Below are 288,358 nucleotides of genomic sequence, written 5' to 3'. Positions count from 1 at the left end.
TATTATATTAGTTTTAGCTAAATCATTAATGTTCCCATATTCTGCTTCTAACCTCAAGCCTAAGGATAGCAGTATTGAGAGACCTTGAACTATGTCTTGCACAATTACTAACTACATTCTAAATATTTCCTCTTATAACTGAAGGCAACTTTACATCTCAACCATTAGCACAATATTTTTTCCTTCAAAAATGTATATTATTACCAAAATCCACAACCTACAGATATTCAGAATTCTGAAGCCCTATTCCAAACAATACTTTCTACAATAAAACTCCTATACATAAGTTTTAAGAATACTTGCAGAGTAGGTAAAGAAAGATTATAGTAATCAAAGTTGTGCCTCCCAAAAATGTTAGAAACTAGACCTATGAATACTACCTCAACATGTACTGAAAAAAGACAAAATTAGACATGTTAAAGGGTTTGTCATACTAAGAAAGAGAAAGAACATAATGTTAAGTTAGAGGGAATGCTGAAGGTATTGGGGGAGTGCAAAGAAATATGATCAAAATATCTTGCAACAAAAGTATATAAAATTTAAATAAGAAGAAAGAATAAAAGTGCCAGTAAAATGCTAGGAATGGTAGCTGTAAAAAATAGTCCAGACACAGAAACAGCAAAATATTAAGCAGTAATTGTGAGAATTAACACTTAGAAAATTACAGACAATAGCTAAATGTTTTAAACATTTTTACACCTAAAATTTGAAGAAGGCACCATCATAGAGGTTTTTTATTTGCAATTGGCCAATATCTTTCCCATTTCTGAGTAATAATAAGGCTTTATCTCAAATAATTTAGTTGATATTTGACACTTATCTCCTGAAAAAGGAAATAAATCAATATATTCAAAGATTTTCCTGTTTTAACTTCTCTTTCAGTTATTTGTTTTTGAAATTATCTTACATAGCGAGTATTTCAAATTATCCATAGGTTAAAGGTTGCAGTTCTTTCTAAGTTTCTCAAATATTAATATAACAATGTTAAAGGAAATAAGATTTGTGTACTAAAAACCTTTTAACATTGCTAAACACAGTATGAACACTTATACAAGTTTGGAAATATTGCTTGTTTTAGAATTAGATTATTTAATGTGGTTAAAAGATAGTACTACAGAAAGTAAATTTGGAGTTCTAAATGATTTTTATCAGATACCAAAAGACTATTTGCACATATGGGAAGAACAATCATTAAATTCATTATACAACTTCAAGGGTACTAATACATAAATAAAAACAGGAAAAGAATAGCTCATCTTTAATTCAAAACTAACTAACATCTGTTTTTTGTAAAGCATTTAAAATTATTATTGGAAATTTTCATAGAGATTTGTTCTTTCCTAAGTGAAGCATATCATAAAAAAGCAATCTTTCAAGCATTTACTATATAAGTTGGCTAAATAAATTATTTTGTGAGCTATTTCCTTATTCTTTGCAAATTTTTAATTTTTAAATTTTCCTTTTAATTAAATAAAAATATAACTTTATCAATTTCTGTCCTTTAACCTTCTTTAAAATCCTCCCATATCAACCACTTTATCACTTTGAAATTAATGTCCTCCTTATTCACTATCAAGTACATAGATTCATATGTGTGTGTGCATATGGTTGTCAATATATAATATTTCCCTCTATAATACCATATAATGTTGCTCATATATATGTCTTTAGCAGTGTCCATAAGATACCGGATAAAAAATTTGTGTGCTCTTTCTTGAACAAAACTATCTCAACCTCAAAATTCATTTAGTTACATGTGGTTTCTGTAGGGATGAGGCCTCATGATTTTCTTTTATATGTTTTGTTATGTGCTCTTGTTCAGCTCATGTTTGGACAGTAATGTTGAGTATACCTTCTCATACAGTACAGTATCACAGCAAACTTTTTGATCTTTCGATTCTAAAAATATTTTTGATTCCTAATCCACAATTTGTACTGAGATTTAAATGTAACACTGTTTTGTACATTTATGCAATGAGACCATACTCCATATTTCTGTATTTTGATTATTTAAAGTTTTTGTAAGGGTCTCCATATGTTGCAAAGAAAAGTCTCTTTGCTGAGAAGTTAGGACTACACCTAAGTTCAGATTCAAGGGGAACTTTTTAAATGTATTTAGGAATTATGCTACTTTAATAAAATGATAGCTGTAGGTTTCATTCTAAGTTAGATGACTTTATTTGCACTGGGTATTTGGTTGTTTCAATACCATGAGTTTTTTTTTCGTAATGTCATATTTTTAGATACATATACACATTTGTTTTATTCCGGTCTGCTCTTTAGCAGTTTAATTGGTGTGAAAATGAGACTGATAATTTATGTTTGGAATATTTAGAATAAAATTAGAAAAAATAATAAAATAAAGATAAATCAGTTACTGTTAAAACATGACAAACTGTCATTGAATATAGGCTCTATCTATCCTAAGCACTCTAATTACTGAAAAAGTGTAGACATATAAAATGATTTCTTTTATATGGGAATATTGGTAACACAAATAGTATTGAATATAAAATATATAGCTCGTGATTGAAGTATATATAATATGTATATGTAAAGTAACAGGATTAGATAATATATAGAATGAAATACACTGATTTAGTGTTATATTTCATCATATAATAAAGGATAGGAATATTGATGGTATAATGGTCAAATTGAACTTCCTACTTCATAGAAACTATTTCCTGAAGTCTACTTATTTTTTTTACTAAAATTAATATAAGTGGTCTTGGGTTTTATGCCAAACGTTTGACAGCAAAGTTAGAATAAGTCATTACCTTGTGCCATAATTTTAGAAATCTGACAAGAATTAACACTAACATTCCTTTAAAAAATGAGACCTACAACCATCTCTTGTGGAGGTTAAGATAATAAAGTTTTTTCTTTCACCCCAATGTTAGAATCAATACCATGCTCCTTCTTCAAATGCCCTATTAGAAATAAAATGTACAGAAATTGCAACTTCAGCAAAATCCTGCTGTCAAAATTTTATTCATGCTAAGTGACCTCAGCATGTCACTGTCTTTCTTTTGGAACTGCAATCGCTTTCTCTCTAATATCAAATTGATTTTAAAATTGCCAGGATGATACTTATGCACAGTAGTTGGGAACTGTGTAATTAACTGGGTTGGTATACATACAGGAACCAGGGTTTCTTTAGACAGATGAGTGTAACGTTTATACCTTGTTCTAAATGCAAGAGAGGTTAAAAGTACTGGGTTCAACATTTTAGCTGGCACATATTCTGACCACAGCAGTAAGACAGGATATAGTTCAGGAGAATTTATATTTTAATGCAACATACAGTAACTGTCAGATGTTATTTTAAATGAATCCCTGTGACTTTTGTTACTTAGAAATATATATATATATATATATATATATATATATATATATATATATATATAATACATAAAGGAAGAACAACAGACAAACTGTTATGAATTCATGAAGTTCTCTAGAAGCATAAAGAAAAAGTGTGATAGAGCAAAAATAATTGGTAATTATCTGATAATTTCATTCATTTTAAAACAATTCATCTGTATTTATATTTTATCATTAAATCTGTCATAAAAAAGTGAAAAATAGTAAAAAAAATGTTCAAAATAGCATTATATAGTTTTGGAAGTACATAAATACATGGATGCAGATTTATAGTGCTGGGCTTCAAGAAATATATAAAATAAGAAAGATAATATTACAGAAGAGATTTTTTAAAAGTAACTGAGAACTCAAGAACAATGGCAATGGGTTTCTGATCCTACTGCACGCACTGGCTTTGTGGGAGCCTAGGCAGTTTGGATGCTCAACTTACTAGACCTGGATGGAGGTGGGGGTTCCTTGGACTTCCCACAGGACAGGGAACCCTGATTGCTTTTCGGGCTGGGGGGAGACTTAATTGGGGGAGGGGGAGGGAAATGGGAGGCGGTGGCGGGGAAGAGACAGAAATCTTTAATAAATAAATAAATTAAAAAAAATAAATAAATAAAAAAAGAAAAAATATATAACGGCATAATTATGAAACAAAAAAAAGTTAAATTTATATTCATAACATACATGTTTCACTGATACTGATGTGTGTGTGTGTGTTTGTGTGTGTGTGTGTGTGCTTGTGTCTGTATGTGTGTGTGTTTGATAGAGAGAGGGGACAGAGAAACAGAAAGATAGAAAATAATTAATGTGATACTGTTGTAAGAACTCCTTTAGCCAATCACCTTTAAGATACAGGCCCACTTTGAGCTTGATTGAATGTACTATAAATACATATGTAAAAATGTACATGGTCTCTTTGATGCTGGATTTGGTTCCTCTTTCCCACTCATGCAGAAGGCAGCTGAGCTGAGATTCTACCCCTAAATAAAGAATCCTTTATTATACTCCATTCTGAGCTAGTGTGGAACTATTTTTTTATGATCAACCATAGTCTGGCACTGATGTGCATAAAGCAGGGCTGATCACAAACATGGGACTGGCTTATAAGGTTTGCAACCCTAGTAAACTTGGCTCAACACTTGTTCACAGCTGAGCAAAACCTTTTGCATGCAGTTGCAAATATTTTGACTGGTGCAGTGACTTGACATTTTCTGTACACACACCCACACAATTTTCCCTTTCTATAAATTGGCTTTCCAGTTCAGGTTTGTAGCTTTTGATATTTTGATCAACAAAACACCCTTCCAAAGTACAGAATTAATTTAATTATCTTAATTCATTAGCATATGTGTCAGAATTTAGAGGGACTCTATTGCCACTGCTGTTTGCATCTTTCCACCATACACCTGCAAAGGTGACACCAGCTCACCAATGAAGATTATTATACCTACAATAATGTACTGAAAACTCATAATGGAGATAAGTTCATTTGATTAATAAAGAAATAAATGAATTTGAAAGTTATATAATTGGAGACAAAATTAACACGCAGGAATTTAATAACCTTTTTGTTTCTAATATGGATGGTATTCTGCAAGGGTTATGTGGTGTTTCAAGTACATCCAATTTTGTGATCATGAGACTTACCTTTTATCTTCATATTATATTATATTATATTATATTATATTATATTATATTATATTAATTATATTATTTATTTATTTAAGATTTCTGTCTCCCGCCACCGCCTCCCATTTCCCTCCCCCTCCCCTAATCAAGTCCCCCTCCGTCGTCAGCCCAAAGAGAAATCAGGGTTCCCTGCCCTGTGGGAAGTCCAAGGACCACCAACCTCCATCCAGGTCTAGTAAGGGGAGCATCCAAACTGCCTAGGCTCCCACAAAGCCAGTACGAGCAGTAGGATCAAAAAAACATTGCTATTGATCTTGAGTTCTAAGTAGTCCTCATTGTCCGCTATATTCAGAGAGTCCGGTTTTATCCCAGGCTTTTTCAGACCCAGGCTAGCTGGCCTTGGTGAGTTCCCGATAGAACATCCGCATTGTCTCAGTGTGTGGGTGCACCCCTCGCGGCCCCGAGTTCCTTGCTCGTGGTTTCTCTCCTTCTGCTCCTGATTTGGACCTTGAGGTTTCTGTCCTGTGCTCCGATGTGGGTCTCTGTCTCCTTTCATTGCCTGATGAAGGTTAATATTCAGGAGGATGCCTATATGTTTTTCTTTGGGTTCTCCTTATTTAGCTTCTCTAGGATCACTAATTATAGGCTCGATGTCCATTGTCTATGGCTAGAAACCAAATATGAGTGAGTACATCCAAGGATAGCCTTTGCTGGAGAGGCTGTGGAGAAAGGGGTACACTCATCCATTGCTGGTGGGAATGCAAACTTGTGCAACCACTTTGGAAAGCAGTGTGGCGGTTTCTCAGGAAATTCGGGATCAACCTACCCCTGGACCTAGCAATACCACTGTTGTAAATATACCCAAGAGAGGCCTTATCATACAACAAAAGTATATGCTCTACTATGCAGCATTGTTTGTAATAGCCAGAACCTGGAAACAACCTAGATGCCCTTCAATGGAAGAATGGATGAAGAAAGTATGGAATATATACATATTAGAGTACTACTCAGCAGTAAAAAACAAGGACTTTGTGAATTTTGCTTGCAATTGGATGGAAACAGAAAACACTATCCTGAGTGAGGTAAGCTAGACCCAAAAAGAGGAACATGGGATGTACTCATTCATATTATATTTTAAAGAAATGGTTTGATGACATAGTCAAGAATGAGACTCGTTTAGAAATGATAGAGACTTTAGAGAATAATAATGAACAGCTAGCTGAGAGGTTTTATACCATTGAAAATCAAAAGTTGGAATGGAACCAAATCAAAGACTCAGATATCAATCCACATCCCTTGAACACCTGATTTTTGATAAAGAAGCAAAAACATGAAATGGAAAAAAGAAAGAATATTCAATATTGTTTTCTGGCATAACTGGATATCACCATGTAGGAGAATAAAAACAGATCCAAATCTGTTGCCATACTCAAAACACAAGTCCAAATCGATCAAAAGACCTCAAAATAAAGCCATTCACACTGAACCTCATAGAAGAGAAATTTGAAAATAGACTTGAATGCATTGACACAGGACACCACTTCTTATATATATAACCTCAGTAGCACAGACACTGAAACAACTAATAAATGGGATATCCTGAAAATGCAAAATTTCTGTAAAGCAAAGCACATGGTCAACAAGACAAAACAACAGAATACAGAATCTGAAATGATCTTAACCAACCCTACATTTGACAGAGGAATGATCATCAGAATATACAAAGAACTCAAGAAATTGATAATCAAAAGAACAAATAATATAATAAAAATTGGGGTACAGACCTAAACCAAGAACTTTCAGCAGAAGAATTCAAAAAAGGCTGAATGATTATTAAGAAAATGCTCAAAATCCTTAGCCATCAGAGAAATGTGAATCAAAACAGCTCTGAGCTTCTATCTTACACCTGTAAGAACAGCCATGACCAAAAGCACTGATGACAACTTATGCTGGAGAGGATGTGGGGTAAACACTACTCCATTGCTGGAGGGAGTGCAAGATGGTATACCATCTTTGAATATCAGTATAGTAATTTCTCAGAAAATTAGGAAACCACCTACCTCAAGACCCAAATGATGCTCATTTGTCCCACAGTGACATGTGCTCAACTATGTTCATAATAGCATTGTTTGTCATATCTAAAACCTGGAAATAACCTACATTCCTCTACCAAAGACTGGATAAGGAAAATATGGTATATTTACACAATGGATTATTGAACAGCAAAAAAACAACAACAATGACATCTTGAAATTTTGGGGAAAACAAATGAATCTAGAAATCATCATATCGAGTGAAGTAACACAACCAGACCCAGAAAGAAAAATATCATTCGTACTCACTCCTCAGTGACTTTTATACATAAAGAAAAAAAGCCTAAAATTCACAATCACAGACAACCTATACAACAATTAAAATTTTAAAAAGGAAAATAAAAATTAAGCTGAAAAAATAATACCATTTAAAAGGATAACATTAATTTGAGAGATAAAATTCAATACATGTGTATGGGTTATAAAACCTTAGAAAAGGGTACTGAAAAATTATTTGAAAGAATTCATACTTTTGAAATTGACAAACTCTGCTAAAAATGTATGATAATTTAACAGAAAGGGTATCTCTCCAGGAAGGAAATCCATATACCATCCAAATAATATCAAAAAAGTCAAATTAGCATTATTGGAATATTTTAATAACTCGGAATCATATGTGCAGATTGAGAACCAGAAATTATATGATTCAATGAAATCATTAGAAGTATTCACAGGAAACAGAAGATCCACTGGAGGGCAGAGTGTGTTTCTGACCTGTGGGATGCAGAAGCCCGGGTTATGGAGCACAGACATTCCTTGACCCCCTAATCTTTCTGGTCATTCTGCAGGGGCTTCTCCCTGCAGCTACTGCTCTTCTCTTCCTATCCCATCCCAGCTTCCCTAAGGCACCCCTCCCCTCCTTCAGGGTGACAAGACTCCCCAGCTCAGCCCAAATTGGGGCAGGGACCTGGTGGTGAGTGGTGGAAGTTCCTTTCTTTCACTCAGCTTGCTGGTGGCAAGATAGGCCTTTGGTCTGTGAGGTACATGCCCAGCAAGGAGCCCTTATCCTGTAACAGAAGACCCAGAGTTGGGGTCCCTGGCCAACAAGGGGCACTGATCCTGTACCAGAAGAAACATTGGAGAACATTTGAAGTAAGAGATGGACAGGTGCCAAGGCAAGAATTCCTCTGACAATCTGAAAAACAACGTGAAAACACCAGAACCCAGTGATCTAACAACAGAAGGACTTGAACATCCTAATCCAGAAGAAGTGGAAAAATTGACATTATGAAAGTGATAGAGTCCCTTAAAGAGGATATGCAAAACTCCCTTAAAGAAATGGATGAGAAGTATAACAAAAAGTTTGAAGAAATGAATAAATAAATCTGTAAATGATACCCAGGAAAACCAATAAATAAATAAATAAATAAATGAAACAATCAAACAGGTAATGGAAAAGTTCAAAAATTGAAAACTGAAATGAAGACAATGAAGAAAACACAAACTGAGGGCCGGCTGCATATAGAAAATCTAGGTAAACAAACAGAGACTACAGAAAAAAGAATAACCAATAGAATGCAAGAGATAGAAGAAAGAATCTCAGATTCTGAAGACACCATAGAGAAAATAAACGCACTGAACAAAGAAAACAGCAAATTAAACAAATTCTCATCACAAAACATTCAGAAAATCTAGGACACAATAAAAAGACCACACCTAAGAATAATAGGGGGAGAAGAAGGGAAGAATTACAGATCAAAGGCCCAGAAAAATATTCAACAAAATTATAGAAGAAAACTTTCCCAACCTAAAGAACGACATTCCTATAAAGGTTCAAGAAGAATACAGAACACCGAATAGACTGGATCAAAGAAAAAATCAACTTGCCATATAATATTCCAAACACAAAACATACAGATTAAAGAAAGCATATTAAAAGCTGCAAAGGAAAAAGGTCAAGTAACTTATAAAGGTAAACCTATCAGACTTAAATCAGACTTTTCTATGGGAACCATGAGAGCAGAAGCTAAGAGACCATGGATGAAGCTGAGACTACTATACACAGCAAAGCTATCATTCACTATCAATGGAGAAGATAAAATATTACAGGATAAAAGCAAATTTAAAAATATATTTCCAAATATCCACCCTTACCAAAAGTAGTAGAAGGAAAATCACAACCCAAGGAATCCACCATTGCCAACACTGCCTATAATAACTCAGACATCTAGCGACCCTTCACAAGCACAACACAAAGAAGGGAAACACACAAACTCTACTACCCCCCTAAAAGTAAAAAGAAATAACCAGACTTCACAACCACTGGTTATTAATATCACTTAATATCAATGGACTCAATTCACCTATAAAAAGGCACAGACTAAGAGATTGGATAGGAAAACAGGATCCAACATTCTGCTGATTACAAGACACACCTCAACCACAAAGACAGACATCTACTCAGAGTAAAGGGTTGGGAAAAGGTTTTTCAAGCCAAAGGTCCTAAGAAACAAGCAACTGTGGCCATACTAATTTCTAACAAAATTGACTTTAAACTAAAATCAATCAGAAGAGATGGAGATGGAAATTTTATACTCATAACAGGAATAATTCATCAGGATGAAGTCTCAATTTTAAATATCTATGCCCCTAATATAAAAGCACCCACTTATGTAAAAGAAACACTTCTAGAACTCAAGGCAGTCATCAAACCACACATACTAATAGTAGGAGACTTCAACACTCCTCTCTCACCAATGTATAGATCAATCAGACAGAAACCTAACAGAGAAATAAGAGAATTAATGGAGGTAATGAAGCAAATGGACTTAACAGATATCTACAGAACATTCCACCCAAATAGGAAAGAATATACCTTCTTCTCTGCAGCTCATGGAACCTTCTCAAAAATTGACCACATCCTCGGTAACAAAGCAAATTTACACAGTTACAAAAAAAATTAGTAACCACCTGTGTCTTGTCAGATCACTTTGGATTAAAGCTAGAATTCAACAACAATGCTACCCCCAGAAAGCCTACAAACTCATGGAAAGTCAACAGTCAACTACTGAATCACCCCTGGATAAAGGTAGAAATAAAGAAAGAAATTAAAGTCTTCCTTGAATTTAATGAAAATAAAGACACAACATGCTCAAATCTATGGGACACTATGAAAGCAGTGCTAAGAGGAAAGTTCATAGTACGAAGTGCTCCCTTACGGAAAAAAGAGAAAGCACACATTGGATACTTAACAGCACAGCTGAAAGCTCTAGAGAAAAAGAAGCAGACTCACCTAGGAGGAGTAGAAGACTGGAAATAATCAAACTGAGGGCTGAAATCAATAAAATAGAAACACAGAAAACAATCCAAGGAATCAATGAAACAAAAAGCTGGTTACTGGAGAAAAACAACAAGACTGATAAACCCCTATCCAAACTAATCAAACAGCAGAGAGAGAACACACAAATTATTAAGATCATAAATGAAAAGGGAGACATAACCACAGACATAGAAGAAATTCAGATAATCATTAGATGTTACTACAAAAGCCCATATGCCACAATATTGGAAATGTAAAGAAATAGATATTTTTTAGATAAGTACCATATACCAAAGATGAACCAAGACCAGGTGAACAATCTAAATAAACCTGTTAGTCTCAAAGAATTAGAAGCTGTTATCAAAAACCTCCCTACCAAAAAAAAGCCCAGGACCAGATGGTTTCAATGCAGAATTCTAACAAAACTTCCAAGAAGAGCTAATACCTATACTCCTTAATGTATTTCACAATATAGAAACAGAAGAGTCATTGCCAAATTTCTTTTAGGAAGCCACAGTTACCCTGATACCAAAATCACAAAAAGACTCAACCAAGAAAGAAAATTACAGGCGAATCTCACTCATGAACATCAACGCAAAAAGTCTTAATAAAATACTGGGAAAACAAATCCAAGAACAAATTAGAAAATTATCCATTATGATCAAGTAGGCTTCATCGCAGAAATGCATGGCTGGTTCAACATATGCAAATCTATCAATATAATCCATCATATAAATAAACTGAAAGAAAAAAACATGATCATTTCATTATATGCTGAAAAACATTTAACAAAATTCAACACCCTTTTATGATAAAGATCTTGGAGAGATTAGGGATAAAAAGTTCATACCTAAATATAATAAAAGATATTATAGCAAGCCGGTAGCTAATATCAAATTAAATGCAGAGAAACTCTAAGCCATTCAACTAAAATCAGGAACTCGTGTACACTTTCTCCATATCTCTTCAATATAGTGCTTGATGTTCTTGCAATAGCAATTAGACAGCATAAGGAGATCAGGGGGATTTGAATTGGAAAGGAAGAAGTTAAACTTTCGTTATTTGCAGATGATATGATAGTGTACATAAGCTTCCCCATAAACTCTACCAAAAAACTCCTACAGCTGATAAACACCTTTAGTATTGTGGCAGGATACAAGATCAACTCCAAAAAAAATCAGTTGCCCTCCTATACACAAAGGATAAAGAAACAGAGAGGGAAATCAGAGAAGCATTACATTTCATGATAGCCACAAATAGCATGAATTTTTTGGGGGTAACTCTAACCAAGGAAGTGAAAGATCTATTTGACAAGAACTTTAAGTCTTTGAAGAAAGAAATTGAGGAGGATACCAGAAAATGGAAGGATCTCCCTTGCTCTTGGATTGGGAGGAACAACATAGTAAAAACGGCTATTCTACCAAGGGCAATTTATAGATTCAATGCAATCCTCATCAAGGTCCCATCAAAATTCTTCACAGACCTTGAGACAACAATAATCAACTCTATATGGAAAAACAAAAAACCCATGATAGCCAAAATAATCTTATACAATAAGGGAACTTCTGAAGGCATTACCATCCCTGACTTCAAACTCTATTACAGAGCTTCAATATTGAAAACAGCTTGGTATTGGCATAAAATCAGAGAAGTCGATCAATAAAATCAAATAGAAGACCCGGATATTAACCCACAAACCTATGAACAGCTGACTTTTAATAAAGGAGCTAAAATTATACAATGGAAGAAAGAAAGAATCTTCAACAAATGGTGCTGGCATAACTGAATGTCAATCTGTAGAAGAATGAAAATAGATCCATATCTATCACCATGCACAAAATTCAAGTCCAAATGGATTAAAGACCTCAATATCAATCTGAACACACTGAACCTGATAGAAGAGAAAGTGGGAAGTACTCTACAACACATGGGCACAGGAGACCACTTCCTACGTATGACCCCAGCAGCACAGAAATTAAGGGCAACATTGAATAAATGGGACCTACTAAAACTGAGAAGCTTCTGTAAAGCAAAGGACACTGTCACTAAGACACAAAGGCTATCTACTGACTGGGAGAAGATCTTCACCAACCTTGTAACAGACAAAGGTCTGGTCTCCAAAATATATAAAGAACTCAAGAAACTAGACTTTAAAATGCTAATTAACCCAATTAAAAATTGACCACTGAACTGAACAGAGAATTCTCAAAAGAAGAAGTTCAAATGGCCAAAAGGTAATTAAGGTCATGCTCAACCTCCTTAGCAATCAGGGAAATGCAAATCAGAACAACAATGAGATATCATCTTACACCTGTCAGAATGGCTGAAATCCAAAACACCAAGGATAGCCTTTGCTGGAGAGATTGTGGAAGAGAAATAAAAATTTCCAATGTTTTAATTGTTCTGTCTACATGGCCTGCCTAAGTGCTGTCTTATCAAAAGGCCAAGGCAGTTACTTTATTCAACCAATCAAAGAAACTAATAGACAGAAGATCCTCCTACACTATTTATCATATAAACTGAGTAAAATTTTTTTAAAAAAAAAACTCATGCAGATAAGTTTTCTGAATTGAGACTTCATTAATTAGTAGGAATAGACTTAAGAGAGATTAGAGTGCCTTTTAATAATTATAACATAAAAAAACGTGGAGACAATGAATGCTGGTAATGACCTCAAGCTAAATTTTTAAGAGAAATTAATAGCAATTATCCCCCAAATGATAAAATTAACCTTAGAAAAAGAGCTACATGGATCTTTCCCCATTGTACATAACACACCATTCCAGACAGCCCATACATTCTATACTGATTCAAATTAGTCAGAAAAGGCAGGTTACAATTCATAAGGTTTAAGTAAGATGGAACAAAGTCCTTATAATTCTGTACAAAAGGCAGAATTATATGCTATTCTCATGGTACTTAATGGGTTTTAAAGCACCTCCCCATACAATTACTAATTTGAAATATACAGAAAGAGCTGTTTTTCATATTAAAACCACTGAATTTATACCAGATGATACAGAATTGACTTCATTATTCATTCACTTTCAAGATATAATCAGGAATAAGTTTTGTCCATATACATAAGACACAACCAATCCCATACATATCTGCCTGTTACTCTTCCAAAAGGCAATGCAAAAGTCGATCAAGTATTGATTGGAAATGTGCTGAAGGTCTCAGAATTTCATGTCAATAGCAATGGTTTAAAGAAAATTTTGTATTAGATGGTAAAAAAATAAGACAATTTTACAAATTGCCCTACTATCTATTTCTAAAACCAAACACCATTACTTGCAGGGTGTAACCCAAAGGATCCTCAAAGGAATGAAATCTGAAAGATGCATGCATTCCATTTTGCAGAATTTTTAATGACCAACTATATTGAGTTCAGAAAAGGATGACTCAGTAACTACACATTTATTAGAAGTTATAATTATCATTCATATACTTGTACAAATAAAGACAGATAATAATCCAGCATATTTATCTATGAAAATGAAGCAGTTTTTTACTTATTATAATAGAAATCATATTACAGGTATACCAAAAAATTCCTACAGGTCAGATGGTTATAGAAAGCTCAAATAAAACTATAAAGGATATATTAAACAAACATAAACAGATGGAAAATACCTCCCAGAAATAGATTGTACAATGCTTTATTCACCTTAAATTTTCTTAATGATAATGAAAAAGAAACCATGGCAGCAGAGAGACATTGGACAATAAAAAAAACCCTGTATTAAATCAGCTGGTGTATTTCAAGTATGTATTGACCTCAGTAAAGAAACTAGGAGATGTGCTATATTGGGGAAGAACTTTATTTCTTGTTTCCTCATGGGACAAAAAGCTATGGATACCATCAAAATTAATAAAGATTTGGTTGAAAAAGAGAAACCTCTTGAAAATAAGAAATGATAGCTCAATGATAGCCTATAGGAATAACAATCATACAGGTGGTAAGGAAATCTCATAAGGGCTTGGGAGAATGTTCTTTCTCTTTTTGAAAAGAAAGTACTCAAGTTCATAAAGTTGAGAGACATTGGACATCTATATGTCTAAAGAAGAAAAGATAACTATTCACAAAAAAATCACCAAGCAAAACAATATCTTGAAGGCAATATTTCCTTACCTGAATATATATATATATAAAGATTGTTATACTGAGAAATATATATTTCTCAGTATAACAATCTTTGTAGTTCGAGGCCAGCCAGCCTGGTCTACAAGAGCTAGTTCTGGGACAGGCACCAAAGCCACAGAGAAACCCTGTGTCAAAAAACCAAAAAAAAAAAAAATCTTTGTAACCCACTTAAAAATCCACTTAAAGTTGGATTTGGACAATTGCTATCATTTTCTTAATTCAAGCATGTTGTTAATAGAATAATTTAGAGTTTCTGTGTCACATGAGTAGCCATCTGGTAAAGGACAGAAAGACGAAAGAATTTTAGAAAAATTTACTCCTCTTTATACCTATTTTTGTCTCTATTGTACCTTTTGTTAAATATATGCCTATAGAAATAATGTTTAAATTTTCCACAATGAAGAGTAAATTTTTCTGCGGTAATCTTTCAAATTTCCAGGAAGGAGATGGGGCTCTACAACAACAATTTCACCTGCTTGATATGATGTCATGATGCAGATAGTGCTACTTTAAGATAGATTTTGGGTACCAGCTGCTAAAAATGATTCCAACTTGGTTAGCTGAAATGGTGCACCATCTTATAATATTCTGGCCAGGACTTTGCAAAAAATTCAGAGAAACCCTAATGACTACTCATAGAATATTTGCAATTATACCAAAGAGTAATCTTTAAACTTATCCATCATTTGAGTTTCTACAGGACCTTATAGAAATAACATCACACCCTGACAGCTGGAAGTAATTCTAGAAGATAATGTCCCCTTTCCAAACAAAGTTTGTCCTTAAAGTTAGGGACATCTACTATGGGTTAATTACAAATGGTATAGAGTTGGGGGTTGTGATGGAAATTATGTAGGCTTGTGGTTCTCTTTTAGACAAAAAAGACATTGGATTATATAATAGGTTGATTAGTGTGGACCCTCTCACACTAATAATAAAATTGAGTAATACAGTGAATACTCATGTGCTATTATTTATATACAATTTACATTGGTATAGATTCTTATATATTGATACAAACTCAAAGCCACAGAGAAACCCTGTCTCAAAAAACCAAAAAAAAAAAAAATTCTTAAATTGTTCATTTCCAAAATTTCCTCCATTTGGGATTTCTTTAGTAATTCTATTTCCATGTTTAGGTTTTCAACAGTTTTATTTATTTACTTCAACAGCTTAATTGTATTTTCTTGGATTCTATTAATGATTTCTTTTTATTTCTTCCAATTGCTTGTTTCTGTTTTCTTAGATTTCTTTGAGGGATTTATCTATTTCCTTTGTAAGAATGTCTACTATCTTTATACAGGCTCTTTTATGGTCCTTTTCTTGTATTTTAGCTGATAGAACATAGATAAAAAAAACTCTTAGATCAAAAGGACTTAGTAATGAAAGAATGCAGAGCCTAGTGGGAGGGGACATAGAAAAACCAATATATTATATTATATAAATGAAAAAGATTGACAGGAATAAAAATTAACCCAGATCTTTTGGCTAGAAAGAAATTTTGAGACTCATGGTGTAGGCCTTGTTCCCATAGTTAGTATCATAATTCATTTTTTAAAGTTCTCTATTTTGAAAATTATAACTTTCTATTAATCGTTTGTTAATCTTCTTTCTCAAAACTCATTAACAATTCTCTATCTTTCTGCCATCAGTATTTCCAGTATTTAAATAAGATATGACAATATCCACAACACAACACATCCATTTTTTTGAAGTTTAAAATGAGTAGAATCATTTCAATTGTTCTTACACTTGACAATCTCTTCATTCACTCTAAAGTTTACTATGTAGAATGTTCTAATCCAAACTTTATATTTGAAAAGATTATCCCATTTGCACAGTTTCTACTTTTAATTCACTAATAATGTTTTAAGATCTTTGCTTTTCTGTTTATGTGCATATGATCTCTCCATGTGTGGGTATAGAGTACATGAACCATACCTCATATATAAAAAGAAAAGGACAAGTTTCCTTCTAATGTAAGTTTTAGGAGTAAACTCAAGGTGTCAGCTTTACATGGGAACTGTTTTCACTCACTAAGCCTTCTCTCTTTTCAATACATTCTTTTTCTGTGTGATGAATCTATGTTCTTAGATGCTCAATACATGTTTAAAAAATGTTGGTGTTGATATTTGCTAGTTTCCTATATGTGTTGCAATAATGCATATATATGGATAATATATATATATATATATATACATACATGCATACATACACATATATGCTATCTTATACTTTCTGTAATATCTTCTAAAGTTTAAATATAATGCAACATGATTTTTAGCCACAGATAATATTTTTAATTTATGGTAGTTTTTATTTTCAGTTAATTATGCACTGATTTGTAGTCCATGTCTAGTACTCAAAGTAATCATAAATACAAAATGTTTCTGCTCAAATAGTGAAATAATTACAGACTAGTTTTTTTCTTATTCTTCATATTAACTGTAATATTCTTGAAACCAATTATTTCACACAACATGAAGATATATGTATCAAAACACTAGTACACAATTTGCCTTTTTTAGTTTGCTATAAGAGCATTTTTCATTCATCTTGCTTCAATCTCTTCTTATCATCTGGTAAGTTGTGACATCTAGGCAGAAAGGACATGATTTGACACTCTGATTTTGCCTTCACATTCACAGTATTCTCCAATCCCTGATGGGAGATATTTAATGGAGACCTCCCATTTAGAGCTGCTCATTTAAAAGTTTCTCTATATCTTTGTCTCTGTCTCCTCTTTCCCTTGACTTTGTATGTGTATATATGAGTTGTGTTGTCTGACTGTGAGTGTTTGTATTTGTTCCACTCTGCTCCAGTAGGAAGCTTCTCTGATAATAACTGAATAAGATCCTGATTTATGAGATTCATCAGACTAGCGTAATATCATTAGAAATTGTTTTATCTCTACATGTATGTATGTATGTGTGTATGTATGTATTATGTAGTATTTGGCTTTACCTTAGTTCTCTGCACTCCCAATTTATGTCTCTTGGTCCCCAAAGCAGTATCACATATGGATTCTTCTTGGTGGCACAGGTATTAATTCAAATATAAAGTTGGTTGACTACTCCAACAGGCTTTGTGCCACCATTGCCTTAGAATGTTTTTGCAGGAATAAAACATATTCTTCTCTCTCTCAGGGAGAAAAGACCTACAATCTCAACAAAACTCAATTTTCCTTTCCCACTAGATATAAATTACCAAGTAGTTTCTTAGTTAAGAATGGGAATTTGTTCCCAACCACCTTCTAATGTTGGGATTTTTGTCTGGCATATGCTTATGTTTGTCTTGTGCATGACTTAGCAAGCACTGAGTTTATTTGTGCACTTTCCAAGCTATAACTGGGAAAAACTATTTCTGTGTAGTCCTCGAACACTTCTGCCTCTTACATTTAATCTATTCCATTTTCTTCCATGGTCCTTGAGTCTTGGGAGAAGAAATTGAATATAGAAGTCTTATATGTGGATAAGCATTCCATGGGTTCTTATTCTCTGAATATTTATCTGTTGTATATTTCTGTGTTAACCACCACCTACTGCAAATAGTAATTTCTCAGTTGAGTGTTAAGTGATACATTTGTTGATATGATGTTAACTCATTTGGAATTATTTTACTACCTTTATACTTAGCAGCTTAATAGTAGTAGGTTATCCCTGAGGATCTTTCTAATTATAGGTTCTTAGTATGATATTTGAGCGAGGTATGGGTTTCCTTTCATGAAGTAGAACTTAAGTGTAATCAGAAAGTTATTGGCTATGACCATGAAGTTTATGTAACTAATGTACTAGTATGAATGTCTTTTCAGGCCAAACATTGTTGTAGTTTAAAGAACTCGTACCAGGAAATAATTGATAATTATTATACTCTGCCAATATGTTGCATAGAAATTACCAACTCTAGGAAAGCTGTTCAGTGGGGATAAAGCTTCCAGATCTGTAATAATTTGATGTTTCCACATTTTGTTCTCAAGTATATGGTGTCTTCAGCAATAGTGTCTTTTAAAAATTTTATTTATTTTATAAACCAGTCACAGTTCCACATCTCATCCCTCCTCCCACACCCTACATTACTTCTTCCAACCCAACACCATCCACTACTCTTAAAGTGTAATACTTGTCATGGTGAGTCAACAAAGCCTTGCATATAAAGTTTAGGGAAGATCAAGCCCTCACCAATACATCAAGAAAAACCTCACACATCATTTTCCATCAAATATTTTACAGCCACCTCACCACACCCAGAGAGAAACTCCTGTTTACTCAGTTTCATAGGAATCTATAAATTCACATATATAATTTTTAGCAGTATTATTTGTGTAAGTTTCTGTCTATTAGCCTCAAGTTGTTTCAAATATTTTATTGTGTTCTTAGCTTTTTTTTTTAAACAGAGTGCATATATAAGCTGTTTCTAAACAATTCAGGAGCAAGTACTTTTATTTTCTTCCGTTTTCTCAAGACTAGGTTTCTATGTGTAACAGTCCTGGCTGTCTTGAAAATTGTTTTGTATACCAGGCTGCCCTTGAATTCACAGAGATTCTCCTGACACTAATTCAAAATTACTGGGATTAAACACTTATGACACCACCACCCACCTATACACTTGTTTTGTTATTGTTGTTGTTTATGAGACAGGGTCTTTCTGTAGCTCTGGAGCCTGCTCTAGAACTTACTCCATCGACCAGTCTGACCTTGAATTAATAGAGATTCACATATCTGTCTCTCTCTGAAGTGTTGGAATTAAAGGCATGTCCCACCACTGTCCAGCAAAGAAGTGATTTTTGTTTGTTTGTTTGCTTGTTTTATTTGTTTTTAAGTCAGTGTTTCTCAGTGTAATAGCCCTAACTCTCCTGGAAATAACACTGTAGCTAAGGCTGGCCTTGAGTTTATGGAGATTCACCTGCCTCTGACTTCTGAGTGCTGTGATTAAAAGTAAATTGTACAAATCCTGTTATCAACTAAGATTTATTTATAAGGTTTAGTTTCTATACAACATGTATACCTATTGTTTTAATGGTATATATCTTTATAGGCAAGTTGTATTTTTCCATATTAAAAAAATTGACTAAAGGAACAAAAGTTTTTCAAAGAAATTATTTGGATCATGTTCTAAAAAAATAGATGCATATATTTTCTTTTATTGAGTTTTCCATAAAAGTTGACACAAATTACTACAGTGGATTATTAGATTCATACTTTCAGACAGTATTCTCTGAGCTTTCAGGTAAAATAAGCTCCATGAATTTACAAAAAACTAGTTTTCCTACTGTCCAGATACCCTGCTGGGAATATAAGTACCTATTTCAGGGTAATTTGGCCACTACTTTACAATTATTTCAGAGTAATAGGATTGAGATTAATGGAAAAGAAAATCACTTCCAATATTCGGAAAAAAAACTCTAGGAATGCTGGAGTATTTGGGTAGGAATCTCACTTAAAAATCTTTCTTTATTGAACTTAAAATATCTCAAGTTATTCAAGTCTATATTCCAGTAATGATGATATAAAGAGCTAATAAATAACATCAAGTAAAAAAAAAAACACTTCTCTTAATAAGGAATACAATCAAACATTTATTTGCAAATGTGCATTTTTCCTAACACACACACACAAACACACACACAAATTAAAGACTTAAGAGAACCAAGAGCAAATTCTATGCAATACATGATTCTTATCAGGCAGTAAGTAAATTCATTGCTGTAATGAAACATGTCTTAAACAAATATAAATATACAACTTTTAAGCCTTAGAAGATAATTCTACAATGCAAATAAGAATAAGCTAAAAATAGGACCTATGAATATCTCACCATATTTTAATTTAATCTAAACTATGTTGAACAGCATATTTCCTTTTAGAAAAACAATACTAATATAACAAATACAATTTTGTTTATTTTCTCAGTCAAACAGTATCTTAAGTTACCTTTAGGATAACTGAAATATGATTTTAGAATTATCCACTCTCCTTATACTCACCTGTATAAAAATTTCAGCTATATAAATCCTGGCTAATAAATTGGGCAGTTTATTTAAGCAAAATTAATTTACTTTTTTGGATTAAAATTGGAAAATATTAGCCTAAAGAAATTGTGTATTCATAGCTAGGTGGAGATCCACTAAATGATCTGCCATTGGTGCCTATCGTGGCTTCTAAGGTAGGTGAAACTGTGACAACTGTTTCCCCTAATCTTAAAACAGTTTATATTATTTCTACTTCCTTCTACCATTATTGTGAATTTTAAGATTCCAATGCATAAATTTTCAACAAATGGAAAGATTAATAACATTTTTTCTCCAATATGTGTTTCTTTAAAAAGAAATATTGTAAAAACATATATGCTGTGTAAAGATAGAAAATACACAGGGAGTTTAGATACTGTATGTTATTGTGTTGTCATATTTGACTGCTAAGGAAGAAGCAACAGGAGATAAAAAGACATTCGATTATAAATGCTGCTGGTTTAAACCAACCTATATATTTTGAAAATGCCTTGATTTCAAATTTTAAGTTAAAAATATTTTACTATGGGGAAGAGATTGAATATGGATCAATGTTTTGTTAAGCAAAGAAAGGTTTGATTGAGGAAATCCCTATTAAAATATATCAAATTATAACAAATATCCCAGATGATCCATCATTTTAGAGCATCTCTGTTAAAGTTTCCTATGGGTTCTTCATCCAGAACAGTCTCAAGACTGCTGGCTGAGATGATCCAGTCTTACAGAGTACTCTCATCAGAACTGGACCATAATCCTAAATTATTTTTAGGTCTTCATAAGCTTATCAGTGAGTCCATTAAGTAGCAAGTAGCCAAGAAAACTACAACCCCATAGGAAAAAAAATGATTATTAATGTTTGTGTTTGTTTACCATGTTGGTTATAAATTATTATGGATAATAATCAGAAAAAGGCCTAAAAAGATTAGATTCAGAGTTCTTGTTTTGTGACATCTCAAGTTCCATAAACAAAGAGGAAATACTGTGGCATAATGCTCTTGTACAATAGTATAAAGATTTGTCAATAATATTGGTTTAATAAAACCCTGATTGGCCAGTAGCCAGGCAGGTATATCCAGGATGACCAGACTGGGAAAATTCTGGAAAGAGTAAGTGCAGAGATGCAGTCATCATCAAGTATCAGGAGAAGCAAGATGATAATTCCTTACTGAAAACAATGTACAAAGTTAGCTAAACACAGATAAGAATTATGCGTTAATTTAAGTTGTATGAGTAATTAGTAATAATTCTGAACAATAGGCCAAATAGTTTATGATAATATAAGCTTCTGTGTGCTTCTTTTGACTGAATGGCTGTGGTATGGGGAGGGGGACAAAAGAAGCTTCTATCTATACACACATTAGATGACTCATTAGTAAAGTTGCCTTTAAATTTCATTAAAAATCCATTGATTTAATTAATATTTATTTTACATGGTAAAGATAAGTAGTTGATACAATGTCTCTGTGAAAACTTACAATATTTTTCAATTTATCTATTGAAGAAGAGTTCTTCTATCCCAGTAATCAGTGAAGCGTGAGCACCATCAACTGTATCATAGAAACAATATTATACTTTCCCTGCTAAAGCTCAGCAAGAACTTGATCTAAACACAGGAATTCCTTACCATGTATTTGCCAATGATGGAAAACAATTCTTGAGAACTGTCTAAAAGTGTGTGTGAAAATTTCATTGTCACTATGTGTGCTTTATTTTTCACATTTTCTGTTTTAATGCTAAAATGGTTTTAGCTTAACAGTATGCCTAAATTCACACACACACACACACACACACACACACACACACACACACACACACACAGGCATGCATGTACCATCACTACAACCATCATTTCCACCACCAAAACCTTCACCACTGCTGCATAAACAATAAAATAACAGGAATTACTGGTGACATCTCAAGTTCCATATTAAAATATGCAGTCTAATTAGGATGATGCAAAAACAGGTCTATCATCTGTATCAAAGAAACAAGTATTGACATGAAGGACAGAGAAGTTTTTTTTTCAGACTAAAGCGATGAAAAAATTTATTCCAAACAAGTGTACCTACAAAGCAAGCTAGTGTGACTATTCCAATGTATAACAAATACATTTCTGCCCAAATAATTATAAGAGATAGGGAAAAATATTATCTACACACCAAAGGATAACTCCACCAAGAAGATGCTGTAGCTCATAACATCCATGCACCAAATATATGGCCAGTCAATTTCAAAGAAAAACACAATATTATAGCTTATATTAGATATTGAACCACATGCACTACTAGTAGTAAACTTCAATAGCCCACAACTGACAATACACCATTCATCTATAGAAAAATCAAGCATAGAAGTTCTAGAACTCACTTATATTGTGTATCAAATGGAACTAACAGGTATTTATAAAACTTTAACTCAAACATAAATTAATGTGCATTATTCTGAGCACTAATTAAATTTTTCACAAAAGTAATAACAAACATAAACAGAAAGCAAGTCTGAATAGATACAAGAAAACAAAAATAATCACCTGCACTCTATCCTTTCATCACAGATGAGATCTGAGTATCAACAAAAAAAAAAGAATCAAAGAGGAACATTCATAATAAAAGAAACTGTGCAACTTTTTACTGATTGGAAAAAATGGTTCACGAGAGAAATTAATAAAGATTTTATAAACTTTTAAGGGAATAAATAATCAATGTACCAAAATTTATGTAACACAATGATTGTTACTTTTAGAGGCAAGAACTCAGCCTGCTTCAGGGCTGAGGGGACTAGGGAGACAGTGGTGAGTGGTCCTGCCTCTGGGGCTTCTTTGTATCACACTACCCTGCCCCCAAACCTTCCTTTTTGTCTGTGAGGTCCTTGGAGCCCAGCAAGAGGCCCTTATCCTGTGCTGAGAAAATCTGGAGTGGTAAGTGAGTAGCCACCCAGCCTTCCATTTACAGGGAATGGAATCCAGGCATCCTCCAATTCCCTAAGCTTTTTTGCCCATCCAGTTGGGGGTGTTCCTCACTACTGGCTTTCTTTTCCCCATCTCATCTTACCCGCAAGCACTGCTTTTCAACTGTGAGGTCCCCAACTCAGTCTGCTTCAGGGACAAGGTGTCTGGGAAGCCAGCAGTTAGTGGTCCTGCCTCTGGGGAGTCTTTGTACCATACCACCCTGCCCACAGAGCCCGCCTTTTTGTTTGCAAGGTCTTTGAAGCCCAGCAAGAGGATATGCTCCTATGTTGAGGAGATCCAGAGTGATTCCCCAGCACAGCCTGCTTCTGGGCAGAGGGGATCTGAAAGCCAGCTCCAGTGCTGAGAGGACATAAGAGAAGGCAGACCAAAAAAAAACCACCCACAAGTACACAGTCAGCCACAACAAAGATTGGACCAAGACACCAAAACTATGCTGGTCTCATTTGAAGGAAGAGATGGGCAGGCGCCAATGCAAGAATTCCTCCAACAACCTGAAAAGCAACATGATAACACCAGAATCCAGTGAGCACGTAACAGCAAGACTTGAGCATCCTAACCCAGAAGTAGAAGAAATTGACTTTAAATGTAACATTATGAAAATGATGGAAACCCTTAAACAGGAAGTGAAAAACTCAAAGAAATGGAAGAGAATACAAATAAAAAGATAGAAGAAATAAATCTCTCAAAGATACCAAAGAAAAAGCAATCAAACAGGTAAAGGAAACAGTTCAAGACTTGAAGACCAAAATGGAGTTAATAAAGAAAACACAAACTGAGGGATGGCTGGATATGGAAAATCTGGGTAAAAGAACAGGAACTACAAAGACAAGTATAAACAAAAGAATATAAGAGATAGAAGAAATAATCTCAGGCACTGAACATACTATAGAAGAAATAGACTCAGTGATCATAGAAAACAGCAAATCCAACAAATTCTTAACACAAACCATCCAGGAAATCTGGGAAACCATGAAAATTTCAAACCTAAGAATAATAGGGGTAGAAAAAGGAAAAGAATTCCAGCTCAAAGACCCAGAAAATATATTCAACAAAATTATAGAAGAAAACTTTCCCAACCTAAAGAAAGGTATTCCTATGAAGGTACAAGAAGCATACAGAACAGCAAAAAGACTAGATAAAAATAAATCCCCTCACCATATAATAATCAAAACACAAAACATACAGAATAAAGAAAGAATATTAAGAGCTGCAAAGGAAAAGGTCAAGTAACATATAAAGGTAAACCTATCAGAATTACACCTGATTTCTCTATAGAAACCATGAAAGCAAGAATGTCTTAGATAGATGTGGTGCAGACCATAAAAGACTATGGATAAAAGCTCAGACTACTAAGTGCAGCAAAGCTTTCTTTCACTATTGATGGATAAAACAAGGTATTCCAGGATAAAAACAGATTAAAACAATATGTAACCACAAACCCAGCCTTACAGAAAGTACAAGAAGGGAAACCAAACCCAAGCAAGCCAACAACACTCACAATAGCACAAACATCTGACAGCCCTCCACCAACACAACTCAAAAAAGGGAAATACACAAACAACCACAAAAAAACGGAGTTAACAACCACTGGTCATTAATATCACTTATTAATATCAATGGACTCAATTCACCTATAAAAAGGCACAGGTTAAGAGAATGGATACAAAAACAGGATCCAACATTCTGCTGTTTACGAGAAACACACCTTGACCTAAAAGACAGACAGTACCTCAGAGTAAAGAGTTGGGAAAAGGTTATCAATCAAATGGACCTAAGAAACAAGTGGATGTGGCTATCCTAATATCTATCAAAATCGATTTCAAACTGAAATCTAGCAGAAGAGATGGGGAAAAATACTTTATACTCATAAAAGGATAAAGTGTCAATCCTGAATATCTATGCCCCTAATATAAAAGCACCCACATACATAAAAGAAACATTACTAGAACTCAAAGCACACATCAAACCCCACACACTAATAGTAGGAGATTTCAACACTCCTCTCTCAGCAATGGACAGGTCAACCAGATAGGAACATAACAGAGAAATAAGAGAACTAACAGATGTAATGAATCAAATGGACTTAACAGACATCTATAGAGGACTCCACCAAAACAGGAAAGAATATATCTGCTTCTCAACATCTCATGGAACCTTCTCAAAAATTGATCACATACTCTGTAACACAGAAAACATCCACAGATACAAAAAAATTGAAGTAACCACCTGTGTGTTATCGGATCACCATGGAATAAACTTAGAATTTAACAATTCCACCCTCAGAAAGCCTACAAACTCATGAAAACTGAACAGTCTATACCTGAACCACCCTTTGGTCAAGGAAGAAATAAAGAAATTCAATTCAACAAAAATAAAGACACAACACACCCAAAGCTAAGGGACACTATGGTATTTATTCACTCATTAGTGGATTCTAGCCATAAACAAATGACATTGAGCCTGTAGTTCATGATCCTAGAAAAGCTAAGTAATAAGGTGAACCAAAGAAGAATATATATATATATATATATATATATATATATATATATATATATGGAAATTGGAAGCAAACAAGATCACCAGGCAAATGTTGGAAGCATGGGTGTGGGGGGTGTGGTGTGGGAAAGGGGATACAGGGAGAGAGAAGGGGAGGGTTGGGGAGAACTTGGAAGTGTGGGATGGTTGAGATGGAGGAAGGACAGATATGGGATAAGGGAAGAAGATATCTTAATTAAGGGAGCCATTTTGGGGTTGGCAAGAGGTTTGGCTCTAGAGGGGTTCCCAGGTTTCCACAGGGATGTCCCCAGCCAGGACCCTGGGCAGTGTAGGAGAGGGTACCTGTACTGGCCTTGTCCTGTAGTCAGACTGTTAACTATCTTAAATATCACCGTAGAACCTTTGTCCAGAGAGGGATGGAGATAGAGAGAGAGCCCCACATGGTAGCACTGGACTGAGCTCCTAAGGTCCAGTGGAAGAGAATAAAGAGTGAGAATATGAGCCAGGAAGTCAGGACTGCGAGGGGGGTCCACCCCCTGAGACAGTGTGCTTGATCTAATGTGAGCTCACCAAATCCTGATGGACTAGGACTGAATGAGAATGTGATAAAAACCAGACCTTCTGAATGTGGCTGACAATTGGGTCTGATTGAGAAGCCAATGATAATAGCACTGGAATTTGTCTTACTGCATGTACTGGCTGTTTGGGATACTAGGCTATTTGGATGCATACCTTCCTAGGACTGGATGGAGGGGGGAGAGCCTTGAACTTCCTACAGGGCAGGGTACCCTGCCCTCTCTTAGGGCTGGATGGGGAGGGAGGGATGGTGAGTGGAAGAGAGAAAGGGAAATGGGAGGAGAGGAGGAAATGGAAATGTTGAATGGTATTATTTATAAAGCAATAAAAAACAAAAAAGAGGCAAAATCATACAAATAAGGGCTACATAAAGAATAGATAGAAAAGAAAAATGGAGAGATTTCATACTAATAGTCCACCAGCTCACAAAGAACACTAGAAAAATAAAAAATTCACACAATAAATGAGTAGAAGATAAATAATCATTAAAATATAAACTGACATCAATTAAACAGAAAAAACAACAAAACAATACAAAATTCACAGAAACAGAGTGGTTCTTTGAGAACATCAGTTGTATTAGCAATTCCTTATTGTAAATACCTTAAATTTGGAATAAAAATTTTATGCTAGAATAGTGAGCGGAAAACACGGTGACAAAACAAAATACACACAGTAAATCCCCCAAATTATAAAGATATATTTTAAAATCATGTACTCAATAACATTGGAAATTGAAAAAATAAATGAGTAGTTTTTTGATAGGTATCAATTATAAAACTTAAATGAGAGAAGTAAGCTAAGCAGACCTGAAAACTCTTAGTAAAATGGAAGCAGTCATACAATTTCCCCCAAGAAGAAATAAGCCCTTCATTAGAAGATTTTAGTCAACTAATCTACTAGACTTTAATGAAGAGGTAATGCAACGATCCCTTAAATTATTTCATTAAATTGAAACAGAAAGAATATTTGCAAATACCCAAATCACAAAATCCTGAAAAAAGAAGAAAAATTTATAGCCCAAACAAAGATGCAAAAATACTAGCAAAAAATATCCAAGAATATATCAGAATGATCATCTACCATGATTGAGTAAACTTTATTCATGAGTTGTTTGGAAGGTTTGATAAAGAAATATTACTAAAAATAATCTACTAAATAAATAAACTGAAATTAAAAAAAAACATGAACATCCTTTTATATGCAGTGAAGGTCTTTGCTAACATATATCATGATAAAAATTCAGGAGAGATTATAAAAAAGTGTGAAAACTTAGAACAATAAATGCAGTTTAGAGCAATCCCATAGCTAACATTATCTCATTTGGTGACAAACTCAAAGAAATGGCATTAAAATAATAAGGAACTACTTTACAACAATGCTAAAGTCATAAGACAACTGAATGAGTAAATAATATACAAATTGCAAAGGAAGAAGTAGTCAATCTCTTTATTTGGAGGTTATTCGATAGTAGAATAATTGAGCCTAAAATTAACTGAGAAATTCTTACAGTTGATAAGTATTTTAGCGAAGTATTTGGAGACAAAATTCACTCAAAAAATCAGTGTTCCTCTAGTATACAAATAGGATATTGACAGATAAAGCAGCCAGAGAAATAATACCTTTCAAATTAATATAGAAATATATTATAATATAAAATATCTTGTGGAAATTCTAACCAAGAAAGTGAAAGACTAGTATAATATAATTTTAACACATTCAAGAATTATATTCAGCAAACTATCAGAAACTGGAGAGATCTCCTGTGATCATATACTAAAAATGGTCACCCTATCAAAAGCAATCTTCAGATTCAATGAAGTGCTCATCAAAATTCTAAATCAATTCTTCACAGAACTTGAAAGGATTATTTTAAGCTTTATATAGAAAGACATTACAAAGACACAATAACTAAAACAATCCTGAATAATAAAAACTGTTGGATATGCTGCTAACTATAAGTAGAAATTTACTACAGAGCTTTAGAAATAAAAATTGGATGTTATTGCCCCCACAAAAAACGTTTATCAAAACAATACAGTGAAAATGTAGACATACATTTTTACACCCATAAATACAAATTATTTCTTAAATAAATGACACAGCACTACACATAGGAACGAGGCAACTTTCTCAAAAGCTGATATAGTCAAACTGTATGGCAGCATGTGAAAAATGCATGTTTTCATACTCATCATCTTGAACAAATTCAACTCCAAATAGATCAGACACCTTAACATTATATCAGATATACTGAGCTTTTGGGCAGACAAAGTGGATTATTTCATTGAAATAATTGGCAAAGAAAAAGAGTGTAAATGAAAGTTTCTGTCCCACATATTTCTAGAGCCAGTCATTCCCAAAGAAACACACAGAGGGATATATTAATTATAAACTGTTTGGTGATTAGAGCAGCTAATCAGTAACTAGCTCTTACAACTTAAATTAAGCCATATTTCTTGTTTATAATTAGGCATGTAGCTTGGTACCTTTTCTTAGTATGGCATTCTTATCTTGCTTTTTCTGTTTCTGGATTATGACTGCATCTTTGCCTTTCCTTGTCTTCTAATTCTCCTTGTCTTGTTTCTTTGGCTATACTTCCTTCCTAGATTCTGACCATTCAGTGTTTTATTAAACCAATACAAGTGGAAAATCTTTGTAGTGTCCAAGAGCATTATCCCACACCATTTCCCTGTTTTTGTCAATAAAAAACCTTGAAGCTAATTTCCTTTTTTAGCTGTTTCTTTTAACCCGTGTCCATAACAACTTGTAAATAACATGCTAAACAAACACAAACAGTTATAATCCATTTTTTTGGGGGGATGTGTGTATACATTTTAGGATACTTCTGGCTAATTGGGGGTGCTGATAATCTTCTGGAGACACAAAGGAATTTTAGGATTATGGTTAAGCCCTGAGTTGAGTATTTCATGAGACAAGATCATCTCAGTTAGCACTCTTGAAAGAGTTTTAGATGTAGAACTCAGGGGAAAATGCAGCAGATGTACTCTAAAACAATGAATTATCTGAGCTATCTGCTTCTATTAAAAGTTTTCTAAGGAGACTTCCTCAAAGAAACCTTATTTTTCTTAACCCAGAATAAATCCACAGCCTCTCAATTTCTTTGGAAACAAAAGATACATCTCTTCTCTAAAGTAGTGTACCTTTTGACTTTGTTTGTTTGTTTGTTTTAGGTTTCAAGACAGAGTTACTCCATGTAACACTCCAAGCTATTCTGGTACTATCTCTCAGAGACCAGGCTGGCCTCAAACTCATTGAGATCTAATTTTCTCTCTGCCTCTCATGTGCTGGAATTAAAGACCTGCTCCACTACAGTCTGGATTGGCTTAAATTTTGAAGTAAAGGCATTTTCAAAGTATATGGTGCCTCACAGAATACTCCAGTCAGGTCTTGAACATAATACTAAATTTTCTTCAGGTCCCTTTAAGATTATCAAACACACCTAATCAGCATGAAGTCGTCATGGTAACTATGCCCATATCACCCCATCTATAAAAAAATATCTTTAGGAATGTTTGCCTTGCTTAGTGTGTTGGTTACATGTTGTTATAGATAATGGTAAGAAAATAAGCTAAATAAAGGTAATTAGGTTTGTAATTTTTTTGCAAAGACAAAGGGGGAAATGCTGTGAAATAATTTACTCATAAACTGTAAAGATATTTCTTTGTGTTGGCTTCATAAAATGCTTATTGGTTAGTAGCCAGACAGAAAGTATAGGTGGGGCAAACAGGCTAGGAGAATTCTGGGAAGAGGAAAGGCAGAGACACAGCTGTCATCCAGAAGCAGATGTAGCAAGATGACAATGCCTTACTGAGAAAAGATACCAAATTATATGGCTAAATGTAGGCAAGGATTATGGTTTAATTTAAGATGTAAGAGGTAGTTTTTTAAATAAGCCTGAACAATAAACCAGCATTTTATTATTAGCATAACCTTCTGTGTATATATTTGGAACTGAATGGCTGCAGAAACAGAGCGGAAAATTCTATCTACAAAAATGTTGTGGAATAATGCTCTTGAACACTATAAATATTTGTCAATCAAATTGGTTTGATAAAACTCTGATTGATCAGCAGCCAGGTAGGATGAACAGGGAGGATGACGAGGCCAGGAGTTTTATAGCAAGAGGAAAGTAAGAGAGTCAGTCACCAGCAAGATCTATTCTCTACTGTATTCTTTTTTTATTTCTTATATTTCAGTGTTCATGTATTGAGAGGCTTCATTACCTGTTGTTTTTATCTTGTCTTTATTTTTGATTTTTTGAGACAGGGTTTCTCTGTTGCTCATCCTGGAACTAGTTTTTGTAGACCAGGCTAGCCTCAAACTCACAGAGGTCCATCTGTCTTGGCATTCTTTAAAGGATTTGTTGATTTCCTCCCATTTCTTTGGTTCTTTTCCTACATTTTTTGTTTGTTTGTTTGTTAATTTTCTTTGATTTTTCTGTCTTTTGCATTCTATTTTTATTAAGAACATAATGCAATCAGTTGGCATTTTACATAGCTTTCCCTGTTGACACTCCCTCATTTCTTATAGCCCCCCCCCACCACCCTAACCCCTATCCAAACTTTAGAAAGGTTAAGGTTTCATCAAAGGGGATTCATCAAAGTCTGACACTTCAATTTGAGGCAAGACTAAGGTGCCCCCCCTCTAGTCTGAGCAATGTATTTCTCTAAAGACTATGTGCTTCAAGACACCAGTTCAAGCACTAGGGATAAATCTTTGTCACACTGCCACTGAATGTTTGACTTTCTTTAAAAGACTTGTTCCAAATCCTCATAAATGCCCCCCACATTTACTGGGCCTCATTTGGTCCTATACAGGTTCTTTAGTGGTGACACATCGCCTTGGGTATTGCTGTTTATGTTCTTATGTTAAGGATTTTGGATTCAGATTTATGCTGTGAAACGTCCTTCTGTCTATGTGTTGCTTTTATTGGTTAACAAATAATGGAACTGTTTGGGCCTATAACAGTGCTATAGGGGAACAGAGCTAGGTGAGGAAATCTAAATGGAATGCTGGGAGAAAGAAGGCAGAGTTAGAGAAGCCATGGAGCTGCTGGAGATAGATGCTAGGAACTTTAGCCGGTAAGCCACAGCCACATGGCAATATACAGATTAATAGAACTGGGTTAAAATAATATGTAAGAGTTAGCCAATAAAAAGCTAGAGCTAGGGAACCCGGTCATGGCGGCAGATGGAACCCGGTCGCAGCGGCGGACAGAGGTCGCCCCCCGCAGCCAGTGGGGACCCGCTGGGACATGAGCAGCAGCAGAGGACGCAGGCTGCAGGCTGCGGGAACCGTCGTGGCAGCAGATACAGGCTGCAGGGACCACACACTGAGACCAGATCGCCCCACTACAATTAAATCAAAGAGGTAGGCCTTTGGGTGGCAAAGGCCCTGGCAAAGGAGGAACCAGGCACTATTCCTGAAGACCCTTCTGAGGGGCGAGAGGGACCTTACCTCCCCCCCAGCAGGAACCAGGAAACAGAGCGAGGGCATTTTGTAAGAGGAGCCCCTGGCCAGCAGGGAAACATGAACCAGCTTTAAAAGACCCATTAGATAGCATCGATAGGAGGAGATGGGCAGGCGCCAAGGCAAGAATTCACCCAATAATCCGAAAAACAACAAGAAAACACCAGAACCCAACGATCTTACAACAGAAGGTCTTCAACACCCTAACACAGAAGAAGTGGAAAATATTGACTTTATGAAGCAATAGAGTCCCTTAAACAACATGTGAAAAATGCCCTTATAGAAATGGATGAGAAGTATAACCAAAAGTTTGAAGAAATGAGTAAATACGTACATAATACCCTGGGAAAACAAGAAAGAACGATCAAACAGGTAATGGAAACAGTTCAAGAATTGAAAACTGAAATGGAAGCAAGGAAGAAAACACAAACTGAGGACCAGCTGAATATGGAAAATCTAGGTCAACGAGCAGAGCCTATAGAAACAAGCACAATCAATAGAATACAAGAAATAGAAGAAAAAATCTCAGAATCTGAGGACACCATAGAGAAAATAAATGCACTGATCAAAGAAAACTGCAAAGCCAACAAATTCTCATCACAAAACATTCAGGAATTATGGGACACAATAAAAAGACCAAATCAAAGAATAATAGGAATAGAAGAAGGAGAAGACTCACAGCTCAAAGGGCCAGAAAATATTTTTAACAAAATTATGGAAGAAAACTTTCCCAACATACAAAAAGATATTCCTTTGAATATTCAAGAAGCATACAGAACACCAAACAGACTAGATCAAAGAAAAACATCCCCTCGCCATATAATAATCAAAACACAAAATATACAGGTTAAGAAAGAATACTAAGAGCTGCAAAGGAAAAAGGCCAAGTAACTTATAAAGGTAAACTGATCAGAATTACACCTGATTTCTCTATGGAAACAATGAAAGCCAGAAGGTCCTGGATAGAAGTACTGCAGAAACTAAGAGACTATGGATGCAAGCCCAGACTACTATACCCAGCCAAGCTTTCATTCACTATAAATGGAGAAAACAAGACATTCCAGGATAAGAACAAATTTAAACAATATGTAGCCATGAATCCAGCCCTACAGAAAATAATAGAAGGAAAATCGCAACCCAAGGAATCCAACATTGCCAACACTGCCTACAATAACTGAGGCATCTAGCGACCCTTCACTAGCACAACTCAAAGAAGGGAGACACACAAATTCTACTTCCAAAAACAATAAGAATATCTGGCGTAAACAACCGCTGGTCATTAATATCACTTAATATTAATGGTCTCAATTCACCTATAAAAAGGCACAGGCTAAGAGATTGGATACAAAAACAGGATCCAACATTGTGCTGTTTGCAAGAAACACATCTCAACCACAAAGACAGGCATCTACTCAGAGTAAAGGGTTGGGAAAAGGTCTTTCAAGCAAATGGTCCTAAGAAAAAAGCAGGTGTGGCCATATTAATTTCTAACAAAACTGACTTCAAACTAAAATCAATCAGAAGAGATTGAGATGGACACTTTATACTCATAACAGGAACAACTTGTCAGGATGACATCTCAATCCTGAATATTTTCGCCCCTAATATAAAAACAACCACTTATGTAAAAGAAATATTACTAAAACTCAAAGCAGACGTCAAACCACACACACTAGTAGTAGGAGACTTCAATACATCTCTCTCAGCAATGGACAGGTCAGTCAGACAGAAACGTAATAGAGAAGTAAGAGAACTACTGGAGGTAATGAAGCAAATGAACTTAACAGACATCTATAGAACATTCCACCTAAATAGAAAAGAATATACCTTCTTCTCTGCAGCTCATGGAACCTTCTCAAAAATTGACCACATACTTGGAAACAAAGGAAACCTCCACAGATACAAGAAAAATATCAGTGTCCACCTGTGTCTTATCAGATCACCACAGATTAAAGTTGGAAGGCAACAACCACGCTACCCCCAGAAAACCGACAAACTAATGGAAACTGAACAGTCAACTACTGAACCATACCTGGGTCAAGGAAGAAATAAAGAAAGAAATTAAAGTCTTCCTTGAATTTAATGAAAATAAAGGGACAACATACTCAAACCTATGGGACACTATGAAATCAGTGCTAAGAGGAAAGTTCATAGCACTAAGTGCCCACTTAAAGAAAACAGAGAAAGCATACATTGGAGACTTAACAGCACACTTGAAAGCTTCAGAAAAAAAAGAAGCAGACGCGCACAGGAGGAGTATAAGACTGGAAATAATCAAACTGAGGGCAGAAATCAACAAAATAGAAACAAAGAAAACAGTCCAAAGAATCAATGAAACAAAAAGTTGGTTCTTGGAGAAAATCAACAAGATCGACAAACCCCTATCCAAACTAATTAAACGACAGAGAGAGAACACGCAAATAAATAAGATCAGAAATGAAAAGGGGGACATAACCACAGACACAGAGGAAATTCAAAGACTCATTAGATCTTACTACAAAAGCCTGTATGCCACAAAACTAGAAAATGCAAATGAAATGGACATTTTTCTGATAAGTACCAAATACCAAAGCTAAACCAAGATCATGTGAACGATCTAAATAGACCTGTTAGTTGTGAAGAACTAGAAACTGTTATCAAAAATCTCCCTTCTAAAAGAGCCCAGGACCAGATGGTTTCAATGCAGAATTCTATCAGAACTTCCAAGAAGAGCTAATAGCTATACTCCTTAATGTATTTCACAATATAGAAACAGAAAAGGCATTGCCAAATTCCTTTTAGGAAGCTACAGTTACTCTGATACCAAAACCACACAAAGACCCAAACAAGAAAGAGAATTACAGGCCTATCTCACTCATGAATATCGACGCAAAAATTCTCAATTAAATACTGGCAAACCGAATCCAAGAATACATTAGAAAAATTATCCATCATGATCAAGTAGGCTTCATCCCAGAGATACAAAGCTGGTTCAACATACGAAAATCTATTAATGTAATCCATCATATAAATAAACTGAAAGAAAAAAACCATATGATCATTTCATTAGATGCTGAAAAAGCATTAGACAAAATTCAACACCCCTTTATGATAAAAGTCTTGGAGAGATTAGGGATACAAGGGTCATACCTAAACATAATAAAAGCTATTTACAGCAAGCCGACAGCTAACATTAAATTAAATGGAGAAAAACTAAAAGCCATCCCACTAAAATCAGGAACACGACAAGGATGTCCACTCTCTCCATACCTCTTCAATATAGTGCTGGAAGTTCTAGCAATAGCAATAAGACAACATAAGGAGATCAAGGGGATTCATTTCGGAAAAGAAGAAGTTAAGCTTTCGTTATTTGCAGATGATATGATAGTATACATAAGCGACTCCAAAAACTCTACCAAAGAACTCCTACAGCTGATAAACACCCTTAGTATTGTGGGAGGATACAAGATCAACTCCAAAAAATCAATGGCCTTCCTATACACTAAGGAAACAGAGAGGGAAATCAGAGAAGCATCACCTTTCAGGATAGCCACAAATAACATAAAATATCTTGGGATAACTCTGACCAAGGATGGGAAAGATCAATTTGAGGAGAACTTTACGTCTGTGAAGAAAGAAATTGAAGAGGACACCATAAAATGGAAGGATCTCCCTTGCTCCTGTATTGGGAGGATCAACATAGTAAAAATGGCAATTTTACCAAAAGCAATCTATAGATTCAATGCAGTACCCATCAAAATCCCATCAAAATTCTTCTGAGGTCTGGAGAAGACAATAATCAACTTTATATGGAAAAACAAAAAACCCAGGATAGCCAAAACAATCTTATACAACAAAGGATTGTCTGGAGGCATTACCATCCCTGACTTCTAACTCTACTACCGAGCTACAGTATTGAAAACAGCTTGGTATTGGCATAAAAACAGAGAAGTTGACCAATGGAATTGAATAGAAGACCCTGACATTAACCCACAAACCTATGAACACCTGATTTTCGATAAAGGAGCTAAAAGTATACAATGGAAGAAAGAAAGAATCTTCAACAAATGGTTCTGGCACAACTGCATGTCAACCTGTAGAAGAATGAAAATAGATCCATATCTATCACCGTGCATAAAACTCAAGTCCAAATGGATTAAAGAACTCAATATCAGTCTGAACACACTGAACCTGATAGAAGAGAAAGTGGGAAGTACTCTACAACACATGGGCACAGGAGACCACTTCCTACTTGTAACCCCAGCAGCACAGACATTAAGGACTTCGTTGAATAAATGGGACCTCCTGAGACTGAGAAGCTTCTGTAAAGCAAAGGACACTGTTTCTAAGACACAAAGGCAACCCACTGACTGGGAGAAGATCTTCACCAACCCCGCAACTGACAAAGGTCTGATATTCAAAATATATAAAGATCTCAAGAAACTAGACCGTAAAAGGCTAATCAACCCAATTATAAAATGGGGCACTGAGCTGAACAGAGAATTCTCAACAGAAGAACTTCAAATGGCCAAAAGACACTTAAGGTCATGCTCAACTTCCTTAGCCATCAGGGAAATGCAAATCAAGACAACTTTAAGATACCATCTTACACCTGTCAGAATGGCTAAAATCAAAAACACCAATGATAGCCTTTGCTGGAGAGGTTGTGGAGAAAGGGGTACACTCATCCATTGCTGGTGGGAATGCAAACTTGTGCAACCACTTTGGAAAGCAGTGTGGCGGTTTCTCAGGAAATTCGGGATCAACCTACACCTGGACTTAGCAATACCACTGTTGTGAATATACCCAAGAGAGGCCTTATCATACAACAAAAGTATATGCTCTACTATGTTCATAGCAGCATTGTTTGTAATAGCCAGAACCTGGAAACAACCTAGATGCCCTTCAATCGAAGAATGGATGAAGAAAGTATGGAATATATACATATTAGAGTATTATTCAGCAGTAAAAAACAAGGACTTCTTGAATTTTGCATACAAATGGATGGAAATAGAAAACACTATACTGAGTGAGGTAAGCCAGACCCAAAAAGAGGAACATGGGAGGTACTCACTCATATTTGGTTTCTAGTCATAATTAAAGGACATTGAGCTTATAATTCCCTATCCTAGAGAAGCTAAATAAGAAGGTGAACCCAAAGCAAAACATATAGGCATCCTTCTGAATATTAACCTTCATCAGGCGATGAAAGGAGAGAGAGACAGAGACCCACATTGGAGCACCGGACATAAATCTCAAGGTCCAAATCAGGAGCAAAAGGTGAGAGAGCACAAGCAAGGAACTCAGGACCGCAAGGGGTGCACCCACACACTGAGACAATGGGGATGTTATATTGGGAACTCACCAAGGCCAGCTGGCCTGGGGCTGAAAAATCCTGGGATAAAACCGGACTCTCTGAATATAGCGGACAATGAGGACTACTGAGAACTCAAGAACAATGGCAAAGGGTTTTTGATCCTACTGCACGTACTGGCTTTGTGGGAGCCTAGGCAGTTTGGATGCTCAACTTACTAGACCTGGATGGAGGTGGGGGTTCCTTGGACTTCCCACAGGTCAGGGAACCCTGATTGCTCTTCGGGCTGATGGGGGGGGACCTAATTGGGGGAGGGGGAGTGGGAGGGAAATGGGAGGTGGTGGGGTGGAAGAGACAGAAATCTTTAATAAATAAATAAATTAAAAAAAAACAACCAGAAAAAAAAGAAGCTAGAGCTAATGGCCCAAGCAGTAATTTAATTAATACAGTTTCTGTGTGATTATTTCAAGGCTAAACTAGCTGAGTGGTTAGGAACCAACAAGAAGCCTCCTTCCTACAACCTGGTGTCAATGTGAATGACTAAAATCTACTTAAAAACCTGACAGAAAATGAAAAGCAATTATAGACACAAAAATACACAATTTAACACAGCTTCTTTTTATTTTCTGGTGGTGTGCCACAGCTCCATTAAGAAACATCTTACTGGTTCAGCAGTAGCAGCCACATGGTTTCAAAATGGGAGCTTGTTGGCCATGGGCCGTGCTGCTGTCATGAACATTGACTCTTTCAGGAGACTGATGATTTGGATGGGGTTTTTGAGCAGCATGCTGTGGCTTGCTTAATGTGGGACAGCTTTGTGCCTGTATGTAGGTAAGTGTGCGTGGCTCTCATATTGGATTGGGCTGGACAAGCAGAAAGTACAATATATACCTTAGTAATGGTGCAGTTTACATTTTATGAAGCTCTTAGCATTTTGAAAAGTGCTCCTGGACAGTAAAGAATTACAATAAAGGACAAATCCAGATGGATTAAAAAAAACTGTAAACAAGTCACAATGTTAGAAAAATTCATGTAGGCTTCACAGAGAAAAAAAAGAGTATAGAGCGTCATAAAATAAAGATAATACTTTACAAACAGTCTTTAAAGAGACAGAGTACAGATTAAAAGGGGTAATGAAAAACAAGCCACAGAAAAATGGAAAACTCACAGAAAGTCTGGATTATGTATGTTATTGTATTATCTTTGAATTTTTTGACTGTGAATAAGCTAAGTAGAGAAAGACATTTCATAGTAGGGGCTACTAAGCTAAAGCAGCATGTATATTATAAAGGTATCATGACTTCCAAATTAGGGTCTAAGGATATGTTGCTTTGGAGAAGAGGTTCTTCTTTTATTTCCATAGAAGATGAGAACCTATGGATTTTTTCCAGACCAATATGATTTGATGAAACAAGACCCCCTGAAAGGTTGCTGTGAACACCCCCACAAAGAAAATTCTTCATTAAATAAACAGAAGGAAGAAGTTTGGAGAAAATACTCCCATATTCCCAAATAATGTTTATAAATGTTTCTTTACATTTAAAGGGGCATATGATGTAGAGATACTATAGAGATGGAGAATTTGCATTATCATGGATCTTGGTTTATTGACACAAGTTTTATGAAAATTTTGTCATATGTATATGTATTTCTGATCTATATAAGATATTGTGTTCCTGTAGATCATTTAAAAATGTAATGCATAATTAAGAAATACAAGGTAATAGATACTCATCTATAATAGTCAAGCTTGTAGCTAGGTTAATTAGATTTTCTAGATGTACAAAGATGCATTTCAGTTAGATAGATATACTTTTCATCTTTCAGAGACCTTCAGAATATGATATTTAAAATGCTTTAAGAACTTTGGACTTTTCATGACAGTGAGACATGTCTGCTCCTGGCTGCACCAGTTACGGCAAGAGGAAGATCAACATCGAAATGGCTCTTTTGGAGTTTGCTGTCCATTTGGGCAAGAAACTACTATTGTAGGGACTGCTGAACTGGATATGCAAGACCCACAAAAAAAATGACTGCTCAACTTGCCTAAAGGTAAGACAATCCCTCAGGGTTCCTGCTTTATGAAAGTGTATGCCAGACTATCTATAGGAAAAGAAGAAAGTGACTGACAACCTGCCAATATAGGTGGAGCTGTCTTTGAAACTTCCTGCTTTATGGAAGAGTTTGTTAGATACTATGGGCCTGTTGGCTGAATATGGAAGCCCCAATGATACAGAAGAACTTTGGGTGACTTTCCAGGCAGTGAGATGTCTCTGTCAATTCTAGAGTTCTGGAAGTAGCTTACAATGCACTTTATTTATTTTTTGTTTATTTAGATAATTTTATATTTAATTTATATTTATTTGGTTATTTAGCTAATATTTATCCTTCTAAAGTCTTTGATGGAGTTCAAGAATAGTTATTATTACAATTTTCCTTAGTTAAAATAAAAGATAATGCAGATATAAATATTGTAACTGTAATTCTTGCTTAATAACTATTTTGTTATATGTAATTTTATAATGTTAAAGTTAAAGCCTTCCTTATTGTTTAAACATGAAAGAGGAAATGGTGTGGGAGGTCCTGTTGTTTTATTGGTTATTGAGTAATGAAACTACTTTTAGGCCTATAGCAGTGCTATAGGAGAACAGAGCTAGGTAGGGATAAATAAATTCATTGCTGGAAGGAAGAAGGCAAAGTAAGAGGAGCCATGTAGCTGCCAGAGATAGATTCTAGGATCTCTACCCAGTAAGCCACAGCTACATGGCAATACACAGATTAATAGAAATGGGATAAATTAATATATGCGTTAGCCAACAAGAAGCTAGAGTGAATGGACCAACCTGAGATTTAATTAATACAGTTTATGTCTGATTATTTCAATACTAATCTAGCCAGACAGCTGGAAAACAACAAGCAGCCTCTTTTGTACATAGTTACTAAAAGTCCAGGTGTAAATTTCTAGATTTGTCTTTTTTGATGGGGATTTTATCCCTTAGTTTCTGATTCCTCTCTGGTCTTCTCAATTATTTAACCTATGGTTGAGTAGAGCTCTCTGCCTATGTTGACAGTTGAATTTCTGATGGCTTAAATTTGTGGCAGAAGTTTTTTCTATGAGTGTGCATTGCCTGTAATAGGGTCAGGGGTCTGCTGTGGAACAATGATCTTGTACCCTGTAAAGATTTATCAGTTGTATTTTAATAAAGTACTTATTGGCCAGTAGCCAAGCAGAAAGTATACGTAGGGCAATGAGAACATGAGAATTCTAAGATGAGGAAAGGTCAGTCTGCAGTCATCATCCAGACACAGAGGAAGCAAGAGGAGACTGCCTCACTGAAAAAGGTACTAAGCCATGTGGCTAACGTAGACAAGAATAATGGGACAATTTATGGTGATGGTGTGTTTAAGTCACATACTAGCACTTAGTAACAATCATGAGAAAGAGGGAACCTACAGCAGCCTACTGAGTCTCAGAGGTTTGTTTTGTTTTAAATGAAAAGTCAACCTGAAAAAACACCAACTGACCTGGCTTTTGGGAGGCAGAGGGAGGCAGATCTCTGAGTTCAAGACCTGCCTGGTGTATAGAGCTAGTTCCAGGACAACCAAGGCTACACAGAGAAACCCTGTCTCAGTAGACCAAACAAACAAAAAACCCACAAACTGTATGAGTTTATTTACATGACACAAAAGTTTGGGAATGGGGAAATACATTAGTAGGTGCTAGTGTTAGGGTCAGTGAGATTAAGGGTTTAACTGTAAATGGATGGTAGAAGTTCTGTTCTGTAGTGAACAGTTCTGTGTCTTTTTTTTTGTTTTTTTGAGACAGGGTTTCTCTGTGGTTTTGGAGCCTGTCCTGGAACTAGCTCTTGTAGACCAGGCTGGTCTCTAACTTACTGAGTGCTGGGATTAAAGGCATGTGCCACCACCGCCCGGTCAGGCCAATAATTTTATAATTAATGTTGACCTCTGTGTGCTTATTTGGGAAGGAATAACTGTGGGATTGGGTGGAGCAGAAACCTCTGTCAACAGGTGTTCTCTGGAGTTCAGACTCTGCTCTGCATTCTGGTAAAACAAGTAAATTCCGCATAGCTTTCAGTCACTTTGCCTGGTCTCTGGGATCAGGATTATTGCCTGGAATTTGATGGGGCAGAAATCTGCAATCAGAGGTGTGGCCTGATGAAAAGGTGATGAGCAGTTAACAGAGGGCACCTACAAATGATTATTAATTTCTTTTTCTATGTTGTTGGTGTTAGAGTTTGTGTGTTTGTGCTTCTGTGTATTTTTCCTTCATTGTGTTATGCTTGTGAGAGATTATCTATTGCCTATGTTTTTCAGGGTGTTATTTAATATGCTGGGTTGGAGTTTTCCTTTTAGAACCTTCTGTAAGGTGTGTTTTTTGAGATATTGTTTGAATTTGATATTGTCTTGTTTCCTCCTTTTATGATGACTGAAAGTTTTCCTGGGTAAATTTGGCTGATATCTTTGAATCTTCTGTCATTTAGAGTCAAATTAAAAAGTCTGCCTTTCTATTTTACATGAACATTTTTATTCATAGCTTGGACAGGGGGTGGGTGAAGTGATAGCTTACCTGTTTTTCAGATAGCTCACCTATCTCATTGAGGAATAGGCAAGTTCTGCTGGAGGTATGCTCTGAGATGTGATAACAAGAAAGGAGGCATGGTTATGGTTAATTTAGTCAGGAGGAAGATAGTTAGAGGTCAGACTTACCTGGGATTTGGGAAGCAGGCAGGGATTCTGATGGGTTATGAAGTACCTGCCAGATATTTGGGCCTCAGTTTTTTTCACCAGGAGAGGAGAGGCAGTTAGAGTTACACAGGGATGGTGAAAGCAGGGCAGAGGGATGTGTTTGTTTATATGTTTTCAGGGTGATGGCCTGGCCTCTGATGGTATAGAAAGCTTTTGGCAGAGGTGTAATACACACTTTTAAGTATAAATTTTGTTTGCTCCAAGAGCATTTCAGTAGAGAAAAAAATCATACAGGATACAGGTCCAGAAATAGATGACTAACAGAAAAATAAACTCAAAGGTGGCTTGAAGTTTCTTCTCTCACTATTTTGTATCAAGAATTCTTAAAAATGTATCTTATTTTATATAAATAAATAAATATATATCATATGTATTATATCTTATACATATATACATACAATAGAATAGTTGTAAAAAATTTATATGTACTATAGATTTAATAAGATAAATAAATAGTTCTATTCAATATATAATATGTATATAGTTTCAATTTTTAACTTAACTTGTTATATATATATATATATATATATATATATATATATATATAAAATATATAATTTTGTGTTTAGTGTTTTTATGTGATTCATGAGGGTGCAAATTTGTGTGTCTCTATTTTTTGTGTCATCTCTTTGTTCTTTTCCTTCTGTTTGTTTTGTTTTTCATATGCCAATGAATTAGTTTTGTTCATATTATGATATTATATTTTCTTAATTTTATTTGTATACCTTAGAAGCTTATTTGCTTTCTAACGAGATACTAAAAAGGGATGGATCCAGATGAGAAAGGTGGTTCTGAGTTACGTTGAAAGGAAAGGTTGAAGTAGTTTGATACATGGTGGTGAGAATTTCTGTATCCAATCTCTCCCCATGTGAGAGAAAGCAAGATTGATGAAAAAAATTAATGTTTGTGAGAACAAAATCTATAGATATATGGTGTTGAAGAGGGTTTCCAGACCCATAACAAAGCACCATGAAAATACAATAGGGAACTACTTCTTTCCTTCTACTAACAGGAAAAGTGGTCCTTAAGCAAAAAAAAAAAAATAAAATATTTTGAAATAATTAAATTAAATTGAATAACTAAATAAAATAAAATAATTAAATTAGAAACAAACTTCTATTTGCTTAAATAAATCTCAATATTTGTGATCCAGTTAGAGAAGAAATATTTTTGTCATGACATTAAGGATGGCTGGGTGACAAAAACATTCTTAATTTGCAAGTGTAGAAGCATATGAAAATTACAAGAAGAAATATTGTAGCTAATAATGGTGTGTAAATACTGAATGATCCTGTGTTCTACCTACCTTGCATAATAGGTCCTTGATAAAATCTTTTACAATTTATTTTATGCCCCTTACATTTCCAGTTGTGCCATTATAACATGCTAATCCTCACTTTACATTTTAGACTTTTAAGATTTATTCTTTATAATTAAAAGAAAGAGAATCACGACCAATGTCATTTGATAAAATTTTAATTATGTGCCCCCATAAGAGATTTCAAACATTTTATTTTCTTGGCAAATAAATCTGAGACAGAGAACAAAGATACAAAGTTGACAGAGATTGTGTCTTGAATTATACACCAGTTTTTATTTGAAAAACTTGAATAAAATACCTGAATTTATTGTTATTATTAGAGGAACATGGTTTACAACAAAGTACACAAAATTTTTAACCTGAAATCCATTTAAAGTTCATATGAAACACAACACATGGAGAACCAATTATTAAAGTTCTTTCCTTAGAAGATTTTTAATGTACAAAATGTTTTAAAAATATTATTAATAAGTAATCTGTGTAACTGAGATAAATGTGTTTCAGATATAAATGACAAATCGTTTTTTTCTTTTCTTCTATTTTTTTCTTCACTTTGTGTTTGAATGTCCCTTATTCTTCACGAATTTTTTCACTAGTAGTAGTGTTAGTTCTATTTATAGAGTATTAAATACTTTGACAAGTATTATTATAAAGTATTTAAGACTGTAAATTTTGATTTACAGTGAGTGAAGTGGATGCTCTTAATGGGCCCTACCAAAGGCATGCCACTGCACAAAGCACCCCTGCAACAGAGACAGCAAGGGGAATTTAGAGACAAAAACATAAGTAAACCGAGGGATTAGGCAGGGTATATTTCATTAAAGATGGCAGGATGTGGTCACCAGACATGGCTCTCAGTTAAAATAGTGCAAAGTCACTTGACCTAAGTTAAGATGGTGGTAATTGTCACCTATGTAATAGAGTTAACACTGGAGAAACAGGAAGGGAATATCTTAGTAAAGATGATGGACCTTGGTCACCTGACCTGGCTCTCAGCCAAGATGGCAGTAAGGTCACCTAACCTCAGTCAAAATGGAAGCAGTCACATGTTGTATGAAAAAGCCACAATTTTTGAGCCACAAGGATCTTAAGTTTAATAATAAGAGAGAACTAGAGGCATGTTTTGCCCTGTGGCTGAGCCGCTATGCCACAAGCTTCAGTGGGGAGCCAAAGGTTAGAATTTCTAGGAACACCAAGAAATTGCCAGGAGCTCACTGGTCAGTTTCTCAGGTTTGGAGAAATGATTATGCTGACCAGAATGGGGAAAACTCACCAACTGAAGCTGGTGGTGTGTGAAGAAATCATGCTTAGGCATATGGAATGCATGGTTGTTGTGTAAAAAAATACCCAGTTCTGGATCCCTACCACAAGAGAGGTACTCAGGGTGGGAGAGCTTCCTGAATCTCATGGCATGAATATAATGGTAAAAGTAAGATGCTGCAGATACCTGGCAACTGCAGTGGCAGAAACGCTGCAGGTCCCCAAGCAGCGACAATGTGCCATGTGTCTGACTCTCTTCCTTTCTGGAAGAGGTAGCTTCAATCTCTCCCTTCTCTCTCTGTCTCTGTCTCTGTCTCTGTCTCTCTCTCTCTCTCTCTGTGTGTGTGTGTGTCCCTCTCTCTGCTCTTCTCCTTCTCTCTGTTCCCTTTTATAAATCACTTAATAAATACCCAAACTCCCTCTTCATGGTGTGCCTATCCATCTATCTTTCACCTAATGCCTGGAACCAGTCACCTTCAGAGATCTGTGGCATGATCTCATGCACCATCCCAGCCTGGGACTGGCTACTTTGAGGCCTGCTGCCTGCCACCACTTGGGAATCTGTATGTCTCTCCTTGTGGCCTGCTGCAGCCACTCAGAGAACTCTGCCATCCCTGTCTGGCTCTGGCTGCTCTAAGGATCCACTGCTCACTGCCTGCTGGCACGTGGTCCACTGCCATTTACCCAGGGACATGCAGCATTTCTGTGTTACAACCAGTCAGGGATCTGCAACATTTTTATTTAATCCATTACATTTAGAACTTATTGAAGACTTCTGTAACTCTTATTATGTTTCTCATAGTAATTTGTGTGCACCATTCTGAAACAAAAGATCTATGATAAAAAGTTGCAGAATAGCCTTTTGATAAAAATACCTAACTGAATTTTACCGTCTTATTATTTAAGGCATAATGTTTTTGATTTTTATGTCCAGATCATGGAGTTCCCCAAAAAGCAACAAGAAGACCAAGCCCTGTATATAAAGAGTCTTTAGTCAGACTCTCTGCTTTTTCCAACATATTGTAGTGATCAGAAAGCCCAGAGCTCAATTGAGGTTGGATTTTTATAGTAGTAAAAGTAGGCATGAGAGAATTCCAAGGTTCAGGATCCCTGATTGGTTGGCATTTGTCTAGGGGTGTTCTGGTAAAAAACAAAATGATGGCAGGTAATTCCATGAACAACGGTTGGAATTTTAGGAATTTCCTGTTGGTGGTCTGTTCCTGTGTAGAGCATGGGTAGTCTCAGGTTGTGGTCTTTCATAGAACCAGTTAATGCCTTAGGGTAAACTGAGACTCAGGCCTACCTTGAGCTTGTTATGGCTGGGTCCTACAATGGTATATGGTGGAACCCTGTGGTTGAGTATTTTACTCTAAAATTACCAAGATTTTCATTAAATACTAGAAGAAATAACATTACAATTTCAGATATAAGAAAAATAAGCTTGAAAAAATGAATTGCAAATTGTTTAAGATTTTCATAATGTGATAATTTTGTCATTAATTTTGTTTTCACACTCACCAAATCCAAATATTTATTTCTAAAAATCATAAAGAATTTGCCATTTTAACAAATTTCACTAAGTTTGACAGAGACCATATAAAGTAATGATAGTATAAAATGCTGCAACTTAAGTGGAAGTAAACATTCAGGTAGCCACAATTTATTTAATTATTAGCTTCAAACATGAGGATTCTATGACCTTATAAGAGCAATATGCTGTTGTTATTCATTCTTATTTTGCTACAAATTAATTCCAGAAATATAAGTTATATCTATCATGACAATCTAATTTGCGTAATATTTTCTATTATTATAAGGCGATAAGTTTTATCATGAAAAATCAAGGCCAACTCAGATAGGAGTAACTGACTTGAGTAAAATAATCTAACCCAGAAAACAATATTTTTAAAAAAATAGGTATCCCTGTGCCTTCATGTCTTATGAACTATCATGAGGAAACTAGGTAATTAAAGTGAATTTTGAGTATACTTATAGATATATGTAGAAGGTTCAGAAAATGCATATGTGGATACAGAAATTCCTTCAACCAAATTCCAGAATATAATGTCTTATATCTAATTTTTATACCTACCAGGCTGATTCAAGAAGGATCATATTTTAAAATAAAATTCCCCATAGAAACACTATAGTTACATCCTGAAAAATTCATGTTTTAGAACATCTCCATAATTCTATAGTGAAACACTGAACCCACTTAACTGTTAAATCGCATAAGAATAAAATGATATACATGTCCTTGCTTTAAATAAATGACAAGAATGGCCACTATTTGAAGAAAATTGGTGTGCTTAAGAGGCACTGTATATGATAATCATTACACAAAAGATGTTCTTTCAAAGATATGGCTGCATAGGGAGGAATTATGGATGAAACGTAATTATATGCTAAAATTTGAGGTTACTTCAAAGTCAAACACTTTTAATAGAATTCAGCTAATGTAAAAAATTGACAAAGCAGAGACAGAGGAAAACACTGTTAGAGAGGGAATGATCGTGTGACATGGGGATTCTTAACAGGGGGCAGAGAATTGCAAGGCTGAAAAAGATAATCCTTAGGGTAACAGGCAACAGATGGTGAGAGGATCAAATTTTTAGGAAGTTCAATGACATATGTTTTTGAAAAGTTTATAGTAAGTAAATTATTTTACATAATAACTAAATTTAATCATGGGAAAGAAAATCTTTGATCAAAACATATTATGTAAAACTAGTTTTTATAAATAAAATAAATGAAAAGATAAAGGGAAAGGTATCAAAATGCCAGAAAGTTAAAGATAACACAAGGTTTTTGATTAATTGAGGAATATGTTAAATAAATCATAAGTATACACAAAAATGTTTCATAACATTTGATGATACCTAGTTTGATAAAATCATAAAATGTTTACTAGTTGTAATATTAGTAAAATCATGTCACTATAACTTTTTAAAGTATTTCTTTTTATTGTTCTTTAGGAAGATAGTTTAAGTATTACAGATTCATTTTATTCTAGAATGAGAGAGGGATAAAGGCTGGGGACAGTGATTGGGCTCTCATTAAATTTACATTAGACATCACACTTTGATCATAAAGTTCATAGCACATGTCATATTTGTAATGATTCAGCCACACAGCATGGCTGACACTTCCAGGTTCCAGGGCCATGCATGTACATACAAGCCCTCAGGAAGAAGTGCCTAATGACCCCAGGAATCTTAAAAGACCCCGCCTGATCCACTTGCCGCATGGTTGCATCATCTATGTATGACACAGCTGCATGAACCCTTGAACACATATGTGAGATCTGTCACCTGCAAATGACACAGCCATGTCATACCCCATGTGCATGTGCTAGGCATCCTTTAAAAGCTGGATGTGCTCCCTCTTTCTCACTCTTTCTCTCTCTCTCTCTCTGCACACCAACCTTAACCAGGCCTGTACACGCCCCCAATAAACTCCTAAGCAAGTTTGTTGTATGTTCCATGTTTTCTTCTCATACATGCAAGGTGCCATGAGACTATGAAGTCTCTCCCACCCCGAGCTCCTCTCCATGGGTTGGGATCCAGAACCAGGTATTTTTTCCACAACCACATATTCCATCTGCCTGAGCATGACCACTACACATACCACTGACTTCAATTGGTGAGTTTTCCAATTCTGGTCAGCTTAACCATTTATCCAAACTCCAGGAATTGATCATTGAGCTCCTGGAAATCTTCTGGTGTGCATAGAAATGGGGGTCCAGCCCCCCCCCCCACACGCCCTACATGACTACAGTTGATCCCTGCACTGACATTTATCTCTGGATTGCTTCCCTTATTTGAAATTGTGTTTTGACAACCTGGGGTCAGTCCTCCCACAACTGGGGTCCCAGGGCCACTCTGATTTTTCTTTCTATTTTCTTCTTTTTCTTTTCTTTTGGGCCACTCACCAATGGTCCCTGCTCTAAGAGATCACTCGGTCTTTACGTCGCTGGCTTCCCAGTCTCTTGGACTGGAGCCACTCAGGCTTTAACACCCTGCATTTAGATAGAGGATGCTCATCTACAAGCCTTGTGGTGTTCGCTGCCATCACACCCCACCTATAGAGGGGATATGTTCCTGGACAAGCCATGCGCTGTTGCCATTTTCGTGGGTTTTCATTGTTCCAGCTGTGGGTAGCATGTCATCCAAGACCATCAATCCAGTCTCCCTCTGGGATGCCTTTTAGAGGCCTTGAAGCCCCAGGCCTTAATGCCCTACTTACAAATTCCCACACTTGTCCATCTCTGTTCAAAGAAATGGCCTCATTACAATTTAGATAATAATTTAAAGTGGCCATCTAGTGGCACCTTTGATCCCAATATTCTATGGGAGCTTTCTAACTACTGTTAGTTTGCTTATATTCAAGCTTTTTACTATATTAGCTCTGAGCTTGCAAGTTTTTTTCCCCCTGCGCACATGTCCCTGTCTATACCATCTGAACTGTAAGACCATTCCTACTCTGGGCCCAGATAACAAACCCCCGCCTTTCTGACATCAGTGGGTAGCTACTTCTGTTCTGTCAGCTCCTACCCTCATTCTTTTGGCTCCTACTACCATTTCTTTAGCTCATACTCCCATTCATTCAGCTCCCACCCTCACTCCTTCATATCCTACCCCTGTTCCTTCAGCTCCTGCTCTGGACTCCACTAAGGAATCCACACCTTCCCAACCTCAACAGACAAATACTTCCACTCATTTACTTCCCACTGCCTCATCACTTCCTTAAATCGCACCTGCACAGCACATGATTGACTGCCCTCTTCAGCTCCATCTCTTCCCCAATAAATACTCCACCAGACACGCTGGACCATTCTTCCTCCCTGGTGCCTGGCCACAGCAGCTGACTGGCTCTGGTACCCATCTTTCTTCCTCCTCTCACACGCTCATGTGCTGCTTTGGAACCCAACACTGTACCCAAGCTGGTTGCAGTTCTCCCATTGTTTGAGGTGGCCATTGTAGATGAATCAGTTAGGTTACACATTCCTTTCCTTTCCCCTCTCAGAACTCTCCCATATAAAACAAAAACTGGAGTCCTATGTTTCTAATTCTACCTCTTTCATAAAGCAATTCCAATGTTACTCAGTCTTTTCATCTCACCTTTCATGATATCTATATGATCCTATCTAATAACCTACTTCCTGAAGAGCACAGGTGAGTTGGGAGCAGACCAGACCACATGCAGACGAGATTCATAAAGACATGCAACACACCCTCTGGGGGTAGAGGCAACCCCCAATTAGAAACCACACTGGGATTATAACACCCCAGGTGGAATTTTAGCTATGGACTCGTTTTTAACTTTCAGTCTGGCAGTATGGCTGCCTATCAGCCAGTAAACTACAATGAGTTCTTAGAGGTCATTCAAGATATAAAGGAAAATCCTCCATTTCTGGAATGCTTCACTAAAGTTCTGTTACAATATACTAACTTAGAGCCAGAAACCACGGGAGGCAGAGAGTTGTTCATGACTCACTTTTTTCTTAGTGCTACCCCAACATTTAGGCGAAACTTAGATATTTGGAGAAAGGCCCCTTGACTCCACAGGTGGAAGTCATAGAGTTTACTTTTAAGGTGTGCAATGCAAGGAATGGAAAAGCCTACAACCATCATTGTCACATGCAAGCAATGGTCCCTGGACCAGCCAAGGTGACAGACTGCATGATCCGTGCTGTACATGCTGCTCCCTTGCACCCTGGGGCTCAAGAACTGCCAGGCCTGTGTTTCAAATGTGGTAGATCTGGTCACTGGGCCTGAGCCTGCCCTAATCCTCATCTTGGTCCCACGAGACCTTGTCCAAAATGCTATAGAGATGTACATTGTGCAGTTGATTTTCCTCGTGCACATTGTGGCATAGAGACATCAAACCCAGAAAATCCCCAAGTTGACCTAGGTCTGGCCATGGATGAGGTGGCAGCCCAGGGTCCTTTTACCTGACCACAGCCATCATTTGTAACAGGGAGCCAAGTGTAAACAAAATGGTATCAGGACAACCCATCTCCTTTTTTTTTTTTTTGGACACCAGAGCCACATGCTCAATACTGAGAGAATTCACGGGGCCTACCTCTCCCTCTAGCTTTCCTATTGTTATGGTAGGGGGACAGCCTTATCTACCTCAGCAGATTCCACCATTTAATTGTATTTTTAAGGGTATTTATCTCATTTTTTCATGTTTAGTCATGCCAACCTGCCTGGTACCTCTTATGAGAAGAGATTTTTTAAGCAAAAGTAGAGGCTTCCATTTCATTTGCTCCTTCAATTCTCCTTACCTCAGACTCACCAACAGTTCCTCTCCTCCTCCTTCTAGCCTCTCAACCTCCTAGCTCCAATGTATCTTTTCCTCTACCAGCTTCTCAGGTGGACCCCCAAGTCTGGGATACCAAAAATCCCTATGCTGCTAAACACCATTATCCAATTACAAGACCCTACTAAGTACATTAACTAAGCTCAGTACCCAGTCTCTCTCCAGAGCCTTAGGGGACTTAAGCTGATGATCTTTGACCTTCTAAGAAAGAAGCTTCTTTGCCCCACCTCTTTTCCCTTTAACATCCCTATACTTGCTGTGAAAAAAATCTAATGGAACGTATCACCTGGTTCAAGTATTCCAGCTCATTAACTCCACGTGGTCACTCTTCATCCTGTAGTGCCTAACCCTTTTACACTTCTTTCTACTATACCTCCAGAAACCTCCAACTTCTCAGTTCTAGATCTCAAGGATGCTTTTTCTCTATTCCTCTGAGCTCTCAATCTCAAAATATCTTTGTCTTCACCTTAACTGACACTGACACTCACCTCTCCACACATCTCACATGGGCCACCATTCCCCAGTGATTCCAGGATATTCCATACCTATTTGTTCAGGCTTTAGCTTCTGATCTACTCTCAGTCTCTCTCTCTAAGTTTAAACTTATACAGTAGTAGATGATATTTTACTTTGCAGTCCATCCTTGGAGATCACAAGAACTAATACCTCTGCTTTTAAAATTTCCTGTCCAAAATGGGCTACAGATTTTTACTCTCTAAGATCCAACTGTATACCTCTCAGGTCATTTACTTGAGATTAACAATTATCCAAAAAGCTATTACCCTAGACAGCAAAAAGCTTATTTAGTCCCTTGCAGTTTTTTTCTACAAAAGAAGAGGCTTTAACATTCCTAGGAATTGCTGGCAGGCTGTGTTCCTGGATCCCCTGATTTGGTCTCCTCACCCACCCCTTATATGAGACAGCTTTCAGCTCTCTGTACTACCCCTCCTCCATCCCATTACTAAACCCTTCCAGAGACTCCAGCAAGCCCTTATCCAGTTCCCAACTCTTCATCTCCAAGATTTAACTCATCCTTTCTTACTCTACATAACAGAGAATGAGAGGTATATGCTGGGACCTTCCTTTCCACATGTAACATACCTGGCAAAGAAGCTGGACCTCACCACTCAGGGCTGGTCACCCCGCATAAATACTTTATAAGCTGCTAAGCTTCTTATTCAAGACTAAAAGAAACTAAAATTTGGGTCACTCATCACTGTCTTCTCCCATCACATCCTGTCTGATCTCTTAACTTACAAAGGTTTACAATCCTGACCCCCTTCCTGAGTTTTTTCCCCTCCAGGTGGCACTAGTAAAAGTGTCCATACTCATTTTCCAATTCTGCCCACGCCTTAATATATTAAATCTCATACTTCAACCTAACATTAATTATTCTCCATTTCATTCCTACATAGATTCCTTAGAAGATCTATTGCCCCACCCCTCACATATACAGGAGGACAAACTGTCCCAGGCCACTTATACCTGTTACACAGATGGAAGATCTTTTTTATGTGAATGGACCCATAGAGTAGGATATAGCAGTGTCAGATACTGGGGTGGTAGAGGCACAGGCATTCCCTGTCCATACTACTAATGAGAAGCCTGAGTTAATAGCCCTTACCCATGCCTTCCTGTTATAAAAGGGTGAAATCTGCAAATGTTTACACAGACTCCAAATATTCCTTTCATATCCTCCTGTCCAATGTAGGTATCTGGAAAGAGGATGGGTTTCTTATGACAAAAGGAGGATCCATAACTAACTCAGGTTACATTATGTACTTATTAAAAGCCTCCCATATCCCCAAGGCTATAGGAATTATTCACTGTTGGTCTCATCCATTCCATTATTTGCAAGGGAAATAACTGGACTGACCAAGCAGCTAGAACAACAGCATTCCAGAGTTCAAACCTACCTCAGTCACCTCAGGGGTTTTATACAGTACAGCCCACATTTTCACAGACATCCCCTGACACCCAGGAAACTCTGTCCTACCTAGCTCTTTCATCCTGATAGCAAAGTTTTGTTTCTGTTTCATTTAGTCAAGACTTGCCTCCAACCCACCCCTGAGAACTTAGAGTTCTTTAAAGGTATCACTACCTCTTGTAAAATCTGTCAAAAGTCAGATTCCAAGACCAAATTCCATAGCTTCCCTTTTTTCACCCACCACGTGAGGGGCTTCCATCTAGTGTCTGACTGGCAGCTTTACTTTACTCATATGCCCACAGTGAGATGTGTTAAATAGCTCCTGATTTGTGCACACCATGTCTGTTATAGGAAGTCTTACAGCCAGTTATTACTGGCCCACTGGAGTGTGTGTCTCTTGTATTATTTATGCTAATGTAGAGCATGCATCCAGTCTCTCTTTTCTGGCTGCGGGATTTGGTTTCTGATCGCTGTTCAAGCAGAGGATTCTGATTTGTGAGTCTACCCTTAAATAAATAACCATCTGTTTCTCAGTTCTGAGTTAGTGTGGGGTTTCTTTTAAGCATCATTCTTTAGTTGGTGCCCACATGGATTCAGATTCCACGCCTACGAGGTGGACCTCCTACTGGCCTAGCCAGTCCATGGCCCAGACAATCTCCCAACCCTGCCCACTTGACTTGCTTTTACTTCAGCAGTGTTTTGTAGAACATGCACCATGGTGGAATTTATTTCATGTGGTTACATGGAAAATTCCCAAGTGCATGCACAACTGCTGTGTATCCTTGCACGGTACCCTGGCACAATTCCTTGCTGCGTGGGGACTTCTGCAGCTTCCAATTTCTGTTCCCTGCCTATGAGATTTGGTTTGTTTTCTCCGTGTATAAAATTGATTTAATTGCTTTTAATTTGTCAAGCAAAGAACATTTACCAGTATTTAAGCAGTACCAGGGCAGAAAACTAAAGCAGCTTGAACATTAAAGTGGCAAAGGACCATTCCTATTGCCACTGGTTACTTTGCTTCTTGTTGCAAATCTGCAACCACGATATCTGCTGGACAATAAAAAATATAGTTTACCAGAAAACATAACAGGTAATTGAACTTTTAATAACTCTTTTGTTTATACTAAAATTTTTATTATGCAAGGCTTATATTGTTCTGTTGATATTTCAATTTATTGGGTTTTGGGACTGTTTTCTTCTCCATTTTCTATCATTAAGAAAGAATATGGCACTTTTAGAAATCATACAGTCTTTACAGATTAATAATGAGCAGCTAGCTGACAGGATTAATATAAAAAATCAGTTACCTGAAAAATTTAATACTATTAAAAAGAATAACATTAATTCTAATGGCAAAATTGAATACATTTCTAAGGGTACTAATAAGTTACCTTATCTGAAAGAATAAATATTGTTAAATTTGACAACAAAAATTTGTTAAAAGTTATGATAAATTAGCAGATAGAGTATCACTTCAGGATGACAGTTTGCACACTGTGCAAGTAATATCTAAGGATGAAATGTTATCCTTAAAAGATAAAGTTCAGACCTTGAATCAATCTGAAGAAGGAGGACCAGTGGCTAGGTGCCTTAGTGAAATTACTAAAAATATATAGAATCCAGGAGATTCAGATTTTAAAAAAGGCAATAGTAAACAGATTTGAAATAACCAAGGAAATTATTGAAGCTGATGAACAGTGAAAGAAGGCACAGGACAGGATTCAACATTACCAGTAGCTGTCAGAGATGACTTAACCAGGTTTTTAGCTTCCTACCCTGTAATCTACTCTGACAAAGCATCAAGTTCTAAAGGACCAAAAGGAACCAATGCAGCTAGATGGATACCTATAGAAATGAATGTTCTAAAAGAAATTAAGCAAACTGTTGTAACTTATGGTTTGCATTCCACAACTGTTAGAGACATGATAAAGACATGGTCTTCTAGCATTAAAGCAATGCAACATGGTTGGATTCAGTTAGTTTCAGCAACTCTGGATGATGGGCCTCAATTAATGTTTAGAATTATTTCAGAAAAGAGGAAAAAAAATGGAACAGCAGGGAAAAGCAAAAGGCCTTGAGACTTCAAAAGTTTAAATTCATGGTGAAGGCCCTTATGTTGACCCACAGGTTCAAGCTCTTTATGATGAACAAATCTTGTCCCTATGCCACAAATAGCCTTAAATGCTTGGGACAGAATTCAAGAATAGGGAAAAAAGATTAAATCATATACTAGGGTTAAATAGGGCCAGAAAGAACCCTTTACTGCCTTTTACAAAGATTAACTAAGGCTTTACAAATAGGAGTACCAGGCCCAGATATTCCATGAGTATTTCTTGAATCTCTGGCTTTTGAAAATGGCAACTTAGAATGCGAAAAGATACTTGGGCCTTTAAAAGTTAGATCAGCACATGTGGATGAATGGATCCTGCATACAATGAACATTGAGGCATTTGACTATAAAACTGAATCTTGGGTAGGAAAAGCAATTTCCAAAGGAATGAGGTGACATAAAAATGCCAAATGTTTTAAATGTGTTAGAATAGAACATCTGAGAAGGAATTGTAGAAAGGGAATTCCTAGGAATATTATCTCCTCTGGGAATGGCAAAAATAGGTGGATTCAGCCTTCAGGTATATGTTGAAGATGTGGAAAAAAGCTGACATTGGATAAATGATCTGAGTGCAGATCAACAAAAGACAAAAGAGAACCCAATACCATCTGAAAATTCTTGAGGGACTTCTTGCAGGCCCCCAAGCCAAAAATGATCCAATCTTATCTAGTCACTGTGGAGGACATATATCACCAAAGAAATTAAAAATTCCAGAGCCTTCTGTAAATACCATATTGTTGTAGACAATGGCATAAGCATAAAGAATAAATAAAAAATTACAAAAGGAGATAGGAAACATATATTCTGGCACACTTCCACAAATGATCATAGACCAAAGCTAAGAGTGTGTATAAATGGCGTTGTAATTCTTGGTTTGATGTAACTATCATTACTTCAGAATCTTGGCACCCAAATTGGCCTCTTTAAGAGGCAGATGTTCAATTACTATGAATTTGAACCATATCTCAAGTAAGAGGGAGAACAAGATGGGTTGACTACATAGGACCAGAACTTCAGACAGGGTAGGTGAGGTCATATGTGGCTAATATTGCAGCAAATTTATGGCCTCATTACCTGCTGCAGCAATGGAATACCCAGATTAACATTCCTGCAGTCACAGGAACTTATGATTTTGGGAATGATATTATAAGGTACTATACATGAATGTCACCAGCCATTCAGGATGTACAAGAACATAAAGCAATTAGCAAACCTTTAGATGTATCAACAGCCCTACATTTAAAATTGTTAACTGAGATAATACAGCAAGACGACAATATTCTGTGGGCAGGATGGGGAATCTTTCTTGGACCTCTTTGATCTCTCTCTCCCTCCCCAACCTGACCTATTGAGAGAGATACTAATCCCATTATGACCAGGCTTACAACCTAATCACCTCCTAATGCCTTCAGCTTTGGGGTTAGGTTTTACCATCAAAGTTTAAGGAGAAACAGGGTCATTCAGGTCATAGTACTTCCCTCTCTAAACCCAAGCATGTTACAATAAAAATTCAGAGTTTCTGTGTCATGTCAAAACAATGATATGGGAAATAAAGAAAAATAAGTTAGAAAAAAATATATTTCTTCATATCTATTTTTGTCTCTATCATACCTTTCATTGAATATATATATTCATATATATATATATTCATATATATATATTATATAATGTTTAAGTTTTCTATAATGAACAATGAATTTTCCTGCGATAATCTTTAAGTTTCCAGGAAGAAGATTGGGCCCCACAACAACTCCATTTTGTTGATATGATGTCATGATGCTACTATAAGGTCTGTTTTGCATACCAGCAGCTCAAGATGGTTCCAACTTGGTTAGCTAAAATGGTGCTCTTTTTTTACCATGTTCTGGCCAAACCTCCAAAAAGGAACCTCAGAAAATCCATACCAAATACTAAGAGATTATTTGCAATTATATCAGACAGTAATTTTGGAATTTAACCTCTTAGAAAGAACATCACTCCCATGACATCTGGAAGTAATTCTAGAAAGTGCCATCTACTCTCCCAACAAAGTTTGTCCTCAGGATTAAGAAAATCATTTAGGTGTTGCAAGTTGGGCTGCTTATTTGTCCCGGCCACCCAGAACTGAAATAACCACAAAGAAATTGTATTAATTAAATCACTGCTTGGCCCATTATTTTTCTAACTTCTTATTGGCTAACTCTTACTTATCAATTTAACCCATTTCTATTATTCTGTATATCACCATGAGTTCATGGCCTACCAACAAAATGTCATGGTGTCTATCTCCAGCAGAGGGTCCATGGTATCTCTGACTCCACCTTTCTTTCTCCCAGCATTCAGTTCCATGTCACCACTTACCTAAGTTCTGCCCTATCAATAGGCCAAGGCAGTGTCTTTATTCATTAACCAAAAAAAGCAACACACAAACAGAAAGACCTCCCACATCACTTCCCCTTTTCTGTTTAAACAGAAAGGAATGCTTTAACATAGTAAAATTACATGTAACCGGTACTTAGCAAGAATTACAGTTAGAATATTTATATCTACTTTATCTTGTATAATAATTAACAAAAACTATAACTACAATTATGAATTCTTCAACTCCATCAAAGACCCCAGGATATTACCTAAATAAACAGGAAGTGCATTATGAATAACTTACAAAACTCTAGAATTGACAGAGACATCTAACTGCCTGAACAATCATCCACTGTTCTTCTGTACCATTGTTGCATCCATCTTCAGATATATAGTTTCCAGCAGACTTTTCCATGAAACAGGAAATTTCAAAGACAGTTCTGCCTATATTGGCAGTTTTCAGTCACTTTCTTCTGGGCCCTGCAGAATATCTGGCAGACTCTTTCATAAAGCAGGAACCCTGAAGGATCATCTCTCTTTTAGACAAGTTCAGCAGTCATTGTTCTGTGGGTCTTGCATGTCCAGTTTGTGCAAAAGTCCAGGGAAGAGCAGTTTCTTGGCCAAATGGCTAACCAACTACATAAGGAACTTCTTTGATGCCCATCTTTCTCTTGAAGTAATTCATGCTGCTAGAAGTAGATGTGTCTAACTGTCATGAAATTCCTAAGTCCTTAAACATTTTAAATGCCATATTTTGAAGGTCTCTAAAAGATTTGAAGATTACCTGTCCATCTGAAATAAATCTTTGAACATCTAGAAAATCTAACTAACATAATATAAGCTGGACTATTTACTTATATTTCTTAATTATACATTATATTTTTAAATGAACTACATAATCACAATACTTTAATCAAGATCAGAAATAAATATTCATCTGACAAAAACATTTGCATCAATAAACCAAGATTCATACCAATGCAAATCTCTAGAGCATATCCCCATTTATATATAAACAAACAATTATAAACAATATTTGTGAATAGTTCTGTTCATACTATTTCCTGCTATTTGGGGACACTCTTAATCAGGTCTTTCATGGTGTATCCTGTGTACTAGGTTCATTTCAGTCAGAAGTTGGGAGAAGCAATTTTTTTTGATTATTTTTTTTTATTGATAAAAGAATAAAGGAAAAAAAACAAATTTCCACCTCCTCCCAGCCTCCCCTTTCCCTCCCCCTCCTCCCACTCTTCTCCCCCTCCTCCCACCCCTCTCCCCTTCTCCCCACTCCTCTCCCCCTCCCTCTCCAGTCCAAAGAGCAGTCAGGGTTCCCTGCCCTGTGGTCAGTCCTAGGTCCTCCCCCCTCTGTCCATATCTAGGAAGGTGAACATCCAAACTGGCTAGGCTCCCACCAAGCCAGCAGATTGCGTAGGATCAAAACTGCGTGCCATTGTCCTTGGCGTCTCATCAGCCCTCATTGTTCGTCATGATCAGAGAGTTCAGTTTTATCCCATGCTTTTTTTGGTAATAGTCCAGCTGGCCTTGGTGAGCTCCCAGTAGATCAGCTCCACTGTCTCAGTGGGTGGGTGCACCCCTCGCGGTCCCGACTTCTTTGCTCATGTTCTCCCTCCTTCTGCTCCTCATTGGGACCTTGGGAGCTCAGTCCAGTGCTCCAGTGTGGGTCTCGGTCTCTGTCTCTATCTCCATCCATCACCAGATGAAAGTTCTAAGATGATATGCAAGATATTCGCCAGTATTGCGCTAGGATGGGGTCATTTCAGGTTCCCTATCCTCAGCTGCCCAAGGAACTAACTGGGGGCCTCAGCTTGGGCACCTGGGAGCCCCTCTAGGGTCAATTCTCCTGCCCACCCTAAAGTGGGTCCCTTAACTAAGAATTGTGGTTCCGTGCTCCCCTATCCAACCTTCCTTTATCCCGATCCTCCTATTTCCCCAAGTCCCCCCTCCTTCCCTTCTACCTTTTCTCTCCCCATCTCCCCTTACCCCCTTCCCACCCCACCCCCAAGATCCCACTTTTCTCCCCGGCAATTTTGTCTACTTCCCTTATCCAAGAGGATAACGATATGTTTTTCCTTGTGTTCACCTTCTTACTTAGCTTCTTTAGGTTCGCCAATTGTAGATTCTGTGACCCCTATTTATGGCTAGAAACCAATTATGAGTGAGTACATCCCATGTTCTTCTTTTTGGGTCTGGGATACTTCACTCAGGATAGTGTTTTCTATTTCCATCCATTTGCATGCAAAATTCGAGAAGTCATTGTTTTTTACCGCAGCGTAGTACTCTAGTGTGTATATATTCCATACTTTCTTCATCCATTCTTCCATTGAAGGGCATCTAGGTTGTTTCCAGGTTCTGGCTATTACAAATAATACTGCTATGAACATAGTTGAACAAATGCTTTTGACATGTGATAGAACATCTCTTGGGTAAATTCCCAAGAGTGGTATTGCTGGGTCCAGGGGTAGGTTGATCCCGAATTTCCTGAGAAACCGAAACACTGACTTCCACAGTGGTTGCACAAGATTGCATTCCCACCAGCAATGGATGAGGGTACCCCTTCCTCCACAGCCTCTCCAGCAAAGGCTATCCTTGGTGTTTTTGACTTTAGCCATTCTGACAGGTGTAAGATGGTATCTCAAAGTTGTTTTGATTTGCATTTCCCTGATTGCTAAGGAAGTTGAGCACGACCTTAAGTATCTTTTGGCCATTTGAAGTTCTTCTGTTGAGAATTCTCTGTTCAGTTCAGTGCCCCATTTTTTAATTGGGTTAATTAGCATTTTAAAGTCTAGTTTCTTGAGTTCTCTATATATTTTGGAGATCAGACCTTTGTCTGTTGCGGGGTTGGTGAAGATCTTCTCCCAGTCAGTAGGTTCCCTTTGTGTCTTAGTGACAGTGTCTTTGCTTTACAGAAGCTTCTCAGTTTTAGTAGGTCCCATTTATTCAATGTTGCCATTAATGCCTGTGCTTCTGGGGTTATACCTAAGAAGCGATCACCTGTGCCCATCTGTTGTAGGGTATTTCCCACTTTCTCTTCTATCAGGTTCAGTGTTTTCGGGCTGATAATGAGGTCTTTAATCCATTTGGACTTGAGTTTTGTGCACGGTGATAGATATGGGTCTATTTTCATTCTTCTACAGGTTGACATCCAGTTGTGCCAGCACCATTTGTTGAAGATGCTTTCTTTCTTCCATTGTATACTTTTAGCTCCTTTATCGAAAATGAGGTGTTCATAGGTTTGTGGGGTAAAATCCGGGTCTTCTATACGATTCCATTGGTCGACTTCTCTGTTTTTATGCCAGTACCACCCTGTTTTCATTACTGTAGCTCTGTAATAGAGTTTGAAGTCAGGGATGGTAATGCCTCCAGAAGATCCTTTATTGTATAGGATTGTTTTGGCTATCCTGGGTTTTTTGTTTTTCCATATAAAGTTGATTATTGTCCTCTCCAGATCTGTGAAGAATTTTGATGGGATCTTGATGGGGATTGCATTGAATCTATAAATTGCCTTTGGTAGAATTGCCATTTTTACTATGTTGATCCTCCCAATCCAAGAGCAAGGGATGCCCATCCATTTTTTGGTATCCTCATCAATTTCTTTCTTCAATGCCTTAAAGTTCTTGTCAAATAGATCTTTCACTTCCTTGGTTAGATTTACCCCAAGATATTTTATGCTGTTTGTGGCTATTGTGAATGGAGAAGCTTCTCTGATTTCCCTCTCTGCTTCCATATCCTTTGTGTATAAGAGGGCGACTGATTTTTTGGAGTTGATCTTGTATCCTGCCACATTACTAAAGCTGTTTATCAGCTGTAAAAGTTCTTTGGTGGAGTTTTGGGGGTCGCTTATGTACACTATCATATCATCTGCGAATAACGAAAGTTTAACTTCTTCCTTTCCAATTCGAATCCCCTTGATCCCATTATGCTGTCTTATTGCTATTGCTAGAACTTCCAGCACTATATTGAAGAGGTATGGTGAAAGTGGACAGCCTTGTCGTGTTCCTGAGTTAAGCAGGATGGCTTTGAGTTTCTCTCCGTTTAATTTGATGTTAGCTGTCGGCTTGCTGTATATAGCTTTTATTATATTTAGGTATGACCCTTGTATCCCTAATCTCTCCAAGACTTTTAACATAAATGGATGTTGAATTTTGTCGAATGCTTTTTCAGCATCTAATGAAATGATCATATGGTTTTTTTCTTTCAGTTTATTTATATGCTGGATTACATTGATAGATTTTCGTATGTTGAACCAGCCCTGCATCTCAGGAATGAAGCCTACTTGATCATAATGGATAATTTTTCGGATGTGTTCTTGGATTCGGTTTGCCAGTATTTTGTTGAGGATTTTTGCATCGATATTCATGAGTGAGATCGGCCTGTAATTCTCTTTCCTGGTTGAGTCTTTGTGTGGTTTTGGTATCAGAGTAACTGTAGCTTCATAAAAGGAATTTGGTAATGACCCTTCTGTTTCTATATTGTGAAATACATTAAGGAGTATAGGTATTAGGTCTTCTTGGAGGTTCTGGTAGAATTCCGCATTGAAACCATCTGGTCCTGGGCTTTTTTTGGTAGGGAGGTTTTTGATAACCTCTTCTAATTCTTCGCGACTAACAGGTCTATTTAGATTGTTCACCTGGTCCTGATTTCACTTTGGTAAATGATATTTATCTAAGAAAGTATCCATTTCCTTTACATTTTCCAGTTTTGTGGCGTATAGGCTTTTGTAGTAAGATCTAATGATTCTCTGAATTTCCTCTGTGTCTGTGGTTATGTCCCCCTTTTCATTTCTGATCTTATTAATTTGCAAATTCTCTCTCTGCCGTTTGATTAGTTTGGATAGGGGTTTGTCAATCTTGTTGATTTTCTCCAGGAACCAGCTTTTTGTTTCATTGTTTCTTTGGATTGTTCTCTGTGTTTCTATTTTATTGATTTCAGCCCTCAGTTTGATTATTTCCAGTCTCCTACTCCTCCTAGGTGAGTCTGCTTCTTTTTTTTCTAGAGCTTTCAGGTGGGCTGTTAAGTCTCCAATGTGAGCTTTCTCTGTTTTCTTTAAGTGGGCACTTAGTGCTATGAACTTTCCTCTTAGGACTGCTTTCATAGTGTCCCATAAGTTTGAGTATGTTGTTTCTTTATTTTCATTTAATTCCAGGAATACTTTAATTTCTTTCTTTATTTCTTCCTTAATCCAGGTGTGGTTCAGTAGTTGGCTGTTCAGTTTCCATGACTTTGTGGGCTTTCCGGGGGTAGCCTTGTTGTTGAATTCTAACTTTAATCCATGGTGATCTGATAAGACACAGGTGGTTAGTAATACTTTTTTGTAACTGTGGATGTTTGCTTTGTTACCGACTATGTGGTCGATTTTCGAGAAGGTTCCATGAGCTGCAGAGAAGAAGGTGTATTCTTTCCTATTTGGGTGGAATGTTCTATAGATGTCTGTTAAGTCCATTTGTTTCATTACCTCCATTAGTTGTCTTATTTCTCTGTTAGGTTTCTGTCTGATTGACCTGTCCATTGGTGAGAGAGGAGTGTTGAAATCTCCTACTATTAGTGTGTGCGGTTTGATGGCTGCCTTGAATTTTAGCAATGTTTCTTTTATGTACGTGGGTGCTTTTATATTAGGGGCATAGATGTTCAGGATTGAGACTTCATCCTGATGAACTGTTCCTGTTATGAATATAAAATGCCCCTCTCCATCTCTTCTGATTGATTTAAGTTTGAAGTCAACTTTGTTAGAGATTAGTATGGCCACACCTGCTTGTTTCTTAGGTCCATTTGCTTGATAGGCCTTTTCCCAACCCTTTACTCTGAGTAGGTGCCTGTCTTTGTGGTTGAGGTGTGTTTCTTGTAAACAGCAGAATGTTGGATCCTGTTTTCTTATCCAATCTCTTAGCCTGTGCCTTTTTATAGGTGAGTTGAGACCATTGACATTAAGTGATATTAATGACCAGTGGTTGTTAACTCCGGTCATTTTTTTTTAGTCGTAGAGTTTGTGTGTATCCCTTCTTTGGTTTGTGTTGATGAAGGGTCTCTAGATGTCTGAGTTATTGTGGTCATTATTGGATTCCTTGGTTAGTGATTTTCCTTCTATTACTTTCTGTAAGGCTGGATTTGTGGCTGCATATTGTTTGAATTTGTTTTTATCCTGGAAAATTTTATTTTCTCCATTTATAGTGAACGAAAGCTTGGCTGGGTATAGTAATCTGGGCTTGCATCCATGGTCTCTCAGTTTCTGCAGTACATCTATCCAGGACCTTCTGGCTTTCATGGTTTCCATGGAAAAGTCAGGTGTATGTCTGATAGGTTTACCTTTGTAAGTAATTTGGCCTTTTTCCTTTGCCGCTCTTAATATTTTTTCCTTATTCTGAATGCTTTGTGTTTTGATAATTATATGGCGAGGGGATGTTTTTTTTTGATCCAGCCTATTCGGTGTTCTGTATGCTTCTTGCACCTTCATAGGTATATCTTTCTTTAGGTTGGGAAAGTTTTCTTCTATAATTTTATTAAATATATTTTCTGGACCGTTGAGCTGCACTTCTTCTCCTTCTTCTACTCCTATTATTCTTAGGTTTGGTCTTTTTATTGTGTCCCATATTTCCTGAATGTTTTGTGATGAGAGTTTGTTGGACTTGCTGTTTTCTTTGATCAGTGTGTTTATTTTCTCTATGGTATCTTCAGAATCTGAGAGTCTTTCTTCTATCTCTTGTATTCTGCTGGTTATGCTTGTTTCTGTAGACTCTATTCGTTTACCTAGATTTTCCATGTCCAGCCGGCCCTCTGTTTGTGTTTTCTTCTTTGCCTCTATTTCATTTTTCAAGTCTTGAACTGTTTCCATTATCTGTTTGATTGTTTTTCCTTGGTTTTCTAGGGTATCATTCACTGATTTATTCAATTCTTCAAACTTTCTGTTATATTTCTCATCCATTTCTATAAGAGCGTTTTTTACATGCTGTTTAAGGGCGTCAATCACTTTCATGAAGTCAAACTTTTCTCCTTCTTGATTAAGGTGTTCATGACCTACCGTTGTGAGGTCGCTGGATTCTGGTGGCTTCATGTTGCTTTTCAGTTTGTTGGGCGAATTCTTGCCTTGGCGTCTGCCCATCTCTTCTTCCAAATACTCCCTTATGGGTCTTCTTTTACCAGATCAGGTCTCCTTGCCTACCCAACGCGGCCTCACCAATGTTGGCTCTACTGGCACCAAGGGATCAGGTCTCCGTGCCCAACCCTGGCTCGTCCCAACGCTGGGTCTCCCCAATGCTGGTTCTCCCCAACACTGGTTCTCCTGGGCCGAGAGATCAGGCCTCTGTGCTGGTTGGGCAGCTCGCAAACAAAGCGCCTACTCTCCTTGGTGCAGGCAGGCCACAGAAACAAAGGCAGTGGAGCCCGCCCGGGTGCCGGGAGGACTGGGACCCAGCTCCCAATGCCTCGCGCCAAAAGAGGGCGGGGGGCCCAAGTGGGGAGGGCTCTGGACGGAAGCTGGGTGGGCCAGGAAGAAAGAGGCAGTAACCAGGGAATAGAGGTCCTGCAGAGAGCCCAAGAAAGACAGGAGGCCAGGGGACCCCCGAGATCCCCGTCCCTGGCTGGCACTGCGGGCCAGAAACTCACCCCAACGCTGGTTCTCCTGGGGCCGAGAGATCAGGCCTCCGTGCTGGTTGGGCAGCTTGCAAACAAAGCGCCTACCCTCCTTGGTGCAGGCAGGCCACAGAAACAAAGGCAGTGGAGCCCGCCCGGGCGCCGGGAGGACTGGGACCCAGCTCCCAATGCCTCGCGCCAAAAGAGGGCGGGGGGCCCAAGTGGGGAGGGCTCTGGACGGAAGCTGGGTGGGCCAGGAAGAAAGAGGCAGTAACCAGGGAATAGAGGTCCTGCAGAGAGCCCAAGAAAGACAGGAGGCCAGGGGACCCCCGAGATCCCCGTCCCTGGCTGGCACTGCGGGCCAGAAACTCACCCCAACGCTGGTTCTCCTGGGGCCGAGAGATCAGGTCTCCGTGCTGGTTGGGCAGCTTGCAAACAAAGCGCCTACCCTCCTTGGTGCAGGCAGGCCACAGAAACAAAGGCAGTGGAGCCTGCCCGGGCGCCGGGAGGACTGGGACCCAGCTCCCAATGCCTCGCGCCAAAAGAGGGCGGGGGGCCCAAGTGGGGAGGGCTCTGGACGGAAGCTGGGTGGGCCAGGAAGAAAGAGGCAGTAACCAGGGAATAGAGGTCCTGCACAGAGCCCAAGAAAGACAGGAGGCCAAGGGACCCCCGAGATCCCCGTCCCTGGCTGGCGCCGTGGGCCAGAAACTCACCCCAACGCTGGTTCTCCTGGGGCGGAGAGATCAGGCCTCCGTGCTGGATGGGCAGCTCGCAAACAAAGCGCCTACCCTCCTTGGTGCAGGCAGGCCACAGAAACAAAGGCAGTGGAGCCCGCCCGGGTGCCGGGAGGACTGGGACCCAGCTCCCAATGCCTCGCGCCAAAAGAGGGCGGGGGGCCCAAGTGGGGAGGGCTCTGGACGGAAGCTGGGTGGGCCAGGAAGAAAGAGGCAGTAACCAGGGAATAGAGGTCCTGCAGAGAGCCCAAGAAAGACAGGAGGCCAGGGGACCCCCGAGATCCCCGTCCCTGGCTGGCGCTGCGGGCCAGAAACTCACCCCAATGCTGGTTCTCCTGGGGCCGAGAGATCAGGCCTCCGTGCTGGTTGGGCAGCTAGCAGACAAAGCGCCTACCCTCCTTGGTGCAGGCAGGCCACAGAAACAAAGGCAGTGGAGCCTGCCCGGGCGCCGGGAGGACTGGGACCCAGCTCCCAATGCCTCGCGCCAAAAGAGGGCGGGGGGCCCAAGTGGGGAGGGCTCTGGACGGAAGCTGGGTGGGCCAGGAAGAAAGAGGCAGTAACCAGGGAATAGAGGTCCTGCAGAGAGCCCAAGAAAGACAGGAGGCCAGGGGACCCCCGAGATCCCCGTCCCTGGCTGGCGCTGCGGGCCAGAAACTCACCCCAACGCTGGTTCTCCTGGGGCCGAGAGATCAGGCCTCCGTGCTGGTTGGGCAGCTAGCAGACAAAGCGCCTACCCTCCTTGGTGCAGGCAGGCCACAGAAACAAAGGCAGTGGAGCCTGCCCGGGCGCCGGGAGGACTGGGACCCAGCTCCCAATGCCTCGCGCCAAAAGAGGGCGGGGGGCCCAAGTGGGGAGGGCTCTGGACGGAAGCTGGGTGGGCCAGGAAGAAAGAGGCAGTAACCAGGGAATAGAGGTCCTGCAGAGAGCCCAAGAAAGACAGGAGGCCAGGGGACCCCCGAGATCCCCGTCCCTGGCTGGCGCTGCAGGCCAGAAACTCACCCCAACGCTGGTTCTCCTGGGGCCGAGAGATCAGGCCTCCGTGCTGGTTGGGCAGCTCGCAAACAAAGCGCCTACCCTCCTTGGTGCAGGCAGGCCACAGAAACAAAGGCAGTGGAGCCTGCCCGGGCGCCGGGAGGACTGGGACCCAACTCCCAATGCCTCGCGCCAAAAGAGGGCGGGGGGCCCAAGTGGGGAGGGCTCTGGACGGAAGCTGGGTGGGCCAGGAAGAAAGAGGCAGTAACCAGGGAATAGAGGTCCTGCAGAGAGCCCAAGAAAGACAGGAGGCCAGGGGACCCCCGAGATCCCCTTCCCTGGCTGGCGCTGCGGGCCAGAAACTCACCCCAACGCTGGTTCTCCTGGGGCCGAGAGATCAGGCCTCCGTGCTGGTTGGGCAGCTAGCAGACAAAGCGCCTACCCTCCTTGGTGCAGGCAGGCCACAGAAACAAAGGCAGTGGAGCCTGCCCGGGCGCCGGGAGGACTGGGACCCAGCTCCCAATGCCTCGCGCCAAAAGAGCGAGAAGCAATTTTTTGACGTTGTGTTCACAGCAACCATTCAGGGGATCATGGTCTATGAAATCATATTGTTATAGAAGTAATCCAGAGGTTCTCATCTTCTATTGAAACAAGAGAAGAACTTTTCAAAATAACATATCCTTAGATCCAAATTTAAAAGTCATGACACATTTATAATATATATGCTGGTTTAGCTTAGCAGCTCATATAATGAAATATATTTCCATTCATAGCTCCTTCACAGTCAAAAAATTCAGAGTTAACACAATCATGTACATAATAGATTCTAGGTGAATTTTCCTTTTTTATATGGCTCATTTTTTTTACTACTTGTAATCTATGACTATTTATCCTCTGTCTCTTTAAAAACTGTTTTAAACCATTTACTCCTTTTCCAAATATCTATACTCTTTTTCTTTACACTTCCAAGCCTGTGTACATTCATCCAACACTGAGACCCATTTACAGGTCTTTTTTTTATCCTGATTTGTCTTTATTGTGTATCTGTAATTATTTTCTGATCAAAAGTGTTTCTTAAAATGCTAAGCATCTTAGTCTCAGTGTTCCTGACTGCTGGTTCCACCTGTTTCAGGGTTTAAACATGGTGGAGGTAGTTCATCTCAGCTCTAGGACTGCCAGTGGGAGCCATCCTTACCACCAAAACTCTAGATATCACCATATAAGCCCTTTTTTTCTGAGTAAAAACTAAATCTGCCATGCAGTACCCTACATGGCCTGGAAATATCTCTGTGTATGGATGCAGGAATCCACCATGCTTCTCTGCTTGTGCGCTCCTAGCAGTCCTGATCCCTTGCCCTACCCAGGTGAGGAGTACTGAATTGTGGCCATGGTCTCAGCTAATTTTCTCCCAACCCCAATGGGGAACACAAATACCCAGGCCTGCCAATGCAATTTAAATGCTCCATAGCCACAGTTCACACTGTCATCACATCACAGGCAGCCTCATTTTAAAAGAGCATATCTCTTTTACAGCAACTACTGCTGAGTCAGAAAAACCTCTCTTGAAGGAACTGTGGTAGGCCACCAGCAAACAGCAAGAAGCTGTGTTAAACTCTGTATTTTTGTGTCTAGAATTCCTTTTCAAACTCTCTCAGGATATAAGTGGATTTAGCTGGTCCCTTGGGCACCAATTGTTACAAAGATGGCTGCTTGTTTATCCCCACTGCCCAGAACTGAAATAACCACACAGAAATTATATTAATTAAATCACTGCTGGCCCATTATCTCTAACTTCTTATTGGCTAACTCTCACATATTCATTTTACTCATTTCTTTTAATCTGTATATCACCACAATGTCATGGCCTACCAGATAAGTCTCAGTACATCTATCTCTGGCAGTGGGTCCATGGCATCTCTCTAACTCCACCCTTCTTTCTCCCAGAATTCAGTTCCATCTCCCTGACTATATAAGTTCTGCCTTATCAACAGGCCAAGGCAGTTTCTTTATTCATTATCTAAGAAAAGCAACACACAGACAGAAGACCTCTCACATCATTTAGGGGTTGATTATATTGGTATAGGGCTGGAGGTTGGGGAAAATTTTATAGGCTCAGGGATCTCTTCAAAATATATATAAAGAAATTTTAATGGGATAATAGATAGGCAATTACATTGGTATAGATTCTAATATATTGATACAAAGTTAAATTATATTGATTATTGTATGCATGCATGCTTCTAACTCTGATATATATATATATATATATATATATATATATATATATATTTGCAATGTACATTTCTACCTCTGATCAAGATAATTATACATTATTTACATTTTGAGGTCATTGTCCTTATTTGTTGTACAACTGTTTATTGTATTCTAATATGAAGTCATAAACTTTAAGTAATATAGGTATTAAAAATTATAGATCAATAGTCATCTATGTTTGTTATACTTATAGTTAGACTACTCAGGTTCTTTAGATACAGAGAGAATATATTCTGCAAAGATAAATAATCTTCAACCACTTCAAAGAGCTGTAGAGTATGGCATTTAATAACTTAGGGTTCTGTTGAAGTGAGACATGATTGCGCCTCGCATCACTGATCTAATCCCCAGAGAACATTGAGCACTGAAAACACTCCACTTGTAGCTTGTTTTTTTTTCTTGACAAAACTGGCCTTTTGGCAAAAAAAAATGCCCATGACTCAACCACTGATAAGTGGACAAGCAGGACTGTCAAATCTTGCCAAGACAGGGTAAGACAGTTTTGAAATTTTTTCCTACCTCTAAAAATGGTCTATCAGTTATTCTAGATCTTTCCCAAAGTTGGTTGCTTCAATGTTTCAAATGAGACTTTGGGTGATTGGACAGGTAGCCAGTTGTTTCTGTTATTTAGACTGGATTGAGCATTTCTTTAGTTGTTTCTCCTGTTTAATAATATTTTTGTAATGCCCCATACTATGGAATCTCCAGTGTTGCTGAGCAGATGCACTTACTTTGTTGCTTCTACCCTCACAGGCTTTCAGCATTGTTTAGAGTCTGTCCCTGTCTTGCTCTCCTGTTTCCCAGAAGGAGTCAAGCAGAAGCTAAAAAAAGCAGGGCTGTGCCCCCATGATAGCTTATCTTAAATCCAGGTACCATAGCTCCATGTCCCCAGCAGCCTGCATGGGTGTGTATTAATAACATGTGTGTAGTGATGAGGCAAGCAGGCCTGCTTTTTGTCCCGCCTGGCTTCTGCACGGCTAGCTTAACACCCGAAATAACAACACACAAATTGTATTCATTTAAACACTGCCTGGACCATTCTCTCCAGTCCCTTATTGACTATCACATATTGATCTAACCCATTTCTAATATCTGTGTTGCCACTTGACTGTGGCTTACCGGCATGAGTTTAACCAGTGTCCGTCTCAGAGAGCATCACTACAATTGGTGCTCCAGCGTGATGGACTAAATTCACTTAAAAACCTGACGGGGCTACCTTTTTAGGTAAAGAAAGTTTAACACAGCTTTTTGCTGCTTGTTAGGACATGCTGTAGAGAGCTTTCCTGTTTCAGTTATAGCTGCAGAAAAAAAGCCATGTCATTTTAAAACGCTGTTTCCTGGGGCTGTGCTGCCTGTGCAAACTCTGGCTTTAAAGCATTTCAATGGCTTTTATGGGACTGGATGTTTGTGTTCACACTCGGGATCAGAAAGAAAGTACTCTGAGACCATGTCAATGGCTCAGTGCTCCCTGCCTGCACCTGGGCAGATGGCAGGATCAGGCTTAGGCAGGTGGGAGAGATGGCATATTTCTGCCACCATACAGAGAGATGTTTCCACGCTGCACAGTGTTCTGCCTATCTGATTTGGCTGTAACTTGGATGAAAAGAATTTGTGCCATACGCTCAGTCTCAGAGTTAAAGTGCTGAGTGTGGCTCCTACCTGGCAGCCCCAGAGCTAGTAGAAAATTGTATGTCCTCCATTTTGAAATTGTAGAGAGGTGGAGCCAACATCCAGAAAAGCCCACTGCTCTGAAGCTCAGAAACTCAACGGATTCAGAGTCACAAGTGGCTCTGTCATGTTGGACTGGGTGGGGCCAGCAGGCAGTACCTGTTTTTGACCTAGGATTGTCACAGCTTAGATTCTTAAGTGCTTAGTGATTTAAAGGCACAAATCAAAAGTGCTCCTGGACAGTAAAAATATTACAGATTCACAATAGGACAGATTCAGACATAAAAGACCTCTAAATGTGTCTAAATGGATAAGTGTATGTAGGCTTGGGAGAGAGAAGAAAAAGAATAAAGTTAATGTCTTTAAAAAAAGGAGGGTAAAGTCTTTAAAGAGACAGAATGAAGTAAAGTAATAGAGTAAAAATAAGCCACATAAAAATGAAAAATTTACAGAGGGTCTGGATTATGTATTTTATTGTGTTTTCTTTAAAATTTTTGACTGTGAAGGAGTGGAGTTAAGTACAAAAAACCATTTAATTGTGTGGGCTGCTAAGCTGATCCAACATGTATGTTGTAAAGGTATCATGAATTCCAAATTTGGGTCTAAGGATATGATGTTTTGGAGAGGGTCTTCTTTTGTTTTCACAGAGGATGAGACCCTGTGGATTGCTTCTTTCCCAATATGGTATGATAGATCATGCCCTCCTGAAACATCCTCAAAAAATTTCTTCACTCAACTTCTGACTGAGATGAACCTAGCAGACAGGTTACACCGTAAAACACCTAATTAACAGTACCCCTATACAGCAGGAAGAAGCTTGGAGAGAAAAAAAACCAGTGCCCATATTTCCAAATATTGTTTATAAATGTTTTTCTTTACATTTAAAGAGGGATATGATATAGATATGAATAATTTGCATTGTTATGGATTTTAAGGTCATTTTTGTTATATGCATATGTATTTCTGCTCTTGATTAAGGTATTGTGATAGTGTAGTTCATTTAAAAATATAATGTGTAATCAGGAAATATAAGTTGTTAATGGATAATCATTGATAATAGTCAAGCTTGTAGTCATGTTAGATTTTATAGACATATATATATATATATATATATATATATATATATATATATCAGTTAATAGGCATTTTTCATATGTTTCAAAGACTACAGAATATGGCATTTTAAATGTTTTAATAACTTAGGGCTTTTGGTGACAGTGAGACACTCTGCTCCTGGCAGCACACCAGCTACAAGAGGAAGATGGGCATCAAAGAGGCTCCTATGGAGTTTGAAAGCCATTTGGGCAAGAAAATGCTCTTGCCTAAACTGTTGCATAAACTTGACACAAAGAACCCACAGAGAGAGGACTGCTGAACTTGCCTAGAGGTGAGATGATCTTTTGGGGTTCTTGATTCATGAAAGAGTCTGCAAGACATTCTGCACAACACAGCAGAAAGTGACTAAACTGTCTTTAAAATTTCCTGCTTCATAGAAAAGTCTGCTGGATACTATGAGCCTGTAGGCTGAAGATGGATGCCCCAACGTACAGAGGAAGTTTGGGTGGCTGTCCAGGCAGTGAGATGTCTCTGTCATTTAGAGAGATTTGGAAGTTGATTACTTCTTGTTTACTTATGTAATATTATATATTTCTGGAGTATTTGGTGTAGTTGAAGAATGGATAGATAGTTATAGTTTTCCGTAGTTATGATAAAAGATAAAATAGATATAAATATTGTAACTGTAATTCTTGCTTGATAACTGTTTTGCTATATGTAATTTTACTATGTGAAAGTTAAAGCCTTCCCTTTTGTTTAAACAGAAATAGGGGAAATCATGTAGGAGGGTCTTCTATCTATCTGTTGCTTTCATTGGTTAATTAATAAAAAGAACTGCTTGGCCTGATAGGTCAGAACATAGGTAGATGGGAAAGACAGAATAGAATGCGGGGAGAAAGAAAGCAGAGTCAGGCAACTGCCATGAAGCTCCGGCCCAAGATGGACGTGGTTTAGAATCTTCCTGGTAAGTCACAACCCCATGGTGATACATGATGATACATGGTGATTACTAGAGGTGGGTTAACACAATGTATGAGACTTAGCCAAGAAGAGGCTGGTATAATGGGCCTGGCAGTGTTTACATGAATACAGTTTGTGTGTTGTTATTTCCGTGGCTAATCTAGCTCTGCAGGAACCAGGAAGGACGAAAAGCAGACCTGCTCACCTCATCATTACACATGTGGAGGAAACAGGGCTCAAAAAGTTAAAAAAAATTATAACTTACAACACCATAAGTCAAAGCAGAATTAAGTCCTAAAACTGGGATCAAAAGGAGGCCAGGCACAGGAGGTAAGCTGGTTCCCGAGAGGTGTTTTCCATTTTGAAAACCAACTATAACCCACAACATCAGCTGATCTCTGAAACAGACACTTTCTTCACCTATTGGACTAAGGGGTGAATGACTAGTCTGCATGATGGATAGCCCCATCTCTACAACCTAGACCCCAGGCATTCACCGATGCTTTGCAGATTACTAGACAGTCAGTGGGCAAGGTTCCTACAGTTAGGTCATTCCACTACCACCTCCCATTTGATCTTATTATCTACAAGTCCCATTCCACTCCCCAATATTTAACCATTCCTGGCAACATCTGAGGTCCTGAGAGGTAAAGACAACTCCTGCAGCAATGCCACAAAGAAAGGGTACCAACTGCACTACAGAAAATACTTTAAGGAAAACTCCAACCCAAGAAAGCTAGCTCTACCCACAAAAACAGAGGCAGTCAATATTTCCACACTAGAAAATCCCACACATGCACAACCACCAAAATTAAACAATAATTATATATCAGTGGTCTTTTTGTTTGCTTAAAATCAATAGATTCAATTTCTCTATATAAAGATACAAACTATCAGATGGATAGAAAACCATATTCTGATGCATAGAAGAAACATAACCTCAAATACAGATATTATGCCAGAGTAAGATTTGGCAAAAGGCTTTTCAATCAAATGGACCTAAGAAGCCAACTGGTTTAGAAATCTTAATATCTAACAAAAAAGATTTCAAACTAGCATTAATCTAAAGAGAGTGCACCCCTCGTGGTCCCGACATCTTTGCTCATGTTCTCCCTCCTTCTGCTCCTCATTGGGACTTTGGGAGCTCAGTCCACTGCTCCAGTGTGGGTCTCTGTCTCTATCTCCATCCATCGCCAGATGAAAGTTCTAGGATGATATGCAAGATATTCGTCAGTATTGCTCTAGGGTAGGGTCATTTCAGGTTCCCTATCCTCAGTTGCCCAATACCGGGACCACGAGGGGTGCACCCACCCACTGAGACAGTGGAGCTGATCTGCTGGGAGCTCACCAAGGCCAGCTGGACTGTTACCAAAAAAGCATGGGATAAAACTGGACTCTCGGAACATGGCGAACAATGAGGGCTGATGAGACGCCAAGGACAATGGCACGCGGTTTTGATCCTACGCAATGTGCTGGCTTGGTGGGAGCCTAGCCAGTCTGGATGTTCACCTTCCTAGATATGGACGGACGGGGGAGGACCTAGGACTTACCACAGGGCAGGGAACCTTGACTGCTCTTTGGACTGGAGAGGGAGGGGGAGAGGAGTGGGGGGAAGGGGAGAGGGGTGGGAGGAGGGAGAGAAGAGTGGGAGGAGGGGGAGAAGAGTGGGAGGAGGGGGAGGGAAATTGGAGGCTGGGAGGAGGTGGAAATTTGTTTTTTTTTTTCTTTTCTTTATTCTCCTTTTATCAATAAAAAAATAATTACAAAAAATCTAAAGAGGTGGAGAAAGACATTTCATATTCATCACTAGAAAAATATTGTGGTAAAATTATGATGTTCAAGATGAAAACATTTTTATTCAGAGATAAAGTGGGGAATATACACAGTAATTAATACAGAAAGAAACAATGCTTGTTCTTGCCTCTTCATCCACATGGAAGTATGGAGAAATCTCAGGAACAAAATAACTGAATGGAGCTTAAGAAGCCTTAAGTGAGAAATCATGTGATCCCTGACCTCAGTTCACATCGAGTTACATATGAAAAAAATCACATACATAGCATGTCACCTCCAAATGTCATTGCATAAATTGTTTTAAGCACCCTCAACAGAAAAATTTGTCAAGATAACATCTCAATTCTGAACAAGTATATCCCAAACAGAAAAGCACAAACATGTGTAAAGGAAACATTACTAAAGTTTAAATTGCATATTTTACCCCCACACAAGTAGTAGGAGAAATCAACACCCCACTTTCTCCAGTGCACTAGTCTATTAGACAGAAAATTAACTGATATATAAGGGAACTAACATGTTATGACTCAAATGCGTCACACAGACATCAATAGAGCATTGCACTCAAAGATAAAATCGCATATATTCTCCTCAGTACCTCATTGAAACTTCTCTAACAATAACCAAAAACTTAACCACAAAGCAAATCTCAAGAGATAGAACAAAATGTTATAAACCCTGGTATCTTATTGGATAACCATGGCTAAAGCTAAAATTCAACAAAAAGCACAAATCACAGTAAGCCAAAAACATTATGGATACTTAATAATGTTATATTGGGTGGAAAAAGAAGTTAAATCTTCATAGAGTTCTGAAGCCACAAACAATCCCATACCAGTTAAGAATTATGGATAATAAAATGGGTTATTTATTTATGGGGAAAAACTTACAAATCACCATCCCAAACAACAGTCCACTCATCACAACCAGGAAACAGAAAGTCTATCCACCAGAATGGAAGCCAGAAGCAAGTCAGAGCACCTGGCTCCCACTGCTTTTTAAAAGTATAAGAGAACACACCCCAGTTGGCTGGTATTTTAAAGGCTACTGGCTGACAGAGCGGAAAGAGCTTCCACAGCACCTCACTCTTTTGTTTAAGTAAAAGAGTTCCAGACCTGATACAAAACAATATACACTAGGAACAGATATCAAGTATAAGATAAGAATTAAAATATATACTTCCCTGCTCCCATATCCACCCTTCCTTTATCTCAATCATCCCATTTCCCCAAGTTCCCCCCATTCTTCCCTTCTCACTTTTCTCTCCCCATCTCCCCTTACCCCCATCCCACCCCATCCCCAAGATCCCAATTTTTGCCCGGCAATCTTGTCTACTTCCCATATCCAGGAGGATACCTATATGTTTTTCTTTGGGTTCACCTTCTTATTTAGCTTCTCTAGGATCACAAATTATAGGCTCAATGTCCTTTATTTATGGCTAGAAACCAATTAGGAGTGAGTACATCCCATGTTCATCTTTTTGGGTGTGGGTTACCCCACTCAGGATAGTGTTTTCTATTTCCATCCATTTGCATGCAAAATTCAAGATGTCATTTTTTTACTGCTGAGTAGTACTCTAATATGTATATATTCCACACTTTCTTAGGGTTGGCAAGAGACTTGAACCTAGAGGGGCTCCCAGGTGCCCAGGGTGATGTCCCCAGTTAGTTCCTTGGGCAGCTGAGGAGAGGGAACCTGAAATGACCTATCCTACAGCCATACTGATGAATATCTTGCATATCACCATAGAACCTTCATCTGGCAATGGATGGAGATAGAGACAGAGACCCACATTGGAGCACCGGAATGAACTCCCAAGGTCCAAATGAGGAGCAGAAGGAGGGGGAAGATGAGCAATGAAGTCAGGACCACGAGGGGTGCACCCACCCACAGAGACAGTGGGGCGGATCTATTGGGAGCTTACCAAGGCCAGCTGGACTTTGAAAAAGCGTGGGATAAAACCGGACTCTCTGAACATGGCGAGCAAGGAGGGCTGATGAGAAGCCAAGGACAATGGCACTGGGTTTTGATCCTACTTCATGTTCTGGCTTTGTGGGAGCCTAGCCAGTTTGGATGTTCACCTTCCTAGACATGGATGGAGGGGGGGAGGACCTTGGACTTTCCACAGGGCAGGGAACCCTGACTGTTCTTTGGACTGGAGAGGGAGGAGGAGAGGAATGGGGGGAGGAGGAGAGGAGTGCGGGGAGGGGGAGAGGAGGGGAGGGAAATGGGAAGCTGGGAGGAGGTAGAATTATTTTTCAATAAAAAAAAGGAAAAAAAAGATTAGAATTAAAATCAGCATAAACAATATTAAGTAAGGAACATATGCTAAATGTTTTAATAAGCAGTCTATCCTATGGAATCTAAGACTTGTATGGGAAATGGCTTGGATAGATCATAACAGTACAGTAACTATGACAATCTAAACTTCAACCCCTTTGAAGGCCTGAGAAGGGAGATACTATTACTTGAGCAGACAGGAAGTATAATCAAGTCGCTTCCAAAATGAGCAATATAAGATGGAGACAATTAGCTACCTGAGCAATCACCCAAAGTATCATTTTGCAATGTTGAAGCAAACAACTTTGGCTAAGGCCTAGTGTATCAGACAGACCATGTTCAGAGGTGGGAAAAATTTCAAAACCATTTTATCCTGTTTTGGCAAGATTTTACAGTCCTGCTTATCCATTCATGGATGCTATGCAACTTGTGAGTGTTTGAAGCATTGTCAGTTCCTTACCCAAAGGCCAGTTTTGCCAAAAAGAAAACAAGCTCCAAGTGGAGTATCTTTGGTGCTCAACAGTCTCTCGGGAATAGATTTGTGCTGTCGGCAGCAATTATGTCTCGTCTCAACAGAACCCTGAGTTAGTTAAATGCCATAGTCCACAGATTTTTGAAGTTGTTGATAAATACTTACCTAGACTGAATCCAATCTCTTTGTATCTGAAGAACCTAATTGATCTGGCTGTATGTACAACAAACATGAACAACTATTGACCTATAATGATATGAAAATATATCCTAAAAGTTGTATCAATATACAAAATGTCCTAAATTGAGGTAGAAACGTCTGATAAAATAACCTTGTATATATGTACAAATAATGAAAACAAAAAACAAACATAATTTGAACTTGTATTAATATACAAAAACTATACCAATGTAAATTATCCATGAATAATATCTCACACATATTCACTCTATTACTCACTATTACTATCCTCCCCTTTATTTTGAACAAAAATATTTTTCACTCCAACTGTCTATCTACTACAAATAATAATCATCAATGCCTAAACATTGTTCCCAATCCTATGGACAAACTTTTTTAGGGATGGGGTGTCATCTTCTAGAATTGCTTCCCACTGTCATGGGGGTGATGTTCTACTAATCAGATCCTGCAAAAATTAAGTGGTGGTTGTGTTCCAAAATTACTGTCTAGTATAGTTGCAAACAATGTCCAAGTAGTCAATTTTTTTTTCAAAGTTCTAATTTGGAGTTCTGGCCAGAATATGAGAAGGTGCACAATTTCAGCAGCTGGTGCCCAAAACGGTCTTATAGTAATGCTGTCTATATCATGATGTTATCTCAAATAGGTAGAGTGGTTACTGTATGGCCCCATCTTTTTCCTGGAAACTTCAAAGATTACTACAAAAAAAAAAGATCTGTAGCAAAATCTTTTGTTCAAAAAGGAAAAGTTAAACATCATAACATCAGAAGAGGCATGGAGAAAGTAATTTTGTTTTCCAAAAAGTTTTCCTCTGTCCCATACCAGATGGCTCACAGTATGAGCAGAAATCTGAATGTTCCTATTAACAACAAGTTTGGATTTAGAGAAGTACAAAGCCATTGTACAACTCCAAAACCAGATAAATATATTAAGGTATCTTAAAGGCTATTGGCTGAAGGAGTGGAAAGTACTCCCATAGCAGAGTTCAAAGAAAATGAAGGTACAAAATACCCAAACTTATGAGACATTATTAAAGCAGTACTAAAAGAAAAATTTGTCTCCCTAAATACCTACATAAAAAAGATAAAAAAAAAATCTCACATTTGCAACTTAACAGCATACCTGAAATTTCTACAACAATAAAAAGCAAACCCACCAAGGAAGTCAATATCTCAGGAAATAATCAAAGTATGGGCTGAATTAGTAAAATATAAATAAAGAGAACAACACAAAGAGTTGATGAAACAATGAGTTGGATAATGTAGAAAATAAACAAGATAGACAAACCCATAATCTAACTAATTAAACAGCAGAGAGAGAGAGAGAGAGAGAGAGAGAGAGAGAGAGAGAGAGAGAGAGAGAGAGAGAGAAAATACTCAGATTAATAAAATCAAGATTGAAAAGAAAGACATATCAACAAATACTGTGCAATCTAGAGAATGATTAGACTATAATTCAAAAACCTTTACTCCAGAAAATTGGAAAATATAAAGAAAAATGGACTATTTTCTGACTAGGTATAACATACCTGTTGTTGTCTTTTTCAACGGTTACTGCCTTTAAAGCTACAGCTATTCTAGTCAGCAACTGCAGTTCTGCTACTACCAGGAAATGCTAGGACACAAGAGCAGCATCAGCCTAAGAAAATTCTGTTTCTTCAGGCACTGACTCTTTCAAAGGTCTAAGAGAACATATCTAAATGTCTGTTCAAATAAAGAACTACAGATTTAAATGGCGATGTAGAATTCTACTTCCCAGCTCACCTAACTCATCTCCTTGCATCTTTCAAGAAGTCCTTGTGCTTTTTCTCACCCCTCCTTATATGCCCATCTATACCTGGCTCCTCCCTACAATTTTCTGTCAACCAGGAGCTGACTCAACCTCAGGATGACAAATTAACTTTATTTAATCAAACTCATCTTTATATCATTAAACAAATGTTCCAGAGCATAAACAAAATAACACACTTTTAAATAAAATCCTATAACTTTCCACTTTTTTGGCTAAACATCAAAAAGAAAGGTTTTATATTTAACATAATAAGACAGTACACAGTAAGAACAATTATCAAGTAAAGATTACATTCACAATGTAATGAATTCCATTTCATTTGTGTCTGGTATATTAAAAACAAACACCCTATTACGTAAACTTTCTAACTGAATCTAAAGTTTTATACATAATTTACTCTCTAAAATAAGTAAGAAAAACTGCACCTCTATCTTGTTTTCAAGTCCATCAAAGCCCAAAAGGATATTATTTGAGTAAATGAAAAGTGCATTGCAAACAACTTCCAAATATTCTAGAAATGGCAGAGATATCTGACTGCCTGGACAGTCACCCAAAATTCCTTGGCAATATTGGGACATTATTTTTCAACTCATAGGCCATAATACCTGACAGGCATTTCAATTAAGCAGGAAATTTGAAAGACTGTCACATATATTTTGGCAAATTTTGTCAATCGCTTTCATCTGTGTCCTGTGTAATGTTTGGCAGACTCTTATTTCAAGCATCAAGTTTTAAGGAGTAAATCTCTGGTTTGGGGAAAATTCATCAGTCACATATCTTTGGGTCCTGCAGAATAAATGACAGACTTTCTGTGAAACAAACATTTTGAGAGTCTGCCCTTTTATGTTTTGACAAATTTCAAAAGTTTTTCTTTTCTGTGTGTTTGTGTGTCTTGCATGTCCAATCTGCATAGCACATTTTAATCAGTCAAAGACAAGAATAGTTTATTTGCCCAGTGGCTAACCTTGCCACAGTAAAAGCAATCAAAATAAATTGTTTATTCAATATGCATCATCCTCTCTGAAACAAAAATCACTGTTGGAAGCAGATGTATCTCATTTTCATGAAAATCTATAAATTAACAAAATTCTTTGAGTTCCATATTTTACGGGTCTTTGAAGTATCAGAAGACCATCTATCTAAAAGACATCTGTTCAACCTAAAAAACATACCTAACCTATAAAACTTATTATTTTAAGTGATGAATTACTGACATATGTTTTTGGATTGTCCTATATAGTTTATAATAATAGGTTTCAGAATTAAATTTTATGTTACATTCTAAATAAACTGCATAGTTACAATACCTTAAATGAAGAAAAATACATATATAATATTTGGAGGCAAAAATAAATTTAATATATCACCCTATATAATATCTTTTGATAAGAGTAGAAACATATACATATAGTGTATCAAAAATAACTTTAAATTTATATAAATGTACAAAAATTATTTAAACACAGGTAGAAATATATATGCAGTATGTTGTAGCAAAATTACCATAAAATTGTTTTATTTCTTACAAATACAAAATATTGAGATCAATAACTGTACCTTAGTATATATGAGATTCAAAAATCTACCCCATTGTTTCATTCCTCTATACCCCATCTTTTTTCTTTTTCATTTTTTTAAAGAGATTCTTTAACGGAGTTTCATTTGCATAATTTGCTCTTTTCAATACCAGCAACAATAACTAGCCCACATAAATTATGACAACTACCAAGAGCCCACCAAATATGAAAATTCCATTAACCCCCTCTTAGATGTGACATTGTCCTCCAAATTACTTCACATTGTTTGGGGGCAATGATATTTGAAAAATCTGAGATGTTGAACAATGACATTATTATGATCCAGGTAGAATCATATGGGACTACATGGTCCCTTTGTAGACTTCAGAGATTGCTGTCTGGGAAATTAATTCACTGTGGAAAATTCCAACATTATAAATATTAACATAGAAGTCTTAAATTTTAAAACAGTAAAATAAATTTGAGGGTAAAGAAATTTGTGACAACAGTAGTTTCTAGATTTTTTTCTTTCCCATTCCATGTGCCTTTTCTGATTTAAGATAGAGACTCTAAATTTATTTTTAACAACATCTTGAGTTTACAGAATAGAATCACACTCCAAATTCAATGTCAATATTTTTTGTTTATAATTGAGTTGGAACAAAAACTATTTCAAAGTTAAAGAGATTTTACCCTGTAGAAAGTAATTATATGATCATGTCATATAGTTTTTTTCTTAGTATTTTTTTTCTGAACAGTTCTCACGTCTTTAGATATCATACATCTAAATACATACATTCTCTATATCCTTACTCTCCTGTGAAGATAAAAAATAAAACTCTACCCAAACACTAATTTGATGAGTTTTTCTTTTTGACAAGTTAAATTGCTACCTCAGTTGATGAACTATTACTTCTTTTGATCAAGAGATATCTCCTATTTGAAATGAACTGGTTTTTAACTTTGATGTTATCTAAATCTTTTATTCTCCATGGATACAAATACAAAAACACTTTCTCAATGAGGCATAAATCCTGGTTTCCATTCTGAGCTCAACACACCTTTAAAGTACATGCACCAATTTAATTCAGTATTTTTCCTGCTATAAAATGTCTCTCTGGAGCTGTCATTCCTTTCATACTAGCATGTAAAAATTTAAATTTAATAATACATTATGTAATCTATCTCTGGGGTGTCTTTATTACTCCCTTTGGTTTATTAAGCATTTCTTTTAAAGTTTAATTAGACTTTTCTAGAATTGCTGATCTTGTAGGATTGTGTGATATATTTGTAATTTTCTATATGTTGTAATATGCAAAAAACACTGTTTTATTTTAGCACACATATATGCTGGAGCACTGTCAATTTTTATTTTACAGGTATTGCCATAATAGTCATACTTTCTAATAAATATGTAATAACAGAATCAGCCTTTTCAGAACTCAAAGCATTCTCCCATTGAAATCCTAAGTACATATCTGTAGGATGGTGTATGTATTTTAATTTTACAAATTCTGCAAAATAAAACACACTCATTTGCCAAATTTTGTTTTTGAGTACCCTTTTAGGTATTTTCTGCAGAGAGTTGAGTTTGATTATACAAGGAATAAGTAGAACATTATCTTATAATTTCTTTTTCTTGTTTCCAAGTAATAGAAAAATTTTAATGCTTACTATTAATATCATATTTTCATTAAACTCTGAGGCCTCCATCATATTTCCAATGAATAACTGATGAATTCCATCATTACCTTATGTTATTGAGGCCTGTCAGAACTGTACTGGGTCAAGTATTTTGTTATATATGTGAGGTGACCATTATTTCTAATTATATCCTGTAATTGTATACATAACATAGTTAATTATGACTTATTAGAAATAAGTTCAGCAGTTTAAATATTTAAGACAACTGTTTCTGCATATTGAGGGTCACTAAATATATAAGGATGTTCTGAAAAACTAGTAATATCATGAGAATAACATACAATTCTGATTTCTAAGCTGAATCATAAGGGCTATGAATCACTTTATTAATTTGTTCCTGATATATTACCTTTGTTTTCTGATTTATTGCATTAATATTCAATGTGGAATCTCCATAAATTTGGATCCAGTTTGTCTTTTTCATAAACTGAAATCTCTTGTGTTTTGGATATTTGTGACCTATCTCTCCCATAAAATTACTTCAAACTATTTCTAATTTTTATTTTTTTATCCATAAGGAAGCAATTTCAGCATTAGTAAAATGTACTAAAATTTCTGCTGTGCTCATTACTGCCAATTGATGACCTTATAGTTTTCCTTTTAGAATCAAGTCAGAAAATTTTTGATATTTTTTTACTCTGCTTGTGAGAAAAAATATTCACTATTAGATACTATCTTCTTTCTGCATTAATGTTCCTGTATGCTAATGCATAGAGAGTAAAATAATCAAAATGCAATCAAGCTTTGAATCCAAAGGATCTGCATAAGCACCTGTTATTTCTTTTCCGCAAAAGCCATTTGTCTCTCAGTTTCAGTAAATAATTCTCTTTGACTCTTTAAATACTTGTCATCTTCTAAAATTTGAAGTAAATCACTCAGTTCTTGAATTGTTGCCCTAATAGTGATTCATAGATAGGAAGTGTCTCTGAGCAACTTTTGAAAGTCATTAAGACTCTTCAATTGATGTCTCCTGATTTATACATTTTTGTGATTACATTTTTGTAAGCCATTTTTAACCTAAATAATCAATAAAATCTACACTTTTTATTCTTTCAGAAGTGATTTGTAATCCTCAGCAAGTCAAAATTTTCTTTAATTCCTCAAACATTGTTTCTAAAATATCTACATTTGAATCAGCTAATAAGGTATCTTCTATATAATAGTACATTATACACTGAGGAAAATGTACATGAATTATTTATAATGGCTGTCATACAAAATTTTGACACAAAATTGGACTGTTACTCTTCCTTAGTGGGAGGATCTTCTAATGATATGTCTTAGCAGACTGAGAATTATTATAAGTAGGCACTGTGAAGACAAATTTTTCTCTCTCTTTATTGTAATAGTATAGTAAAAAAGAATTTTTAAAACCAATCACACTAATAGGCCATCCCTTAGGTAATAAAGAAAGTAAAGGAATTCCAGACTGTAAAGAGACCATGGGTTGAATCAACTTATTTATACATCTTAGATGTGTTACCATTTCCATTTCCCAAATTTATTTTTAATAACAAATATAGAAGAATTCCAAAGACTGATTGATTCTTCAATATGCTGAGCATTTAACTGCTACTTTACTAGCTGTTCTAAGGCCTGTAATTTTTTTCAGTGTCAAAGACCATTGTTCCATCCAAACAAGTTTGTCAGTCATCATTTTAAAGGTACACTGTTTGGTCCCTTTGAAATACTACCAGCTTTTATATTCTGATTAAATAGAGTTTGAATGACCTGTGACTTTCCTGAATAGTGTGTTTTAATATTCTTCTCGTAAGAATTCCTTAACTTTATAGTTTGTTTCTGAGACTGGGAGCACACATTAGCTCACAGGGACTGAAGCAGGGCACACATAATCTTTGAGGGTTTGGACCAGGTCATTTGTGTGTATATTATATATTATATAATATTTCTTGTTTTTAAAAGCATATATTATACACTGTTAACTTTATATATATATATATATATATATATATATATATATATATATATATATATATATATATATTTTGGAAAATCCTGATCAAGAGAAATAGTAGATCTCTTAGATCTCTGATTGTTGTCCCTGCTCTTGGGACCCATTTCTTCCTGTGGTATTGCAGATCCCAACTTCATTATGGTAGTTTCTTGTTTCTACTTTTTATATTTTATCTTGTCATGTTTGGTTGTTGTCTCTTAGAAGCCTGTTCTTTTCTAACGAGAGACAGAAAAACAGTGGATCTGGAGAGGAAGGAATGAGAAGAGGACCTTGGAAAAATAGATGGTTCAGAAACTATAATTAGGATATACAAGATATATTATATGACAGAAAATTATTTTGAATGAAATAAAAATGAATCAAAAGAATTAGTATGTATTTTACCAGTATCTCCCACTGAAAACAGATTTATTCAAAATAATTATCAAGTAATTACACAATATAGTTCTGTTTATTTGTTAGTGCTTTCATTAAACAACTGGGGAGGTAATTAATATAAGGGAGTATCTATGTTTGTCATAGTTACAGAATAGTCAGTTCTCTGATACAGTCACACACACACACACACACACACACACACACCAAAAATATTCATAAGGTAAAATGTTATATTATTTTTTCAAATTAAAAATGATAATCAGACAAAGATACCCTAATACAAAGACAGAATAACAGCCATACCCAACCATATCTCTGACCACCAGAGTTTTGGACCGGACCTACCTTGGAGAGGTTAGTGTCTGGGTTTGTGACTGAAGGGCTCAGCTTGCTATATGCTAGACCCCATAGGAATATTCTGTGTCCCACCCCCACTTAGTAAAGTCCCAGTGGCCTGCGTGCAGTATAACAACCATCTCCCGCCACATCTCTGACGACTGTAGCTTTGTCTCTGACAGCCCTTAGAAAAGGGGGTATCTTGATTTCCAGCTGGCGGGGCTCACTCCCTAGACCCTAGATCCCAGAGGCATAGCCACCCACACCCAGAAAAGCTCCAGAGACCTGGAAACAGTCTCCCCACAACTGCAGCCATCCACCACTGCATTTACGGACACCAGAGCCTTTGTCCAACAGCCCGGGGAGAGGTAAGTGTCTGAGTCCTGTACCTACAAATATTCTCTATCCAACTGATCATCTTATATTTATACAAATATTTTCTGTCCTGTTGATTCCTATTCTGGATTTTCACCACCAATCTGTACAAGACACAATTTATAAAATTACCATTCTGAGACATAATAGGGTTTTTTTTTTTGACATATTAGCTCATAAAACAAAGAATTTGACATATTAGCTCAGTCTTCTTATTAACTAACTCTTACCTCTTAAATGAACCATTTCTATTATTTTATATTTTCCACAAGATTCATTACTTGTTATCTCTTGCTTCTCAGGATGCTAAATGGCTTCTGATTGACTCCACCATTGGTTAATAAAAAAGCAGCTTTGATCTATGACAGGACAGATGATAGCCCAAACAGCTTTTTTATGAACCACTGGTAATAAAATATATTCATAGCATAGAGAGGAGGAATCCCACATATCTCCCATTTTCTTTCTAAATTAAAATGAATGGTTTAACTCTAACATAGTAAAATTGGATATATCAAAATAGGTATCAAACAAGAAATTCAGTACATAATTATTTTGTGATTCTAAATTTTCATATCTAATTTTTCTGTTATAATGACAAAGTAAAACTATAACTATCAGTCTTTAATCACATCAAATTCTCCAAAAGGATATAATTTTATCTAAGCAAAACAGAATTGCATTGTAAGCAACTTCAAAAACTCTAGAAATGTCAGAGAGAGCTTACAACATGTATAGTTAGTTACCCAAAGTTCTGAAAATTTGGGACACTTTTCTTCATCCTACAGGCCCATAGTACCTGGCAGATTTTGCCATGAAGCATTAAATTAGAAAGACTGCTTTGCTTAAATTGACATCATATTTGTCACGTTTTTCTATATCCTGCAGAATGTCTGGCAGACTGTTTTATGATGCAGGAACCTTGAAGTACTGTCTCACCTTCTTTATAGAAGTTCAGCAGTTATTTTTGGTGAGTCCTGCAAGTCCAGTTTGTACAGCATACCATCAAGAAGTCTAGGCAAGAGCAGTTTCTTTTGAAATGACTATCCATTTATCTGATAATGGGTCTTAGTTTTGTTTTTCATATTATATTCTTAAAAATGGTTTCATAGCAGAGCCATGAATGAGGCATTTTTCAAACTAGTAGTCTTTATGGACAAATAATGAACATCAAGCTGAAAGGATTTATACCACTGAAAATAAAAAGCTGAAAAAATTAATACCATTGAAAATGATAACATTAATCTGAGAGATGAAAATTCAATCTATGTCAAAAGGTGCTGAAAAGTTATCTGAAAGAATTCATAATGTTGAATTTGACAATCAAATCTACTTAAAATTTAGGATAGGTTAGCAAATAGAGTATCCAGGTCTGTTGTAAAAATCAATGCTGTTTTTGATGATGGAATAAACATTGAGGATTAAACAAAAATTTCAATAGAAAAAACGAAACATGTTTGGAAGAATTATATAAATGACCAAGGACCAAAGTTAAGAGTAAAGATAAATAAAATTATAATTGAAGAATTACTGGGCATGGGTTTGGATGTAACTATCATTAATCCAGAATCTTGGCATATGAATTGACCTCATCAAGAGGCAGACAGTCAATTCTTAGGAATTTGAACCCCATGTCAAGCGAAACAAAACACGACATGGGTTGAAGAGAAATTGTAGGCATTAGAATAGTTGGTACAGAAGCAAGCAGATGCTGACCATATTGAAGACTCAAACAGCCCATGGAATTATCTTGTATATGTTGTTAAAAAGAAATCTGAAAAATGGAGAATGGTGACAGAAATAAGAGCTGTCAATAAACTACTTCAACTAATGAGCACTCTACAGTCTAGAATCCTTTGTCTTCCCTATTACCTAAATGTTGGCCTCTTATTTTTCTTGATTTAAGAGTGTTTCTTCACTATACCCTTACAAGAAAAGGACAGAGAAAAATTTGCCTTCCCAGTTTCTACTTATAATAATTCTTTGCATACTAGAAAATATCAATGGAATGCATATCCACAGGGAATGCTCAATAGCCTCACATTGTGCCAATATTTTGCAAGTCAGCCATTGGAAATAATATATAAAAAAAATTCCTGTATACATAATTTATTATTACATGGATGATATTTTGCTATCTGATTCAAATGCAGATACTTTAGAATGTCTGAAAAATTAAATAAATTTTAATTTAAATGAGGATGAAGATTTCTCCTGAAAAAAAAATACAAAGAGGATAGTCTTTCATTACCTACATCATAAAACAGGCTTATAGAAACTTAGAACATAAGAATTGCAAATTATGAGAGATTGTAGACTATTAATAAATTTAAAGATTGCTACTAGACATTTGCTATCTATGGCTCACTGTTGGGATAATACCTGATCAAATAATTTATTTAATTGAAAACTTAGATGTTGAAAAAAAATGTAAATAGTTCCATGGAATTAACAGCAGTAGCTAACTTTAACTTTGGTGGAAAAGAAATTACCAAATGCACATATGGATCATGTGGATCCAAATTTCAAATACATTATTATTGCCCTCCAGAATTTCCCCTACAGGAATTTTTTTTTTCTTTTTGCAGAGGGAAGTGATGGAGGAAGGTCATTGGTTGAATATAAAGAAACTGCTTGGCTCTCATTGGTTAGAACATAGAGGTAGGCGGAGTAAACAGAACAGAACGCTGGGAGGAAGAGGAAGTGAGCTCAGACTCCGCAGCTCTCCGCTCAGGAGCAGACACCTCAGAGAGAGACGCCATGCCCCGCTCCCAGGCAGACACACGTGATGAAGCTCTGAACTAGAATCTTCCCGGTAAGACCAGTGCTCACAGATTGTTAGAGATGGGTTGATTGGGATATCAGAATTAGCCAGTAAGGGCTAGAGCTAAGGGCCAGAGCAGTGTTTAAATGAATACAGTGTCTGTGTAATTATTTTGGGGCATAAGCTAGCCGAGCAGGCAGCTGGGGTGTTGGGGACGTAGCCCCGCCGCTCATATTACTACAAATGATGCCCAGACGTGTGGCCAACTGAAACCACTGAAAGCCTGAGAAAGCTTGGGAAAGAGTAAAGGATGTTTTCTTGATTGTGACAATTTCTCTGGTCTACTCTGCTTGCCAGAGGCAAGCAAGCGCCTCATCTAAGAGAGGCTTCCTGACTCAGCTTTAGCTGCAAAGCCTGCAGCTCATTAAGAGGTCCTGCCACGAAACACTTAAATGGTGTTGATGAAAAGCTGAACTCATGCTTTTCGGTTTTCAGCCGTAGCAGGAAAAAAGCTGTGCCGTTTAAAAATGCCGGCTTTCTGGGCCATCCTGCCAGGGCAAACTCTGACTGTTTGAGGCAGGAGGCCCGGCTACCAAGAGAGGATTTGAGTGTTGTCTGTTGTAGCTTGCTGGCTGGCAGGGACCTTGAAACGCCATAGAGGTTTGGCTATAAACATGGCTGCAGACTGTATACCAGCCATGAGGCTGGAAAGCTAAGGAATGGACTGGATCTAGCTGGCAAAGCCACGCCTTTAGTCCTACTGATATTGCTTGGTAAATTAAAGGCTCTTGTGGTCATAAAAGAGAGATATACAATAAAGAGAGATTCAAAGACAAAGAAAATTTCTAAATGGTTTAAACTGTGTTAAAAATATATGCAGACTAAAAGTTAAAATTCTTAAAGTAAACCTCTGTGACTTCAAGGTGTGGTAGCACACGCCTTTAATCCCAGTGCCTAAAAGGCAGAGACAAACAGATCTCTGTGAGTTCAAGTTGTAGTAGCAAATACCTTTAATCCCAATGCCTGGGAGGCAGAGACAGGCGGATCTCTGAGAGTTCAAAGACAGCCTGGTCTACAGATGTACGCTCAAAAAGCAAAAAGTTAATTTAGGAATGTCACAGCTTAGATTCTTAAGCGCCTAGTGATTTAAAGGCGCAAATCAAAAGTGCTCCTGGATAGTAAAAAATTGCAGATTCACAATAGGACAGATTCAGACCACTAAATGAGTCACACTGTTGGATGAATGTACGTAGGCTTGGGAGAGAGAAGAAAAAGAATATAGAAAATAAAGTTAATGTTTAAAAAAAAGGAAAGTCTTTAAAGAGACAGAATAAAGTAAAGTGGTAGAGTAAAAATAAGCCGCATAAAAATGGAAAATTCACAGAGAGTCTGGATTCTTTGTATTATTGTGTTTTCTTTAAAATTTTTGACTGTGAAGGAGCTAAGTACAGAGAGACATTTCATTACATGGGCTGCCAAGCTAAACCAGAATGGATATAAGGGTATTACGATTTCAGAATTTGGGTCTAAGGATATGATGCTTTGGAGAGAGTCTTCTTTTGTTTTCACAGAGGATGAGACTCTATGGATTTCTTCTATTCTGATTTGGTATGATGGACCATGTCCTCCTGAAGGGTTGCTGTGAACATCTTCAGAAAATTGCTTCGCTCAACTGACAACTGAGATGACCCTGGCACACAGGTTATACCATGAAAGACCTAATTAATGACGCCCCCATTCAGCAGGAAGCAGTTTGGAGAGAAAAAAACTGTGCCCATGTTCCCAAAATATTGTTTATAAATGTTTTTTACATTTAAAGGGGGAAATGATATAGGTATGAATAATTTGCATTGGTATGGATTTTAAGGTCAATTTTGTTATATGTATATGTATTTCTTGATCTTGATTAAGGTATAGTAAAGCTTGTAGTCATGTTTGTTAGATTTTCTAGATATATAGAGATATATTTTAGATAGACATTTTTCATGTCTTTCAAAGATTACAGAATAGGACATTTAATGTTTTAATAACTGAGGACTTTTCATGACAATGAGACACTCTGCTCCTGGCAGCACCAATCTACTTCAAGAAGAAGATGGGCATTGAAGAGGATCCTTATGGAGTTTGATAGCCATTTGGGCAAGAAACTGCTCTTGCCTGGACTATTGCATAAACTGGACACAGAGAACCCACAGAGAGAGGACTAATGAACTTGCCTAAGGTGAGATGATCTTTCAGGGTTCCTGATTCATGAAAGAGTCTGCGAGACATTCTGCAGGACACAACAGATAGTGACTGAACTGACTTTGAATTTTCCTGCTTTATGGAAATGTCTGCTGGATACCATGGGCCTAAAGGCTGAAGATGGATGCCCCAACGGTACAGAGGAACTTTGGGTGACTGTCCAGGCAGCGAGATGTCTCTGTCATTTCTAGAGTTTTAAAAGTTGCTTTTTCTTGTTTGCTTAGGTAGTATTGTATCTTTCTGGAGTCTTTGATGAAGTTAAGAATAGTTAGTTACAGTTATAGTTTTCCTTAGTTATGATAAAGATTATTGTAACTTTTACTTGGTAACTGTTTTGTTATATGTAATTTTGCTATGTTAAAGTTAAAGCCTTCCTTCTTTTTGTTTAAACCGAAAAAGGGGAAATGATGGAGGAAGGTCATTGGTTGAATATAAAGAAACTGCTTGGCTCTCATTGGTTAGAACATAGAGGTAGGCGGAGTAAACAGAACAGAACGCTGGGAGGAAGAGGAAGTGAGCTCAGACTCCGCAGCTCTCCGCTCGGGAGCAGACACCTCAGAGAGAGACGCCATGCCCCGCTCCCAGGCAGACACACGTGATGAAGCTCTGAACTAGAATCTTCCCGGTAAGACCAGTGCTCACAGATTGTTAGAGATGGGTTGATTGGGATATCAGAATTAGCCAGTAAGGGCTAGAGCTAAGGGCCAGAGCAGTGTTTAAATGAATACAGTGTCTGTGTAATTATTTTGGGGCATAAGCTAGCCGAGCAGGTGGCTGGGGTGTTGGGGACGTAGCCCCGCCGCTCATATTACTACAAATGAAGGTATTATCTTTTTATTTAACACATAAGCTGAGAACAATTTTAAAAAACTTATGTGGAAAATGTTTCTGAATTAATTTTAAAATGAAAATTGGGACTTCATCAACAAGCAGTTATGGACCAAAGCAGAGATTAGAGTGCATCTCACTCATGATTATTTTAATAACAATTTAAAAACTTTGCGAAGACAATGAACCTTGACAAAGACCTTGTGCTAATTTTGAAGGAGAGACTAATAGCAATTATCTCAAAAGCAATAGAATTACCCTTATTTTTAAAAAAAACTACTTGGATCCTTTCCCACATTGTACGTGAGACACCAATAGCTGAAGCTCATAGATTCTATACTGATGCAAATAAATCAAGAAATACAGATTATAAATCATAAGATTTAAGTAAAATAGAACAAAGCCCTTGTAATTCTGTGTAAAAGGCAGAATTGTATGCTATTCTCATGGTACTAAGGGATTTTAAAGAACCTCTCAATATAGTTACTTATTTGCAATATACATAAGAATTGTTTTGCATATTGAAACTACTGAATTTATACCAGATAAAACAGAATTGACTTCATTTATTTCTTTGGGTTAAAGGTATAATCAGAAAGAGGCTGATCGTAGATTTGGACAATGGCTATCCTTCTCTAAATTCAACCATGTTGTTAAAAGAAAAATTTAGAATTTCTCTCTAATGCCAGGAGTCAACTGGTGTGGGACAGAAAGAAGAAAAAAATTAGAAATGAGTTTACTTTTTCACATAAATAATTTTGTCTCTATCATAACTTTCATTTAATATATCTATATGAATAATATCTCTCATTTCCACAATGAGAAATAAGTTTTCTTCCAGTAAATTTTTAAGTTTCAAAGAAAATTATGGGGCCCCACAATGATTTCACCTGGTTTAAATAGCATCAAAATTCTAACAGCTCTACTTTAAGATCAGTTTTGGGTACCAGCTTCTCAAATTGATTCCACATCAGATTGCTGGAAACCCCTTAAATTGTATGGCCAGAAAATCAAATGATAGTTGAAAAATATTATTTGCAATTATATTAGGCAGTATTATTGAACTTAATCATCATTTCAGTTCTACAGAATACCATACAAAAAATATTACCCACATGACAGCTGGAACTTCTAGAAGAAAACATCCCCAGTCCCAACAATGTTTCTTCTCATTGTTAGGGACAATTAAGGTTTGATCATAAGTGGTATAGGATTGAGGTTTAGGGTTTAGGCTCAGGGATCTCTTTCAAAAAAATGAGCCAGGCAGTGTTGGCGCAGGCCTTTAATCCCAGCACTTGGGAGGCAGAGGCAGGCGGATCTTTGTGAGTTCGAGACCAGCCTGGTATACAAGAGCTAGTTCCAGGACAGGCTCCAAAACCACAGAGAAACCCTGTCTCAAAAAACCAAAAAAAATAAAAATAAAAATTGATTGAGATAATAGATAGATGGTGAATAATAGAATGAATACTTGTGAGTTGTCTTTTATAGACAATTTACATTGTTATATATTCTTGCATATTGGTACAAACTCAAATTATATTTCTTTTATTAAATATGTTCTGATTTCTGTTTATAATATTTGTACATCTAGGCAAAGCTATTTTGCCATATTTTAGACATGCATATTTCAACCACTGCTGATGATATTTTGTATGTTGGTACATTTTTAGGATATATTTATCATATTACACTATAAATTTCTATGTCTGATCAAAATACTTACACATTGTTTACATTTTGAGGTCATTGTTCTCATTTGCTGCACAGTTATTTAAAGATTATTTAATATTCTAATGTGAGACCTTGTTTTTTAAGCTATAGAGTTATTAAGAATTATAGGTCAATATTCATCAATGTTTGTCAAATTTATAGTTAGACTATTCGGGTATTTTAGATACATTGAGATTGTATTCTACATATATAGGTAATCTTCAACCACTACAAAGGACTGTAGAATACAACATTTTTTAATAAGTTGGGTTCTGTTGATGTGAGATATGATTGCTTGTGGCAGCATTGATCTATTCCCAAAAGAATATTGGGAACTGAAGACACTCCATTTGAATCTTTTCTTCTTCACAAAACTGGCCTTTAGGCAAAAACTGCCCATGTCTCAACCACTGACAAAATGTATGGTGTCTGTACTGAACAAGCCTGATCTCCCTCCAAACAAACTGCCAATTCTTGCCAAGACAGGATAAGCCAGTTTTGAAATTTTTTTCTGCCTCTAACAATGGTCTGCCAATTACTTGAGGTCTTAGCCAAAGTTGGTTGCTCCAACATTGCAAATGAGACTTTGGGTGAGTGCCCAGGTAGCCAGTTGCCTCATTCATTTATTGCACATATTGGAGGTTGCTTGACTGTGTTTCCTGTTTTCTCAAGTTATATTAATTTTCTTCTCAGGTTTTTAATTGGTTTGGAGAAGAGAAAGCCATAGCTACTTTCCTCTCATGTCTTAAACAAGCCATTTCTAACACAAGACTTAGATTTTTAGGATAGGATAATTATTGAAACATTTAGCATATGTTTCTTACTTGATTTTATTTATGCTTTTGCATTTCTATTTTTTATACGTTATATTTGTTCTCAGTGTCTTGGGCTTGAAATTCTCTTATTTAGTTGAAACTGGGGAGATACTATGGGATCTTCTTCAGCTATTAGCCCTTAAGATACCAGGCCATGGACCTGGGCCAGAGAAGGCCTCTGACAGTAAACTTCATGAGAGCAGGAGGGATCCAGACCACGGTCATTTGCGGAAGCAGGACTGGGCCAGTGACATGAGCCAGAGCAGGCCTGAGGCAGGGAGCTACCTAGCTCGGAGTGTGCCTGAGAAAGCGAGCTCCATGTGAGCAAGAGTGGACATTTTTGGATCAGGAGTGAACCAGCAACTTGGGCCAGAGCAGACCTGAGACAGTGAACTCCACAGGAACAAATCAGTCCTGCTGAGTGAGTCAACCAGAGTCAGATACTGCTGTGGGTCCAGAAATGAATCTGGGACCTTTAAAGGAGTAGACCTAAGCCAGGGCCCCTGTGGGTCTGGACATATTCTAGGACCTCCTAGGAACTAGGAGTATGCCATGACCTCAACAGGTCTGGATATGAATCAGGGACATCCATGGGTGTAGGCAAGAAACAGAGATCTCTGAATGTCCAGGCATGAGTCTGGAACCTCAGATAGAACAGGCCTGACTCAAGACTTTTGTGAATCCAGGCATTTATCTGGGATGTCAAAAGGAATAGGCAGAAACAGAAAACTCTGTGGGTTCAAGAATAAGTCTAGGATGTCCGAGGAAGTAAACCTGAGCCAGGTCCTCTGCAGGTCTGGATACACCCAAGCCTGGGAAATCTGAGGGAAGAGATTGGAGCCAGAGACCTTTACAGAACCAACCCCAAGCCAGGGACGTCCACAGGAATGTATCCAGACCAGAGACATTTACAGAAATATGTCTGAGTCAACAAAATTGGCTAGAGAAGGCCTGAGACAGCAAACTCGAACATAATGTAACAAAGACAGGAGTGCTGAGTTACCTTCAGGAACACAGAGTGACCAACAGGGTAACTAGAACCATGGCACTGACTACCATGGAGAACAACCATCTGAGCCTTGGATTCACTGGCACCTAGAAGATTAATCAACCCAACCAAGAGACAGCCCCAACTACACCTATTAGGGAAAAAATGAGCAGAAAAGGTAAGAACACATGCAACACCACAAAAACACCACAACACTAGTAAAACCTAAAGACCCTACAACAGCAAGACTTGAACAACCAAATATATGAAGCAGAAGAAAATGACTGAAAAAATAAATTCAGGAGAATGTTTGAAACTCTTAAAGAAGAAATGAGAAATGCCCCTAATAAAGTGGAGGAAAAAGACAAACAAAAAATTGATAGACATCAGCAAATACCTTAAAAAATACCAAGAAAAAGTTATCAAACATATAAAAGAAACTATTCAAGACTTGAAAACTGAAATAGAGATAATTTAAAAACCACAAGCCAAGGTAATTATAGAACAGAAATCATAAGAAAATGATCAGGAACCACAAATGCAAGCATGCACAGCAGAATACAAGAGATCCAATAAAGAATCTCAAGCACTGAAGATACAAGGAAATAGACTCATCAGTCAAAGAAAACATTAAATCTAACAAAAGCTTAACCCGAAGTATCCAGGAAATATGGGACACCACAAAAAGGCCAAACCTAAGAATAATAGGTATATAAGAAGGAGAAGTTCAACTAAAAAGTACAGAAAATATATTTTTAAAAAAGCATAAAAGAAAATTTCCCCATTCTAAAAAAAAGATATGCCTATAAAAATACAAAATACCAAACAGACTGGATCAAAAAAAAGTTTCCTTGCCACATAATAATCAAAACACTAAACATACCGAATAAAGAAAGAATATTAAAAGCTTAAAAGGAAAAAAAGACCAAGTAACATATAAAGGCAGACCTATCAGAATTACACATGACTTGTCATTGGAGTCAATGAAAACCAGAAGGTTGTGGTCAAGAGTTATGCAGACATTAAGAGATTATAGATGAGACTAAGACTACTATACCAAGCAAAATTTTCAACCACCATACAAGGACAAAGCAAGATATTATATGACAAAACCAGGTTTAAACAAAATCTAGCCACAAAACATTAGAAGGAAAACTCCAACCCAAGGAAGTTGGCTACATCAACAAAAACAGACAATTGATGGTCTCACACAGTGTATCCCTAAAAAGGAAAAAACCCACAAATTAACATCACCAACAATGAAAACTAAATTAACAGGTGATAACAACCACTGGTCATTAATATCCCTGAAAATAAGTGGACTCAATTCTCCTTTCAAAAGGCACAGGCTAACAGAATCCATCCTTCTTTTGCATACAAGAATCACACCTCCATCTCAGAGACAGACATCGTTTCAGAATAAAGGGTTGGAATAAATATTCTAAACAAATGAACCTAATAAACAAGCTGATGTAGTAATCCTAAAATCTAACAAAAGAGACTTCAAACTAAAATCAATCAAAATGACAAAGAAGGACATTTTATGTTAGTCACAGAAAAAATCCATCAAGTGGAAATATTAATACTGAACATCTATGCTCCAAACATAAGGACACTCTCTTACGTAAAATAAATACTTACAAAGATTAAATCACACATTAAAAGTCACACACTATTAGTGGAAGACTTCAAAACTTCACTCTCACCACTGAATAGGTCAGTCATACCAAAAAAAATGAACAGAAAAAATAAGGGAACTAACAGATGTTTTGATTCAAAGAGGACATATATATATATATATATATATATATATATATATATATATTCCACCCAAACATAAAAGAATATACCTTCTTTTCAGAACCTCATAGAACCTTCTCAAAATTGACAACATACTCGGTAACAAAACAATCTCAACAATTACAAAAATAAATTACATTAACTCCATGTATCTTATCAAGTCTCCATGGTTTAAAACTAGAATTCAACAGCAATACTAATTCCAGAAAGCCCACAAACACATGGAAAATAAACAATGCTCACCTGAATCATTAATGGGTTAAAGAAGTAATAAAGGGAGAAATTAAAGACTTCCTAAAATTGAATGAAAATGACCACACAACAGGTACAACTTTAGGGGATACAATGAAAGCGGTGTTAAGAGGAAAGTTCATAACACTAAATGCCTACATAAAGAAGCTGCAAAAATCCCACACTAGTGAATTAACAGAACATTTGAAAACTTTAGAACAAAAAGAAAAAAACTCACCTAAGAGAACTAGATGGCAGGAAATAATCAAATTGAGGGCTGAAATAAAAAAATGAAACAAAGTAAACAATACAAGAGTCTATGAGATAAAGAGTGGTTCTTTGAGAAAATCAACAAAATATACAAATCTTTATCAAACTAACCAAAAGGCAGAGTGAAAACACCCAAATTAACAAGATCAGAAATGAAAAGGGGGACAAACAACAGACACAGAGGAAATTCAGAGAATCATTTTGAAATATTTTGAAAACCTGTACTCCACAAAATTGGAAAACTTAAAGGCAATGGACAAATTTCTGGATAAATATCACTTGCCAAAATTAAATCAAGACCAGATAAATTAAATAGACCTATAACTGCTGAAGAAATAGATAGATCATCAAAAGTCTCCTAACCTTAAAAAGCCCAGGACCAGATCGTTTCAGCTCAGAATTCTAGAAGATTTTCAAAGAAGAACTAATACCAATACTCCTAAAAATACTCCACAAAATAAAATCAGAAAGAACATTGACAAACTCTTTTTATGAGGCTACAATTATGCTATACCCAAACCACAGAAAGACATTACTAAGAAAGAAAATTAGAGATCAAACTCACTCATGAACATTGATGCAAAAATACTAAATAAAATACTGGCAAATCAAATCCAAGAACACATCATCTACCATGATCAAGTCAGCTTCATCCAAGAGATTCAGGGATGGTTCAATTTACATAAATTTGTTAACATAATCTACCATATAAACAAACTGAAAAATAAAAACCATATGACTTTCTCATAAGATACTGAAAAAGCCTTGACAAAATACAACACCCTTTCATGATAAAGGTCAAAGGTCTTGGAGAGTGCAGGGATATAAGGAACATACCTAAATATAATAAAGGCAATATAAAACAAGCCAACAGCCAACATCAAACTAAATGGAGATAAACTCCCCATGATCTCACTGAAATCAGGGACAAGACAAGGTTGTCCACTCTCCCCATATCATTTTAATATAAATCTTGATGTCCTTGCTAGAGCAATAGGAATCATTGATTGTCATAACCAGAACCTGGAAACAACTAAACCTTCCTTTACTGAAGAATAAATAAGGAAAATGTCATATATTTACACAATGAAATACTACACAGCAGAAAAAAATTAACAACTTGAATTTTGCAGGCAAATATATGGAGCTAGAAAACATAATTTTGAGTCAGGTAACCCAGACACAGAAAGACAATTATCACATGTACTCACTAATAAGTGGTTTTTAACATAAAGTAAATAAAACCCCACAAATTACAATCCAAGAGACTCTAGACAACAATCAGCACCCTAAGAGGGACATACATAGATCTAATCTACATTGGAAGTAAAAAAAGACAAGATCACCTGATAAATTCTGAGCATGGGGACCTTGGGAGATGATTGAGGGGGATGGCAGAGGCAGGGAGGGGAGCAGAGAAAAAATGTAGAGCTCAATAAAAATCAAAAAAAAGATACCAACCCTCCAGGGTATGGTCTCTTGTAATATAAATGCAGATGTAAAACTTCTGCAACCTCTCTGGCTGCTCATGCAGAGGACTGTCGATCTGTGTGAGTCTACCCTTAAATTAAAAACCCTTTATTATACTCCATTCTGAGCTAGTATGTGACTACCTTATTGTAGTTGTATATAATTTATAACTAATACTTTTTAAATAAAAATAAATACTTATAAACAATTATTTTGGGAATATGCAAGTAATTTTCTCCAAATTGCTTCCTGATGTTTGCTGGCAAAACATTTTAATGTTTTTGGAAACCTTTCAATGGGTTTTATTCCATCAATCTATATTAGACTCAAGAATATTTACAGGTCCATATTCTTAGATTCAAATTTTAATGTCAAGATACCTTTAAAATATATATGCTAAACCCAGGCAGTGTTGGCACATTCCTTTAGTCCCAGAAATCTGGAGGCAGAGGCAGGCTTTTAGTTTGAGGTCACTCTGGCCTATAATTCTGTTGTAAGGAGGGCCACTTTTTCATATTCCAGCTGCCCAGACACCCAAAGAAATTACACAGAAACAATATTATTTAAATCACTGCTTGGTCCATTAGGTCTATCTTCTTATTGGCTAACACTTATATCTTAATTTAACCTATTTCTAGTAATCTGTGTATCATCATGTGGCTAATGCTTACTGCGTAAATTCCCCAGAGTCTGTCTCTGGTGGGGCTACATGGCTTCTCCCTGACTCCACCTTCTTCTACCCAGCATTCAGTTTAATTTTCCCTGCCTAACTAAGTTCTGCCCTATAATAGGTCCAAAGTAGTTTCTATATTCCTTAATGGTAATCACAGAACACAGGGGGGAATCCCACATCATAAACCTACTTCCAAGTGAAACCTTGTGTTGATATATATATATATATATATATATATATATATATATATATATATATATATATATATATATTTAGCTTAACTGCCTCCAGAATAAAATATTTTTCATCAGTTAACTCATTAATAATCAAAAAATCAAATGCAAGCACAATAATACACAAAATTCAGATTCTCTGTTTATATTCCATTTTGTGTGGATTTTTTACTTTATTGATTTTTATTACTTGTTTTTATTATCTTTACTCCTTTATGATATTCTGTAGTCTTTCTTCTCTCTCTTCTATGTTTATGTATATTTTCCAAGCACTGTGACCCATGCAGATGTCTTTTTTTTTGTTTGAATCTGTCTTACTGTGTATTTGTCATTATTTTCTGACAAGAAGAGCTTTTTTAAATGCTGATCAGGTGTGTCTAGGACTAATGCTGCAGGTGTGCCTTTTCGTTCAGCCTAGTCCATCATGGTTGAGGTATGTTCACCACCTCTGAAAACCATACTCACTGCTACAGCTCCAGGGTCACAGCAAGTCTATGTCACAATTAAGTAACAACTAGAACTCTGTTTACTCAACCCATTTAAGTGTTCTATAAAATGGCCTCATGAAAGAGCCAGATCTGTGCATGCTGTCAACATGAATCACCAAGTCATCTTTTAAAGAAACCGAGTTTCTGCTTACAGCTAGCAAACAAAATATATCTGAAAAAAACATGCAGCAAAAAGAACCTCCAATTGACTCCCATTTTTGTGGGTCTAGAAGTCTTTTTTTTAATCTTTTTTTTTATTGAGAAAATGAGAAAGAAAAAACAAGTTTCCACCTCCTCCCAGCCTCCCTAGGCTTTTTAGATTTTGTAGTGATGCACATTGCTGAATGTTGGGTGCCATTATATAAATAGATGGCACTTACATTTCCTGGCCCCCAGACTCGAATATTCATAGAAAAACTATACTGATTACAACAATGTTTGACCATGGTTCAGGTACATTTCAAGATAATTCTTAAACCTTAAATAAACCCATTTTTATTATTTTATACTTTGCCACAAGGCTCGTGATTAGTTAACTCTTGCTTCTTGTCCATCTACATGGTGTCAGCCTGACTCTTTCTTCTTTTCTCTTCTATCTGTAATTGAATTTTCAACCATGTGATATTATTCTCTGACATAGATAAAAAGAGCTTCTTTATTAACCTATGGTAACAAAACATATTCACAGCATACATAGGGAAATTCCACATCACATTCTCTTCTGAAGAATCCCTAGATATAGACCCTTGCTCTCAGAGGCACGTCTCAAACTCTAATATACCCATACAAAGCAAAACACCAGAGAACTGAAATCATCCTCTCCACTACCAAAACATACTCCACTACATCCCTGACCACTGGAGCCTTGATGCTGACTGCTTCTGGAGAGCTGAGTGTCTGGGTTCACAACTCCTAGAGGCACATCTCTGTTCCCCACTTTCAACTCAGTGAAGCTCCAGAGACCTGGGAGCAGTCTACCCACATGCACAGCCAATCTTTTCCACATCTCTGACCATCAGAGTTTTGGACCTGACTGTTGCTGGAGAGTTGTCTGGGTTCACAATTGGAGGCCCTGTTTTCCAGACCCTAGACCATGAAGAGAAATAGCATGTCTCACTCAACTACCAAAACCTAGAGAGTTTAGAGCAGCGTCCCCACACTTGCAATCATCTCCCACTATGCCTATGACAAAACCTTGGTCCTGACTGAACATGAAAAGGAGGCCCAAGAGCTCCATCATCAACTATCACAGACGTGGCCCCAACTGCAGCAAGAGAAAGTCACCACATAAATCAAAGACCATACTTGCACAAATTGGAGGAAATGGGAAACCTAAAGCACAGGTCACACCACACCCGCAGCCCTAGTGGGAAGAGATGCATAGGAACCGAACAACCTAAAGAGCAATATGGCAAAAATGAAAATAGTGGTCCCTTGAAGGAAGACCTTAACATACCAAGACAGAAATAAATGACCTTAAATATATCTTTAGAAAGATGATAGTGACCCTTAAAGATGAAATGAAAAATTCCATGAAATAAATTATGGAAAACACAAACAAAAAGAATTGATTGGAAGAATTCAATAAATCTCTTGAAGAAAGACAAGAAAACTAAGAAAAAACAATGAGACAAGTGATCAGACAGGTCAAGAATTGAAAATTGAAATAGAAAAACAGGAAACAAAAACCTGGAAATGGTAAATTTGTGTAAATGAACAGGAACTATAGAAACAAACATAGCTGATGGAGGTGGGTCTTGTAACTACCTGTTTCTTTCACTGGTTAACTAATAAAGAAAACTGCTTGGCCTAATACGACAGAAAATTAGGTAGGAGGAGTAAACAGAACAGAATGCTGGGAGAAAGAAGCCGAGTCAGGCAGTCACCATGATTCTCCCACTCCAGACAGATGCAGGTTAAGATCTTTCCTGTTAAGCCACACCTTGTGGGGCTACCCACATCATTAGAAATGGGTTAAAGCAAGATGTGAGAGCTAGCGAGTAAGAGGCTAAAGCTAATGGGCCAAGCAGTGTTTAAAAGAATACAGTTTCTGTGTAATTATTTCGGGTATAAAGCTAGCCATGTGGGCGGCCAGGTGCCAGGAACGTAGCCCGCTGCTCCTATCACTACACATAGCCAATTTATTACAAGAGGTGGAAGAGATAATTACAGGAGTTGAAAATATAGTAGTAGAAATAGATTCATTGGTTAAAGAAAATGGTAAATCCAACAAATAATTAATATAAAACATCAAATATATCTGGAACAGAATAAAAAGACCTAAGAATGAAAGGGACATAAAGAGAAGAATTCCAGGACAAAGGCAAATATAACTTATTCAACAAAATCATAGACAAAATGTTTACCAACCTAATGAAAGATATGTGGAGCATGAATAATAAAAATGCAGAGACAGAAATTGAGGTTCAGTTTAAAGATCCAAACTACAAAGAAGATAGCCACTGGCTCTTATCTCTACCTCAGTTTGAAATGGCAATTCTTCCAGGTATCTCTGAATGAGACTGAATCTTAGAACTATCTTCTTCATTTTATAATACTCTCTAGGACTGGGATTAAATGCATACATTTCCCAGTTTCTTTGGTAACTCGTGTGACTACTGCAAATAAAGGTATGTGTTATCAGTTCCTTATCTGAAAAACAGTGGGATCATTTTGTTCTCCAATTTTCAGGCAAGTTTTATTTATTAAAATACAAATGCAATGCCACTACAGATATACCTATGGAGGTACAAGCAGCTTACAGGAAACCAAACAGACTATACCAAAAAATAAAAGTCCCCATGCCATACAATAATAAAAACAATAAATACAGGGAAAAAAATGAAATAATATTAAGAGCCACAAAGGAACAAGGACAAGTAACATATAAAGGCAGATCTATCAGAACTACACCTGACTTCTCAATGGAAACACCAAAAGCCAGGAGGTCCTGGCCAGATGTGCTGTAAACACTTAAGAAATCATGAATGAAAGCCCAGACTTTCTAAAGTCTAAAAAGCAAATATTCCAATCACAATAAATAAAGAAAACAAGATATTTCTTGACTAAAAAAGATTTAAACAATACCTGTCCAAAATTCCAGCCTTACATAAAGGACTAGTAAAAAAACTCCAACCCAATAAATTTTGCTGCACCTATGAAAACACAGGCAATAGTAAACCACATAACACAAAGAAGGGAACAACCACAAACACTGCTACTGAAAAATACCAGCAATCACTTGTTATTAATATCTCTTAATACCTATGAACTCAATTCACCAATAAAAAGACAAAGGTAAACAGAATGGAAGAGAAAACAGGATCCATTCATCTCCTGTATACATGAAACACATCTCAACCTCAAAGGCAGACAATCCCTCAGAATAAAGTATAGGAAAAAGAATTTACAAATAAATCAAACTAGCTATTCTAACATATAAAATAGACTTCAGTCAAACAAAGATCCTTATGGAGTCTCAATACTGCACTTCTATGACCCAAATTCAAGAGCAACCACATGTATAAAAGTAATATTACTAAAGTGTAAATTGCATATCAAACCCCACGCCCTATTAGAAGACTTCTAAACCTCACTCTCTTCAGTGGAAACTGCCTATCAATTGGAACCTTTAAGCTACAAGTCCCGCTCCACCCCCAAACCTCCATATCACTTGCAGCCTCAGAGGAACTCTGAAACACAGGTTACAACTTCACAGAGAGGACCAAGATGTGAGTTGATGTGGGAGTGTCATATATCAATCTGTTGATTTCTTTGGTTAAGCAATAAAGGAACTGCCTCGGCCCATTTCATTGGTTAGAAGATAGGTGGGAGGAGTAGACAGAACAGAATGCCAGGAGGAAGAGGAAGTGAGGTCAGACTCGACAGCTCTCCTCTCCAGAGCAGACGCCTTCAGAGAGACGCCATGCTACCTGCTCCAGGGAAGACGCACACCATGCCCCAGCTCCGACCCAGGATGGACTTAGGCTAGAATCTTCCCGGTAAGCGCACCTAGGGGCGCTACACAGATGATTAGAAATGGGCCAGAGCAGTGTTTAAAAGAATACAGTATCTGTGTAATTATTTCGGGCCATAAGCTAGCCGGGCAGGGCAGGCGGCTGGGGTGTTTGGGGACGCAACCCCGCCGCCGCCCCTAATACAACAAATGACGCCCAGACGTGTGGCTAACTGAGTCCACAGAAAACCTGAGAAGGCTTAAAAATAATGGAGAGAGAGTTTAACACAGATTTTTGCTGTTTGTTGGTGGTGTGCTGTAGAGAGATTTCCTGATTCGACAACAGCAGCAGAAAAAACGCTGTGTCATTTCAAAGCGTGGCTTCCTGGGGCCGTGCCGCCAGTGAAAACTCTGGCTTTATGTTGTGTTCCCGCTTGGGATCCGAAGGAGAGTGCTCTGAGACCTTGATGATGACTCAGAGCTCCCCGCCTGCTCCTGGGCAGAAGGCAAAATCAGGCTTAGGCAGGCGGAAGAGCATGGCGGATTCCTGCCGCCATACAGAGACGTGTTTTTAGACTGCGCAGTGCTCTGCGTGTCAGATTTGGATGTAACTTGGATGAAAAGAATTTCTGTGCTGCACGCTCAGTCTCAGAATTAAAGTGCTGAGCACCGCTCCTACCTGGCGGCCCCAGAGCTAGCACAAAATGGTATGTCCTCCATTTTGAAATTTTCCTGACTCAGCAGCAGGAACAAACCTGTGTTGTTTAAAAATGCCGGATTTCTGGGCCATCCTGCCAGGCCAAACTCTGACTGTTTGAGGCAGGAGGGCCGGCTACAGAGAGAGGACTTGAGTGTTGTCTATTGTAGCTTGTTGGCTGGCAGGGACCTTGAAATGCTATAAACATGGCTACAGCCAGTACCTCAGCCGTGAGGCTGGAAAGCTAAGGATCCAGCCGGCAAAGCCACGCCTTTAGTCCTACTGATATTGCTCAGTAATTTAAAGGCTCTTGTGGTCAGAAAAAGAGAGATATACAGTAAAGAGAGCGTCAAAGAGAAAGCAAAATTTTAAATGATTTACTGTGTGTTAAAAATATATGCAAGCTGAAAGTTGAAGTTCTTAAAGCAAAAAACAAAAAAAAAAAAGGAAGCGAGTTGTTGTGTGTCGTAGTACACACCTTTAATCCCAACACTTGGGAGGCAGAGGGAGATAGACCTCTGACTTCAAGGTGTGGTAGCACATGCCTTTAATCCCAGTGCCTAGAAGGCAGAGACAAACAGATCTCTGTGATTTCAAGGTGTAGTAGTGTACGCCTTTAATCCCAATGCCTGGGAGGCAGAGACAGGCGGATCTCTGAGAGTTCAAAGACAGCCTGGTCCACAGATATACGCTCAAAAAGCAAAAAGTTAACTTAGGAATGTCTCAGCTTAGATTCTTAAGCGCCTAATGATTTAAAGGCGCAAATCAAAAGTGCTCCTGGATAGTAAAAAATTGCAGATTCACAATAGGACAGATTCAGACCACTGAATGAGTCACACTGTTGGATGAATGTACGTAGGCTTGGGAGAGAGAAGAAAAAGAATATAGAGAATAAAGTTAATGGTTAAAAAAAAAGGTAAAGTCTTTAAAGAGACAGAGTACAGATAGTTAAGAGATTAAAAGAGATAGAGTAAAAATAAGCCGCGTAAAGATGAAAAATTCACAGAGAGTCTGGATTCTTTGTATTATTGTGTTTTCTTTAAAATTTTTGACTGTGAAGGAGCTAAGTACAGAGAGACATTTCATTATATGGGCTGCCAAGTGGAACCAGAATGGATATAAGGGTATTACGACTTCAGAATTTGGGTCTAAGGATATGATGCTTTGGAGAGAGTCTTCTTTTGTTTTCACAGAGGATGAGACTCTATGGATTTCTTCTATTCCGATTTGGTATGATGGACCACGTCCTCCTGAAGGGTTGTTGTGAACATCTTCAGAAAATTACTTCGCTCAACTGCCAACTGAGATGACCCTGGTACACAGGTTATACCATGAAAGACCTAATTAACGACGCCCCCATTCAGCAGGAAGCAGTTTGGAGAGAAAAAACTGCGCCCATGTTCCCAAATATAGTTTATAAATGTTCTTTTACATTTAAAGGGGGAAATGATATAGGTATGAATAATTTGTATTGATAGAGATTTACGGTCAATTTTGTTACATGTATAAATGTTTCTGATGTAATTTTTACTTGATAACTGTTTCGTTATATGTAATTTTGCTATGTTAAAGTTAAAGCCTTTCTTTTTTGTTTAAACAGAAAAAGGGGAAGTGATGTGGGAGTGTCATATATCAATCTGTTGATTTCTTTGGTTAAGCAATAAAGGAACTGCCTCGGCCCATTTCATTGGTTAGAAGATAGGTGGGAGGAGTAGACAGAACAGAATGCCAGGAGGAAGAGGAAGTGAGGTCAGACTCGACAGCTCTCCTCTCCAGAGCAGACGCCTTCAGAGAGACGCCATGCTACCTGCTCCAGGGAAGACGCACACCATGCCCCAGCTCCGACCCAGGATGGACTTAGGCTAGAATCTTCCCGGTAAGTGCACCTAGGGGCGCTACACAGATGATTAGAAATGGGCCAGAGCAGTGTTTAAAAGAATACAGTATCTGTGTAATTATTTCGGGCCATAAGCTAGCCGGGCAGGGCAGGCGGCTGGGGTGTTTGGGGACGCAACCCCGCCGCCGCCCCTAATACAACAGTGAGTGAGCACCCAAACAGAAAGGCACCCCAGTTACAATGCCCTTGGTACTAATCCAAAACTCTTGTCCTTTCCCCTGTTTGTCTCAGCATTTCTAGGTAGCTAGCAGACAAGCTTTCTGCATATAAGCTGCTCCAACACCTCCACCCAATTTTTGACCCCTGTAAGCTGTGAGTCTTATCTCAAACTCTTTTATTCTCTGCAACCTCAGAGGAAATCTGAAAGCCAGATTGCAACTGCACAGAGCAAAGAAAAAGAGTGGGCCAAGATAGCAGACCAAGAGAGTGGATGAAGAGAGCAGAGTAGGAAAGAACCCAGTGGCTCGCTGAATCACAATGAGAATATAGACCAGACCAAGAACAGTTCTTAAAGACAAAACAGCAACTGCAAGGAATGGACCAAGAGACAAAGAAAATGCCTGCATCAGTTGGAGGAAGAGATGAAAAGACACTTATGTAAAAATTCATTCAAAAACCTGAAAAACAATAGGATAACACCAGTACCCAATGGCCATACAACAGGAAGACATGGACAACCAAAACCAAAGAAGCAGAAGAAATAAATTTTAAATGTAACTTCATGAGGATTATGGAGACTTCTAAAGAGGAAATGGAGGAAAAGACAGACAACAAATAGAAAAAATCAATAAATCATTTAAAGAAACTCAACAAAGCCAAGAAAAATATCAAGAAGGTGATGCAAACAGTACAAACAGTTCAAGATTTGAAAACTGAAATAGAGGCAAGATTTAAAAAAAAAAAATCCCACAAACCAAATGAATTCTGGAATTGGAACATCTGGGTAAATAAACAGGAACTACAGATGCAAGCAAAACCAAGAGAATAAGAGAGATGTAAGGGAGAATCTCAGGTGTTGAAGATACTATAGAGGAAATAGATTCATTGGTCACAGAAAATGTTAAATCCAACAAATTCTTAAAACCAAATATCAGAAGGACCTTGGACTTCCCACAGGCAGGGAACCCTGACTGCTCTTAGGAGTGAAGAAGGAGGGGAAGGAGGAGTGAGGGGAGGGGGAGGTAAATTGGAGGAGTTGGAAAGTTTTAATAAATAAAAAAAAATGAAAAAAAAACATCCAGGGAATTTGGGACACCATGAAAAGTCCAAAACTAAGAATAATAGGGGTAGAGAAAAGAAAACTCCGGCTGAATGGCACATTTAACAATATCTAGAAGAAAACTTTATCAACCAAAAGAAGTATATCCAAATGAAAGTACAAGAAGCTTGCAGGATTCCTTAAATACTGGACCAAAGAAAAGTCCCTCCCTATATAAGAATGAAAATGCAAAACATACAGAATAAAGAATATTAATAACTGCAAAGGAAAAAGGCAAAGTAACATGTAAATGCATATCTACCAGAATTATACCCAAATTCATATTGGAATCAATGAAAGCCGTAAGATTCTGGGCAGATATGTTACAAGCTCTAAGAGAACATGGATGTAAGCCCAGACTACTAAACCCAGCAAAGATTTCTATCACTATCAATAGATAAAATAATATAGTCCATGATAAAACAAGAATCAAACAATACATATCCACAAATCCCAGCCTCCAGAAAGAACTAATAGAAAAACCTCAACCCCCCAAAATTGACTGAACACACAAAACACAGGCAACAGATAACCTCCCATTAGCAAACCCCAAAGAAAAGAAACACACAATCAATCCCACCGAAAAATAACAGGAATTAACAATCACTGTTCATTAATGTTTTTATTCTAAGCTACTCAATTCACCTGTAAAAAGACATAGGCTAAAAGAAAGGATATGAAACAAGGTACCTCCTTTTGCTGTATAAGAGAAATACACCTCAACATCGAAGAAAGACATTACCTCAGAATAAAGGTTTGGGAAAAGATTTTCCAATCAAATGTACCTAAGAAACACATAGGTGTAGCTAACCTAATATCTAACAAAATAGATTTGAAACTAAAAACAATCAGAAGTGATGGAGAAGGACAAATCAACACATGAAAAATTTATCAAGATGAAGTATCACACCTGAACATCAATGTCCCAAATTCAAGAGCATCCACAGATGGAAATATTACTAAAGTTTATATTGCACATCAAACCTCACAGGCTTATTGTCAGACTTCAAGACCCCACTATTACCAATGGACAGGTCAACCAGACAGAAATTTAACAGAGAATTAAAAGAACTAATATATGTCATGACTCACATGAACTTAGCAGACATCTATAGAACATTTCAAGGAAACACGAAAGAATGTATTTTCCACTCAGCACCTCCTGGAACAGTCTCTAAAACTGACCACATACAAAGATAAGAAATAAACTTCAATGGATAAAAAAAATGGAACAGCCCCTATATTTATTGGATCACCAATGTGTTAAAGTTAGAATTCAACAATACCCAACAATAATTGCAGAAAGCCTGAAAACTCATGCAAATTGAACAGTGTTCAATTGCATGAACACTAGGTCAAGGTCAAGGAAAAAATAAAGAAAGAAAGAAAAGTCTTCCAAGAATTTAACAACAACAAAAAAAAAACCAAACGTATGGGACACTATGAAAGCAATGCTAAGAGAAAAGTTCATAGCACTAAGTGCCTAGATAAAGAAAGTGGGAAAAGCTTACACTATTGAATTAACAGAACAGCTGAAAGCTCTAGAAAAAAAAGAAGCAGATTTAACCAGGAGAAGTAGAAGACAGGACATAATCAAATTGAAATATGAAATCAATAAAATAGAAACACATAAAGCAATAAAAGAAGCAATGAAGCAAAGAGCTTGTCCTTTAACAAAATAAACAAAATAGACAAACCCTTATACAAATTAATCAAAAGGCATAGAGAGAACATCCAAACTAACAAATTCAGAAATAATAAGGGGAATATGATAACAGAAACTGAGGAAATCCTGAGAATCATTAGATCACACTACAAAATCTTGTACTCCACAAAATTGGAAAACATAAAAGAAATGGACAATATTTTAGATAGACACAATATACCAAATAAAATCACAACCAGGTGAACAATTTAAATTGACCTATAACCTCCAAGGAAATGGAAGTCATCAACAAAAATCTGCCAACTGAAAAAAAGCCCAGTGTCAGATGTTTTAGTGAGGAACTAAAACCACAACATGAATGAAGAGTGAATAACTCTATTCCTCAAATTGTTCCATATTAAGAGAAGCAGAAGGATCATTGTCCAACACTGTTTATAAGTTACCCTTTTACCAAAACAACACCAAGGCTCAACAAATAAATAGTGTTGCAGACCAATCTCTCCTATAAACACTGATTCAATAATACTCAATAAAATAGTAGCAGACAGGATACCCAAACCCATAAAAAATCATCCACCATGAACAAGGTGGCTTCATTACACAGATGCAGCTGATTCAACACACAAAAATTAATTAAGTTAATTCATCATATTAATATATTGAATGAAAAAAGCTTATGATAATCTCAAGCACTATACAACAAGTTGACAGCCAACATCAAATTAAATGGAGAGAAAATCAAAGCCATTACACTAAACTCAGGAACAAAACAAGGTTGTCCACTCTCTATATCTATTCAACATAGTTCTTGAAGTCTGGCTATAGCAATAAGACAACAAAGCGAGATCAAGGGGGTTCAAATTGAACAGAAAGAAGCGAAAATTTCATTATTTGCATATGATATGATGTATACATAAGTGACCCCGAAAGATCAACAGCAAACTCCTACAACTGATAAGTACCTTCATAAATATGGCAGGATACAAGATCAACCCCAAAAAATTAGTAGCCCTACTATATACAAATGACAAAAGGCTGCAAAAGAAATCAGAGAAATACCACCTTTCACAATAGCCACAAAAACATAAAATATCTGGGGGTAACACTAACTAAAGTAGTGAAAAATCCTAATTATCCATACATAACTTTACATCTATGAGGAAAGAAATTGAAGAAGATACCAGAGAATGGAAAGCTTTTCCATGTTCTTGGATAGGTAGGTTCAACATAATAAAAATGTCAATTCTACAAAAAGCAGTCTATAGATACAATGTAATCCAAATCAGAATCCAAATATAATTTTTCACGGACCTTGAAAGAAGAATATTCAACTCCAATGGAAAAGCAAAAATCTCACAATAGCCAAAAAAAATCCTCTACAATAAAGGAACTACCAGAGGCATCACCATGCCTGACATCAAAACTCTATCACAGAGCTACACTAATGAAAATAGCTTTGTATTGACATAAAAACAGAGAGGTTGAGCAATGGAATCAAAACAAAGACCAAGATATTATTCCACACACCCATGAACACCTGATTTTTGAAAAAGAAGCTAAAATTAATCAATTGAAAACAGCATCTTCAAAAAATAGTGCTGGCATAAATGAATGTCCACATGTAGAAGAATGAAAATAGATCTATATCTATGTCCATGCACAAAACTCAAGTCCAAATGGATTAAAGACCTCAATATAAATCAGACTACACTGAAATTGATGAAAAAGAAAGTGAGAATATCCTCCAATGCATGGGCACAGGAGAACAATTCTTAAATATAACTACAGTTGTATTGACGCTGAGAACAACAACAAATAAATGGCACCCCCTGAAACTGCGTGGCTTCCATAGAACAAAGGACAAAGTCAGAAAGACAAAGAGGATGTCTACTTAATGAAAAAGAGCTTAATAAACTACAAATCAGACAAAGAACTAAAGTTGGAAATATATAAAAATCTCAAGAAATAAGAGATCAAAATTCCAAATAACCCAATTAAAAATGGGGTGCAATGCCAAGCAGAGAATTCTCAACAGAAGAACCTCAAATGGGTGAAAGTTATTTAAGGAAATGTTCAACATTCTTAGCCATCAAGGGGAATGCAAATCAAAACAACTTTGAGATACCATCTTACACCTATCAGAATGTCTAAGATCAAAAACACCAAAGAAAACTTAAGCTTGAGAGGTTGTAGAGTAAGGGGAACACTCATCCATTCCTGGTGGGAATGCAAACTTGTACAACTACTTTGGATATCAGTATGGTGGTTTCTCAGAAAATTGGGAATTATCTTACCTCAGTATTGAGCAATACCAATCTTGGGCATATATCCAAAAGGTGCTCAACCATACCACAAGTACATTGGTTCAACTATGTTCATGGCAACAGTATTTTAAATAGCAAAAACCTGGAAACAACCTAGATGTCCCTCAACTAAAGAATGGATACAAATTAGAATACTTCTCAGATTTAAAAAGTAATTACATCTTGAAATTTGCATGCAAGTGAATGTGACTAGAAGAAACCATCCTGAGTGAGATAACCCAGACCAAGAAAGATGAACATGGTATGTATTTACTCAGAAGTGGATACTACCTATAAAGCAAAGGATATTGAGAATATAGTTCATGATCCTAGAGAAGCTAAGTAACAAGGTGAACTCTAAGAAAATCCTACATAGATCCACCTGGGAAGGGGAAATTGACAAGATTGCTTGACAATATTGGGAGCATGGGGATGGGAGGACTAGGGAGAACAGAAGGGGAAGATAGGGGAGAAGGGGAGAGGAGAATTTGAGGAAAGGGGATAGATGGGATGGAGGAAAGACAGAGATGAGAGCAGAGAAAGTGATTTCTTGGTCAAGAGAGTTGTTATGGTGCTAGCAAGAAACATAGCTCTAGAGAAATTCCCAGGAATCCGCAAGAATGACCAAAGCAGAAGAGGAGAGGGTGCCCAAATAGGTCTAACCATGTACTCTGACTGATGGATATCTTAAATATCACTATAAAATCTTCAACAAGCACCTGAAGGAAACAGAGGCACAGCACTTCAGAGCACTGGACTGAGCTCCCAAAGTCAAGCTGAACAGTGGGAGGAGTGAGGATATGAGCATAGAGGTCAAGACCATAATGGGTGCTCTGACTGAAATACTTTTTCTGATCTAATGTGAGCTCTCCAACTCTAGCCAGACAGGGAAGAAAATAGCATAGACCAAACTCCTCCCTCTAAATGTGGGTGATGGTTGTATGGCTGGGGCAGACTATGAAGTCTCTGGCAGTTACACCAGGATTTAGTTCTACTGCTTGTATTTACCTTTTTGGAACCTATTCACTTTGGATGCATACATTGTTCAGCCTAGTAGGGAGGGATTTGGACCTTCTTATGTTCCTTACCCTCTCTGAGGAGTTGATGGTAGGTAAATGTATGTAACGGGATGTGGGGAGTGAGTGGAAACTAGGATTCGTAAGTATAATGAAAAGTGTTACTTTGTTTTTTTTTTCAAAAATATAAAGAAAAATTTAAGAAATTTGCATGGAAATAGATGAAATTAGAAAAAAAAATCCTGAGTCCTAAGAAAGATGAGCTTGGTATGTAATCACTCATAAGTGAATACCAGCTCTAAAACACCAGAGATGCTAACTAACAAGGAGAATGCTACAAATATATAATAATCCAGCTGCAAAGGGGAAATATCCGTTTCTTGTAAAATTGGATCATGGTGATGGGGGTGAAAGGGAAGTTGAAAGGATGGGGAGGATGACGGAAGAAAGGGAGGCGAGGAATATTTGAATGAATGGCATAGTCAGTATGGAGAAAGGACAGTGGAAGTCAAGTAAAGAGACATTTTGATTGATGGGGCTACCATGAAACCTGACACTAGAGAAATTCCCAGGAATCTGTTAGTATGGCCTCAGCTAAGACCCTCAGCAATAGTGGAGAGTTTGTTCTAGTTGTCCTTGCCCAGTAGTCAGATTAGAGACTATCTTATATGTCTCCATATAACCTTGAGCCAGCAAGTAATGTAAATAGAAGCAGAGAGTCACAGTGTATTACTAAGCTGAGCTCCCTAGGTCTAGCTGAAAAGTGGGAGAAGTGAGAATATGAGCAAAGAGGTCAAGACCATGATGGTGATACCAATTGAAACAGTTTACCTAAGTTATTGGGTTCTCACCAACTCAGTCTGCAAGGGAAGGAACCAGAATAGGACCAAACTAGACCCTCGGAATGTGAGTGACAATTGTATGAGGAGGGCAGTGGGGCCAGGATTTATCCCTAAAATTTACTGGTTTTTTTTTTGCTACCAATTCTTTTTGGGAGGAGTATCTTGCTCAGCCTAGATATAATAAAGAGGGCCTTGGCCTATCCCCAAAGCAATATGCCTTACCCTCTCTGATGAATAGATGGAGGGTAGAGAGGGGATATGGAAGGAATGGGAGGAGGGAAAGGATTGGGAACTGGGATTAGTATGTCAAATGGAAAAAGAGAGTTTTTAATAAAATAAAACTAGAAAAAATGTTGCTCATTTCTATGTTTTGGAATCCATTAATAAAAATATAAAACAACAAAGTTCAAGACTTTTTTCCCACATTGATCTTATAACAAGGAAAAAGATATACTACATATGTTTAAATTATTATTAATTTTAAACAGCTAAGTGGTGTGAATATTTAAAATTTGAAAAGCAAGCATTATCAGGAGTGAATTAGTAGTCAGGTGTATCTCCCAGAGTAAGTCATATCTGAGAAGGGACCCAAAGTGAGGAGAGAGAGATAATAGAAATGCTTTGGAGAAGAGAGTGATTGGTAAAGTAAAACTGAGAAATTAAAATAATACAGAGAGAAAGAAATGAGATTATGAATAATTAAGTACAGAGTAACAAATTATGAATGAGTCATGATATGGATGATTATTGTCATAGACATTAGAAAGCTTTAAAGGAATTGTTAATGCAAAGCAACCACTACCAGGAGTAAATAAGTAATAAAGTGTAGCTTCCTGAGGAAGTCATATCTGAGAACATACCAAATGTGAAAAGAAAGGAATAAGAGAAATTTTTGGGAGAAAACAGTGAAAGGTAACATGAAATAAAAGACTAAAACAATATAGAGAGAATGGAGTGAAATTTTTTACATCTACTTAATTATATATGTTAATTTATATTTTATTAAACCATTAAAATTCACATAATGCATTAATATGGGAGATAGCTAAAATTTTGCAGCATTCATGATTAAACAAAAGATAAGCAAGTACAAATACTGCACAGTACTTTGTGAGGAGTTTATTCATTCCCTAGTATTAGGAAAGTTTTAGGAATGGCTAAAGAAGAAATGTATTTTACAGATAACTATAGGTATAATTATTATTTTTTGCAATATATCCTGCATGTGACAGCCCTATAGTTATAATGGGCACAATGTGTTTTAAACAAATCTTCAAGGAGTATCTGGTCATGAATAATAAACAAATTGTTATATATTTTATATCATGCATATAAGTTGTTCATACAGATGGGCAAAGAGGTTAATGTATTAAATCCCTACTGTGATCCCCAAACATAATATCTTTCTTTGACTATATTTTCTTTGTATTTAATCAGTTCTCATCATACTTTTCAGTTCTTCAGCAAAGGTTCCCTAACAATCATTTTAAATCTTATGAAATATCCATTACTGGATTGATTTTACTCATTACATTTGTATAATATATAATTGGGCAGTTGGACAATATGATAGGACTAATAAACTTCCAATACATACATCTCTATATGAATTAAATATATGAATTAAAAGTTTTTGGGATTTTGGTAAGAGTTTTGTTTTATACATTTTTTTAAGACAGTGCTTCTCTGTGTAACTCTGGATTAACTATTATATTACATTTGTGATAGTTTCATGATCTTACAAGTTAAAAAATATCTGTTCCATGAACAAAATAATTCTGAATTCAAATTTACATTCTTTCTATACTATTTGATATAGAAGTTTAAGCTTCAGGACACAAAGAAAAATAGAACTATTTGACTACCCTAATAATACAATACTATAATATACATATGTGTATATATATGTATATATATATATATATATATATATATATATATATATATTAGTTCAAGGTCATACATTATTAATAAAAATCATTATAAAACCATTTTGAAGAGCATTGTACTCACTGCATTAATTCCTATTCAAATACCAATTTTGACTCCATTATGATTTTGACATTATAAGAAACATTCTTGAAAAGTACATTAAATTATCACATTTTATGTTTTATTTACCCTAAAGTCATGTCTGACAGCAAATCATTTACTCCTCCATAATACTATAAAGAGAAGACTCCATTGTATATGAGGGTACTGAGTGATCATTCACATGCTATTCTCCTAACAGGATAAAAAATACAATGACAGATACCATGTTTTACTTATATGAATAGTGAAATTCAGTGTAGGTGATTGTAACATTTGTGGTAAATAGTAACTCAAATTTGAATTCAGTATTGCAATTATATGGCTATCACAGTTTCTAAATAAACCAAAGTATACTTGAACTTCTTTTAATACTTTCCACCCGTTACAAAAGCAATAATTTAATGACAAGTAAATGGTGACTTGCATTTGTTTATTTTAGTTTTACAATTAAAAAAGAAGTATTTGTAGTTGCTAGGAAATTAATCTATGAAAAATCCCTAAGAATGCTTTCTGTTTCCATTTGTTATTCAAATTCATAATAAGTGAACTAATGTGAGTTACTTTATAACTCTCATTATTTCATGTATTTAATAGATAGTCAAACCCAGAATACTAAAGGGTACAATTGAAAAAGTTTCAAAACAAAATGATTCATAGAATCTCAATCAGAAAACTTCTAACATGTAAAATAATATTTTTAATTCTTTATAAAATCACTCAAGTTTCCCAAGATCATAAATTTGATCTTTGCACAACATCAGGAATTTCATACTTATAGAGGCATCATTGCTACATCACACAGGAATGGTTAGATTAAAAACTATGCAGATGTCTTTATTTGATACATTTCTCATTTTTCCCTTCTTCATTGTTGAGAGTCTGTGTTGGATTACATCAAAAAATTCTAATGATTCTTAGTGATTCAGAAGGGGTGGCTTGCAGTCATATGTGAAATATGATTGGTTTTACCCCTCTCAAACTCTGTGTTTTACTGGAAATAACCACAAGTATGTACTTGAAATATCAATTCTACAGACAAGGGCTCCTCCTGGACAGAAAGTCAGAGAATGAAATTTTACCAAAGGCTTGTAATTTAATGTAAATATATTTTAATTCTCCTTGCATGTTGGTATAGGGAAACCTTAGTTGTTAAGCTGCATTGCAGAACCAAACATGTATGCCAATCTTTTAAAATGAGGTCCCAAATCATTTAGATAGTCAATATTATCTTCTTGATCAGTGACTATAGATTCCAAGGAGCTCAGAGAGCCAGCTGATGATCCTGTGCCCTCAAAAGCAAAAGTTTGCAGTGAGTCAAAAGGGGGAGCACATGGATCGGTATTGGCTTCCTCCAACTTCTCTAGAATGAATTGTCGGAATATAGCACTTTCTGGGCCCACCAGCAGAGACTGCCTATAGAGGCTCCTGATCTCCATGCTCTTTCTTTTCCGTGGCTTTCTTTCTCTCATGATTATGCTGCTTCTCAACTCTGAAATATCAAAGGCTTCTGAGTCTTCTTCCCCACCGCCTTCATCATCATAGCAAAATATATTCTCTCCAAATTCTTCATTTTTCTTTGGAAATAGGATTTGATTTCTTCGTTGTTTCAAAGCCAGCATCAAAAAGATAAACCCTGGTGAAAGACATATGAATATAAATTAGTTCATATAGCATAGTGTAAATTTTGCAGTTCTTTGCCTTAACCGAAGTTCAGGAAGTCATTGCAAACTTGATGACTCTAAGGAAAGTAGTAGGTCATGGAAAATGTTATCTGGAGTCATAATTCTGTGTGATGGTTTAGAGGAATGAGTAAAGAAAGTAAAGTGAACTGTTTTTTCTCTTACTTAATTTAAAATTCAAAATGTAATTTAATTCTTCTAATGTTATACAGAACAAAGTACAATAATAAAATATTTTGAAATCTGAATATGTTTACTCACCAATGATCCATGATAACTGATGTTCAGAAAAGGAATCATTTGATATTCTTTGAGGAAAACTCATGGTATAGATATTTTTTAAGTGTTTATAGATTATTTTGTATATTTTACTTATAGTATGAGTACACTACAAAATATATGTATATATGTATATACTTAAATTTTTTTATATACCAGACCTTGTTATAAAAACTTAATATTTACTGGTAGATCTCATAGTTATGAAAACAATTTATTATTAATGACTTATGACAAGTGAGAAACAGAAAGTATATGTATATGGCATCATATCTCCTGTATGAAAGAAGACACCCATGTGTAAAACAATCCATATGGCATTTTCATATGAGTTAGGTGATATAACAGCAATTTTAGAAAATCCAAATTAACTCAGGTATCTGAAACATACAGTGATTAGTAGCTATATGGAGAAAAAAAATAAAAGCAGGTAGAAATGGAACAAGGTCAAAATATGTTTTAGTTTAAAATAAGAATAACTAAATATAGTGTGTGTCTCAACAATAATCAATTTCAATTTTTTTCTTAGCTTTCAATTTTATGTGTCTCCTTAGAACTTTCTTTTATAGTATTTGAAATAAATAAGAGGTGATCTTACTAAAATTACATATATATATATATCCCAGACCAGAAAATATGAACATGATATGTACTTACTCAGAAGTGGATACTACCTGTAAAGCAAAAGATATTGAGAATATAGTTTATGATCCTAGAGAAGCTAAGTAACAAGGTGAACCCTAAGAAAATCCTGTAGAGATCCACCTGGGAAGAGGAAACAGACAAGATTGCTTGACAATATTGGGATCATGGGGGTGAGAGGAGTAGGGAGGGAGAATATTTCTTCTAAAAACTGGAGACATGACCCAAATAAAACAGAAAAAGAAGAATTTGTAGCTGATAAAAAAAACATGGAATTGTAAGATCTCACTCTGAATAATTACATATCGAAAAATTAGACAACATGGAACAAATGAATGAAATTTTAGAACATATAACCTACTGAGGCCATGTTGAGAAGAAATGAGAAATCTTCAGGCTAAATAAGAAGTAAAGAGACTAGATTGATAAATCTACTATAAAAAAAGAATATATTTTTATAGGAGAATTTTACCAAAAGCTTGAAAACGTATAATACCAAGACTTCACTAAATCTTTTAAATTTAAAAGGAAACACTAATCTGATTAATTATACATGACATTACTTTATCAGTTGATACCTAATATCATAGATTATATAAATTTATTTATTTTTTATATGTATGAATGTTTTGCCTCCATCTTTGTAGGACTCTGTATATGTATCTGAGACAGTCAGAAGAGTGAATCAGATGTTTGTGGTGCCAGAATTTCAGGTAGCTCTCATCAATGGGGTTAGGGATTGTACTAGAAACTGGAAGTCCGTAAGAGCAATAATTGATTTTGAGTACTGAAACATCAATATGGTCAAAGTCTAATAAATTTTCGGTGCATTCTAGTCATTGTCACCATAGATAAGTAATTATAGCTTATGTTGGAGATGATGTGGAGTTAGGGAAACATTCATTCATTTCTGGTGGGAATGCAAACGTGGGAATTCAATTACTTTGGAAATCGATATGGTGCTTTCTCAGAAAATTGGCAATTAATCTGCCTCAGGATCAAGCAATACCACTCTTGGACATATATACAAAAGGTGCTCTATCATACTACAAGGACATTTGTTCAACTATGTTCATGACAGCAGTATTTTAAATAGCCACAACCTACATGCCCCTCAACTTAAGAATAAATAAAGAAAATGTGGCACTTTTACACATTAGAATATTTCTCAGCTTTAAAAAACAATGACATCTTGAAATTTGCATGCAAATGGATGGGACTAGAAGAAACCATCCTGAGTGAGGTAACCCAGACCAAAAAATATGAATATGGTATGTATTTACTCAGAAGTGGATACTACCTGTAAAGCAAAGGATATTGAGAATATAGTTCATAATCCTAGAGAAGCTAAGTAACAAGGTGAACTCTAAGAAAATCCTGTAGAGATCCACCTGGGAAGGGGAAACAGACAAGATTGCTTGACAATATTGGGAGCATGGAGATGGGAGGAGTAGGGAGAGCAGAAGGGGAGAGGAGAACTTGAAGAAAGGAAATACATGAGATAGAGGAAGGACACAGATGTGAGCAGAGAAAGAGTTATATTGGTCAAGGGAGTATTATGGGGCTAGCAAGAAACATGGCTCTAGAGAAATTCCCAGGAATCCAAAAGTATGACCAACATAATAGTTGAGAGCATGCCTAAACAGGACTTGCTCTGTAGTCATACTGGTGAATATCTTAAATGTCACCATAAAATATTCATTTAGCAACTGATGGAAACAGAGGCAGAGATTCACTTCAGAGCACTGGACTGAGCTCCCAAGTCCAGTTGAAGAGTGGGAGGAGTGAGAATATGAGCAAAAGAAGTCCAGATCATAATGAGTACACCCACTGAAACCGTTTATCTGATCTAATGGGAGCTCCCCAACTGTAGCCAGAAAGGGAAGAAAGCATCATAGATCCAAAAGAGCCCCTCTGAATGTGGGTGAAAGTTGTATGACTGGTGCAGACTGTGAGGTCTCTGGCAGTTGCACCAGGATTTATTCCTACAGCTAGTACTGGCCTTTTTATAAACTTTCGCTTTGGATGGATATATTGTGAAGCCTAGATATAATATTGAAGGCCTTGGACCTTCCCCAAAGCAATATGCCTAACTCTTTCTGAGGAGTGGATTGGGGGTGTAGTGGGGATTTATAAGGAGGGGATGGAATGAAGGGAAAGAATGAGAACTTGGGTTAGTATGTAAAATGAAAGAAGATGATTTTTTTTTTAAATAAAAAATATTATGGTGTGTGTGTGTGTGTGTGTGTGTGTGTGTGTGTGTGTGTGTGTATGTTAAAAGTGGAATACTACTTGTTGGGAGCACAGCACAAAGGTACTTGTGAACACACATCCAGAAAAAAATCCAAGAATGATAAGCTTATGGGATGTTCTTCTCAAAGGACAGGATGTAAACCATGCTCCTTCTTCCGGAAAACTAGGAATTTGTGATCATTAACATCCTGTATTATCTGTTGGTCCAGGCCATATCAACCTTCTATGACAGGAAAAAAACCAGATTCAGTTAGTAGTTTAAGTGGCTCTTACAGTCTCAGTATATTGCCCCAAGATCCCATAACCATATTCCTAGATTGTTAAAAGTCCTAATGTTTATATATATATTTGTTTGACCAATACCAGGCCAGACACTTCCCTAGCCCTTTAGATAGTACACATAGCCTATCTGGAGAACCCAACTACTAGGAAGAAATGACATGTATTATGAGTTGAGTTTCATTAAAATCAGTTTTCCTTCGGGAATTATCATTCAATTATACTAAGAAACATTTATTCCAAATTGTACTTTTTAATTTGCTGACAATAAAACATTTGACAACCACACTCTTTAAAAATTTTGATGCAGAATGTCAAACCGATATGAATTTTCAATCTCATCTGTTTTCATTTTATTTTGCTAACTGAAACCAGCAATGACACACTGAAACACTATCCTTTAGAAAATGTGAAATCCCTCTAAAACATGAATTATCTTATAAGGCTTTATATTATGCAAATGTTGAGATAGGAAGAATAAGTTTTGAACCCTTGTCATTGGATTGTATATTTAGAAGTATTTTAAGTGGTTAAAATACTCATGTGCTTATGATAATATTAAATTATAAATGATGATCATAAATATGCTTTAAAATGAAGATCAAATGTAAAAAATGAATATGTGAATCATATTAATATTGAAATTTTTAAAAAGTCATATAATTTCAATTCTGATACTAAAATAAGTCGAATAAAAATTTCCTCCAATAAATAATTTTCTTAATTTAATTAAAAAATTCATAAAATTTTGCCAAAAATTTTAGGGTTACCCACACTTCCCATCAACAAAATATATATGATGTCTTTGGACATGAACCTTTCTGTGGTTGAAGTAGAGTCCAGGTTTGGGTTAGTAATATTGTTGAATTATAACCGAATACATCTTACTTCACAAAGAATATTAGGATTTTTCTGTTTTTATAAACATCTCTAAAAATAATATGCAAAATAAAAATGGATCAAGAAATTTATATATTTGCCATATTTTATAAAGTTATAATGTTAGACTGTGAAAAAGAAACAAATGAGTGCTATATATCTGCTCACCAAAGCAACAATAATAAACCAATACATAAAATTAGAGTGAATTGACTGAGATTTCTTTCTATTCCATGCTTTACATATAGACTTTACATTTCACATTATCCTTTTTAAAACCACAAATGATCCCCTTAGTTTTTAATTGAACAATACAACTTCTTTAAATTTATGATCTAGAGCTTGCCTTTTTTTAATGGAGTAAAATAGTTTTTTTTTTTTTGATAGAAGATTACAAAAAGCAAGGAATATCTCTGAAAAACCAAACAAAGAAATATACCTTACAAAAATAAGACAGGCAATACTTTGAAATTTTGTTACACACATAATCGTTGTATAGTTATTAAATCAAATTAATTAATGTACAATTTCAGTTATTTTTAAACTGAATAGTAATATTTAATCATTCTAATGTTGAAGATCTACACCACTTGGATATCAAATACCAACTAGTTTCCCAAAAAAGTACACATGCATGTAATATTATACAGATTGAGCAGGTTATATTTATGTTTCAGATGATATATATGTATATAAATATATAAGAATATTAACATAAAAGAGGTCATAATTTGAACAAAAGCAAGAAAGTGTAAATGGAAAGACATGAAGGATGGAATAAAAGTCAATAAAATGTTTTATTTGTATTATTATCTCATAAAATGAAAAATAATAGATTTTATTTCCTTGTTTTCACAAGTCATTCTGCCATTTGTAGTAAAATGAAGGATCCTGGAAATGGTTAGGTCAATTGACAAAAGGCAGCTACTCAAAGACAAGTGAAGGATGACCACAGTATGATGAAGAACCAAATAAGCCTTGTAAAACAGCAGAGATAAGTCCTTGTGACCTATTATACAGCAGTGACCATTAGAAATATCAATTTAACACATGATTAGAAATGGGCTCTTTATGTTCAGCTGGTCCGGATTTATCCCATGCTTTTTCAGACCCAGGCCAGCTGGCCTTGGTGAGTTCCCGATAGAACATTGTCTCAGTGTGTGGGTGAGGAATACTGAGAACTCAAGAACAATCGCAGTGGGTTTTTGATCCTACTGCACGTACTGGCTTTGGGGGAGCCTAGGCAGTTTGGATGCTCACCTTAGGAGACCTGGATAGAGGTGGGCGGTCCTTGGGCTTCCCACAGGTCAGGGAACCCTGATTGCTCTTCGAGCAGATGAGGGAGGGGGACTTGATCGGGGGAGGGGGAGGGAAATGGGAGGCGGTTGCGGGGAGGAGGCAGAAATCCTTAATAAATAAATAAATTAAAAAAAATAAAAATAAAAATAAAAAAAAAGAAATGGGCTCTTCAGAATACTGTTTATAGTGTCCTGTTCAGATGTAGTAGATTTGATTACTGGTATTCCCAAGTCACAAAATTTCAAGAAATTCTTAATTGCTACATGACCCTTGAGAAAATAGGTATTTCTTACAGTGAGTTTAAATTTCTTCATTTGTCTGATTGATAAGTACTTTTGGTTTATTCAATTATATCAGATAGAGATAATCATCCATTTTAACAAGTTCTAGTGAAATATCAAATTGCACAATAAATAAAAAGAACCCAAAACAAATTTTATTTAGTTTTAAACTTAAACGTGTTTAGAAAATATAAAAATATGTAGAAAATATTTTATAACTATCTCTTTAACAAATTCATGGTGTTCCTTTTACAAATGAAAGTTTTTAGCATCCAATAATACTTACCAAATATTACCATAATGCATACCAGGATAGCAATTATTACTTCAGTTTTGAATTTCATGATTAGCAGAAGTCCCCTTTTAGTGCACATCTCTGTGCTTGCACTTTCTCCACAGTCACAGACTTGTATAGTGAGGGTGTTTGTGCTTGTAAGAGATGGGATTCCATTATCAGAAATTAAGATGATCATGGAGAGGACAGGCTCGTCTTTAAGGCTAAAACCCATTCTATTAGTCAGAATTACAGCTGTGTTATCTAAAACAGAAATTCAAGTTCACAATTTTTTCAACAATATAAACCACATATGAACAATATAAGTACTAGTGGCAAAAACATTTCAATATAATAATATCTGTCTAAATAAAAAATATTATATTAAAATATCCAGCCCCAAATCATTTTAAAATATTCTAAAAATTAATTACATAATAAGAAGACTTATTTGAACCAGATTTAAAAGGTTTTGAGAAATATAAATGATCAGTGCATAAAGAAAATAATGTTTCTGTATACTGATTTCAGTACTGGAAGGGCTATTCAGCAATAGATTAAAGCTTTATTTTAGCAGTGTCCAGCACAACTTAAAAACAAAATAATTACAAAATTACTAGATATTTGTAAGATATTCAGTAACCTAACTACTACAGCTTGTGCTTTTAAATAATATACATTCTAGTTAGAAAAGGGCATAATTCTATTTTGGAGAGAAATTTGATTAGAATATTCTTTTACTTTGACATTACCAAATTATATTTCATATAAAATTCCTTACATATGTTCACTACTTGTAACTAAATTAATTAATCAAAATGATAATATGGCAAACATCTGGGAATTGTTTCATAAATACTTGAAAGAATAAGTGAAAAAGAATCATGAGTACTTCCATTTATGTTAATCTTGATTCTAAATCTTAAATAATTAGAATTATATTTTCACCATTTTCTTCTCTCAAACTTTTATGAGGAGAAAAAGTACTCTCATTCAGGGAATGCCTTAATTAGCCTCAACTATGGGCATGTCTGTGAGATATTTTCTTGAATTCAAGCACACGTAGGAGGGCCCAGACTTTAATGCCACACTCAGAGAAATGGGCCTAGAATTTTATAAAAAAGGGAGAAAACAAAACAAAACAAAATTACAAAATCAAACAAAAATAAGAAAAGGAGATTTCCACAAGCCAGAGAAAAACATGACAGTATGCCTCTGTGGTTTCTGCTTCAAGTTCTTGCTTCTAGCAAATGAATTGTAAGGCAAATAAGTCATTTCCTTACCAAGTTGGTTTTAGCTAGTGTTTGACCACAGCAACAGAAACAAACCAGAGCCCATTTCCATTACTATAAATGATATTTGTATCCACAAAATCAATTTGAGAGGCATAAGACTCTTCAGCATTCATTTCATTCCAAGTCTCTTCCTAAGCCATACATTTTCAGTAAAAGAAAAATTTAAATATTTATGTATATGATGGGCAAAATATTTTTCAGATTAGTGAAAAAGCTGAACAATATAATTTTAGGGACCCCATTCACTCCCCGGTCATTCAGCAGGGGCTTCTTCCCTCTGCTGGGGCCTCTCTCTCCCTAATCCATCCCAGTTTGCACCCAGGAACCTCCTCCCTTCTTCCTCCATTCCGCAGGGCCATGGGATCTGCCAGCTCAGCCTGTTTGGGTGTTGGGACAGGGTGCTGAGGGCAACAGGGCCAGTGGGAATTGCTTTGCTTCAATAGCCTGCCTGCAGCAAGGTAGGCCCTTTGTCAGCAAGGTCCCTGGCCAGCAAGGGAACCTGATCCTGCTCCATAAGATCCATCGGATAGCATTTGAAGTAAGAGATGGACAGGCGCCAAGGCAAGAATTCCTCCAACAATCTGAAAAACAACATGAAAACACCAGAGCCCAGGGATCTGACAACAGAAGGTCTTGAACACCCTAATACAGAAGAAGGGAAAAATTGACTTTATGAAAAGGATATACAGCATGTAAAAAATGCCCTTATAGAAATGGATGAGAAGTATAACAAAAAGTTTGAAGAAATGAATAAATACAAAAATGATACCCTGGGAAACCAAGAAAAAACAATCAAACAAGTAATGGAAACAGTTCAAGAATTAAAAACTGAAATGGAGGCAAGGAAGAAAACACAAACGGAGGGCTGACTGAATATGGAAAATCTAGGTCAACAAACAGAGTCTACAGAAACAAGCTTAACTATTAGAATACAAGAGATAGAAGAAAGAATGTCATACTCTGAAGACACCATTGAGAAAATAAACACACTGATCAAAGAAAAGAGCAAATCCAAGTAATTCTCATCACAAAACATTCAGGAAATATGGGACACAATAAAAAGACCAAACCTAAGAATAATAGGGATAGAAGAAGGAGAAGAATTACAGCTCAAAGGCCCAGAAAATTTAATTAACAAAATTATGGAAGAAAACATTCCCAACATAAAGAAAGATATTCCTATGAATATTCAAGAAGCATACAGAACACTAAATAGACTGAATCAAAATAAAACATCCCCTCGCCATATAATAATCACAACACAAAACGTACAGATTAAAGAAAGAATATTAAGAGCTGCAAAAGAAAAAGGTCAAATTACTTATAAAGGTCAACCTATCAGACTTACACCAGACTTCTCTATGGAAACTATGAAAACCAGAAGGTCCTGGATAGAGGTACTTCAGAGACTAAGAGACCATGGATGCAAGCCCAGACTACTATACCCAGCCAAGCTTTCATTTACTATCAATGGAGAAAACAAAATAATTCAGGATAAGAACAAATTTAAACAATATGTAGCCAGAAACCCAACCTTACAGAAAGTAATAGAAGGAAAATCACAACCCAGAGGATCCAACATTGTCAACACTGCCTATAATAACTCAGACAACTAGAGACTCTTCACCAGCACAACTCAATGAAGGGAAACACACAAACTCTACTACCAAAAAACAATAACAACTGGAGTCAACAATCACTGGTCATTAATATCACTTAATATCAATGGACTCAATTCATCTATAAAAAGGCACAGGCTGCCGGGCGGTGGTGGCGCACGCCGTTAATCCCAGCACTCAGGAGCCAAAGGCAGGTGGATCTCTGTGAGTTCGAGACTAGACTGGTCTACAAGATCTAATTCCAGGACAGGCTCCAAAACCACAGAGAAACCCTGTCTCGAAAAACCAAAAAAGAAAAAAAAAGGCACAGGCTAAGAGATTGGACACAAAAACAGGATCCAACATTCTGCTGTTTACAAGAAACACACCTCAACCACAAAGATAGACATCTACTCAGAGTAAAGGGTTGGGAAAAGGTCTTTCAAGCAAATGGACCTAAGAAACAAACGGGTGTGGCCATACTAATTTCTAAGAAATCTGACTTCAAACTAAAATCAATCAGAAGAGATAGAGATGGTCATTTTATACTCATAACAGGAACAATGAAGTCTCAATCCTGAATATCTATGCCGCTAATATAAAAGCACCCACTTATGTAAAATAAACTTTACTAGAACTCAAGGCAGACATCAAACCACACACACTAATATTAGGAGACTTCAACACACCTCTCTCACCAATGGACAAGTCAATCAGACAGAAACCTAAGAGAGAAATAAGAGAATTAATGGAGGTAATGAATCAAATGGACTTAACAGACATCTATAGAACATTCCACCCAATAGGAAAGAATATACCTTCTCTACAACTCACGGAACCTTCTTGAAAATTGACCACATACTTGGTAACAAAGCAAACCTCCACAGACACAAAAAAATTTTAGTGACCACCTGTGTTTTATTGGATCACCACAGATTAAAATTAGAATTCAACAATGAGGCTACTCCCAGAAAGCCGACGGATTCATGGAAATTGAACAGTCAGCTACTGAACCACACCTGCGTCAAGGAAAAAATAAAGAAAGAAATTAAAGTCTTCCTTGAATTTAATGAAACTAAAGGGACAACATACTCAAACCGATGGGACACTATGAAAGCAGTGCTAAGATGAAAGTTCATAGAACTAAGTGCCCACATTAAAAAAAAAAAACGGAGAAAGCACACATTGGAGAATTAACAGCACACCTAAAATCTCTAGTAAAAAAGAAGCAGACTCACTCAGAAGGAGAAGACTGGAAATAATCAAACTGATGGCTGAAATCAACAAAATAGAAACACAGAAAACAATTCAAAGAAACAATGAAACAAAAATTTGGTTCTTGGAGAAAATCAACAAGATTGACAAACCCCTATCCAAACTAATCAAATGGCAGAGAGAGAATATGGAAATTAATAAGATCAGAAATGAAAAGGGGGACATAACCACAGACACAGAGGAAATTCAGGGAATCATTAGATCTTACTACAAAAGCCTGTATGCCACAAAACTGGAAAATGCAAAAGAAATGGACATTTTTTAAGATAAGTACCATGCAACAAAGTTAAACCAAGACCAGGTGAACAATCTAAATAGACCTGTTAGTCGCAAAGAATTAGAAACTGTTATCAAACACCTCCCTTCCAAAAAAAGCCCAGGACCAGATGGCTACAATGCAGAATTCTTCCAAAAGTTCCAAGAAGAGCTAATACCTACACTCCCTAATGTATTTCACAATATAGAAACAGAAGAGTCATTGCCAAATACCTTTTATGAAGCTACAGTTACCCTGATACCAAAAATGACACAAAGACCCAACCAAGAAAGAGAATTACAGGCCTATCTCACTCATGAACATCAAAGCAAAAATTCTCAATAAAATACTGGCAAACCGAATCCAAGAACACATTAGAAAAATTATCCATTATGATCAAGTAGGCTTCATCCCAGAGATGCAGGGCTGGTTCAACATACACAAATCTATCAATGTAATCCATCATATAAATAAACTGAAAGAAAAAAAAACATATGATCATTTCATTAGATACTGTAAAAGCATTTGACAAAATTCAAAATCCCTTTATGATAAAGGTCTTGGAGAGATTAGAGATACAAGGGTCATATCTAAATATAATAAAAGCTATTTACAGCAAGCCGACAGCTAACATCAAAATAAATGGAGAGAAACTCAAAGCCATTCCCCTAAAATCAGGAACACAAGGCTGTCCACTCTCTCCATACCTCCTCAATATAGTGCTTGAAGTTCTACCAATAGCAATAAGAAACATAAGGGCATTCGAATTGGAAAGGAAGAAGTTATACTTTCGTTATTTGCAGATGATATGATAGTATACATAAGTGATGCCAAAAATTCTACCAAAGAACTCCTACAACTGATAAACACATTTAGTAGCATGGCAGGATACAAGATCAACTCCGAAAAATCAGTTGCCCTCCTATACACTAAGGATAAGGATTCAGAGAGGGAATTGAGAGAAGCATCGCCTTTCACGATAGCCACAAATAGCATAAAATATCATGGGGTAACTCTGACCAAGGAAGTGAAAGATCTATTTGACAAGAACTTTAAATCTTTGAATAAAGAAATTGAAGAGGATACCAGAAAATGGAAGGATCTCTCTTGCTCTTGGATTGGGAGGATCAACATAGTAAAAATGGCAATTCTCCCAAAAGCAATCTATAGATTCAATGATATTCTCATCAAAATCCCGTCAAAATTCTTCACAGACTTGAGAGGACAATAATCAACTTTATATGGAAATACAAAAACCCAGGATAGGCAAAGCAATCCTATACAATAAAGGAATTTCTAGAGTCATTACCATTCCTGATTTAAAACTCTATTACAGAGCTTCAGTATTGAAAACAGCTTGGTATTGGCATAAAAACAGAGAAGTCAATCAATGGAATCTAGAAGAAAACCCGAATTTTAACCCACAAACCTATGAACACCTGATTTTTAATAAAGGAGCTAAAAGTATACAATGGAAGAAAGAGAGCATCTTCAACAAATGGTGCTGGCATAACTGGTTGTCAACATATAGAAGAATGAAAATAAATTCATATCTATCACCATGCACAACACTCATGTCCAAATGGATTAAAGACCTCAATATCAATCTGAACACACTGAACCTGATAGAAGAGAGTGGGAAGTACTCTACAACACATGGGCACAGGAGACCACTTCCTACATATAACCCCAGTAGCACAGACATTAAGGGCAACATTGAATCAATGGGACCTCATGAAACTGACAAGTTTCTGTAAAGCAAAGGACACTGTCACTAAGACAAAAAGGCAACCCACTGACTTGGAGAAGATCTTCACCAACCCCGCAACAGACAAAGGTCTCATCTCCAAAAAATATAAAGAACTCAAGAAACTAGACTCTAAAATGCTAATTAACCCAATTAAAAAATGGGGTACTGAAATGAACAGAGAATTCTCAACAGAAGAAGTTTCAAATGGCCAAAAGACACTTAAGGTCATGCTCAACCTCCTTAGCCATCAGGGAAATGCAAATCAAAACAACTTTGAGATACCACCTTACACCTGTCAGAATGGCTAAAATCAAAAACACCAATGATAGCCTTTGCTGGAAAGGATGTGGAGTAAAGGGTACACTCATCCATTGCTGGTGGGTATGCAAACTTGTGCAACCACTTTGGAAATCAGTGTGGCGGTTTCTCAGGAAATTCGGGATCAACCACCCCAGGACCCAGCAATACCACTCTTGGGAATATACCCAAGAGATGCCCTATCATATTACAAAAGCATTGTTCAACTATGTTCATAGTAGCATTGTTTGTAATAGCCAGAACCTGGAAACAACCTAGATGCCCTTCAATGGAAGAATGGATGAAGAAAGTGTGGAATATATACATATTAGATTACTACTCAGTGGTAAAAAACAATGACATCTTGAATTTTGCATGCAAATGGATGGAAATAGAAAACACTATCCTGAGTGAGTTAACCAAGGCCCAAAAAGATGAACATGGGATGGACTCACTTATAATTTGTTTTTAGCCATAAATTTAGGACATTGAGACTATAATTCATGATCCCAGAGAAGCTAAATAAGAAGGTGAACCCAAAGAAAAACATACAGTTATCCTCCTGGATATTGGAAGTAGACACGATTGATGGGCAAAAATTGGGAACTGGGGGGTGGGGTGGAATGGGGAAAAGGGAGATGGGGAGAGATAAGTGAGAAGGGGAGGATGGGGAGTGCTTGGGGGAATGGGATGATAGGAATAATGGAAAAATGGATATGGGAGCAGGGAAGTATATATCTTAATTACAGGATCCATTTTAGGTTTGGCAAGAGCCTTACTCTAGAGGTGTTTCCAGGGGTCCAGAGAGATGTACCCAACTAGGTCCTTGGGCAGCTGAGGAGAGAGAGCCTGAAATGGCCCTACCCTATAGCCATACTAATGAATATCTTACATAGCACCATGGAACCTTCATCTGGCGATAGATGGAGATAAAGACATTGGGACAATGAACTGAGCTCCCAAGGTCCAAATGAGGAACAGAAGGAGGGAGAACATGAGCAAGGAAGTCAAGACCGTGAGGGGGGCACCCACCCACTGAGACAGTGGGGTTGAATTATTGGGAGCTCACCAAGGCCAGCTGGACTCTGACTGAAAATGCATGGGATAAAACCGGACTCTCTGAATATGGTGGACAATGAGGGCTGCTGAGAAGCCAAGAACAATGGCACTGTGTTTTGGTCCTACTGCATGTACTGGCTTTGTGGGAGCCTAGCCTGTTTGGATGCTCACCTTCCTAGACCTGGATGGAGGGGGGGAGGACCTTGGACTTCCCACAGGGCAGGGAACCCTGACTGCTCTTTGGACTGGAGAGGGAGAGGGAGGAGAGCAGGGTGTGGGGAGTGGGGGAGGGGAGGGAAAAGGGAGGCTGGGAGGTGGCAGGAATTTTTTAATAAAAAATTTAATAAAAAAAAGAAGGAAAAATATAATTTTAGAAGTTATTGTCTTTAAAGAGAAGTAAAAGAAAGTCTGCCTTTTGAAACAAAATCCTAACTTCAGAATAATTATTCTTTAAATAATAAAGTCTTTTTGTTCTAAGATAGTGAACAGATTTAAACACTATGTTTGTGTAAGTTAATTAGTGTTCTAAGATATTCATAATTAAGTTAAGGCACACTCAATGTAACTTTAAATATAGGTTATTTGCTCTTCATCATTACACTGATAATGGAAAGAGTCCACGATGGTTAAAGAGCTGTGATGTCACCACCATGAGGATATTTGGTAGCCTGTAAGTCTTTATAGTATCCCATAACCAAGAATAGCATTCTATTTAAAATTTAATATCAAGATGCTATAAAACAAACTCATAGACTTACATATGTATAGTACACAAAAAATTAAATATATAATCCCTCACTAATGACTTCTAAATGTGCTTCTAATTTGAAGAAATATGAGGAGTAACAGAATCACTGGCCTTAAAACTTGAATTTGCATTATTTTCCATTTTAGCCATTGGTCTTGTTCCATTTTTCATATTGCAAGACTGTTAAATAATCAGTTCACCAAATCCATTGGTGTAAAAGATAATAGATTCCACTAAACACACTTATAGATGAACAGTTACCTTGATTGTCTCTTAGTATAAAACTTGAATTATTTCTGTCTTCCACAGAGTGATTGAAGTAAAAATGATGATGTTCAATGGATTCATCTCTGTCTATTGCACTTATGGTCTGAATTATCTAGAAAATTATTAAGAAATTTGATTGTGATTATTGGGAAAAATAAATTGGTCAATGCTCTTATTATATATAATATTTCTTAAAATTACTTTAGCAAAATTTTTATATTTCTTAAATACTTCAATTTTTATTCCTGATCTTCATCTGCTATGCAGTCATTATTATTTGTAGATTAAGTCATGATGGTGTTGACTTTCTAGTTATTCACATATTTAGAGCAATTATCATAAAATTGTAAAGAAATGCAGATGAAATCAAATCAGTTCTCAATTAATTCTTTTATGTTAAGTCATAAGTCTGATCATTTTAATGAGGGAAAAGATGAACTAGACATTATCACACAGTAAGATAGTAATTAATTCTCAAGATTAAATTAAATTGATTGCAGTAGTTAGTATTTTATATTTTCTAAAATCAAAATGTCTTTAATAGTGTTTCAATTAAATCTTCACTTGACTGTAAGATGAAATATCCAAATTGAAAAGTTATACTTCAATGAACAGTTATTTTCCTACATGAATTCAGGACAGACTTATAAAACAGAAACAATCTGTACATTACATATCCATATTGACTTATGTTTTCACAAAAATGTTTGATTTTAACTAAATCCTAAATTTTTAAAAGAAAATACAGAAAGAAAAGTTTTATTCATCTTATGATTGTAGTAATAAGAAAGTATCACATGATTTCAAGACAGTATTTTTATTTTAAAATAGTTTATGGTTTTTTTATCTTGATGAGTGAGGGCAGGATTTTAAGATTATAGTATTCTTGATCCATATTATGCCACATACAAGTTATCTAAAGTCAGACACTGGGCTGTGTTTGAACATAAAGTTTTTAAGATTCCTTTATAGGTTCACCTGAACATGTTTTTAAAACACTTTTTTACATCACTACAGTTATGCTGTGGCCTCACCAAGAAAACTTTTTCTGGTGAGGTTAGTTGTAGCGGGAGACAGCTTGTTGGTTCCTGGCCACCCAGCTAGCTTAGCCCAGAAATAACCATACAGAAACTGTATTCATTAAATCACTGTTGGCCCATTAGCTGTAGCTTCTTATTGGCTCAATTTTACATATTAATTTAACCCATCTCCATTAATCTGTGCCTCATCACAAGGTCATGGCCTACAAGCAAATTTTCAGCATATCTGTCTCCAGCAAAGGCTCCATGACTTCTCTCTGACTTCACCCTCTCTTCTCTCACATTCAGCCTAGCTTTCCTTGCCTACATACATGCTACCTTGATATAAGTCCAAAGCAGTTTCTTTATTCATTAATGGTATTCACAGCACACAGAGGGGATTCCCACATCAGACAGTATAAGGTAATGTTTTAGATTGTTACTGATCACACAGTTTTGGATTTATTTGTCTAACTAAGGAAGTATTTGTAACAAATCATAACTGTCACATTTACCTTGGTAACATGAATATAGTTAATCATTTCATTTGAAGTTCTGTGATAAATGTAAACTTTATTGAAAAAAATTCCTTTAATAAAGGAAGGCTTCAGAAGATGAAATACTTTGGTTTTGTTGTGTTTTCTAAAATGCTTAATTAAAATTAGCCAAAATACAGTGTTTATATTAGAAACAAATGGAATAGATCAGTTTAAAAAATATAGATGAACTTATATTTGATTCATAGCTGGATTTGAAGTAAAACAAACTACTTCTATTAATTTTAATAAAGAACCCATAGACATAATCAATTCTTAATCTATCAAAGAGGTATTATTAAAATAATGCATTCAACCTTAAGTACATATACATTTTAAGTAAAAACAAATCTTTAAGAAATGGATGTTAATATTAATTAATTATTTAATAATATTTATTTCCTTAAAATTCAGCAATAGAAATCATGTATTTCATTGTGCAAATAAATCTAAAACTATGTATACTTAGAGTTGATTACTTATCTAAACTATTATATTTCGCTAACTCCGGCCTACTGAGGTCTTTAAAATTAATGAAATCATTAATGAATTAAAAGATTTAAAAGTAAGGATAAACTAATAATGAACTTAGGAAAAAAGTGATAGGAATTTTCCAAGATAATAGCTAATTTGGATAGCTCTGTTTTTGGTATTTTTTTGTTCGATGTGTATGATTTTGTCTAAGTTCCTTTTACATAATACATTGGATTTTCTATCTCTAATTATCTGTGAATTCCAGAATGAAAATACATTCTGTCAACTTACACAATTTGAAAATAAACAACTTTAATACAAACTCACCTATAATTTATTCACTGATATATATTATCATAGCTAATATTCAAAGTAATTTTTGAAATAAATTGTTAGTGATTTAATTTTATAAATACTTATATTACATTTCACGTGAATGTTGTAATCAATCAAAATAAGAATTCACTATACATTGTACTTTGAGTGTCTTTTAGAGCTACTCTGCCTATTATAGAAATGGGTATTCATTATTAATTTTATAATTATTTTATATACTAGTCTATATGTATATTGATGTGCTGCACATAAAATGTAATATATATGTTTGAATGACACACTTAGATGCAATTCAAAAAAGGAAATTTAATGTGGCCTGATTTGATACTAAAAATGATTCTATTTTCAATGACTTTGAATCTAAAATATTCAACGAGTGATACCATGTTTGTATCCTTCATATAGTCAATATATTGAACACAGATGTGATTTCACTACCAAAGTTCTTCCATAATTTCTTATATTTAATGAGTCTGCAAAACTTTTTGTAATTCAAAACCCTCTATGATGAATGCTATAACAAGAAAAAAGTATACGTTTGGGTGCTTTTAAAATTTTATTCCAAGCAGCCACTATTCCAATTTTCTAAGACAAAATAAGCTGAGTGTAGTTTATAATTCAAATTTATATGTATTTATTTGTTTTATACTTACAATGCCAGTAAAAAGAAATCTGACCATAAAAATCATTTCACAAAGTTTAGAGCATTTAGATGATCAATATGAAAAGCAGAAGAACATGTGACAGTTTTGGGACTCTGGAAATATTTATCACACTAGTAAAGTTTGAGACTGAGCAGATGAAGGAGGTGTTTTAATTACTCTTCTGCTGCTGTGAACAAACACCATGATCAAGACAATACTTTAGAGGAAAACGTTTCTGAGGGGCTTGCTTACAGCTTCAGAAGTTTAGAACATTCCCAGCATTGCAGGCAGAATGGAAGCAGGTAGGCAAGAATGGTGCTGGAGAAGGAACAGAGAACTATATTCCAATCCACAGGCAGACAGAAAGCATGACTAAGTTTTACTTGTTCTTACCTCGTTATTTCTAGTGACACATATTCTTCAAGAAGGATACATCTACTCAAAGTACACAACACTTCCTAATATTTTGCAACAATTCAGCACATGAGAACAAAGCATTAAAATGATATCATTCTTATTCAAACCCCCATCAGTTAAATTTCCTGACATCAAAAATTAATGTTTGAACAATATAATCACACAAATAAGGTAAAAATTCTGGTGATCATCCTGCAAATCACTTATTATCAGTGAGCTTTGAAACTAGTTTATTACAAGAAAATGCTAAGTTACTGTTGTTCAAGAGTTTATACTTCATAAATTTGGCCAACACATATGAGTTAATATGCAACTTTAGAAATTTTTAAAAACAATGAAAATAAAAAACATAAAAAGGAAAGAAAAGATATGACAGCTTCTGGGAATGGTGGAAGAGACCGTTTATTGTAGATAACAAGAAGAGAATAGCCAGAGGCATGGGCACCTGGTAGAACACAGAGGGGACTTGACCAAACTGAGCTATGATAGGTGGACAGTGGGAGGAAAAAAAAAACAAGTGAAAGGGCCAAGAAGCCAATGGTTGATGGAGGAAGGTCATTGGTTAAATAAAAAGAAACTGCTTAGCCTTCATTGGTTAGAAGATAGGTGGGAGGAGTAAACAGAACAGAACGCTGGGAGGAAGAGGAAGTGAGCTCAGAGTCCACAGCTCTCCTCTCGGGAGCAGACACCTCAGAGAGACGCCATGCTCCCAGCTCCCAGGCAGACGCACCCGATGAAGCTCCGACCTAGGATGGACGTAGGTTAGAATCTTCCCTGTAAGACCGGTGCTCACAGATTATTAAAGATGGGTTGATTGGTATATCAGAATTAGCCAGTAAGGGCTAGAGCTAAAGGGCCAAGCAGTGTTTAAAAGAATACAGTTTCCATGTAATTATTTCGGGTAAAGCTAGCCATGGGGGCGGCCGGGTGCCGGGGACGCAGCCCCGCTGCTCCTATTTCAACAAATGGTACAAAAAGTTATAATATATACATATTTTTATTATTTCCTTCCTCCAAACTCTTCTATATAACTACAAATTTATGGCTTTCACTTTCAATCTTTGCTGTTGCAGACATATATTTTGATATGTACTAGTTTGGGAATACTTAAGTACAATGTCTTTTGGTAACAACTACAGAATTACGTAGTAGAGTGGAATGCTCTTCACTGAAGACAACTATTTTCCCACTCCCAGCATTTCTTTATTAACTCTAGTCCTTTCTGCAGGGTTCAGTTCTGAGAGACACTCCCCTCTCTGTGTCAGCATGCCTATTTCTATTTTCCTTGTCAGCTCACATTTATGCATTCGAGTTTGTGAGATGTATGGGTGTAAAAGACTTAAGTGCCCCCAACAAGTTGTCTCACCTTCTTAGTTTTCTTTACAATAATTCCTTTATTTGATCAATAACAATGGCTGCTTTTAAGCAAAATAATCTTCACAATATTATTTATGTGGAGTATGCATGTGTCATGACATATATTTTGAGGTGAATGTGCTTACACATATTTTGTACACACATATGCTCATGTATTTTGTTTGTCTTTGGTATAACTCTATTATACACTCATAAAAAACTATCTAGCCAGCTCCATATTCTTCATTTCCTTATTAGACAGTATCCACTGTTAATAACATATATACTACAATTTTATAACATTTTTTATTCAATATAATTTTTGAAACTTGTAAAATTTGAAATTTCAACTCAAAAGGAAATTTTCTGCTCTTCCCTGATATGGTACGTCCTTCTCTAAATGTGTTGCTTTTATTGCCTGATGATTAAAGCTGTTTTGTTCAATAGCTTAGGTATATTTTGGTTTTTTGTTTGCTTTTTGAGACAGGGTTTCTCTGTAGTTTTGGAGGCTGTCCTGGATCTAGCTCTTGTAGACCAGGCTGGCCTCAAACTTAAAGAGATCTGCCTGCCTCTGCCTCCCAAGTGTTGGATTAAAGGCATGCATCACCACCACCCTGCTCTTAGCTAACTTTTACATCTTAAATTAACCCATTTCTATTAATCTGTGTATCACCATGAGACTATGGCCTTCCTCTAAATTTTGGTATCCTTTTCCTTCAGCAGTCACATGTCATCTCCTTGACTCCAACTAATCTTTTTTTTAATATATATATCTTTATTAGGATTTCCTGACTGGTTTTTTTTCTGCCCTGCTGTAGGTCAATAAATCTTTATTCATGAACTAATAAAAACAACACATATACAGAAGGACATCCCACATCACTCTCCAATCTATGAGCAGGAAATTTAAATTATATTTCCTTTCTAGATAATAACATTTTCTATTTACCTAAGGTTTTAAAATATTTTCTTCTTTGTCTCAGTCTCTAATTGTGGTTGCTTATCATATCTCACAGGTGACTGTTATATTCAAGTTTATTTTGTCAATAAGGGGCTTTTCCTTTTAATGCTATATTGATGTCCATGAGTCTACATAACAATTTTAAAGTTTACAGATGAACTGTTCATTTCTTCACTTTTCTTCTCCCAAATATTATTTTAACAAGGCAAAACATCTTTTTATTTTCAGATATAATGACTGATCCATTGGAATTTATTCATAAGTCACCTTTTCTAGTTTTATCATGATTCCATTCTTTTACAACATCTGTACTCTAATGTTATATGAAAGATACTGTGGCTTCAACCACTATCTTCAATACTTTCACATTGTGAGAACTCATTGTCCCTTGCTTTGTACTATGATAACTGGAGGGTGTGTCTTCCTACAGAAGAGCTCCACTGTATGTCAATATGTAAGTATGTATCCAGAAAACCATATAAAATCTTTCCATTTATTCTTGTTTAAACTCTCCACTAAATTAAGACTTTATTCTGAGAGAAAAAAATGTAAATTCTAGTCTTTATCTCATAAACTACCATGACTTGGATTGTACTATTTCCCTGAAATCCATGAACCATTCTATTTAGAATTGGTCGTTGTCTACACATATGAGGCAGTCCCCTGCTCTAACAGCTTATTTGCTCTAGCCACTACCAGTGTCAAATGAAGGGCAGATACCCTACCAGTCCCCTGGATAATGTAAAGTTTGATACATTCACTCTTTTCTCTTTCCACTTCAGGAGTTCATTAAAAAAGTCACATTCTAATATTTAGGATTTCCCCTAAATATTCTATTCACATCCTTCCTAATGTCATTGACCACATTTCATTGGTCTCTTTGTTTCTTCTTCCCACCACAAAAACTTAATACTTTTGAAAATAATGTATGAATTACTTAACAACTGTTTTTATCTTATTGCACTGCTAGTTTTATATCAGAAAGGGTTCTTAATTCAACATTCATAAAATATAAATTGCAAAAAGTATGATTTATGATTAAATGACATAATCATAGAATTTAATAATTTTGTATTAAACTTTAAACACAAAATCATAAATCAAATTTCTGTGTATCTATTCTTTGCTTTCTTCTTTCATGTAAAGCATAGTAAGTCATTTTCTTGGCTACAGTTATTTCTCCATAATTCTTATTCTCTGTCTCTACTGGTCTCTATCATTCTCTGATAACTTCTAGGCCAAAATTTCTAACAAACTCATTGTCTTTTAATACTTGTTGATGTTGATGTTCATGCATCATGTGTGTGCAGGGTATAAATCCATTTTCTTTTCTCCAGTTCAAATCATGTATCATGTGCTACAAAAATCATACTTTTTATTCTGGCCATCACCATACCTTTTTGTACACATTATTTTCCTGACTTTTGATCACTAGAATTTAATTAAAACATTTAAATATTAAAAATTTGCCATGCCAATGCATCCCTCCTTTCTTCTTTATATTCATCACACATTTTCTAGTATGGTATCCTGAGAAATAGAACTCTAGAAAGAAAGCAAAGTAATATTTTTGCCCCTTAGTTATCTCACTAGTAAGTTTGGGTGAAAACATTCTTGTTGGATTCAACTATCCTATGTTTATGTGTGTATTAAGATATATCGGGAGGCAGAGGCAGGCAGATCTCTGGGAGTTCGAGGCCAGCCTGGTCTACAAGAGGTAGTTCTTGCACAGGCACCAAAGCTACAGAGAAACCCTGTCTCAAAAAACCAAAAAAAAAAAGATGTGTATACCTACTAGTTATGCATGATAAGTATATATACTAATATACAATATTAATCATATATTATATGTAACAAATAACTATATAGGTACATATAATATAGCAATATATACATATATACATACATATATATAAAAATATGCATAATTAAGGCCATCTTTATAAACCAGTTTTTCTGTAACAATTATATGTGGCATATTTCACTTTATTTACAATATTGTGTTAATTTCTTTAAATAAAATATTTTAAGATAATAGAATGAAACATTTTTAACTTGAGAATAAAAGGATGACTAAGCAAACTGATCAAACAGTTATATCTGCCTGTCTTAAAATAAATTGTTTGGTTCATGATAATAATCTAAGGTTTTATGAAGTAAACTATCATAGAAGAGGCATAAAATATAGTGTTATATTCTATAGAATTTCCAAAAAGGAAAATAAAATTGCATAGAATATACGTACATTTGTAATAAAACAAATATAACTCAAATTATTTACTTTATGTAATATAGAGTATGGTGCCTTATACTACCAATTAATATATATTTAGAAAATATAAAATATGCTGTTGCTCATTATTTGGTGATTTATTGTGATTTCTTATCTTACCTCACCAAATTCAGCATTTTCACAAACATAAGTCTCATAGTATTGATAGAACTCAGGAGCATGATCATTAATATTAAAAACTTGTACATACACAGGAATTGAAGAAATCTGTTGGACATTGTCTGCAAATTAAACATAGAGAATGAAATTAATTATATCTCTATTAAAAGTCATGCAATAAATTGGATTAGAGGCTTTCTGTATATTGATATATTTCCTTAAGGAAACCTAAGTATGGGAACTATGCATTTCATATACTTATCAGAAATCAATGCTCAGTGCTAGCACCACTTATTGTTTTCTTCTATAGGTTCTGGTTTTTGCCCTTGATAAGTGAAAGTAGATAAGAAAAAATGTTCTATGATCACTGTGCTTCCACTCAGGAGCTAGAAGATTTGTTTGTATCAGTCCAGTGAATTTTACTAAGAATAGAAATTTCTACTTTTGTAAATTTCTCTTATATTCATACTGGCACTAGGAACAAACTCAGAATTAAGTTATTTCCTGAGGTCCTTAAATAACTAAAAATGCTTTATATGATCATAGTGAAACAACTCTCTGAAACACTAAAATTAAGCCATAACTGATAAAATGTACATTATAAAGAATGCTTCAAGCCATGTCCTTCTTAAATACCCAAAATTTGTTGTTCAGATGTAAAGTGAAAGTAAAGATTACAAAATGGAGGCTTGTCTTGCTGTTCAAGTTATGTTATTAAATAAATATTAGATAATTCCCATGATCAGAATAAATATAATAATATCATTATTATATGTCAAGGTATACAATTATTCTTTATAACAATACTTAATAAGTATGTGTTTTGGAGTATTTTAATTGCATTCTGATATGACTGAGACTAAAAATAAAGTTTACTTTAAATCAGAGGGAAGAGATAATCACTAGATGAACAAAATTAGCCATAGAAATTTTGGTGGACTGAGGATATACAGAGAGACTCTGAAAAGGGATTATAGGCAAGGGGTTCCTAGAAACAATATTTATTCTAGAGATAATCTACAGCCTTCTGGAATAAGCAGAAGGTGTGACAAAGAGTGTCATTGAACTAATTAATGAAGATAAAAAAGGGACAGACAAGGTAATAGTTTGACACAGGGAAATGTTTTAGTTAGCCTCTTGCATGCTATAATTTCAAATTTAGTTAATAAGTTCCTATCAGCACTGGGGAGTCCCTCCTCAGAATAATTAAAAAAAAACTTAATGCCTGTTGTTAAAAGCCATACTGGTCTAGATAATATAACAGTTTTATTAGATAAAACAAATTATTAAGGAAAGAATGGAAAAAAATATTTTTGCAAGGTGTTATAAATAATCAAAGATCAAAGCTAACAATACAAATAAATTGCATTGAAATTGATAGTTTAATAGAAATAGTTTCAATTGTAAAAACAATATCATCAGTATCTTAGCAAAAATTTGGTCTCTTCAGGAGATAAATATTCTGTTTCTGGGGAGAGAAACTTTGTCTCAGGTAAAATAACATGCAAAAAGAATTGACCTTATAAGGCTAGAAGAATAGGTAGGGAAATTAAGCACATCAGTTGCTTAAATAGCAATAAATTTATGAAGACATGATTTGTTACATAAATGAAAAGCCCAAATTAACATTTCTTCAATCTCAGAAACCATAAACTAATACGTACTTCTGAGAAAAATATTAAAAGGTACTATCAAGAAAAATGATTGGGCTGGAGAGATGGCTCAGAGGTTAAGAGCACTGTCTGCTCTTCCTGAGGTCCTGAGTTCAATTTCCAGCAACCACATGGTGGCTCACAACCATCTATGATAAAATATGGTGCCCTCTTCTGGTGTGCAGGCATACATGCAGGCAAAATGCTGTATACATAATAAATAAATCTTTAAAAAAAAGAAAGAAAAATGACCAACATTTCAGGTTGTAAATAAGCAGGGCAAAGTAGCTGCTGAGTTTTCAAAGGTATCATTACCATTTAAAATGGCTAACTGAGAAGCCTGTCTGGTTGAGAAACAGTCTTTGACCACAGAAAAATTATGCAAATCATAACAGTTGAAACAGGAGCAGATAAATATTCAATATATTGAGGAATAGACTAGTTCCTTGACTAGTCTATTTGTCATTTCAAAAAAAATGGAAAATTGATAATGTTAACAGAACTAAGAACCACATAAATAAGGAGATTCAGAAAATGGTCTCATTACATGTTGGAATTCCCTTGCAATCTTTATTACTTAAAGTATAATCTATTGTGTTGATTGACTTAGAACAATGTTTTTTTAACTTTACGTGAACAGGTTAGAGAAAAAGTTGACCTCAGAATGCCTACTTACAGTAATTTCTAGCCTATTAAGAGGTATCATTGGAAAGTTCTTCTTAAAGAGATGTTAAGCAGGCCGAGGTTTTGTCATTATTTTGGACTATCATTGAAAATAATTTGCAAACAGTCTCTTCAATGTATAACCATATGGATGATTTCTTTCTAGAGATAAAACTCATATACCTTACATACATGATAGAAGAGTCAAAGAACTTTTAATTTATTGGGGATTACAAATTGATTCTAGAAATAGAATTAAGAATTAATTATATGAACTACCTAGGAAATAAGATAGTTTTAAAAGGATTTAACCACAGAGAGTGCAAAGCTTGAGAGATCTATTTTGAAGTATTAATGACTTTAAGATTTTCTGGGAAATATTAACTGTAAATGTGTTAACTACTCAAGAATTAAGTAATTTATTTCAAATATTAAAAGGAGAGAAGGGTCTAAATAGTCCAATAAAATCTCAGAAATGATTGACTTTGGTAGAAAATAAGCTACAGAATACACATCTGGATCCTTTGGATCTAGAGTTTGTTTGTATTCTGGTTATTTTACCTTCCATACATTCCCCACAGAAATTCTTATGCACAGAGTTGATAATATCTTTGAACAGTTATTTTTGTCATAAAAGCATAGTAATAATATCAAAAAGCTCTAAATAAATGCTTCCAAATTGATTCTGAAAGTCAAATAAAGACATCATCAATTGGCAGAAATAGAGTTAGCAGAAATTGTAGTGCCATTTACAAATGTTGAAATTGCCTTCAGACAGAAAACAAATATTGTCACACAGCTTGCAGTAACTTCTTGTTAAATATTAGCAACAAGTATTGCAAAATTAAAAGACATATTTATATAAAAATGTTTGGATTCTTCTTCACATACCATGAGGAACAATAATTGCTGGAACCCCCCACATTTCATATTGATGCAAAGAGTTCAGGAAAAATAGGTCATAAGTCAGGAAATTTAGGAAAACGTGGCTCACAACTCTGATAATTCTTTTCAAAAGAATTATATTTCATTCTCATGGTATCACTAGATTTTACCCAACCTCTTTTCTCAACATATATAATTGTTTTACATATTGAAACCACTAGAGTTATTCTGAAGTTGATTCAGAATTAATTTTACAATATATTCAGTTATATGAAATAATCAGAAATGAAAATTACCCCATTTATGTAACACTTATCAGATTCTATACAGATTCAATAGGCTGTCTAGTATAGCATAATGATAAAGTTGATCAGATATTTGTAGAAAATGTGCTTCTGGTCTCATAATTTCCTAAGAAACATAATATTATTTTAAAATTATGTAGAAAAGATTTTTTTAATCACTTAATAATAAGCCAAGGAAATGTGCTAATTGCAGTTTGTATTAACAAACCTGCAGGGAGTAACTTAAATTGTTCTAATAGAAATGACATTTGGTAAATAGATGTGTTTCATTTTATAGAGTTTGGAAAATTAAAATATATGCATCTTCCTGATGATTATCTTGAATATTACCATAGAATCTTCGCCTTGCGACAGATGGAGATAGAAACAGAGACCCACTTTGAAGCATTGGACTGAGTTCCCCAGGTCCAGTTTAAGAGCAGAAGGAGGAAGAATATGAGTATGGAAGTCAGGACCACAAAAGGTTGGTCAACCCACTGAGACAATGTGCCTGATCTAATGGGAGTTCACCAAATCCAGCTGTACTGGGACTGAATGAGCATGGCATCATACTGACCCTCTGAATGTGGCTGACAATTGGGGAAGACTGGTAAGCCAATGATAATGGCACTGGGATTTGTCTCTTCTTCATGTACTGGCTTTTTGGGATTGTAGTATATTTGGTTGCATGTCTTCCTAGGCCTGGATGGAGAGGGGGGGACCTTGGACTTCCCACAGGGCAGGGTACCCTGCCCTCTTTTAGGACTGGGGAAGGAGGAGGGAAGGGTAAGTGGGAGAGTTGGAGAGAAATGTGAGGAGGGGAGGAAGTGGAAATTTTGAATGGTATTATTAATAAAGTAATAAAAATCTAATTCTGTTATTATAGAATTATGTGTAGTTATGGCCAACATGGGGATACTTGTACAAACTAAAAATGACAATGTTACAGCATATGAATCTAGTAAAATGAAACAGTCTTTTTGCATATTTCACTATAAAATATGTTTCAGGTATACTACACAATTGACTTGATAAGAATTTATATAAAGATCTAATCATAATTTAAAATATGATTAATAAACAGAAAATTATAATAATTTTCTCCAGAGATAGAATGCACAATGTTTTACTAACTTTAATTATTATAATGATAATGAGAAAGGAATGACAAGTGAGGAGAGACATTGGATAGTAGGGAAAAATTGCCAAATTAAATCACCATGTATACTTTAAACTTGTATTGATTTCACAATGAAGAGCTTGATATGTGTTACATTGAGAAAGAGGGATTGATTTGTTTCTATGGGAAAAGAAAAGCTATGAATACCAGCAGAACTGATAAAGATTAGAGTAAAATAGGAGAGACCTTCTGATTAGGAGAGGTGATAGTTCATTAAACCTCCTGGCCATTTACTCTAAATGTATAAAACTAACAAACGCCTTTCATTTAATCAGATATAACCTGCCAAAATTGGAAACTCCCCATAATTAGGATTGAAGTGTGGTTTGTTTCTGTCTTGCTAAGAGAATAAAAGAATCCAAATAAGTAATCTGAGAATTACTGGACAAATGAGACATCTGAAGACAAAGGATGAATCATCCAGAGAAAATGTTCAAAGAAAAAGGGGTTGGCCTAAAGATATATCACATTTCTAAAAGGATAAAATTTTATACATCTTCCCAAATGTTTGTTTCTGTTGTTCTCTAAATATAAAATAAATTATCTTTCTGTAATTTCAATCTAACTAAGAATTAAAGCTTGTGTTCAGTTGTGTCTCTCTCGTTCAATAAATGGAAACATGATTATTGATGGAAAGTTCAAAATCTCTATCTCATGTAAGAAGAGTCAGCTGGAATTGGACAAGATCAAAAGCAAAACAAAGATTCTATTCTATTTATCCCAATCTCATAATCTTGAATTTATTTTGACTCCTTAAAACCTGTCTTAAGATGTGATGTAGGAGGGTCATCTGTCTATGTGTTACTTTCATTGGTTAATAAAGAAACTGTTTTGGCTTTTTGATAGGGCAGAATTTAGATAGGTGGAGTAGACAGAACAGAATGCTGGGAAGAAGGGAAGTGAGGCAGACGCCATGATTCTCTGACCTGAGATGGTTGTAGGTTAGGATCTTAATCGGTAAGCCACCGCCTCGTGGTGCTACACACATTAAGAGAAATGGGTTAACCAAGATGTGAGAATTAACCAGTCAGAGGCTAGAGCTAATGGGCCAGGAAGGGTTCAAATGAATACAGTTTCCATGTAATTATTCTGGGGCTAAGCTAGCCATGTGGGAGCTGGGTGGCATGAAAAGCAGGCCTGCTCACCTCATTGCTAAAAAGATGTAAACATTTCAAAATTTATAACTTGTATATTTAAACTCTCTTTTGAAATATTAATGGTCATACAGAGTACTAACTAATTCTAGAAATAGGCTTTATCTGACTTCAGGTACATAATTTTATGCTTGAGTCTGAATTAGATAGCTCAGAATTAAACTTGCATATCAAGGATGTATTTAACAGATTTTAGTGTTCTAACTTCTCTAAGATCTGCTGCATATTACACTCAAAATGTTAATATCATTAACCTGAAAATGTCATTCAAAGATCATGTTCAGACTGAAAACTGCTCAAGAAAATGTGAAGACAATTATCTGAGATGGTTCAGCTTCTTAGACTACTCCAGCCAGTATTTCAGATAAGCCCTGCACTTTCCCATCACACAGAAACAGGGGATCACCTATGTCTTCAAGGAATTGACCATTGACTCAAATTAGGGTCTCCTTAAGAAATTTTCATGCTCAGACAACAGGAAATAATTATAAAAAGATGACATTCACATTTTCAAGAAGTGGAAAGGTTGGTTTTTTTTAAAAAAATAATCTACTGACCTGTAGATTATAGATAATTATTATGTTTTGGGGGTTGTTTAAAAGTTGTTATTGGTCATATCAGTAAGAAAACTTTCAGAGGAGATTAGACTCAGGGAACTCATTCTGAAAAGAAATAGGGGAATATAGTGATGAAAGGATAAATGGGTAGATTATTAATCTGTATTCAAACTTATAAAGCAATGGCTAGTCTTGAATATTTTATACTGGTATGGACTTTTGTATGTAATAAAAAAAATTGGTTATACTATATACAGTATATTTGCTTCTACTCTCATTTTTGGTATTTTATATGCTGATACAAATTTTAGTTTATTTTATACTGTAAATAGGTTTACATATGCTTCTACTTTTATTTATGGTATTTTTGTAATAATAAAAATTTTTGCTTATTTTTGTTTTAATATACTGTATATATGTTTCTACTCTTGTTTAAATCATTGTATATATGCAGCTCATTTTAAAATGTCAAGTAAAATTCTCATACTTAAAGGCTCTTCTCACACGGTTTAAGTTGATTAAAAAATGTATGTTAGCAGTTAGCCATCTATAATAATCAAATCTGTGGCCATTTTACACTTGCTTTTAAATCCAAATATAGTTATATTTCAATAGACATATGGTTTGGAAGACTGAGAGCATTTAGAAGGGCTTAAATTTTCTCAGTCATTTTGAATAGAAAAAGGAGACATTAGAATCACTGGTTGCTTCTCCACTATTTCACTATGAACCAGGTTCTTATTATCTGATTTCTGGGTTTTTATTGATAAAGAATAAATAGTAAATATTTCAAATATATAAATTTTGAATTAATTAATTTAATGGGCAGTGGCTTACAAATTAATGATTTATATTAATGTTTATTATAGTTTACTAAACTTACTTTTACATAAGCACACAGAAAGTATATTAATTAAATCACTAAAATTTACTTTTACATTGATCTAATCCTTAAATTAAAAAAGACATAAAAAACAATTTGACTAGCTCTTTCCCCTCATTATCAACCACCCTTAGATGAAAAAAAATTATTAAAAGTACTAGTTCAATAATCTAGTATATTTTTATGAAATATGTTTTTGTTAGTTTTATTCTCTCTTAATTTATAAAGATTAGAGCATTTTGAGACTTCAAATACTGATTATAGGGTCAGTTACATTGTTTAGTAGATACATAATCAATCCACTGTTTTGAAGACCTGACATCTCTCTTTCGACCTCACTTAGTAGTAAGAAAGAATCAACACCCTCAAGTTACCTTTGACCTCCAAATACACAACAATATATGAGTATGTATGCACCCACACTTACTTATACATGTACCACAAATAAACAAATATACATAAAATACACTCTACACTTTTTAAAGTTTCTTCTAATCATTTATTTTTAGCACATTTTTTGGAAGAAGGCAAATTCTTTATTTTATTCTCCTCAGGTGTGACAAAAGCTTGAAATAATTTACTTCTAGAGTTTTGACAAATTTCAACCCTTACAACCTGAAAATTATTTCACAGAGAAATTTTTTTTCAATTTTTAATTTTTCTGTTTAGCTTAGTTACGTTATTTTTCACAATAGCTATTCAGACTGTTGTAGGAAATCTTACAGCCAGTGGTTACCCACCCACTGGGGCATGGCCTCTTATACTATATATGCCAATGTAGAGCATGCATCTGGGGTCTTTTCCAGCTATGGGATTTTGTTTCTGATCTCGATTTTAGCAGAGCATTCTGATTTGTGAGTCTACCCCTAAATAAATAACCATCTATTTCTCAATTCTGAGCTAGTGTGGGATTTCTTTTAAGTGTCCTTCATTTGGCACCCATGTGGATCTGGACTCCATGCTTAAATGGGTGGAAAGACTAAAGGACTAATGGTCTAGTTAGTCCATGGTCCAGACTGTATCCTAACCCTGCCCACTTGGCTTTCTTTTACCTAAGCTATTTTTTGTAGAACCTCCACAAGAGCAGAGTTTATTGTTTGTGGCAACTTGTAAATTTCCCAAGCATATGTATGATTGCTGCATTCCCTGGCATGGTTCCTTGCCAAGTGGTGACTTGTGCAGCTCCAGATTTCTACTCCCTGCCCATGAGTTCTGGTTTTCTTGCTCCGTGAATGGAATTAATTTAATTGCTTTTAATTTGTCAAGCAAGGCATGTTTCTTAGTATTTAACCAGTACAAAGGTGGAAAACTAAAGTGGCTCAGAAATGAAAGCAGCGTAGGACCAATCCTGTTGACATCAGTTGCCTTGCTTCTAGTCACAACTCTGCAACCACAACATCTATTGGACAATAAGGATTACAGTTTTCCAGATCACACAACAGGTAATTAATAAATCAATATGGCAGACTACATTAACTTTTAGTAACTTTTTTTGCTAATACTATGGAATGTATTGTGCAAGGCTTATTTATTGGGGATTGGGACTCAGTTTTCTTCTTGATATTCTACCATTAAGAAATAATATGGCAATTTTAGGAATGATACACTTTTTACAGACTAATAATGAACAGCTAGTAGACAGAATTAATACCATTAAAATGATAACATTTATTTGACAGAAATATTGAATCCATGTCTAAGGGTAATAAGAAGTTATCTAAAAATATTCATGCTGTTGATTTTGACAATCAAAATTTGATAAAAAGTTATGATAAGTTAGCAGATAGAGTATCTCTCCAATATGACAATCTGCATGCTATTCAAGTAATGTCCAAGGAAAGACTATCTTTAAAAGAGAAATTTAATCTCTTAGAATCACATGTGCAAAATGAGGACAAGAGGCTTGCTGCCTCAATGAAATCTTTACAAATGTATATAGGCCAGGAGACTCAGGCTTTACAGAAGACAATAGTGTAAAGATTTGAAATAACTGAGGAAATTATTGGAGCTGATGAACAGGGAGAGAAGGCACAAGTTCAGGATTCAACATCAGCAGTAGCTGCCAGAGATGACTTACCCAAGGTTTTAGTTTTTTTTCCCTGTAACCTACTCTGACAAAGCATCAAGTTCTACAGGCCCAAAAGGATCCAAAGAAGGTAGATGGATACATATAGAAAGGAATGGTCTAAAAGAAATTAAGCATGCTGTTGTAACTTATGGTTTGCAGTCCACATCTGTTAAGGAGATGATAAAAACATGATCTTCTAGCATTAAAACCTCACCACATGATTGGATTAAGTTAGTTTCAACAGTCCTGTATGAATGGCCTCAATTAAGGTTGAGAATTTATTTCAGACAAGAGGCAAGAATTTTGGAACAACAGGGAAAAGCAAAAGGCCTTGAGACTTCCCAGGATCAAATTCTTGGTGAAGGCCCTTATGCTGACCCACGGGCTTAAGCTCTTTATGATGAACAAATCTTATCCCTATGCCACAAAGCAGCCTTAAATGTTTGGGACAGGATTCAAGAATAGGGAAAAAGAATTGAATGATACACCACGGTTAAACAGGGTCAGAGATTAACTAAGGCTGTACAAATAGAACAAAAGACCCAAATGCTAGATGAGTACTTATTGAATCTCTGGCTTTGGAAAATGCCAATTTAGAATGCAAAAAGTTAGTTGGGCCTTTAAAGGTTAGATCAGCACCTATGAATGAATGAATACTGCATACAATAAACACAGAGACATTTGACTATAATATTGATTCTTGGGTAAGAGAAGCAATTTCCAAAGGAATGAGGAGACATCAAAATGTCAAATGTTTAAATTGTGGTAGAATGGGACATCTGAGAAGGGATTGTAGACAAGTAATTCCTAGGAAAAATATCTCTTCTGGGAATGGCAAAAATAGGAGGACTCAGCCTTCAGGTATATGGAGAAGGTGTGTCAAAGGCTGACATTGTACCAATGAATTCAGATCAATCAAAAACAGACAAGAAAACCCAATACCATTGGGAAACTCCTTGAGGGGGCCTCTCCAGTAACTATGGAGGCTATGTCTAACCACGAAAATTAAAAAAAAAAAATCCCAGAGCTCTGTAAAAGACCTTATTGTTATAGATGATGGCAAAAACATGGAGAATAAGTAAAAAATTTCAATAGGAAACAGGAAACATTCTGGCAGACTTCTATAAATGATTAAAACTAAAACTAAGAGTGTGTATAAATGGCATTGTAATTGTAGGTTTGTTGGACACAGGTGCAAATGTGAGTGTCATTACTCCAGAATCTTGGCATCCAAATCGGTCTCTTCAAGAGGCAGATGTTTAATTACTAGAAATGGAACCATATCTCAAACTAAACAAATTATAAAATGGGTTGACTTTATTGGGCCAGAAGGTTAAAGTGGGAATCTGATGCCATATGTGGCTAATATTGCAGTAAATTTATGGGGTTTTGACCTTCTGCAGCAATAGTATACCCAGATTAACATTCCTGCACTCACAGGAACTCATAATTCTGGAAAGGATATTATAAGTTACTATCCATAAAGGTCACCAGTCATTCAGGCTGTATATGAAAATAAAGCAACTAGTAAGCCTTTAAAGTTATAAACAGCCCTACATTTAAAATGGTTAACTGAGAAGCTGTGAAACCATATTTTATACAAGATATTTGCAGCCAGGCTCTCTGGTCATGCTTAATTTCCAAGGCAGCTGCATTCCTGTCAAACAAGCTAACCACTTGACAAAGTCTCAAGATGTATGGCTCCTTCTCTTTTGTTATTATATAGCTCACCTGGGGAGAAGTGTTGATTCCAAAACTGGTGACTTAAGGTGTAGGTGTTTTTATTAGTACTGTGGTCCCCCAGGAAGAAAATATTAATGAGTATCCACCTTGGTTTTCCTGGAGGATAAAAGGTGTTTTGAATAATAAATGCAGGTAGATCTTCAGGAATGGATGAAGCCTGAGAAGTCCTTCTGAGATTGCCATGTGAACTGTGTCTCATTATTTCCTGTGCCTCTGTACTGGTCTAGTTAGGGGAAAATAGTTTCTATCTTGGGGTCACAGACCCTGACATAATGATGCCCAATGTGAGGCTGACCACTGAACCCTGAGAAAAAAACAGAGAAAGGAACAGAAGTACTGAGGAAAACATGAGGTTGATCTGCAAACCACAAAAAGCAAGAAAGAAGTGACCAGATGTGAGGAAGTCGTGAGAAAAAAATCAGTGGATATGTGAGTAATGTGCTATTAGATAACAAAATGGGACAGTAATATCAGGAGTAAAATTTGTAAATATAAAAATATGGGACAAGAAAAAAACAATCAAGTGACTATGCAGTTGATTAAAGATATATTAAAAGACGGAAGAGAAAGAGTACAGCAGCATCAGATACAAGAATTTTTAAAATTTATAGAGGAGATATGCCCTCAGTTTTTCCAGCATAGGACCTTAGACAAAACCATATGGAAAGAAGTGGAAATGAGAATCCAACAACATTATTGTAATTATGAACCAGAAAGCATCCCTGAAGATATTCCTTATTTCTGGATGCTAATACAGGAAAGGTTGGACTTAAATCCTGACCAACAGGACATAGTTCCATCCACACCATCTGAGGAGTTGCTAGATACTCTTTTAGAACAGAACAGTTACAACAGGTCAGAGACTAATGATTCAGGCCATGAAAGGGAGTCTTCATCTCTCTCACTAGCAAACAGCAGGCTTGAGAATGATGGTAACCTTGCTATCGCACAGATTAGGAACTATGCAGATACACGACTCTTGTCAGAGGAATGATAGTCTTCCCACAGCAACGACAGGCTTAGATCCACAGACAGTTCAGAGTATATTAAAAGTGAAGCAGATGCATAACAATAGCAGTAAATTTCCTCTACAAGCTTGTATCAGAGAAGCTGCTAGCAGAGGGGAAAAGATGCAAGGATTTTAATTGTTCACAATAATGGAGTAGAGAGATGTGCAAGGAAATCTGCTTAGAATACATACTCTTATATCATTTTGGTTACTCAAAGAATTAAAAACTGCTTGCGCTCAATATGGTGCCATGGCATCTTTTACTCAGACACTGATAGAGAATATAGCTGTAGAAGCTCTGCCACCAGTGGATTGGAAGCAGATAGCCAAGGCTTGCCTGTCAGGAGGAGATTATCTATTGTGTTAAACCAAATTTACAAAACAATGTCAGGCCACAGCTGAGAGAAACCAAACTCAGCCAATTCCTATTTCATATGAGATGCTGGCAGGTGAAGGACCCTACATGTGAGCAAATTAGCAGTTAGAATATGATATGGTAACATATGTACACATCAATGCAGTGGCCAAGAAGGCCTGGAATAAGCTTCCATCTTCACAAGAACAGACCGAGGAGTTATTTAGTATAAAACAGGGACCAGATGAGTTATTTCAGGACTTTGTTTCCGGACTAACACAGGCATCTAATAGGTTGATTGGAAACTCAGAAGCAGGACAGATTAGCATTTGAAAACACCAATGTTATATGCAAGTCAGCTATAAGACCTTTTAAGAAACATGGTAATGTTGCAGATTATGTCTGAATTTACTTGGATATTGGCCAATCATATACACAAGGAATGACATTAGATGCTGCCTTACAGGGAAAGACAATTAATGATGTCTTATACTAGCAAGGAGACATAGTCCCAGGGAGAACACAAGTTATAAAAACGCCTGGAGGCTGTTTTAGATGTGGTCTTATGGGACATCAGGTCAGACTATGTGCTGACAGGAGAGTAAGCGCTAGGACTAGAAAAGAACTGGGATTGTGCAGGAGATACAGGAGAGGGGGACATTGGACTAGAAAGTGCAGATCAAAAAGAGATGATCTAGGAAATCCCCTTTTGGGAAACAAATTCAGAGGCCAACCTCAGGTTCTGAGGAAAATTTATGTGGCAATCCAGCAATCTGCACCCAAACAAGAAAATCTATAGGACACCTTAATAGAACCACCTCAGGTAGCACAGGGCTTGACCTCAGTTCATCATATACATGGTTCTAACACCTGAGATAGGGATGCAAGCTCTCCCCACAGGGATCTATGGGCCTTTACCAAGAGGCTCTGTAGGACTACTGCTAGGGAAGAGTAGCTCAACTATGTAAGAAATCTTTGTGGCTCCTGGAGTTATAGATGCTGACTTTGAGGGAGAGATCAAGATGTTAATTCATTCACCAAATGGAGTTTCTGTAGTAAAAGCAGATCAGATGCTTGCACAATTAATATTACTTCTGGCTGTACAGAGAAATAATCAAAGTAAAAAAAAGAGAGAGAGAGAAAATGACAAATTTGGTTCATTTGATACATTTTGGGTACAGACAATAGGTCCTCAGAGACAAGAGCTCACTTTGTTTATAAATGGAAAAAGATTTTCTGGTCTAATAGATACTGGTACAGATATTTCAGTTATAACAGCCAACAATGGGCCTGCTAAGTAGCCAAAAATGGAGACAATTATACAGCTATAAGTAATTGGTCAGACTAGAAATCCTAAACAGAGTAGTAATGAACTACATTGGAAAGATGAGGAAGGCCATGAAGGACTTTTAAGCTGTATATTATTCTTTATTTACCTGTGAATTTATGGGGCCGAGATATTATGTCCAGAATGGGAGTATATTTATATTCTCCCACCATGGCTGTTATAATCAGATGTGTCAACAAGGATTATTACTTAATCAAGGTCTAGGCAAGGATAATAGAAAAAATGTTGATCCTGTTGTACAGACAGTAGACCTCCTCAAGTAGGATTAGGGTATTTTTAGGAGAGGTCAATGAAAGACCTGCACTCCATACTGACCCAGTAATATGGAAAAGGGATGAACCTTATAGGTGAGTCGGTGGCCTCTAACACAAGAAAAACTACAAGCTGCCCAACAGTTAGTGCAGGAACAGCTGGATAGTGAACATATTTCACCCTCTAATTTACCATGGAATTTTCCAATTTTTGTTATTATAAAATTTAGAAAGGATGACTTAAAAACTCTTAATGACTTTCAAAGATTATTAAAAAATATACAATGGCTAAGGCCTTATTTAAGGTTTCCTACAGGAGACCTCGAGCCTCTAAGTAAAATCCGTAAAGGAGACAGTGATCCAAATTCCAGGACACAGCTTTTAAAAGCTGTAAGACAGACTCTCTCACAGACAGAGTAGACTATACAGGAATAGCATGTGTGCTATATCGATTACAGTCAAACATGGCAGGCATGTATTTTACCTACAAGTCTAGCTCCTACAGCAGTTTTATGACAGAATGGATCACTTCTGTGACTATACCTTCCATTTTTACCAGTTAAAGTATTAAATCCTTATTTTAAAGCAGTAGCATGCTTGGCACAAAAGAGCAGGATAATATCTAGGAAATATTTTGGCAAAGAACCAGCTGTAATCAATGTTTCTTACACTAAACAGCAAATTAAATAGTTATTTAAAAATAGTGATTTTTGAGCAATTGCATTTGCTCAGTTGCAAGGTCAGATTAATAACCTTTTCCCAGCTGATTAGTTACTGCAGTTTATCTCAACAACATTCATTCATTTTTTTTTAAGAGTAGCAAAGGTTCCCATAAAGGATGCTTTGTTGATATTCACTGATGGCTCATCTAATGGAAAAGCTGCTTATGTAGTCAATGACAAAAAAACACATGGTACAGACAAAACCAGTTTCAGCTCAAATAGTTGAGCTGTGAGCTGTAGCTCTAGTGTTTAAAAATTTTGCTAATAAGACTTTTAATCTATATACTAATAGTCATTTATTTATAATGTGTTTCAAGTGTTGGAAACAGTGCCATATATAAAAACTAACAATAAACAAGTTAAGATATTGTTTCAACAGATTCAGAAAGCAATACAACATAAAAAATACCATGTTTTGTGGGACATATCAAAGCACATTTAAGTCTTCCTGGTCCATTAGATAAAGGTAATGTTCTAGCTGACAAACTTACAAAAATAACCGTTCTGTCTCAGTTTAAACTTATTCAACAATCACATGCTTACCACAATAAAATAAAATAAAAATGATTTAAGCTGGCCACAAAAGCTGCTCATCAAATTGTTAAACAATGTAAAAGATGCCTACAACATCTACCTGTGCCTCATTTGGGGGTAAATCCCTAAGTACTGTTTCCTAATCGTATATGGCAGATGGATGTAACCCATGTTACTGAGTTTAAAAAATTGAGATATGCACATGGGACAATTGATACATATTTAGGATTCATGATGGCCACAACATAAACTGGAAAAGCCACCAAGAATATAATAACTCATTGCTTGAAATGCTTTTCATGCACAAAAACCTTAAAAGTAATAAAAAAGGACAGTGCATCCGGATATGTTAACAAAGCTTTTCAAAAATTTTGTACTCAGTGAAATATTGTTCATAAGACTGGTATTCCATATAATCCTCAAGGACAAGGAATTGTGAAGCATGCACATAGCTCCTTGAAAACACAACTCCAAAAAATAAAGACAAGGGAGTTGTATCCTCAGATACCACACAATGCCTTAAATCATGCATTGTTTAGGCTAAACTTTCTAAATACAGATGTCTATGAGCAATCAGCTGCAGACAAATTGTGACATAATAGTACAAAGACCACCTTTGCTAAAGCAAAGTGCAGGGACCCTTACACTAGAATATAAAAAGGGCCAGATCCCATAATAATATGGGGTCGAGGACATATCAGTGTTTTTTCCCAGGATAAAAACCAAACAAGATGGCTTCCAGAATGACTGATTCAGTACATTCAACAAAAGGACAGCATACTTAAAAACAGCTTAGCTAAATAATGATCCAGCAATAAATAAACAAACAAACAAGTAAATAAATAAATAAAATAAAAAGAGCTCAAAGAGACACCAGTGATCCAGCTTTCCTAGCCCCCACAGAGAGGAGTGCCTGTTGTGGACCTGCAGCTACTGCCACGGTACACTGAAGGATTCCATTCTGCCTCCAAAGACTTTGAACAAAGAGACCCTACTGAGATGCGCTAACTAAGATGTCTACAGCTTGCTGTGGTTTAAAATCTGTTTGATTTAGAACTAAGATACAGACTAAACCTTTAAGTGTTCTCAATTTCTGGGACACAAAACTCGTTTTAAATAAAATATTAAACCTAAAAACTAAGACCTAAGATTTCCCCTCAGGAAAAAAAGACTCAAAACCCCTCTTCACTTAAGAAGGGGACAGACTAAGGGCTTAATAGCTGCTCAGAGACTAAAAGTGGTATTTAATAACAGCAAATGGTATTGTACTCTTACTGGTAATGACCTGATATTTACAACTACATATAAGATGATAAAAAGAATTTGGTATTGACCAATGGTTCTAAAAACAATGGTACTGACCAAAATAAAAAAATTTTAAAAGTTGGTATGACCAACAAAATATAAAATCATGATACAAAAAAAAAGATTATTAGAGAGTTGATATTGACTGATGATACAAAAATTTATAATTTTGACAATTACTAAAAAGAGGTTGTGGCACTGTAAGTGTTTGGAGTTGATGCATATGCTGAGAATTTTAGATCTGCTGGTGCTCTGAACCAGCAGAGGAAACATTTTCAACTCAGGCGATTCTCTTCTCCTTTAAATAGGAGACTATAGCCTTTGGGAACATAATTATTCATAAAGTGTTATGAATATAGCTATTCAGACATGGCCTGAAAGTATATTTCTCTCTAATAATCTCTTTTCTTTACAGAGACCAACATTCAATGACGGGTTTAAAGCTTTGTCTCCCCAGATGCCTAAGACAGAAACTTGTGTGTGACAATGCCTGCTCCAAAGACAGAAAAAAAATGGGTAAAGGAAGAAGCCTTTGCCCAAGCAGGCATGATATATCTGTCCTGTTGCAGAAGCACAGGGGTTATTAAAATTTAATAAAAGAGAGTGGATGGTGGGCCCATATTTTATAAAAGATATTTGCAGCCAGGCTCTCTGGCTATGCTTAATTTCCAGTGCAGCTATAATCCTGTCGAACAAGCTAGCCACCTGACAAAGACTCAGGATATATGGCTCCTTCTCTTTTGTTATTATGTAAATCGCCTGGGGAGAGGTGTTGATTCTAAAGCTGGTGACTTAAGGTGTAGGTGTCCTTCGTGGTTCTTCAGGAAGAAAATATTCATGAGTATCCACCTTGGTTTACCTGGGGGATAAAAGGTGTTTTGAATAATAAATGCAGATAGATCTTCAGGAATGGATGAAGCCTTAGAGGCCCTTCTGAGATTACCATGTGAACTGTGTCTCATTATTTCCCATGCCTCTGTACTGATCTAATTAGGGGAAAATAGTTTCTATCTTGGGGCCATGGAACCTGACAAGAAGCCTATATGGGGTAAGCACTGCCTCTAGCTGAAGATAAGTTTCAGGTTTTAGAACAGCTGATACACCAAGAGCAACTAGATGTTTACTATATTTAAGAATCAACCAGCCCTCGTAATTCTCCTGTATTTTTTGTAAAAAGTAAATCTGCTAAATGGAGAAAGGTGACAGATCTAAGAGTCATCAATAAAGTAATTCAACTTATTGGCCCTCTACAATCAGGAATTCCTCTGCATTCTCTATTACTGAAAGGACGGCCTCTTATAGTTATAGATTTGAAAGATTGTTTCATCACTATACCTTTACAAGGAAAGGATAGAGAAAAAATTTGCCTTCACAATGCCTTTTTATAATAATTCTTAGCCTACTAGGATATATCAATGGACTATACTTCCACAAGGAATGTTCAAAAGCCCCACACTGTGCCAAAACTTTGTAAGTCAGCCATTGTAAATAATATATAAGCAATGTCCTAAGTCTATAATTTACCATTACGTGGATGACATTTTACTATCCAACTCAAATATGGATACTTTAGAAAAAAATGTTTGAAAGAGTAAAGAATGTTTTGTCAAAATGGGGATTACAAATTGCTCTTGAAAAAGTACAGAAAGGAGATTCTGTCACTTATCTAGGTTGTAAAATATGTTTGCATAAAATTAGGACACAAAAGGCACTAATTAGGAAAAATAAGTTGTGGGCTCTTAAAGACTTTCAAAAATTGTTAGGAGACATTTCCAGTCTATGACTGGCTTTTGGGATAATACCTGATGTAACAATTTATTTGAATAAAACCTTACATGGTGATAAAGACTTGAATAGTCCCAGAGAAATTAAAGCTGAACCAGAAAAGTAATTGATAAAATTATAGGAGGAACATGTGGATAGGGTGAAATCAAGTCTTAATTGTATTCTAGTTGTATTGCCTTCCAGAATTTCTTCTACAGGAATTTAATGCAGAGAGATGATTTTATCTTAGAATAGATCTATTGTCACATAAACCATATAAAAAAAATTAAAAATTTATGTGGAAAATTCTCTGAGTTAATTATAAAAGAAAAATTGAGACTTTGTCAATTAGCAGGTATAGACCCAGTGGAGATGATAGTGCCTTTCACTGCTGATGAAATAAAACGTTATGTGAAGACAATGACCCATGTCAAAGTGCTTGTGCTAATGTTTTGGAGGAATTGATAGCAATTATCCCAAAAGCAATAGATTTATCGTTATAAAGAGAACTTCTTTGATTCTTTTTCAAATTTTATGTGATGCTCCAATAACTGGAACCCATATATTTTATACTGATGCAAATAAATCAGGGAAGGTAATTACAAATCAGAAGAATTAAGTAAGTTGGACCAAAACCCTTATAATTCTGTTCAGAAGACAGAATTATATGCTATCTTCATAGTGCTAAGAAAGAGATTGTAAAGAACCTCTTAGTATAGTTACTGATTCACAATATGCATAAAGAGTTATCCTGCTTGTTGAACCACTGAATTTATACCAGATGATAAAGAATTGACTTCATAATTTATCCAGGTGCAAGACATAATCAGGAATTAGGTTTTGTCCTATATACAGAACACACATCCAATCCCATATGGGACTTCCAGGTCCTCTAGCACAAGGTAATGCAGAAATTGATCAATTATTGATTGGAAGCATGTTGCAGGCTTTAGAGTTTCATAAAAAAAACATCATGTAAATAACAAAGTTTTAAAGAAAGAGTTTTCTACTACATGAAAACAAGTTAAGGTAATTAGGAAGAGATGCTTTCCTTCTCTTTCTATAACCAAACTCTGGTATATGCAGGGACTAACCCAAAGGTCTCTCAAAGGAATGAAATCTGGCAGATGGATGTGCTCCACTTTACAGAATTTGGAAAATTAAAATATGTACACCACACTATTGACACTTATTTGGGCTTTCAGTGGGCAACTGCTTTAATCTTAGAAAAGGATGATTCAGTAATCACATATTTATCATTATAGGTAAAACTGCACAAATAAAGACAGACAGATAATGGTCCAGCATATGTCTCTAGGAAAATGAAACAGCTTTTTCCTTACTATAATATTAAGCATATTACATGTGTGTCACACAATCCTACAGGTCAGGCAGTTATAAAAGCTTCAAATCAAACTATAAAGGACATGTTAAACAAAGAGAAAGGGGTGGAACATATCCCCAGAAATAGATTACATAATGCTTTATTAACCTTGGATTTTCTTAAAGCAATTGAGAAAGGGACAACAGCTGCAAAAAGACATTGAATAATAGAAAAGACTTCTGAATTAAATCAGATGGTTTATTTCAGATGGCTGATCTAACAATGAAAGCCAGGAGATGTGCTATATTAGGGGAAAAGTTTTGCTCTTGTTTTCACAGGAAAAGAAAAACTATGGATACTGATGGGGGAGTGTCATATATCAATCTGTTGATTTCATTGGTTAAACAATAAAGAAACTGCTTGGCCCTCATAGGTTAAAACATAGGTGGGAGGAGTAAACAGAACAGAAGGCTGGGAGAAAGAAGCTGAGTCAGGGAGTCGCCATGACTCTCCCACTCCAAACAGATGCAGGTTAAGATCATTCCTGGTGAGCCAGCTCGTGGGCTGCAGCAGATTATTAGAAATAGGCTAGTCCAGGTTCAAGAGCTAGCCTAGAAGAGGCTAGATAGAAATGGGCCAAGCGGTGTTTAAAAGAATACAGTTTCTGTGTAATTATTTCGGGTAAAGCTAGCCATGCAGAGCTGGGTGGGAACGCAGCCCACCGCAGCTCCTTCAACAGAGTGGCGCCCGACGTGATGGACTAAATCCACTTAAAAACCTGAGAAGGCTTAAAAATGAGGGAGAGAGAGTTTAACACAGATTTTTGGTGTTTGTTGGTGGTGTGCTGTATAGAGATTTCCTGATTCGGCAACAGCAGCAGAAAAAATGCTGCGTCATTTTATAGCACAGCTTCTTGGGCTGTGCTGCCAGCGTGAACTCTGGCTTTATAGCATTTCAATGGATCTTATGGGACTGGATGTTTGTGTTCCCACTTGGGATCAGAAGGAGAGTGCTCTGAGACTGTGCTGATGGCTCAGAACTCCCCACCTGCACCTGGGCAGACGGCTGAATCAGGCTTAGGCAGGCGGGAGAGCATGGCGGATTAGGACTGCGCAGTGCTCTGAGTGTCAGATTTGGCTGTAACTTGGATGAAAAGAATTTCTGTGTTGCATGCTCAGTCTCAGAATTAAAGTGCTGAGTGCCGCTCCTACCTGGCGGCCCCAGAGCTAGCACAAAATGGTCCTCCATTTTTAAAATTTCCTGACTCAGCAGCAGGAAAAAACTGGCTGTTTCAAAATGCTGGCTTTCTGGGATGTGCCGCCATTGCAATCTCTGTCTGACTCCTGCGGGAGACAGAGCTTTTGAATGGAGCATTTGGAGTAAACTGCTACGATTTGTTTGATGGCAACTAGACTGCTATGTGCCTAAAAGGGGGACATTGCATGCCGCAGCTCAGAGGCACAAGCAGCTCCTCCATGCTAGTGGTGCAATGTGCAAGGATCAGAGGCACGAGCGGCTCCGCCATGTTGGACTGGGCAGGGTCAGCAGGCAGTACCTCTTTTTGACCTAGGAATGTCACAGCTTAGATTCTTAAGCGCCTAGTGATTTAAAGGCGCAAATCAAAAGTGCTCCTAGATAGTAAAAAATTGCAGATTCACAATAGGACAGATTCAGACCACTAAATGAGTCACACTGTTGGATGAATGTACGTAGGCTTGAGAGAGAGAAGAAAAAGAATATAGAGAATAAAGTTAAAGAGACAGCATACAGATAGTTAAGAGAATAAAAGAAATAAAGAAAAATAAGCCATGTAAATATGGAAAATTCACAGAGAGTCTGGATTATGTACATTGTGTTTTCTTTAAAATTTTTGACTCTAAAGAAGCTAAGTACAGAGAGACATTTCATTATATGGGCTGCAAAGTGGAACCAGAAAGGATATCATGAGGATATGACTTCAGAATTTGGGTCTAAGGATATGATGCTTCTTTAGGGTCTTCTTTAGTTTTCACAGAGGACCAGACCCTGTGGATTTCTTCTATTCCTGATATGGTACGATAGACCACGACCTCCCGAAAAGTTCCTGTGAACACCCTCCAAAAATTACTTCACTCAACTGCCAACTGAGATAAACCTGGCACACAGGTTACACCCTAAATGATCTGATTTTAGATACAGCGCCCCCATTCAGCAGGAAGCAGTTTGGAGAGAAAAAACTGCACCCATGTTCCCAAAATATTGTTTATAAATGTTCTTTTACATTTAAAGGGGGAAATGATATAGGTCTAAATAATTTGCATTGGTATGGATTTTAAGGTCAATTTTGTTATATGTATAAGTATTTCTGATCTTGAATAAGGTGTTGTGATTGTGTAGTTCATTTTTAAAATGTAATGTATAATTAGGAAATATAGGTTGTTGATGGATAATCATAAATAATAGTCAAGTTTGTAGTCATGTTACTTAGATTTTCTAGATATATAGAGATATATTTCAGATAGGCATTCTTCATATCTCTCAAAGACTGCAGAATATGGCATTTAAAATATTTTAATAACTTAGGAATTTTCATGACAATGAGACATGTCTGCTCCTGGTGGCACCAATCTACTTCAAGAGGAAGATGGGCATCGAAGAGGATCCTTATGGAGTTTGATAGTCATTTGGGCAAGATACTGCTCTTGCCTGGACTAATGCATAAACTGGACACAAAGAACCCACAGAGAGAAGACTGCTGAACTTGCCTAAAGGTGAGATGTTGTTTCGGGGTTCCTGATTCATGAGAGTCTGCGAGACATTCTGCAGGACACAGCAGAAAGTGACTGAACTGTCTTTAAAATTTCCTGCTTCATGGAAATGTCTGCTGGATACTATGGGCCTGAAGGCTGAGGATGGATGCCCCAACGGTACAAAAGAACTTTGGGTGACTGTCCAGGCAGCGAGATGTCTCTGTCATTTCTAGAGTTTTCTTATTTCTTGTTTACTTAGGTAGTATTATATCCTTCTGGAGTCTTTGATGGAGTTGAAGAATGAATAGGCAGTTATAGTTTTCCATTGTTATGATAAAAGATAAAATAGATATAAATATTGTAACTGTAATTCTTGCTTGATAACTGTTTTGTTATATGTAGTTTTGCTATGTTAAAGTTAAAGCCTTCCTTTTTTGTTTAAACAGCAAAAGGGGAAGTGATGTGGGAGTGTCATATATCAATTTGTTGATTTCATTGGTTAAGCAATAAAGAAACTGCTTGGCCCTCATAGGTTAAAACATAGGTGGAAGGAGTAAACAGAACAGAAGGCTGGGAGAAAGAAGCTGAGTTAGGGAGTCGCCATGATTCTCCCACTCCAGACAGGCACAGGTTAAGATCTTTCCTGGTAAGCCAGCTCGTGGGCTGCAGCAGATTATTAGAAATGGGCTAGTCCAGGTGCAAGAGCTAGCCTAGAAGAGGCTAGATAGAAATGGGCCAAGCGGTGTTTAAAAGAATACAGTTTCTGTGTAATTATTTTGGGTAAAGCTAGCCATGCGGAGCTGGGTGGGAACGCAGCCCACCGCAGCTCCTTCAACAGGATACCATAAAAATTAATAAAGATTCGGTTTGAAAAGTTTAAACCTTCTGAAAAAGAGAAATGACAGTTTATTCACAATGATGACAGCCATACAGGTGATAAGGAAAGCATATAGAATTGGGGCAGTGTTCTGTTCTTGTCTTTGCAAGAAAATACTCCTCTTCAAAAATTCAAGAGACCCTGGATGTTTGGATGTTGACAGAAGGAAAAATAACTATCAAACAAGAATCATCAAGAAAAACAAATATGACTCGTAAGTTCAGGTGATAAATTATATACATTTATATATATTTATGTATATATATATATATTTATGAATATAAAGAGCTAATTTTGGAGTTGGACAATGGCTCTGTCATTCTCTAAATCCAAGTATGTTGTTAAAATAAAAATTAAGAGTTTCTGTCTCATGTCAAGAGCCATTGGGTTTGGAGCAGAAAGAAAAAAAATAGAAAAAAATTTACTTTTTTTCATATAGTTTTGTCACCATTGTACCTCACATTGAATATATTTGTCTGTATATGCCTATATAAATAATGTTTAAATTTTCCACAATGAACAATATATTTTCCTACAGTAATCTTTGAAGTTTCCAGGAAGAAGATGGGGCTCCACAACAACAACTCCACCTGGTTTATATGATGTCATTATGCTAATAGCACTACTGTAAGTCCAGTCCTGGGTACCAGCTGCTCAATATGGTTTCACCTTGGTTAGCTAAAAGGGTGCATTTTGAAAACATTCTGACCAGATGTCCAAATAGGAAGTTCAGAAAAAAATTACCAAATACTCAGAGACTATTTGCAATTTAAATATTAACCATCATTTTATTTTCACAGGATCCCATTGAAAGAACAACACCTCCATGACAGCTGGAGGTAATTCTAGAAGATGACATCCCCTCTCCCAACAAACTTTGTCCTCAGAGTTATGGCCATCATTTAGGGGTTGATTATACTTGGTATAGGGTTTGAGGTTGGAGAAAATTTTTATAGGCTCAGGGAACTCTTCAAAAAAAATGGGGGAAAATTGGATGGGATAATAGATTAGTATGAACTACTCACACTAATAGTAATAGTAAGTAATAGAGTGAATACTTGTGAGTTATTATTTATAGGCAATTACATTGGTATAGATTCTTATATACTGATACAAAGTAAAATTATATTGAATATTGTATGCATACATGCTTCTACCTATGCTTAAAACTTTTTTATATATTGATATTTATTTATCATATGGCAATGTACATTTCTACCTATGATCAAGATACTTATACATTGTTTACATTTTGAGATCATTGTCCTCTTTTGTTGCAGAGTTGTTTATTTTATAATATTTCAATATGAATTCATAGTCTTTAAGTTATTCAGGTATTAAGAATTATAGATCAATGTTTGTCATACATATAATTAAACTAATCAGGTTCTTCAGATACATAGAGATTGTATTCTGCATAGATAGTTAATCTTCAACAACTTTCAAAAGCTATAGAATATGCCATTTAAAAAATTTAGGGTTTTGTTGAAGTGAGACACAATTGCTGCTGACAGTACCAATCTATTCTGAGAGAATGATCAATACCAAAAACACTCCACTTGGAGCTTGTTTTCTTCTTGGCAAAACTGGCCTTTGGGCAAGGAACTCCCATGCCTCAATCACTGACAAGGTACATGGTATACAGAAATGGATAAGCAGGATACAAGGAAAAAGACAAGGTAAGACTGTTTTGAAAAATTTCATGGCTCTGAAACTGATCTGTCAATTATTCTAGGCCTTAGCCAAAGTTGGTTACTTCAATGTTGCAAATGAGACTTTGGGTGACTGCCCAGGTAGCCAGCTGTCTCTGTCATTTGTTGCACATTTTAGGAGTTGTTTGATTGTACTTCCTACTTACTCAAGTAATATTATTTCCATTCTTGGATCACTGATAGGGTTGAAGACTAGATAGTTGTAGTTATTTTCCTCTCATGAGTTTGGCAAGTTATTCATTATACAAGACTTAAATTAGTTAGGATAGGATAATTATTTAATATGTTTGTTCTTATTGTATATAATTTTGCATTAAGCTTAGAACTCTCTTATTTAAACAAAAGGGGAGGTGCTGTAGGAAGTGTTATAGCCAGTGGTTACTTGCCCACTGGGTCATGACCTATTATACTATATATGCCAATGTAAAGCATGCATCCAGGGTCACTCTTTATCAGCTGCAGGATTGATTTCTGATCTCCATTCAAGCAGAGGATTCTGACTTGTGAGTCTACCCCTAAATAAATAACTGTCTAATTCTCAATTCTGAGCTAGTGTGGATTTCTTTTAAGCATCCTTCTTCAGCAAAGTGTCACCAAATCTCCATGACATTAAAAAGTTTGCATATTCTGTCTGCCACAAAGGGTCATAATAACTATCATTTGCTATTTAATCAGTCAGAAAATTTAAAATCTAAAACCAAGGTCATCTGATTATTTTAATGTAAATAAACATAATCATATGAACTTGAACAAACAAGATAAAATAATACTCTAATCTAAAAGATTACAAAATATAATAGTTATATTCAAATTTAATAAGACAAGCATATGCTTTGAGCCTCAGAAAAAGATAAGAAGGTCACATTTTTATAATTCTCTATAAAATCAATGATAAGGAAGATACAATATTTTCTATCCTTAATTTTAATCTTTTGCTATGATAGTCTATGTTCAATGACAAAATAGAATCATTTTTGACAACTTTTACATATATATAACTTTTAACTTTAATATAACTGATCAAATTAGTGATTAATTCACAATTTAAATGACAATAACAAACAACATATAGTTATGATTAGGTTTATTTTTTTCATAATTTGAAAAGACATATTCTGCTACATCAAAACAATAAGAAAAGCAAGTGCACAAATAAGTGGTCACTGCTAATATTTAAAATTTGACGGTCTGAAACAGGAACTGTAAGCACTATTTCAAAATGACTTCATGATTTTGTGATGATACATGGATGCTATATGGATAACCAATAAATATTCACGGAATCTCTCATATTTCACAAAATATCAGAATGAAGTATGCTTTACATTATATGTGATTTAGTACTAATATACAAAATTAGTTCAAATATTTCATTCTAAAAATAGGAAAATGTAGAGGCATTCATGTTCAGTTTCTTCATTTTATCTACAAATGTATAGTCTAACCTGTGAAGGTCATAAGATAATAACCTAAAACTCCACTCATTGCCTTAACTTTTAGCACAATAGTGAAGCAAAGTTAAGATACCATTTTAGTAAATGGAGAATTTAGGAGGCAATGCCTAGTCAGTGGCATTTCAACTGTGTTTTCAAATGTACCTGATTTTTAAATTTCCAGAGTTTTTCATTAAACATTCCACTTAAGAATAGACATGGACATGTTCATATATATAATAGACATATATTCATATGCTAAAAGCTATGAAACATCCATTCATTTTATTGTCAGCCATCAAAAAGCAGAATGACACATTTTAATTAAAAGAGCATTTTTATTATATTTGATTTTATTATATCTTTATTTTATATAGAACCCATAATCACTTACTAAGAAAAACTCAAAAATTAGTAATGACATCATAGGAAGCATGAGTTGTGGTGAGAAAGTTAATAACTTAAAGTAAAATGCCATATACATATATATATATATATATTGATTTTTAAATTTAAGTAATTTCTAAAACATTTAACATATATCAATCTCTGTTTTAAAATTTATCTAGTTGTTTAGAGAATATACTAAATAAGTGTGGGGCTGGTCAGCCAGGACTTACATGTTTCTGTAGCTAGGACACTCAGGTTGAACCAAGCACTGACCTCCCTGTCAAGCACGTTAGTGGTAATTATTGTTCCATTGTCATTGATATCGAACAATTTGCTTCCAGTGAGTGAATATCTGCACCAAAAGGAAAAGAGATAAAACAGATAGTATTATTTATTTTAAAGCAATTTTATAGGGATCAACAAATTTCAAAGTTTTAAGTCAAATTATTAAGTACATATTTTATTTAGCAAAGATGATGGTGAATAATTCCAATAAATTACATTCACATAATTAAGAATCTGGGCAGAATAGATGCTTTTTCACATCGGTCACAAAATAGCAATTATTGAAAAACAAACAGTGCTTTAATTTTAAAGAAAGCATGAAGTTTATATGGGAAGATTTGTAGGAAGGAGAAGAAACAAATGATGTAATTATATTATAATATCCAAAATTAATATAAATAATTTTTGAAAAGTTGAAATTAAAATGAGTTTAGAATGAAATGGAGATATTTAAAATGCAAATACCTGACTCTCATATGCATATCTGTGACAGAGTTTTATTTGATGAAGGATTTTTTTGAAACCAATTGCAAGATAGATGTTTGTTTCATGTTTTTTTTGTTTGTTTTTGCTTTTTTTTTTTTTTTTTTGAGCATGATTTCTCTGGCATCTTTGGAGCCTGTCCTGAAAATAGTTCTTGTAGACCAGTTTGGCTCAAACTCTCAAAGATCAATCTGACTACCTCTGCCTCCCAAAGGCTGGATTAATGGTGTTCACTACCACTGCCTGACTAATACACATGCTTGTCATAAACCATACTTCAACTTGATTATGAATGAAATTTCTGCAACCTTCTATTTTTTTCCTTCATGAAGAAGTAAACACTTTTATTTGTTCAGTCCGATCCATTTAGTCTCCACCTTATATGATGGATAATGTCAAAATCAGTAAGTTCTATCACATATGAAATTATGCTTATCTGCAAATGTTTAAAGAAAATATTTTAATACTTTTTATGAAAATAAGTTTTGCTTACAGAAGATATCAATATGATTTTTTGGTAAATAGGAGAAATTATTCTAATCTATTTTCTTGAGGTAAACATTGATTATTAGTTTAGTATGTTTGGAAAGTAATTCCAGCAAAGTATTTCACAAAAAAGTTTGAACAAAATGGTCTCCAATTTACAACAAAAGAAGGTGTTGAAGCAATCACTATGTTTTACCTGCTTGAGATTGGTTAATAATAATAATTAGAGAAGAATAATACTTGGGGCTTAGGTGGCTTTTTATTACAAACATATTCCTGAAGACTTTCTAGAAACATGCATAAAATTTGCTATAGTTATGTTAGGGATGAGATTACTTTAAGCTTTAGTTTACAATTTTCTTAAAATAGTATACTAATATGAGAATGGTATTCAAGAGAATCTTAAAAGAAAAATTAGAATGAGACTTTAGAAGAGTTTATTTTTATATCCAATGATTACAAAATATTATGAAATATTTTATGTAACTATCTACAAGTGGTTCATTTTTGAAAATTTGTTGCTAGCAAAATATAACAGCACTTTAATGGCTCTATTTTTTATTTAACATGTGGAGGAGGGTCATAAATATGATAGAGGAGGGTCATATACCTATTGGTTAATAAAGAAACTGCCTTGGCCCTTTTGATAGGACAGCAGCTTAGATAGGCAGAGTAGACAGAAGAGAATGCCATGATTCTCCTACCCAACACAGACACAGGTTAAGATCTTCCCTGGTAAGCCACCTTGTGGGCTGCACACATTGTTAGAAATGGGTTAAAGCAGGATGTGAGTGTTAGCCAGTAAGGGGATGGAACTGATGGGCCAGGCAGTGTTTAAAGAATACAGTTTCCATATAATTATTTCAGGTAAAGCTAGCCGGTGGCCCGGAGCTGGGTGGCGGGACACAGCCAGCCGCTCCATCTACAAACATGTAATGCTGTTTCTGTAAAATACCATTTCTGATAAAGAATGAGAAACAATATTTCTTCATAATTTAATATATATCTTCTAGAAATTAGGAACTATAGCAAAGATAAAAATAAGTTAACAAGATTCCATAAAAATATAACTGGAAATAAAAACAGATGTAGGAATTATCTTATATTAGTGAATTGATTGTTTTAGGTAGGTTCTTCTCCATGATTCATGACTTCACTAGCCCAGAGCAATTGGTTATCTTTCTAGGATCAGTCATAATTTTCCTCTTGTTAGGTGAGCTTTAGGGAGCTTTTGGTTTCCACCACGATATGTGCTCCACTCCTGAACATTATGATTATCCTGCCATGTTGTTTGTTGTTCTGGCAACCACAGATACATATAGTCCTTAGCCCTCATTAAAGAATCTTCAGATATAGACCATTACAAAAAATTACAACTACTCAATTCACAGAGCTCTGTAGCCCTGTGCCAGAGTCCATTCTTACAAATCACTCTCACACCTAATCATGGGATATTGGTAAAGAGGGGTCAGACATATTTTATGATTCAAAGATCATGAAGATTTTTTTTTGACAAGGTTTCTCTGTAGCTTTTGGAGCCTGTTTTGGAACTAGCTCTTATAGACCAGTCTGGCCTCAAACTCACAGAGATCTGCCTGCTTCTGCCTCCCAAGTCCTGGGATTAAAGATGTGCATCACCACCGCCTGGTGAGATTGTTTTTTTCTAGTAAATTCAGAAGCTACAACCTGGAAATCTTATTTTTGACTGTGCAAACATGAGTTGAACAAGGACAGCACCAACAGACATGCCAAAGTAGATGTAAAAATCTCAAGGATGCTTCAAAACTATGCAAAAAATTGAAAGCAATTTAAGAAGCCTGTACATGGGAGAAATAACCTTCCACAGGGAATACCACACCAAGTGGTAACAAATGCCAAATGGTCAATTCTGAAAACATGTATATAAGCATATGTGTACACATACACAATCTGTACATATGTGTGTATGTGTGTGTGTGTGTGTGTGTGTGTGAGAGAGAGAGAGAGAGAGAGAGAGAGAGAGAGAGAGAGAGAGAGAGCAATTAATAAAAACAGAGGTCATGGATTTGAAAGAAAAAAGTTTATATATGAATGGAGAAATTCTTAATTATAATACATTTTCAAAAATATTATAAAAATACAACTATTCAAACTAAACTAGCATAGATAGATAGGTAGTCAACATTTACTCTTTCTCTTGTTTTATTAAAGAAACCCCTGTCTTCATGTATCTGTGCCATTTATTTTCTAGTCCATATTCAGAGGATTGTTTATTCTTGGTCTTGATTTCAGTTGAAAATTAATATGTGTATTTACTTTATGTTATCTTACAGATTTTATTTCTTTCCTTTCTTTTCTTTTTTTCTCTATTTATTTATTTGTTTATTAAAGATTTCTGCCTTCTCCCAGCCACCGCCTCCCATTTCCCTCCCCCGTTCAAGTTCCCCTCCCTCGTCAGCCCAAAGAGCAATCAGAGTTTCCTGCCTTGTGGGAAGTCCAAGGACCACCCACCTCCATCCAGGTCTAGTAAGGTGAGCATCCAAACTGCCTAGGCTCCCGCAAAGCCAGTACGTGCAGTAGGATCAAAAACCCATTGCCATTGTTCTTGAGTTCTCAGTATTCCTCATTGTCCGCTAGTCCGGTTTTATCCCATGCTTTTTCAGACCCAGGCCAGCTGGCCTTGGTGAGTTCCCAATAGATCATCCCCATTGTCTCAGTGTGTGGGTGCACCCCTCGCGCCTTTCTTTTCTTTCTTTCTTTCTTTCTTTCTTTCTTTCTTTCTTTCTTTCTTTCTTTCTTCTTCTTCTTCTTCTTCTTCATTTTTTTTTTTTGAGACAGTGTTTTTCTGTATCTGGGAGCCTGTCCTGGAACTAGCTCTTTTAAACCAGGCTGGTCTAACTCACAAAGATTCGCCTGCCTTTGCCTCCCGAGTGCTAGTATTAAAGGCATGCGCCCCACCAACAGGCCAGATTTTCTTAGAAATGATCACACTCCGAAATTTTTGATAGGCTAGATCTGTGGTTCTCAGCATGCAGTTCATGACCCCTCTGGCAGTCACCATTTCATAGGGATCACACATCAGATATCCTGTATATCTTTTGATTCAAACCACTGTAAAATTATAGTTATGAAGTGTCAACAAAATAATTTTACTGGAGTGGGTCATCACAATATAAGGAATAATATTAAAGGACCATAGGGTTAAAAATATTAAGTACCATTGGATTAGAATTTATATTGCTGCCCAAGCTGGTTTCAAACATATAACAATCTTCCTTTCTTAGATTCCTAAGTGTTAATATTACATAGGTAGATCACAATGCTTGGTTTTACATTCCTTTTATAAAGTAGGAAACAAGTTATGAAGTTTATTAATAGTAAGACATTTGGATCTTTTGACTTTCATCTTGACTTTCACAGTAACAAATATTACTGTATCACAGTAAATTACTCACTGATCAGTTAAATTATATTTTGAAATAATTTTCATCCAAGAGAACTGTTACAAGATAATTTTCATGTAGAGTCCTCTGAAAAATATTTAAATACAGTTTTATTTCAAAGTTTAAAAAATTTCTTTATCTAATGTCTTTAACTAGACTACAATTACAAGGAGATATAATCAGTTTTTACAGGATGTTTAAGTTTACTTTCATGATCCTATCTAAAATTTCTCATTGCATTTCACCATTGTGTTTTCTTACTTGCAACGTTACTTTTTCAACATCTTTCTATTTTATTTACTTTTTTAATTTGAAAGAATATTACACTTCTATATTAATTATTTTTTAACTTTCACAATTGTTGCATGAATATTCCCACCCAGTTCACCCTCTTTTAATTACCTCTTTAGTTTCTGTTCTCTCTTACATAATGTATTTATACCTTGAAATTTATTAAAGACATAGTTTTATATTTGGTAAAATATCTTGTATTTTTGGCATTTTTCTCAAAATTAAAAATAATGTTCTATATTTTGAGCAAGAATAACTTAATGTGTTATTTCATTTTCACTCTATTCTAACAACGGTGGATGATACTGACACTGTCTTACCAATGTTGATTGCATGAATACTTGATCACTTGATTAGGTTAGTATATGCTAGTTTCTTCATCAAAGAATTATTTTTCTCCATTTTTAAAAAAGAGCTCTTGAAAATCTTTTGAAACTATCCTATATTTTCTCAATCATTCATCTATCAGTGTTTTCAGCAAGTTAATAAGTATTGGGCATATTGGTGCAGTTAATAATGATTTCTATTCTTTATATATTTCAAAACCACTTTATTGCTATAAAAATGCCAAGACTTTTTACATGTATTTGTTTCAATTGAAAAACAATTTTTTCCAATGATCATCATGGATTTTGATATCTATGAGTACTGGAGAACAGTTCATTATGAATATTTAAAGATAATCACAAAATAAGGCTTTGAAGTTTTTTAAATTATTATAAGTATTATAATTATAACAAATATGCCAATCCAACCCCATAGGCCTCATTTGAGAACTTGATTGTGTCACAACTCAAGAGGTCAAAGGACAACTTGCATGATTTAGTACTTTTCTTCTCCAATCCAAATACCAGGAACCGAACTTAATCAACTCATCCATAGCATGTCAGAGAAGCCCGTTCCACCCCTGCTGCATTGGTTAACTTAATGGCTCAGAGACATATATTCATTCATTCATTTATACACATATACATACATACATACATGTATTTTTTTTACCAAATTTACATGTAATGTTTCTGGTGAAAATGAAAAACTATGTTAGGGAAATCACCAAGGAATAATTTAGTTCATAAAATATATTACTCAGATAAAACAGAAAGAAAATCATGTACTCAATGCTGTCTGGATGTGACTAATATGATGGTTTCCTTTTTTTAGAGATTATAAGTAAAATGTGTTATAAAGGTCTTCATGTAAGTTTTTCATTACATGCATATATACATAAATAGCTAGCTCTAAATATGTACAAGTATAGTTCATAAATAATTACATATTTGTTAAAGATATGTAATATGCCTTGCTGATAATATTCTATTCTACACGATGGGTGCTGTCAATCAATATTTCGTTGTAGACATTTCTCAGCACATAATATGTTTTCACTACTCTTGGACAATTGTCTTCTCAGGAAAATTCCTGATGGTTGGATTAAAGAAGGATCTTCTGCTAATTCTATATGGTAAGCTTCATTACTATTAGAAGTTATTTTATTAATCTTGAAATTAGGTGTTTAGTGTAGAAATGTATTTATTGCCTTTGATTTTTTTATGTATTATTTATTTCTCTTGATTATTGTGTAGGCCAGCATTTCTAATACTATGTTTTCTTGGAGTAGTTCAAGAAAACATCCTCACCTTGTTCCCATTTAATGGAAAATCAGAACAGTGTCATTAAATCTACATTTTTAAAGGCAACATCCTAAGGAAAGAGATAAAAAAAGAAAATAATAACTTAGTATAAATACAACACAGAAACTTTTGGGTATAAATAGTGCCTTCAAAGAGCAAAAAGTTCTCAGCTTCCAAGTCAATGTGAAATATTATGTATTATTCTGGATAAAAGCTAGGAAGAGTTAATAGGCCAGGGAAATTACTAAAAATAAGTATATAAAATATTAGGTTTTATATTTATTGAAATTATGTCTTATATTTTGGAAAAATCAATTAAAACATAGTAACTAAAACTATGTTGTTTTTTTTTAAAAAGGACATTTTTCCTTTACTAAAGACATAAATTTATCTCACCCATTATTAATAACCCTTCAGTCCTTCTATCTTTTCCCAAGTTAAGGAAGTAGGGCAGACAGCAAGTTTGCACATTTAGTATAAGCTTTTATTCAAAAAATTGAAAATCTGAATTCTATCTCTAGGACAGAAAAGGAAAAAGAAAAAAAAAACAACTCCCAAATTTTTACTTCTGACTTGAACAATTTTATTCTTAACAAGAACAAGCAAAAATGTATACACACACAGTTGCATGCACACACACACACACACACACACACACACACACACACACACACACACACCAGCAAGCATATTTCATTCCCAGAGCCAGGGAGATGTATCAGTAGATTAAAGCACAAACTGTTCAACCATAATGACCTAGATTTTCAAATACAGGGTTTTCATTTTATGAGCCTGTAATTCTAGTACTGCAGATTATGGATGACATAAGTACTTATAATGCCTGCTGGCTTCCAACTTAGTCTCATGTTCAGTGAAAGAATATGTTTCATAGAAATAATTCAGAAAATGGTAAAGCACGACACATGCCCCCCCCCCAAGATGTATACATAGTGTATTGTGATGAATTTTAGGTGAGGTTTATTCTATTCTTGAATATTTTCACCTTGACTGTTTCAATATATTTGGAACAACACAGGGTATTTAAACTTTCTTTTCATATTTTTTACAAGTCCCTTATTTTTATATATAAAGATCTAGTTAGAAAAATTTTGTTTTGCATTTTCAATGGACATTAGTTGATACAAACCTATTCAGTCATTTATTTACACAATGCTAATGTGAGTAAATCTAAAAACCTACCTTATAGGAGATTGTTTTCTATCCATATCTATAGCAGATACTGTTCCAACAATTGATCCATATGGCTTTTCTTCAGGAATTCCAAATACATAATACGGTAAGAGGAAAACTGGAGGTTCATCTTCATCTTCCACTTGAACTTTAATATATGTTGAGGAGGAATTTACATGGGCTGATGCAAGTTCCTCATTCACATGACAATTTTTAACTTTAACTCTAAAGCCATAGTGGCTCTGGTGCTCAAAATCAACTTTCTACAAATAAATATAGGATGTTTAGAAGAAATAACTTCAGTTAACTAAATTTTTACTTTGAAACATTAACTTATTCATGTCCCATTCTTTCATCTAGGATTGATTTTAATGTTCGAAAAGTCATTGGTTATGATCATTAAGCATATTTGAAATAACTATTATTTAAAATAGAACCAAAATTCCATAATTAAGAACTTAAAAGTTAGAGAAAAGTGAAAAAAAAATTGAAAAACTGAGAATTACTCTCCTGTTAGTTAAATGTTTTTTTTAATTTTTTTCTAAAATAATTTTAAGAACAAATTAAAATTAAGAAGTTCTTTAAGTGTCTACATTGCTCATCTCTAAATTAATTAAATTTCCAAGATACATTTCATGATCCCTGAGTTCAATTATCAGTGATGCAAACAATAATCAACAAAATAATATATGTATTATTATTATCAAAATAATTATATGTATTTTATGAGATTCTGTACTCTTATTTAAATATATGTACCTTTTTTAGTATAATTATACCTTCTTGGGTCTCATTATCAGTGATGATATCAAATGTTTGTGAATCATCCTCTTCAATGATATATTCCATTTCTGCATTCTCTCCTATGTCATCATCATATGCCATAATTTTTCCAATAGATGTTCCACTGGGTGCAGATTCCAATACAGTGAATCGGTAGAAACCTTTAAAATTCCAGTTATTTAGGATAAGTTTTTAATCATATGAATCTCCCAACTTTATCATATTATTTCTACTCCTAGGAAAATTTATGTCTTTCATGAAAGCTATCTGCTTTAGGTTTTAATATTTCTTTCTTTCTCTCTCTCTCTCTTAGATATGTGCATATACACTTATTATTTTCTCTCTTATTGGAAATTGGAGATTTTTATAGCATCTACTTTAATTATCAGAATTTTCTCAAAAATGCATCCTACTAATATATCTGCTATTCTCTTCATTCTTTGTTTTGTTCTTGCCAAACATCATTTTATTATGGCAATTGACAATTGTCCATTCTTTTAAATGTGTTTTTAAGTGAATTTTTGTTACTAAGGAGAGACTTCCTAAGAAAAGAAAACTAAAGAAACTTTAAATGATTGAGCATCTGCAATAAAAAAAAAAATCAGAGAAAATGTAACCTTCTATTCCTAAAGAAGAAAAGCTAAAACTTCAAGTTAAATTATCATTTGTATGTGCAGAAAAACAGTTCCAAAGGTGTATTCATGTCAATTTTCTATGATGCCAAGAATGGTTGAGTGAAACTGTCACAGGAAGCAGGCTTAGAGAAAGAGTTAATTTGCTAATAAGGTAATGTTGACAAATACAATTTATCATGACTCACTTTGTGAACCCACTGAAGTAGATATATAGGCAAAAATATTGTGCTTAGATATGCTCTGAGATATTTGGTCAATCAAGAATTAGCAGACAACCTAGGTTAGTCTTTCAGCTAACAGCCATTAAGAAAAAAAAAGATTCTAGTGCTAGCTAGGCAGACAACTGAACAATGTCAACATCACTGACATGAACACAGTAAAGGATCATGCCCAAAAGATACAAGAAAATGTTCTGTGGTGTTTGATTATAGCCTAGTGAGACCTAGCCAAAATGTTTTAAAATGATCGATAAGTTGTCAGTTGTGGCATTTTGTAAGTACAACAGAAGAATACAGACTCAATACTCTTTCTCTATTTTGTGTTCTTATATTAAATTAGAAAAATTCTACTATATACAATTAGCACATTTATTTTATGTAAATTTCATACTGCTTCAATGTTCTATATAGAGAGCCAATTTTAGCATCTGTGTATATTACAATGATTTAAATTATAATGGAAATCCAAGAAACTTTCTACTTACTTTCTTTGAATATTGGTTTGTTGTCATTAATATCTGACAGTGTTATTGATACAGTTGTTGTTCCAGACAAGGCTCCAGGCTGACCAAGCATGTCTCTGGCTTGGATAATTACACAGTATGTATCTTGTAATTCTCTATCCATTTTAGAAGATATTCTTATGACTCCTTTAAAACAGTAATACAATTTCTATTGTTATTATCCATGACCTCTTCATATCTGACTTTGTAAGCATCCCAAACAGGTAACTGTTATTCTGCTATATGCTAGCTGCTAACTAAAAGAATTGTAATAATGGTAAAATTAAACACCAATTTTTTTATGATTCTTATCATAAACAGAAATATATTCTCTGTAAAATGGTACTGGTACTGACTCCAGTTGTTCTTCTCAGTGACATGGCCTGTATCTCTTCTTCTGATTTGTGTGATCTAAAGCTGAGAAGTGAGTATTTACAACTGCTAATGTCAAGGGAAGGCCTCCAGAAGTCCATTTGTCAAAAAAGGGTAACAGTGGGTTGGGTTTTGGGGTTTGTAAACTTAAGGAGGGGTAGGTGTTCCTCTTACCACCATACCTATGACTAGCATGGGCTGTACCTGAGCCTACTAATGTGTTTTCATTTTCATGTATTTTGTTTGTTTGTTTTTGTTTTCTTGGTTTTTACTTTTATTTTTGTTTTGAAGAGAGAAAGAGAGAGAGAGAGAGAGAGAGAGAGAGAGAGAGAGAGAGAGAGAGAATAAAGCTAGGGGTTAGGATAGCAATGAAATTTGGATTTTCTAGAACTAGTTGAGAGAGAAGAAACAGAATCAAAATACATAACAAAAAATATTATTAAAAGAGAAATGTCTTTAAAAAAAGAGGTACTATACAAAATAAATCAGCATCTCTTTTCAGTAATCCAAATAATAAGCTATAAAAATAATATTGGTGAGAAGTAAGACTATTACCACCACAATACAACAAAACATCATATTTCATGCTTTTTAGTATCAAGAATACAGGGTAGAGAGAAATATCAACATATTCCAAATAAATTCATAAAAAATATTGTTTAGCAAAATACACTATTTTTTAAACGTAAGACTTTTTATTTTAATAATAGTCAGAAGTTTGTTCATTTGTTTACTTTGAAAATTTTGTAACAATTAGCTAGGATATTGAGTCTTTAAAGCCTCTAAGTTCTGAAGAGGAAGGTTTTGCTTTGAATTGCTAGGTAATAGTTAATACTCATTGAAAAAGCAGAGTCATATAAACATTTAGAAGCCAGTGGATATGTTTACAACTGATAATAGAGTTTTGGGTAAAGTTTCTGTTTAGCATGTGTAAGGATCATTTGCAATATTTATAAAATAACTACTAATTGTTTTTAATACGTACTTTAAAAAAAACACCTGAACTCCACTTTGATTTTAAGGATATTCAAATGTTTAATATAATCAGGAAATGCAATGATAATCTTTGTTTAATAAAATTTAAAAAGAGCCTGTCCCAAAGACAAAAATGTGCCAAATGTGTTTTAAGCAATTTCTTTATCATATGATACCACATATTTAATATTATATAGTGATTCATAGATATCTGGTTAGTCATGTAAATGTGTCTTTGAGGATTTATCTCTGGTTTCCTAGAGTTTATTGCAGTTGGAAATTTTTAAGATGCTTTCAGACTTTTGGCAAATGTCATCTGGTCAATTATCTGTAATGTCTAATTCTCATATTTTTAAAGTGTTTTGCCCTTTTTCTCTGATACATTTATAAGATTCATTACAAATATTTTATATCAAATATGGAAATATCCATATCTATGATATAGATAGCCCAATCTATGAATCATGGAAACACTGCTTATGTGTCAGCAAAATTACACAATTAGGGAATGGCATCATAACTAATGATGAAATATGGCATCTTCTGTAGTACATGTTTGTACCTAGGTGATATGTGCTCTCATTTTCTTCTTAGGAGACAGAGAGGGTTACATTTTTTTTTAATTCACAAATACCTGTTGTAGGTTCAACAGAAAAATATGGTTGGCCTTGTACTAAGTTGTAGAGGATTCGAGCATGATAGCCAGTTGTAGGGTCATCAGCATCATTGGCTGTCACCTTAATGACAAATGTTCCTAAAGAGAAAAGATACATTAAGAGTAAATTTAGAGTTGAGTCTTACTCAATAAACAATTCAGTTCAGTAAAAGAAGCAAAATGGCCACATTAAAGAAAACCATACTGTTTTTTATTTTTCAAATCACAACTTTTGTTGTGAACATATAAAAAAATATAGCTTTATAAATATGCCTCATTTCCAAAAGTACTGAGAACTAAAAGTTTGCAGTCTCTAATTAATGAAATGAAATGCTACATAATACATTGACACATACTGTTTATGATATTTCTAAGGTGCCTGTTCACTGTAGGAACTTGAATAAATGATCAAATATGTAAAAACAGCCTAAAGATCAAAGAAATAAGTAATGTTGAAAAAAATTGTAATCATTATTGAAATGAGCTTAAAGGACTCTAAGTTGAAGAAAAAAGTATGGGTTAAAGTCTCTTTACTATACTCAGTAAAATTTTTAGTAACCAGAGATGGAGAAAACAGTGTTTCATGACATATTCAAATTTAAACAATTAGCCATCCAAAAGGTATTAAAGGAAAACTATAACCCAAGCAAATTAGCAACACTTGAAAACATATGCAATAGATATTCTCACATAACAAAAATTAACAGAAGGATAACACACAAGCACACACACACACACACACACACACACACACAGGCATGCATGCACATGCACGCACACACACACACACATCATCATAATCTCTCAGTGTCAATGGACTCAATTCATAAGTAAAAAGTAACAGGTTACTAGAATAGATATGAAAACAGCATCTATCCTGCTTTATACAAGAAACAAACCTCAAAATTAGGATAGATGTTGTTTCAGAGTAAATTGATTGAAAAGAACTTTTAAATCAAATGAACCTAAGAACCAAGCTGGTTTAGCTAAAATAATATCTAATAAAATAGATGTCAAAATTTAATCAAAAGACAAGGAGAGAGACATTTAATACTTATTAAAGTATAAATTGACCAGAATGATACCGCAGTTCTTCACATTTATGCCCAATGCAATATCACCCACATTTGCAGTAGAGACATTATTAAAGTTTAATAAACTCTTTAACCATACACATTAATGGTAAAAGACTTCAATACCCCACTCTCACAAATACCCCAATCATAAACTTAACAAAGAAAAAATGAAATTAACAGAAATTAGGAACCAAATATTCCTAAAAGATACCTACAGAACATTTCACCTAAATGAAAAAATAATATAGCTTCTCAGCCCTTCATAGAACTTTCTACAAAACTCACCACATCCTTAGACACATAGTAAATCTCACCAAATACAACAAAATTGAAATAATCCCCTGTATTTTCTCAGAGCATTAAAGTTGAATTTCAACAACAGAAAAAAAAGGCTACAAACTAAGAGAAATTAATCAACTCTCTACTGAGTTACCACTTGGTTAAGGTAGAAATATAGACAGAAGTTAAAAATGTCCTGAAATACAATGAAAATGGATACACAACAAATCCAAATTTATGGGAGACAACTAGAGTAGTACTAAGAGAAAAATTCAAAACACTTATTTTCTTCATGAGGCAAATAGAATGACCTGATATACAAGTGATATATCAGTGTGCCTGAAACCTCTAGAGCTAAAAGAAACAAACACATTCAAGAGGAGTTGAGGGTCGGAAAAAATAAACACAGGAATGAAAGCAATAAACAGAAATGAAGAAAATCTTACAAACAGTCAATGAAAGAAAAAGTTGGTTCTTTGAGAAAAATAAACAAGACAGACAAATCCCACTAAATCTAACTAAAAGGCAAAGGCATAATATTCAATTTAAGAAAATCAGAAATAAAAAGTAAGTACATAGAAGAGACACCAAGGAAATACAAGGAATCATTTTGTTATTCTTTATTTTTTATTTTATTTTTTTAAATTTATTTATTTAAAATTTCCACCTTCTCCCATCTTCCCCCTTCCCTCCCCCTCCCCCACTCCCCCTCCCCTTTGCTCTCCAGTACACTGCCTTGTGGAAAGTCCAAGGCCACCCTCCATCCAGGTCTAGGAAGGTGTGCATCCAAACAGACTAGGCTCCCAAAAAGCCAGTACATGCAGTAGAATAAAAATTCAGTGTCGTTATCATTGTCTTCTCAGTACACCCTCATTGTCAGCCACATTCAGAGATTCCGGTTTGATCACATGCTCATTCAGACCCAGTCAAGCTGGCCTTGGTGAGCTCCCACATTGGGCCCCTTCAGCTCCTGCTACAGGGGCTTCTTTGTTCCACACATCCCTTCTCTATTGGCTGCGAGGTCCAGGAACAGGGCCTACTCATTTTGTTATTCTTTAAAAATATATAATCCACAAAATGAGAAAATCTAAAAGAACTGAACATTTATCCCACCAGATAGCATTTATCATATTTAATAGAAAATCAAAAAATACAATTTCAATATATCTATAACTTCCAAGGAAATAGAAGCACTCATTGAAATTCTCAAAACCAAAAAAGCCCAGGGTCAGATGCTTTTAGTGCAGAATTCTATTGAAATTTCAAAGAAAAGTTAATACCTATACTCCTTTACTTCTTAAAATAGAAAAAGAAGGAACTGTGTTAAATTTATTTTATAATGTGATAGTCACCCTGATACCCAAACCACACAGAGAGAATTATAGAACTATTTATGTTATGAATATAGATGCAGAAATATTCAATAAAATACTCTCAAATGAAATCCAAAAAGATATAAAAAAATCTTTTATGAACAAGTACACATCATTATAGAGATGCAGGTATGATTCAAAGCATAAAAACCTTCCAATGTATTTCACCACATAAACAAGCTGAAAGACAAAAGATTATCTCCTTATATACTGAAAAAAAAGCCTTTGACATAATCAAAGATTCCTTCACGATAAAAGAATTGGAGAAATCTGGGATACATGGAGCATATCTAAATATAATAAAGGCAAGATACAGCAAACCAATACAAAACATAAAATTATATGGAGAGAAACTCAAAGCAATTTTAGTAAAATTGGGTACAAAACAGGTTGTCACCTTACTCCTTACCTATTAAATATAGTACTAGAAGTTGTAGATAGATCAATAGGATAACTTAAGGAGGTCAATGGGATAGAAATTAAAAAGGGATATGGCAAAGAAACTTGATTCACAAATGATATCATAGTTTACAAAAACAACACACAAAATGTTCCTAGGGAACTCCTATAGTTTATAAATTCCTTTAATGAAGTAACTGAATATAAAATGAAATAAAATATTCAGTTGCTCTCCTATATCTAATAAAGAAATTTGAGAGACAACAGCCTTTTAAATATCCACAAATAATACAAAATATTGTGGATTAAATTTAATCAAAACAGTGAAAGACTTGCATGAAAAGAATGCTAAGCCATTGCAAAAAGAAAAAAGAACAAAATATAGCAAAATTAAAAGATCTCCCATACTCTTGGAGAGGTAGGATTAACAGAGTAAAAATGACAGTCTTACCAAAAGCAACTGACACATTCAATGTAACACCACCTAAATCCCAACACAATTTTTCACAGACCTCAAAACAGCAATACTCAAATTCATGGGGGGTGGAATGGACAGCTAAAAAGAATCTAGTACAACAGATGAACTTCCAGAGGCATCACTATCTGTGATTTCAAACACTCTTATAGACTTATAATAATATAAACAGCTTGGTATTGGCATAAAAACAAAAGCATGAATCAATTGAATTGAATCAAAGATCCTGCCATAAATCCACTCTCATATGAACATCTGAATTTTGACAAAGAATTCAAAATATTTCAAATTTTGACAAAGAATTCAAAATTACTCAACTAATGTCGTAACTGGATGTTCTATGTAGAATAGATCTATATCTGATACCATGCACAAAATTCAACTCCAAGTGGATTAAAGACCTCAACATAAATCCTACTACACTTAACCTGATAGAAGAGAAAGTGTAAAATGATCTTGAACTCATTGGCACACAGGACTACTTCCTGGTTTTAATAGCAGTAGCACAGACAGTGAGATCAACAACTAATAAATTGTGCCTTCTAAAATAGAAAAGCTTCTGTAAAGCAAAGAACATGGTAGATAAGTCAAAACACCAGACTAAAGAATGGAAAAAGGTCTTTACCAACCCTACATCTGACAGAAGGCTGATCTCAAAAATATATAAAGAATTCAGGAAGCCAGACATAAAAATACCAAATAATTCACTTGAAAAATGGATGTAGTTCTAAAAAGAGAATTCTCAGCAGAAGAATCGCAATGGCCAAAAGACACTTGAAAATTTGCTCAACTTCCTTAGTCATCCGGGATATGCAAATCATACCGACTCTGAGATACCATCTTACACCTGTCTGAATGGGGTAGATCAAAAGCACTGATGGTAGATTTTGTTGGAGAAGATATGGAATAAGGTGAGCAAGGTAAACACTCCCTTAATGCTGGCACAAGTGAAAACCTGTACAGCCACTTCTGAAACAAGCTAAGCACTTTCTTAGAAAATTAAGAACCAGTCTACTCAAGACCCAGAGATACTACTCTTGGGCATATATGGAAAGAATGCTCAATCCCACCGCAAGGACACTTTTTCAAGTACTAATAAAAACTCAGAGTCAGATATTAGGAATTGAATGCTAAAAGATCAGAGAAGCAGAGCAACAAGGCACTACTTTGTACCTCTTCAAAATCTTCACAGCCAAGAGGGCAAAATCTTGTCTCTACCAAATCCTCAGACTGAATGTTTTGAGCTCCTCTTTCTGCTTTATATTCTCCTATTCATTCATACATATCCCTTCCTTTTTCCACCTCCCTAGCATTGGGATTCAAGGCATGTGACACCCAGATTCAGGGATTAAATGTGTGAGCTACTATTGCATGGCTATGTTTTTTCTTGGGGGTGGGTGAGTCTGGAACAATCTTGTGTAGACCAGAGTGGCCATTAATTTGCAGAGAGTTTTCTGCCTCTGTCTCCTGATTGCTGGGAATAAAGATGTGACCCAGCACTGCCTGGTCTCTATGGCTAACTCTTGTCTAGCTCTGCACTCTGATATCTAGGCTAACTTTAGTTGTTAAGCACAAAAGTCATACCATCACATTTCCATTTTTTTTGTCTAAAATAAAAAATAGTTATAAGTAATATAAGAAAACTATGTTAAACAAATACAATAAATATGTAACAATGAATAAAGGCCAAAATACATCAACAATATCAAGCCCATAAATATTTGAGAATTTCAATGAAAATACTCCATTATCTATCTTATTTTGTTGAGTCTTAAAGGTCACACCTAATTCACTTTCTATTCCATATTGCATTACCAAAACTATCCCCTTATGTCTCTCAACCTGATATACTTTACATTTCATTAGTAAATTTCTTTTCTGATTATGAAAAGGAAAACTATAAATGTAACTATAATTATAAAGTGTCCAACTCCATCAGATACCTGAGAAGGAAATAATATTTTCTAGGTAAGCAGGAAGTACAAGCAAGCTACTTCCAAAAAAAAAAAGTGAGAAATTACAACTGATGACTTGGAGAAATCTCAAGTCACCTAAGATTGGAGCATACATATTACACCTACTATGCTACCATATCTACTTTTCTACTTCGTCAAACTTGGCAAAGTTTGACAGTCATTTTCTTTTGGGTCCTGTTCATGCAATTTGTAGAATATACTGTCAGCAGTCAAGGCAAGAGCAGCCTTTTTGCCTAGTGGCTAGCTTTTGTCACAAAGAAAGCAAACTTCATATGGAGTTTGTTTGATGCCATCATCTTCTCCAAAGTAGACTGGCATAGTCACGAGCAGACAAGTCTCATTTTCATAAAAATACCTTATGTTATTAAAACACTTTGAGTGCCAAAATCTGTACATCTCTGAAGTGTTTGAAGGTGATCTATCTCTCTAAACTATAACTCTGTTTGACCTTTTAAGGATACCTAATATGACTACATGTTGAATGTAATAGGTGACTAATTACTAAGCTGCATTTCATTATTGCCCTAAGGAGTTCATAATAATAGCTTTCAATAACTAGTAATTTGTATTACGTTGTTAAATTAGCTGTATAGTTGTAATGCTTTGAACAAAGTAGAAATGTATGCAGAGTATTTTCTATCAAAATAACCTTAAATTTGTATCAATATACAATAATCCATAGTAATATAAAATACTTTCAATTAGTAGCTGATTTTTTGGTTTAAAGTTAGATTCAATTAACTACCTTTTATCCTATTTCTATATATGCCATTTTTGTTTTAAGAGTATATTTAACTCTTATAACATAGTCTTATAAAAATATTCTGTTTGGGTTTACAAATCAAGAATCCTGAATCTAAAGTTCTCTTTTCAGCTTTTTTCCTGACCATTACCAGGAAACAATTGTAACAAGCCACCCTAAACTATGATGAATACCCATAATCCATTGCACCCAAAACCATCCACCTCACTTCTTGGAAATTTAGGCATCCTGTACTCAAACATAAAGAATAATTTTGGCCGGGCGGTGGTGGCGCACGCCTCTAATCCCAGCACTCGGGAGGCAGAGGCAGGTGGATCTCTGGGAGTTCGAGGCCAGCCTGGTCTACAAGAGCTAGTTCCGGGACCAGCACCAAAGCCACAGAGAAACCCTGTCTCAAAAAACAAAACAAAACAAAAGAATAATTTTGGTAAATTGTCAAGTTCTGGGAGAGGTAGCTGTATGATTTGTTATCCAGTCTCTGTGTACTGTGAAAATGCAGCACTTATCTCAAGTTCTGGCTAGAGTAGTCTGTGAGGCTGAATCATTTCAGCTTACCACTTCAAAATTGTCCTAAGCAGGTTTTAGTCCAAAGCAGGTAATTAGGTGGTGTTTTTCAGCTTAGTGATATTATCACTCTCATGGGGGGATTCACTGTTATTGGGTTACTTCATCAGATCAGAGCCTTAAAAAGTAACTGTTAGGCATGGTCATGATTTATTGCATAAAACTCATAGAGTCTCAAATCCAAAATTATGTACAGGAAGGTAGAAAAAGGCTATTTCCAGAAAAAATATTATATTAATATATATATATATATATACATATATATATATATATATGTGTGTGTGTGTGTGTGTGTGTGTGTGTGTATAATGAGATTTTATGATATTTGTGACAATAAAATAGACTCTAAATTTTGTTTTTTATTCTGTTCCATATCAAGTGGCTTTTCTGACATGATACAGAGATTTTGAATTTTACTTTAACAAGTATGCTTGGATTTGGAGCATGATCTAGCTTTAATTTTTATTTACAAAAAAGACCATTTGCATTGTTTTTCTATAAAGGAAATCAGAAATAAACATTTGGGAAGATTTATGAAATTTTATCCTGTCGGTAATATAATATACCAATAGGCCAATCTACTCTTTTTCTTGGTATAAATTTTTTTTTGATGATTTGTGCTTTTCCTTTAGATGTCTTATTTGTCCAGTGGACTTCAGATTCCTTAGCTGGATGACCTTAATTTACTGAAAAGACAGAAACAAAAAAACTTCCCCAAACCAAAATTTGGTGAGGTTCACTTTTGGCAACTTATATCCAGTCAAAGGAAAATCATTTGCTAGTTTTGTAGGTTTTATAGGTTTGTTTAGACCATGCTCTTGGATGAACTAAGAAATCTTTTCTGACTAAGAAATCTCTCTTATTCAAATCTAGTAATTATAATTGGTGTAGGAGGTGCTTCTGTATTTGTGTTGCTTTCATTGGTTGAATAAAGAAACTGCCTTGGCCTTTTGATGAGGCAGAACTTAGATAGGTGGGGAAGACAGCACTGAATGCTGGGAAGAAGGGCAGTGTGGCAGGATGTCATGGTTCTCCTGCCTGAGACAGATGCTGGTTAGAATCATTCCCCTGTAAGCCACGACCTCGTGGTGTTATACAGATTATTAGAAATGGATTGAATCAAGATGTGAGAGTTAGCCAATAAGAGGCTAGAGATAATGGCCAGGCAGTGACTTAATTATTAGAATATCTGTGTGGTTATTTCAGGTGTAAGCTAGCCGTGCGGTGGGATGCAGCCTGCTCATTTTACTACATATTATTTGCTTCATGTTTTTTCTGGAAACTTTTGTCTTCCATGGGTTTTCTAGCATTCAGAGCAGTATGGTTTTTACAATAGGCTTTAGATTCTTTAGCTACTTTTGGAAGTAGTTTCCTCCACATATGCAAGAAATAACTGAATTTTGCATGGGGGCCTATGAGAGTCCGCTCAAACCATTTGCTGATGAGAAAGTATTACCTTGACTGACTCTTGTTGAACTTCATTCAATAATTCAATGCCTGCATTTTCCATACCTTCTCCATAATCCAGAAAGTATGGTGTTTCTGTTTGGATTATATTTAGAAAAATAATTTTTTCTTAAATTCCCTGTTTACAATTTCTTATTAGGTGATCATGTTTTCTGCATTCGAAGTCCCTGGCATTTGATTTTCTTCAAACCTTTGGAAAGTCATGACATTCAATATTGATTGTATCTCAGATCCATTCCTCCAAGGGTGCTGATCTTGTCTTTAATAGCCTAATAATAATTTGCATTATGAATTAGCATTTTCAAAAGCCTGAGATTAAATTATTCTTTGTCTAGCTGCAAAAATCTTTGTGAGGAATTACCAAAGACTTATTTTGGGTCTTGCATAGCTTTAGTAAATGACACAATTTTATTTCATACCTTTTTAATTCTTCCAAAAGCATGCAAAGCTGCTGCAAGGCATAAAGCCAGAATGTGGTCATCATATAGAGATTGCCTTTGTGCATGAACATAATATCCCTCTCCATGAAGTTAGTCTTGGGAGATTTCCATACCTATAGATGTATTGTATTATTCAGTAATCTTAGCCTCATCTTTTCACCAGGTGATCCACTGTGTTTGGGAACAAGGCTCCAATCCTCTAAAGTCTTAAGGGATAAGTCTATACCAAATTGACCACGAATTTAACATCTGTTTCACAAAAAGTGAATGCATGTCATAAGAGAATATTGTTTTCTTGAATCTCCTGAATTCTAACATCTCCTTAGAATTCCATTCAGCACTTAAGCAGCCTTGAGAATAGTTGTCATTTGCCTCATTCTGTAAGGTAACTGGATAAATTAAAGTCAGTTGTTTGAAAACACTAGGCACTTCTTCTTTGTTTCTCTTTTAAATTTTCCTGTTTGAATCTGAACATCTCAATTATCTTTTTAAATAAGTTTTTCTAATGCCTGTATCATGGAACTCATATCAAAAATCATCAAATGAACAGTAATACATTTTTAAATGAAAATTAACATTAAATCATTACCAGTGATGTTAATTATCCATTCTTTATTTTCTTTATTTTTAAATCATGCATTGTATAATCAAACAGAGAGATAACTTTCTCCATTGTAGTAGTATTTCTTATTTTTAATATGTAAAAACTCTCTCTTTTAACTAACTCTTCCCTTTAAGAATTTCCAAATTTCTTCCGAAATTTGCAGACATGACCAGGAATATTTGAGACTGACTGCTGCTACGTAGAATAGAAGTCTCTGTGTGTTTCAAAGCAGCTACCTAATTGGTGAACAGCCTGATAAGGGGGTGCAGGGAAAGCCCACCACCCTCTGTGTGAGAAAAAAGGAAAACTTAGCCATCAGGGTGGTGAATCTGGCTGCAAGTAGATCTGGCCAATGCCAGTGTCTGCAAAGACATAAGAAAACCAATTTTTCATGAATTTGTGTCCGACATTGGGCACCAGATGTAGCATGAATTCTAATTATTCTTACATATAAAAAATCAGAGTCAGATCTCAGGTGATAGCGCTGAAAGATCAGAGATGCAGAACAGCCAGCCACTAGTTCTTCCTTATACAAAATCCTCAGAAGCAAGAAAGCAAAATCCTGTCTGTATAAATCATCAGATTGAATGCTTTGAATACCCTTCTCCTCCCACTTTATATTCCTCTCCCCTCCAAGCCATATTCCTTCCTCCCTCCACCTCCCTAATGCTAGGATTAAAGGCATGCGATTCTCAAAATTCTGGGATTAATTGTCAAGAACTCAAGAACAACGCAGTGGGTTTTTGATCCTAGTGCACATACTGGCTTTGGGGGAGCCTAGGCAGTTTGGATGCTCACCTTAGGAGACCTGGATAGAGGTGGGTGGTCCTTGGGCTTCCCACAGGTCAGGGAACCTTGATTGCTCTTTGAGCAGATGAGGGAGGGTGACTTGATTGGGGGAGGGGGAGGGAAATGGGAGGCGGTTGCGGGGAGGAGGCAGAAATCCTTAATAAATAAATAAATTAAAAAAAATAAATGTGCAAGACACCACCACTTTTGCTTGATTTTTCTTTGAGTCTGGCTAAATCTCATGCAGGCCAGGGAGGCCTTAAAATAACAAAGGTCCATCTGCCTCTGCTTCCCAATTACTTGTAAAGGTGTGTGCTTCACTGCCTGGTCTCTATGGCTAACTAGTGGCTAGCTCGACACTTTGATATTCAGGAAAGATTAGTTTGTTGGAGCACAAACAAAATATTCCCATATATAGTGGTGTTGTAATTGTGGTAGTGACCAATCAATGATTGACCCAACTTAAACACCTATACCATAAGAGTGAGCTTCGTCCTCAGGACCATGATTCAGACACATTCTAGTCCAGAGACCTAGGAAAGAACCAAACAGGGCTGGCAGGGAAAAAGTAAATGTAATGATTCCAAGTGACATTCTATACTACTCTTAGATTGTTGCCTATTCCTAACTGTAGTTGCTATTCTCAAATTTCATCCAAGTGACTGGAGCCAGCAACTGACGAGAACAGATGCAGAGACTCACAAACTCTAGGACAGTGAATCATGAGAATGATGGGCAAGACGGCTTGTAGGAGACAGTGGAGTAAAGGACACCACAAGAGAACAAACAGAGCTAAATACCCTGGGCTCATAGTGGTTCATGAAGTCTGAATAGACATCTAGGGATCCTGCACGGCACTGAGCTTGGCCTGAGGCATATGTATTAGAGACGTGCAATTTTGATTTCTTTTGGGATTCCTAACAGTGGAAATAGGAGCTTTCTTTGACTCTGTAGCCTTGTTTTGAGACCCATTCCTTAAAGTGGTTTGCTTAGTCCAGCCATAACAAAAGAGCAGATGCCCTACTTTCACTGCGACTTAATACTTGATATACCATGGTTATCTGAGATTCATGTGATGTACACCTTTTTTGATGGGAAACAGAGAAGTAGGTGTGGATGGAGAGTGGTGCAGGAGGGTGTGGGGTTATAGGAGTGAGGGAAAATTTTGATTGGTGTGTAAAAATAAACAAAAGACTACTTGTAAATACCAACCCACTAATTAGTTTATGTGTCCCCGTAATAAACATAAAACTTACACAGTGCAATCTGGTCTACATTTGAATTTATAGTTAACATCTAATTTGTAAGACACTTTCTCATAAATAAAAATTAGAATATTAAGTCTGTTTATCTTCTGAGTCTTTACAACTATAATAAATAATTTTTGTTAAAACATAGTATTAGAATTTTTATAAGTTGTCACTTTATTTGCAGGAATAGCTGTTATATAGGTGACATGGAACTTTATTTCAGGTGTTCCAGAGAAAAGACCAGTTTACTAGTTTTTAGTAATTTAACTTTCTGATTAAATTCTTTCAATTTTTATGAGATATTGGATTAATATGATATGCTTATATAGTAGTAGAGGAAAATTTGTATAACATATCTACAATTTCATATGAATCACCATGTTTGAGATAATGTTAATAAGTGCTAAACTATAAAGGCAAGTAAATTTTGAAGATTAGATTAGAACAAATGCTAATGATAGGACCAAAAATAGATTTTCTCAACAAATCAAAGTTATTCTGTAGGCACTAGATATAACCTCATATAAGAAAATTGTGACTCTGTCAATATGGATTACATAAAATATGTTATGATATTTATGGAACTATTTTTATCCAACTATTAATTTTTACATCTGCAATAGAACCTTATCGGCTTGTGGTATCTCATTACACAAAGAGTAGTTTATGCTCTAATAATAATAAGAGGAATCCAAACACAAAAATATAAGAGTTATAAATTTTTTAAATGCACACCAATTATAAGGAGTTTAGCAACCTGTTACTAGGCCAGCAAATAATTAAATCGTGTATTTATTTTTGAATGCTTAATTAAAGACATGTGCTACAGTTTATTTCAGAATGACTACTGAGAGTCAAACCATGGATTTCAATATGACACTTTTATATTAATACGTAAGTATTATCTTGGCTTGAAGTTTTTAAATATGCAATTAAAATATTTTCTCTATATTGTAGATATAAATTTTGTTCTGAGACAATTTTTTTTATTTTGATATAAGGCCTACTTTATAAAGGCTTGCCTGAAACTCTTGGTGTAGTTGATGCTGACCTTGAACTCATAGAGTTCTACCTACTTTTGTCTACTTAGAGCTGGAACTAACGTTTGGAAAACAATATTCATTTTTAAGGTTGCTATTTTAACACACAGTTTTATTCACCTTGAATTTATTGAGATATTTACTTCTGTGGTTTTTAACTCTAAACTAGCACATAATATATAAAACATTGGCTGTACTTAACATTAGTTACTTCTCTAACAACGAAATAGATAAGAGATTCAATAAATGATTAAATAATGAGACTCACTAAAGAAGCAATTATTTCATCAGAGCTCTGTTTTTATATTCATATTGGGAAAAATTTAATTAATAGTGAGAATTTCACCTATTAGTAAGGCTTAATGGGCATAATGCTATTGTATGTTTATTTGAGAGACAATTCCTTAACATATCAGAAATTACAAGTAGCAATTCGAAACAGTTCCTGTTTTGCCACTTTCCACCTTTATTGTGTAAAGTCTTCTCCAAGCACTTTGTTTTTCTAACCACAGCTATCTAAAAACAGGTCAGTGATTGCATTTATGTCTTACGACTTTGATACATGTACCTTTAAAACTTGTAGACAATATCATTAATGTGTGTCAAGTTTTGTTTAACAAAGTTAAATAGGAACAGAAAAAACCTCATTCAAATTCATAAATTTGAATTTATGTATAAATTTAAAATTCTGAGAATCAACATTTCAAATTTACCAAATTTAAAAATAAAATATTTTCTGATAAATAATTGTAATTAATATTTGTGTTTCAATATATCAGTTTTATCACAACTATGACTGTATATTATATTATACTTTATAATATTGATGGTATTATTGAGCACTATTTTATGAACTTTTCCAAAAACAATAAACACAAAATATAAGATATTCAGTTAAATATAATAGAATTCAATACGACCATTTTATTTCATTTCAAAGTTTAAATGCTATTGTAGTCACTATTAATAAGTAAAGTCAACAGAGTCTCATTCACAAGTCACATTATACTTTGATAATAAAATCATCATGATAATATTGTAAGTAGCAACAGACGCTTACACATTTGTAAACTGAAGGACTGGGGTATCTCCTGCTATAAAGAATTTGAAGAATTCTATTTATTTCATTAAGAATATAGGAATAAGGATAAATAAGATTTTACTACTAGCTATTTTTTTCTCTCTGTAATGGGAAACACACAAAATCAAGTTTTAAAGAGTTTACCTTTACAATATTCTTTTTGCTTATACACATACATAATGGTTTGGGGTTTCAATAAGTTTAATTCAGAGTGTGAAAACTATAAATGTTTATTCATTATTTTGTTGATCCTAATTTGTTGAAAAAATATTTTAAAATAATATACAGAAAATAATTTTTTCGAGTTTGTGTTATAAGTGGGAGTAAGACCAATAGGGGTTTGCAAATGTTTCTATGTAGAACTGTGACATACCTAGCTAAAAGAAGTTTCCTGACAAATGGACAGGTAATAAATATATTCTAAATAATATTGTATTTTATGTGAGCTATTGGGATGCCACATATGCCTGTGCAATAATTGTGTACCTGGTACCTTCAGTAGCCTAAGAGTCTATGAGAGTCACTAGAATTGGATTTACAAAGTGGCATGAGGCCATTGGTGGGCTTATGGAAACAACAATGGTCTTGGAAAAGAGCAATTAGTTCTTTCTACTGCTGAGCTATCCCTCTAGCTCTACATAATCTATTTTTATTTCTCTCTCTCTGCATTACATTTTGGATAAAAACTTACAGCAATCTTAAAAAGTGAAGATAGTCAAAATAAGTTGTTATTCAGGTAATCCCAAAGTCATACACATAAATACAACTTCATGAACAAAATATTCCAGAATAAGTACTGACTAATTAATAGCAATTTGCAATCTCTCGAGTCACTGTTTACACAGTCAATGGTGTCTCACTTACATATAAATTGATCACCTTCGAAATAAATCTCATGGTTAGTGTTGCACTTTCATACACACATGAACACTTCTGTACATTTATTTGATCATTTTGAACCTCAATAACTCTGCATTTGTGAATCTTATGAATTTTATTTATGTAGAAAAAGAAGAAAAAGACTTTGAAGTACAACTGAAAAAATGAGAACACACGCACACACACACATACAATTTTAGCTCAATTCCATTTGAGAGTCCAAACTTGAAAGAAACCATTTTATGTATAGATGTAATCAATTAAAATACAACACTATATAAAGGGAAGTGAGTGATTAATGCACACATTGTATTTTAGAATTATTTATAATTTTTTATAATAAGGCACACTAAGTATTATTACTAAGTTTCTATGTAACTAAATAACTAACTAGAAATTAATTTGTAATTTGTTTATACTTTTTGGTAATGTATATAATGGTAATTTGCTATAGCGATCTAAGTCAAATTTTAGTTAAAAGTACAAATACAAAGTAGTTGGCAATTGATTCTAATAAAACAGATACATTTAAGAAACATTAACTAAAGCTTTGACAGTAACTGATGTCTAAATTAATAAAAAGTGAATATGGAAGCACTCCTCCTTGTAAAATGGCAACACAAAAACCGGGAGCAAGAACCATCTTCTGATAATGAATATAAAGATAAGTTAAACAATAATTTAACAATGTATTTACGAAAATAATTCACAACACATAATAAAGATATAGTTAGAAAAACAAATTAAAACATGTATTTTCTTGATGTGGGATTTCTTTCTGAATGCTGTGAATTTGTTTTCTTATGATTGCTTAATAAAGAAGCTGCTTTGGGTCTATGGCAGGACAGAGTAAAGCCACGCAGGAATTCTGAATTGGGGGCAGTCAGAGAGATTCTGTGTAGCTCCCAAAGGAGACAGATGCCCTGGAACTTTACCAGTAGACACGAGCCTCTTGGTAAAATATAAAATAATAGGAATGGGTTAATTTAATATGTATGAGTTAGTTAAGAAGAAGCCTAAGCTATTAGCCAGGCAGTATTATAAGTAATAGAGTTTTGTGTGATTATGTGGATGGCTGAGAACGAATGAGCAGCCTCTTCCTACAAAAATGAACCCACTGTGGGGTGACTAGAATCACATAAAACCTGAGAGAGATTGGGAAGTAATTCTGCACACACACACACACACACACACACACACAAACACACGAGTGGACTTAAGCATGGCCTCATGGCTGCAGAATTTTCTCAGTTTACCTCTGTTTGCTAGAAGCAATCAGAGGTATGATTCCTTTAAGAGAAAACTTCCTGACACATTGCTAGGAGTAGAAGATGAGCAATTCCTTTAAGAAGGCTTCCTGGTTCATGCTAACTGCATACACAGCTCTGGCTCTACCAGGAGGCTAAGCACTTGAAGTGGGTTTGTGGGCAGCATGCTGCAAGTACTTGGCAGCATATACACACACTGCAATCAAGCTGTTTAACATTTTAATAGTGCTCCTGATTAAAAAATGATTACAGATATGCAATAAAGGTATATTAAGAAATAAATAAACCCCTCAGAGTGTCACAAGTGTGTTTTGATAAATGTACATAGACTTTGGAGAGAAGAGAAAAAAGTATAGACTTTTATAGAAAGAAATAATTAATTTTACAAAATAAAACAAAGTCTTTAAAGAGACAGAATACAGCTAGTCATAAATTAAAGGAATAAAGAAAATAAAACATAAAAAGATGGAAAATACACAGAGAGTCTAAATTATGTATATTATTGTGTTAAATTTTTGACTGTAAATGAGCTAAGTATAAAGAGACATTTCATTGTATGGGCTGCTCAACTAAATTGACATATATATTTTAAAGGTATCTTGACTACAAATTTGGGTCTAAGGATATGTTACTCTGGAAAAGAGGTTCTTCTTCTTTTTTTTTTTACCAGCAAATATGGTTTTATCAAACAAGACTGCCTGAAGCAATGACCCAAATGGTCCAACAGCCACAACAACTTCAAGACTACTGGCTGAGGAGGATCTAACACAATGATACCCTGTGAAAAACCTGATTAACATTGACCCAAATCTGCAGGAAATATTCTAGAGAGCAATGCCTTAATTCCCTAAATAATTGTCTATAAATGTTTTCTTATATTTAAAGGGGAATATGCTATAGAGACGAAGACGTTGTATTGGTATAGATCTTGGTTTATTGATACAAATTCAAGGTCAACTTTGTTATATGTATTTTTCTGTTTTGATTAATGTGTTTGTGCAACTTATTTAAAAATATAATGTATAATTAAGAAATACAGGTTAATAGATAGTTATCTATAACAGTCAAGTTAGTAATCATGTTAGTTAGGTTTTCTAGATGTACAAAAATATATTTCGGATGGATAGGAATTATTCAAACTTTTCGAAGACTAATAGAATATGGCATGTAAAATGGTTTAAGAACTTAGGACTTTTCATGACAATTAAACACATCTGTTCCTGGCAGCACCAATCTACTTCAAGAGAATGATGGACAGCAAAGAGGCTTCATCTGGAGTTTTTAGCCATTTGGTCAAGAAACTGCTATTGCCTTGATGGCTTGATGGTATGCTAAATGAAATGGACATGAAGTGCCCACAGCAAAGTGACTGCTCAACTTGCCTAAAGGTGAGGCCCAGTCCTTCAGGGTTCCTGCTTCATTAAAGAATTTCCAAACATTCTTCAGGATAGAGAAGAGAGTGACTGAGAAACTGCCAATAGAGACAAAACAGTCTTACAAATCTCCTGCTTCATGGCAAAGTCTGCTTTATACCATGGGCCTGTAGGCTAAATATGGATGCCCTGATGTTACAGAAGAGCTTTGGGTGACAATCCAGGCAATGGATGTCTCTGTTAATGGTAGAGTTTTGGAAGTTCTTTACAATGCACTTCCTGTTAACTTAGGTATTATTATGTCCTTTTGACTTCTTTGAAGTAGTTGAAGAATACATAGTTATAATTTTCACTTGTCATGATAAAAGAAAAAGTACCTATAAATAGTGTAACTGTAATTCTTAATTGATAACTGTTTTTATATGTAATTTTACTCTGATAAATTTGAAACTTGCCTTTTGAATTAGAAAGAAAATAGGAGGTGATGTGGGATTCCCCTCTTTATTTTGTGAATATTTTTTATTACCGTTGGTTAATAAGGAAACAGCTTTTGGCCTATGGAAGAGCAGAAAATCGCCAGACATGAATTCTTAACTGAGATATATAGAGGGAGTAGGTGGAATCAGAGAGATGGCATGTAGATGCCAAAGAAGACAGATGCCCCAGAACCTTATCAATGAACCATGAGACTCACAGTAAAATACAAAATAGTAGGAATGTTTTAAGATGTAAGGAACCCAAACAGTATTGTAATTAATATAGATTTTGTGTGATTATTCAGATCTGAGTGGCCGAGAATGAACTAGTAGCCTCTACCTATATTATCTTACTTGTTGATTTCTTTACATACTGTGTAATGTTACAGCTATGCACTACTGCTTCCAAAGGGAATCATTGTTAAATGAACAAAACAGTGGTAAAATCCCTGACTTCAACAGTAACGAGCTTAATAAAAACTTTTGTTCATTCCCTTGGTGCCCTCTCCAAAAATGTAAATTTCTAGTTGTTAATATTTGGATTCCACATAAATTTTAACTCTGTTTGATACCCTAAAAGATCTACTGTATCACACAGATTAACTGAATAGTTTGTAAATTAACTTTAAAATATGATGAACTAGTCTGTTTGGATGCTCAGCTTCCTAGACCTGGATGGAGGGGGGAGAACCTTGGAATTCACACAGGGCAGGTAACCCTTGTAGTAGAGACCCAGCCAATCACCTTGTCAGCAAGGGGAGTGGTCCCCCAAGGATAATTTTTACTTATAAAGATTGCGGGCATGCTCCCAGCCACCCCTTCTGCTTTCCTGTTCTCCACGGGAACCTGTGGTTCTGTAAGTCTATTTCCCCATTAAAGCTGTATATATTATTACAATCTGTCTGCATTCATTTACGCCGCTACAAACCCTGACTGCTCTTTGGACTGGAGAGGGAAGAGGAGGGGAAGTGGGGAGATGGGATGATGGAGGAAGGTCATTGGTTAAAAAAAAATAAACTGCTTGGCTGGCCCTCATAGGTTAAAATATAGGTGGGAGGAGTAAACAGAACAGAATGCTGGGAGGAAGAGGAAGTGAGCTCAGACTCGACAGCTCTGCTCTCTGGAGCAGAGATGCGGGGATAGCTCCGCTCTCTGAGGCACACGCAATGAAGCTCTGACCCAGGATGGACGTAGGCTAGAATCTTCTCGGTAAGACCGGTGCTCACAGATTATTAGAGATGGGTTGATCCAGATATCAGAATTAGCCAGTAAGGGCTAGAGATAAAGGGCCAAGCAGTGTTTAAAAGAATACAGTTTCTGTGTAATTATTTCTGTAAAGCTAGCCATGCAGGCAGCTGAGTGCCAGGGATGCAGCCTGCCACTCTTATTACTACAAATGGCACCCAGACGTGTGGACAACTGAATCCACAGAAAGCCTGCAAAAGCTTGGGAAAGAGTAAAGCATGTTTTCTTTATAGCAACAATTTCTCGGTTCTACTCTGCTTGCTAGAGGCAAGCAAGCACTCTCATCTAATAGAGGCTTCCTGACTCAGCTTCAGCTGCAAAACCCTGCAGCTCTTAAGAGGTCCTGCCACAAAATACTTAAACGGTGTTGATGAAAAGCTGAACACATGCTTTTTGGTTTTCAGCCGTAGCAGAAAAAAAGCTGCGCCGTTTAAAAATGCCGGCTTTCTGGGCTGTCCTGCCAGGACACACTCTGACTCTTTTACGCAGACAGTTCATGCGGTTTGCATGCACAGGCTGCTGAAGCAGGAACCTTGAAATGCCATAGAGTTGTGGCTATAAACATGGCTACAGACAGTACCTCAGCCATGAGGCTGGAAAGCTAAGGAATGGACTGGATCTAGCTGGCAAAGCATCAGCTTTAGTCATACTGATATTGCTTGGTAAATTAAAAACTCATGTGTTCAGAAAAAGAGAGATATATAGTAAAGAGAGATTCAAAGACAATGAAAATTTCTAAATGGCTTACTGTGTGTTAAAAATATATGCAGACTAAAAGTTGAAGTTCTTAAAGTAAAAAACAAAAAAAAAAGGGAAGAGAGTTGTTGTGCTTTGTAGTACACACCTTTAATCCCAACACTTGGAAGGCAGAGGGAGATTGACCTCTGTGACTTCAAGGTGTGGTAGCACATGCCTTTAATCCCAGTGCCTAGAAGGCAGAGACAAACAGATCTCTGTGAGTTCAAGGTGTAGTAGTGTACACCTTTAATCTCAATGCCTGTGAGGAAGAGACAGGTGGGTCTCTGAGAGTTCAAGGACAGCCTGGTCTACAGAGTCATTTCAGGTCAAAGATACAGAGAACCTGTCTCAAAAAGCAAAAAATAAAAGTAAAAATAAACAAAATAGAGGTTAAAATAAAGCGCACAAGAAAATGTGTATGGAAAATACACAGAGAATTTTGATACTGTATGCTATTATGCTCTCTTTGAATTATTTGAATGCTGAGGAAGGAGCAACAGCTGCTAAAAGATATTTGTTTATAAATGCTGCTGAACTAATCCAACATAGATATTTTGAAAATGCCTTGACTTTGAAATTTGGATCTAAGGACATGAAGCTTTGGAAAGGAGTTTTTTATTTTGTTTTCACAGAGGGTGAGACCCTGTTCATTTCTTCTATTCCGATATGGTATGATGGACCACATCCTCCTGAAGGGTTGCATCTTCAGAAAATTGCTTCGCTCAACTGCCAACTGAGATGAAACTAGCACACAGGTTATACCATGAAAGACCTAATTAATGATGCCCCCAATCAGCAGGAAGCAGTTTGGAGAGAAAAAACTGCACCCGTGTTCCCAAATATGGTTTATAAACGTTCTTTTACATTTAAAGGGGGATATGATTTAGGTATGAATAATTTGCTTTATTGATAGAGATTTAAGGTCAATTTTGTTATATGTATATGTATTTCTGATCTTTATTAAGGTATTGTGATTGTGTAGTACATTTAAAAATGTAATGTATATAGGTAGTTAATAGGTAATCATAATAGTCAAGTTTGTAGTCATGTTAGTTAAGATTTTCTAGATGTGCATAGATATATTTTAGGCATTCTTCATATTTTTCAAAGATTATAGGATATGGCATTTTAAATGTTTTAATAACTTAGGGTTTTTCATGACAATGAGACATCCTGGAAACACCAATCTACTTCAAGAGGAAGATGGGCATCGAACAGGATCCTTATGGAATTTGATAGCCATTTGGGCAAGAAACTGCTCTTGCCTGGACTGATGCATAAACTGGACACAAAGAACCCGCAGAGAGGACTGCTGAACTTGTCTAAAGGTGAGATGATCTCTCGGGGTTTCTGATTCATGGAGGAGTCTGCAAGACATTCTGCAGGACACAACAGATAGTGACTGAACTGACTTTAAAATTTCCTGCTTCATGGAAATGTCTGCTGGAAACTATGGGCCTGTAGGCCGAAGATGGATGCCCCAATGGTACAGAGAAACTTTGGATGACTGTCCAGGAAGCGAGATGTCTCTGTCATTTCTAGAGTTTTGGATTTATTGTTTACTTCTGGAGTCTTTGATGGAGTTAAAGAATATATAGATAGTTATAGTTTTCCTTAGTTATGAAAAAAGATAAAATAGATGTAAATATTGTAATTTTTACTTGATAACTGTTTTGTTATATGTAATTTTGCTATATTAAAGTTAAAGCCTTCCTTTCTTTTTGTTTAAACAGAAAAAAGGGAAATGATGGAGGAAGGTCATTGGTTAAAAAAATAAAGAAACTGCTTGGCTGGCCCTCATAGGTTAAAACATAGGTGGGAGGAGTAAACAGAACAGAATGCTGGGAGGAAGAGGAAGTGAGCTCAGACTCGACAGCTCTGCTTTCTGGAGCAGAGACGTGGGGATAGCTCTGCTCTCTGAGGCACACACAATGAAGCTCTGACCCAGGATGGACGTAGGCTAGAATCTCTCTGGTAAGCCACCTCGTGGGCTACAGCAGATTATTAGAAATGGGCTAGTCCAGGTGCGAGAGTTAGCCTAGAAGAGGCTAGATAGAAATGGGTCAAGCAGTGTTTAAATGAATACAGTTTGTGTGTTGTTATTTTGGGCATAAGCTAGCCAGGAAGCCAGGGTGCTGGGATGCAGCCCCACCGCTCTGATTACTACAATGGGGGAGGGAAATGGGAGGAGGGGAGGAGGTAGAAATTTTTAATATAAAAAAAGAAAAAAAAATATGATGAACACCAAATGTGTTGTATTTTTTGCCAATTTGACACAAGCACAGACATATCTGAGAAGAGGGTATATACATTGATAAAATGCCTCTATAATAGTTCCCTGTAGGAAAGTGATTCCTCCACTCAGGAGGTTCTCCTGGGTAATAAGTTAGAATGAAGAGTAAGACATAAGAAAGAAACCAGAAGCAAGCAAGTTCCATGGCTCCTGCTGGAATTCATACCTTCAAGTTTCAGCTGTACTTTGTGTTTCTGCTATGACTTCACTCACTGATGAAATTATAAAGTGAAATAATCTTTTCATCCCCACATTATTGTTACATTTTGTCATGGCGATTATCATAAAAATATAAAATTTAGGACAACATAAACAGCATGAAAAAATGTGTTATTAGTTATGCGGTAACACGATTAACAAAGCACATTGAATCCTTATATGATTTCAAATTCTGTAAGTAACTATTCATTTCATTTCTCCTCATCTCCATATAAAGTATTAGACCATTTTCCAAATTCTACTCTGTGTGTTAAGTATCACAGAAATATTAAACGTAAACAACTACACATTGTTTGATTTATAAGAAATCCATTATCTTTTATGAATTTTCTAAACATATTCAGAGGAAAACCTTTTTTCTAAGGATAGTTTGGTAACAGTTACATTGTTTCTCTGGCATTCCCTAAATATGGATTATATTAGATTCTAATTACTTATATTTAAATCATTTCACATACTATCTTTGTGTATGTGCTTGTGTATAAGTCTAAGATATATGCATTTTGCATGTTATGAAATTATTCACACATGTGGTTGTGGTCACTTTTCTATGGAGGTCTTCACCGAGAACACATGATTGGCCTCTCTTTATCATTTCTTTCACTTTTTCCCTCTCAAAAATCTACTCTACTTCTCCAGATGCATAATGACTGTCATACTTCTCCTGTACTTATCATTTTTATCTCACACTAATTGTATGTCATTCTTATTTAAAATATTTCATTGATATGTGTTTAACTGGCATAAATGCCATTCTACAAATTAACTAATAAAATTCCTTTATGATTTTATTTTTTTTTTACTTTTAAACAAAATGTTCTCAGTACATGATAATACTACAAACTTTATTAGATAAGAGAATAGAAGAAGAAAGAGATTAAATAAATTAGAACATAGCAAGGAATATGGGAAGGGGAGAATCAAATAAGAAGTACAAGAAATTTGTTTGTTGAGCTATCATAATAACAAATTTAAAGGAGTTTTAAAATATTTTAATAAAATTTGTTTTTGACACATATTATGTAATTTATGTGTCATGTATGTTGTAATTATGTTCATCCAAATAAAAATACTATCTTCCAATCAATTCAAGATGACACCATTAATTTATAACTGGTAAGCTTAAATTAAAAAGAAAAATACAATGAGAAATACACTTTATAATCAATGGATAATTATGCAAATTTTCCATAAATGAGCTTCAAAATAAGTTAGCCTATTTTAACATGATGATAGCTAAAGCATTTGTATATCATTTTAAGCAAAATTTTGAATTAAATTATGTTGTATATTGTGATATCAATATTTTGGCTAACTTAAGACAAAATATTTTCATAAATGTAAATTTCCTTGGCTTCAGTTATTTTGATTTGCAAAGAAGATGACAACTTTGTCCATTTGAAAACATCTCTTACTAATTTTCTCAATTTAAACTTTAATATAAAAAATGTTGTAAAATAACTTGAGATGAGCAAAGCCACATGTAAATGTTTAAGCACTTTTTTATCTTTGTGTTCCTTGTTTTTGATGATTGTACTAGTTTTAGTTGTGTGGATTATTTTCTTTAAGTTGTCATGCATATCTTATATATTTGTTAATATATTAAATATATATCTAAACCTTTTAAACATGATTTGAAGAATTATAGAAAAATTGCTTTGTAATATGGAGTTGCAAATGATAAACATATAAATTTTAGCTCACTTCCACTTGAATGTTCCACTTGAAATTAAATTCACTTCAGATATAAATAAAACTAACAAAAAGTAGCATTATATGTAAAGAAGTTTGTATTTCATACAGTGCATAGAAAAATAAATCCATCACATTATCCCTTCGAGAAAAAGCCATTTTGAAGCAATAATAAAGTACTAACTAAATTGAGCTCACTAGAAATTATTTTCTAATTTTTCTTCTAAATTTATATTATACAATGTTATATTTGATGATTCTGAAAATATTTTACTTAAAATTTTGTCACAGGAGAAGTTAATAAGGATAATAAATCAATGTTTTGCCAATCATATACTCAAAATTTTAAATTTATTGTCATGTTAATAAGGCTCTGATGTAAATTAATATACAATACCTTCTGGAGACATCTCTGGTACAGTGGCCTCATAAGGTTCATCTAGGAATTTGGGTTCATTATCGTTGATATCCAAAACTCTGATGACAAACTCAGACTCGGGTTCCACAGCCTTTCCAGTGGTGCTGTCTATTACCTGGGCTCTCAAGATGTAGAGAGATTGCTCCTCTCTATTGAGCTTCCTTATAGCAAATATGTCACCTGTTCTTTCATCAATGCTGAAACTTCCAGCTCCAGTTTCCAGTAGCTTGTACTGGAAAGTGTGATTTCCATTGTCTAATTCAGATATTAGCTGCAAGTAAAAATAGACAAGTGAGTTTTCTTACATGTGGAAAATTTTACTTAGTGTTCACCATTTCGTTTATTTTAATCACTATCAATTAAACAATATTGTATAATTCTTTATTATTATTATTATTAATTATATTTTGTTTTTTGAGACAGGGTTTCTCTGTGTAGTCCTGGCTGTCCTTTAACTCATTCTGTAGGCCATGCTGGCTTTGAACTTAAAGAACCACCTGCCTCTACTTCCCAAGTGCTGGGATTACATGCTTGAACCACCACCACAGTTTATAATTCTTCATCATTTCAACTGAGAAAAAATACTAATGTAATATTTACATCCATGTCAAGCACTGGAGTGGTTCCAAATTTCCGATATAATGATGTACCAAAATTTCATTATTTTAAACAAATAAGTCTAATTAGTTTAGAGTTATTTATAATTTGACTAATTATAGTCTATTTATAATTAGAATAAATATAACTTGATTAATTATAATTATACTTTTTGTAGCTAGTCTAATTATAACTTAGTATAATTTATAATTAAACTAATTATACTTATAAATACTTCTAATTAGTTTAGACCAATTAACTTAGGCTTTTTAGGCTGAAGAGAAGGCTCAGTGTTTGAGAGCTCTTATAGGTGACCAGGTTCTAGTCTCAGGACTAACACTGTAACTTACAACTGTCTTTCACTACTGTTATAAAGAATCCAACAGCCTCATGCAGACATACATGGGGCAAATCACCAAAGCACATGAAATTAAAACAAATTAAGAAATAGCAAAAAGGAAATAAGATTGCTGTAAAAGTATTTATTGAGTTAACTAAGTCAAACTTATTTCAATTATTAATAATTTAGTCTTAGTAAAAAAGATTATCTCAAATATTTTGTATATATATATGCATATATATAATCATATATGCATATATATATAATTAAGGCGCAAAAGACAGAATAATTATATGAAAACATTTATTGCTTATTTTGAAATCTAGAGCATCTTTATACTTTTATAAAAATTATTATAATCATTATAAATGTTATCTTTGTGATCATTGCATCTCTTAAAATATTTTCTCTATTCTTTGCATTTGTATGTGTGATTGTGTGTGAAGATTTTTCATAGTACTTTGTGTAGCCCATCAAATGACAACAGGTGAAAGTCAGTTCTCTCATTTCACTATTTAGGTATCAGTGATCAAACTTAGCTTTTCAGGCTTCAATTCTTGGACCTTTATCCACTGTACATCCTCACCTGCTTTATAGAGAAGGAAGTAGCAAAACAATTTACACGTTTTTGGTATTGCATTAATTTTTGTATATTTAAAACTAGACAAAAAAGTCTGTATGGGCCCATGTCTTCTCCTGAGGACCACTATATTACAAATATTTAAACCTCAAGGAGCTGGGGACTATACTTTGACCACAGAACGCTTGTGTAGCAAAAACACTTCCCTGAGTTTAATCACTAGCATCACTTAAATTAAAGGACAGCAATGGAGGCCTCCTAACTACAGCACAGGAGCAACAGGATATCATAAATTTAAGACCACCCTCTTTTCTATATTCTTCCAAGAATAGCCTGTCTCTAGATAATATGTCAAAGAGAAAATCGATAAATAAGTTAAAAATCTAAAAAAAAATAGAAATCCAGCTAAGAATCAAAAATCATTTCACTGCACTACATACTAAATTCTCACATGCACATTTCCTTCTTATGGTTTTTCTGCCATTCTGTTTAAATCTCAATTGTCAAAATCTATACAGTTAAGGAATTAATCTGAATTTCAAATTTCTATGCAAAAATACAAGTGTTATTTTTATACAAGTAAATTGGCTACAGGACTTTACATTTTGAAATTATTCTAAAATGAAGATGTCACTGCATTGTAATTCAAAGATATTATTATTATTGAGCAAATGGCTGTCCATGCATCACCATTTTTGAGTATTCTCTTCCTCTGAGTAAAATTTCCAAGTAATTACATTCAACCATGAAACACATTTCACAGTGATTCTGATTTTACAAGTTGTAAATTATTGTTCTGTGTTAATTAATAGTATATGTAACTATGAGAAAAACCATTGCATTGCTTAAATAATCAGTATATTGTTTTAATAATAAAATCCATATCACCTTTATGTAATGAAATAAAGAAACTACCAAACAGATTTTATTTCTGGCTACATCACTTAAGCATAAAAATTTATTTATAAATGAATGGAGGTTTTTGTTTCATAGTGTAATAAATTAATAGAAATCAATTCGTCAAATGATAAAAATGATAAAAAAGTTTCATTTTTGTAACTTGAGACTTTATTCAATAACTAATAGAAGATAAATTAAATTTAGAAATGAATGAATGTATTCCACATCCATTTGCGAAATAATTTCCAAAGACCTTTGAACAGAGTTATAGGGAACTTCAGCCAATCACATTCTGTTTAGGGTGTGTCCCCCTGGGGCCACAGAAAAACAGATAAAACATCCATGTACAATTGCCTCCTTCCTTTCAGTCCCCTGCGCTCCTGGATCACTGGAACCCTGGGTTTGTAAGTTCTCTTTCTTCTGTTTATTAAAAGCTGAATCTATTATAATAAACTGGTCTGGTTAATTGTAAATACCGATCGACCTCGCCCCTTCATTTGGCCTCATTTCCCACCGGGATTCAGCGTTGGGCTTTTAGGCTGCCCTCCCCTGCGCCTTGCACACTCCTTTTCCCTTGCACCTTGTGCCCCACCAACCTGCGGCGACCTGGCCCTGGCTTTGGGCCCCGCTTTGGGACCAGCCTGGCTTCCTGAACGCCCGCCGTACTTGTGCCCAGCAGCAGCAGCAGCAGCAGCACGGCCTGCACAGACAGCTCCATTGTTAGCTGCCCTCCACACATGCGACTGCTCTGCATCCCAGCCCTGCCTCCCCAGCTGAGTCTGACCTAAGTTGCTGCCCTCCTGTAGTTAAATAACTCACACAGCATATGGTCTGTGAGTTTAACCTCTAGATTTGAGTATATATATATATATATATATATATATATATATATATATATATATAATTTCAGAATTTTTTTTCCGGTTCTGACTCCCTGGCCACGTGGATTCAGGTGCACCCCGCCACCTACTGGCAGGCAACAGTCATTGCAGGTAAGATTTTTTTCGAATAAATAAATAAATAAATAAATAAACAAACATACACACATACAGGTTTGATTAAAAATGTCAAACAACATAACTGTTCAAGGTTTTCACAGCCTCTTTAATTGTACCATGTCTGAGATTTTACAAGATGTCTATGATATTCCACTTGTTTGGCTATTTCTGGGCCTTATCATTTTAATTGTTTTTGGCAGCTTCTTTATAATATGGTTTGATAATAGAAAAATGATGCAGTACTCACACACTAAATCCAGGATTCTTAGGACAGAAGTTGAAACCTTAAGGAAGGACACGACTGTTTTGAATGATAAGTTCCAGTCGGTTGAGGTAATTTCAAAAACAATTCAGACTGACACCAACCTCCTCAAGAAAGAGTTTGGAGTTCTCAAGGAGGAGACTAGATCTTTGTCTGATACGACTCGGTCAATTGAGCAAAATTCTGAAAAGGTGCAGTCTAATATTAATTCATTTAAAGAGAGCTTTGCTGCTCTGGAGAAGGGGACAGCTGATTTGGCTCGTAAACTTCAGTCCCTGTCTGTAGGTACTGAAACATTATCTGAGAGGATTCAAACCACTAAATGTATTAATAAGACTTTATCAAAGGGTATGAAAAATTAATGGACGGAATTTCCATACAAGAAGGCACAATCCATGCCATGAGGATTATGTCCAAGGATGAGCTATTATCTCTAATGAGCAAACTTCATACCTTAGAATCCTCAATGAAGGCTTTGGAGCATAATACTGGACAGGAGATTCAGGCCTTACAGAAGGCAATGGTAAACAGATTAAAAAGTTTGAGGAAATTATAGACTCTGATGAACAGTAGCAAAAGGTAGAAAGGCAAATTTTAACTCAGTCAGTGAGTAAAACTCTCCAGGATAGGTTCCCCAGAGTTCTAACTGCCTTTCCACCTGAAAAGGTAACCAGCTCCAAAAACCCTAGGATCATTAAGGAACATACATGGGAGCCTGTACGTATGAGTGATCTGAAAGAAATTAAACAAGCAATTGTGAATTATGGACTACTTTTATCCTTTGTTAGAAAGATGCTCAAAACCTGGGCTCTCAGTAACAAGGCCACATCTCACGATTGGGCTTCATTAAGCTCTGCTGTGTTAGAAAGCTGACCTCTATTACATTGGAAATGTCTTTTCAAACAAGAGGCCAGATTTTTAGAACAGCAGGAAAGAGCGAAAGGAACTGAGATTTCCCTAGATCAAATTCTAGGTGAAGCACTTTACTCTGATCCTCAGGAACAAGCTCTTTATGATGACCACATCTTATCCATATGTGCCACAGCAACCTTGAAGGCTTGGGATAGGATTCAAGACCCAGGACAGAGAGTGGAATCATACCTCAGGGTTAAACAGGGTCAGAGAGAACCCTTTAGTGACTTTTTACAAAGACTAACTAAGGCTGTACAAATAGGGATACCTGACCCAGAAGCAAGATGTATAATAATTGACTCTTTGGCTTACGAGAATGCCAACATAGAGTGCAAAAGAATTCTGAGGCCTTTAAAGATCAGATCAGCGCCCTTGGACAAATGGGTCTTGTATACAATGAATGTTGATACATTTGACCGTGGCACTGAAGCATGGGTAGAGGAAGCAATTTCCAATGGTAAAAGAAGGCATCAAGATACCAAATGTTTTAATTGTGGTAAAATGGAATTCCTTTGCCCTCTCTATTTCCAAAGGGATGGCCTCTCATAGTTATTGATTTAAAGGATTGTTTCTTCACTATACCTTTACAAGAAAAAGATATATAGAAGTTTGCCTTCACATTGCCTACTTATAATAACTCTCAGCCTTCTAGGAGGTACCAGTGGACTGTCCTTTACAGGACATGTTAAACAGCTCCACTTGTGTCAATATTTTTGTAAGTCAACCATTGGGAATAATACAAAAGCAATTTCCTAAGTCTATCATTTACCATTACATCGACGATATTTTGTTGTCTGATTCAAACATAGATACCTTAGAAAGACTGAAGAAGTGAACATAGTTTTACCTAAATGGTGATTGCAGATTGCTCCTGAAAAAATACAGAGAGGAGATTCTGTCAATTGTCTAGGTTATAAAATAGGTTTACAAAAAATTAGGACACAAAAGGCACAAATTAGGAGAGACCGGTTAAAGACTCTTAATGACTTTCAAAGATCATTAGGAGACATTTCCAGCCTACGACCAGCTGTTGGGATAACACCTGATTTAATAGTTCATTTAAACAAAACCTTGGATGGTGATAAAGACTTAACAGTCCCAGAGAATTAACAGCTGAAGCAGAAAATGAACTGACAATGATTGAGGAAAAATTACAAGAGGCACATGTGGATAGGGTCAATCCAAAGCTTAGTTGTGTTCTTGTCATATTGCCTTTCAGAATCTCTCCTACAGGAATCCTAATGCAGAGAGATGATATTATCTCAGGATGGATCTTTTTACCATATAAACCAAGGAAAAAGTCTCTGAATTAATTATAAAATGTAAATTGAGACTTCATCAATTAGCAGGCATAGACCCAGCAGAAATTATAGTGCCTTTCACTACTGATGAGATAAAAAAGTGATGGGAAGACAATCAATCATGGCAAAGAGCTTGTGCTAATTTTTTAGGAGAAATTAATAACAACTATCTCAAAAGCAATAGGCTTAACTTTATGAAGAGAACTTCTTGGATTCTTCCTCGAATCATCCATGATGCTCCAATAACCATAGCCCATACATTTTATACTGATGATAATAAATCAGGGAAGGCAGGTTACAAATCAGAAGAGCTGAGTAAGGTGGAACAAAGTCCCTATGATTCTGTTCAGAGGGCAGAATTATATTCCATTATTATGGTTCTAAGAGACTTTAAAGAATGTCTTAATGTAGTTACTGACTTGCAATATGCAGAAAGAGTTATCTTGCATATTGAAACTGCTGAATTTATACCAGATGATACAGAACTGACTTCATTGTTTATCCAGATACAAGACATGATCAGGAACAGGCTTTGTCCTATGTACATAACACACATCCGATCCCATACGGGTCTGCCAGGTCCTCTAGCACAAGGTAATGCAGACATTGATTAATTATTGATTGATAGTATGCGGCAAGCCTCTGAATTTCATAAAAAAATCACATCAATAGCAAAGGCTTGAAGAAAGAGTTTTCTATTACATGGCAACAAGCTAAGGAGATTGTAAAGAAGTGCCCTACTTGCTCTTTCTATAACCAAACACCACTGCCTGCAGGGACTAATCCAAAGAGTACTCAAAGGAATGAAATCTGACAGATGGATGTGTTCTACTTTGCAGAATTTGGCAAATTAAAATATGTTCATCACACCATTGACACTTATTCAGGCTTTCAGTGGGCAATTGCTTTAAGCTCAGAAAATGCTGATTCAGTAATCACTCATTTATTAGAAGTTATGGCCATCATGGGTATACCTCACAAATAAAGATGGACAATGGTCCAGCTTATGTCTCTAGGAAAATGAAACGGTTTTTTTTTGCTTATTACGATATTAAGCATTTTACAGATATGTCATACAGTCCTACAGGTCAAGCAGTCATAGAAAGATCAAATCGAACTATAAAGGATATACTAAACAAACAAAAAGGGGTGGAAAATACCCACAGAAATAGGTTACATAATGCTTTATTAACCTTGAATTTTTCAATGCTAATGAGAAGGGAACAACATGTAGAGAAAGACATTGGATAATGGAAAAGTCTGCTTAATTAAATCAACCAGTTTATTTCAAGAATTTACTGACCTCACAATGGAAGCCAGGAGATGTGCTGCGTTGGGGAAGGGGTTTTGCTCTTGTCACCACAGGAGAGGAAAAATTGTGGATACCATCAAAATTAATAAAGGTTCGGTTTGAAAAAGAGAAGCCTCTCAAAAAAGATAAATAACAATTCATTCACAAGGATACTAATCATACCAATGGTAAGAAAAACCTATAGGTTGGGGCCAGGGTTCTCTTCTTATCTCCACAGGAAAACACTCATCTTCAAAGAATTTAAGGGACCCTGGATATTTGAATACTGATGGATGGAAACTAGTTATACCCCAATATGGATCAGCAATAAAACAAAATAGGTTCAGTAAGTATGAACATTTTTTTAAAAAATATGTATTAATTTGCATTTATTTATAAATATATAGAGCTGATTTTGGAGTTGAACTCTGGCTCAGTCCCTCTCCAATTCCATGCCTGTTGATAAGAGATATCTCAGAGTTTCTATCTCATGTCAGAAGCCATGATATGGGACAGAATAATAATAATAATAAATAAATAAACTTTCTTTGCCTCTCCTCATATCTGTTTCTGTCTTTATTACACCTTTCATTGAATATATATGGCTGTATATGTCTTTGTAGATAATGTTTAACTTTCCCGTAACAAACAATAAATTTTCCTGCAGTAATCTTTAAAGTTTCCAGGATGAAGATGGGGCCCCACAACATCAACTCCACCTGGTTACTATGATATTGATAGCGCTAATTTTAGACCTGTTTTATGGTACCAGCTGCACAGACAGTTCCGAATGGTGAACATTTTTTTTTTTTTGGTTTTTTCGAGACAGGGTTTCTCTGTGATTTTGGAGCCTGTCCTGGAACTAGCTCTTGTAGACCAGGCTGGTCTCGTACTCACAGAGATCCACCTGCATCTGCATCCCGTGATGCACATTTTTGGCAACACTCTGGGAGGACCTCCTCAAAACACTCAGAGACTATTTGCAATTTTACTCAAACCAAATATTAATCTGGGAATTTTACCATCATTTACTTTTACAGGACCCGCTAAGAAGAATGCCGCCCCCATGACAGCTGGAAGCAATCTCAGAGGATGATGTCCCCTCTTCCAACAGAGTTTGCCCTCAGGTTTAGGGACATCATTTAGGAGTTGTTATAGGTTTGAGGGAATGGGGGAGGTATTTTATAGGCTCAGGGGTGTTTATTGAAAAAAAAGAGGGGTATTAACTGGTTTGATGGGATAATTGGTGTTTGTGATTTATTTTTTTAATACATTATATTGGTATTGATTCTTGTATATTGATACAAAAGTGAAAGTATATTGAATATTGTATGTGAGTATGCTTCTACCTCTGTGTAAAACATTTGTTATGTATTGATATATATAGATATATAGATATATTTATCATATTGCAGTGTACATTTCTACCTTTGATATTATTTATGTAATGATATACATTGTTTACATTTGAAGGTCATTGTCCTCATTTGTTGCACAGTTGTTTATTCTCTTAGTCTTCAAGTTAGATAAGTATCGAGAATTATAAATCAATAGTCATACATTATTTATATGTTTGTCATATTTATATTTAGGCTAAGCAGGTTCTTTAGATACATAGAGATTATATTTAGTATAGATAGTATAATCTTCAACCTCTTCGAAGAGCTGTTGAAAATGGCCTTTAATCTAACCTAGAGATCCGTGCTAAGAAGACACGATCACTCCTGGCAACACTGCTCTATTCCCGAGAGAACATTGAGCACCAAAGACATTCCACTTGGAGCTTGTCTTCTTCTTGGCATAACTGGCCTTTGGGCAAAGAAAAGCCCATACCTTGACTACTGACAAAGATACAGAGTATCCATAAATGAATAAAAACAGGATTGTCTTATCTTGCCAAGACAGGGTAGGTTAGTTCTAAAAAAGTTGCTTGTCTTTGACAATGGTTTGTCAGTTGTGTCAGGCCTCAGCCAACATTGGTTGCCTCAGCATTGCATACGAGACTTTGGGTGATTGCCCAAGTAGTCAGTTGTCTCTGTCATTTGTTGCACATTTTGGAAGTTTCTCGTTTGTACTTTCTGGTTGCTCAAGTAATATTACTTACCTTCTCAGATCTTTGATTTCATTTATGTGCCATACCTATATATGTGATTTGCCTGCAGACATCTTAGAAAACAAAGTGATGAAAAATTATCCTTTATGGCCAGATACACAGGCACACATGGGAAGACTTTTAAAATAGATGGCTGTATACACACACACACACACACACACACACACACACACACACACACACGTGTGTGTGTGTGTGTACATATATATGTATATACATAAATGGATGGATAGATGATAGATAGGTAGATAGATTATAGATAAATTGTTTGTAGATTTGAGGACAAGGTTAGCAGTTCACTCTCCTGAATGGATTAAACAAAATAAGGGAGTGAATTCTAAGATCTTCACCCTTTGGACCTAATCAAATTTTACCACCACCTAATTAGCCAGCAACTCGTTTCAGTACATCTATTTAGAGCAAGAGAGTTACAAATGTGGGCATTCTACTTAATTAGCTTTGTTTAAAATAAATTAAATAACAAAAAATCAGATTGAATAGGTTCTGTCTCATTAGGAATTTTTTTTTACATATAATTTTCTGATAAAGTGAAAATAATCATTCCATGGACATGAACTTCACTAATTACATGGCATGTGTAGGCTCCTTAATTTTCCAAGTTTGTAAAAGGGATGGAGTTAATGTGCATAGTTAAAAATAAATGAAGGTAAACCATCAGTTACTTAACATAGCAGTGTACCAAGTTGAGTACTGCTGATAAATGATAATTGACTCTGACTGCTTTGATCCATTTCAAAAAGAACACCATCATATTTCTAAAGGCTAGTGAAAGACATAACAATTTCTTGAAAAGAGAGAAAGAAAAATTTAAAAACTGGAGTTACTTCTTCAAGTTTAAAGTGGTTGTTGCAAATTCAATTAATAATTATTCCTGTGTTTAATATTTTCTACTGGCTTCCTTAAACATATGAAAGTCATTAGACTTTAATACACATTCACATTACATCTTTATAAAGTCATCTACTATAATCCTTTCAGAAAAAAGTACCCTTCCAACACGTTGTCTAGTATCCATTTCCTCTGGTACAGCAAATTGGTTCCACACCCAGCCACGCTTAGCTCTCCCAGTAGATGATGCTGATCTCTGAGTCTTTCTAGCTTGGAAGTTCTCTGTAACGTTAAGGAAAGGCGAGAGGAGAAGAATGACCAATATCCAGTGTTTCAGGAAGCAGCTATTCATTTTGGTGTTTATTTGAATTCCACCTGTAATTCTAAAGAAGAATAGGAATGATGTAAACAAATTGTGCTGTTTCTCAGTACTCCATTTCAATCGTAAGTATCATGTATATTCCTAAAACATAAAAAAAAAAACGGAACAAAAACTGACAATTACGAAAAAATTTTCTCATATAATTAATAAAGGCTGATTGTAACATTTGCAGGTGGGATTAAGGAGACATTTAATTTATCTTTCAATTAAATTAGTTATTTGTATTTTGTGGCTCAGCAATGATCTGATGGTAATGCTAAAGATTTTAGCTTAAGCATCATTTGTTTTAAACTGCAATCATAAATCAGCCCAAAGCTTTTAGGATTTCTTTAAGAATCTCTTTGACTGACAGCTGACATTGAAATATATCCAATTTTATTATCATTTAACTGTCTTACTTACTTTTTTATTTCTATCTCAGGAAAACTCAAGTCAAGATATTAAAAAAATCTCCTCCTTTTGCTTGCTAGAAATAAGTTTTACCTTACAATTTCTCATTATAATAGTATGCAAAATATATGTAGTACAAATTAATTTTTATCTGTAACTGAGAAACTTAATAATTAGTGAGATTAATGTTACAGATAACCTCAACTAAAAAAATAATGAAAAATTATTTATTTTTAAAAAATTAAATAATTATAGCTTATAAAGATAGCTATGGTTCAAAATGGAATAATAAGGGAAATTTTCATTATTATAATATTAAATAAATGATATTTTTAACAAAAATGCAAGCAGATGGAACCAGGGAAGTATATAAACTGAAAATTGGATATGAATGTTATTGCCCATTAACTAATAGAACAAACTCAGGCCGACTTCCTCTATTCGGAACCTCATAGATCTTAGGCTACTCTCCTCAACTCTGAGACAGCAGCCACTCTCACCTTCCCCACCTATGCACAATATCTGCACAGTACACTGAGGAATCAAAGAAAAGACTTAATCATTTTCTTGAAGAAAAATAGTCTAGTGAATTGTTATAAGAGTTTAACATGATAATAATGAGAAAAGTCACAGCATCTCAGGTTACAAGGTTTTTGTTTAATGATTTTCCTCTGAATACTCAAAATTTATTTTTGAACCACTTCAGAGAGACTACTTTTATATTTGACTTTAGTTAAGAAAGGTTGTTACAAAACATTTAATTAAGAAATTAGGAATTCTGTGACTTTTATGTCTTTCTTCCAAGCAGCTGTATTTTTGCTACATATTTACTTAATGAAGATAAACAAAGATATTCAGTGTAAGTAAAAATAGGATGAATTTCACCCTTACATTGAAGTTTCAAAACCTGTGTTCCATTTTGTTAAAAATTGCATGACTAGCTGGGCAGTGGTGGCGCACGCCTTTAATCCCAGCACTCGGGAGGCAGAGGCAGGCGGATCTCTGTGAGTTCGAGGCCAGCCTGGTCTACAAGAGCTAGTGCCAGGACAGCAGGCTCCATAGCTACAGAGAAACCCTGTCTCGAAAAACTAAAAAAAAAAAAAAAATTGCATGACAATGTGTGTGTGAGTGTTTATACGTGTGTGTGTGTGCGTGTGTGTGTGTGTGTGTGTGTGTGTGTGTGTGAAAGAGTGAAAGGGAGAGAGAGAAGCAGAGAGAGAAATTCAATAAAAATTTATTTTTATTTCTTAAATTTATTTTTTATTTTTAATTTTCTAAAAAGAAAATCTTTTTTCATTATACATACAAATTTAACTTCCCACTCTATCCCCTCCTCTCATTCCCTCTACATACCCTCCACCCACACCCTCATCCAATCTTCAAAGAGGGTAAGGCACATTGCTTTGGGAAAGATTCAAAGCCCTCTAATATATATCTTTGCTCTCATCTCTGTCCTTCCTCCTTCTTGACTGCCCCATTCCCCCAAGTTCTCCTCTCAACCCTCCCCTTTTCCCCTCTTTTCCCCATTCTACCCTCCCTTCTTCCCCCACCCCCATACTCCCATTTTTTTCAGACAATCTTGTCTGTTTTCACTTTTCAGGTGAGTGTGTATATTTTTTCTTAGGTTTTACCTTACTACGTAGCTTTTCTAGAATAATGAACTATAGGCTCAATATCCTCTGGATATGGAAAATCTAGGTAAATTAACAAAAACTACAGAGACAAGTGTAAACAACAGAATACAAGAGAGAAGAAAGAATCTGAGGTGTTGAAGATGCTATAGAAGAAATAGACTCATTGGTCAAAGCAAATATTAAATCCAACTAATTTTTAAAACAAAGCACCCAGGAAATCTGGGACACCATGCAAAGACCAAACCTAAAATTAATAGAAGTAGAAGAAGGAGAAGAACTCCAGCTTAAAGGCACAGAAAATATATTTAACAAAATCATACAATAAAACTTTCCCAACCTAATAAAAGATATCCCTATAAAAGTACAAGAAACTTACAGAACACCAAATAGACTGGATCAAAAAAAGTCCCCTAGCCATATAATAATCAAAACTCAAAACACACAGAATAAAGAAAGAATTTTAAGATCTGCAAAGGAAACAGGTCAAGTAACATATAAAGGTAGATCTATCAGAATTATACTTGAATTATTAGTGGAAACCATGAAATACAGGAGGTCCTAGGCAGATGTGCTGCAGACACTAAGAAACTACAAATGCAAGCCCAGATGACTATCCACAGCACAGCTTTCAATTACATTGATGGAGAAAACAAGCTATTCTATGACAAAAACAGACTTAAACAATATGTATCACAAACCCAGCCCTATAGAAAGCACTAGAAGGAAAACACCAACCCAAGGAAGCTAATAGCACCCACACAAAAACAGATAACACATCACCAACAAAACCCAAAGAAAGGAAACACACAAACACTACTACCAAAAATATCAATAAGAAGTTTTTTGTTTCATAAACAATTGAATTGCTACTACTGAGGTACAATCCAGTTCCTAGCTGAATGACCAATACATAGATAGACAGACAGATAGATAGATGCTAGATACAATAGATCTGATAGAATAATTATAGGTAAGTGGTGGATATGATTGGAACACAAGAATTATATTTTGTTTAATTTGGAAAAGTATCCTAAGAGTTAATATGAACACTAAATTATAATATTTGGGTAATCTTTTTTCTCTTAAGTCTATAGCTTGATACATTGTGTTAATTGAATTTTTACTTTTTATTATTTATAGTATTTCATGTGGTTGTTTGTTTCTGTTGGGGGGGTCGGTGGGTGGGTTGTTGGGTGTGCATGTCACTGATTGCCTTCTGTGACTCATGTGCATCTTCAAGCCCACAGCATGGCACCATCAGAACTCATTAGAACTCTCTTTGATCTATCGGGACATTGCCTTCTCACATTATGTGAATTTTTTTCTGCCTTTATCTTTCAGTGAAATATTGCACTTAAATCCCTATGGAAGCATTCTGAGCAAAGTCTTTTCTTGTACCATAATGCAATATTCATAGAATTCAAGAATTTTGATCACCATTATAGAGCCTATAAGAAACTAATAAGTAAACAAGAAGACAAGATAGAGACTTAGAGCAAATGATTGTCTATTTATTAAAAGGACTGTAAGGAGATATTAGAGAATGTTGAAAATGCAATAATAATTGGCATTATAAAATGCAGTATGGATGAGCATTGGAATGAATTTTCATGAAAATACCGAAGAGCAATATGCTATACAATAGTAAGTATTTTGTCTAGCAATAGTATTTGCAAATTTAGTTGCATTTCATACTATTGCAGTTAGAATAGTAACAATTAAAAGAGTAACTCTTCTGAGGTTAAAAGCATATAATGAACATTACAGTGTTTCTTGATCTTGTAATAAAATTCAGTATTATAGGAGGAATGATTTTTTAACTGAAATCTCTTCTTTTCTCACACATTATATTCCAACCATATTTTTCACCCTCCAGTCCTCCTAACTTTCCCTACATACCTCACCTCTCCCAAAAATCCACTCACCTGCTTCCTCTTCAGAAAGGAGCAGGCCTTAAAGAGACTATCACCAAAACTGCAAAAGAAAATGGAGATAAAATAAGACAAGGCAAAAGCCCTCATATCAAGGTTGAACAACACATATAAATACGATAAAAAGAGTTTCAAAAGCATGCAAAAGATTCAAAGACACACTCACTCCTACTGTTAGGAGTCCCATTAAAAAAACCACAATATATTTACAAAGGTGCAGGGGCAGACTCATGCCAGCCTCATGATTGCCTCTGCAGTCACTTTGAGTACATATAAGTCTGTTTAACCTACATTTCCTCTGACTCCTGTAGTCTTTCCTTGCCCTCTTTCTAGGTGTTCCTATATGGACAAGTGGAAGGACTCAGTGCATACTACCACTTTAGACTCTGCTTCAGAAGGTCTGGATATTGGACTCTGTACCTGCTCCCCCATGTTTCAGGAAGAAATACCTCTAATTGTTATTGGACCAGTGGACAAGACATCGATTTACGAACATAGCAGGATATAATTTCTTTTTTTCTCCTTTTGCCAGTAATGTTGTGTTTTTTTCAGGCTATTCAAGGCTCTAGTTCTTTGAATTCCAGAGTGTATGTGGTGTGGGATTCTCTACTAGCAGACTAATTCTCTACTTAGTCCCTTAAGTTGAACCAACCTTTGTTTGGTCATTAAATCCCACAAGGTCTGTATCATCGTTGTCATCACTGCACAAAGAGCATCTTGAGCCAGGTCAGATTGTAAATGTATAGTTTCATAACTAGGTTGGAGTACTAGTATGTCTTTAAAAATATTTTGTGTGTGAGAGAGAGAATGTGTGGTTCATGTGTTTAGTGTGTATGTACACTTTTTATGCTAGAATAGAAGTTAGAATATGACTATTAGTGGCCTGCCTTTTCACTCTCCATATATTCTCTTTAGATAGATATCTCAATGAACCTGAGCCAAGTCTGGTGGACAGAAATCCTTAGGATTCTTCTTGTCTCAACCACCTATTACACCCCAATCTTTTTCACAGGTGGTTGGAATGTAAAATCAAGTACTTATGATTTGATAGCAAAAATTTTATCTACTGTGCTGTCACTTCATTCTTAAATAAATTAATTTATGATGCAAATAGTATTTAAAAATTTTTATACTGAGCATATAAAACTTGATGAAAGTAATGTAGATTGTATATGTACATTTACATGTAAATTTTGAATGTTTACAAAGAAAAATATATAATACCAGATATTGTCAATTTTATAGTAACAGATACTTAAAATATTACCACTTTAGAATTCAAAATATAGCAATGCAGATCTGAACAAATTGTTTATTGTTAGTATGTGGTGTAGAAAATTTATGATAGTTGTATCTGAATTGTGAAATGTTTCTTTGTATACTCTCTGCTATGTTTAAAGTTTTCTAAAGTTTCCATGTTTTTCAGGAGAATGGTAAAAAACTTTTCAAATAATTGTCCACTTGAGACTGAAGATGATGGCATCTGTCATTAGCGCTGGACTGAAAAGCACTCCAGGCAGAATCCAGGCAAAAAAAAGAAAACTTATAACAATTAGTTATATCAATAAAATACCTGCTAAGAGGAGCATCTCTGCTCTGCATTTGCAATCCTGCTTATATTTTACATTCCTGTGAATATTTTAGAATAAACTTCAGAATATGTTATGTGAGGAAAACATGAGAATCTGGTATTTCAATGTGTTTAAGTTTATCCCCAAATGTATATAGGCCTATTTGTATTTATTAATTAGGTTCCAGAATATAATATACATTTCATAATATTTATGCTTGTAAGTGAGATGGAATTTAGATTTTTAAAATATTATGCAGAATATTAAATAATATTAAAACACCATAAATGTTAAATATTAAAAATATAAAAGCATCATAAAAATATTATATAAAAGCCACATTTTATCCAACATTATACCATGCAGAAAAAAAAAAACTATGTCCAGAACTTTTGAAAGTCTGATCAACTATTAAGTATTTATTTGTAAATATGTAGAATATTCTTGTGTTTTCCTGGATGGAAAAATGAAAAAGGCAGTATTTAATAATGTGACACTTTCAGCTGATGTTTTGTGTTTTTTACACTGAATAAAATTCTATGAGTTTTATTTTATCCTCTAGACCATTCTTAAAGAAGACATGGAAAAGTATTTCCTGTTACCTCACATAGGACAGTTTTTAAATACTAAGAATGTAGTCTTGAAAGAAAGAAAAGTCAGAATGATGGATGTGGTGGGGATATGAAAAAAAAGCTGAAACTGGTGAAAGTAAGAGGGATTAAATATAGAAACTCAATCCTACTTGTGATCTCTTAAAAATCAAGAGAAACTTGGAAGTATCACAGAATGGCACTGTAATACAGCCCTTAAATGACCATAAAAGAAAATGGGGAAACTGTGTTGGAATGAGCTCTTGTTTATAAGAGTGAAACAGTGTCTCTGGACTCTGAATTGTCATTGCTCACACATCATCCTCAGATCCTAAAATACCCATTAAACAGAACAAGAGGGAGGATGAGCTATCTACGTCTTATTTTAACTACTTATGTGTATAATAAGCCATGCAGGGTCATAATTGCTTCATTAGGGTTGTGATGCTTTTTTTGACATTGCATCTCATCCATTAACTGTATGTGTGATGTCATAGAACATAATGGGACTCATAGTGCCATCCACTCTTAGTGTGTAATTTACTCCCTCAATGTTTGTTCAGTGAGGATGAACACTGGAAGAATGAGCAGTGAATTTGAGGCACTACACATGGTCGATTTTGATGGTGAAAAGTATGTCTAAAATTGGAACACGGAATCCAGTGAATATAACATACAATAAAACAGTCTAATTTTCTTAAATCTTTCTCATTTTTCTTGCCTTCTACAAGCTCTCACAACACATATCTCCCTTAATATATCACATTTACACATCTGTAAGGATAAATAAGATTGGCATAACAATTGAGCAGAAAACCAGCACCAGCACATAAAACATTTAAAGATAAAATTAATATCATCCATCCATTAAGTCTGGTCCATGGAAATACTTTGTAAGATGAATGAAAGAGAAAATAAGAACAAATAATATATTTATTTTAAAGAGAAATTTTATTTACATTCTGAAAGGAATTGATTAAATACTATGACTTTTTATGATATAGGGAATTATGTCTGAATTAGGAAAATGACTTTAAATCAGGAACATATAAAATTTACAGCTGCATCTATGAGGCATGAACATACAAAACCACACAGACACATACACACTAATGAGGAGGACAGTATCTTGCTAGTTGGGAATAGAATAAGATAGGGTAACTGAGGTGAATATGATCAGAACACACACACACACACACACACACACATATATATATATATACATATACATATATTTATATTCAGAAATTTTAAAATGAAAGAATGTTTGCCCATGGTATTTTTTATATTATAATATCTATTTCCATAATACATATATGCAAAACTTGAAACAAGAAATATAAAATGACTTTACATAACTTCTATTGATGATAGGATTGTTATTCAACCTCATCAAAGTAAAACTGTTCTCTCAAATGCAGATCTGTAAAGGTTCAAGTGTCACAAACTGCTTTCTGGGGAGCAAAGACAGGCAATGGGTTCATTATGTGAGGTGTTATACTCAGAATTTTAATTGGCCTATTTTACATTTTATAAGTGTGGGTAGGTATTGATTTGTACATTTGTATATTTAAACAAATACTTAAATACAGCAAATCACATATAAACAGTAAATTTCTAGCAATTTTCATGTTCTCAATTTTGAATTAGCAACCATTATTTTCTGCAACACACACACCCCTTTATAAATGCCGGCAGCAAATATAGCTTATGATAGTTTTGTGCTAAGCATGTTTAAGTGACTATGACAAAGGATGTAATCATGCTTGAAGCAATACATGATATTGCATGGACATATATAAGTAGAAAATGATTGCAATGTGACTCTGAAAAGTAAAAATATGTTTTCAAAAAAAGATTAATTATGAGTTTAGGAATGAAAAAATAGTTGTATCTATTCACTTATACAGTTTTCAACTGAATTTTATTAGTAATTGTAATTTCTTTGACCCATTTTTGAGTACCTAAATATTTATTGCATCTGTGACATATAAAATTATGACATTCTGAAAGGCTTATGAAACATGAAATTCTAAGTCCACTAAACCCAGTTTCTGGTGAATAAAATCAGATCGTGTTTAAAGCAAAGGGTCTATTCCTGGAAAACTATTGAGAAGGCTTGACAAAAATGATGTTATAAGACTTATAATATGATATGACCCAGGAATTTCTAAAGCTTAAAATATTAAGAGTACTCTTCAAAATATGTTCAGAAAAGATCATGAAAAGTTTCTCTAAAATTTAAAGTCTAAGTGTTTAGAATAAAAATATTGCAATGTTTTGCAGGATTGTCTCTCACTCTCTTTCACACACACACACACACACACACACACACACACACACACACACACACAGAGAGAGAGAGAGAGAGAGAGAGAGAGAGAGAGAGAGAGAGAGAGAGAGAGAGAGAGATCTTAATATAAAATGCTCAGAGTGTATAATGTTACTTGTATGTGTGCATTCAAGGCTGACCATTTGGCCCTGGATTGCCAATTGATGTGCTCTTTCCTAGGGAAGGCAAACTCGCCAGCTCCCTGCTGTCTTCAGTTGCCAATAGCTCTTTGGGTAGTGTTGTAGCCTCATGTGCTTTCCCCCATATATTTTGCATGTGAGCTTTCTTTTTTATTGTATTTAAGGCTGACTTCATGAGATGGATGCCATAATTAACATTAATCAAGTGGTCAACCACCTTAAGCTAGATATGTCCTGGGCCTAAAGGAAAACTTAGTATCTGTCAAAAAAACTTAATCTGTCAAAGGAATATACAGGAAATAATGGATGACATGACCTCACAGAAACTATGGCAGCATACAGCAACAACATAGGTACATACGAGGAGTACATACCATTACCAAAAAAAATCTCAACTATAACCAAGAAGCTATTCATAATTGATAGCTAATGGCTAAATGAAAACCAATTATCTCAAATAAGATTTTGCTGGGTATATATCAACTGCATTCCAAGATTGGTTGTCCAATGCAATATTAATTACATAATTTTTTTGTACTTTTAAATTATTTTATCTTCTTTATATTTTGCTTTTTTATTTTTATTTTATAATATTTTATTTTGGGGCATTTATTTTGTTGAATCAACATTTCTCCGTAGCTTTGGGGGAAAAGCTTTTGTAACCTAGGCTGGCCCCAAACTCACAGAGATACACCTGCCTCTGCTTTCTGAATGCTAGGAATAAAGTCAATGCATCACCATCATCAGACATAGTGTATTTTTTAAGAATTGAAGAGTATACAGTTGGGGTTGTTGGAAAGTGAGGTCAATTAAAACTATAGTTTAAATTTAAAAAATTAATAAAAGCAGTCCATTCATCACTGATACCATGACATAGGTTACTATTGTTGTTATTCTGTAACATGCAAAAGTGGCATGCTGAATTCAGATCATTTGAATTAGTCATTAACTAGTGATTGGCATTTAAGTCAAGTAAAATGGTCATCTCAAATAAGAGGAGGTAACTAAATAATAATGAACTATTTATGATGATTTTTATTTTCATCATGCCTTTTGGTCCATTGTTTGCTAGTATGTTACTATCATGAGGGTTATAATTTGATCTCAGGAAATATGATATCTTAAGTAAGTCTTATTTTGCTTAAGAGTACATTGACTACGTTACGCTTTTTCCTACTCTGTGTTCATTTCCAAACCCCATAAGCAACAGAAAAGACTTTAGGAAAACTATGAGATATTTCCAATTCTTTATGCTTTTTATCATTCTTTTCCATTCATATTTTGAGTACAATACATTAACAATATTTTATAAAAGTTTAAACTTTTAGATAACTATTACTGGTTTGCTAAGATTTGTATATCCATGCAAACATTAGCATTAGAATATAATTTCAGGTTTGTATTCAATATTCAATGACATAAATTGTACATTTCATCATTTATTTTTATCTTATATCCTCTTACTTTTGAATCCATGATATAATAATGTCATTCTCAGAAAAGTGGGTGAAAATGGAGGTCATCATATAAAGTGAAATAAACAAAAGAATGGTTGGGAGATATTTTCTCTCATATGAGAAGTTCAGAAAAAGAGAATATATGGGTGTAAGAGCAGCATTAAACATTTATGGAAAAAAGTTAGAAATAAAAGAATAAGAGTGTGATTAGACAGATGTATATTATCATTTTCTATTAGAAGTATATGTAAAAAATATAACAATGATACAGACTACTTTTGCAACCAATAAATGGACAATAGTGTCATGACATCTCACGAACTGTATAATAAAAGAATAAATATTATTTGTATTTGAGTCTAACTTGAAAAAGTGTCCTAGACAGATACATAAACAGGCACACTCATGTTCTTACTAATAATAGCAACCTTGGTTAATATTTATTCATATAACTTAAGCAGTATTTACTATAATTAATGCTAAAGTATGCATTCTGTGAAATAGTATTTCAGTAATAACAATAACCATAAAATTGAACTTATAAAAGTATTATGAATACAACTTACAATAATCATTCTTAGACATATATTTAGACAAAAGTTTTTGTATATATGAATGTTTCTTTATTATCAGCTAATAACCTGATATGCCTCTATAGTTGATGTAATCTATAAGCACTTAAGAGTGAAAATATATAAAGTAATGCTCATGTCTAACATTTTCCATGGGGAGCGTTATTTAGAAAGGATTATTTGTATGGAACTAAAGGATTATTGTAGCCTGGCTGCATTTTTTCAAACACTGTGCAAAAAGGGCAGCATTATCTTTATCAGTTAAAAAATTATTTCATTACTGTCAGTGAGTGTTTTCTTAGGGATAATCAACAATGCTCTACTTCAGTTTTACAGAGCAAAGACTGTATCATTTCCCTGTTAATGTTTGAATGGTTTAGTCACATTTCATTATTTATTTGTATATTTTGAGAGTGCTAACATTTTATTAAGGGAGTTTACATACTTTTAAGTACATATTTTAATAATAAAATAGATAATAGAATTATGTTGAGACTGTTTAACTATAATATGACAACAGCAGAAATATTTATATTCCTGCAACTTATGTATAGTTTGTTCATTCCCAAAGAACTATAATTTTTATTTAATTCATAGAAAAAATTCTCATTTTAAGGCATAATAATGAGTTAAAAGGATTCTCAGTTTAATATACCATATTGTAAAGCACACAACTCATTCATAATATAAGGTACAATTAAAGCACAGATCAAGTATTGATCTTTCATCAATAATTTACTGTACTCAATAACACTTTAAATTTTATTTTCCATATCAAAGTAGAGCATTTGAACATCAGCACCATATGTTTTCTTCACTATTAAGTCATTTATCACTGCTTTTATATTTACCTCAATAATTAGTTTGGAAAGTTCAGTAAAAATTTGAGTGCTTTACAATTGTAAATACTGTCTAAGATGAGACAAACACCTTCTTAAAGGACCATGCCAACATATTCAACAGAATATGAGTATTTGAAAAAGAAGAATTAATTGGTAAATGATTTTTAAATTTATTATTATTGATCCACATTTGTTCTCTTGAGTGTTTACTGCAGTTAATAAATCTCCTCTTGTGTCTGGTTTTGTTTTGATTTCCTAGGTCAAACATCTTCCCAGCCAGTTTGGAAATATCATCTCTCATTTCTGTGAACTGTTGTTGGAGTCATAAAATGATTCCTTTAAAGATATTAGGGGGCTCCTTGCAGCTTTATTCCAGCCTTAATCTGTTTTACAAAAGTGAGTAAACAAGCTGGAAGATCATAATCTTAAAAGAATATCCTCAGAACATTTAAAAGTTGTATTTTCTTTCTTGTATTTATTTGCATGTTTGCTTCTCAATATTAACAGGCTGGCAGCAGTAAATTCAAAGGAAGGTGAGTGAAAAGACAACAAAAATACTCTTTTTAGGCATTAAACAAACTGTTATTAGTTTCTTCAGACTCAGTGAAGTGTTCATTACTAACCATAACTTGCAATGTGTAAGATCTTTAATAGATGCATTCTAAAATGATAAAAGGCAAAACCAGTTTCAGTTAATATTTATTTATAGAATATAATAAAAAATAATTTCTGAAAAATACAAGGAGACTTTTATGGATGCTTTACATTTTATGTAAGTTAAATTTATTTTCTCTTATGTGAAACATAAAATTGTACATATAAACAAGGTAATATACACACAATGTAATATTTAAATCAAGTTACAATTATATATTGACTTCAAATGTCTTCTCATATTGGAAACCTTAAAAAGATACATCATCTTAAGTCATTGTCAAATCAGTTTGTAAAATTTCTTTGGATAACCATTCTAAAGATTCCAACATGGGAAAAAGACAAACTAACAGCACCAACACAGTAAACAGGACTACTTTAATGGTTGTAGAAATTGAAAAAAAAAGGAATGTTTATAGGAAGGTATATGTGTGTATGTGTGTGCATGAGAGTGTGTGCTTGTAGGTAGAAAAATATACGGAGGTAATAAAGAACAAAGCTTACCCAAATATTAAGCTAAAAATGTAGATCTTATTCATACAATGAAAGATATACTACATTAAGTGTTAAAGAAGTCTTGATAAAGAAGCAAATTCATTTAAAGAACAAGTAATTGTATAATTATTGAAATAGAAATAAAATACTTAATTTTAAATGATCCTACATATGTAATTTAGAATTATTTTTCTATTTAAAAACTTATTTCACTGGTTATTAAATTCAAGCCTTATATATACTCATATTGTGTGTCAAATTTCAAAATGAAACACAATATTTTTCTTCAAAGTTGAAACTCATAATGAAGCTTATATTAATAATAATACATCTATTATATAAGTTACATAAGCTTTTATTAATTATAAATACATTCAAATAAAATATGTTATGAAACTTACATCAATGTTTCTTATCTTAACTATAATTTGTTTATAAAGTTAACATGTAAATTTATATACAGAAAATGTTTTTGGTACCAAGCATTTCATTTACACGTAATATTCTAGATTTTATAACTTTTGAAATTTATTTCATGATTTTTTAAAATAATAATTCAATCATAATTAAAATTGATGAATTAAAATTTATTCAAAAGATGTTGAATAACCTTCACTATTAATTTTGACTTTTTAATCATCATTATCTTTTGTCTAACATTTAATTTGAGATATATAAATGCCTTTGAAAATATGTGAATTCAAAAATGTATCTTCTTGCTTTACTCAATATCTTTATTTTAATATAAACATAATAATATTTACTGCTTAATTTCTTTTGATAATTTTTTTAAAAATTGAAAAATATAGAATAACAAATTATATAATTAGTCCTTGATTTTGATAATTCTTAATCTTCTAATAAACAATGCTATAGAAATATGTGCAAATTTAATCTGAAAGTATTAAACAAGAATAAATTGTTATATTAAATATTTATTTTGAAATGAAGTTTATTTTTCATGACTTATAGGAACACAACTTCATTATCCATATTTCATAATGTTAAAATGCAGATGCCTGACAATTTAAAATAAAGTTCAGACTTACCTATTTATAGAAGAAACCTAGCTTTCTAATTTTTTAATATTTAAGAATTTTTTCTGAATTTGTATTAAGATAATAGAAGTTTGACTATGTGGAATAGTTTTAGGAAATATTCAAAAATTTATTCACTTCAATTATTTCTAGATTGAATTTCTTTAGCAAATGCCGACTAGCCATCATTTTTCAACTACTTCCTGAATTAGTTTATTGAATATATATATATATATATATATATATATATATATATATATATATATATCTTATACATTTCATTCTATAACAAATGTTCAGAGTCTCACCTGCTCAGATGCAAACGCCATGGCACCTGAAGAAGTGGGTATTACAACTTGGTAGCAGTTACAGAAGAAAGAATGGAAAGATCTTCTATCTTAGATTTTCAGGCTTCACAGAAAAATCTTCATTGTTCAATGTGCTCTGAGTTAGGGTTGCTGCTCTTTTAGTAGCACAACACTCTCAGTATGTTACTGCAAATTCAATGCTATTTCTGCTTCTCCAAGTAGAGGAATGAACACTGAGTCTTTTGTGCAAAATGCCATAAGGGCATTCTGATGTCATTTCTTAGTCTGAGGCTAAAATGGAGACAACAAAACAAGTAGTCTGAGGCAGCATTTTTCCCCCGCCCCCATCTCTTTATATCTTTCCTGTTTTGAATCTTTGCAAAAAACAAGCAAAAGAAAACTTGCTTAAGATGACATGAGGGAACTTATGTAACAGATTTCTACAAATGGAGAAGACATGCTCTTTGCTTGAAGATCACCCCAGCAAACAAATGATCATTTTAATGCTGTGAAAATAATTACTAAAAGAAGAAGAGTCCTGAACTCTATGTCTAGGCTTCTAGATTCTTTTTAATTAAACCATTTTTTACTTAAGAATCATATATATTGCATAAGGAGAAGACATCCTTTAAATTTTAATAATTTTATTTCCCTTGGCTTATTTATTAAGCAACCTTCAATTTCAGGACCAACATTTAAGACATGAAAATTTGTCTTGCATGCAGGTTCATTTTTATCATAACCATGAAAATACAGCAGCAAATGTAGTAGAAGATAACTAGTAGTTTATTAATGTAAGAAAGTATATGCTTATCAATTTATACTTTCATATTGTAAATGTGAAAAACAAAGTTCATTAGTTTTAATTAGACAAAAATGTTATGTGCCTTATTAACATTAAGCAAAACTAAGTTCTGCACATTTATGAGAATAGTAGTACTCATGTACTTACTGATTATTTTATATTTTTATGACAAGTACATTTGATATATTGCAGACATTATTGAAAAATATACATCACAACTGAATGATTATTCATTAATTCCTGATGGTTAACTCAATAAATTTTCAAAGCAACAGCAGTCTGAAATGTTTATATGCATTTATGTAAATACACATGAAAACACTTGGTTTTTAATACATATAATAATGAACACCCATCAACTCAGGAGTCTTTACTTTTACTGATCACAATTTTTCAAGTCTTTACTGGGGTATCACTCTAAAAATCAAATATTCTCATTTTTTTCTGCCTAGGGATTTTCAGAGTAGCTGTGGCCATTTCAGTTTTGCCCTGCCACACTAGAATCCAACATGCCAACATCTAATGGTGGTGATGGATTTCTCTGTGCAGAAACTGTTCTTTTTGGGTGCTGGGTGCCCTTGGCAGTATTTCCTATGAATAGTGCTGTGATGAAAGAGACAGTTGCTGGAATAAACAGCTTTCTTCCTCAGTTCTGGCCAGCCTGCAGTCACAGATGTGCTTTTGGTCAGTTTTAAATGCTTAGGATTTAGAATGTCAATAGATTTTAAGCTGGTTATCCCAGACAACAGTCATGAATCTATTCATCAATGTCCCTAAATAATCTTTTTACTCAGAATTAGTAGTTATAATGCCCACAAGCAATATTTCTGGCTTTCTGAACATGCTAACCAAACCAAAAATAATTATAGTCATTGAACACAGTTAGGACTGACTAAGAGAGTTTAGGAAAAAAACAATGCCACTTTTCATCTGAATGCCATTCTCACATTACTTCACATTTTATCCAGTCTACCTAACACTGTCATCTGGGTTCTAGTTTTGCTATCACCAAACATCACAGTTTTAATCCCTGCAGTCATTCATGCTTTACTTTTCTCCTAAATGTAAAATGTGATCTGCACATAATTATAAATTCCACACTTTACATTTTCATAGATGTGAAAGCAAAGCCAACAAACATATGAGTATAACTTGTATTACGTCTCTTGAAGCTGAATGATGGTAAATCAAAATCATTGGCTTAAAACAAAATCACTGATTTTGATATTCATTTCAAACAACATTCGATTTTGCCACAAGTGTTTCGTTTTGATTGAATTCACCGGCCTCTTTAGGAGAGATGTCACAGAGGATGTAGATGATATCCATCAAGAAAAATTAAATAAAATTCCAAATACACTCCAAATTAGCCAGTGTTTATTACAAGCTTAAAACATTTCAACTTTTGTTCAAGGAACTGTTGAACATTCTATACTAATGTCATGGATCTTGGCTCATCAGTCATATTTTCCAAGTCTCTGCCCATGTTTTCTCTTTTCTGATAACTCTGTTGATTGCTTTTCTGTGGTTATTCTTAACTTGGAAATTTGTTCAAGTGCTTATGTTTTTTTGTTAGCCATCTGCTAATTCATGAACATTCCACTGCTTGCATTAGACACAGTGTAGGTGTTTACATAGGGATATTTTCACTTTAATTTTAGTGATTATTTCTTTTTTTTATCTTTTTTTAATTTATTTATTTATTAAGGATTTCTGCCTCCTCCCCGCAACCGCCTCCCATTTCCCTCCCCCTCCCCCGATCAAGTCACCCTCCCTCATCTGCTCGAAGAGCAATCAGGGTTCCCTGACCAGTGGGAAGCCCAAGGACCGCCCACCTCTATCCAGGTCTCCTAAGGTGAGCATCCAAACTGCCTAGGCTCCCCCAAACATGGGATGTACTCACTCATATTTGGTTTCTAGCCATAAATAAAGGACATTGAGCTTATAATGCATGTTCCTAGAGTAGCTAAATAAGAAGGTGAACCCAAAGACAAACACATAGCCATCCTCATGAATATTAACCTTCATCAGGCGATGAAAGGAGACAGAGACAGAGGAGCACGGAACAGAAATCTCAAGGTCCAAATCAGGAGCAGAAGGAGACGGAGCACGAGCAAGGAACTCAGGACCCCAAGGGGTGCACCCACACACTGAGACAATGGGGATGTTCTATCGGGAACTCACCAAGGCCAGCTGGCCTGGGTCTGAAAAAGCATGGGATAAATCCGGACTAGCTGAACATAGAGGACAATGAAGAATACTGAGAACTCAAGAACAATCGCAGTGGGTTTTTAGTGATTATTTCTATTTAATCTTTATTTATGTCTTTTTCAAACCTGTCTACACCTTTTCCTCTTCATGTCTTTGCTGTTTGAGCTGGTCATTTCTAAACATATTCCAAACAGCACTTAGAAATTACCCAATAGCTAGATTCTCATTATTAGGAATTTATTAGGTGCTAATATTTCTCTAATTCTAATGGAGCATTTTCTGTAATATTTTATTAAATGTCAAATGTGGCATATAAACCTCAAAATTATATTTATATTTAACTGTATTGAAATTGTCTCACAGAATGCAAAGACAAACTTTTGATGTTGTACTATATAAAGTACATAACCAAACATTATTCAAGTATCTAGGAACATATTTCTCACCTTCAGAATGTTCAAAATAGCATTTAAGTGGAAATTCACTAATGGTGTAACGTAAATAAGATTGTTAACTGTTTTTCTAAAAAAAAGTTATCATAATATTAATGGATTTAATATGGCATTTTCATACATGTATCATTATAGCTGTTCTTTTTTATCATTTCAACACTGAACTTCCACAATTCATGTTAACTCTTACTAGCCCATTTTCTCCCATCCTTTCTTCAATATTTCCCTTTTACTGACACATGGCATGTATTCCATGACCTTTGTTCTCAATCACCCGAATCATTCTTTAATTAAATCTCATGCCCCCATTTATGAGGTTCTTTTGAGGTCATGAACTACACAGTCGCACACACACACACCACATACATCCTGCACACACACACCACATACATCCTGCAAACACACACACACAACATACATCCTGCACACACACACCACATACATCCTGCACACACACACACATCCTGCACACACACACACACACACATCCTGCACACACACACACCACATACATCCTGCACACACACACACCACATACATCCTGCACACACACACACACACACACCACATACATCCTGCACACACATACACCACATACATCCTGCACACACACACACACCACATACATCCTGCACACACACACACACAACATACATCCTGCACACACACACACACCACATACATCCTGCACACACACACACCACATACATCCTGCACACACACACACACCACATACATCCTGCACACACACACACACCACATACATCCTGCACACACACACACACCACATACATCCTGCACACACACACACACCACATACATCCTGCACACACACAACACATACATCCTGCACACACACACCACATACATCCTGCACACACACACACCACATACATCCTGCACACACACACCACATACATCCTGCACACACACACCACATACATCCTGCACACACACACCACATACATCCTGCACACACACACCACATACATCCTGCACACACACACCACATACATCCTGCACACACACACACCACATACATCCTGCACACACACACACACACACACACCACATACATCCTGCACACACACACCACATACATCCTGCACACACACACATCCTGCACACACACACACACACACACACATCCTGCACACACACACACACCACATACATCCTGCACACACACACACCACATACATCCTGCACACACACACACACCACATACATCCTGCACACACACACACACACACACACAACACATACATCCTGCACACACACACATACCACATACAACCTGCACACACACACCACATACATCCTGCAAACACACACACACACCACATACATCCTGCACACATACACCACATACATCCTGCACACACACACCACATACATCCTGCACACACACACACACACACATACATCCTGCACACACACACACACACCACATACATACTGCACACACACACACCACATACATCCTGCACACACACACCACATACATCCTGCACACACACACCACATACATCCTGCACACACACACACCACATACATCCTGCACACACACACACACCACATACATCCTGCACACACACACCACATACATCCTGCACACACACACCACATACATCCTGCACACACACACACACACACCACATACATCCTGCACACACACACACACACACCACATACATCCTGCACACACACACATCCTGCACACACACACACACACCACATACATCCTGCACACACACACCACATACATCCTGCACACACACACACACCACATACATCCTGCAAACACACACACACCACATACATCCTGCACACACACACACACCACATACATCCTGCACACACACACCACATACATCCTGCACACACACACACACACACCACATACATCCTGCACACACACACCACATACATCCTGCATACACACACCACATACATCCTGCACACACACACACACATACATCCTGCACACACACACACCACATACATCTTGCACACACACACACACCACATACATCCTGCACACACACACACACAACATACATCCTGCACACACACACACACACCACATACATCCTGCACACACACACCACATACATCCTGCACACACACACACACCACATACATCCTGCACACACACACCACATACATCCTGCACACACACACACACCACAAACATCCTGCACACACACACCACATACATCCTGCACACACACACACACCACATACATCCTGCACACACACACCACATACATCCTGCACACACACACACACCACATACATACTGCACACACACACACACACACAACATACATCCTGCACACACACACCACATACATCCTGCACACACACACACACACACATCCTGCACACACACACACACCACATACATCCTGCACACACACACCACATACATCCTGCACACACACACCACATACATCCTGCACACACACACCACATACATCCTGCACACACACACACACCACATACATCCTGCACACACACACACACCACATATATCCTGCACACACACACATCCTGCACACACACACCACATACATCCTGCACACACACACACCACATACATCCTGCACACACACACACACACCACATACATCCTGCACACACACACACACCACATACATCCTGCACACACACACACACACACCACATACATCCTGCACACACACACCACATACATCCTGCACACACACACCACACCACATACATGCTGCACGCACACACACACACCACATACATCCTGCACACACACCACATACATCCTGCACACACACACACACACACACCACATACATCCTGCACACACACACACACACCACATACATCCTGCACACACACACCACATACATCCTGCACACACACACACACACCACATACATCCTGCACACACACCACATACATCCTGCACACACACACCACATACATCCTGCACACACACACCACATACATCCTGCACACACACACCACATACATCCTGCACACACACACACACACACACACACACACCACATACATCCTGCACACATATTTAACTTCAAGTTCTGATAAGAGAGTAACTTGTGCATTTTGATTTTCTGAGTCTTATGTAATTTGATAAATGTAGACATTTTTGCCAAAGATTTTATTGTTTAAAATGAATAAAATTGTATTTTGTATACAATATGTTTATTTATAAATTAATGCTTATATATTGATCTATTGATGGGCTTCAAAGTTGGTTCGATTGATTGGTTTTGTATTAGAACAAGAAACAAAATTTTAAGGAAAATTACACCAAGATTTCAAAGTTACTGAGTAACAGTCAGCATCCTAATAGCTAGGCCTTCTGATAATAATTATCTTTAGTCGTCTGAGAAAACTCACTGATGCCATTAGTGGCTCTATTGTTTAATCCTCACTAGTGGTGACTAAAGGCTCCTTTTATTCACACACTTTTACAAGCACTGTTATCATTTGTGTCGTGAAATCCATTCTTATGGGGTGACGTGGAAACTCAAAACAATTTTAATCTGTATTTCTCAATGCTAAAGATGCTGGCATTTTATCACATATTTATTGGCCCATTTTAGTTCTTCCTTAGAGAACTGCCTAGTACATGATGGTGGACTTTTTTCTTTTAAAGGTTTGCTTACATTACTGTGCGGTTTTTTTAAAAATATTTTATATTCTAAATATTAATCCTTTGTGTGAGGGATTAATATTTAGAATATAAAATAATTTTGAAAATATTTCCAACCTATTGCTTGGAAATATTTTTTCATCAATTAGGCTGTCTGATAATGCTGTCTATAGGTTCATTTATGTATTAATATGCTTTTAAATTTAATCTGAATATTTTTGTCATTTCACCAGATTATTCAGTGCACTACTGGAGTAATGTTCAAAAAGCCCTTGTCCATGACTGTAACTATAGAGATTTCCATTCTGAGTTTTTATACCTCTCAAAATGTAGGTACTACTTTGATGTCTTTGATCCATTTCGAATTTTGCATGTGGTGATATATATGACTTTAGTTTACTTCGTATACATCTAAGCAATCTCTTCCACCCGAAACCTTTTTTTTTTTTTTTATTTTTTTATTGATAAAAGGAGGATAAAGAAAAGAAAAAAAAAACAAATTTCCACCTCCTCCCACCAGCCTCCCATTTCCCTCCCCCTCCTCCCACTCTTCTCCCCCTCCTCCCACCCCTCTCCCCTTCCCCCCACTCCTCTCCCCCTCCCTTTCCAGTCCAAAGAGCTGTCAGGGTTCCCTGCCCTGTGGTACGTCCTAGGTCCTCCCCCCTCCATCCATATCTAGGAAGGTGAACATCCAGACTGGCTAGGCTCCCACCAAGCCAGCACATTGCATAGGATCAAAACCGCGTGCCATTGTCCTTGGCGTCTCATCAGCCCTCATTGTTCGCCATGTTCCGAGAGTCCAGTTTTATCCCATGCTTTTTCTGGTAACAGTCCAGCTGGCTTTGGTGAGCTCGCAGTAGATCATCTCCACTGTCTCAGTGGGTGGGTGCACTCCTCGTGGTCCCGACATCTTTGCTCATGTTCTCACTCCTTCTGCTCCTCATTGGGACCTTGGGAGCTCAGTCCAGTGCTCCAGTGTCGGTCTCTGTCTCTATCTCCATCCATCGCCAGATGCAAGTTCTAGGATGGTATGCAATATATTCGTCAGTATTGCTCTAGGGTAGGGTCATTTCAGGTTCCCTATCCTCAGCTGCCCAGGGAACTAACTGGGGACCTCAGCTTGGGCACCTGGGAGCCCCTCTAGGGTCAAGTCTCCTGCCCACCCTAAAGTGGGTCCCTTAACTAAGAATTGTGGTTCCGTGCTCCCCTATCCAACCTTCCTTTATCCCGATCCTCCTGTTTCCCCAAGTCCACCCTCCTTCCCTTCTACCTTTTCTCTCCCCATCTCCCCTAACCCCCATCCCACCCCACCCCCAAGATCCCACTTTTCCCCCCGGCAATTTTGTCTACTTCCCTTATCCAAGAGGATAACTATATGTTTTTCCTTGGGATCACCTTCTTACTTAGCTTCTTTAGATTCGCCTATTGTAGACTCCGTGAACCCTATTTATGGCTAGAAACCAATTATGAGTGAGTACATCCCATGTTCGTCTTTTTGGGCCTGGGATACCTCACTCAGGATAGTGTTTTCTATTTCCATCCATTTGCATGCAAAATTCGAGAAGTCATTGTTTTTTACCGCAACGTAGTACTCTAGTGTGTATATATTCCATACTTTCTTCATCCATTCTTCCATTGAAGGGCATCTAGGTTGTTTCCAGGTTCTGGCTATTACAAATAATACTGCTATGAACATAGTTGAACAAATGCTTTTGACATGTGATAGAGCATCTCTTGGGTAAATTCCCAAGAGTGGTATTGCTGGGTCCAGGGGTAGGTTGATCCCGAATTTCCGGAGAAACCGAAACACTGACTTCCACAGTGGTTGCACAAGATTGCATTCCCACCAGCAATGGATGAGGGTACCCCGTCCTCCACAGCCTCTCCAGCAAAGGCTATCCTTGGTGTTTTTGACTTTAGCCAATCTTACAGGTGTAAGATGATATCTCAAAGTTGTTTTGATTTGCATTTCCCTGATCGCTAAGGAGGTTGAGCATGACCTTAAGTGTCTTTTGGTCATTTGAACTTCTTCTGTTGAGAATTCTCTGTTCAGTTCAGCGCCCCATTTTTTAATTGGGTTAATTAGCATTTTAAAGTCTAGTTTCTTGAGTTCTCTATATATTTTGGAGATCAGACCTTTGTCTGTTGCGGGGTTGGTGAAGATCTTCTCCCAGTCAGTAGGTTGCCTTTGTGTCTTAGTGACAGTGTCCTTTGCTTTACAGAAGCTTCTCAGTTTTAGTAGGTCCCATTTATTCAATGTTGCCCTTAATGTCTGTGCTTCTGGGGTTATACCTAAGAAGCGATCGCCTGTGCCCATCTGTTGTAGGGTATTGCCCACTTTCTCTTCTATCAGGTTCAGTGTTTTCGGGCTGATATTGAGGTCTTTAATCCATTTGGACTTGAGTTTTGTGCACGGTGATAGATATGGGTCTATTTTCATTCTTCTACAGGTTGACATCCAGTTGTGCCAGCACCATTTGTTGAAGATGCTTTCTTTCTTCCAATGTAAACTTTTAGCTCCTTTATCGAAAATGAGGTGTTCATAGGTTTGTGGGATAAAGTCCGGGTCTTCTATTCGATTCCATTGGTCGACTTCTCTGTTTTTATGCCAGTACCACCCTGTTTTCATTACTGTAGCTCTGTAATAGAGTTTGAAGTCAGGGATGGTAATGCCTCCAGAAGATCCTTTATTGTATAGGATTGTTTTGGCTATCCTGGGTTTTTTGTTTTTCCATATAAAGTTGATTATTGTCCTCTCCAGATCTGTGAAGAATTTTGATGGGATCTTGATGGGGATTGCATTGAATCTATAAATTGCCTTTGGTAGAATTGCCATTTTTACTACGTTGATCCTCCCAATCCAAGAGCAAGGGATGTCCATCCATTTTTTGGTATCCTCTTCAATTTCTTTCTTCAATGCCTTAAAGTTCTTGTCAAATAGATCTTTCACTTCCTTGGTTAGATTTACCCCAAGATATTTTATGCTGTTTGTGGCTATCGTGAATGGAGAAGCTTCTCTGATTTCCCTCTCTGCTTCCATATCCTTTGAGTATAGGAGGGCGACTGATTTTTTGGAGTTGATCTTGTATCCTGCCACATTACTAAAGCTGTTTATCAGCTGTAAAAGTTCTTTGGCGGAATTTTGGGGGTCGCTTATGTACACTATCATATCGTCTGCGAATAACGAAAGTTTAACTTCTTCATTTCCAATTCGAATCCCCTTGATCCCATTATGCTGTCTTATTGCTATTGCTAGAACTTCCAGCACTATATTGAAGAGGTATGGCGAAAGTGGGCAGCCTTGTCGCGTTCCTGAGTTAAGCGGGATGGCTTTGAGTTTCTCTCCATTTAATTTGATGTTAGCTGTCGGCTTGCTGTATATAGCTTTTATTATATTTAGGTATGACCCTTGTATCCCTAATCTCTCCAAGACTTTTAACATAAATGGATGTTGAATTTTGTCAAATGCTTTTTCAGCATCTAATGAAATGATCATATGGTTTTTTTCTTTCAGTTTATTTATATGATGGATTACATTGATAGATTTTCGTATGTTGAACCAGCCCTGCATCTCAGGAATGAAGCCTACTTGATCATAATGGATAATTTTTCGGATGTGTTCTTGGATTCGGTTTGCCAGTATTTTGTTGAGGATTTTTGCGTCGATATTCATGAGTGAGATCGGCCTGTAATTCTCTTTCCTGGTTGAGTCTTTGTGTGGTTTTGGTATCAGAGTAACTGTAGCTTCATAAAAGGAATTTGGTAATGACCCTTCTGTTTCTATATTGTGGAATACATTGAGGAGTATAGGTATTAGGTCTTCTTGGAAGTTCTGGTAGAATTCCGCATTGAAACCATCTGGCCCTGGGCTTTTTTTGGTAGGGAGGTTTTTGATAACAGCTTCTAGTTCTTCGCGACTGACAGGTCTGTTTAGCTTGTTCACCTGGTCCTGATTTAATTTTGGTAAATCGTATTTATCTAAGAAAGTGTCCATTTCTTTTACATTTTCCAGTTTAGTGGCATACAAGCTTTTGTAGTAAGATCTAATGACTCTCTGAATTTCCTCTGTGTTTGTGGTTATGTCCCCCTTTTCATTTCTGATCTTATTAATTTGCAAATTTTCTCTCTGCCATTTGATTAGTTTGGATAGGGGTTTGTCAATCTTGTTGATTTTTTCCAGGAACCAGCTTCTTGATTCATTGATTCTTTGGATTGTTTTTTGTGTTTCTATTTTGTTGATTTCAGCCCTCAGTTTGATTATTTCCAGTCTTCTACTCCTCCTAGGTGAGTCTGCTTCTTTTTTTTCTAGAGCTTTCAGGTGGGCTGTTAAGTCTCCAATATGTGCTTTCTCTGTTTTCTTTAAGTGGGCACTTAGTGCTATGAACTTTCCTCTCAGGACTGCTTTCATAGTGTCCCATAAGTTCGAGTATGTTGTTTCTTTATTTTCATTGAATTCAAGGAAGACTTTAATTTCTTTCTTTATTTCCTCCTTAATCCAGGTATGGTTCAGTAGTTGACTGTTCAGTTTCCATGAGTTTGTAGGCTTTCTGGGGGTAGCATTGTTGTTGAATTCTAACTTTAATCCATGGTGGTCTGATAAGACACAGGTGGTTAGTAATATTTTTTTGTAGCTGTGTAAGTTAGCTTTGTTACCAAGTATGTGGTCAATTTTCGAGAAGGTTCCATGAGCTGCAGAGAAAAAGGTATATTCTTTCCTATTTGGGTGGAATATTCTATAGATGTCTGTTAAGTCCATTTGCTTCATTACCTCCATTAATTCTCTAATTTCTCTGTTAGGTTTCTGTCTGATTGACCTGTCCATTGGTGAAAGAGGAGTGTTGAAGTCTCCTACTATTAATGTGTGCGGTTTGATGGCTGCCTTGAATTTTAGCAATGTTTCTTTTACATACGTGGGTGCTTTTATATTAGGGGCATAGATATTCAGGATTGAGATTTCTTCCTGATGAATTTTTCCTGTTATGAGTATAAAATGTCCCTCTCCATCTCTTTTGATTGATTTAAGTTTGAAGTCAACTTTGTTAGAAATTAGTATGGCCACACCTGCTTGTTTCTTAGGTCCATTTGCTTGATAAGCCTTTTCCCAGCCCTTTACTCTGAGTAGGTGCCTGTCTTTGTGGTTGAGGTGTGTTTCTTGTAGACAGCAGAATGTTGGATCCTGTTTTCGTATCCAGTCTCTTAGCCTGTGCCTTTTTATAGGTGAGTTGAGTCCATTGACATTAAGTGATATTAATGACCAGTGGTTGTTAACTCCGGTCACTTTTTAAGTAGTAGGGTTTGTGTGTTTCCCTTCTTTGAGTTGCGCTGGTGAAGGGTCTCTAGATGTCTGAGTTATTGAGGTCTTTGTTGGACTCCTTGGTTAGTGATTTTCCTTCTATTATTTTCTGTAAGGCTGGATTTGTGGCTACGTATTGCTTAAATTTGTTTTTATCCTGGAAAATTTTGTTTTCTCCATTTATGGTGAACGAAAGCTTGGCTGGATATAGTAGTCTGGGCTTGCATCCATGGTCTCTTAGTTTTTGCAGTACATCTATCCAGGACCTTCTGGCTTTCATGGTTTCCATAGAGAAGTCAGGTGTAAGTCTGATAGGTTTACCTTTATAAGTAAGTTGGCCTTTTTCCTTTGCGGCTCTTAATATTCTTTCTTTATTCTGTATATTTTGTGTTTTGATTATTATATGGCGAGGGGATGTTTTTTTTTGATCCAGCCTATTTGGGGTTCTGTATGCCTCTTGAACCTTCATAGGTACATCCTTCTTCAGGTTGGGAAAGTTTTCTTCTATAATTTTGTTAAGTATATTTTCTGGACCGTTGAGCTGCACTTCTTCTCCTTCTTCTACTCCAATTATTCTTAGGTTTGGTCTTTTTATTGTGTCCCATATTTCCTGAATGTTTTGTGATGAGAGTTTGTTGGACTTGCTGTTTTCTTTGATCAGTGCGTTTATTTTCTCTATGTTATCCTCAGACTCTGAGATTCTTTCTTCTATCTCTTGTATTCTGCTGGTTATGCTTGTTTCTGTAGTCTCTATTCGTTTACCTAGATTTTCCATGTCCAGCCGGCCCTCTGTTTGTGTTTTCTTCTTTGCCTCCATTTCATTTTTCAAATCATGAACTGTTTCCATTATCTGCTTGATTGTTTTTCCTTGCTTTCCTAGGGTATCATTCACTGATTTACTCAATTCCTCGAACTTTCTGTTATACTTCTCATCCATTTCTATAAGGGCGTTTTTTATATGCTGTTTAAGGGTGTCAATCACTGTCATGAAGTCAGTTTTTTCTCCTTCTTCATGATTAAGGTGTTCATGTCCTCCTGTTGTGAGGTCGCTGGCTTCTGGTGGTTTCGTGTTGTTCTTCAGATTGTTGGGTGAATTCTTGCATTGGCGTCTCCCCATCTCTTCCTTCCAATATTCTCCTATGGATCTTCTTTTACAGGATCAGGTCTTCTTGCCAACTGATGTACCTTCCAAGTGATGTCACTCCCCCGTGATGTTTCTCCTGGAGTCCAGTTCCGATCTCCTTGCTGCTTGGTTAGCTTCCAAACAAAGGCCCACCCTGCTTGCTGCAGGCAGGTTATGGAGACAAAGGAGCTACCACCTTCCCCTTTGCACTCACCTTCGGGTTCAGTCCCAGCGCCCAGGCAGGCTGAACAGGGAGGCACTCTGCTCCAAGAAGGGAGGGATGGAGGGAGACAGGGGGTAGGGGGATCTGGATGTAAGCTGGATGGGATAGGAAGAGAGAGGAGGTACCGGGCAGTGTAGCCCTGTAGGTTGATCAGGAAGTGTAGGCGGGCTGTTCCCGGGTGCCGCAGCCCTCACTCACCACAATGATGTCTCACTAGGTGCCCTGATCGAAACTCCATGCTGCTTGGTTCGCTCGCAGACAAAGGGCCCACCCTGCTTACTGCAGGCGGGCTATGGGGACACAGAAGCCCCCGAGCTCCCCTTTACCCTACGCTTGGGGTTAGGACCCAGCGCCCAAGCAGGCAGAGCAGGGAGGCTCTCTGCCACCAGGGAAGGGAGGGGGAAGAGAAACAGAGGGTGGGGGGATCTGGATGTAAGCTGGATGGGATAGGAAGAGAGAGGAGGTACCGGGCAGTGTAGCCCTGTAGGTTGATAAGGAAGTGTAGGCGGGCTGTTCCCGGGTGCCGCAGCACTCACTCACCACAATGATGTCTCACTAGGTGCCCTGATGAAACTCCGTGCTGCTTGGTTCGCTCGCAGACAAAGGGCCCACCTTGCTTGCTGCAGGCGGGCTATGGGGACAAAGAAGCCCCCGAGCTCCCCTTTACCCTACGCTTGGGGTTAGGACCCAGCGCCCAAGCAGGCAGAGCAGGGAGGCTCTCTGCCACCAGGGAAGGGAGGGGGAAGAGAAACAGAGGGTGGGGGGATCTGGATGTAAGCTGGATGGGATAGGAAGAGAGAGGAGGTACCGGGCAGTGTAGCCCTGTAGGTTGATCAGGAAGTGTAGGCGGGCTGTTCCCGGGTGCCGCAGCCCTCACTCACCACAATGATGTCTCACTAGGTGCCCTGATCGAAACTCCGTGCTGCTTGGTACACTCGCAGACAAAGGGCCCACCCTGCTTGCTGCAGGCGGGCTATGGGGACAAAGAAGCCCCCGAGCTCCCCTTTACCCTACGCTTGGGGTTAGGACCCAGCGCCCAAGCAGGCAGAGCAGGGAGGCTCTCTGCCACCAGGGAAGGGAGCCACCCGAAACCTTTTAACTCCTTTCCAAATATACGTTTTTATTATTGTCCAACATTACAGCCTAAGATATTCTCTGTCCGAAAAAGTGCTATATTTTTACATGTGAGGACCCAAGTACATATCCCTAGAAACCATTAAAAAATGAGAGAAAAGGTAAGCATGGTGTCATGATTTATAATCCTAATTTTGAGGAGTTAGAACATGTAAACTTCTAAGGTTTGCTAGACCAGTAGCCCAAGTGGCTAATTTAAGGGAAAATAAAATCCCTTATCTCAAAAGCATAGCAAACAAACACACAGATAAACAAAAGCCACGTGTATAGTATCCCTTAGTTCAGCACCTAATGCTTATTTTGGCTTATACTGACACGGACACACACACACACACATATACTCCACTTATACACTAATATAAGGTCAAAATAACTGTGAGTAGATATGTCAACTGGAGGGGGTCTTGCTTTCCATTTGTCTTCATGTTTGTTTCTGTGCCAGATATGGGATTTTGTGTGTGTGTGTTTTGTTATTGTTATTATTTTTCACTAAACTCTGAAATATATTTTGGCACCAGGTATTTAGAGTCACCATCACTGTTCTTGTACTAAAATCTTTCCATGGCTAGTCATATTCATTTATGCTTTAATATCTATGTTTGGATTTTTTTATTTTGTTCTGTGAAGAAATGCATTGAGATTTAGATGGAGATTTCATTGAGTATATAGAGTTTTTTCAACAATATAACCATTTTCAAAGCAGTCTGAATGTGTGTGAATTTTTCTATCTCCTGGTATTTTCTTCATATTTTTGGTTAGCCTCAATGGAAGGAAAAAATATCATAAAGTTATTTGAGATGTTAGCTAAATTAATACAGGCAAACAACTGAGGCATCAAAATTTAAAAACTCTAAGATATTATAAATTAATAAAGTATGAGAAAGCTAAGGGAAATAGTATTGTTTCTAGTTTTATGAATATGTCTTCAAGGAACATGGTTAAGACATGAGTAATTTGAAAAATGTCAAAGTATATGCCCTGCTGAGACATATATGATTACACCTTCTATTAAAATCTTAATCTGTGAATTGTTACCAACCCCTTCTTTCTGTCTGATTTTGTGTCTGGTATGCTAGAATCACCACTTCTCTGAGATAGCTTTCCCCTTCTTCACATGGACACAGTGACAATTGTGAGATGGAGAAAGTGATCAGACCATCTTGGTGTCAAATAGATCTGGGTATGATGGAGTAAGATGGACGAGCAGTGCTGGATTTGGAGACTGCTAAAAGGTGTGCTGATGTAGCCCAGCACCCCCTGTGAACCATCCTTAAAATCTGTCTCTGAGAATACAGAAATAAAGAGAGCAAAACAATAAAGTACACAAAACTGCTACTTTAAAGAGTATTAATTATTTCAACATTATTTAGAACATTTGTTGGTAGGAAAAAGACAATAAACATTACTAAGAATATCAGCAAATTTTAGATATTTTCTTCATCATTTGCTGATTTTCAATAAACAAACATTATGCTGAGAAAATTTCTCTGTAATTATTTCACTGTTTTATTATATTCTGATATTTATTTTAAGAATAATGTTTCATGAAATATCATTTTGACCTTTATAGTTATATAATATGATGCTGACCTTTAATTGAACCTATGTTTTTCCTGTGCACAATTCAATATGTGACTATGTGTCTCAGGATGTTTAGGAGCAGATGTGGTTAATTTTGTCACTGATTACTAAATCACTGATCCATGAAGAAGTTGGAATGTAGAAGACAAAGCAAGACCCAGGTTAGATGGAAAGTATATGTGAATTGTAACTATGCAAATATATATATGAGATCTATTAGGACACAACTATAAAATGATGAGAAGAAAACAATTTGAATTCTTCTAACCACACAGTTATATGTCCTTCCCAAAGCAAGTGGAGAATTGGTAATGGTGGGTGGACTAACATGTACTGTTTTTTTTTTTTATAGTGGTCAACAACCAAGAATTTAGCCTCCATAGTTTGGATGGAAGAAATTTTTAATGAGTTTAATAATTATTTATCACATATCATTTGGAAAAATAAAAAAAGCACTCTCCCAGTATGGGAGAGAACAAAATAACTGAGTAGTAGAACAAGTCTCTCAGAATGGAGAGACTTGTTTCCACTCATGCTGCTGTCCATATGAAAAATACAACTTTCACTCTGAGCTTTATTTGAGGGCACTATGTCATGACAAAAACACAAAAGAATGCAGACTATTCCTCTATCACAATAGTGTTTCATAACTCATTGAACATTCTGGCAAATATTGCTTGGCTGTTTTTTTATTTAGGGAATCTGTATTAATATGAATTGACTGTGAAAGTTGGGTAGCCTAAATTTTGAAATAATATCAATTAGAAAAATAAAACATTAGAATTAATCAATATCCTAAAAGCACTACATTTTCTTAAATTTTAGTGCAAACTAGAGATAGACATAACTACTGAGGTCCTGAACTATTTTGGCAAACAAAATAGAGTCTGTCTTTCTGAAAATAAGCCTTTAATTCAGCAAGGTACCATCTGTTTGTGTTCCTTCATAAGCAGACCAAACGTCCTTAATAATAAGTTGGGACTTGTACTTATTGGTGTTAGTCAAGACAATATAATTCAAGATTTATGTTACAAAATGAATTATGGTAAGGTCCATTTTAAAGTGTATTATGATGGAGGAGGGTCTTCTGTCTATGTGTTACTTTCATTGGTTAATAAAGAAACTGCCTTGGCCCTTTGATAGGACAGCAGCTTCGATAGGCAGAGTAGACAGACCAGAATGCTGGGAGAAAGAAGCAGATTCAGGCAGTCACCATGATTCTTTGACTCGAGATGGATGTAGGCTAGAATCTTTCCTGGTAAGCCACCACCTCATGGTGCTACACAGATTATTAGAAATGGGTTAATCAAGATGTGAGAATTAGTCAATAAGAGGCTAGGACTAATGAGCCATGCAGTGTTTAAAAGAATATAATCTCCATGTAATTATTTTGGTTAAAGCTAACCGGTGACTGGGAGATGGGCTGCGGGAAGCGGCCCTCAGCTCCTACTACAGAATTAACCACATGTCACTATAACAAGAATTTTTTGACTATCAACCTGATAAAAAAAGCCAAGAAAAATAAAAGTTTTTTTTAAATTTTTTTGAAATGGTATACATAAACATGAAATTAAAGAGAATAAGTCATATCACCTGATTAGTTAAGTTCAAATACCATTCATTGTCCACTATCAACTCCTTTCTTTGTTATCTTAAAAGTAAGCATGCTAAAACTTCAAACCATAGTGAAGACAATGCCTGAACTGGCCTTCCCCTATAATAAGATTGATAACTAGTCAAATTGTCATCAGAGAACATTCACCCAGTATCTATTGTAAGCATATGCAGAGATCCACATCCAAGTACTGAGCTGAGCTGCTAGAGACCAGTCAAAAAGAGGGATGAGTGATAATATGAGCAAAGGAGTCAAGTCCATAAGGGGGATATTCATGGAGACAGCTGACCCATGCTAGTGATTGCTCACTGACTCTGAAAGGGTAGCTGAAGATCCTGAACAGGACTGAGCTATGCCTTTGAATATGGGTGACAGTTGTGTGAAATGGGAAGTTTCTGGAGCTACTGGCACTTGGACCTGGACTTAACTCCAGTACATGTACAGTTTCTTTATAGCCCATTCCCTATTGAGGGATACTTTGCTCAGCCTAATACAGGGGGAAAGGCTTTCATCCTGCCTCAATTTGATGTGCCAGACTGGACTTCCCAATGCCTCACCTTCACATTCTCTGAATTATTTAGAGGAGAAAGCACCCACAGACATTCAAATAAGAATGCACTAATAACTCTGTGACTTTAATTCAAACTGATACATACAGACACTAATAAAACAATTACTAAAAAAATAAAAATAACAATGACTGTTCTCTATGGATTACAATTTTTATGATTTTTCTAGTAGTCAAATTTTCTACATTGTCTTATCTGTTTCTAAGCTTTAAATGTGTATTACAATAACAAATAAAAATTTAATTAAAATTTTTGATGTAAAACCTTAAATGATCTATGATTCACAGAATGGTAGGAGCTTATCATCAAATTCAGGAAAACTCAGTTCATTGTAGGTAAACTCTTAAATATAGAAATATCTTTTGGAAATTTATACTATAAATTTCAATAATAGCAGAGATTTTTCAAAAATGATGAAAATGTACATGTATACACATATATTTGTTAAACACATATACTCATTGTTTGCTTCCTGTCTTTATATTTGTTCCTTTATGTGAGAAAGTGCTGCCACAAGATATAATATCTGCAGAATAATTTGTCTGACAAAACTGCAAATAATGCTCATAACAAAAGAAATCTAAAGTTGTAAATGGCAATAAACAAAATCATGTGCCTATAACATAAACATACATTTTAGCGGTTGGCAACACACATTCTAAAATTTAAAAAAATCAATTTCAACTGGGTAGAAAATGTAATCATTAACCCATGCTTGCTTTCTCCAGAGTGTATTAAAAAAACTTAATTTTAGAAGTACAGATGAATGTTCTTATTTATTTATTATTTAAAGAACAAACTATCATTTTTACATTGTGCATACCTAATCCAAGTTCCCATTACCTTCCCTCCTCCACTTACTGCACCTCACCCCCCTATCCACTTCCCAGAGAGGTTAAGGAACATTGCTTTGGGGAAGGTCCAAGGCCCTCCCTACTATAACTAGGCTGTGAAAGGTATCCATCCAAAGAAAACAAGTTTCCATAAAGTCAGTACAAACAGTAGGGATAAATCTAGGTGCCACTGCCAGTAACTCCTCAGATTTCACCAGCCATACAACTGTCAACCACATTCAGAAGGACTAGTTTAGTAATATGCTTGTTCTTTGCCAGTCTGGCTGGTGTTGGTGAGCTCCTATTAGCTCAGGTAGACTGCTTAAGTGAGTATACCCATTTCGGTCTTGATTATTTTGCTTATATTCTCAGTCTTCCCATTCTTCAACTGAATTTTTGGGGCTCAATACAGTGCTCTGATGTGAGTCTCTGCCTCTATTTCTATCAGTTGCTAGATGACCCTCAACCAAAGAATGGATAAAGAAAATGTGGCACATTTACACGTTAGAGTACTGCTTAGCCATAAAAAACAATGTGACACCTTGAAATTTGCATGCAAATGGATGGAACAAGAAAACACCATCCAGAATTAGGTAACTCAGACCCCAAAAGATGAAGTATGTACTCACTCATAAGTGGATACTAGCTATAATCAAGGGATATTAAGCCTATAGTTCATGATCCTAGAAAAGCTAAATAACAAGATGAATCCTAAGACAAACATATATACATCCACCTGGAAATTTTACATAAAAAAATCACCTGATGAAATTGGGAGCATGGGGGTGAGGACAGAAAGGAGGATGGAAGGGGAAGAAGAGGGGGGTTTAAGAGAACTTGAGGGAACAGGATAGTCGAGATTTAGGAAAGACAGAGATGAGAGCAAGGATTGAGGGAGACATTCTGGGGTTAGCAAGAAACTTGGCTCTGGAGAAATTCCCAGGAATCCACAAAGAAAACCCCAGCTAAGACCCTAAACAATAAAGGAGAGTGTTCCTGCAATGACCTTGCTCTGGAGTGAGACTGATGTGAATCTTAAATATTACCATAGAACCTTCATACAGATGAATTTTCATATTGACTTTTCCTTTTGATAAAAGTTTCTAAGTGGCCTAAACTGTTCTTAAGTTTGCTATGTAGCTGACATCTTCCATGAACTTTTGTCAAAAAAAAAGTATATTAGTTCTATGCGAATGCCAGAAAATATTTGCTTATATTTACTTTCTTCTATAGTTCATTTTACATCCACCCCACCCTCTGTAGCACCACTCTTCCTAGCACCCAATTTCCCTTCTCTGCCAGATTACTCCTTGTCCATTTCCCTTCAGAAAAGAGCAGGCCTCACAGGGATTTCAACCAAACATAGTGTGAATAAGTTACAATAAGACTATCAGATTGGATGAGAAATTTTAAGTTATGTAAAATATTCCTGTATTATTAATTTATTTTATAATAAAACTTATCACACTTGAGTTTAATTTTGTAGGTGTTTTTTTACCCAAATGAGATGCTGCTATCCCTGTTGAAGATAAATTGAACATAAATACTTATATATAGGTTTATTTTCTATCTTCTCTTTTACTCTACTGAGTTACCCATTTGCTTTTAAGGCTAGTACCATGTTGTTCAGACTGCTAAATTTGTAGTGTACTTGAAAAACAATTATTATGATTTACTTAATATTGTTCTTTTGCTTAATTTTTTTTCACTATTTGGAGACCTCTAAGACTTGAATTCATGTAAAATTTAGACTTCCTGTTTTTCTGTAAGAATTATTGGAATTTGTCAGGAATTGCATTAAATCTGTGAAACACTATGTTGTGAAATACAATCTAATAATATTAATTCAAGAAAATGTTAATGACTTACTTATAAAAATATTTTATTTTTACTTTAGATACTATATTATTAAAACATTTTCTCTCCCATTTCTTCCCTCAAACCTTCCCATACAGGGCCCTTATTATTTTTCAAAATAATGACCCCCTTTATAGTTATTATATGCATAAATGTATATTTTATCATGTGTATATACATATTTTTCCTTGATGAAACCTCCTCAGTATGTTAGTTATATGTTAGTTGTATGTGTATTTTCAGATTTAATGCTGGCTAACTAGTTCATGTGTTCTTTCTTGAAAACAGCTATTCCTTCCACTCTCAACTTTCCTTAGTTGCCTACAAGGCTTTGTGTGGAATTGAGTTCTTATGGGCTTTTCCCCATCTATTTTGACATGTTTATTGATGTCGCCTTGTTCAGCTCTTGTTCAGAGAATCATTTTGGTAAGACCTTTTGGATGTGGCCTCTGACATTCTTTGAGATGCAACTTAACAAAAAAAATTCTAATTTTCTTGCTTGAGAATCTTTTCACTTATACTTAAACGATTGTTTAAGTCCTGAAACCCTAGGTCTTTGCCCAGTTTGCAAATATATCCACCGGGACTGGATTCCACACTTTATGTTTGATTGGTTGTAATTTTCTATAATGGTTCTTATTGGTTGTAGAGAAGTTTGCTTAATGAGAGGTGAAGACTATATTTATCTATGGATATAAGTACAAATGTTTAGACTTTTATGAGAGATTATGCTGGTCTAGTAAGTTATTTGTTGCAAGTTCTCCAATATCCATGACATCATTTCATAAAGTAGTTAGCTAGGGTTTCAGTACCAGGTACAGTTTACCTCATTTTTAAAATTTCATATGTCTAATTGAACAGCTGTGGGTTGCCACTAAATTTTGTGAACTACTACTGCACCCTAATCATTTGATGCCATTCAGAACATTGATATGATTTATAGGCACCACAGCTATGTATAACTGTTAGGTGTTCTCATCCTTTGAAGCATGCATAATATCTTTTGCTTTAGTAAAAATTAGGCCCCTCTTACTAGGCTTCTTGAGCCTTCTTTTTTTCCCAGGGAGAGTTGAGTGCACTATCTGCCCATCCCATAAGCCCATTACGCATGACACTTGTTTGGCATCCCCATGACATAAGACAATCAGATATGATAGGGAGCCAAGTCAAAGCAAGAATTCAGTTTATTACTGTGAGAACCATCTTGTATAGCTTAAGTGATACGGTATGATTTGGGGGTACCTCCATCCTATGAGAGGCAGTCAAGCCCTCTCTTTGCCTAGTGGACATCTCCCTAATTTTTGCTGAATCATCCTCACTCAAACTTGAGCCTGGCTTTTTTCTGTCCTATAGGCCTCGAGGTACAGGCCCTGAGATAATTTTGGCCCAACACCCTCCAAATAGGTAGGTATTAAAGTTATTCCAGCTTAGGGGTTCCTTGTGTCTGATGTACATAGTATCTTCAGCAAAATATAAAAGTGTTAAACATCACTGTTGTCAAAAGAATGCAAATTACGGAAAGAGTAATATAGCACCTCAAATCAAGAAAATTTGTGTCAAAAAGTTGAGTAAACAAATATGCCAAAAGTTAGTATGGTAATAGTTGGAATTCATCTGTGGGAGAGTAAATTGATGAAGCTATATATTAAAAAGTAATTGTTATCTTTTTGAAGCATGTGTTTTTCTGATTAGAGAAAGAAATTGGTTGAAAATGGATGAAATAGAAGGTGGGGAAATCTGGAAGCAGAAAGAGAGGGAAAATTCTGTTCAGATTAAATCTGGTGAAAAAATAATCTATATTAAGCACAATAGGAAAAAAATAAAGTGTAAAAGAAACTTAATATGTTACCACAGCATAATCTAGAAAATGGAATACTTGGTATAAATAAAAAGCTAATGAAAAAAGTATCTTGAAGCAGTGTTTGTACATTCTTTCCTCTCATAAAACAAAAAACTATATATGAGGACGAAATTAAATTTCTATGCTACTTTTAGCATGTTTCGTATTTTATGTTTACTTAAATATTTATGCATGGAATTTAATATTTTGAATTCTCTATAATATTTTAAACTGTCTTCTTTGAATACCAATCTTATTGAAGCATCTTTAACAGTAGCACAGTGATGTGGGATTCCCCTTCTGTAAGCTGTGAATACCATTGATTAATTAACTGTCTTAGTCTCTTTGATAGGGCAAAATAATAAAGCTAGAAGAGGAAAACTACACTGAATGTTGGAAGGAAGAAGATGAAAACAGAAAGAAGCCATGGAGCCGCTGCTAGAGATAGATGCCTGTTGTAATTCCACAATCTTATGCAACAACCAGGGGAACTTTCTACTGATTTTCTCACATGTCTCAATGAGGCAGTGGAGTAGAGAGGAGGCCCAGGCCCCACTAGGGAAATGTTAATTAAACAATTGGTTTGGGAAGCCCCAACCCACGAGGACATTCATAAGTGGGTATTGGCCGCAAGAGATCTTGATCCTAGCAGCAGTCCCATCGCTGCCTTCACTGCTTCCCTAGATACCCTCCTTGCAGACAGGCAGCACACCTACAATACACCCAAGGGCCCACAAGTAGATAGATCTTGTTGGGGGTATGGAAAACCAGGCCCTCTGTGGTGTAACTGCACCTGGTGGAAAACCTAGGACCCAATGCCCCAGTTGCACTAAGGGATTTCATTGGGCAATCTGCTGAAGTACCTCTTTTTTTTAAATTTGAGTCAGGGCACTCCTCAGACCCACCAATAAGAAAGAGAAGACTCTGATAATCAAAAAATCTACAGAACACATAGAACTACCTATTAGTAAACATAATACTCCCATATTTGTTATTCCAAAGAGATCAGGATGCTACTGCCTCCTGCAAGATATCCGTGAATTTAATGATCAAACAGAAAAAAAAAATGGAGTTCACACAACCAGGCCTCACACACCCTAGTGCTATTTATCCATCTTATTATATTTTTGTTTTAGATATTAAGGATTGCTTTTCTCTAATTCCCATAGCACCACAGAATAGATATCACTTTGCCTTTACAGTATGGGGGCCTAATATACATAAGCCAGCCAAGAGATATCAACGGACTGTATTACACACCTTCAATCCCAACACTTGGGAGGCAGAGGCATGAGGCTGGAAAGCTAAGGAATGGGCTGGATCCAGCCGGCAAATCCACGCCTTTAGTCCTACTGATATTGCTCAGTAATTTAAAGGCTCATGTGGTCAGAAAAAGAGAGATATACAGTTAAAGAGAGATTCAAAGACAGAGAAAATTTCTGAATGGTTTAAAGTGTGTTAAAATATATGCAAGCTGAAAGTTGAAGTTCTTAAAGCAAAAAACAAAAAAACAGGAAGAGAATTGTTGTGTGTACACACCTTTAATCCCAACACTTGGGAGGCAGAGGGAGATAGACCTCTGTGACTTCAAGGTGTGGTAGCACACGCCTTTAAGCCCAGTGCCTAAAAGGCAGAGACAAACAGATCTCTGTGAGTTCAAGGTGTAGTAGCAAACACCTTTAATCCCAATGCCTGGGAGGCAGAGACTGGAGGATCTCTGAGAGTTCAAAGACAGCCTGGTCTACAGGGTTATTCCAGGTCAAAGATATACGCTCAAAAAGCAAAAAGTTAACCTAGAAATGTCACAGCTTAGATTCTTAAGCGCCTAGTGATTTAAAGGCGCAAATCAAAAGTGCTCCTGGATAGTAAAAAATTGCAGATTCACAATAGGACAGATTCAGACCACCAAATGAGTCACACTGTTGGTTGAATGTACGTAGGCTTGGGAGAGAGAAGAAAAGAATATAGAGAATAAAGTTAATGGTTAAAAAAAAGGTAAAGTCTTTAGAGTACAGATAGTTAAGAGATTAAAAGAAATAAAGAAATATAAGCCACGTAAAAAATGGAAAATTCACAGAGAGTCTGGATTATGTACATTGTGTTTTATTTAAAATTTTTGACTGTGAAGGAGCTAAGTACAGAGAGACATTTCATTATATGGACTGCCAAATGGAACCAGAACGGATATGATAAGGGTATTATGATTTCAGAATTTGGATCTAAGGACATGATGCTTTGGAAAGGAGTTTCTTATTTTGTTTTCACAGAGGATGAGACCCTGTTCATTTCTTCAATTCCGATTTGGTATGATGGACCACGTCCTCCTGAAGGGTTGCTGTGAACATCTTCAGAAAATTGCTTCGCTCAACTGCCAACTGAGATGAAACTAGCACACAGGTTATACCATGAAAGACCTAATTAACGACGCCCCCATTCAGCAGGAAGCAGTTTGGAGAGAAAAAACTGCGCCCATGTTCCCAAATACGGTTTATAAATGTTCTTTTACACTTAAAGGGGGATATGATATAGACATGAATAATTTGCATTCGTATAGATTTCGCTTTATTGATAGAGATTTACGGTCAATTTTGTTATATGTATAAATGTTTCTGATGTAACTTTTACTTGATAACTGTTTTGTTATATGTAATTTTGCTATGTTAAAGTTAAAGCCTTTTTTTTTTGTTTAAACCGAAAAAGGGGAAATGATGGAGGAAGGCCATTGGTTAAATAAAAAGAAGCTGCTTGGATTCTTCCTAGAATTGTACGTGATGCTCCAATAACTGGAGCCCGTATGTTCTATACTGATGCAAATAAATCAGGGAAAGCAGGTTACAAGTCAGATGAATTGAGTAAGGTGGAACAAAGCCCTTATAATTCTGTCCAGAAGGCAGAATTATATGCCTTTCTTATGGTGCTAAGGGATTTTAAAGAACCTCTTAATATAGTTACAGATTCACAATATGCAGAAAGAGTTATCTTGCATATTGAAACCGCTGAATTTATACCAGATGACACAGAGTTGACTTCATTGTTTATCCAAGTACAAGACATAATCAGGAACAGGCTTTGTCCGATGTACATAACACACATCCATTCCCATACAGGTCTGCCTGGTCCTCTAGCCCAAGGCAACCTCTGTGACTTCTAGGTGTGGTAGTTCACGCCTTTAATCCCAATGCCTGGGAGGCAGAGATGGGCAGATCTCTGAGAGTTCAAGGACAGCCTGGTCTACAGAGTTATTCCAGGTCAAAGATACAGAGAATCTGTCTCAAAAAGCAAAAATTAAAAGTAAAAATAAACAAAATAGAGGTTAAAATAAAGCGCACAAGAAAATGTGTATGGAAAATACACAGAGAATTTTGATACTGTATGCTATTATGCTCTCTTTGAATTGTTTGAATGCTGAGGAAGGAGCAACAGCTGCTAAAAGATATTTGTTTATAAATGCTGCTGAACTAATCCAACATAGATATTTTGAAAATGCCTTGACTTTGAAATTTGGATCTAAGGACATGATGCTTTGGAAAGGAGTTTCTTATTTTGTTTTCACAGAGGGTGAGAGTCTGTGGATTGCTTCTACCCCAATATGGTATAATGGACCATGCCCTGCTGAAGGGTTGCTGTGAACACCTTCAGAAAATTGCCAACTGAGATATAACAAGCACACAGTTTATACCATGAAAGACCTAATTAACGACACCCTCATTCAGCAGGAAGCAGTTTGGAGAGAAATAACTGCGCCCATATTCCCAAAAATTGTTTATAAATGTTCTTTTACATTTAAAGGAGGAGATGATATAGATGTGAATTATTTGCATTGATATGAATCTTGGTTTACTGATATTAATTTAAGGTCAATTTTATTATATGTATATGTATTTCTGATATTGATTAAGGTATTGTGATTGTGTAGTACATTTAAAAATGTAATGTATATAGGTTGTTAATAGATAATTATAATAGTCAAGTTTGTAGTCATGTTAGTTATATTTTCTAGATGTACATAGATAAATTTTAGATAGACATTCTTCATAACTTTCAAAGATTACAGAATAGGACATTTAATGTTTTAATAACTTAGGGCTTTTCATGACAATGAGACACTCAGCACCTATCTACTTCAAGAGGAAGATGGGCATCGAAGAGGATCCTTATGGAATTTGATAGCAATTTGGGCAAGAAACTGCTCTTGCCTGGACTGATGCATAAACTGGACACAAAGAACCCGCAGAGAGGACTGCTGAACTTGCCTAAAGGTGAGATGATTTTTCGGGGTTCCTGATTCATGGAAGAGTCTGCGAGACATTCTGCAGGACACAGCAAATAGTGACTGAACTGCCTTTGAAATTTCCTGCTTCATGGAAATGTCTGCTGGATACTATAGGCCTGAAGGCCGAAGATGGATGCCCCAATGGTACAGAGGAACTTTGGGTGACTGTCCAGGCAGCAAGATATCTCTGTAATTTCTAGAGTTTTGGATTTCTTGTTTGCTTTGGTAATATTATATCCTTCTGGAGTCTTTGATGGAGTTAAAGAATATGTAAATAGTTATAGTTTTCCTTAGTTATGAAAAATATAAAATAGATGTAAATAGTGTAACTTTTACTTGATAACTGTTTTGTTATATGTAATTTTGCTATGTTAAAATTAAAGCCTTTCCTTTTTGTTTAAACAGAAAAAGGGGAAATGATGGAGGAATGTCATTGGTTAAGTAATAAAGAAACTGCTTGGCCTCATAGGTTAAAACATAGGTGGGTGGAGTAAACAGAACAGAATGCTGCGAGGAAGAGGAAGTGAGCTCAGAGACGCCATGCTCCCCTCTCCCGGGCAGATGCAATAGCTCTGCTCTCTGAGGCAGACACAATCAAGCTCCGGCCCAGGATGGACGAAGGCTAAAATCTTCCCAGTAAGCGCACCTCAGTGCTACACACGTTATTAGAAATGGGCTAGTCCAGATGCGAGAGTTAGCAGAGAAGAGGCTAGATATAATGGGCCAAGCAGTGTTTAAAAGAATACAATTGTGTGTTGTTATTTTGGGGCATAAGCTAGCAGGCGGCCAAGGTGCTGGGGACGCAGCCCCGCCGCTTCTAATACAACAAAATTCTTCTTTATTTTAGTGACTATGCTAATCTGTCTGATGATAAGAGGTCATTCCCCTTTATGTTCTCATTGAACATTGCTCAAAAGTTGTATTACTGTCCTCATATGAAAAATATACTATACCTGGTAATTATTTTTATACACTATTGCTGAAACGTCACATTATGGTACTTTTTTCTTGCAATGACAGTTCACTTCAGTCACTTTTAATGTAATGGAATGAGTATGATACATTCCTTTTTACTATCACTTGCATTATTTTGTTATCATTTAATATATCTAACTAGATCTTAATATTTAGTAATCATAAAATCAGTAAGATAGCTATTATAAGAAACTACATATAGTAATTGCTCAGAAAATTTGTATTCTTTATAATAATTCAAATTAGTATCTTTTAATTGTGTTTCAGTTTGTATTGTTCATTCTTTTCATATAAAACTACTAACTTTTTAAGTGTAGGCTATATCTAATAATTAAAATGTGGCAAGTTAAAAAAATGATTAATTTTATTAATAAAGGAACCTATTTAATAAGTTTCAAAATACTGATCTTTTTCTTTTGATAGAGCTGATTTCTCTGTATTCATCTCTTTTAAGAATTATTCTCTTGCTCTTGGTCTAAAAAATTATTAAGAGTCTATGATGAGGGTTCCCTGACCTGTGGGAAGCCCAAGGACTGCCCACCTCTATCCAGGTCTCATAAGGTGAGCATCCAAACTGCCTAGGCTCCCACAAAGCCAGATAAGGGAGGGGGACTTGATCGGGGGAGGGGGAGGGAAATGGGAAGCAGTTGCGGGGAGGAGGCAGAAATCCTTAATAAATAAATAAATTTTAAAAAAGTAAAAAAAATAAAGTTATGCACCCCCTGATTTCTATATCAGCTAGGGAAGTGACTGGGATTAAACATGCATACCATTGTGGCTACTGGGATTAAAAGTGTATGTTACCATAATGTGGTCTGTAAGGCTGACTGGTGGGACTGTTTTACTCTTATATCTTCAGACAGTCTTTATTTATTAAAATACAATTGAAATGCTAGTATAATGGTATAACAAGCTTTTCAAAATGAGTTTGTTAATAATCATAGTCCTATAAAAATTAACTTAGGAAAGTAAAAAAAAGAGTCTATGATGAGGAATATGAATATAATTCCTGTCACATGCTATGGAATAATGAAAGGCCTTAATCTAACAGTCCTTAAAGATATGAGTCCCATGAAATCAAGCATGTCACCTTAAAAGGGAATTGTTCCTACTCAGGTTTTGAATGATTTTGTTTTCCCAAAATTACATTGAATTTTAATCCTTGGAGTGATAGTATTAATAGGTGAATATATTTAGGTAAGTAAGACATTGTAAGTCATTCTTCAAGAAAATAAAAGTTTCAGGGTCAGGTTTACCATTGTCATTTATTTTTCCATGTAGATCACAGCACCTTTGGAATTAGCTGCAGATAAAGCACCATTATATAAGCAGGAAGCATCTATCACCAGATACTCTACTTATTGGAAGTTTGATCTTAGACTGTTAATAAATTTTTATTAATCAGTCTCAGGAATTATTAGTGCAACATAAATCACCTACGGTATCAATAGTATGCCACAAAATTGGAAAATGTAAAAGAAATGGACATTTTTTAAGATAAGTACCATATACCAAAGTTAAACCAGGACCAGGTGAACAATCTAAATAGACCTGTTAGTCACGAAGAATTAGAAGCTTTTATCAAAAACCTCTCTACCAAAAAAGCCCAGGCCAGATGGTTTCCATGGAGAATACTGCCAGAACTTCCAAGAAGACCTAATACCTATACTCCTTAATGTATTTCACAATATAGAAAGAGAAGAGTCATTGCCAAATTCCTTTTATGAAGCTACAGTTACCCTGATACCAAAAACACACAAAGAATCAACCAAGAAATAGAATTATAGGCCAATCTCACTCATGAACATCGACACAAAAATCCTCAATAAAATACTGGCAAACCGAATCCAAAAACACATTAGAAAAATTATCCATTATGTGTTGAAATAGGAGGGGTAGGCTGCATTCCATCCCAGCTTCAAATGGCTAGATTTACCAGAAATAATTACACGGAAACTGTAGTCTTTTAAACACTGCCTGGCCCATTAGTTCCAGCCTCTTGTTGGCTAGCTCTTACATATAGATCTAACCCATTTATAATAATCTGTGTAACACCACAAGGTGGTTTACCAGGAAAGATCTTAACCTGCATCTGTCTGGAATGGGAGAATCATGGCGACTGCCTGACTTGGCTTCATTCTCCCAGCATTCTGTTCTGTCTACTCTGCCTACCTAATTTTATGTCCTATCAGGCCAAGCAGGTTTCTTTATTAGTTAACCAATGAAAGCAACAAATAAGATACAAAACCCACTTCCATCATTTCCCCATTTTCTGTTTAAACAAAAAAGAAAGGCTTTTACTTTAACATAGTAAGATTACATACAACAAAACAGTTATCAAGCAAGAATTACAGTTACAATATTTATATATATTTTATCTTTTATCATAACTAAGGAAAACTATAATTATCTATCCATTCTTCAACTCCATCAAAGACTCCAGAAGGATATAATATTACCTAAGTAAACAAGAAATAAGAAACTTCAAACTCTAGAAATGACAGAGACATCTCGCTGCCTGGACAGTCACCCAAAGTTCCTCTGTACCCTTGGGGCATCCATCTTCGGCCTTCAGGCCTATAGTATCCAGCAGACATTTCCATAAAGCAGGAAATTTTAAAGACAGTCAGTCACTATCTATTGTGTCCTGTAGAATGTCTTGCAGACTCTCTCATGAGTCAGGAACCCCAAAAGACCATTTCACCTTTAGGCAAGTTCATCAGTCCTCTCTCTGAGGGTTCTCTGTGTCCAGTTTATGCATCAGTCCAGGCAAGAGCAGTTTCTTGCCCAAATGTCTATCAAACTCCATAAGGAGCCTCTTCAATGCCCCTCTTCCTCTTGAAGTAGCTGGTGCTTGCAGACGGGTCTCATTGCCATGAAAATTCCTAAGTTATTAAAATATTTTAAATGCCATATTCTGCAGTCTTTGAGAGATATGAAGAATGCCTATCTAAAATATATCTATGCACAACTAGAAAATCTAACTTACATGTAGAAGCCTGACTATCATTGATAATTATCCATTAACAACCTATATTTTCTAATTGTGCATTACATTTTTAAATGAACTACACAATCACAATACCTTAATCAAGATTAGAAATATGCACATACATATAACAAAACTGTCCTTAAAATCCATACTAATGCAAATTATTCATACCTATATCATTTCTCCCTTTCAATGTAAAAGAACATTTATAAACAATATCTGGCAACATGGGTGCAGTTTTTTTCTCCAAACTCCTGCTGAATGGGGGCGCTGTTAAACAGATCGTTTAGGGTGTAATCTGTGTGCCAGATTTATCTCAGTTGACAGTTGAGCGAAGTAATTTTTTGAAGGTGCTCACAGCAACCTTTCAGGAGGGTGTAGTCTATCATACCATATTGGGATAGATACAATCTACAGGGTCTCATCCTTTGTGAAAACAAAAGAAGACCCTTTCCAAAGCATCATATCCTTAAACCCAAATTCTGAAGTCATACCCTCATGATATCCATTCTGGTTCCACTTGGCAGCCCATATAATGAAATGTCTCTCTGTACTTAGCTCCTTCACAGTCAAAAAATTTAAAGAAAACACAATAATACAAAGAATCCAAACTCTCTGTGAATTTTCCATTTTTACGTGGCTTATTTTTCTTTATTTCCCTTAATCTATAACTATCTATACTCTGTCTGTTTAAAGACTCTAATCTTTTTTTTTCCAAAGGCATTAACTTTATTTTCTCTATATTTTTTTTTCTCTCTCAAGCCTATGTACATTCATCCAACATTGTGACCCATAGAGGTCTTTTGTGAATCTGTAATTCTTTACTATCCAGGAGCACTTCTTAAAATGCTAAGTGCTTCTTAAAAACTTTAGCTTGCGCCACATAGGGGTAATATGGTATTGCCTGTTTCCTGCCCAGTCTAAACTTTACTGCACTGTTATTATAGTAATTACAGTAGTTCCTGCCTGAGACTAGCACAGTTTAGCATGGCGGAGTTGAGCCACTCCTGCCTCAGAGCCATAAAATGCTTTAAAGCCAGAGTTTGCACTGGAGGCACAGCCCAGGAAGTTTTGCTTTAAAATGACACAGTATTTTTTCTTTTAATCTATTACTATAATTATGATCAAGTAGGCTTAATCCCAGAGATGCAAAGCTGGTTCAACATACGAAAATCTATCAATGTAATCCATCATATAAATAAACTGAAAGCAAAAAACCATATGATCATTTCATTAGATGCTGAAAAAGCATTTGACAAAATTCAACATCCATTTATGATAAAAACTTGGAGAGATTAGGGATACAAGGGTCACCTAAATATAATAAAAGCTATTTACAGAAAGCTGGCAGCTAACATCAAATTAAACAGAGAGAAACTCAAAGCCATCCCACTAAACTCAGAAACACGACGATGCTGTCCACTCTCTCCATACCTCTTCAATACAGTGCTGGAAGTTCTAGCAATAGCAATAAGACAACATAAGGGGATCAAGGGGATTTGAATTGGAAAGGAAGAAGTTAAACTTTCATTATTTGCAGATGATATGATAGCGTACATAAGCGACCCCAAAAACTCTACCAAAGAACTCCTACAGCTGATAAACACCTTTAGTAACATGACAAGATACAAGATCAACTTCAACAAATCAGTTGCCCTCCCATACACAAAGGATAAGAAAGCAGAGAGGGAAATCAGAGAAGCATCACCTTTCATAATAGACACAAATAGCATAAAATATCTTGGGGTAACTCTAACAACAGAAGTGAAAGATCTATTTGACAAGAACTTTAAGTCTTTGAAGGAAGAAATAGAAGAGGATACCAGAAAATGGAAGGATGTCCCTTGCTCTTGGATTGGTAGGATCAACATAGTAAAAATGGCAATTCTACCAAAAGCAATCCCCATCAAAATCCCATCAAAATTCTTCACAAACCTGGTGAAGACAATAATCAACTTTATATGGAAGAACAAAAAACCCAGGATAGCCAAAACAATCTTATACAATAAAGGATCGTCTGGAGGCATTACCATCCCTGACTTCAAACTCTATTACAGAGCTACAGTGATGAAAACAGTGTGGTACTGGCATAAAAACAGAGATGTCGACCAATGGAATTGAATAGAAGACCCGAACTTTAACCCACAAACCTATAAACATCTCATTTTCAATAAAGGAGCTACAAGTATACAATGGAAAAAAGAGAGCATCTTCAACAAATGGTGCTGGCATAACTGGATGTCAAACATGTAGAAGAATGAAAATAGATCCATATCTATCACCATGCACAAAACTCAATTCCAAATGGATCAAACACCTCAATATCAATCTGAACACCCTGAACCTGATAGAAGAGAAAGTGGGAAGTACTCTACAACATATGGGCACAGGAGGTCAGTTCATATGTATAACCCCAGCAGCACAGACATTAAGGGCAACATTGAATAAATGGGACCTACTAAAACTGAGAAGCTTCTGTAAAGCAATGGACACTGTCACTAAGACAAAAAGGCAACCCAATGACTGGGAGAAGATCTTCACCAACACAGCAACAGACAAAGGTCTGATCTCCAAAATATATAAAGAACTCAAGAAATTAGACTTTAAAATGCTAATTAACCCTATTAAAAAATGGGGCACTGAACTGAACAGAGAATTCTCAACAGAAGTTCAAATGGCCAAGAGACTCTTAAGGGCATGCTCAACTTCCTTAGTGATCAGGGAAATGCAAATTAGAACAACTTTGAGATACCATCTAATACCTGTCAGAATGGCCAAAATCAAAAACACCAATGATATCCTTTACTGGAGAGGTTGTGGAGAAATGGGTGCACTCATCCATTGCTGGTGGGAATGCAAACTTGTGCAATCACTTTGGAAAGCAATGTGGCGGTTTCTCAGGAAATTCGGAATCAACCTACCCCAGGACCCAGCAATACCACTCTTGGGAATATACCCAAGAGATGCCTTATCATATTACAAAAGCATTTGTTCTACTATGTTCATAGCAGCATTATTTGTAATAGCCGTAACCTCAAAACAACCTAGATGCCCTTCAATGAAAAAACGGATGAAAAAAGTGTGGAATATATAGTGCTCAGTGGTTAAAAACAATGACATCTTGAATTTTGCATGCAAATGGGTGGAAATAGAAAACACTATCCTGAGTGAGGTAACCCAGACCCAAAAAGATGGACATGGGGTGTACTTACTCATAATTGGTTTCTAGCCATAAATAAAGGACATTGAGCCTATAATTTCTGATCCTAGAGAAGCTAAATAAAAAGGTGAACCCAAGGAAAAACATATAGTCAGCCTTCTGGTTATTGGAAGTGGACAAGATTGCCGGGCAAAAATTGGGAACATGGGGGTGGGGTGGGATGGGGGTAAGGGGAAGTGGGGAGAGAAAAGTGAGAAGGGGATGATGGGGAGAGCTTGGGGGAATGGGATGATTGGGGTAAAGTAAGGGTGGATATGGGAGCAGGGAAGTATATATCCTAATTAAGAAAGCCATTTTAGGGTTGGCAAGAGAATTGACTCTAGAAGAGCTCCCAGGTGTCCAGGTAGATGTCCCCAGTTAGTTACTTGGGCACCTGAGGAGAGGGAACCTGAAATGGCCCTATCCCATAGCCATACTGATGAATATCTTGCATATCACCACAGAACCTTCATCTGGCGATGGATGGAGATAGAGTCAGAGACCCACATTGGAGCACCGGACTGAGCTCCCAAGGTCCAAATGAGGAGCAGAAGGAGAGAGAACATGAGCAAGGAAGTCAGGACCGCGAGGAGTGCACCCACCCACTGAGAAAGTGGGGCTGATCTATTGGGAGCTCACTAAGGCCAGCTGGACTGGAATTGCAAAAGCCTGTGATCAAACCGGACTCTCTGAACATGGCAGACAATGAGGGCTGATGAGAAGCCAAGGACAATGGCACTGGGTTTTGATCCTACTGCATGAACTGGCTTTGTGGGAGCCTAGCCTGTTTGGATGCTCACCTTCCTAGACCTGAATGGAGGTGCAAGGACCTTGGACTTCCCATAGGGCAGGGAACCCTGACTGCTCTTTGGACTGGAGAGGGAGGGGGAAAGGAGTGAGGTAAGAGCGAGAGGAGAGGGGGGACGGTGAGAGGAGTGAGAGGAGTGGGAGAGGAGTGGTGGGAGGGAGAGGGAAATGGGAGGCAGGAGGAGGCGGAAATTTTTCAATAAAAAAAATTACCTCCTTCACTCCACCCATTTCCCTCCCACTCCCCCCACTCCCCCTCCCTCTCCAGTCCTAAGAGAAGTCAGGGTGCCCTGCCCTTGGGAAGTCCAAGGCACTGCCCCCTCCTTCCAGGTCGAGATTGGTGGATGCAGATAACCCAGTGTTTTTGTTATCTGTAAAATGGACAGAATCACCATGGATATTAGACTACCTAATATGGATAAAATTGTTATAGCATTTTATTCATTATGATAAAGTGTCAGATTTTGTTCATGTTCAAGTTAATGTTTTGCTCCTAGTATGATAAAGAATGAGACTGTTTTTAATTTCAACCTAAGCTATTTTTTCTCAAAAGTCTGGTATATTTAACAAATATGTTTCAGTGAATGAAGAAGGAAGGAATGGGTTGGTAAAATTCTCCCTTCACAGAGCCTACCTATAATAATATAATTGAATGAGACTCTGAAAGACTTCAAGCTCTGGTTTTCCAAACTTCAGTTTCCACATTATCTCCGGTAGAGGGAAATGAGTAGCTTATATATCTGCATGCATTAGGGAATCCTGAAAGGTTCTATGTGTCTTCACTGACTGCACAACTTTGCCCATGGGTCATGGAGTCTAATCCGAATGACTATATTTAAATCTACTTATAGCATAGTAACTCTGAGTCTTATAATCTATCCCTATTACCTGATATTTAAAGCCACAGCTGTCTGATTTCCTTCTTGAATATATATTTATGAATGAACAGAATTTTCTGAAGCAGAGATTCTCAACTTCCTATTGCTGTGACCCTTAATTCTACTTCCTCATTTTGTGGTGACCCCTAGCCATACAGGTTTTTTTTTTGCTCTTATTGTAATTTTGCTACTATAAATGAGTCATAATGTAATATCTGATATTCACAGTATATACAGAGGATAGCTGATATGTGTCACCTATGAAAGAGTCATTTGTCCCCCACCAAAGGAACGTGATCCACACATTGAAAACTGCTGCTCTAAGGCATCATTTATGAGAAACATCTTCGGTCTCCACTTTGATAATACAGATTGGCCAGCAATCTATCTGTTTTTCTACCTACCTTCTGCACACTATGAGAAGTTTTCCCTTGCTAGTAAAGGCCACTCTAAGTTCAAAACCCTGAATATTCTGTGCATGACCCTTTTCTGATAGATACATTAATCTAAATAACATGGGTCTTCTCCCAGAACTTAAAGACACTGGTGTCTTATAATTTTAGTTTCCTCCAAGAAGACTGCCCAGGTTTACTACTCTACAAATGATAAAACTGGTATGTAGGAATTACCTCCTTTAGCTTTTGCAAATTTAAGATTGATATTCATTATACACTATAACTTACCATTTTAAAAAAATTAATAACTTTTTTGTTTTTAAACATTATATTATCCACATTTTTTTTTTGTTTTGTTTTTATTTTGTTTTATGAAAGAAGCTTTCTTTGTGTAGTCCTGATTATCCTGGAACCTTCTTTGTAGATTTCCAGGCATTGTGGAACAGGCTGATCTTGAACTCAGAGACTGACTTGCCTCTGCCTCCCGCGGGCTGTCACTAAAAATGTTTATTACCTCTGCCCTACTACACAGTTTAATATTACTTTTTTATAATCTTTTACTGAATAATTTTATTGATCTTTGACTGGAGTGCTTAAAATTTATTTAAGCATAATATTTCCCACATTAATTGTGGAAATTTCTCCAAGCCCCCGTCCCCATTACTGTGCACTATTACCATAGACAACAATTATTCTTAATTCATATTGTATTCAAACATTGTCAATGGTCTCTTGTACTCCATCAATAACTTTAAAAAAGGCTTAATAGCCACAAGGATTTATTAAAAATTTCATGTAAATTAGGCAGCATGGCAGCAAAATATATTTCTCCCAATTAGTTTTAAATTAAGACTAAATAGTATTTCATAATTCTGGTTAATATATGAGAATACTATATCTAGTCAGTACAAAGATCAATATACTGGTATGCAATTCCTTAAAGTAAACCATATTCCTTGGATATAACTTAATTTTAAATCATAGAAAGATTATTTCATTTGGCCTTGCAAACAGGTAAACTCTGGCATAAGGATTAGCAACAGTGCTTGATTAATGTACTATTTGTGAACACTTCATGAATGTGTGTTTCTTTGAAGGTGGTTTTAGAAACTGAATATCTCCAAATTGCTGATTTCTGAACTGATATTTAAAATATTCACTACTAATAATACTGGACTCCTGATCAAGGAATTTAACAACTACATAGGTTTGTATTCCTAAAGAGGAATAAATGACCAAGAACTTCACAGTAGGGAGTTTCTTCAAAATAATTGTTTACAGAAGGAGGAAGAGTGGAGAATTGGGAGCAATGCCAAAACATGTTCATAGAGGAAGGAATGGTAGGAATAGTAGACAGGAAGAATACAACATTATGACATCACTCTGTGTACATTTCGTTGAACAGATAGAAGGTCTTTAAATCAAAAGATATTATAAGGTAAACTGAGTTTTACATAAGGAAGAGCTATAGCATCTGTTGTAATTCCACGGTTGGCAACATTGTAAGAAATCGTGGACTTCTATTAAACATGGACTAAAAGATATAAAGGTTGCAGCTATTGGCACAATATATTCAATAATAGCATGCTGTATTTTAGTCTTATTACTGCTAGAATGACCAACCTCAAAATTTTATAACAAGTTCTCAAAAATCTTCATTGACAAACATTAAATATGTAATACTATTGCTATTAAGCTGTAGCAGGAAAAGCAGGCTGCTTGTGGTCCCGGCTGCCCAGCTATCTTACACCCAAAATAATCACACAGAAACTGTGTTCATTTAAACACTGCCAGGTTCATTAGCTCTAACTTCTTTTTCTTTAATTCAACTCCTTTTTATTTTTCAGTTTGTACATCAGTCTTTTACCTGTTGCCTATCAAACCAGTTGTTATTACTTAACTTATAATTTAAAGTTAGAGTGACTTTATAACATAATTCTTTATGTTTAGGTTTTGTCAGTTTTTTTATCATTTTTTGGATTCTTTTAAATTTATTTATTTATTAAAAATTTTCACCTCCTCCCCTCCTCCCATTTCCCTCCCACTTCTCCCATCCCCCTCCCTCTCCGGTCCTAAGAGCAGACAAGGTACCCTGCCCTGTGGGAAGTCCAAGGCCCTCCACCCTCCATCCAGGTCTAGGAAGGTGAACATCCAAAAAGACGAGGTTCCCAAAAACCCAGTACATGCAGTAGAGTCAAAACCAATTGCCTTTATTATTGGCTTCTTAGTCAGCCATTATTGGCAGCCATATTCAGAGTCCAGTCTGATCTCATGCTCTATCAGTCCCAGTCCAGCTGGCCTTGGTGAGCTCCCTTTAGATCAGTCACAATGTCTCCATGGATGGACGCACCCCTAGAAGAACTGACTTCCTTTCACATGTTCTCCCTCCTTCTGCTCCTCATTTGGACCTTGGGAGCTCAGTCCAGTACTCCAATGTGGGTCTCTGTCTCTATCTCCATTTGTCGCCAGATGAAGGTTCTATGGTGCTATGCAAGATATTCATCAGTATGGCTATAGGATAAGGCCAGTTCAGTCACTCTCTCCTCTGCTGCCCAAGGACCTAGCTGTGGACATCTCCTTGTACATCTGGGAACCCCTCTAGAGCCAAGTCTCTTGCCAACCCTAAAATGGCTCCCTTAATTAAGATATCTTCTTCCCTGCACCCATATCCACCCCTCCTCAATCTCAATCATCCCATTTCCCAAAGGACTCCCCAATTCTCCCCTACTTCCTTCTCTCTCCCCATCACCCTTTCCCCCATCCCACTCCCAGCCCTGTGCTCCCAACTTTTGCCCAGAGATCTATCTACTTCTAATATCCAGGAGTATAAATATATGTTTTTCTTTGGGTTCACCTTCTTATTTAGCTTCTCTAGGATTGTGACTTATAGCCTTAATGTCCTTTGTTTATAGCTAGAATCCACTTATGAGTGAGTACATACCATATTCCTCTTTTTGGATCTGGGTTATCACACTCAGTAAAGTGTTTTCTATTTCCATTCATTTGTATGCAAAATTCAAGATGTCATTGTTTTTTACTGCTGAGTAGAGCTCTAATGTGTATATGTGCCACACCTTCTTTATCTATTCTTCTATTGAGGGACACCTAGGTTGTTTCCAGGTTCTGGCTATTACAAATAGTGCTGCTATGAACACAGTTTGACAATTGCTTTTGTAGTATGATTGGGCATCTCTTTGGTATATTCCCAAGAGTGGAATTGCTACATCTTGAGGTAGGTTGACTCCCAGTTTCCTGAGAAGCTGCCACACTGATTTCTAAAGTGGATGCACAAGTTCGCATTCCCACCAACAATTGATAAGTGTACTCCTTACTCCACAACCTCTCCAGCATAGGCTATCATTGGTGTTTTTGATTTTCAGCCTTTCTGACAGTTTTAAGATGATATCTCAAAGATGTTTTGATTTGCATTTTCCTGCTTGCTAAGGAAGACCTTAACTGTCTTTTGGCCATTTGAACATCTTCTGTTGAGAATTCTCTGTTCAGTTCAGTACCCCACTTTTTATATGGGTTAATTAGAGCTTATTGTCTAGTTTTTGAGTTCTTTATACATTTTGGAGATCAGACCTTTCTCTGACACAAGGTTGGTGAAGATCTTCTCACATTCAGTAGGTTGCCTTTTTGTCTTAATGACAACACTCTTTGCATTACAGAAGCTTCTCACTTTCAGGAGGTCCCATTTATTCATTGTTGTTCTTATTGTCTGTGCTATTGGGGTTATATGTAGGAAGTGGTCTCCTGTGCCCATGTGTTGCAGAATATTTCCAGTTTGTTCTATCAGGTTCAGTGTGGTCAGATTTATATTGAGATCTTTAAACCATTTGGACTTGAGTTTTGTACATGGTGATAGATATGGATCTATTTTCATTCTTCTACAGGTTCATATCCAGTTATGCTGGCACCATTTATACAGATGCTTCCTTTCTTCCATTATATAGTTTTAGCTCCTTTGTCGAAAATCAGGTGTTCATAAGTTTGTAGATTAATATCCCTATTTTTGATTCAATTCCATTGGTCAACATCTCTGTTTTTATGCTAATGCCATGCTGTTTTCATTACTGTAGCTCTGTAATAGACTTTGAAGTCAGGGATGATAATGCCTCCGGAAGTACTTTTTGTATAGGATTGTTTTGGCTATCCTGGGTTTTTTGTTTTTCCATATAAAGTTGATTATTGTTCTCTGAAGGTATGTGAAGAATTTTGTTGGGATTTTGATGTGGATTGCATTGAATCTATAGATTGCTTTTGGTAGAATTGCCATTTTTACTATGTTGATCCTACCAATCCAGGAGCATGAAAGATCCTTTCATTTTCTGGTATCCTCTTCAGTTTTTTTCTTCAAAGACTTAAAGTTCTTGTCAAATAGATCTTTCACACTTGGACTTAAGTTCTGTGCATGGTAGGAGATATGGATCTATTTGCTCTCTTCTTTGCAAACATCCAGTTATGCCAGCACAATTTGTTGAAAATAATTTCTTATGTTCCACTGTATACTTTTAGATTCTTTGTCAAAATTCAGGTATTCATCTGTATGTGGATTAATATAAGCATCTTTGTTACAAATCTACTGAACCACATATCTCTTTTTATTCCACTATCAGGCTACTTTTATTACTATAGCTCTATAGTAGAAGTTGTAGTGAGGGTTGGTGATATCTCCAGAAATTCCTTTATTTCAGAGAATTCTTTTGACAAGTCCATATTTTTGTCTGTGAATAATTATGTTGAGTTTTTAATAGAGATTGCATTTAATCTATAGTTTTCTTTTGGTAAAAGTGTAATGTTTCCATGTTAATCCTACCTTTCCATGAACATGAGAGAGATTGCCATTTTCTGATATCTTCTTCAATTTCTTTCTTCAAATATTTAAAATTCTTGTCATACAATCAAATTGACCTAAAAAAAACCAAGCTGGTGTAGCTAGCCAAATATCTAACAAAATAGATTTCAAACTGTGGTGATATCATGTTTGTACAAATAAAGCTTGACTGAAGATCAGAGGGTAGAGTTATACAGTAGCTCACAATAGAGGTCTGGAGGTCTTTATAGATGCTGAGGTAACGCCTGTCTTTGAAGGTAAGAAGTATTTCTTGCATGTAGCAAAAGGATGGATCCTATTTTGTATCCATTTTTAAACCTGTATTTTATAAGTGAATCAAGTCCAATGATATTAAGGGATTTCTGTATTTTATACATGAATTGAGTCCAATGATATTAAGGGATTTTAATAACCAATGCTTGCTAATTTTTGTTTGTCTTTTTGTTGTTGGTGGTGGAGGTGGTGGTGTGAATATGTTTCCTTTCTGTGAGTTTTGCTGGTGTGAGGTTAACTGTTGCTTGTGTTTTTGTAGGGAAAGATAACATTGTTGGGTTGGAGTTTTCTTTTTGGTGCTTTCTGTAGGAATAGACTTGTGTATAAGTATTGTTTGAATCTGGTTTTGTCATGGAATTATATTGATTTCTCAGTCTATGTTGAGCCAATGCTTCATTTGTGGTTTCTTACTGTCTGCAAAATGTCAGACAATACTCCTACCTCTATGAATCTTTTAAATTCCTCTTCTAAAGTGATCCTTGAACCATGTGTAGAACAGTATAATTATAGGTGTAACATTTAAAGATTGTACTCTTTTATTCACTGTACCTTGACCACCTGAATTATCAAACATCATCTTTTCCAAGGTTTCCCAGACTTTGCAATTGTTTATTTACTGTAATTTTGTTTGATAGAAATGCTGTCAATAGCTCTTTTTCTAGAGTCAATGGCCCTTGTGTGAATTTAATATTAAATGAGAGCAGTGTGTTTCACAATGGTATGTATAGACAACATTTTTGCAAGTGAAAATAAAAGCCTGACTTCATTTACTGTGCTGTTTTGCATTTAACTCCAAAACTAAGCATGAAGGAATTGACAAATTTGGATGGGAGACATAATATTTTAGTGGTATCTTGTGTGTTTAATAAAATATCCAAAGTATGAAATAATACAACAAAAAATTCTATGTAACAGGCTGTTATATGCAACTAGTATAAGGCTGCTCATGTGCCACTGAGGGTTTTCCATTGGTATCATGAGCAAAGGCAGCACAGTGTACCAGGCATTTTCCTAATGTCTGTGGCTCATTTTTAAAATACTTTTATTATATAATAAATCTGACATAAAGTTCAAAGTTAGAAATGAAATTATTTTTTTAAATATTTCAAATACATGGAAACTGTAACAGCTTTCATGTGTGGTCTGATAATATTGATATTTATCTTATGCAAAAAGCAGAAGATTGTAATATTCTTCTTAATATATTTAGATGTACTGTGGAATCTAAATTTCACTCATTTATAACATTATAGAAACAAAATAAAATAATGCAATCATTTACTTACTATATTTAGCTGCCATGCTCAAAGTTGCTTGACCTTCCTCAATTAATTTTGCTTTCATTATGTTTCATAAATAAGAAATATATTCTTTACATTTAGAGATTGATTTACAGCCAAATATTTTCTTCAGTACATCTCTTATAAAAATCCATAGAAGGGCATTTCCATGTAACAAAAATCAGAAGAACAAATATTTTCTAAACTGAACCAAGGAATAGAATTTATTTCTTTCACCAATAAAACTAAAAGAAAAAATATTAGCTGCATATCTTTATTCTGCTCTCTCTTGAAATGTATATGTATGTGTGTTTGTGCATGCGTGCGTGCGTGCGTGCATGTGTGTGTGTGTGTGTGTGTGTATGTGTGTGTGTGTGGTGTGTGGAGAGAGAGAGAGAGAGAGAGAGAGAGAGAGAGAGAGAGAGAGAGAGATTTGCAACAAGATAACAATTGATTCCCAGATTCTTTCTCAATGGAAAAAACTGTTACATGCAAAACACATGATGAAGATGATTTCAGCATTAAAACTGACATTGCTATTTAGATAAAAAATATATCCAAAAGTATGTGCTTGAACACCTCTTAAAAGTTCTGCCTACACAAAGGGTTAAACAATGTACATTTGCATTAGAATACATGTTACTTTATGTTGGACCTCATGAGGCCCAGTCATGAGGCTCAGTGTAATTTCTGGAGCCTAACTTAAGTTGACATGAGGCCTAGTGTAACTTCCTGAGCCTAGCTAGAGTTTGAAGACCGGTCTCTGGTTACTCAACCTAGACCCCCTCTGTCCAGCCACCACCAGCATGGCAGAATATTATTGGCCTTTGTTCCATACTCCACCTCAACACATCCCAAGCTTCTCCACCTCATCACAACCGTATATAAGTCCTTGCTTGATACTATTAAATGAGATCCTGGTTTGACAGACTCCCAAGTCAATTGGTGTGTTTCTCCCCAGTGGCCAAGCAAGGGAGGGAGGGAGGGTCATTTGACAGTAACCATAACACTCAGCCCCAGGGAGAGTCCAACAGTTCCGGCTCTGCACCTGCTCTTTCTGCCAGAGACAATGGCAACATGATATTTTGTTTCTTTTTGTAATAAATCCCTCTTTACTATGCTTATATTCTCTTTAAGATTGATTTTAACATATAAGTTCTGTGTAAAAATTTCTTCTATATATTATGACAAAGAAGAATATTATTGATAAAATTATTACCATAATCACAATACTTCAATCAATTAATGTTTGTTTTTTACTTGGGTCATCTTTGTTTAGGTTGGCATTACTAACAGTGATTTGAAAAGAGTTTTATTTAGACAAAATTTTGAGTAGAAATAAGGCGAAATATATTCTTCTATTGTTCTTTCTGTGTGGCACTTGAAACTTAAGAGCTTTAACTGAATAATTATACTCTCCGTTTAAAGGACGATGAATTTTAAGATATGTCTTTTATATGTGTAAACATATTAGCACAATTGTTGGGCTTCATGAGGCCTGGATGTGTGGTCCAGTGTAACTACCTAAGACTAACTTGAGTTTGGTGAGGCCTAGTGTAGCTTCCGGAACCTAGCTTGAGTTTGGAGACCAGCCTTTGGCTAGCTGATATAGGCCTGCCTCTTCCCAGCCACCACTAGCAGGGCAGAATATTATTGGCCCTTATTTCATACTTCACCTCACCCCATCAAAAGCTTCTTCACCCCCATCACAACCCTATATAATAAGTTCTTTCCTGATACCATTAAACGATATCCTGCTTCAACACACTCCCAACTCAGTGAGTGTGTTTCTCTCTAGTTGCCAGGGAGGAAGGCTGGGTCATTCGACAGTCACCATCCTACTCGGCCCCAGGGAAAGGTCTGGTTCTGCCCTTGCTCTTTCTGCCAGATTAGGCACACTATATAGGGCAAAGCCAATTTGAAACTCAAAGAAAGATTTTTTTTTGTCATTCTTTCAGGATTACTTCTTTATAGTTAGAAATATTACATATTTGTTTATGTAGCTAAATTGCTGAATTTCAGTAAACAAAGGAATATTATATTAGTAATCTCTAGTAAATTGATTTTAAAATACTATGCTTCTATTTTGTAGAAGTGTGTAAAATATTTTCATAGTAAAGTGTAACAATACGTTTGAAAGAATTAAATTTAACATAATTATGGAGTGCAAAAAATAGAAATAGAAAGAATATTATGTTTTTTTGATGAGATATGAAATGGCAAGTCTTATCACAGTGAGAGATAAAAAACATCCTGCTTCAGATGACAGTCACCCTACAGAGAAAACCAGAAAAAAAGATCATGTCGAAAATATCATAGAACAAATAAATGAACTACATAAATTTATGACACATGAAATTTAATGTATTTTCAAGCTATGAACAAAAGTCTGAAAAATGAACCATTTATGTCTAATAATATAGAGTGCTTGAATTCATAATGAACGCTTACTTAATGAAACCAGCTTTGTGCTGAATGACATACTAGATTCTGAAATAATAGAATTGTATAATATTGTGGCAGTGTGGATTATTAGTCCTATTATATAAGACTTAAACCTGACTGATGATAAATTTAAAATGTCAAATCCAAGATCACTATTTCAGTGACATTTATAAAAATATTAATTATATTTCCTATTTAAAAAACCTTTTACACCTTGATTTTATATAATATATGTACATATACATATATGCTTTTGTTATGTATATATATATATGGAGAGTGTATATGCATATATATATATATATGGAGAGAGTAAACATTTTCTGAAATCTATAAATGTGAATAAATGAATAATTCATTGCTAATAGCTGTACACAAAAGATTCATTGTGACCAATACCAATATATTTGGTAAAAATTGTCAGTATTTTAATATATTTAAATACCAAAAAATATGTCTGTATTTTATCACAATGAATGTACTTGGCTTTCATATAATTTATGAGACTTTAATTTTTATTCATGTAGATTTTTCAATTTATATATAATTATACATACATGTGTATATGTCTATGTAGGGATGTTCATGTTTGAATGCAAGTACCTAAGGATTTCAAAGAATATCAGATGACTTGGATTTAGGCTTTGCAGGCAGTTTTCTGTTGGAGGAGACTACTTGTATGTTCCCAGCTGCCCAAAACCAAAATAATCACTCAGAAACTATATTATTTGCAATACTGTTTGGCCAATAGCTTAATCATATTGCTGACTAACTCTTATATCCTAAACTAACCCGTCTCCATTTATCTGTTTATCACCACATGGCTGTGGTTCACTGTGTTAAAGTTCTGTTCCTGGTCTCTGTCTCTGCTGCATTCCTATGCACCACTAACAATATGCATGTTGTCTGGACAGGGCAAGCAGGATACAAGAAAAAAGACGGTCAAATTTTTCCCAGACAGGTAAGACAATTTTGAAAAGCCTCGGAAAAAAGTCTGTCAGTTACTCTAGGACTTAGCCAAAGTTGGTTATTCCAACATTGTAAATGAGACATTGGGTGATTGCCCAGGTAGCCAGTTGTCTTTGTCACTTGTTGCACATTATGGAAGTTGCTTGATTATACTTCCTGTTTATGCAAGTAATATTATTTCCCTTCTCAGGTCTTCAATGAATTGAAGACTAGATAGTCGTAGTTACTTTATTCTAATGACTTGGCCAAGTTATTTCTGATACAATACTTAGGCTATTTAGGATAGAATAATTATTGAAACATTTATCATGTTTCTTGCTTGATATTGTTTATACTGGTTGTAATTATAATTTTTATAATTGATATTTTTCCTATTGTATATAGTTTTGTATTATGCTTATAACTCTCTTATTTAAACCATAGGGGAAGGTAATGTAGGAACTTTTTTAGCCAGTAGCTTTTAAGGTATCAGTCCACTTTGGCATGGCCTCTTATACTACAAATGCTGATGTAAAGCATGTGCTAGCTCTCTTCAAGCTGCTGGATTTAGTTCCTGTTTCCTCGTTCATGCAGAGAACTGTGATCTGTGAGTCCACCCCTAAATAAATAACCCTTTATCATACTCTATTCTGAGCTAGTGAGGGATTTCTTTTAGCATCCATCTTCAGTTCTCTTCTTCTGAATGATGAGTCTGGGAAACAAAATCTGGTCCTCAGCAAGAGAAGAAGTTTTGAACTGCTAGTTCAACTATATAAACATTGTCTTCATCATTTTGTATTTTACATAGACAATTTCACCTCCTTGAAACAGCACATAATTCAGAATTTCCCACTGTCCTGATGAGCCAATTCCAGTCAGCATACAACTAACTTGTGACTTGTATTCTGATTTTACAAACATGAGCCTGAAGTTATTAGAACAAATCAGGGTTACAAATTTGAATTACACTTTCACAGTAACAATAAAGAAACATTCTTTTATTTGGGAATCCCCTCTGTATACTGTGAATACCACTGGTTAAGAGTCTTCTTTGTGCCTATTACAGTACAGAATAAGGCAAAGTAGGAATTCAAGGCAGATAGAGGAAAATAGAGTAGGCAGAGTCAAAGAGAAGCAAGGTAACTGCCACAGGACACAGGCACTGGATGCTGGAAGGAGCCCTACCAGTAGGCCAAAACCAAGTGGTGATACACAGATGAACAGAAATGGATTAATTTAAGATATAAGAGCTAGCAAATACAAATATTGAACTAATAGACCAAGCAGTGTTGTAATAACACAATATGTTTGGAATTAATTTGGTTCTGGGTGGCCAGAAAACTTAATAGCATCCTCAACCAACAATTCTTGAATTTCTTTTATAATCAGAACCCTATTAAAATATAGTTCTCTCAAAGATACTTGTGTCATGATTTTATTGGACACTTGGAGTTTTGATGATGTGTTAAAGCTCCAAGGAGAACACAGAGACATGATTTATTTTGCATCCACATTCAATTTCATCCCAGTGGGTTTGCTTTCCTTTCCTGAAGTTATTCCTTGGCCTCCATTGGCATCATCTCTATTCTTTTAGTACTACTATCAAAATATACTCTTTAATTAGTTATTTTTCTTAACTTATGTCTTAGGGTTCCTATTGCTGGGAAGAAACACTATTATCAAATCTTGATTTGGGGAGAAAGTGTTTACTATACAATTCAACAGTGCTGTTCATTACTGAAGAAAGTCAAGACAGAAACCCAAACAGGGGAGGATATTAGAAACAGAAACTGAGGCAGAGGCCATGTAAGAGTGCTACTTACTAGTTTCTTTCCCATGGATGTTTTAGCCCACTTACTCAGAGAACACAGGACCACCTGCCTAGGATACCACCCACCATGAAATGGGAACTCACCCATTGATCACCAAATTGGAAAATGCTTTACAGCTAAATCACAAAGAGGAATTTGATCCACTGAGGCTCTTTCTTCTGATGACTCTAGCTTGTGCCAATTGACAAACAAAACAGTCACTACAATTTGCATGCAAATATTTGATTAAACTCTAACTAAGGATATAATAATAATAAGAGATTATTTTTAACCCCCAGACATCTGAAAAGAGTATACCTTGGTTGTGAAGTTGTGACAACAGGAGATGCTTGGTCTATGATGTCTCTAGAAAAAAGAAGGAGAAGAAGGAGAAGGAGGAGACGGAGAAAGATACTACAACTTTACAAAGAAAATACATATTCCTGTTATTGGGGCAACACTAAAATAAGAAATTCACTGTTTGCATAAAGAAATCACAATCATTTGAAATGTTTGTAACAGAGACTTCATTTCAAACATAAAAGAATTGCTGAAACCCTCAGACACTATGGAAAATTAGTTAATGGAAATGAAGTTTAAATAATCAGACATGTAAATCCTGTGTAAGCTTTCTGACTTTATCACCAGTGTATAATTCTTATCTATAGCAGTAAACATCTGAAAATATTCACTTTGATTTACACCTTTTAGACTGCTAAAGATCTTTATATATTTTCCCAAGATAAGTGGAATGTCAAACACAATAAATTAGACATGCCATGTACATGTAAATACATCTTACACCCATAGATACACGAAAAGCAAATAGAAGGAAGCAAGATGTGAGATGTATTTTTCAGTTTTTTTTTTTACAGTGAGCAATAGAGGTCTGCTTTGTCATATATAAGTGTAAAGAGTTTGGTTCATTAAAAGATGATATTATGGAAAGAGGATTAACTGGCTCTTATTCTCTCCTCCCTCCGTACCATCTTCATGACAGTGTAGACAAATTTAGCAAAAGATACCCTTTCAGGAACTGCCAGGCCACCATTTCTCCTCTGTTGTGAGAACATGCACAGTAAGGAATAGTCTTTTTCTACTTCACTGAGCGTGTTTGTGACTATCTGATTCACACAGAATACAAAAATAGGGTGATAGCAGTCGAATTCAACGAAAGGTCGAATGGCAATGTTTTTGCCCGGTCTAGCCTTCCTTTTATACTCTGACCTCTGGTGCTTATTACCAGAACAAATTACAGCAATTCCTACCACTGGATGGGAATGAGAACTTCCTATTCTCAGGCAGCTGAGGCATCAATGTGAACACAGAAACTGTGGTTCAAAACAAAGATATCACAGAAAAAGATGTGTCATATCTGCAAACATAAAGTCCCTGATAAGTGAAGCTCAGTAACATATTTATTCTATTGGAGAGTAACTGTTCTCTTGATTCTCCAATTAAATTCATTTATAGTAGGAAACTCAAGGGTCCTGTGGTATCTAACCATCAATTTCAAACATTACATATATGGATGTGATGTTATTTTGATTCAGCAGAACAAAGAATAATTTTGTTTGTGGCAATATCCCTTCTCCTAGAATATATAATGAATATACATCGTTTTAGATATCATCGTTTATTAATTCAACTTCATATGCAGGTTCTTCATTTTTATTTATTTTTAAATTCCATTTGGTTAATTAGAATTTTCCCATTAAAATTGGGTGTTTTTTATACTATATATTCTGATCATCCCCTTTTACCAAGATACACATTCTTGCTCTCTCATTCGAAACCACAAGAATTTAAAAAGGAAAAAAAATATAGTAAAATAAGATAAAATAAAAATAAATCCCAAAAGAAAAAAATCAACAAAAAAAGAATCAAAGAAAAAACATAAGAAACACAAACAGACACAAACATTGATACATAGAAATACCATAAAATAATAAAATTCAAAATCCTATTAAATAAGTCAATTATCTCTAGGATAGGAAAAAAATGCCAGACAAAACATGAAGACATTCAAATGGACACTTAAGATCATGCTCAACCTCCTTAGTGATCAAGGAAATGCAAATCAAAACAACTTTGAGATACCATCTTACACCTGTCAGAACAGCTAAAGTCAAAAACACCCATGATAGCCTGTGCTGGAGAGGATGTGGAGTAAGGGGAACACTCATCCATTGTTGGTGGGAATGCAAACTTGTGCAACCACTTTGGAAATCAGTTGGTGGTTTCAAGAAACTGGGAGTTAACCTACCTCAGGACCCAGCAATTCCATTCTTGGGAATATACACAAGAGATGTCCAATCATACTACAAAAGCATTTGTTCAACTATCTTCAGAGCAGCACTATTTGTAATAGCCAGAACCTGGAAATAACCTAGGTGCCACTCAATAGAAGAATGGATAGTGAAGGTGTGGCATATATACACTTTAGAGTTTTACTCAGTGGTAAAAAACAATGACATCCTGAATTTTGCGTGCAAATGGATGGAAATAGAAAATACTTTAATGAGTGAGATAACCCAGACTCAAACAGATGAATATGGTATGTGCTCACTCATAATTGGTTTCTAGCCATAAATAAAAGACATTGATCCCATAATTTGTGATCCTAGAGAAGCTAAATAAGAAAGTGAACCCAAAGAAAAACATATAGTTATTCTCCTGGATATTGGAAGTAGACAAGATTGCCAGATAAAAGTTGGGTGCATGGGGGTGCGGGTAAGGGGATATGGGGAGAGAGAAGGAAGAAGGGGAGTATTGGGGAGAGCTTAGGGAAATGGGATGTTTGGGATGGAGGAAGGGTGGATATGGGAGCAGGGAAGTAGATATCTTAACTAAGGGAGCCATTTTAGGGTTGGCAAGAGACTTGACTCTAGAGGGGTTCCCAGGTGTCCAAGGAAATGTCCCCAGCTTGTTCCTGGAACAGCAGAGGAGAGGGTGCCTGAACTGGCATTACCCTAGCCACACTGATGTATATCTTGCCTATCACCCTAGAACCTTATCTGGTGATAGATGGAGATAGAGACAGAGACTTACACTTGAGCACTGGACTGAGCTTCCAAGGTCCAGGTGAAGAGCAGAAGGAGGGAGATCATGAGTAACGAAGTCAGGACCATGAGGGGTACACCCACCCACTGGCACAGTGGGACTGAACTAATGGGAGCTCACCAAGTCCAGCTGGACTGGGACTGATGAAGCATGTGATCAAGCCGGACTCTCTGAATGTGGTTGGCAATGAGGGCTGATGAGAAGCCAAGGACAATGGCACTGAATTTTGATTCTACTACATGTACTGGCTTTGTGGGAGCCTAGTCTGTTTGGATGCCCACCTTCTTAGATCTAGATGGAGGAGGGAGGACCTTGAACTTCCCACAGAGCCACAGGGCAGAGAACCCTGACTGCTCTTAGGACTGGAGAGGGAGGGGGAAGGGGAGTAGGGGGGGTGAAAGGGAAATGGGAGGAGGAGAGGAGGTGGAAATTTTTAATAAATAAACAAATAAATAAATAATAATAAAACAGGGAAAAAAAGAAAAAAAATGCCAGACAAAATATGATGAGACAAAAACACCTTCAAGACATATTTGCATAAGTGTATTTTATGTTGATCATTTACCAGTGAACAAACATGTCACCTGGCCTTAAGACTGAAATCAATAAAATCGAAGCAAATAAAAATCAACATAAAGATTCAATGATACAAAGAATTATTTCTTTGAGAAAATCAATAAGATTGACAAATCTTGAGCCATCGTAGCAAAAAGGCAATTGGAGAGGATGGAACTATCAATATTAGAGGCAAAATCAGACATAACAGACAGCAAGGAAAGCCAGAGAATCAAAAGGACAAATATTAAAAGCCTACATGCTACCTAATTGGAAAATTTAGCAAAAATGAATAATTTTCTTGATATATACAATCCACCAAAGTTATATCAACAAAAGACAAGCACCTCTTCATGTTAAAAATCAGGGAGAGAGTACGGATACTGGAGATTATAATATACTTCAGTAAAATCAAGGTAGTTTACAGAATGCTCATAGCAAACAATGATCTAAGAAGAAAACACAATTTTCACTAAAATCAGAAACAAGGCAAGGTTACCTACTGTGTCCATACACATTCAATATATTACGTGAAGTCTTATTAGAAAAATAAGACAACAGAAAGAAGTTCAAGTTTCTTTATTTGCAGACTATAGGGTTGTACATATAAATGACCCTCAAAATTACACCAAAACACTCCTGGCCTTAAGACTGGTAAACAAATTTGACAATTAGCAGGTCATAAATAAATACACTATATCCATGGACTTCCTGTATAAAAATAATAGACTGAGAAAATAATCAGTGAAACAACTTTCTTTATTTTTCTTTGTCTTTTTGGTTTTTCGAGACGGGGTTTCTCTGTAGTTTTGTTGGCTGTCCTGGAACTAGTTTAAGTATACCAGGCTGGCCTCAAACTCACTGAGATGCCCATGCCTTTGTCTCCTGGGATTAAAGGCTTGCACCACTGCCGCCCAACTTTATACTTTTCAAAGTGCCTAAATATATAAAATATTTTGTGGTAACATTAAATAAGTAAATTATAAACTTTTATAATAAAAACTTTTTTTATATTCTTTTTTTTATTGAGAAAAGGAAAAAAAGTTTCCACCTCATCCCAGCCTCCCATTTCACTCTCCCTCTTCCCACCCTTCTCCCCCTCTTCCCACCCTTCTCCCCCTCCTCCCACCCTTCTCCCCCTCCCCCCTCTCCTCTCCCCCTCCCTCTCCAGTCCAAAGAGCAGTCAGGGTTCCCTGCCCTGTGGTAAGTCCTAGGTCCTTCCCCCTCCGTCCATATCTAGGAAGGTGAACATCCAAACTGGCTAGGTTCCCACAAAGCCAGCACATTACGTAGGATCAAAACCCCGTGCCATTGTCCTTGGCTTCTCATCAGCCCTCATTGTTCGCCATGTTATAGTAAAAATTTTAAGCGATTGAAGAATGAAATTTTAGATGATATCACAGGGTAGATTTTCTCTGCTCATGGATACATAGGATTGATGTAATAAACTTCACTATGTTTTAAAAAATAGCAATCTCCAGATTTAATTCAATCCCCTTTAAAACTCTAACACATTGCTTCACGAATTGTTAAAGGGCTATTTTAACTTCATATGGAAAAGAAAAAAAAAGCAAAATTACAAAACAAGATATGTCTTTTATTGTTTGTTCTATATTATTGAGGCAGAGTCTCCGTAGGTAACTCTGACCATCCTAGAATTCATTATGTAGACCTGGATGGCCTTGAACTCACAGAGATTTATCTTCTCAACCACCTGAGGTCTAGGATTAAAGACTTATAGCCTCACTCTTGCCTAAAAACAGCATATTTCAAACACTTCTGAATAACAAAAGAATTGGTGGATGTATCATGACTCTGGATTATAATAAGAAGAAACATAAGGATATTGGATTAAACATAGATATGTTGATCAATAGAATTGAAGTGAAGATGTAGATATATGTCTATACCATTATGGTCACCTGATTTTTGAATATATATATATATATATATATATATATATATATATATATATTACTTTGTTGTATCACTATGTAAGTATAAACTTGGCATTATCTATGAGTATGTGTATATCATCAAGTCATTTATTCTAGAAATGTATATATATACTGGAAAAAACACAGCAACTTCAAAAAATAGTACTAGTAGAAATGAATTGCAGAACATAGAAGTATCTTATTTTCCATATAGCACAAACTCATTATTTCTCAGAATGTCACGTGTATTTTTCAATAAAATACATCACCCTGGAAATAACTAAATTCCTTTTTTTATTTACTTGTCTGCTTTGGAATGTTTTTCAATATGCTTTCAAGACAGTACCTATTCACAAAAATTGTCTTTTAGTTAATTATAGAGTAAAAATCAATCATTTTCCAAAAAAATGAAGCAATCAAATTCTAAATAATCTGTCTTCTAGTGACTGAATTTTTCATCCAAAATATGAGATACTGGATACGTATATCTCAAATGTAAAATAATAGATGATAGCTAAAGATATACTACATTTTTAATAAGTTTCTGTGAGATTTTTGGAAAATGCTAGTTATATCACTGAAATTAATTTAAATTACATGCTAAAATGTATATTAATCGATAGTATTTTGATGGGCAGAATGAAATATTTTCTTATGTATTTAAGTTAATTTTTAGTTATATACATATATAAATAAAATACAAACTAATTTATGTTGTTTTAAAACATGTACATTTTTGATTTAGTATCCTAATTTTCTCTTATTTTTTACACATATTTTCTTTATCTTAACAGTATTTTTATTTGTTTTATATTTATATACCCAGGATATCAATTTAACTTATATGTATGTGTATAGTTATCTTTGTGAAACACAACATAATTTTATTAAACATTAACTTAAAAATGATCCATGTCCTGTATTCAAAAGTCATAATCAAGAATTATATCTTGTCTAAAGACATCTTATTTATTATCTTGAAATTTATATGGCGAATTTAACTGTAAAACCTATACTTACACTTAAGTGAAAAGCAACCAGAGAGTAAAGTCTTAAAATTTGATGGAGTGACTGTTTTACCTACTATCTTATTCTTTTATAAATTACTTAAAATGTATAATTAATTTATTTGTCAAAGAGATTCCTAAAAGTTGTAAATATATTAAATAGTCTGGAGACAGTTTGTGATTCTTTTTATTGACTGCACTTATAATTAGTGATCTATATATAATGGCAGGCTAATTTAAACCTTGGCTGCTAGCCATTGTTTTCCCTGAATCTACTTTTTTTTCTAAAGCTTTAAAAGAAACTTTCTATGTATTTGTCTTGCTATTTGCATCTTTATTCAGTGCTTAACAAATTGAGTTAATCCGGACAAGAAAATGGGAAATTCCTCTTGTAGGGAGTAGAAAGATTGTGTGAGCCAGAGAACCAGGATGCTTGCAGCTTAATGGTGTCTTTTAAAGATTAGAGAGAATCCATACCCTTGATAAGTTAATAGTGAAGTTTCCAAAGCAAGTCCCACTTAATGACCATAACAATTAGCACATCAACATTATTGGAAGATATTTGAGAAAATCCTATCTAACAAACAAAACCTACAGTAAAGCACTAGGTACTAAGAGATGAAGAATCATTTTACTCTTGGGATAAGCTCCCTGACAATTTACTGTTGTGATCGGTACTAAATGGCCTTATTTGGTTTTGTGTTTGTGTCTCTGTTGCTTAATATAATGTTAAAATATTATATTACATATGATTGTAATATTATTCCTTTCTGTAAATAATAATAATACAGATAATAGAGTCATGAACAGAAAAGGAAATGAGAGAACAAGGGGTATTTGATATGAGAAAGATAAAAGTGGAAATAATATAAATGCAGCACTTGATTATATAAAACTCTCAAAACATTAAAATTTTCTCTTCTATATCTTACAGTGTCTCTACGTAATCTATAAATAAAATGACAATGAATTCCTAGAATAAAAATGAATCTTGATTTGGATATCAAATTTATATTTTAATATATATAAATAATTTCAAATATTTTACCAATATTTCAAATTATAATATATTACTAAATATATATTATAATTATATAATTTATAATATTATAATCAGTTTTATTTTTAGACTTTCCAAAATTTTAGCTAAATTTTGTCTTCTGCTGCTACTAAACTAAATATTAGTATGTATGTGATAAAATTAATTTGGGTAATTAACTGTTCATATTGTATTAGAATGTAACTATATTACTTTGTTGTATAACTTTGTAAGTATAAACTTGACATTATCTATGTGTATGTGTATATCACCAATCATTTATTCTAGAAATGTATATAAATAATATAAAATGGAAAATATTTTATAATAAAGCATCACATAATTTAAATTTTTAATACTAATAACATATGTAATTTGAAATATAAGCTAAAAATGTAATCCACATAATATTTTATAATCATATTTAATCATTAAAATGCACTAGCCAAAGTGAGTATGGGACTCACAGCTTGGAGGATTCTACTCTCTATGCCATAGTCTCAAGAGGAACATCCCATGCTGTTTCACCCATTTTTATTATTATATAGGGTGCTCAGTGGGGATCAGTGCTCTTTTCTCAGCCCTTGTTAACCCTGACTCAGGAGGGCTCAGTAACGGGTTTGTGCCTGTATTAGGTTATCTTGCCAAACAAGCTCGTCATTGACTATCAGCCCTTGAAGAGCATCCATTTCTTGAGAGCTGCTGGGATTGTGCATGTAAGCAGAAGCCTCTTGGTTTACAATTAACCTGGCAAGCATAACCTCCTGTGGAGGATATTGAGAAAGATACCTAAGAGCCATTAACACCTGGAGATTCACTTTAGTTATTGGGTCTGCTACATGAGGTATTTAAAGAGAGTAAGTATTTAACAATACCAACTCACAAATTAATGTATATGTGAGCATCTAGGGGGGGATCCAATAGCCTCGTCCTATTATGCCAAACTTCTTTGAAGAATGAGAAGTCAAAGCCCATAACCTCTGTCCTTAATGAATCAATTCATTTTTTTTTTGGAGGGGGCAATGCAGGCAAGAAAGGGGAAAATATACATTACCCATCCCGAGTTATTTACTCCTTGATGTAAGCAGGTTGATTCATGGTTGGACATACATCTCTTACCAGGACCCATATTATTGCTTTTTGCATTCTGAGAAAAAAACACAAGCATACCCTCTCCCATGGGTTAGCGGGGCTCTGCCAACTGCCATTGAAGGCAGATAAGATCTCTCTATCTTTCTAATGGTGTTGGTATGTTCCTTGGCAGAGATTTTCAGTGCTTGGAACCTGGGCTGAGCTCCTTCATCAAAACTGAGAAAGTTCATAGAGAAAAGGATTTCTGTTAAGACCAGATGAGGATATCTCCTAGCCTCTGGCATGATGGTCTGTCCAACAGTTCCTTAAGAACTCTGTTTGTCCTCTCCACAATGACCTGTCCCTGTAGATTGTAGGTGACACCAGTGGTATAGGAAATATTCCAGGACCCTAAAAAGTTATTGAATTGCTGAGAGGAATAGGAAGGATCATATACGCAGACATGTAGACACACATACATTTGAAATAATTAAAAATAAGATAAATATGTTGAAATGTAGTAATATTCCACTGAATATATCATCTATTTATCTACCTATCACTATATTTTACCTACCATTTATCTATCTCTATCAATCTATCATCTATATATCATCCTATCTATCTATAACCCATTTATTTTGCCTATCAATCTGTCAATGCTTAATTAGCTTAGTCAATGAAAGGTAATAAGAGAGAAAAAAAAGAGAAATAGAACTTTGGGGAGATAACAGAGGTTTGACAACAAAAGTCCATATATTTTTAGTTTTTTATGTCCCACATAAGGTGTTTCTTCTGATATGACACAGAAACTGATTTTTTATTCTAGCAACATGCTTGGGTTTAGAGAAGGACAAAGTCACACTCCAACTCCAAAGCCACTTTTGATTATTAATTGAGTCAAGACTATAACTTTTCTGAGAAGTAAAGAGATGTGTTTGGGCAGGAATATTTAATATGTGGCAGATACCATGGCTCACTCTTCTGAGATTCCGTTGGAATCTGAAAAGGTCAGTATGAAGTGAGGGAAGGGAGTGAAGGAAGGATATAGCCTTCTTTATTGGAAGTATAGGGAGCCCAGCTAAGATCTTGATTTTGGGCAAGTAATTTTCATTTAGTTTGATAACATCATTGACTCAGAGGGGCTGTTGATCCATGTTCACTTTTGTAAAGTTGAAGATGCTGAGCTGGTCATTTGTTCCCCCGCACAGCTAGTTCTATGGTTTCTTGAAAGAGCTTCTCTATAAATTGACAAATAAAGGGTCTCATGTGCTTTATTATTTAGCCATTTACTTATTTAGCTACTCTTTCTGTATCTGGAAAATAAACACAGGTGGGCAGATTGCAGGTGTGAATCTCCAAGTACACAATTCATTCCTTGTTTTGTAATAGTATCAGTACACAGAACAGGCAGCTTCCCTTGTGGCCGAGGCTCCAGTGCACCAAGTGAGAAGCCCAAGCACCAACAGTGCTCAACTGTGGATGATTACCCAAGTACCCAAGGGCATATACTGACAATAGTAGCACGAAGCTGTGACCACTGTTGCATCCACTTAGCAGCTGCGGAGAGTCAAATGGGACCAAGAACTGGGAGAACACACCAAAGCAGCCAGTTGCAGCCTTTTTCGGCAGGCCAGGCCCGATCTATCTCTCTCTCCTTGGACCACCCACCAAAATAACAGCAGCCCAACCGAAATATCAGCTGTCCTGGATGGCTTTCGTGGTCTCGGACACCTGGGGTGTCCCAGGCCTAGGCACTGGCATCATAGATTTACTAGCGATATGTTGCTGTGTTTGGAGAGGCTGCTAAAATCCAAGGCAGGCCCAGGGCACCCTCAGTGCACTACTGCAAGGTCTGTAGGGTCCACTGCACAGAGCTACAGACCTATTGGGACCACCTGGAAGGACAGAAGCACCTGTAGAAGCAGGCGACTCAAATGACAAGCACACAATACAGCGGAGGTCCAATAGGGGCCCAGAACATTCACTGCAGCCTGTGTAATTTCCTGCAGCAGATTGGATGCCTATGCTTCCCACATGAAGGGAACCATGAACCAGAATTTGCACACAAGGTCACAGAAGTCTATTACCTCCGAGCCCATGCCTCAGAGTGTCATCTACACCCGAGGCTTAGACAGCACCCTGATACCTCAGCAAAGCTGGACATTTACAACAGTCACAATTCACATACCTCAGGCCTGGCCAGCCCAGCCTTGGTGCCCTAGTCTCCTGTGCTGTCATGCAGAACACTTCTCCCTGCTGAAGCAATGGCAGCATTCCTGCAGATGAAAGGTCATTCTACTCCACCTTTCAGCATCCTCCTGAGGTGGACAGCAGGAGGTCAATGGTCAACAGGGGTGGGAAATTGTATCCAACCTTTATGTCTTGTGATTATTGGGGAACTTCATTCCTTCTTTTGACCACAGCCTTATGATCACACTGTGTCTCCAGATAAGGGATGGCATTAGGGAGACAAGCCTTGACTTTCTTTCCTGAGGGATCAGCTCTTATATGGAGACACTGAGCAAACTGAAACAAAAAAAAAAATCTGCCTTCCTAACAAAATGGGTAGACAAACATAACATACAATTCAAAGGAAGAGAAGGATGGGGGTCACAGTGCTTACCTACCAAGGGGATACAGGTGCCATTTCATGAAAAATACACCATTTTTTCGTGTGATGTAAAGAACCTCAAGTGAGAAGAGGGAGACGGCTAGAAGCAATGTTAGACTTCCCTGTTCTGGGTGTGAGATATTGCTGGGTCCTAATGTCTTCTTTGGAGGATGGGGTGAAATGGAGCAGGGTCAATATCTCAGACACTGGTAGTCAGGTAGAAGACTTAAAGCAGCCTTATTTATTTAATAATGGGGGGAAATTGTAAGCCCTCACAGAACCCAGGCATTCTGATCCATTGACAGTTGACATCTCATGCCTATTCTTCATTGGCTTGGCACAATCGGGACCTCTGACAGTGCTTGTTTCTAGGCACTTAGGGAATATTGCTTGGTCACTCATTACTGGCTAAGCATAGTCAGAACATTTGACAGGGCCTGGCAGACCCCCAGTTTACTCGGAGCCACAGTGACCTTAGAGAAGCTTCTCTACATCCCCAAACACCCCTCCAAGGAGACTTGAGTACCTGGCTTGTCAACAGTAAGGCCCTATCAAATACCTCTCCCTCACCTACTGGAACCCAGGAGACACAGGAACAACCTCCCCAATACCCCAAATATACCGCATAACATCTGCAAGCACCAGAACCTTGACCCTGCCTACACCCAGAGGAGCTTCTGAGACTTACCAGTGTCCATTAGAGGTACAGACTTCCCTGCACTTGGAGGTCTGTAACCTAAGTCTGTGACCTAAGTCACAGGTGCCACCTTAACTAATTGGAGAAGGAGGGACAATCTGAAGCACAGTACCCAGTCAACCACTGAAGGAAGAGAAGCCCAGATGGCAGGGTAAGAAAACATTCAACAACATAAAAAACAATATATCACCACTAGACACAAGTGTTTTTACATGACCAAGACTTGAACATCCTAACACAGAAGAACCAACCTTAAATATAACTTTACGAAGGTCAAAGAGACTCTTAAAGAGGAAGTGAAAATTTCTCTTAAAGAAATTAAGGGAAGGACACACACAAAATTGGACGAAATTAATAAATCTCTTAAAGAAATCCAAAAAATCCCAATCAACAAGTAAAGCAAACAATTCAGTCAGTTCAAGACTTGAAAACTGACAGAGGCAATATAAAAAACACAAAATAAAAAATTTTAGAATTAGAA

General features: G+C 35.8%; 1 protein-coding gene across 1 annotated transcript; it reads right to left on the bottom strand.

Annotated features, from left to right (window-relative positions):
* Positions 1 to 115,694: 115,694 nt before the first annotated feature.
* On the bottom strand, positions 115,695 to 227,819 carry Cdh19 (cadherin 19). The gene is made up of 13 exons (XM_075987377.1): positions 227,588 to 227,819; positions 217,584 to 217,632; positions 213,413 to 213,635; positions 203,089 to 203,380; positions 178,912 to 179,031; positions 176,913 to 177,077; positions 175,551 to 175,735; positions 174,801 to 175,054; positions 167,233 to 167,354; positions 140,181 to 140,302; positions 132,040 to 132,157; positions 123,513 to 123,764; positions 115,695 to 117,268 (listed from the first exon to the last, which is right to left on the bottom strand). Exons 3-13 carry the CDS (start codon positions 213,602 to 213,604, stop codon positions 116,778 to 116,780), a joined length of 2,313 nt encoding a protein of 770 aa, XP_075843492.1. The 5' UTR covers positions 213,605 to 213,635; positions 217,584 to 217,632; positions 227,588 to 227,819; the 3' UTR covers positions 115,695 to 116,777.
* Between the last annotated feature and the right edge of the window lie 60,539 nt (positions 227,820 to 288,358).

This window comes from Microtus pennsylvanicus, chromosome 10, assembly GCF_037038515.1.
Source record: "Microtus pennsylvanicus isolate mMicPen1 chromosome 10, mMicPen1.hap1, whole genome shotgun sequence".
NCBI classification, from domain to species: Eukaryota; Metazoa; Chordata; class Mammalia; order Rodentia; family Cricetidae; genus Microtus; species Microtus pennsylvanicus.
The sequence above is the reverse complement of the archived record's forward strand: the minus strand, read 5'-3'. Positions and strand labels throughout refer to the sequence as shown.

Coding starts and splice junctions, on each gene's coding strand:
- Cdh19 (XM_075987377.1), bottom strand. CDS start 213,604: ATGAATAGCTGCTTCCTGAAACACTGGATATTGGTCATTCTTCTCCTC. Junction 203,381..213,412: donor CTAGACAACGTGTTGGAAGG/GTACTTTTTTCT, acceptor TTTTACTTGCAG/CTAATATCTGAATTAGACAA. Junction 175,736..176,912: donor CAAACCAATATTCAAAGAAA/GTAAGTAGAAAG, acceptor GGAATTTTAAAG/GTTTCTACCGATTCACTGTA.